Below are 241230 nucleotides of genomic sequence, written 5' to 3' on the forward strand. Positions count from 1 at the left end.
CGCTGCCTCCCTGCCCTGAGCGCAGCCTGAGCTGCCCGCAGCGCCCGGGCTGCGCTCCCTGCCCGCTGCCCTGCCCGCTGCCCTGCCTCCCTGCCCTCCCTCCCAGCCCTGCCTCCCTGCCCTCCCTGCCCTCCCTCCCTGCCCTCCCTGCCCTGCCTGCCTGCCCTGCCTCCCTGCCCTCCCTCCCTGCCCTGCCTCCCTGCCCTCCCTGCCCTGCCTCCCTGCCCTCCCTGCCCTGCCTGCCTGCCCTGCCTCCCAGCCCTGCCTCCCTGCCCTCCCTCCCAGCCCTCCCTCCCTGCCCTCCCTCCCAGCCCTGCCTCCCTGCCCTCCCTCCCAGCCCTCCCTCCCTGCCCTCCCTCCCAGCCCTGCCTCCCTGCCCTCCCTCCCTGCCCTCCCTGCCCTGCCTCCCTGTCCTCCCTGCCCTCCTTGCCCTCCCTCCCAGCCCTGCCTCCCTCCCAGCGCCAAGCTGGGGAGCAGAACAGCCCGGCGAGCGGCTCCGTGACCCGAAGCGATCTGCCGTGTGCTTCCCCTGCGCCGGAGCCAAGGGCGAGGAAGCAGCCACAGCCCACGGAGCTGCTCTTGGGATGGAGCCGAGCATCCGCTGGGAAGGAGCCCCTGAGCACGGCACGGTAAGCCGGCTGCCTGTCACGAATTCCTCTGTTTACTTTGATGAAAATTTCAGCCCTCCTGGTACGGAGATAATCTGCTAAGTATGACCCAAGTCTTGCCAAGACAATGCTTCTTGTGAGGCTAGCAGTGCTACTGGAGAGCTCCTGCTCCTTAGGTGTAATGAACCTGGGGACAGGGCTGCCCGGAACAGATACTCTTTAAGAATGCAACACATAATACCAATTTAATAATTCCTCTTCCTTCCATGAATTAACGGCCTTTTTTTGCAGCTCACATGTACTCTTGCATGGACATATTTTTATTTAAACTGGGCTGTGATTAGGAGCAAGAAAGTTTTTTCACATGTTTACCATGACATGGTTATGAGTCCCACTTTTTCCTACTTTTGGGGGTTTTTTGGTCACAAGAAAGCAAAACTTTAAATAATTACTCTGTTCCCCTGCTTATGGAATTTGATTAGATGCCAGTGTTCCCCTGTTGTGCCATGTAAAGCCACAGAAATGCAGCCTCTGCCCTTCAACTTCCTCTCCCTGACACTTTGCTGCCTTGCTTTCCTTCAAGAGCTGATTGTCCTGTGGTTTTCCCACAGGATGGGTGAGGATGCCAGTTGCCACCCTGCCACGTGTGTAAAGACTCTGCAGAAGTTTTGAAGCAAGGACTTCTGGGGAAGCCTGAGGTGGCTACGGATACAACCACTGCCAGGTCTGCTGCGGCCAGACAGCTGGCCATGAGGGCAGGGACAAGCCACCGAGGGGAGAGGAGCAGAAAGATGGGAACCATCTGTGACCCTCCTCCCATTTTCTAGCCCCAGATGGTGAACTAGCTTCAGGCATGTGGGGCTGTGCAAGATTCTGCTCTTTGAGGAATTAGGATGAGGTAGGGAATGTGGAGGGAAGCCATCAGCCCTGGGAGATAAGGATGCTGAAGCTATCAGGTTGCCAGCAGGGCCCAAGTGCACAATGGTTTCCAGGTTTCCAGGATAATATTTGCTCTGGTTTGGTTTGCTTTTCCAGACACTTTCTTTGCAGATGAGTTCTTTTGGATTTGTGCTGCCAGTCCCCACAAATTTCTCCCTCCCTCCCTCCCTCCTTTCTCTGGAATGAAGCAGGACAAGACCCAGGGCTCCTTTATTTTCCTGCCCACTCCTCTCTTTAACACCTCCTCACTAAATCCACTGGATTTGGTACTTACCTTGTCTCCAGCAGACTGCAAGGGGCAAACCTCTGCTTTCAGCATACCTGGGAGTCATTCAGTGACACCACAGGGATGCAGCTATTGGTGTTCTCTGCAGTGGAGGCTTGTTGTCTCTTAGATATGCCAGGTCATCAGAACACTTTCTGATGATGCCATTTTTGGTAGATGGCCCAAAGAAAAATTGGCTGCTCTCTAGAGTGACAGCTAGATTGCAGCCTGACATGAATGAAAAGCATAGCAAGATGGAACAGATTGTTGCTCCAAGCCTTCTCTGCTGATGTGTTAACTTTGGCAGCATCATTTGGAGAAAAAAGTGAATTAATCTTATTGGAGTTGTGTACAAAAGAGACTGTGGGAAGGAACAGGGGGGAAAAAAAAGGGATGTGTGAATCTATGTTGATTATTTTGAAGCCATAAACAAGTGGCATCAGAAAAGATTTTGACAACCATATGGACTTTCAGAAGTGTGAAATTTTCTGAAAATGATGTGCAATCATGTAAGGGTTGGCATAAAAGAAAAGAAGACAAGATATGGATTGATGAGATGTACAGACAGAGACTGCAATCTGTGATACAGGAGTTAAGATTCTGGGTACATGAAAAAATGTTACCTAGAAAAAAACTTTTAATATAAACTAAATCAAATTAAATTAAGTTACATAAGAGAATGCTCTCAAAGATAATAGAAATAACAGTCAATCCTATTTCTTATTGCTGGTTTTCAGAACTAGACTCTGGGGAACAGCAGTCTCAGGATTGAGCAACAGCTTTCCACTGAAATAATAATTGTTTTTCTGGGAAGCTTCACTGGAGATGCCACATGCAATCTGGATTTTACACAGGGCAAAAACCACAGGTACAAGAGTGCAGGTCCTGCTGAGGGGCTTCAGCTGCTGTGCTGACTGATGTCTGGAACTGCCATGGCAGTGACAGGTGTTCTCCAAGGTGACACTTTTATCCCAGAGCTTGGAAGTCCTGCCTGAGAGGCAAGTGGGATGACAAGAAAGCAGGTTAACAAATTTTGTACCTTTGGTGCAGCACGTTTCCACACAAGCTGTATGTGCATGTGGCAGGGACATCCCCATGGGCCACGTGAGGGTGCGAGATGTGACACACACCAGAGGAGGTAAGTGCTGCTCTGCTGCCCTGGGGAAGCAACTCATCAGATCTGGGCAAGAGCCACCATGCTGTCTGAGATCTTACCTGCTAGGAGAAGAGACACTTGAGAGGGCTGGGCTCTCTCTGGGGACTAAGTTTAAATGCTGGCACTCTGAGCCTTTTTACAAGAGCCTTTTTACAACCTGACTGATGCCTTTCCTCTAAGTTATCATAGTGCACAATAATATGAAATATAAATTGCAGCAAAATACTTTTCAGGTTTGATTTATAAATGGTTCTGATTTGCTTCTGATTTCAGCTTCCCCTGTGGCAGCGTTCCAGGTCCAGATTCAGGTTTGTGTTTCTTGTCTTGTCGCATCACGAGAGAATGGGAAAAGCAGATGGAAGGTGAAAAACTGGGAATGGAAAACAAACCAGCTATGCCATCTTAAAGAAGCAGAAGAAAAGTAGGCTGAACTCTCAGATGAGAAAATATTTTTCTGGGAAAACACACATCAGGGCAAGAGTTAGTTTTTATGTATAAATAGGGGTGTATGATGGGTTTAAATAGATATTAATCTGTTTGCATAATTTGAACATTGAAAAAGTCCAGCATCTCTGCACTGTATATCATGTACACTATCCCATAGTCTGATACTTTGAGTCCTCTTCCCATTCTGCAATATTTCCATTAGACCTCAATCTTTAAGAAGTCAATACACACCCAAAAATGTTCAGACACATCTTAGATTTTTTGATATATGTCTTCTAAGTATACCCTTCCCTTCCTTCCTTTTGCCTTTCACCATACAATCGTTTGTTGTTTGGTGACATTAGCACAGTCACCAGTAAATGTAGTGCCTCATAATCTCTTTCCACCACTGAAGGTGGTACTTGGAGTTAGCCCTAAGAGGTTCCAGCAAGGAAGTGCCACTTAAGAGAATGTGATGAACTGTATAGAGGACCTTTATTTTGCTATTTGAAAAGAAAACTGAGGATACTTTAAGATTCCATGATCTGCATTTTCAGACTTTGGAGTGACAAGCCAAAAGAAAAGCATATCAAGACCCCTCCCCCCCCCATTATTCTTTATTTAATGAGGTATGGGGTTTAACTGAGGAATTTAAATGATTGACTGAGAAGTATTTGAAATTCTTGAGGGTCATAAGGATCAAGGCAAATGGATCAATCAAAAATAATTACTTTTGACACTGTGACAACAGCTAGCGCTTTCTTTTTTCCCTCAATCTATGAATATTTTTTCTCTTCTTGAAATGCTGAAGTAAAGAGTCTTATTTTCCAACGAACTGCAACATTAAATGTCTCCATATTTGAAAAAAGCACTTAAAGAGGCTATAGCTGTTTTAAAAATTTCTTAATTCAGAATCCATTCATTCATTCATTCATTAACTGGTCCTTTGACACTTTTTCCTAATTAATAGAGTTGTTATGAGACCAAGCAGCAACAAATAGACATTAAGCATGGAGGGGAAAAAGCACTGAGAAATAAATGTTTTACATTTAATTACAACCGTCATGCAGAGATCATATGTGCTGTGCCACATCTCAAGAAGAATCAGTGCGTTGTTGTGCCTTTGAAGAAGCAATCTTCACCAGATCAATTATCTTTTTAACACTTTTTCTTTTCTATTGTCATAATGTAGTGTGTGTGTGAAACAAGATAGTTTAACAGTTTAATTTTGTTTTATTCCAGAAAACAGATATACTGTTTCCAAACATACAACCTCGGGGGCTGGGAATATGACAGTGCTGGGAGTCCCAACGTGAAAAGCAACTCTGGACAAAAGTGCACAGAGAACAACTCTAGATGAAAGATCAGCAGCCATCCTGTAGTGAATGGCACATGCCTCCTGTGTGGCTTCACACAAGACCCCCAGCCATAGCCATGCAGTGTTCCAGTCCCAAGGAAAAATTTGAGAATAACCTTGTGTCACCAAGCATAGCTCTAATATAGTCCCACTTACTATGGAGAAACATAAACAAAACAATCTTATTTTATTAGATGCCTATTCCAGCCGACTTCTGTTTAAAGCAGTGCATTTTTTCTGTAGGAATTGGCTCTGTATTACAGCCCTGAAAGCTCAGCTTGAAGTCAGCTCTCTTTTCCTGCCTGTTTTCAGCTGCGTCAGAAAAAGCTAATGGCTGGGTACCAGGCAAACTGCACACTGATACAAGAGAGTTCAGCTTCCCAAAATTACTGCCTCTCTGGGGAATATTTTAACTCTCTTGATCTCCAAGGACTACCATGCCTCAGAGAGGAATGCATCAGAGTTGAGGGGGAAAAGAGAAGAATTAGCTTGGAAAGCAAACAAACTATCCTGGAAACCAACACTTGTTCATGTGAGTACATGCTTGCCTACTCCCATGGCCTGAGCTGGCTTTTGGCTCTACTCTTTGGAGCAGTCTGAACAAAGGTAAACCCTAAGCAGTGAATCCCACTACACTCAGAGGACTGCAGGTGCCCTGATCACCACTTTAAATAAAGAAATTCCATGTAGCTCCTTTGAGAATTTGCCTTGCGTTAGCCAAGTCAGGATCAGCAAGTTAACTTTTCAGGATTCCATTTCTGGGACATTCTATTCCCCTGACTTTTGGTCTGCTATTTTCTTGTTCTTGACATCTGTATGAACATTTGCAACAATACAGAATAAAAGATTAAATTTTAAAGTTGTTTCCCTGAGCTGTAAGGGTGATCCTGTCAGCCTGCCTTGATCTAATGCATATAAGGCCTGGGTGAGCATCACAAATATGACAACATTTCAAAAGCCATGGTCCTGCAGAGCTGAGGGTCTGTGAAGAGCCTGCAGACAGCCAGTCCTGCTCCATATTTCCCAAAAAAATTTCATTCTACTATCTTGGATCCCTACTCAAGTGCTGGGCCATGCTACTGTTAGAAGGATCAAGAACCAGAGCTGTTAGCACCCAGCATTAACACTGGGTAGGAATTCTCTTGGCTCTGCAGTAAGGTTTCCTGCCACCTCACGTGCCCAGTTTTCTCTATTGCTTTAGCAGAGGATGGACAGAGCCCGGCAGAGTGGAGCACCATCACCTCCCAACACCTGTGACTCAGAGGGGGCAACTGTTCCCATGGGACTGAAACCCCATTTTTAATGGCAAGCACATCTAATATCCCCTTCTAGGAGTGTGTGTGGAGATTCCTCCCTTGGCTGAGGACTCCCCCAAGGCTGAGCAGAATAGATTTGCCAGCAGTTGTTAGTATGGGTGAGTAGCATCAATCTCTACTTGTTTTGCTAGCTTCAATATTGCTGTTTCAATATTCAATAAACAGTGCACTGCACTAGTAGTTATTACTATCTGTACTGTGTAGTAAATCATTCTGATTAAGGTCCTTTAGTCTAATCATTATAATTATCACCATCAATAAAATAAATAATTTATTTTATTTATATAAATATATTCAGTTTTCCTTTCTTAATCTTGCGGTCCAAATTCACGGAAAGATTCAATTACACATATATAATGCTTTAAACAAAAAGTCTGGGGCAAAGACTGGATCCATCTGCACCTAGATTCCTCTCTTAGGAGGAATTTAGAAAGCAAGGGGTTTCTTTATGCACCTCGTAACTCAATGAGAGAATTTCTCTAATACACTTTGTCTGGAGCTTCTGTTCTGCTTGCCGCACCTGCATCAGGAGAGGGCGGAGGCAGCAATCTGGTCTGGGAGGGTGCCACATCAACAAATGCCCTCTCTGAGAATGAAATCTTGATAGAAAGCCATTAAGAAGAAGCCTCCTGATGAGTTCTTTCCCCTTTCCTTGCAGCTGCAGCTTTGCACAGCAGCCTCCCCGCTGCATGTTTGAAGCTGTATCTGCCGTGGCTCGCCCACCCCACGGAGCACAGACCTCCCTCCATGGAGCACATGCACCAGCAGATAATCCAGATCAGTTTACCTCTGCGTACCTGGCAGCACGCTACTGTGCACTGACCAAATATCAGAAGAGTTTGTGGTTAATTAGGATCAGATTAATCCCTGCTGACTGCCTGTCTCTGTGTAAAAAGGGCACTAGAGGTTAGAAAGTATTAAGTACCTTAAATGTCTACTTGCATAATGTAAAAATTTACTGAAGATCCAGACTTTGTGTTTGAAAGTGTTGATGTGAAATAATTTACCCCTAGAGGCATTTAAATGTGCTTCTTATCCTATCAAAGCAAAAGAATCCATTAATAATTTTCCAGGATAAAATGTAATAAATATTTGTCCATGGAAAATAATAAACCTGCAGAACAGTGGAGGCATCTACAAAAAAGTGCCTTAGAGATTCTGAACATTATTTCCAACTCAAAGAACTTAGCCCAGCATATAAAGTATCATTTTTATAGATGCAGTAAAGCTTTTCTATGATACAATTGTGCATAGTTTTCAATTTTATTAGTTCCTATTTATCATAAGAATACAGCAGGTAATAATTAGATAGTTTCAGATATACACCCATCCTATGGTATTCCCCAAGGACCCCAGAGGTCTTCACAGGAAAGACATATTTCCATGTTCTTATATGCTCAAATTACTTAACACATTCGTGACACTAAAATGTAGATTGTATTTGGTTGGGATCCTTTGCTATGTGATTATTGGACATGTCAGAATATAGAGAACTTTTGTACTTTTCTCTTTAAATAAGGAAAGATCCTGAGATTGATTTAAAAACTGAGCTGATAGGAGGACGATTTTTAGAGGCAAGACACATAAATAAAGGATCTGTGGGTCTGTGAGAAGTGTCAACTTTACACACATCTTCACATATCCTGATAGGTCATTGGGCCTTTTTCTTTCTTATTTTTTGTTACTGGCACATTTATATAAGTATTGGGAACACTTATATAATAACAGGATATTAGCTTAATTTGAGGTCATCTGTTCTTGTGACTTACTCCCCATTTACTCCCCAATAAGCTTCTCATTGTGACATCACCCTGGTGGCCTCAGCAGTACCTGTGATGTCACCAAAAGGGATTATAACCTGAAGCTGTGAGGGCAAATCAGCTTCTGGAGAATAAAGGTTTTTTGTTTTGCCCTGCTAGCAGAAGGACATGGAAACACCCACCCACCCTTTCTCCCCTGCCTGTCATGGTGGAACAGGACATTTCACCACACAGGCTGGGAATCCAAGAGTGGGGCTGCCAGAGTAAGAGGGTTTGCTTAGTTTCAGTGAACTTGTGTGCGGTGAAGTTCATGCAGGAAGAAATATGTGCAACCTGTGCAAACACACTTTGTGTGTGAAGCACACAGCCATGCCTCTCTGCCCAGCTTGGGGACACATCACAAGCTGTGGTGGCCTATGCAAAGCCGTGTTCTTCCACGTTATTCACTCCATAAATTCCCATTTCATCTCAACCGTCTTGCCTACTCAACCACATCCCTCTTTCTGAAAACCAGATTTCTTATAAGAAGTCAGCACTGCAACTTCATAAACATCTTTATGTTTTCATCTTCTGTTTGGTTCCCTGTCATTTCAGTCAGACCAGCAGCAGAAACTTCAGCTGGCAATGTGCTCATATGAGGACCTCGTCCTATGTCATTTACTTGGCATCATTCACTTGGCACTGTAAGAGCCTGTGACAGACAGTTAGACAAGCATTTGGGGGTATCAGTTTTTAACTTACTTTGTATTCCATATCAACAGCAAATGCATTTAATTTGTTGGTTTGTGGAGTTGTCTGGGAGGAAAATATGCTGCCACAGCGCTGCTCCCCACTCCTGCTTTGGCTCGCTGGCGTGTCTTGTCTGAGTGTGAAACTCCACTAGGCCCCATGCAGGGTACTGACCCTATCTCAGGAGAATTTTAAGTCTGCAGATGCCAAAAGGGTGACATTTGAGGGCAGAGATGGCATCTCACAGATTCGCAAGTGAAATCTGGACATGCTGATGCATCAGCTCTGAGCCACTGCAGTCAGCTAAGCAGCTGATCTGTGACAGCAGTGCTCACAGGTCAGCTGCGCACAGACAGGCTCTTATCATACATCCAGAGTCCACAGGGAAGAGACTTTACTACTAAGATCTTCATATAACACTGCAGAAAATATATACACAGTGAGATTATCTCTTTGGACCTTATGCATCATTTTCCTGGTGCTCCTTAAGCTGTCTTCCCTATGACACATGCATAGGACAACTATTGCATTACAACAAGGATGTGCAAAATCTTCAGTCTTCCCTCAATCAGATTTCCTTCCTTTTTTCTTTCTATTTTTTTTAATTCAAATAAATTTCATCAATCTGAAAAAATAAGTGGCCTTTAGTCTCATAGTTTCTCATCCCTTTTTAATTTTGTCTATTAAAAAATGCACGATGAGAACAGTCACTGTCAGTTAGAAAACTGCTTGATTTGGGCTCTTACTCAGCCTTCACTTCTGCATGTGGGAACACCTGTCACCTCACCTGTGTTATGGCATTAACCTCATCCAGTGGAAGTGGAACTCCTGTTTGCTTTGCTTCACACCACAGAAAAGCACTGTTCTTCCCACAGCAGAAGACATCACATAACACTTTAGAAACATCTACCCCTTGCAAACTTGAACTTCACCCCTGCACTAATTTCTCACACCACTTATTAACTTACTGCCTGGCTCAGTTTTTGGTTGTTGTCACTAGCTGTCACACAGTCCTCTGTCACCAACCTGTCCTCAAAGTATGCCCTTGGGGCATCTCTCGGGGCAGGAAACACTGATTCCCAGCATGATGCTGTGAAACTGTTATTCCACTTGGAGTATCAGAGATAAAGGAAAATCCATCAAAATGTTACATTCATGTTTTAGATCCACAGGGGCTGAAGAGGACTGGAAACCAAGCGCTGCACAGTCTGGTCATAGCCAGCCTGTGCCACTGCTCCTCTGCTATCCAACCTGCAGCCATGGGCGGGGAGACCACCTCTTCCTGTGGAGCTGCCAAAAACATTGCTGCTAACAGCACTTCTTTCCACCTGGAGCTGGCCAGGAAGGTGTGAGGGAAGCGTTCTGGGGGCTCCAGCAGAACGGAGTTCCATTGTAGGATTCTGCACTGTTTGACCTCCCCAGAAGGTCCAGGCTAGAACCAAGCTCATCTGCTCAAACCAAGGCACCTCACTGAGCAGATGGATTTCTCATTTGGAAGCAACCCTCTAAAGTGGTCACCCTTTGAAGAGCCAGATTTTGTCCACCCCAGTGGGAGGCAGAGGCAGTGTTGGTTTTTACATGGCATGGGGATAGCAGTAAACAAATTCACTTGAATTTGCTCATCTGGGTGTTTTGTGGCTCCACAGCCATCTGCCTCCCCACAGAATAAGCTCTGTATGAAGTGATGATGCAGGTTTTTCTTATCCTGAGATTCAGCAGAACCACCCTCCTGACTGAGCAAATGTGCTGGCATCTTGCAGTGCAGGCTTGCTGCTGGAGGAGAGATGTTAGCAGGAAGTGGTTTGAATCCAATTTAATTTCCCTAGGGTTATTCTATGTGTTAAGGAGAAATAGCACACAAAACTCAGATGATGACAGAAGGTTAAGTTCTGTTCTCATTTGGGAAGGGGTAAATGCACAATAGCTCTACTGACATCAGGATGGTGCTAGAGGGGAAGGAAGACTGCAGGAGACTGACCTGACACAGAAAAGCTAACAGTAGAGTTCTAAAGAGGAAAACTTGCTTCTTACTGGTTCTCTTTTCTCCTCCAGCCTTTCCCTGGGCAAAATTCTGTTCCAGATCACTGTGTAAAGTGCATGCAACAGAAGCAGAAACTGGCCAGACTCCAAAGCAGAACAGCTCTCCCTTTCCTCTCAGTAGCCACACCAAACTAGGGCTCAGTTTTCTTAGAACATCAATAAATCAGAGAAAACTACAGTCTCCTGTGAGAAAAAACTGGATGTGGGATAAGGTTTCCAAAGAAGTCTTTCTTCACCCATAGTGCCCATGCAGGCTGTGTTTTTCCCTCTGGTTTCTCACTTCAGTTACCTGTGACTTCTGGCTGCTTCCAGAGCTTATAAGTTCCTGACCTTCCTCCCTGTTTCCACCACCACCATGTAGGCTTGACCCTGAGTCTGTTTTCTACAGTCATGGAGCATCCTCTCTCCCAGAGCAGTCTCCCAGACCACAGTCCCCCAGCAACTCTTCATTTGCTCGAGGACCCAGGTTTGTGCTGATGGTTTGCATTTACAATCCTATACCTGAGAGCAGAATCTGGCCCATGAAGACCTTGGAGATGGAATTCTGGAGGACAGCTCTCTCTGTTTCTTTCCCCCTCACCTTTCTTCTCCACTTCTGCACATTTTTCACACCAGACATTGCAGAGCCACCTGTGATGGCATCTGTCAGTGCTGAGCAGCAGGGGATGCTTCAGCAGTCTGTCCCCTTGCCCACCACCATGGCCACACAGGGGAACACCAAGGGGCTGTGCAGGGACAGCACTGGCACCCTGCAGGCACAGATGTGATCTAATCCATCATGGAATGCAGCCACCACTTATGGCTTCTTTCCAGTGCTTTCCACCAGTTTGGCTCCCTGCGTGGGGAGGTGTTCACGCGTCAGGAAGCTCTTTGCTCTCTTCCTTCTTAAAGAATGGTGGTTTTCTCTGCTTAACAGGGGAACAGAGGTTGGGCTCCCTGTGAAGCTCTCACAGCTGCTCCTGCAGAAGCTCAGAGGAGCTCCACAGAGACACAGTGCTCTGTGCTCCAGGATGCTACCCACACACTCCTGTGCTCTGTTTTCTCCAGACACTCTCGGTTTGTGTCTTTCCTCACTTCCCTCACAGTCAATCAAAGTCATCGCAATGTGAAGAAGCACTTCTCAAAATACAGATGCTACCTCTGCCCCTTCCTGACTTTGAAGCATTATCCTGGGGACCAGTAATTACATACCTTTTTGAATGCATTTTCAGCATCTTAAAAACAAAAATATTGCCAGAAAGTTTATCAGTACTTTCTCAGTACCTTGTGATGCAAAACCAGATTAAGAATCAAAGAAAGCTGTGATGCCTAAACTAGGACACAGGCAAGTATGAAGGCTCTAAAAAAATATCCTTAAAGGAGACAGAAACTCCCTTTCTCCACAGCAGCCCAACTCTAACACTTCTGTATGTCCAAGACCTCTCTATTTCTGACATGGAATTTCTGTAACTGGCCTGTTTAATTTGCAGCCCCCCCTGAACTACCCTCACTTGGACAGCTCAGTTCCTGTCTGCCTGGGCTCACTTGGCAGACTCAATTTTCAGACTCACCCTGATGTGGCACTAGCTTCTCCTTGGACACCCAGCTCTCAATTGTGGATCCCAGCCTGGCACAGACAAACTTTGAACTTAGGCTGCTAAACTGAACAGGCATGAGAATTTTGATTCTTACGTTGACTATGATAAATGTTCATAACCTTCCCCCAGGCTTCCCCTAGCACATTTTGTATTCCCCATGGTTGCTTTGAACAATGTTGATCCAGTTTTAATTTTCTTAAGTCCTCTCTGCTTGTCTGCAAACACTGTTTTTGCTGCAAAGATTCCTCATTTATAAGTTTCCTTTGTGATGAGACAAGACCCAGAACACATTTTTCCCTTTCTCACTGAAACTATGCTGTCTTACACAACATTTTTGCCAGGTCTAGTTTTCAATTATGTCTTCCATAAATAAATAACACAAATCTGAATAGCAACATTCTGCTAAGTGGAAATTGAATGTTATTTTTAGGCAGTAATACCTAAAACCTTCAGGGGTTCTCCAGCTTTCATTTAAACCTTAATAAATCCACAGAAGAGTATCAAGAAGGGAAAATAAATGTCTTTTCAGGTCCAGAGCCTCTGGGAACACCACATGAAATCCAGAGTACAGTCCTTACCAGTGACCAGAGCTAATTTATCTATTGACAGCTCTGACCCCTTCAAGAAATCACTTGGTGGCCTCTGTTTCATTCCCTCTGAATACATCTCCACTCCAGTGGAAACTGTTAATGATAACTTCAGCAGAGAGGTCCTCATACAGCCAAACCCCCAAGCCCAAATGCAATTTTCAGCCTAAAGATACTGCTATTGAAATCTGTGGCAAAATTATATTTCTGCCTGTTGTATTAGACTGTGACTGACCAAGCTCTTGCACTTCATCAGTCCTGGCAGGAATGTGCTCTAAATCCTAGGATCCTGAAACAGACCCCAGTGTAAGCATCTGTTCTGGCATATGCTCCAAACAGCAGAGAGAGAGGAACAGCACAAGAACAGAATAAGAGAGGCCCACTTCTTCATTCTCACTTGCGTTCTAATTCCATTGTGTGGCTTCTCCTTCCCTGCTAAGAGTGAAACAGTAGCATCTAAATTATTGCTTGATTGTAATGCCCTTTTCCCCAATGTCTTCTTTCCCACTTGCAATAGGAATGTATATTGTGAAATGGCCATATGTATAACATCAAACTCTGGGAAGATCAATAAGTTGCAGCTGTATGTTAATTTTTAAGCCAAATCTTGCTTGTCTTAGGTGGCATTGTGAAGCTGTGAGTCTGAACCTGTGAATATGATGAGCAGGATTTGATCCAATCACACAAAGAAAGCCATGAACAGCTGCAACTGCTTTTAAAGTGGTCACAACTACAGCTCTTCTGCTTTTGGTCCATTCAAAGTGGCCCCTTCCTCACTTGCTCTCCTTCAAGTGCGGCACTTTGTTGTTTCTTTCCTTCTGGAAACTAAAGAGTGAAAGAAAATCTTACTATTTTGGATATCATTAATAAAAAAAATGGAAATAAAGACATTTTAATTGCATGAGATTTCTAAATAGGGTTTCAAAGTGGGGGTAGAAAAAACAGCTGTGTGCCTGGTACACAGAGAGCCCTTTCTCTTCCCCTTTGTGGCAGAGGAATCAATGGAATTCATATAAAAGAAGGAGGGGGGTGGGAAGAGAGATAGGAGATGCCTTGCTCGGTACCAGCAGGTCACAAGCCTCATGAGGCTCGAGCAGGGCTTGCAAGGAAGTTGCTGACTCTATGTCCATGTGTACCTTTTTGTTCCTTGCCTTGGATTTGCTGGTCAGTGGCATGCTGCTTTGCCTGGCTCTCCATGGAGCTTGTAGCCTACAGGAATTTGGACAGAGTGGTACAGACATCGCCGACAGAGACTCTGATCACTGACTATCCCTTTAAATATAGTCTCATGACTTGGTCTTTGCTCCACTACCTATTAAAGAAGGAGACAAGACGTTCATAGGCAGCTTCCATTCAAGCACCCAGAAGGACACAGAAAGGCAAGACAATTTAACAGAGCTAACTGTGAGTAAATACAAAGCATTAGAGGTGCTCTCTAGAGCAAAGGGCATGGAGAAAGATTTGTAGGAAATCCTGAGGTGAAAGAAGGTGCAGTAATTTTTTTAATATATTTGTATACAATCTTCAAATGTGGAATTCTGTGAGGAAAACTATTCTCTCATTTTAGCATTTTTCCTTTAAATCTAAGTGTCTCTTAATATAACGTTGACCAGTGCTTGATTTCCCATAAAAATCTGATGTGGTGATTTTGTGCAGCAAGCACTGGAGCCTTTTGCAAATACCACCTTTTCTTTCGCTGGCATAAATTTCATAGAGGGAGTATCTGGGGTGGGGGGGTCGGGGTGGGGGGGGAATTTGAAGCCAGCCTTTTTGCAAAGTTGGATCCAAAGCCCAGCCTGGAGCCTCCAAATAGATTTCTGCACTTCATGAGGGGTGTCCTTTCTTCTGGGAATGCTGGGTGTGACCCCCTTTCTGCTGGGGACAGAAAGGAGCTGTGGGTGCTCAGCAGCATGGAGACTGCACTGAGATGATCCATCATGTGTGCAGGTAGCCAATTTTTAACCAAGAGACTGTGTGTCTCCATGCTCTGTAATGGCCAACCAACTTACATGCTACAGCAGTCTGGAAAATTCAGTTCTTGTTAGTCAACAGAGTCATCAGCATGTCCATACATATCATACATATGTATTTTCTCTTTTTTTAAAATGACAGTAGCTACTGAGTAGACCTGGACAAGTATTTTAACAGTGATCATTAGTATTGTAAGTGATATCTCAACACTGATGGAAAGTTCCTCTGCCAGCTCAGACTATTGCTTTTCTAAATATATATGTGCCATTAATTGCAGGTATTAGCTGGTGGACACTGTTCCCAGCTCATCTTCATGTTGCCCATTTTATTCTCTGCATTTATCCTGTCTGCTTGCCGCATAACCAAAGGGAACTGCATCTCCTATGATGAGCTGAGAGAGCAGAAGACTGAATTTGCCATCAGTCTCTACAGGCAGGTGTCTGAAGCAGAGAACAGGACCAATCTGGTAGTCTCTCCAACAAGTGTGGCTGTTTCTTTGGAGCTGCTGCAGTTTGGAGCTCAAGGAAATACCCTTATGGAGCTGCAAGATGCCCTAGGATACAGCATTCATGGTAACATACTTAGAAAAATCCTTACTATCTTACTTTTTGTAATAAATTACAAAGGTGACAAGAATTGCACACATCATACTAAACCTCTTCTCTCTCACTGCGAGATGTATTTTTCTCCATCTTTGACAGCCAGGTATCAGATAGACAAAGAAAACTCAAGGGAGCGAGTAGTTGACAAACAGGTTATTATTCCTTTTTTTCCTGAATCAGTACTTACTCTCTTATGACAAAAAATACAGCTATATCTAGAAAAGTTACTTCCCTGAACAGCAGAATTACTCCAGGTTTGCCAGAGGTCCATTGTGTCCAGTGTGTCCTGGTCTCCTTTGTGTGCCCTGCAAAGAATTGCCAGGCAGAAAACAGTGTTTTTCTCCCCTATCCCACTAACAAATTTTATTAAACCTGTAGAAGCTAAATTATCTTTAAGACTTTGCTAATGCTATTACAACTGGCCAAAAATATGAAAAGTTATCAGAAGGAGACTGGCAGACAGAGATATACATTGACAGATGGATGGTGCAATTGCATCTTTCCCTGAAAGCAGGCTAAAATATAAAACTCACTGGGAATTTGGAAGGGATATGGGAAGACAGATGTCTTTACTTCCAGCATTAAGTCAGCTGAATTCAAGGATGCTGTTTTCATTTTAGCTCTGGATTATCCTACCATCTCAAATCACATGTCAAAAACTATTCTACATTAGGGGCAGAATGTTTATGAAAAGCAGACGACTGCTTCATCTTCAAAATTTGCAGCTTACATACAAAACTTATGTATAGAGATAACACTGCTATTTCTCAGCATAAAATTTACCTTCAGAGTATGAAGACTAAAATGCACGGTAATTTCGTTGTCCTACGGTGTAACCAGACTCAGTCACCACCACCATTCTGTACAGCATTGGTATTCAGCCCCAGCACAGCAGTAAGAGCTAACTCTGGCTGATCCATACAGATGCAGCTACATGTACTGACACAGGGACAGAGCATCTAAATTATGAGCAGCTGATATAATGAAGCCTTGCCTACAGGACTCCTATTTCTGTAAATTCAATTCCTAAACAACATTAATTCATCTAAAGATTATACCTTGCTTGACACTTCTTGTCATTAGGGACTCAGTTATTATGAAAGGACCTTACAGAATAACATTTCAAAGTGAAATTCAAGCACAGATCTCCACAGAAAATATAACAAAGAAGTGCAGGGGTTGTTAATGCTAGCTCTTTTATGCTCTCTTCTTATGTGGCACATCATAGCAAGCAGACATTTTATCTCCATTTAGCCATCTGTGGCATAAACCAGTTCATCTTTGGCTTTCAGTAATATTAATGCATGAATGTGAAAATAAAGTAGGATGGGATCTACTGTTATTGGTATATAGCATATTCCCAGTAGCGGGGAAGGAAACCACTTCCTCAAATGGTCTAAATCAAATAAATAAATTAAATACTGAGCTGAAATTTCCTATAAGATGAGTAAACCCAAATTGTATATGTATGTATATATATACGTATATGAAAAATAATCCTTTATTCCAGTAGATGTTTGCATTAAAGTTTATGTTAGTCTGCCCTAACCAATAATGAAGGATATGGTTAAAACCTTAGCAGGCTGAAAACAATGAAAACATCAATGGTTAATTCACTGCTTACATAGAATCTGCTCTTACGTGCACTTGTAAACTTCTTTCAATGTTTGGAAAATTGGTTTACCTTTTATTCGAGTACTAACAAAACCAATGTATAAAGGGATGTATCACTAGACAGCACAGACAAAATTACATGCTTTAAAATTATTTCTCCTTGCTGTTTTGTTAAAGTAATTTTGAGCTGTTGTCCAAGTAACAATTTGGGACTTTGGTTAGCTAAACACTTTGGTGAAGTCACAAGCTTGGGTTACCACTGCTCACATTCATCTCTTCTTCTAATTTACCATCTTTGACTTCTCACATCTTCCAGAGAGCTCATCAGGTGCTCCCATACTAATGGAAAACACACAAGAATAATACTTTACACCTCAGATCATGTCAGTTTTCTTAAAATAAGAAAAAAGCCCACTGTTGTGGACTGTATAAATAAAGGAGTCACTTGTAAAACATGAAGCAACTTATCAGCTAGGTTTAGGATTGTCAGGGCTCATCAGAAATACTGGGCCAGTTTGGGACACAATCCTTCAAGAAATCAGACAATACCTAAGGGCCCAAGGGTGGCAGAGGGGCCATCAGAGAAATGCCTTTCCTGGGATAGGTGGATAACATAAGGAAAAGGAGATAGCGGTGTTGTGGCATTTGCAGCTCAGCCAGTCATGGTCAGAGGCACTAGACCTCCCTGGTGGGAACTCAGAGAGTGACCAAGAAAAAATAGCTACCTTATGAACTGCTAGGGACTGTGTCTACATAGAACTGTGAGCCTGACATGTAATCATCCACTTAACACATCTGCACTTGAGTGATTTCTACAGACACATGAAGAGATCTTTCCAAGGCCCAGTGCATCACTGCCCATGGCAGCAGTGCTTGACAGGAATACTCCACAGAATCAAGGGTGCTCCAGTTGTTTTAGGGCTTTAACAGTCAGAGGACACCAATGTCAGCACTGGAGCTGGGAGCTGCGAAGCCTTGAGGCAATCCCTGCTGTCCTTAACCACAGCACAACAATTGCAGTTTCTCTCTCTTGCCTGGCAGATCGAAGCGTGCAGGATTTCATGCACACGGGGGATGAAGCAGTGACTGACTCCAGCCAAGGCACGGTGGTCCAGCTGGGATGTTCCCTCTTTGTGGACGCGGGCGTGCAGCTCTCGCCCGACTTCGCCGAGCGTGCCGCGAGCTGGGCCAACAGCAGCCTGCTCCAAACCAACCTCACCAACCCCAACACCACCCACATACAGGAATGGATCACTACTGACCTTGCAGGTACCGTAGGGACCCACAGGAATGGTTGCACATTAATGAAATGCAAAATAGGAGTAATGGGAGAAATTGCATTTAAACAAGCATAAAGATTTTTGCCTCGCTCCACGTTGCCCAAACCAAGGCTGAAAGCCAGGAAACTCGTGTTAACACTCATCTGTAATGTAAAGAAAGAGCTGAAATAGGTCTGAATCTGTAAGCAGTGTCAAGCTGGTAACCAATTTGCCTTGTTCCCTTAATTTTTAGAAAGGCAATCCTTTGCAGTATTCTCAGTTTTAATTAGGAACAGCCAAATTCCCCTTGGACCATATTCATGGCACTGAATGCTTTCATGGTGCTATGAGGGACACACAGGGGCATAAGCTCAGCAGTCAGACTGTGAGTTTAAAAAGTCAAAATGAAGAATAAAACACTAACCAGCTCAATCTCAGCTCTGGGGAGAGCATGGAACAACAGGTAGCCCCAGTGAGGTGCATATGTAGGTGGGGAGGGGAAGGTAGAGGGTGAGCAGTGCCTTATGAGTTGTGCCTCTTGGTCTTAAGGATGGAGAGGGTCTCAGCTTGCTTTATTTAGTCACATGGATCTGGCCTTTACGCCTGAGCACATAGGACTGCATGTGTCCCCCTCCCTTGTCTCTGTTTCGTGCAGATGGGGATATGCATGGGACGACACCGGAGAGCACTGGGTCACCGCTCAGCCAGGTCACCCTAGTGAGCACCCTGTACTTCAGAAGCATGTGGCAAAAAAAGTTTTCCTTCATGGATTCCCAGATGTTGCCTTTTACAACTTCAGAGGGCTCAACCCTGAAAGTGCCTACCATGCACCACACAGCTGAAGTTAACTACGGTAACTGTCCTTGATCCATATTTGATCTACTGTGCAATTTGGAACAGATTTATTTAATTTCCACAGATATCACACTAAGATGTGTTGTTTTCCCAGCTTGGAGAGTCTCAGAAGAAGTCCCATCAAATGAAGGTGACCAAATTGACGCCTCATAATTTCAGGCAATCATGAAACAGATCCTGGGTTCAAAATGGTTCCTAAAATATCTACTGTCCCTGTCCCATCCCTCATAGACCAACAGCTCCCAGTACTCCATAACAAACTTGTCAGCTGTAGAAAACAGTCAAAAGGCACCAATATGTCATGCCAGGAGAAAGAAAGATTAGAGACTGAGGGTACTGCAAAGTCCTTTACAATAACATGGAGCTTGTTAAATAAAGCTGGCTAGGAAGGGGCTACAGTAGGAAGCATATCTGACCCCATGACAGAGGGGCAATTAAGACTAAAACTGTATCAAACCCCTACCAATTTGATTTGTTGGGTAAGAAATTTCTTGGCCCCTCAGCCAAATCACTGTCCCTTGAATGTGTGAGCACCAGAGGGAGCGGAACATAACCAGGAGCACCAGCACTGCAGCTAAGTCTTTAGGGAAAAACTGCAGATCTTCAGGGATACATTCTAGAAAAACAAAATAAATTCTTATGTCATATATACCAAATCAGTGGATGATCTCAGCATGGGCTTAAAACAGTATAAATATAGGTCAAACTTTTATTTGTATAATATATGAATACAGTGTAGGCTACTTTCAAAGGCTTGATGTATGTGGGCTGCTGACAGAAGGACTCATGCTGCAGGCTTAATTTTCTGCCACCGGGAACTATGCCAGTTAGCTACACAATCTCTTTCAAAATATAAAAAGCTCTTTTCCCTCCTACTCTAATTTTCAGAACTGCACTTGGGTAAAACTGTCCAAATTCCAAATCTAAATTTTTTCAAGATAGATTTATATCTCTTAACATCCTGCCTGATTTATCCTTTAAGTTAAATAGCTTCTCTTCCACTTAGATATTTATTCCCAAATGTAATTGCAAGCCACCAAGTTTTCTCTCAATTTCCTAATAGCTAAGATGAGATGCCAGTCTCTTCTAAACTGTTCAAAAACAAAAAAAATGCTCCAAGTTCTCTACCAGTTGTTTTTCTTAAACTTTTCCAATTTAAATTAATATTTCTTTAAGATAAATTACCAGAAATGTACACAAAACTTTCATACACATGCTTGATAAAATGCTTTCACAATTTCTGTGTCTTGATAAAAATACCTTTTGTAGAGTATTGTAGAACCAGCTCAGGGTAGTTACTCAAGGTTGGCCCCACCTGGGCCTTTTTCCTTTTGGCACCTTTTTTCCTAGGTGAATCAGGGGAAGGGAAATCTCCAGAGATATATAATTTGTGTGTTTTTGACCCACCATTTTGTTTCCACCACTCCAGTCTCCACAACAATATCACTGTTTGTCTTTGATAAAAGTCTTGAGTGCTGACAATACTTTGACCCCTTGCAACCTCTTGTACCTTTGCTCATTGTAGTTTCCCCTTCAAGTGGCTGCTTGCTGCCTTTCCTTTCTGGTTCTAAGTGCCACCACTTCTATTGTAAATAGTGGCACAGTGAAAAAATGTTTAATGTTGTACCTAAAACTAGATGGCTGGATCTCTGTCTTTTTATCAAATTAGTTAACAAGTCAAAAAAGTTTATAGCTTCGTTTGCTGGTCTACATGATATGGCAGTTTATCTCACTTTCTATTTCCTTCTATGACCTGAGAAGAATAATCTTCTTTTCTCCAGTGTCCTAAAACTTCTCAAAGACAGACCTAAGGTTTCCCAGATTGCCTCCTTTTTCTTACAAATGTACTCCTGTTCCCTAATCATGGGAAAAAACTGAATCATCAGGCTATTAAAAATCTTTGCTGACTCATTTACAATTCCACATCCAAGTTCTTCTCATATTTTGAGGTGGTGATCATTAAGGTCCCAGATTATTAAATGACAGAAAGCAGGATGCTGCTGTTGCTTGTACAAATAGAGATCTCAGGTAAAGCCAATTACCAGGAGCTCCACAGCTAAGCTGCTTCATCTGACCATATATTTGCTCCAGTCCTTGCAAAGTTGATATGAAATAATTTGTTGTGCTCTTTTGACCACTTGCCAAACCACAAGGAACTCCATCCTATCATCTTTAAGTAGGTAGCTAGAGCACTAAATTTTTGCACTGAAAAGGGAAGACAAAATATTTGGATTACTTTCCTTTCATGCAGCCTGAGAGACTTTTGAAGAAAACCAAAATAGAAATGATAATTTAAAATTTGCTGGTTGTCAGACTTGATTGGGCCAATTCAATCTTTGTCACTAAAAAAATCCAGAAATATTTCTAACAAATCAGTTTAAACTTAATGCAAAAGACTAGCTCAGTACAGCTAAACAGAGGACTGAGATGACTTCCTTTATTATTAAATGATAGCAGCTGTGTCCCACCAGGATCCAAAACACAGAGTGAGGAAGATAAGCTGTGGCCTGTTATCAATTGCAGCATTTACAACATTGTTTATCCTTTTAACACTGCCACACAGAACAAATCAGCCTAGGGACAAGTAAGACTGCTCTAAGAAAATGTCAACATTACTGTTCACACACAGTTCTTAAACACCAAAACTATTTTACATACTCATTTTTCCAAGCCCTTTTTAAACTATATTTGAATTCTAACTTAGCATATGTGTAATCCTTATGGGATGCTCAAAATTAGTTCAAGCAATGAACACTAAATGTTCTGACTCAATAATCTGAAGTCTTTGATTTTCTTTCTAATTAATAAATAAGGACTGTATAACCTTTATGAAGAATGTGCCGACTACAAAATATCAGCATGCCCACAAATTATACCACTCATGTCCAGTGCACTGGACACATAAAATCTTCCTTGCCTGCCCATTAGAAATCAGAACATCTTTTTCCAGCAAATGATCCACATGCTGGGAGCTAGTTTTAACAGAGCAATTCTCTCTCCAGATTGCAAGGCAGGAGGGCTGGTCTAAGAGACTAAAATTAATCTAGCAGAACAATCAACACTTAATGAATCCTCACTAGTCCATACCTGCAAAACTAACAATCACTGTACACTAAATATTTCAGAAATCCTATAACTATGTATTTATTGCCAAATATTTAGGTATTATGAACATGAGCTATCCATATACAGTTATTTACAACCACTGACTCTAACAGTGTGAGCATCTGCCCTTGAAGATACAACTGCTACAGCTGGATGAAGGAGGTGTAGATTCAGTATCTTGGATGGCTTGCAGTAAAGGCAGTAAGACTTTCACTTGTGCCTTGTACTTAAGTTGTATTAAACTCCTGGCATTGTAAGTGTTCCTGAAATGCTACTTACTGGATTCTCAGATGAAAAAACTAGGAAGTAAAATTGTGATAACCAAGTCTGTTCTACTGTATAAAAGAATTAATTAGAAATGTCTGGATTAACTTGTTTTTTGGAATATGGGATGAAAATGGTACTTTTAAATGGCCATTACAGAGTGCTGTAAAGCTAACTGGAAGTTTGGAAGCTCTCCAGCTTTTACTTTTGAGACTATTTTTTATGACCTTCATCTGACTGTGATAGGTTTCTGTGCATAGATTTTCAAAAATTATAAATTTTGTGCTTAAATAGAAAATAAATAAATAGTAAATTTTAAATAAGTGTATACTAGCTCTTGTTTAATGGAACATTGTGGGAAGAGTCATCATAGTCGCTGTCATTAACTTGGTAGTTCTGGGTATTTTGTCCCCAGACTGAGCAAGGGGGACATACAATAAAAGTAATAAAATACCCATGGCTCTGCTGAGGTGGTTCTTCAGGTGCTATCAGTGGCATTGGCACTGCTCTGCCAAGATATCTGTGTCTCTTACACACTCCATTCTGTTCAGGTGAGTTAACAGCAACCTGAGCTGGCTACAGGAGCCCAAGAACTGGAGACCTCTCCTTACATCCCACCACAGCTGCTCTGAACTGTCTGCTGACCCCAGCAAGGGTTATGGGTTTGAGGTTTTCTTCCCACTTGAATGATGAAATAAGATCTCTCTTTGCCCACCCACAGGCCAGTTCCAGACTGCAGCTCTGGAGGCTTTCAGCGTGGTTGAGTTACCCTACCTGGGGGAGAAACTCAGCATGTTCCTAGTGCTTCCCAGCCACAAAAGAACACCTTTGTCCCAGATTGAGTCTCACCTTTCTGCCAAAACCATAACCCTCTGGGCCAACAGCTTGAAGAGAACAAAGATGGACATATTTCTGCCTAGGTAAGCAATGTTCGCACAACAAATTCACTACTTTAGCTGTCAGAATTCCATGTGACAGTGCTGACACAAGCAGTGTGTGAGCAAAATCAAATTACATGCTTTTGGTTTCATCATCCATCACATGAACAGAGATGCTCTAACCCTTTCTTAAACCACAAAGAGGTGAGCCAGGAATTACAAGACTTTCTGGTTACATTCTATACTGTTTTAAAAAACCTAACTATTTAGTTGATCCTACAGCTTTTACTTACTATTTCTTTGGGGTATAAATCCTTTAAGGATCTAAACCAAAGGAGGTGTTGCTTGACCTTTCCCACACTCTTTCTCTAAGGAAGAATAAACATATAACCTACTAAAGACACACTATTTTGTATTTTCTAAACTTTCCAGAGTACTAAAAAGGCACTAGACAAAAAGCTTGGCCCCCCTCCAGCAGCCATAACCATCTTTCCATGCACAAAGCAGGTTTCACTTATTCATTTTCCACTTTAGTCAGCTGTTGTTTTAGCAAACACCTGTGCTAGAGGTATTTTCTACCATCTACTCCAATGAAATTGCATAGCAGGAGGAACTGGGCACAAAAGGCTTTATGTGGCTGTATCTATTGTATGGATTAGCACAGAAAGGCTTCATTATACACATCTTATGTGTATTCATCACATTAACAGAGCACTAAAAAGCAGTGTGTACATTATATTTGTTTTCTTCAAGGTAATTTTTGGGAAATGTTTCCAAGGGCCATTTGCTATAACCAAAAATAACTTTAGAAAGGGAACACTTTGTGAAAATAAAAAATTCACATGTCAAGAAGACTTAGTAGCAATCTGATTGCAACAGAGGGTGGCAAGGGATTCCTTCTGTTAATGTCTTCAGATGAAGGTCAGTTACTTTTCTGCAAATACACTTAATTGGACAATGCACTGGGCTCATACAGGAAGAGATGGATGAAATGTACAGGCTTGAAATAAATTGTATCTGTTAATGCCTTTTAATTCCACAAAACTCTACAAATCCTGCATTTAAATAAGTTCTATCACATTTCAGGTTCAGTATTCAAAGCCTTTTTGACCTAAAGACAGTTCTTTCTGCCTTGGGAATTAGAGATGCATTTGATCCCATCACTGCTAATTTTAAAGGCATTTCAGGTAAGAGGCTAGACCAAATACAAAATGATCCTTGAGCCAATAGTTTTAGACTCGTATTTGAATGATTTGCTAGACCTGCGTCTTCTAAATTGATTGTACTTCTTTATCGGTGAAACTCTAAAGCAAAAGTCACACTCAACTGCAATTGTATTTCGAGCTGTTTTGTAGGAAAGTGGAACCTGAAAGCACAGGTTTGGTTTTGGTCATGAACTTACTTTTTTCTTGTCTATAAGATTAAAACTGTCAAGACAGTGTAGGCTTGGGAAAATGGTTATTTATTCAGAAATTTAGGATGCTTTAGTAAAACTTACATTCCTGTTTGTGTTTTCAAATAGTTATTTAACAGTGAGGGATGCTGGTCCAACAAGTCTATATTCCACCTCCTGACACTGCGAACAGTACTGGTTTACGCCCAGGCTATATATACTGCTTTGCTAATCCAGTAATCAGTATCCAAAGTTATACTTTCCCTTTGCTAAAATACTGTTGTTATGATTAAGTTCTTGGGTTTGGAACACTGAAATTCTTTTGCTCCTTGGAAAATTTGTCTCCATTTAATATTAAATGAAAATTAAAGAATCCACATTACTTATTCTTTTCCTTTTGACTCCTTCCAGCAAGAAAATATTTTAACTTAAACATTTCTGCTCACAGTAAAGGCTTGGGAGTGATAGCTGCCCAGCAAGCAGCTCACATTCTTGTGTATGTGACTGAATAAATTAAATTGCTCCAATTCAGACAAACCTGCTTTTACAGAAAAGTTGCTTTCCTGGGAACCACAGAAGGCACATCACTCACGGCGTTTATGCTACTCTTAAAATTTAACATAGCAATGTTCCATTGCAATACAGATCTCAGACTGCACAGAGATGCAAATTAAAATAATTTGTTACTGCTCACCGCTGCTTTGCTTATTGCAAACAAATGTTAATATACTGATAAACTACACAAGGATGTATTTTATAAAGTTAATATCTATTTAAGATAAATACTTTGGGGAAATTAATTCCATAAACAATGTAATTTAGCAGCTTCCCTTTGGCTTTTGGCATTCAGGATAAGGCTTGTAGAAGTATTTGATCCCACCCTGCAGGGTTATGGAATAAAGGATATGTTGAAGATCTTTTTAGCTCTTCTCTTACATCACCATGTCATAAAAGGGTTCTATATGGTCTAAGAGTTATGTAAGGGAGAGTTTACAAGGAAAAATGTATCTTTTACTTAACAAATAGACAGTAAAAAAAGGTACGTTTTCATTTTCTCTTCTGTATGAAGCAGAAAGATAATTTTCAGAATATTTACTCTCAAATCACATTTAACAAACAAATGTATTTCTTAATTTTAGACCTGAAATAACTTTTTTTAATACCTGAAAGCTTGCATTTTCCCCCTCAAAAATGTGTAAGATTTATCTACTTTTTAAAATTCTTCATCTCCCTAGTTTTTTCCTGCTTGCTTTCCTCTCATTTTTTCTGACTGGACAAAATTAAGACAGAAATAGATAAAATTCTCTTTTAGCATTTCTTTGATTTCACCTACACATTGGACTTGATCCTTGAATTCAGACAAGAAAGAAAAAACTTCCCAACCTTTCCTGCTTTCTGCCTTTTGCAGGCCACTGGAGAAAAGCAGACATAACACTCTCTTCCAGTGTCTTTCTGAAATTAATTCTTTTCCAAAATTCATTTTATGTCACAGTTCCATTGTTTATTCCTGAAGAACATTTTTTCTACATTCTCCCTTCCAAGAGTTCTTCAGTTCATTCATTGTCCTCTGTTTGTTTCTACTTTCACTATTTTTCACTATGTAACCTTGCCTTCCACCACAACCTGGGGACCTCTCAAACTATTAATTCCCATTCAGCATTCAATCCACTGTTATCTATATAATGGGAGAACAGTCAAATGCTGAAATACCTAACAGTTATGTGATCCTTAGATTCTGTGGGAAAAAAAAAGGTAAAAGTATTCTGAGTATTTTTTTTAAAATATGTTCATAATAAAATGCAGAAAATAACTTACTAAATTTTGGGGTTTTACAGAGCAAGATAGTCTTTATATTTCAGAAGCTATTCACAAAGCAGAGATTGAAGTAACAGAAGATGGTACAAAAGCATCAGGAGCTACAGGTAAATCAAATACTCAAACTTCTCACTTCTGGAGCTTACCACTATAAAATCAACTACCAGTCTCTTATTTAAAACAAAAAAAAGCATGGTAGAATTTACATATATACCTAACAAACTTTTGTATTTAACACACTTTCATTTTACCTTTGTAATTGCTCATAAGAAACTTTAATTTAACTTACACTAACTAAGGTGTAATGGCTCAAATGAAAAAAACAACTCTGCCAGTCCAGGGAAAATCCAGTTTGAGAAAATATGCCATATATATTTTTTTCTGCTGGTTAAATATCTATTTGCTCAGATCATAAGAACAAAAAAATGTAAAAAGGTTAGTAATATTTTATCTACAGCACCTGAACTGTTATGGGATGTGAGGATGATCCCTTTGATAGCATTAACGGTAATGATGGGCAAGTTTTATGCAGACAAGCTTGATTCTTACATACTATGAAGTGTGACCTTCACATGCAGTAGCTCCTGCCAACATATCGCTTCCACATGAGCAGATGGGACTGGGTGAGTGGGAGACTCAGAGCAAAGTCTCAGCTATAGACTACCCAGTCAGTACATGATTAATTCACCATTAACCACATTTTGCCTTTCTCCTTCCTGGGCTGTGCCAAGGAAAAATGTGCTCCATATCACAAATGCTGCTGGGTCCTTGGCTGGGGACCAGAGCACTCTACCACTTCTCTTCCTTGCTCCCAGGATGAATTCAAGAGGCATGTAGAGAGCATGGCAGTGCATCTCACTGTGGTGCCCAACATCCCACAGTTGCAATGCCAAAAACAACCTGAGCACACCTAAATTGATGTATTCAGAATTCCTCTAGAAACAACCCTGAATAAAACACACATGTACAAACGGGGGTGTACTCAGAACATCTGGCATAATTAAGTTAACCTTTCTGCAGAGCTGTACAGTTTTAAGTTTTGTAACAGTTTTAATCTCTATCGGGGTAGTAATGTTTTTAATAACTGTGTGGTAAGGCCCATACAAAATAAGAGCTTTAGATGACTTCAATTACATACCAAAGGCTAAGGAGAACAGAGTTTTATCCCCTTGAAACCAATGCCAAAACATCCCTTAACTCCAATCAGACCAAGCTGACAAGCAGATTTTAAAAAGTGCAATTACATTTATTGTTTACTTCAAAAGATCTATAGTGACATGATGACTTGAAACTAGGCATATTTTTTTATAAGCACTAAAAAAATAGTGCCTTCCCAAACTAGTTTTATTGTGTCTTAATTGAATTTTCAAACTAATTCCATTGTTTTAACTGTTCAAAAATAATCCAGATCTGATGGGTTTAGTGGTGGGGTTTTTGACAATGTATTCTTAATACTATATAGCTTAAAGGAAGAATTAATTTAAACAAGATTTATTTTAATAACAGCTGAGCCATCACAATTCTTAAAAACTCTTCATTTAATCTAATAATTAACCTACAACCAGAGAGGAAAGACTGTCATAAACTGAGTTGAGGATACTTAAGATTTTGTTGAGAGCTCTGACAAGAGAAATTCCACAATGACATAGGTATTTCTCTGCTGCTTGTCTCCCAGTTGGATAAAGAACTACATTTGTGCCTTGTTTATCTTTTTCACCAGAACAGCACAGCTAGGAATTGTCTAACAGGTGAGGCAACAGCATGGTATGACTTCAGCAGAGGTAGGGATGTGATGACAAAAATAACCTTTGAGATCCAATGCCAAGCAGGCACCCTTAAGGACTGAAATATGCATGAATCACATGCATGTAGTCTCACAGCTCCTGACTTGTTAATTTTGCCAGACTGATCTCACTGCGGGATAAAATCATTGTTTTAGTCTTAAAACAGAGGAGCAACTCAAAAGTCAAGATACTTACCAGAGCTTGAGGGCACTTGTATGGAAGATGGAAAGAAAAAACATTTTCTGATGTATTTTACAGATGTTTTCTTTGTTGCATTACAGCAATGGTCTTACTGAAAAGATCTCGAACACCTATTTTCAAAGCAGATCGACCTTTCACATTTTTCCTGAGACAAGCTAAGACAGGTATGCATGTTCTGCCTTTCAGGAGCAGAATCCCACACAAGTAACACTGAAATCAATACAAATAACACACCCTTCTTCAGTACAGGAAACTTCAAACAACCACAGAAACAGTGGGGATTGGGATTTTAAAGCATATATTTTAATTTCCTTAAAAAGAATGTATAATAGTCATAGAAGTCTAGGAAGCCAGATTAGCCTCTTCTTTGTACATGCAATGTGCTCAAAAAATTTCTATCCAAGTGACAGGCACTGGAGAGATCTCAGATGCTGAACATTCCAGCATCAGGAACTGATCTCTACAGAGCAATTCAAATTACAAATGGGCTAGACCAACTGGATTAACATCTGAAGTAGTTGAAATAGAAACCTTTCCCTATAAAGAAAACTTATCCATGCCCATACTGATAGCAAACAGAGTTCTGCCAAAAAACATTTCTTTGCAACTGTTAACTCTTTTCTTGCAAATGACCTCTCCTAGACCTCAGACAAAAAACACCCCAAAATACCCAAACAGAACTGCAGAGCATCTCTTGGAGTGAATCACAGTGCTCCTTTAGCTTCAGTAGTGAATTATAAATCTCATTTCAGACGTCCAATTCCATTAAGTTACTCCAGAATGTCTGCCAAAAGAAAACACCCTATAGCTTGTTGGCAATAATAAAGAACTGCATAATTCACAATTTAGCAGGTATTTGCTACTCTGAAGCATCAGGCCAATATCCAACAACTCTCATAATTATTAACAATGCAGTAATTTTGCACCTGAAGTACTTTCCTAAAAATCGTTCAAACCACCACATTTCTCTCATAACTGGGGTCACAGCCATTTAGATTCTCAAGGAACATACTGACATTTATAGGATTCAGTAAAACACTGATGCCTACTAGCACAAAGACAGAAATTTCCCTTATCTCCTTCCAAGCATCACACACTGTGCTCTTGGTCAGTGAATACCTGTGTATGTAACATTTTGTTTTAAAAACCCATATCATGATTTTTGACCACAGTGAAAGCACCCAAAGAGAAAATTACTGCCTTGCTTGGAATTTTGTTTTAAATATGCTTTGGCAATCATTACCAGTCAATGGATAAAAGTATTTTACTTGGCAAATGCAAAATTTTAAAAAGGCATTAATAAACTCACCTATGAAACATGAGTCACAGACTCTTCAAGATTATGAACCAACTAACTTGGGGGAATAAAATGGTCAGTTTACAATATATATAAGTTATATAAAGAGGACGGAAATCAGATTGTAAAACAGGATTTCCATGTGAAGCATAAAATACATACCTTCCAATCAACTCAAAATCAAAAATACATTTCCACAATTCCAGCTTTCTAATGCAAAAAGTAAAAACATTCAGTCATTTTGTTTATTCACTTAGTGATTCAAGTTTTTGAGGTATGGAAAGTTTGAACAGGTAAACAAAATCTATTTTTCATCCACCTGTCTGAAAGTGCTTAAAACTTCTATGCCCATAAAGTTCTTAATGAATCTTTATATAGACCAAAAGTATTCATTGCATCAATTTTCTAGTAATAGCATAAATATGTTTTCCAATACTTAAAATAGCATAGTTCTGCTCAAAATAATTGAAAAGTTTTAGAGTTTTAAAATCTGAATTTCAGGTTTAAGCACATTGCCTTTGAAGAACAGACAAGGTAATAACGTTACAAATAACCAAACAAATCCAGTCAGTCTGAGGCAGTCATTTAAGTCTCTTCTGTAACTGAAATATGAACACAAAGCACTGAACTTCAGTTCTGTTTTGCTCAGTGAAAGTTTCAGATTTTGACAGGCTCCTGGTTTGGGCTACCAGTTATTTGGAAAGATTTTTCTAATACAGAAATGTTTAATTTTAAGACAAGCATGCAATTGCAGTCAGTTTTTCCATATAAGCACTGAATGACCTGCCAATTCCATACCTAAATTATGTATTTGAACTATACTACACTTAGAAAATGTGGCCCCAAACTGAAATAATGTTAATATTGTTTTCATTTACAGGTTCAGTTCTTTTTATAGGAAGAGTTACAAATCCTTCACAATAAGCACTAAATGCATACCCTGACTTCTGCTCCTCCTATGATAAGCTTTCCTCCAATGAAATGAAAGGCTACATTGTATTTATTAAAACACAATTTTAAACATGTCACTTTTCCAAGAATCTCTACTACCTTATTAAATTGTAGACACTGTTGAAATTTAGAGCTGTCTAGGAATCATCAGCACCACAACTACAGCAAAGACAGTATCCAAATAAACAGTTACAAAAAAAACCAAAACAGAAATGGTTTAGCCTCCTAAATGTTTAACAGTATGAGCCAACAGCTTCTCTTCAACTTTACCATGGCTAAAGTCAGCTTGACTGTTGCTGAGTATGCAGGTCACTTGAATGAAAGCAACCCACAAGAAAGCTTTGTGATACTCTTTTTCAAGCACAATTATATTTCCCTATCCTGAAGTCAAAAGCTTAAGAAAAAAACTGAAGTTCAATCTGACCTGAAACAATTATAACCCAGCTGATATAGATGGTAACAAGCAAGCAGCAAAATGTTGTGAGAAGAAAGTCAAGTTAAAAGGCTGTTTCAGAATTGAGACAGAACCACAGACTCATTAAGGTTGGAAAATACCTCTCAAATCATGAAATCCAACCATTAACCCAGCACTGCCAAGTCCACCACTAAACCAAGTCCTTTAACACCACACCTACATATTTTTGAACACTTCCAGGGATGGCGATTCTATCATTTGCCAGGGCAGCCTGTTCCACACAGAGCAGGTAAGAAGCAGAAATACCCACTCAGTGACCAAACAAATACTGCTAAAAGAGGCAGCAGTACTACCTCTACTGCCTTTGAAGTGTAGACAACATAGAACAGGTATTACAGAAGAACACTGAACATGACTACTGGCATCATGAAAAATGGGAGGGAGGGGTGGTTTTCAGCATCCTTACAAAAGTTGGGATATGACAAGTGTTCAGGAACTCATGGCACAACCATCAGAAAGGCCCACAAAGATTTTGGGTGAAGACTGCAAACCACTGACTCCCAAGAAAAGCATTAGAGAGGCCTGTTTTATTCAGCTCCCTTTGAATCAAACAAAGCCTTGCAGATAACCCAGAGCACCCACCACAGCTGAAAGATGTGGCCAGTAAAGCAATCAGTGATATTTTGTGTCCAGACAGGAGCACCCTGTGGCTGTTCCCGCACTTGTAAACACATAAAATTCTGTCACAGAAAACCTCCACGCAGCCTAGCTCAAAGGCTACTGAACCCTGCTTTACTGCACTGTATCCCTCAATAAAACTGCAGGGTTTGTCATAGCTGCAGATGTGCTTACAAAACATCACTTTGTTATGCTGGTCACCAAAAGTGCAAAGCACACAAGATATCCTACTGTAACTGCAATTCAGCATTAGCTCTCTTTCACTCATTCTCCGATTAGGAGCAGAATATCCAGTGATACAAAACCACTCTTCCTTCTTTAACACTGATACCAAAACACAGAAGGCTCTGGGAAGGGAAGGCAAAACAAATGATTTCAATAAAAACTGTACTCAAACCTACACAAAGATTAAAATAGAGATTTTATTGATGGAATAACAAAAGTGCTTTTCTTAAATATTTTTCAAAATACATTTATACAACTTACAATAATATATCCAAAATAACTGTATATACAAAACATTACCTTGTTTAACGTATGTGCTTTTTTTTTCTTTGAAAATTACAAAGCAACTTTTTGGCAAAGTTCAACCTTAAGAGGTGATAGCTTTGAGAAGGTTAGATTAAGAAAAATAGAACCTGAGGGAAAGTGACACTTATGTCCATGACAAGCAAGAAGTTCTCATTTTAGTTAAATAAAAATGTTTTTGTTGTATTTTTCACATTACAAAAATAACAGAAGTGAAGAAAAAAAAAAGGATGATTGATACTTTTCATCATTTAATTGAGCAGCTTCTCATTCTTTCAGGTACAGGAACTTGAGATAAGAGTGCATGTCAAAAATGAATGCAAGGAAGAACAGCAGTGTCCTGCTGTGGCTCTCATGTGCAGTTTCTTAGCTGCTCTTGATATGGTTGACCTGATTGGATCTGCGATGGATTTCTTCCAGAAAACTCTCAAGCTGTTCTATCAGCATTCGTTTTTTAAACCTGGATTTAAAAGAAAGCATTATGATGGAGGCACAAAGTAGTACATGAAATACCATTGACAAAACTTTAACTGAACTCTGGAAACTTCAATTATTACTTCAGGAGCAGTGCATGAAGAGGTCTACACGTACCTCATTTATATACATACACTGTCTCCTAACATTCTGGTAAACCACTAACTTGCTCTTCCATTTGCTGAATACAAAATTACATTTATGAGAGTTTATAGCTAAACATCACTCAGCTCTCAGAAATCCAGGAAAAAGACAGTTAAGAGTTTGTTGCTTCCAGAAGTGAAGCTCTGAAGCACAGAAATAAAATACACATCAAAAGAACTATAATCCTAAAGCTGGCAAACTGCTTTTAGGGATTATTTGCATGCCTTCATGATGCATTCACCCAAGTCAACAAAGTTGGTACTGGTGGAAGAACTGTCATTACACAGTGCAAAGCAGATCTCCTGACAAACAACACAAATGAAAACATTGAGAAAAAAAAAAGGAAAATACAGGCATCCAAACTCCATACCTCTGGAGTCTCTACATCTCTATTCCATATTAGTTGTATAAATTTGATCAGTTGGCCATTCTGTCACCTCTGCTTACACCACCTCAGGAAGTATAACTCCTAGCTGTTTCCAGCTAACCCCTCCCCCTTGCAACATTTCTGCACCTCTGAGAAGCCACTTCTGACCAATGCTTTGGTAGCCATATGTGCATTCAAATACAGGCAGCAATTAAAATATTTTGAACAATATCCCAAATTCAGTCCTGTGACTTCACTAAACCCCAGCAGAAGCCCTCTAGGTTCCAGTCAGGCATCCTGGTCCACGCCCTTGGCTCACAGAGACATGGTACCTGCCCTAATTTCCAGATCACAAGCCTTCCCCACAATCCCTGATGCAAACACTGCCAAATTTTGTAGAATTGCCAACTAAAGACAGCTGGAATAAAGAGACTGTGCAAGAGAAATGAGAGTTACAGGTGATCTTAAAGGCCTAATTTTACAGCACTACAATTCCAACCCCACTAAGGGCTGTCACAAACTCCAAGAGCAACAGTATTGTTATGCTGTGCTGTGACAAAGAGGAAGAATATATAATTTACAACATACAGAGCAACTCTGACGGGCAATGTAACAATCAAGCAAAAGCAGAATACAGCAATGGTTGCTATAGGAAGAGCACAATCTACATAAATTTACATGCCCCACCAAGCTGGCTAGAAGGCTAGAGGGTCCAACATCTAGCATACCTTGAGAAGTACGGCTTTCTCCAAAAATTTTGTTTTTAATAATGAAATTTGCTTAATGCCACAGGAAAAGAGCTGACTACCACAAAACAGATTAGAGAATAAGAAGCAGCTATTCTTTGAGGTTGCTTAATGTTCTGGTTATATTTACGATCCATTCAAGATCCTAGAATTACTTGTTCCTTGCAACTCAAACACTATTGGTTCTAATACATTTCTCCTGTTTTCCTCTCAGTAAGCATGTAGAAGGCTAAGTATGGACAGTCTAAAGATACTGTAAAGAACAGTTTCTACCTGGATGAAAAACACAGGGTTTAAATCCTTATCAAGTCACTCTTCTTCAGAGAAAAGCCACCTCCATTTCCAAAGTCTCAGACAGGACTACGCTATCTCTGAATGAAGTATGCTGAAGAGTAGAGACATATCTTTATGAGCATACCTGAACTTAAAAACTATTTTTAGGAGAAGATTTTTAACTGATGCTGTTTCTGAAAGCCTAATTCCCAGTAACTGGCAGCTCCATTATATTTTTCAAATTAGCGGTACACTCGCCTGAGCTTTTCAATTGGAATGATTTTTTTAAAGTTACCTTCTCGGTCTGTACCATTGTCATCCACATTTACAGGGATTTGGCAGTTACAGTTGCTAACATTTTTAAGCCAAAAGCCAAGGGAAAAAGGTAAGCTTTTATAAACAACACCTCAAGAAGCTTATGCATTTCTGCTCTTTCATGGGGAATTATTTACTTGCAGTGCAAAGCATTGTTTTCAAACAATTGCGTGATTGTCCAGCCGTTATACATGGCACAACATGGTGCAGCTCTGTAAGAATAATACAATCCTGTTACCTACCTTGAAGCTTCTTTTATAACATTCTGTAAAAATATCAGTCGGGTTTGTAAGCTTCCTTGTACATGCTTCAGCAAAAAGAAGATTCTTTCATATTCTTAAAGATCAAGAGAATAGAAACATCAGTTATTTAAAAGATGCCTGCAGATATCTGTTGTAATAGATTTGAGTGAAATGCAACATTCAATTTTTGTAAACTTTTAAGCTGCATCTCCTATCAACTGAAGCAAGAACATCTTATTTAATGAGAACCGATATTAAACATGTGATATTGAAGCTTAGGATATTACTAACACCTATCAAGCTAATTCTAGTATTGACATAAAAACCATGACTTTCATGAACACTGATAGGTATAGCAATGTTTTCATCACTCCTTCAGTAATTTTTAGCAGAGATTTTAAAACAAATCTTTTCAGCTTTATATTTAATTTTGCTTCAGTCTCATTGTCCAGTACACTTCTAAAATAGTGATTTAACATGAATTATTTGATTAACTCTCATTCCAATTATCTGAAAGAAATTCAGTATACTTACTCCTTCCTGGTTTTCGGATCTCTTTCATAATTTGTGCTCTTAGCTCTATATTAATCTCTCTGGAACTCCTGCAGTGCACAGGTTTTTTCCCTTTGCTAGGTGAAGACATTGTCAAGTTCTCTTCTGGACTTTGCTCTTTACTACCTGATTCCTCATGATTCTCCAAAAACCCATCAATGTTCAAATTATTCCCTAAATGTTCATGGCCTACATCCTCTGCATGAGCTGTTGGTCGATCCAATGAATTGAATGGTGAAGAGGACAGTGAAAACTCTGAATCCACAGCATTTGGGAAAACATCTGATGAAAGGGGGTCCATACTGTGATTCTCAATGACATCAACTCCAACTTCATTATTTATTTCTGATGCTGAAAAAACAAATATTACACTTGCCAAGTTCAAATTCTACATCATCTCATACAAGTAAATGAGTCAGATCAGCATTAGACTCTTAAAACTATCCTCCAGCTCATACAGACTACAGTACATACCAGGCATAAGAAAACTTGTTTGTGGATTACAACACTGAGCCGGTCACTATCTCCTGGCAATTAATGACTTTCAAAAAATCTCAGGTATGTTCTTTGTAAGAAAAAGGAAATTACTGTATGGACTACCAACAAAAGAAAAAAACAACTGCAAACAGTGATTTTATGGCATGCTGTCTTTCCCCCTTTAAATCAAACTAACTAAAGTTTACTTTAGTACTAACCAGTGAATAAGTTATACAGCCCCTCAACTTCACACCCAGGGAAGTGATTACATTGCACAAGAGCAAAATTCAAACTAACTTCATGCTGTAGTACTTCTAGAGTATCTGACTTTCCAGACAAAGGAAGAAAACTCTTCTCATTGTCTACACTGTCTTGTCAGGAGAGAGGAAATACATTGTTCATACTTAGAATTCATATGGAAGACATCCATCCAAAGGACTATGAACTCTGTAATTAACCCCAGACATACACTTAGGTACTTTATTTTCAAGAGGGAAGGATAAAATTGTCATATTTCACAAATTAGCCAGCAGTATTTTTTACACAAGGATTTTTTTTCAGATAAATTAAAAAACAAACCTTAAAGATTTTGAAGATTCACTTACTTTTGTGAATAGCAATGGGTTTAATAAGGTCAGGCTGTGCTTGTGCAATTGGTGTTGGGGGCCCTTTTCCTCCAATGTGGTTATTGACAACTGGAAGAGTCTGTGGTCGCCCTCTGAGCAGGGGAGACATACAACGCCGCCTTTTTGGAATCCCTTGCATATTTGGTTCTCCAGGTCTTTTATGTTTATTTTGAGGTCCTGATACAAATTCATCTGCTTCATCTATCATCATTCCCTGTAATTAATTTAATAGGAAGAATTCTTAAGCTTCACACCAAAACCATGTAACATAAGATACAATGAATGCTCTGATATTAAGATAATGTGTAAGAATTACATACAACATGCCATTATGTTTGGAATTCCAAACTGTCAACCAAGACCAGATAAATGTGCTTAAGGCCCTTATCCTGCCAAGTAAGGTAAGGGCCATCAAACTTCCTTTTCAGTAATTGCTAAGAGACTCACATATTTAATACAAGAGCTCTAAATGTTACTGGCAGTTTGGTCAATTCTAAGAAATTTGGATAAAAGGGAGAGCCAAGACTTGCAACTTTTAGACAAGTGTTTCAGTTATAATACAATTTAGAGACATAATGCTACTCTTCCAATAAAAGCTGCCCTCCATAAGATACTACTGATTGAAGAACACTTGAGACAGTTTGTACCCATTTCTTTTGCAGGTATTTGAAAGGGTTTTTCCAATAGACTACTCAAAGAACAACGCAGGCAGTATCACACACAGAACAGTACATTTTTAAAAAAGCTTTACAGAAAAGTCACCTTTTTGTCCAATTTGAATGGATTGCCAAATGTATGAAGCCTTCGTGGCTGATCAGGATCAAGTTCTCGGAGTGGAGAAGGTATTTGTTTTAGATACTCCTGGTAGTTTCCCATTTGTGCTATAGGTACACTGTGAACTTGATCTATGGTAACAGGAGTTAATTAATACACAGTACTGCTCACATTATAAGAATTCAGTCTATATCCATTTCATATCTCCAATGTTCAGACTTATCATATGCATTAATGAAACAGCTACACAAAGCTCACCATTTTTCTTGCTTAACTGGTATTTATAACACTTCAGGAGACTTGCTCAAAGCAATCAGTACACGTCTCAGGAATTTATCATTTTGACAACAAATAAGCCATAGGTGTCATGCACAGATGTTAGTTTTCCAATGTGTCCCAACTTTACAACAGAGCAATGGATGGAAAAGCAGACTAGGAACAAATTAGAACTAAAACATTACTACAAACAAAAGATATATTAAACCAAAGTCAGAATGCCATGCTGCACACAGCTTTGACATAACTTTGTCCAATTTTAGCAACTCCAAACTTAACTGTCAAGACTAGAATTTTCCCAGAGCAAGGGTGACTTTTGATCACCATAAATCAACAAACTCTTAAAAAAACATAGGAGCTGATTTTAAACTTGTTCTAGCTTTAGAGTTGCCAAGCCTTTGATCCAGAAAAAAATACACTAGAAGAAACCGCAGAAAAAAATTCCTAACATGAGTTAATCCTCTTGCCTGAAGAACAAGTACTCTGGCAAAGTGATAATGCAATGTGAAAAGTACAGATGTTAATCTGACCTAAGTAGCAGCAGCACTAATGTAGCACAAACTTTCACTTGCATTGCCCTTCTCACTCTACTTATTTCAATATCTTCAGTTAAATGTTACAAAGCACTGCCAGAAGACACAGGAAAAAAGGTAAAGGAATAAATTAGCAGACTCCTGAACCATTTGCTGTTGGCTTGACAGGCAAAACAATCACAGTGGCAGCACCCAGTGAGCTAGCTTACTTTTCCACTGCTAACAATCCACTTCTACTGAGAGAGATCATAATGTTTTGAACTGCCCTGTGATTTTATCAGATACATCCATGAAAGGAAAAACAGTGAACAAAGAATCTTCTGTAAAAGCCCAAGTTCCCACATACAGTCTAAAAGGACAAAGCAGTGAATCAGCAATCTTCTGTCCTCACCCTTTTTTCTTCCAATAAGGTAAGGAAAAAGCATATAAAAAATCCATGCAGTTTAATAGCAAGAGCAGACATCCACCAAGTTTTAAAGAACTACATTATTTGTTATATTGTTATCTAGCAATGATCACATCACAGGCAGACAAAATATAAATTTATCTAACCTTCATCTTGTCCTTTGAGGAACTTGCAAGTACTCTTCAATAAATTAGATCTCATTCGTGTTAACTGATCCAAAAGATTTCTTCTGGGTATGTCATAAGCATTTCTAAATGTCTGAGGTTTCAAATCCTATGGTTCCAGTAAATGAGATTCCAATTAATGCCATGTAAGAAACAATATCTAGCATTTCAATGGAAGTATATTGAAAATAACAACATTACACACAGTGGTGCTTACCTTATTCAGCAAAGCTATTTGGAACCCAGCATACTCCTTCATATTGAGGTCTAGAGGTCTATGAGGAATTTCCCCAGTAATCCCCTGTAGCAGATGTTGAAAATCGTTCCTATGTGCCATAGACAGGTTGTGTGATCTGCTTCTGACCTTAATTCCAGTCTCTTGCGCTACCTTTTTGCCTACAGAGCCAATGACTCTATCGGACTCTATTTTGGCCTTAATTTGAAATAAATAAATAAATAAAATTGACAATATGCTCTTAAAAGGATTAGTCAGACTTATTCATTTTAAAATCCTACCTACAAGATTCAACAATGTGCTAACAACACTACGATGACCATAACCCGGCTGAGCACTTAAGGAGTGCTTAATACATAACCACTTAATGCCTACTACAGTTTTAAGTATAGTGAACAGTATTCTGCATATTTCTCCTCTGCTGCCCATTACAGTATCTAAGCACCAATATGCATGCAATGCTTTTATTTTCATAAAATGTCATAATTTGACTAGTAATTCTCTGCAGATCTATCTCTACTCATATAATGTTCAGCTGTTCCTGCAGAGAACAGTCAAACTCTCACAAGACTGATTCTCCCACAACTGTAGTTGCAATCAGTCACCCAATTGAATTAACTTTTTTAAAGCTCAATACTAATAGTCATAGCATTAAAAAATGTGAAATATGTGAAAATAACCAACTGGTTGACCAGAGAGACCTAGCCCCCAATATCATGTTAGATTTGTACCAAAATTAAACATGTTCATAAATGCCAGCTTTTTGACAGAACACAGTGAAAAGAGCCAAAAGGAATTTAGTAACACAAATGCCAATTTTGGTTTTGCAATTTCACATAAATTTATAGACTACTCAAAAACTTGAGTATGCAATGAGAATACTGATTCTTTACTGGCAGAGCCCATCAGAAGTTACAAAAGCTCCAAGTACAATTTGCAGTGCGTGTCATTACATCTTAGAGGAGACCAAGATGTCTAGGTTGAGACACCAGTTCACAGATTAGTGAGCAATATGACTATGATTTAACAGGATATGCTCTACACTTTAAGACACTTGCTACTTCCTCAAATAATAATTTATATTTATGTTTTAAGAAAAAGCTGGTCCATAAAAACTCATTACCTAAGTTACAAGTACTTGGCACTAATGTTTCTTGAAGTTCCAAGTGTACTTTTTTTTATGTTGAACACAAAGCTTAACACGCACAGTTCAAAAGTGGAGGTAGCAGGGCAGAAATGCTTTAGCTGATGCAGGAGCCTCGTCAAAGATGCAGGCACTACTCTGAACATGGTCAGCAAACTCAACCAGTCACTTGACATTTCTACATCTGTACCGTTATTTAATATTCTGTCAGTTATCTTATTTACTGAACACTTTCCACTTCATGCCACAAGCCAAAGAAAGAACACTTTGATTCTGATGCATCAAGCAGAATTCCCTATTTCCCGAAAAAACACTAAAACCTCTTTAAAGACAACACTGTTTTTTAATAAAACTAAGTGAAAAAGCTCCTTAAATAGGAAAAACCCTCAACTTTTACTTCCATATCTGTGTCTATATAGTTCAGTTTATAAAGTCTGCATTTAAATGGTATATTTTCCTTCAATTCAAAAAACCAAAATTTTTGGTAATTTTTATGGGAAAGTATTAACTTAATCTTTCTGCTCTTTTTTCCTACAAAGGCACTGAACTTGAGTATTTTAAGATTATCCTGCTATTAGAATAAGTTTTTACTGCTCTTTTGCTTCAACATTACCTGCTGACTCAACTTTTTGAGATATGAAATGACACTGTAACTAAGTCCATATTCCACATTGTCAGCTATAAGGTTTGGTGCTCCCATCATTCTCACAGCTTTCTTCAAAGGCTGAAACATGGAATATATTGCATGGTTATATTTAACTTTATATATACTTCAACTAACTGTACCCATTTCAAATAGAACCTGAGGTTCTGAAAGTTCAAAAATAACAAAGACACTCAGGGCATCATTTTTTGTTGCTTTAAAATAGTTCAATTTATACAGAATCATTAACAAAAATATAATTTATATGCACGTCCCAGTGTATTATGAAATTAAGAAAACTCAATAGCATTCAGGTCTCAGGCCTCCCACAGGACTCCAGTGAAAACACTCATTATGTAGAAGTTATAACTATTCTCTCTTAAATTAATACTTATTCTACTTAAAATAGAGACTACATCCATAGTAGAAAGACAACTATAAACCAGAAATTTTAACAGTCATCTTACCCCAAGATAATAAGGAGGCATTGTCTTCAAATAGCTTTCAAATGACTGACGCCATTTCAATGTAGGCTTTGCCTTGTGTACTTTAAACAAGTCATCTAATAGTTATAAAAAAAAAAGCAAAGCAACAAAATGAAAGGCATGTCTAGACAGCACTGCATTTTTTTTTCTAAATAAAATTCTAGCAAAAGAAACTCTTGAAGAAATGCAAATTCCTCAATGATTAAATTAGTATCTACAACTCAACATATATACAACTTAGCCAAACACACACAAGATTAACACTGCAGCCAAAAATGGAACCTTATGAATTATTGAATTGGTATTGAGACAGATTAAGAAAAATGGCTCTTAAAACAATGAAAGTGAGACTAAAACATATCTGCAAATGATGATTGAGTAAATCTTACACACTGAGTTGGAGTCATGAAGGCCAGACAATTGGAGACAAGTGAAACAAGCTACTGATTCTACCTTTCTCCAAGTGTTACTAATACTGGCATTAATTGCAGTAATCTATTTAGATGCTATCAATGTTTCGATTACCTACCACATAAGCAAATTTGTATGAAGTGGTATTTACCTAGCAGTGGAAGCAGGACTGGGTAATTGTAAGGCATCACAAATAAATTTACACAATTCAGCGCTGTACTAGCTTTCAAGTAACCAAAAGGATGACCAAGTTCACTGTATTTTGCACTATTGCTCACATACACCTGCAATAAAACACATTACACTGGATTTACACTCCAAGTATTGTGTTCTGAAATTTTACATTCTATTTTGATTATAGAATAAGATATATGAAAAACAGTATTCTATAAACTTCATAAACTTAGCATGCATTCTACTTGCCTGCCAGCAGGTCTGAGGGGATTTTCTTTCCAGAATAAACTGGGTCAGTGGTGAAGGTTCTAATTCATATTTATCGAAAGGCAGTTTGTCAATGACCATCGGCTCACAGTCAGTACAGGAAAATTTCACCACAGGATGAGATGTGCGAGGTGGCTAAACAAAGTATTCCACTGTTAATCAGGCTGCACAACAATTAAAAGGCATTTGCACTATGACAACTGAAGCAATACAGATTCTTTGAAAACATATGTATTTAAGGAGCCTACTCAATACAGCATTCATTTACTGGTAATGAGTCCTAAGCAATTTATTTTGTTAGCACTGTCTTATTCTGAAGGAATCTTGTTTTCTAAAAAAGTGCCAATTACTTCACAATAGGAAGTCTAAAGCAATATGCAACTAAAACTTCTTGCATTTACCCAAAAGCTGTACAAATGGGACTGAGTCCTAGTGGGGACAAAAATCAGCATTGTTACTCTGGGACATGTCCATTTTCATTCCCTCCAGAAGCAGGTGCTGTACTTCTGCATTTGCTGACTTTGCCAGGAGCTTTTCCTTCTTGGCAAATTTAACAGTTACAAAAGTCAAACAACTATAAAAATCTAGAGCAGCATGAATTCAGGAAAAAAACTTTAAAAACTCGCATTTCCTAGCAGCCTGAGGAAAAAAAAGTTACTTCAATTCAAGGAATTTCAGTGTTTGGATTTTTAAAATCTTTTTATTAATCACAGGAAAATGATCTTTGTGCTACAATTTTGAACTGTAAGTTAACAACTTGAAATTTCTTTTGCCAAAAGGGAAAGAGAATTTTCAGTGTGAAGAAAACTGGAGCTCTACCTTCCATTGAAGGGAGGAATGTAATCTCTTATACTTACTCTGAGCCTTCCCCCAAGGCCACTAGAATCTGAGGAAGAGGTCATTTGGGAAGCCTCCTTCCAGTTACTCTAGTTACAAAAAGGTAACTCAGAAATACACAAGATGAAGTACAGAAACAAAAGGTTTCTTGGACCATCTTACCACTTCACATTGAAAGCAATGTCTAAGCTCTAGGCTCTTCATTTTAGGTTAAGCCACCCAAACAAGTTATCTGTCAAGAGAGCTGGTCTTGCTTTGAGTGTCTCCACCGTGAGGAAGGTGGGCCCTCCAACAGGTCACCAAACAGGAGGCCCAACCAAATGGACGAAGAACAACTCTTTTCAAAGAATATAACTAATAAATAGTTGTGGTGGAGTTTGACCAAGCCACCAAAGTCAGACTAGGAATAAAAAGGCTGCAAAATAAATTGACTACTCAGACTTGAGAAGTCCAATAATCCTTTGCTGGAACAGTTGAAGCAGCCATTGACATGTTGATCTACCAGCATAATTATTAGCAGACTTTCATATACATTTAAGAAAGCCTTGATGGTGTCATTAGCCACAGCAGACTTAAGTTCTTGTGATAGAACTGTTTGAGACAACTCCACTGTGAATCAGGTAACAGGCAGGGAAAGTCAAGTATTTAACTGTGAACTCTTAAGCAGACAAGATATGCTACATACATACACACTGATGACAACATACATTGTGTTTGAACTCTACTGTAAGAACATTACTGAAATACAGGTCTTAAAACACTATCAGCAACTTAGCTCCCAAACACTGCATGAGGAAGGTACAACTCAATTTCAATTGATGTCAACAAGAATTTAGCTGTACATGACAATGTTTTATAGTTATGAGAGCTATACACACTACAACAGAAAAAAAATTCATCTTTTTGCCATTTGCGTAAGTCAACTTCAGGCTTTTTAAAGATTTCATTCAACAGCTCTTCACTTGGCAAGATCTATTTTATCAATCTTGATTAAGATTTGGAGTAGTAAACTGTACAGACTCGACACAGGAAATGGAGGCAGATACACAGGACCAGACCAGCTTTCCTACAGAACACCCTTCAAATACCCACTACATAATGACATCTTGGTTTTTTTAATGGCTACAGAAATATACTTTTATTCATATATGGTAGCTTGCTTGTAGTTCAGAAAGACATCCTTTAACAAATGTGGCCACAGATGCCAAAAACATCAAAACTTGTAAATATGACTAAAATGGCATACTCAATCACTCCTCAATAACCTGTATTTCAAAGATCTGTTTTCTAACTAAGAAATAAAATTTATGAGAAGTTCGGTGAGTATTAGTCAGCACATCTGTTTCATATCAAAAAACCCAGAAGAATTAGATAAAATCATCATGCAATGTAGGTAACCATTACACAACTGCAGGATTTCTACTTCAATGGTTTCCAGTATAAACAGAAACACAAAAACGCATTACATTATACTAATGATTAGTTCTCAGACCAAAAGGCAATGGAATTCATGCTTTTGTAAAAAAGAACAAATACATTAATTCTTAATTAATAAATTAATTTAAAAGCCGAAGTTTTCCAAGTTTGGATAAATTGAAGGTGTGGCTACACTGCACAATAGCAGATGAAATTATATTCACTTGCTATAATGAAAGTAGAACTACCAGAGGGATTCAGATTGTCAAGATCATACTATCTTTTATTAATACCCTCTATGAGACAACAGAATTTCATAGGCTTTTACCAAATGCCACCATGTGATATTTAACAGGGTTCAAACAAACACTTACATGCCCTTGGTCAAAAATGTGTTACAGGCAGTTCCCTAATGCTTCAAAGTTACTAAAAAGAAAACCCCATGTTATTTGCTCATCAGTAGTTTATAGACTTGCATGTGTCACTCCTTCAATCACACTCCTTCCACATTTGCTACAATGCAACACATATGTCAAGATTTGAAAAAGAATCTCTAAATAGGAAATCCTGGAATATTTCTGCATACACAAACCCTTTGTTTTATCTTCAGTACATACCAGTGTTGGAGAATTTTGATCTGGCCAAAAGGATTCAGGAACAGGCCAATGACCTATAGGAACCCCAGTTTTAGGGTTTGGTCTGACATAGATAAGTTTGTGACAGCTGTGCCAAGGTTGGGGTCCAAAGGGTCTGGATATCTCCACCTGCCCATCTACAGAAGAAAAAGGCTTTGAGTCAAAATAATGTTAAAACTCAAGAACAGTATTAAATAAATTCTGTGAAGAGTCAACGACTTATAATCACAGGGAAGCCCTTCCTGCAGCTAACATTATTTCTAAGAATAGCAGATAGTTGTCAATAAGCATGTCTGGAAAAACACAAAATGAGAAACCAAATAAGCATTGAATGGTTACAGGATGAGAACCCAGAAAGGCAATTATCTAGAGCCCTTCATTATAATGTTTCTTTTTCCTCCATTATCATTAACAGAACCTTCAAATCCAAGCATTAAAGGAGCGATATACATGACCAATACTACTGGAATTTTTATTGCAGAAAAGTAAATTTTTTTTTAAATCTCAAACTTCTCAGTAACATCCAATAAGGGACCTAGCTAAGCCATTTAGAATGAGAAATTAATACCATACAAGTGTATTTGCTATTTTAACTCTTACCACAGCCACTTTAATACACTGAAGAAAAAAGGATAAGCCCAGATATTTCCATATAATGTTATTTACAGTTCTAGCTAGTTGAAAACTGCTTAAAACCCATAAATCCCTTTAACTATGCCTGACATGAACAAATGCATTTAAGACTACCTGAGTGGTTTCACCAAATGCAGAATGTCTGGCAGCTACAGCCAGTATTTTGAGACACTATAAAGTTTCAGAATAAACAGGTAGGTCTGTTTTGAAGTTAAGTCTTTCAAATTGCAATAGTTTCCCTTTTGATTTGACAAGTACTATATTAGTTCACTAAGTTACATTGATGACAGTCATCCCCTGTTATTTCAAACCACAGTGTAAAAAATTTCAAGTACCATCAATTGGTGAGGGATCTGGTCCAGCTTTTTCAAAATTTATTACCACTCCACTTTGCACTTTTTGCACCAATGACTCAAGACATTGATTCAGCATTCTTGGAGAGCACACACAGTATGACCGACCTAGAAGGAAACAGTCAGGGTTAAAGCTCTTCAGTGTTTCTGCCCTTATTTTAACTTGAATCACTGAAAACTGTTCAACCACCACACACATTCATTTATGTATGCATCACTGATTTAAAACTTCTCCTGAAGACTCCCTCTTTTTTTAAGCAGCAAGGAAGCTTACTGAAACACAGACAAGCGCCTCATTGGAAATGTTTGTATTTTAGACCCTTAATGACTAACTCAAATTCTTGGTTGCATTCATGGAAAATGGGCTCCCCCTTGTGACAGACATCAACACTTAAGCTGTCCACAAATTTCAGTCAAAGCACTTGCCAGTACAGCCTACATACAAGTCAGAAAGGAGTAGAATAAAATCTTTTTGGAATACTTTTCAAAGCTTTTTGTTTCCTCTCCATCACATCCTCTCTGATGCATTAGAAGAATCACCGTACTTTTAAAATGTAATAAACTCAATGCCTGAATTTGATCTGGAATATAATTGCTAAGATTTTAATAATATGGTCCATCATTGAGAAAAGTATAAATTCTGCAGAATTATGCATTCTGAAAGGCATTCTGTGTGCTCTGGAGGGAAAAAACCTAAAACAACACACTTCCTTCACTTTGGCTTTTTTAGACCATAGTGTGACAGGAATTAACCAACACTGTAGTGCAGAACAGACTCAATTATTACAATTTCTAATTGCAATACCAAGGTGCAGTAGAAAAAAGTTCTCTTACAAAACATTTCTGAAGAAAGTAGATTCACTCTTCCAAAATAGGCTACATTTAATTGTCTGTAGCTTTAATGCTATGAGTGTCTTTAGTTTCATTATAACAGGGTTTATGAGGGTTTTTACAAGTACTGTAAGAACTTACAAATCCTTATTACATGACATGGAATCACACAATCAATTGAACTAAACTGAATTAATTTGCACTTTGGAAAGTAATGACTTGTCAAAGGAAACAAGGCCACTCACCTCCTGTGACTTCACACATAGGTGTGATAGCAGAGTCATCCACAGGCACCCCTGTCATCTGCTCTGATTCTGGTGCTGTAATACCAGGCAAACGAAGAACCAAAGCAAATAACCTCTGATCCCATCGAAAGGGTTCCTTAGTCAACTCACTTCCAGGTAAAGGCGAATTGAGAGGTAAATGGAGCTGGAAAGTGATTTAAATCTGTGAATACACAGCTCTTAAAAGAAACAAAAATTCAGGTTTCATAGCAATGGCAATTCGCTCTATATAAGCACACTTGTCTCTCCACATACATTTAATACCTCATTAACAAAACTGAGACAAGCTTCTAAAGGACAGCACAAGGCATTCAGAAGATCCTAGATGCTCTTTTTGCATCCAGATACTTCACATAGACTAGTGAGAAAAAGAAAACTTATCCAAACATTCAACTACAGAAGTCCTGCACAGACAGATTTGCAACAAGTAATTGCAAGTTCCAGAATTTTGCTACATCCCTGGCTGTTGGTACCACTGTCAGCACAAGCAAAATTCTAACTTCACCTGGAGCACCTCAGCAACAATAGGGGAAAAAACATCCCCAAAGCAATGACTCAAGTGGTACAAACAGCTTCATTAGCACACCAAATACAAGGGGCTTATGTCCATATGCCGAAGCAAACTCAACATGTCCTCATTTTCTCTCATGCAGCATTCAAAAAAATCCCCAGTTCTCAACCCTCATTTCAATGCTAGCAAGACAGTACTAGTCTGTTCCAAAACTTGATGCAAATCCACACAATCACTCATTATATATTGCCTTCATTTCTAGTTCATAATGGTTAGAGAATTTACAGAAAGCTGTTAAAACAGGTTTTTTGTTTACTTATTTTTAAGCAATAGCTTGAAAGCATTAAAGCCTGATTTCCAAAACCAGATCCTGCAGCTATTTCTATTTATATAATTGCAGCATCTCACACTGGAAAAAACGCATACCTTGTTGTTTGAAAAGCAATCAATTTATTGATACAATCTCAAGACTATGAACAAACATGATAAAACTACTCAACATGTGGCCAAGAATCAGAATATTTTGGACTTTCCAGCACACCTGATTCCCCCAGAATTTCTCTTTTTGCTTATGCAGGCACAGAGTACATGTAAGAACAGAACTATTTTCTCCAAATGTTTCATGTTTTACCAAAACTGGTCAAAGGAAAGGAACTCAGTGGTTTATAACTAACTGCTTGACATGCAAGTCTTTCCCCTCTACACAAAGTCACAACGACTGCCTGACAATGCAAACTCATTTAAAAGAAGTTAAAAGAATAGCCACATTCTTAGTTAACAGCCTGGAATCCTGACTGTAAGAAGACTGAATTGCAAGCACTCCATCCTCACTTCTGGGTATTAAGGAATGCCATTCAAGCTTTCCTACTTAGATCTGACTGAAGATATACTATCGATACCCAAAGAGTACATTTGATTTGCAAAACACACCTATGTAACAGCATTGCTCTCCTTTGGGCAGCATATATACATATTTTTTACTATGAATATTTATAGATATAAGGTACCCCACTGGATCCTGAACTAACAGTATCCTGAGTTCAGTTTACCTCAAGCTACAAAATATTTCATTGGCTCAGCTGGTTATATGGCAAGAGCTCCAAAACCAAAGAGTAGTCAGAAGCTGGCCATTGCACATATTGCAAACATGAAAATTTTCAAACTCTAAGACAAAATACAAAGCAATCATCATAAAGTCAAATGTCTTCACTGTCCTCCCAACAATTTAATTCCAGTTAAATTTAACATCCTTTAACATTTATACCGGCAAAGTTATAGATTCAAACCACCTAATTCAGACATTAGTAACTTGGTCTTGTAATCTCCAGTTACCTTTTTTTATGGTATTGTATTACCATAGCAACTGCATACCTAGATGAAACTAAGATGAGCCTAGAATTCTACATCTTGAATTTCCTTTCTTTCCCCACGCATATTTTAATATGAAGGCATGCACACATTTTCCTCTCTAAACAACTAGTATGAAAGATAAAGGCAGACTGGACTAAAATCAAGGGAAGGTTATTTACCAGCTGTGCTCTTCAACATGTGACTGCACACAGACAACAAGTGTCCTCCCAGCTTAGTACTAGAAAGCAGCTGTCTTGTCTCATCACTCATTTGTAGGAGCACACAGAAGCCCTACCATTCCCAAATGCCACAATGATAATGCTACTACACAATCTGCATGTGTCTCATCTTCCTGCCTTTAGAACAACTAAAATATTCCAGAACTACAAGGAGGTGGAAGATAAGAGTGTTCTAGAAGATCTCTTCTGCACAAGGCTATTGGTGAGCAGGTTCATTTATTCTCAGTCCTTGTTTCTACCAACATTTATGCAGTCATGAGAAGCAGCACAGTCTAAAATCCCCTTTCTGGGGGGGGGGAGGACCCTAGAGACCCCAAGATGAAAAAAGCTAGATAAGCATTAGAACACTCTGCACTGGCAGGGCAGTCTGAGAAAGACAGTAACGATCTTCTGGCAATGGCATACAGGTTCATCCACTAGACGGGGTACTAATAGCACTGCTTAACTTTAGTGCCCAGGTAATAATAGGCAGGTCCATCTTGGGATATCTCATGAAAGGGTGTTAGACTAGGCACTAAAAAAAGATATGCTTAGAATCAACTTCTCTTCTTGTACCAAAAAAAAAAAAATCTATCAGTAAGTAACCTTCCTTGCATGCTCTTCTAGTACCCAAAGAAAGGACAAGACATCTAACCTTCCAAGCAAATGCAGCCTTTCATCCTGGAAGGACTAAGGACAGTTAACCATTCAAGCCCAGCTGAGAACATCAGCTCTTGACAGACTCAGAAACTCTACTTACAGTTATCAATAATATGTTTTCCCATCTTTTTCCATCCAATCCTATGCAGTTATAACACACAGAAAGACAAATTGTTCTTCCATGGAAGATAACTCAAGGAGATCCCAAAGACATCAAGGTCAAGACACAGCATGTCAATACATGAGATACTTGGCCGTTCCAAAGACAGCATTAGCCATCACCAAGTACTCGCTTAGCTGATAGTTACATATTAAGAATTAACCTATCAAGAGCTTTGGAGCTCAGTGTCAAGTGCTGCGAACCCAAAAACTGCTGCTAACAGGAATAATAAAGAATGGAAACATACATTTAATGATATTTGCCATCTATTTCTTGCAGAATTTGTTTAAAAATCAGAAGTTTTAACTGTAGGAACTATGACAAAAAACATAATAGACCATTTGGAGTTCCTGATTATTCTTGACAGTATGCAGAACCTTGCTGTGACACTTGTCACAGCTGTTTCAGGTGCAATGCAAGGTGGTCACCTCTGGGAAGGATCAATGTGACAATGCCAAACAGCTGGGGGATGAAGTCGCACAAAAATCACAGATTATTCCTCTAAGAGTCTCTCATAACTGGAAGATCAGAAGAGTGGCAAAATACAGAAACCAAGCAACATTGTTCATGTTTTTTGCTTGTAAAATCATGTATAAGACTGTATCGATATGCTAATAACTCCATTTCAGTCTTGCAGACAAGTTTAATGCTACTTTAGAGGGTATATTGAGGGAAGATGAGGAAACAGCTCAGCAACTGTAAAACTCAAGTATGTTATTTCATAATATGAAGAGGAATAAGAAATCCTTCAAACATCTAAACATTAAATATGAAGAAAGTGCTAAAACTGAATTTGAGGGATCAGGCCAGAAGCGAAAGCCACTCCATAATGAATCCATAACGCAAGACCAACTAATTAATGATGCTTTGCCAATAGTACGAGCCCATCCCCTCCTCAAGTTATGACTTGAACTAATGAGCCCAGAGAAGAGTCTGGTCAACAAGCCATATGAACACAGAATTGATGCTGGCACTTTTCAGTGCATTAAAAAATAGTGCCAGAAGGGAGAGAGCTGAAAGTTTACTGACATGTGCAGGTGGAGAAAACTGCATAGACAATATAATTCCTGTTTTCAGTCTGAATAATCACACCCATGGGAGACAAAGCAGCACTCACTGAAGGGCAAGGCTCTTCTATCTGAAACACCCATTTCAAAATCCACAAAGGAACAGGACATCTGAAGAATTCAGCAAGAGCTCTGAAACAGGGTTTAAGCTTAACTGCCTCACACTAAGACAAATTACAGTGTTCCCATAGTGATAAACTGATTTCATTGGTAAGAATGCAAATGTTCATCTGAATGACAAAGCTTTGAGAAAACTTGCCTCCAGGTTCCATGCTGGCTTCACAGGCTTTCCAAAAAAACCCCAAACAAAACACCAAAGCCCAACATTGTTGGTCCTCTCATACATGTGCCTTAAAAGAACTAAAAATACACTGCCTCAAGCAATGCTAAAAAGTAAAAACATTGTTTTCATAGCCAGTGGGATATGATCACTTCCAGCACCAACTCTGAAAAGCCTCCCCAAAGTCAAATCCAAAGAACAGAACAGACATTTGAAAGTGACTGAAAAAGCTTTGTTAGTGAACCAAAGGAGCAATGAACTTCCATAGCTCCAGGGTGGTGTTCCTGTACTAATTCTAGCATTTCTGCGTGTCCAACTTGAGAAATAACTGTAAAGGACACTAAAGGTAGACTAAAAAAAATTCTGAACAATTTGACACACTGACAACAGCAAAAAAATCATCCCTGAAAGACAGTAGTAGCACCCTTCAATGCTTTGTTGCTCTTTTCTTTGATAGTGTTAAGAATATTTCTACCAGTACACCTATGGCAAAAAAAAAAAAAAAAAAAAATCACATCCTTTGCTGGGATATACCCAGTACACATATGGAAAAGCATTCAAACTTGCATTTTGTCTTGCAGGAAAACCAGTGGTCACTTTGTCTTCTGAAGGAATGGAACACCTTTACATTGGTTTACTGATAACAAAGAAAACACATTAATTCACTATTATTAGAGCAAATTCTACATTTCTAGAATGCAATTTAACAATCAAGAAATTGTAACATTGGGTCTGATTTGACATGATCATGACACAAACTCTGGTTGTAGCATACACTTATCATTCAGCATTGCTCATGAGCCAAGTCTAAATTTAGTAGATTAATGCAGTCACCAGAAAACCCTTTGTCTCAACCTAAGTTACAACAGTTTAAAGATGCGAATGCATGACCAAATGGTTACCTGACTCCAGGAAAATGTCTTCTTTTAAAGACTAAGATAAAGGAAGAGGAACAAAAAAAACATGGCTGGCTATAAAAGTCCTGTTTCTTGTTGCAAAAGAAAAAGCTTAATTAATAATGCAGCTTTCTTACCTAAATAATTTTGAGTAACAAAGATGAAAGGAAACAGAATCATAGCACTGCCTACACTCGAAGGAACACATGACAGTTATACAGTCCAGAGGTTTTTGACTGCTCAGGGCCTTGTCCAATGCAGTTTTTACTACCTCCACAACCACTAGACAACATGTCCAGTGTTTGATCACCCACACAGTGAAAGATTTTCTTGCTATCCAATCAGTATTTCCCACAGGACAACTTGCAGCTGTTGCCTCTTATTTCAGCCCTGGGTACCTCCAGGAAAACACACTCTCCCTATCTCATTCAGCTGTGGCAGAGGGTGGTAAAGCACTCCCCAAGTCTTCTGAAGACTGAACAAACCCAGTTCTCAGCCTCTACCCAGAGGTTATTAGTTTCACCCTCTGAGCACCTTGGTGCTCCTCACTCCTGTATGTCAGTGACAGATTTTACAACTCATCTGACAGCAGAGATTCTTCTCCTCCAGGAAGGACTTACAGATAAAAGATTACCCAAAACAGTATTCTGCTGCTAACTGCATTGTATGTTGCAGGAGACTCTAAAAGTGTCACACTATTCTACTCAGTATTTTAGACTGCACACATTCAATCACAGAATTAATCTGAAAAGAGCTTATCAGGTAAAAAAAGTCTGATGGAAGTGAGGTTTCATACAGATAACCTACTTGTTACCATGGATCCAGGAATTCCCTTTCAATTACTAGCTATGGTTGTTAGGAGTCCACACAGAATTATGCACTCAACTCTCTACAAGTCAGATATATTAAAAAACACCCAAATACCACTTTTCATACATAAAAATTCTGTAAGTGATGCAAGAATCCAATATAATACATTATTAGTAAAAATCTGAGTAACTAATGAACAGCAAAGTACAAGTTAATCTGTACAGTCAAATGTGGTGCAGCACAGGCCAAAGTCTGAATTCTCCTCTTAAGTTTTGAAATGGACCTTGGCATATTAACCTTTTCCCTGAAAAGGGAATGAGCTTAGGGATTTGATGTCATTTGGTTTTTTTACTACTGCATGAAATAGGCACTGAGCTGGCCAGACCAATCCTACCCCTTGCGACCACACCCGTCTTTTTAAGGAAAGAATTCAAATCGGCAAATTAAAATAGTTCAGTGCCTCAGCATTTGCTATTTCTCCGAGTTTGCTGGATGTCTGAGTGGGTACTCCAGTATATTAAGATCTCGATTTTAAACTGTTCTATAGATGTAACTTGGAATATATTTCTTCAGTTCTTACCTTGAATTAAAAAGACTACTGATTTGATTATAATCTTTTTAAGAACTCAGTGTGAGAGTAGTACATGTTTCATATACTCCTTAGTGGCGACATTCTTTGGGAGATCACTACTTTACCTTGTGTCTGTACAAACAGAACTTATGTCACAACCAATTAAGGACACAAGTGCTTTATAGAAATCAATTTCTTCTGCTAACATATTTGAAAAGCCATGAACTCCCTAGACAGAAAGAGCAAACTCATTCTACTAAACAGACCAACAATTGCTCCACAGGTTTCTGTTACATGAAGGAGAAGGAGTTATTTGTTTTTTTGTAGTACTATTGCATAAAGTTACTTGAAATTAAAATAAATTACTTGAAATTAATCAAGACACAAGCAAGTATAAGCAATTAATGAGTATTCTTCTGAAGAGCCATTTATGCTCCTACTGTAAACAGTATCAATGTTTAAACAATATTTACTACAGATCACTGTAACCAGAGGTTAGATCTTACCTCTTCCTGTATCCCACTGGTAGTAGTTAATTTACTTCCATCAGTAACTGTTATAATTATTGCTGGCTCCAGAAAAAAAGGGTTTCGTCCCTAAGGGGAAAAAAAACAGTTACTTAAAATGATGGAACAAACTTAAGTTTTTAAATAGCCACTGATATAGACTAACAAAACAACAAAGATTGAGGTATTTATTTTCCTATACCACACAGTGCAGCAAGATAGGTTTCTGAGCCTTTTTACAGTCAGACCATGGAATGCTAGACACTTACCATGTCTATATTCAAAGAATTCACACAGAAACAGCAAAAATGGTAAACACAGGACTTCAAGAATAATGCTTTGTCAAAGTATTCTGACAAACCAGCAGCTGTGTTTAGAGAAGCAACCACCTCCTCAAAAGGTACTTCCAAATCCTCCCCATTCCAGGACTGATCTTGTGTGATTTAATTACTCTGTCTCCAAGTAAAGTATTTGCATAGTATCTTGTGATCATGACCTGGGTTAAGAACTACTACTCTATGTATTAAGACTGATATAAATAGCACCTGTTCCATTCTGATCAAAGTGGTTCAAGATGCATACACAAAATCTACTTCAGGAACAAAATACTAGAAAAATAGATAAACTTTCTATACATATCATTTAAGACAGAAACATATACAAGGCAAGATATTCTAGGATCCCAGCAAGGCAGCTAGCTTAGCTGTAACAAAAACTTGTGTTCATTTATTGGTATTCCTTTATCTATTGCCAGTATTCTAGGAGCCTTCAGTGTCTTCTCAAAACAAATTCCAAAGTATACCACAGACATGTCAACTCCTAGCTTAGGTAACCCATTTCACTCTACCAAGGGTTAATAATGGACTGCATAAGTCACCCCAAGATTCTGTTGAGTAGGTCCTGCTCTTCTCTTGCTAATCTCAAGGCCTTGTTTTTTTTTTTCCTCAGGAAACAAAGAAAAATATAACTAAACCCATAGCCTAGTTCTGCTTATCAAGACAAACTATCTCATGAATGCTTGTGGTTTACTCTAAAAACATGGAGAGAGAACTAACAGTTTTTAAAAGACCCTTTAAATCCGTTTTTAGAACCCATTAAATAGAAAAGATTATCTAGTAATTTTGTGCTTCAAACAGAACTATTATTTAACAATCTGAAATATATTTAGTGAAGGGTATCCAGTTTGACTACTGTGGCAGGAGGCACCGCGACACAGCACCCCAGTGGTCAATATTTTCTCAAATCTTAGCAAAAAAAAAAATAAACTATTTCTAATAGTATACCATTACTACAAAAAATAAGCAGAAATTCAAATTTAAACAAAGATCAATCTCTCCCATGAAAAACAAGCTACTTCATAATTTAATTTAAACAATTATTCAAAAGGATTTAAGAACTCTCAAAACACTCAATTTTAATTAAAATAATTTCCTAAGTATATCTAGCCTTATTTAATTCTCAACAGTTACAGAATGTTTTTCTGCCAACTAATAGTTTACCACAACTGCAAAACATCAGCTGGAAGCTAATTACATTGCACTGAAATAACACAGAAAGCAGGGTTTGTAACTACATACTTCTCATGAATACTGACTGTAAAAATACTTGAATGCTATTGTTAATAAATTATTGTAAAAATGAATTGACAATTGATAGAAATAACAGATTTATAATGTCATAAGCAATGCTAAGTTAATATTCTGGTGCAATTTCAAATACAAGTATTAAAATTTCCATCTCTGACAAAGCTTTTATCTGGATATCCTCATCATCTTGAAAAACTTTTTTATTCATTAACTATACTTGGTCTCAATTTTTTCCCATCTAAAAAGTTTAAGATTTAAACAGTTGGTGTTAGAATGATCATGAAATTATAAAGAAGGAAACAAGAATTGCTGCACTTAACCCCCTATGAAACATGTCTGAGGGATAAATGTCTATATCCTCGGGCTACTCTTTGTAATTTCACAAGCATTTTACGTATACAAAGCATAGTCACCTCACATACTAAGAATCAACTTGTTTTCAGAAAGAATTAAAATATATCACAGAAGCATTTCGGAAAAGCCTATTACTGCAATTTACTACTTTTGACTAAAAATTTCCATGTCATTAATTTTTAAAGACTTCCACTGACTCTTCTGACCCTGGTCCTCACCTTAGTTATACAAAGGCATTCAAAACCAGTATTAAGTCAACTACTCCTAATCCTCTAACAAAGTGCCCTCTTATTTCTGTAAGCTCTCAACAGTCAGACATGATAAAATTGACTTCTAGAAGACTTACCAATTCTTTTAACTAAACTCTAGCACTTCTGTCAACAATTGGTTGAGAACTTTGTTTATAGCTAATTAATCTAATTCTACAGTAGTCAAATTACTGTCTATTTCTCTTCCCCTAAAAGTACACTTTTAAAAAAAACAGTAATTTTACACAACTAGGAAGTATCATCCGTCAAAATGCATAGCAACATCACTGACTGTAAATGCATAGATAATTAATTCGGTCCAGCCCAATTATTTTGGATAGTCAGAGGAACAGTGACAGTGTACACTACCATGTCTTTGGCAGCTTACAGGTATGCTGCAATGCACTGGGGAAAGCATCTCAGGATAACAAGGTATAAATAATAAGCCTGCTTCCAACTTTGATAACTAGCTAACCAGCATGAGGTTTTATTTATTTCAAAAGTAAATTCTTTTCAACACACTGCTTTTCCTTCTGAAAGTTTACAGCAGTGGTGAATAAAGGAAGAAGCACCTATGACTTTAATGGATGACAACCCATGTAACAAGGTACAAGGAGGATTCCTTCATTCACCCACAATCGGCGTTTTCCAGGACACATGTGCATCAAGACAACAAAAAATCCCACAGACCTCTTTTGGAAACAAAGTTACTTAAAACTCAGCATCAAGACCAGGGAAAGTCAGCTTGACTAAAATGGAACAAGCATGAGATTCAAAGCCTTAAAACTAACTTATATTATACAACACCTTTTGAAGAATTTGACAGCTTCATGACTGCTCCAAAACACAAAGTAATTCAGCTGCATTGGTTGCCTTTCTCTTGGTCTCCAGCTGAAGCAGCTCTGTGCTCAGATAACACAAATACAGAGCACCACTGAGCTCCACACCACTCACACAGGGTCACAGTAAGAGGCATCCCATGCCATCCCAGCTTGTGTGATGCTCTCAGAGGGAAGTGTATCAAATTATCAAGACACATTACTGCCTGGTTAAAGCTCTCACAACTAAGAATTCACTCCCACTAGCAAGTAAGCTTAGCATCAAATTTCAGCACGACTAATTAATACAAATATTTTTTTTCCTTCTTCCAAGTGTAGAGGTAAAGCAGTTCAAGAGCTACTGTGACCTCTACATATGCAAATATACAATATTATACATGCAGGAAGAGAAGATAAATTAAAGACTATCGTTATCTCTAAGCACACAAATATTAACTTCAGAGTCCAAAGTGTTGCAGAACTGAAGAAATGGATGAGGCAGAAATGTGACCAAAACACACCAAATCAGAGACCAAAAATGACATAATAAGCAACAACTACAAAAATCAGATTTTCAGTAGTACAGAAATTTCATGCCCAAGAAGGGCTGGGAGCTGAAAATACACATGAACTGAAGTACATATTTTTTAATAGAACATATCAGCAGGAACTGGAAAAAACACATTTTGAGATCACGACAAATGTCTAAAAGGTACACTTTCATTTCAGTAAATCACAAAGCTCTACAAGCTGTATTGCACATCTATCTCCCATTATATTTTCTCAGCAGAGCCTTCCCATTTTCAGAAGTATCAGCCTTAACTCAGTAAATTTAGACATCTGATCAGGAAATACAAAATTGAAGTATCAATTTTTGAATTCAGTCTTGGTTTTTTATAATTTAGAAGGTCAAGAGCCTCAAATGCTCCTAAGAATCTGTGAGCAACCATTGTTCAAAAGCAATAGCTTAAAATGAAATCTAAAAGTCAGAATGACAAAAATTATTAGCTTTAAAGCTATTTTTAAACTGATAAACAGCTTAAAAAATATCACAACACTGAGCCTGAATTTCAAACTAAAACAGATGGTCCAAATCCATCAGGGTTTTCACTTTTTTTGTTTCTTAGAAACTTCAGTTACGCTTTAGCAAAATCATGAAATGTCTAAGGCATTAACATTTATTAGAGACTTTCCCCTTCATTGCTCAAGGCAGAACACTATCAAGTCAAGTACACAGAGGTATTTAACAACTGCTCTGATCATCAGTTACATAACAACTGCATCATCTTGTGCAACTTACTTGTCCCACTCACATTTTCAGTAACTTTGGCTATTTTCTATTATCCCCACAGAATTAATCAATGTAGTTGGCAAGTCCTATAGAACCAAGTGTACTTTATGCTTTCACACAATTGATGATGCCCAAGTCACAAACACAGCTGAATACACTGGTATCACAACAGTATTTCAGTCAATTTATAGCAATTGAACACTACAAAAATTACTTGGCCTTTAAGGATTTTCAAATATATATAGACACACACCACAACCATGCATATACATGTAATGCACTACTAGTACTAGGGAAAGAATATGCTTTCAACTTTGCTAGATCAGTAAATTCTTTCCTATTACTTGGTGAGAAGCAAAATTTATTTAAATGGAAGTCTACCTGGATGAAGCTACTCTATCACCTAATATTTAGCACAAACACACTGTGAAACTTTGATCTAGCAAAACAGAAAGAATATGGTGGGGGAGTGCAAAAAGGGCAGTCCAATTCCACTATAACATTTTTATTGATGAATCTGAATCCCACAAGAGCACCATAATTCTGTGGCCAGACTAAAAAATAAAGCACTTCTAAATTCTGTCAGAGTGTTATCTAATTGACTGAACCTGCATGATAAAAATAACTTTGCAATTATATTTATTTACTATGTCTATTTTAAAACTGAAACTGTTTCCTTGAAGTGGAAGCACCTCAGTGTCAGAGATACTTCTATGCCTTCAGCCCGAATGAGTAAGAGCTGAAGAACATACAAATTCTGTACAGGCTTAAGATCTGACAAAGATGGACTTCACACACGAAGAAAGTTGCTAGCTCATCTATCTTGCTGTCCGTAAAGATTTCAATATATTCCCTTGACGTTGATTATTCAATATATAATACAGTTTTGCAGTGGTAGCAGTTCTGTCTTAGTAGAAGATCAGATACTTGTACAGATGTATTTCAAGATCACTTTCAGAAGTCACAGAAAAAAATTGAACAAGAGCTACACCAACCAGTTTGAATTTTACACAGGATGGGTGTTTTGAAATATGTTAAGATTTCAAGCCACAAAAAAATTTAATACAAACTAGAAATCTCCCTTGTTGCCTGACAAAGGCAACAACACCAGTCACAAAAAGAAATCTATGAAATAACCTAATGAAAGCCCCATTCCAGAAATTACATTATCTCCAAGAAAAAATGCCCAGTGTTTTTCTGAAAGGGCTGCAGACAGAAATATGATTCTTACTATTAGAGCTAGTCCACACACACACCTGCAGTATGGACAAGCATCATCTGTCATCATACTGAAATCTTTCAGCTCTCCCTGCAGTACCCAAGGTGGGAGGACTTGTGCTCCGCCTTTTGTTCACACTAGGCAGCTGGGAATACTACCTCACCAATCGACAGGTTTCAGAAAGAACACAGGAAAATTCATCACCTGTTAAAAGATAATTTGAGGGATTGCCTCACTACAACCAAAACTCTAAATCTTAAGGGGGAAACAACTACTATCAGAAAAGAAGGTGATAGTAGCAGGTTTTAAAAGACCCAAGTGTGGTCTCAAGAACTATAAAGATCTAGTTCCTCTGTATATGTGAAAATATACACACCCAGGCTGAATAAAAAGATCACACTTCAGCTAAGGGATGAGGGAAAGAAACAGGTTTGACAAACGCTTGAGTCTTGACAGAGCCCAAAACAGTAAAGGTACCATGAAAACACCAACTCTCAACACTACCACAGATTCTCCCACGTGTTTTGCTGTAGTTTCAGCTGCAAAAAAGCAACATTTATAAACTGCTATTTGGCCAAAACAGCCCATCAAAGAGTACATCACCTATGCAAACTTTTACTTTGTAATTGGAACGTCAACCAGCAGAGGGGGCAAAAGTTAATAAAAATCTATCCTCATCTGAGGCAACTGAGTAACAAGAAAACCTGATGTGTGCTCTGTTTGCATACTACCTCAAATTGCACAGGAACAGGTTAATACCTCCTGTCTAAATCCATATATCTAAAAACCCTAAATATTCTTGTGTAAGTAGAAAACAAGAAGTAATCCCTCAAAGAACTCTAATTTCTTAGAATACGTTTAATCCAATAGCTGGTTCATGATTTCTAAACAACATGAAAACACATACTATCATTCCACTTCTTCCTTTTTTTGCTGCAGACTGCCCATCTTTGGAAGGCTCAGCCACAAACACTGAACTGTATTATGGACATATTCCCTTTGCTTTTGAAGCTAGCCTTTCCCTCCACCCCCCACCCCAGTATTCTATCTCAAATTATTTTGTCTTTTCCAGAAGACCTTAAAAACAGAGTTTTAAGAAGGCATAGTAGAATTTATCAGGGGCTGAATCTATGCTTCCATTAACACACCATCTCCCTCCCCCCACAAAAAATGGAAAATGCTTTTCAAGCAGCAATGATTTCTCCTGCACTCATACTCTGAAAGTCAACAAAATTGCAACAATTTTGCAGTAAGGACAGCTAAAAAAAATCTTTTCACCATGATGCAAGATTACAAAACCTAAATTCAGCTGTTCTGCTCCACAGACTACAGCAAGGTTATTGTAGGCAAATAAATTTCCCACATTCTAGACAATTCTTTAGTTAACTACATAATAAATACCAAAGAGTTACTACAATGCCCAAGACGTGGGCTAGTGTCAGTTTCTTAATTGGATACCTATGTATGATTACAAGGCAGTTACATGGTTTCAGTTTCATTTCTTACTAGCACTACAGACTAGCAGTAGATTAAGTAATTTGTGCTCACAAATATTAGTTTTTGTACATACCACTGTTTGGTGGCATGAAGCTTCCTGCATTTCAGGCAACCAGGAACAAATTAAGTTATAGACTCAAATAAAAAAAAATTTAAAGAAAAATCAGTTAGCAAAAGGTTTTCACAGCCAAACACAATTGTAACAGCACACTTTTCCTAAGGCTGAGTCAGAGATCAAACTCCTCAGAACATCAGTTGCAGAACTAAGGGAGAATTCTTGAAACAACCATTATGTCCATAACACAGACTACCTAAGGTCCATTTAAGAAAAGGAAATTTAAGGTATTGAGGAAAATAAATGGGATGAAAGCAAGTCATTTTCCCCTTGGTATTTTGGACATAAGCATTTTTTTATCTCCAAAAATCTTTTTTAAAATAGCCATTTACGATTTCAACTACTGAACCTCCAAACATGTCACCTTATACTAGCCATGTCCAGTCTAAGCTGTACAGCAAAAACCAAAGAGCCAGTCAGATATCACCTCTATAATTAGAAATGCTAGAGACAAAACAGCTATCTGAATTGCACAAGAGGCATCAAACCCATTTTCAAAAACAAAGTTACAGAAATATATCTAAGCATATCAGCCATTTCCTTTGCTAAAGATTGCAAGTTTGTGTTCTATAGGCAATGATTTCATTGCATATCCATCCTGAAACATGCCACAGAAAATTAACTGTGTTTAGTATTTTTATAGATGCTCATAAGTTTAAACATTGATTTTCCAAGTCTGGCTCTGAATGAAGTCTGCATAAAGACTATTTAATTGCGCAACTTCAGTCATTTTGGAACTCTCGCAAAAAGTCTGTGCCAAGAACAAAACCAAAACTAACAGCAAGAAAAGAAAAGGCAACTCAAAGCAGCCTTAAAATTAGTTTCAAGGCAAGAACAGATCATTTTGGAATACACAACCTCCATATTGAATAATCCACATGTGACAACAGAAGGCATATGTTAAGGAAGCAGTTTAAGACTCTATTCATGTTGAATAAAGGAATCATTAATACATAACAGAGTTACCAAGACCTCAAACTTAAAACCTCAAGATACTTTCATGTGCCTAAATCAGAGAGGTCCCAACATTAGTAAGTCACAGTTTCAAAAATCACAGGTTAATATATAGGTTTGTCCTCTTTCCTTCATTTAAGAACAAATCTAATTGAGTTTTAAATATCACATTATATAAGTGATAATTTCTTCATTAACTTGTAAGTGTTCCAATTTAGATTAGACCCTTGGTAAGTTTCAGAAACAATTCAGTTCTTCAATCTTTCACAATTACATCACAGTTAAAAAAAAAACCACACACATAGAACAAATAATGAATTCCAGAAATTAACTAAACATTGACAAATCACATTGAAATGAAGAACAAAATGCCACTATCATTTGAAATATTTAAGTACTGATGTGACAGATAGATACTCCCAGAATGGGAAGAACTTTAACTTTTGCTTAAATTTAATGAATTACCTAAGCAGCAAAATCAACTGTGATCACAACTTGTATCTTATTTGTAAGGTAACATATAGAAAAAGATGCACCTTATCAGTTAGTTACAGGTTAATAAATGCATGACCACTGCAATCATCTGAAATTGGATAATCAACCAATAAGTTACACAAGTTTTCAAAGTTATTTGAGTGAACATAGTAAATGCAAGCTCCTGAAAATAGGTTCTATTTGAGCCTCTATAAACTTTTTCTAAGAAAAATAAAATAACATAATCCATACCAAGCATAACTTTAAAGTCCTCTACAAAGACTGAGTTTAAGATGATTTTGGTTTTATTTCCTAAAAATATTTCGGAATGTTTTATTCCAAAAATAACTGACCTTGCCAATCCCTGGATCAAGTCCCTAATTAAAGAAGCCTTTCTGCTTCACAGCTGGTTCTAGCTCAGTCAGTGCAATTCACAGACTAAGCCAGGCCTCTGTTCTCCATATGCCAGAGAAGGGTAACCAGTCCTACAGTTGCCGCACACACTAATTAGAGGAAAAAAAACTAACCAAAAGAACACACCACCAAGGAGAAAAGACAGACTTGTATACAAAAGTCTCCCCACAATTTAGGGAGTTAATAATCTAGGGTACTGATAAGATGACTAAAAGTAGCTTATTTGACCTATGAACACAGAGCAATTCTTCAGAGTAACTTTCCAAAGACTCCCCCACAATTCCTTCCTGGAGTTTATCACCACAACAGCAGAAGCAACTTAGCTGTTCTAAACCAATTTTAAACCAACACAGTTCAGTCCAGTTTATTAATCTCACTGATCAATCACTGATTTATTTTACTACATGAAGTCACCCAACTTGAAGCAAGGTTAATGCAACTACAAATCCATTTAGAGGCCATAAGTTCCAGAGCAGGGATCTAGGCCAAGTATGCCTTACAGACAGATGCATACAATCAAGTTGGCATTATGCATTCAAAGCTGGGAGGGCAAAACTGTTGCAAGAGAGATGCCCACTCCAGAAGATACGATCAGTGCCCTATGCAAGTCCATTGATGTATTCAGTATTTGTTCAACGTAGCTGGACAAAATGCACAGTGTATGCAAATTATGAATTAACATGTCATGGCACTGCTTCTTCCAAGTCAAATTTGTTTGAAGTATCTTGTTTCTACTAGAATAGATTGACAAGATTGTTTTCATTAGAAAAAATGAAGTATTTCATGTAAGGTTGTTTCATATTCTTTAAAAACATACTGGATTGGAATTAGACAAGTGATTTTAAAAATGTTTAATACTTTGCTGAACTTTGTTGTGCTGGGAGGGCTTAAAGGGCAAGCGGTTCCACATGGGATTTTGAAAAAACACCTTAACAGTGCTTGCTGTAGCTCTCACTAGAAGGTATTCTAAAACAAAACTAACTACAAATTTCAAAGATAGCATGTTTAAAGATTATGGTCTAAAACATGTAGGTTCAAACCAATATGCTTAATTTCATCACAAAGCAGATGAGAATGACTGATTTTTACCAGCACTTCATATACAGATCTTTGATATCAGTAGGCATACAGGTTCATGTTAAATCTATTGCCATTCCACAGAAAACAGGAGACTGTGAGAAAGCATCTCATTTCTGCCATTATTACACTTGTGATGTTGGTTATTACTGTCTGAAATTCTCCTATTTGGTCTTCTTGGGGAAGGGAGGCAAAAAAAAAAAAAGACCAGAAAAGAAATGTAAATAACTGCCTCTACCAATATGAGAAGCAAACTGCATGAGCAACTGTGCCAGCATGACAAAGCAGGAAACGCTAACCTAAACTTTGGTTCCAAATTTGGAGGCACGTGCAGCACAGGCCATTTCAGTGCAGTGCATTATGATCCCAAAATAACAAGACAAAAGTCATACTACAAAGGATTTTGACTTTTGAGAATAACAAAATCCAGTAACAATCCTAAATGCCTCTTGGTAAAATGAAACTTTTCAACACCTTAAAGAAAAGAGAACATATCACTGCAGAAGCATAAAATAGTCCATGTTAGGGAACAGTATTTCTTTCAGGTGCGATTTTTTGTGATTTTATAAGCTCAGGAGATCCTAGACAAGCATATAAGCAAGCAGTCAGCCTAGAATGTGTGACTTAAAGCTGTCTCGTGTCTACAAGTATGATCAGACAATATCTCCTAGGTACACTGTTTACCTGTATTTGGAATACCACAGTATTTAAGCCATTGTGGCAAAACACCCTGAACTCTACGGAGCAATGCCCAGTTTTTACTGTGGGAACACATCTGCAGTTCTGCTACTGTAGCTATAAATGGGTCTGAACACATACTCAAAAAACCATCAAGTAGTAGTTAACCTAAGATTGTGTTGTTTAATGCTCATACATGGCATGACCAAAACCCTGGAAAAACGTTAAGTTATTTAAAAACAATGTCATCATACGCAGGATACCTTTCAACATCCAGCTCTGAGTGTATTCGTAAGTTTCCAAAATATTCTTTATCAGCTGAATTCCATTTGGATTTTAGTTTTTTCTGCAAAAGATTTTAGTTATGCTTCTATGCATATGTGACATGCACTACAGAACAAAAGGCTTTCATCAAGACTACACAGCCTGGTAAGTCACACAAACAGTGTTTCATGTGCTATCTAAATCCAGGCTGCATCTTATTCATCACTGCATGAAAAATACCTAGTCTATATCCACTTGTATTAGACACATTACTTGACTTTTCTGTTTCAGACCAAAATTAGCATGTGCTTTTGTTACATTAGATTCATTTAAAAGTCAAACTCATTGCATAGCAGTAGTAATGCTGCTGAAAAATGTGCAAGATACTCTAGTGATGTGAAAAAAATTCATAAAAAGCTTATACTATTGAAAAGCACTTTCTATATGCAGTACTAAAGCAATTTTACCCTAAAAAAAATAGCAAAAACACTTTGAAATCCATTCAGTTAAGTGTATTTTATCTTCTCAAACCTTATTTGATGCAATACTGCTGAAAAAACAGTAAGACTTATCACTTCACAAATAACGCAATGTGAAACACACAGGGTATCAATAAATCAGTTTTAACAATTTCAAGCTTTGGTAGAGCCATGTTGGTCCTTGACACATGAGTGTCAAAACACCATTGATATATATTTTACCTACCTCACATTCAGTGCTTAGTCTTAGAAACCTCACTATAAACTGCAAGTAACTGAAGTTGATGGTTCATTTCAACCATTTGCTTACATTTGCACTCTATAACAGCAGCTACATTTTGAATGCTGTCTGTTTCCACAGAAACACCTATCAGTATTAAACCCTCCTATCAACTATAACAAGCTGTACATTTGCTATACCCAAAACCATTTGGTTAAATTGTGACTACTCATGTCCTGATGAACAAGAATAGTTACAAGAAAAAATCTGCCAGTAAAAGGCTTGGTATTTCAGACTACCTGAAATAATGGAAAAGCTGAACTGGAGAAAATAAGAAGTCAGTTTTCTAAGCGTAAACTGGGCTAATGAAGTACAATATTTTGTGTGATGTGACAGTAAACTCTCACTGAATTTTATGTGTTTAAACTGATTTCCTCCTGGAGACATCCAAATGCTGTATTTTTTCCTAAGCTCTCCATAAAAGTGCAAAAGCTGAAAAGGATCACTATTTTTAGTGAATGCTAAAAGCTGACACCCCATTTGAAGTTTTATTCTTCTGCTATCATAATAAAGCATACTAAAGCAGAATAAAAACCTATTGGATCCAAGAAGTATAACACTGAACATGCTACAAAAGTTTAAGGAACAGCCACCTTAATAGGTGTACTTTTCAAAATTAATTTTCTTGACAAAAGCCTCCAAAACAGATGGATCGAGCAACCCCTCAGTAAGACAAAAGACTTATAAAGCCCTACCATAGCATTTGTATCAGAAATAGTTTATGAAAAAATCTTCCAGGCTCTTGACAATCTAAGTGTGTTGACAGTGTTATTTAAGATCTAAATGTGAGATCTTGTGATCATCTGATCACATGGTAATTCAATCATTATGAGTAACTAATCCAGTACTATTTGCTTAAAGAGCACTATAAGTGCTCATAATACAAATCCAAACAAAGTAGCAAGAAAATATGAAGCAGATTTTGCCCAACTCCAGAATGACATTCTTGTTCAGAAGGTCAGCTGATGGAGAACTCTGGTCAACTCAAAGAAATTGAGTATACTGAGTCACTCTGCCATTTAGACCGACAGTCCACACTCAGCAGGGGTACAAGATGTCACTGGTGGAGACATAACTAGACAATCCCATCAAGCTTGTATCATGTCTTGTCATTAGCATGTGAAAGAAAAGTCTGTTTTACAACTCATTTTCCTGTAACAAGTAGATCTTGGCAAGTATCTTAGAAGTTTGTCAATATACCAAAATATAAGCATGACAGTCAAAAGATTTTTAGCCAGAGCAATTTCCCACAGAAGTTTGGTTTTTATTACATCACATACCACACCTATGGTCTGTATGACACTTTTTTTGTGAAATTATCTTCTCTTACTCTGACACACTCAGTCTTCAAATATCTGCCTGCTAAGTTTCAGTTAACTACTGTTTTATACTGTTAATATTTGTAGCTGCTTTAGAAAAAAGTTTATCAGCAATTTATGTTCTGAGGGAAAACTATTTCAAACTCAACTTTATTTTCCTGGATTTTTAAGTTTCTCATTCTATGTATGGTTAAACACCCATTTGTCTGGACTAAATTTTAGGTGGTAGACAAGACTAACAGGAAGATGACAGGCTATCAAGCCATAGCTTTAAAGACCAACGTGAAGGTGAGGACAATTAGCTGCTCTAGATCTCAAACTGCAAATGCTGAAGGTGCAAATGCTGAAGGATCATTTAAGTGGAATTTGTGGAACTTGATTTGTAAAAAATAACTATTTTGGTTAGAACAGCTAAAATGGGAACCTTTCACTTCAGCAGCAGATGACCTCCCACTTGCAATACATTGATCTATTTTTTGCAGATGCTAAAAAGAATTTCTATTTAGTCACCTGACTGCACATTGTGAATACCTCTTCAAAAGCCAGCTCCACATGTGGAATGGAGCAAAAACATGCTTAAGTGACAGTGGGTTCAAGCCCAGAGAGACTTACAATCAGAACAGATCAGACAAAGAAGAAGTCTTTGCTTCACAGGCAAAAGAGCAGCTATCGCAGTAATAAACACTACTAGTGAGTCAAAATAATCATGACAACTCAACTGCCCACTTGAGTAGCTGAGCACAGCTGGTTCACTTAGAGCAAATTATTTGACATAGGTTTAATTAGAGTAATTATCAGTAGCAATGGGAAAAAGCAGTATTTTGTGTAGGGACCTACATGGGTTAAGTGTTCAAGAAAGATTAATAAAGCACTTGTAGCTAAAGGAAAACACCAGAAAAATGGGAAAATTACACACAGATGTATAAAGACATCAGATGGTCACAGGAAAAAATCCCATGTGTGGAACTAGCCCTTTTTCAAAGTTTCATCACTGAACAGGCATTTTAAAAGTGCTTAGGCTCACTTGATCATCTCATGGTAAAGCCATATAATGCAGCATGACAAATTTCCTTCATAAACACATGTGGTATGTTATGATAAATCCTGCTTAGACCGGACATAGTGGGGGAAAAACGGGGACTTGTGTTCACAGCCACATTCCCATCTCAAATACCAAAAGCAGAACTAAGTATTAATCCTCAGATAGTGGACAAAGAATTACATGAGAATAACAAACAAAAAAGAGAGATTCAAGTTGGTATGCCCCACATGAAAAGTACTAGTAACATCCTTCATGTGAAACAAATCCAGGCTTGGATCCAGCAACAGAAAGAACTCTGTATGAGTCCTAAGGCATATGTTTAAACTATAATGTCTGTATTTTAGCAGCTCATGAGCATGAGAATGCTCACACCAAACAACTCCGGTTTTAAAGGGATAGCTGCAACAGCGAGATTTAAAAAGCACAGCTTCTTGAGGCTCTGATACAACAGGCAGGTTTATAAAAATACACATATGCAGAGAAATGTTGTGGTAAACTCACTGGAAAGACAGTGTTTTGAAAAAGTGCTCCTTCCAGTACTTTTGGATATGCAGTGTTGTTAGAAAAAAGGCTCATCTCCCAAACTGTTCAGCACTGTATAGAGAAAGCAAAGTTTTCATAACCCTATCAGGCTTACCAGCTAAGGTACTGAACACACTCAATAAAAAAAGGAAAAATTTGAACTGAAAAGGTCAACTTGGAGGCTATATCACACTAAAAAGCTGGCCTCATATGGAATATTCCATGAATATGCCACTTTGGACAACTAGCTAATTGCTGTCTCTGGGAAGTTTGGTTTTAAGATTTTTCCACCTAGTAACAGTCAACCTACCTGCCCATAGTTGTCTATGCCAGTTACTAATCTATTTAAGTTTAATAAATCAAAAGCTGTCCTTAGGGACTGGCCAAGAGTCGTAAGCCCTTCAGCTTGAAGGTTTTTCAGTTCATTCATAAACGTTGCATGGTTTTCCTTCCAGCCAGCCTGCAAAGAGAAACGTGAAAAGATTTATTCCACAGATAGAAGTTTTGCTTTCTTGTTAGGCTACAAAGAGCCTTCCCTGCTGCATGCAGCTCACTACAAATGATAACAAAACACCTCAGAAGTTAGTAGTATTTGATGTTGCTCCAAAAAAGCCTAAAATGATGCATTTCTCTTAATCCTCAGAACTCCCATTTACCAAAGGCGCATTTTCACTTTGTTCCACAGGACAGTTCTCTGAGGACACCGGTGCCCAAACCTTAGAGTTATATACATCACCTTCCCAGAGCCCTGCCCAGATGGAAGCCAACTGCGCTGTGAAGCGACCTCCAACAGGTTCACCGTCCTGTGTCATGTGGACCCACCGCCCCCTTCCCCCGCGTCGCCCCCGCCCTGCCGCGGCGGGGCCAGGGAAGTGCCGTCCCCTTCCGAGTCCGGGGCTCTCAGGGCTGAAGTCGGTCGTTCTCCCGGCTCGCCCCTTCCAAGCCGAACTCTCCTTGGAGTTGCTGTCACTTCTCCCAACTTGAATACATATCCCCCACAGTTCATTGCTGCTCGCACACACCGCACAGGGGAAAAGCGTCGGCCATGTTGATGTCAGCGCCGCCGCCGGAGCCCGTGTGTGCCGCGCTCCCCCGGACCGCCGGCAGCCGCGGCGAGGCGGGCGCGGGGCGGACGGGCCGGAAGGAGGCCGGGGAGCAGGGGGGTGAGCGGGGGTTACCTTGATAGCGTAGGGAGGCTCCTCGAAAGTGACCAGCATGTACCTGTCTCCCCTGCTGGCCGGGTCCCGGGCTCGGAGCTGCGGCGCGGGGGACAAAGCAGAGGGTGAGCCGAGAGGCGGCGCCGCCGCCGGAGCCCCCCGGCTCGGCCCGGCCCTCCTCTCCCTCCCGCACTCACACGCACTCGCTCGCTCCCGCCCTCGCCCCGCGCCCCCGGCCCAGGCAGCCCCCCGCTCCCTGCCGCCCCCTCCCCTCCCCGCGCAGCCACTCTCGCTCGCTTTCTCTCGCCTCCTCTCGCAAGGCAGAGCCCGGTACCTTCATGAAAGTCTCTACAGCGCCTTTGGCTATGTCCAGATAGGTGGTGCCCAGATGGGTGCGCTGGTTCATGGAGGCGGACGTGTCTATCAGGAAGAGTAAGATGGGCATAGTGCGGAGGGGCCGGCGGCCGGACGGCTACATGGACAGCGGGCGGGGGGCTGAGGGGAGAACCGTCAGGGGAGGCGAGGGGAAGGAGGGGAGAGAGAGAAGACGGGGGACGGGAGAGGAGTAAGTGGCTGTGAGTGCTGTGCACGGGGAAGGGCGCCTCCCCGCTGCCCCTCTGCCGAGGCGGGGGGGAAGGGGGGGCAGCCCTGCCTGCCCTGCCCTCCTTTGTGTGAGGGGCCTGCTCAGCCCAACACAGGCTGGTTTATGAGGGAGAGGCGGATAGGGCTGCGCTGCTGGCTAACCTTCCCCCCACCACCACCTTCCTCCTCCACCGCCCGCCCTCCCCTCCCCCTGTTGATGTTACTCAGAAGTTTCAGGCGGAGCAGCCGCAGCCCCGCTACCCCAGCACTTTCTCGCTCTGACTGAGGCGCTTCCTCGCTCGCCTCCCGCTTTTAAGGCAGCCTGGGTAGGTCGGCCCCGCCCCCAAGGACACGTCCCCGTCCCACGTGACTGTCTCCCAGCTCCACCATAGGGACCCTGTAGCCGCTCATTAGCATATTCAAATCGGAGGGGCGGGGCGGCCGCAGCCGGCGGGGGCGCGCAGGCGCAGCCGCGGGCGGGGGGGCGGCCGGGGGACACGGGGCAGGGCGCGCTGGTGCGCGGCCCCGTGGGTGCGCTGCGGGCGCCGGGCATGCGGAGGGGCAGCGCGGGAGGGACCCGCGGGGAGAGGGATCTGACGCCGCCGCCCCTCTCGCTGAGCTATTTCGAGGGCTGCGGGGTGACGCGTCCCTCGGGAGCAGCGCCCTGCCCGACCCGCCCGCTCGGGGAGGGCGGGGGTGTCCCCCGGGGAGCGCCGGGGCGGTAACTCCGGCGCTGGCGGCTTGTCGCCGCCGGGAACGGCGGGTGAGTCACGGGGGTGGGAAGGAAGGAGGGAGGGGAGAGGGCGGGCACCGCCCCCCGCCCCGTCTCCGGGCGCCGCCGGTCTCCTTGGGGCTGCGGCAGGTCCCCGGCTGCCCCCGCCGCGGGTGCTGCCCCTGGGCGGGACGGGGCAGTGCCTTGGGGCTCCGGGACAGCGGGGCAGCAGCCGGGTGCTCGGCAGTGCCTCCGGTCCGCGGAGCCCCGCCGGCGCCGCGGGAGCGGGGGATCGCTCCTCAAGGGAACTTCGGCTCCTGGCAGACAGCACGGGGGTCGCCTGGCTTGTCCACTGGGTTTAGGGTGGAGAAGACGGTCTGGTACCATTTAGATGATGAATTCCCAAAGACATGATCTGGCCTCTCACTCGATCCTTAGGGGATAAAAAATTGGCTAGCCTTAGCTGTGACCTTTTTCCTTCCATAGGAGCAGTGATTAATACTGAGGTTTCATCCATGCTAATACACTCCAAATTTACTTCTTATAAATCTTGTAATTATGGACTGTTCCTAACCAATTAAAGGCAAAGATCTCTGTTCTCGTTTTTTGGCAATTTGTTAGGGTTTGGGGTTTTTTTTCCGCAGCAATTGAGTCTGCTCTTTATGCTCACAGCCTTGGAGCAGTAACTCTAGAGCCATTTCTTAGCATAATCTGTTCAGGAGAATGCTCTGTTTCCTATCTGACTGATTTTTTTTTCCTTCCTGATCCAGCTGATGTGCTCCCTCAGCTACTGCTCTAGAAGGTTTAAAGCAGCTGTGCTGCTACCCTCTCCCAAGACAAAATTAGCAGTGTTCTGGCTTAATTCATCTTGGTCTTCCAGGCAAGATTTGTGTCTTGTTAGGCAAGAACTTGATTTGGCTTTTCTATTATCTTTTTTTTTTTTTTCCCTTCTTTTTAAGACTAACGGAAGACTAGCATTTCTAGGAAGAGAGAGGGATAGAATCACATTTCCATTGCAAATAGGTATTCATTCTTATGCTTTCATGCAGCTTATTTTGGCTTTCCTGTTGGTGCTGCACCTGTGACCTGTGCCATCCTTTCTTAGGCTTTGGGGTGAAATCAAGGACACTTCCTTTCAGCCCAGTTTACTATTCAAGGCCGTTAAAATATCTCCCATCTTAAGGACCCTGGGAGAGCTGGGAAGGAATCTTTGGAGTTGGTGCAGTCCAAAATACAGCAACTTTGGCAGTAACTTCTTTTACTATGATTATTTTTCACTGTGGATTATGTTGCTGGTGATGAGAGTGGCCAAGCTCATGTGTACCCAGTGGCTCTTGAGCTGCTTGTGTCTTTCCAACTGTTCATTATTAGACCTCTAGCAGTGGTACTGGGTCTCATGGCCTGCATCAAGGCTGTTCTGGTACAGGTTCTACTGTTTAATCTGAATCCCTCTTGTCAGAGGGAGAAAACCAACAGGTGCCACAGAGGGTTTTTGCTGGGTTACTGGCAATGCAGCTGCATGCCAGTCCCTGTTACACAGTAAAACATTTGGACTATCAGAGAGGCTTGGTTCACAGTCATTTTCTCTCCACAGAGATATTTTGGGACACCTTCTGTCCCCTCAGGTCCCCAAAGAAAATTAAAGGTATCTTGAACAGCTCCTAAGCAAGACTGGTTGCTGGAAGAGTAGTAATTGTCTCCCTAAGGTGGTGGGATTAAAGTTGTAGGCTGCAGTGCTGCTTAAGCAAATCATGCCTTGGGATTAGTAGTTTTATTTGGGAGTAATGTTGACTGAGGGTATGATAATGGCCTTTAATTATCTGCCTTTTAAATTTCTGAGATAGGCACATTGTTCAGACATGCCATATTTGTATGTTGACCATCCTAATAAAATCATAATCACTTCTATGTGTAAAACATCATGCATATTCTTGGGGAATGGTCTGAAAAATGGGAAACTTCTGGAGTGGTTCCTTTTTCAAAGGGCTGGAAAATAGGCATTTTGGAGTCCTTGTCATATCAAGAAAATGTCATGGTGGAAGCAGCCTGTACCATGAAGATGTTGCCTAAATCCTGAAAGGCCATTTGTTATTTTTATTTTTTGTTGCCAGTAAATGAAGAGAGATCAGCGAAAAAGCCATGTTCATTCATGGTGGTAGTTCTAAACCAGCATGGATTCTGAGTCAACTTAGAAAACTGCAAGCTGTAGGCATGCTGTAAATATCTTGCCAATGCAAGAGAAAAGTGAGACTGAAGTAGCTGGACCCACTCTACCTCTAGTTCCCTCAGCCCTAGTAATTATCACTGATGGAAGAATCCCACAGAAAAAACTTATACACAGTTCCAGTAGGATTCATACAAGGAAGCTAATTCACTGTACTTTTCTGTATGCCTTTTGCTGTTATCTTTGAGGCCATTTGGAGCAATCAGTCCTTCCCACTCCTATGCATCTTAGATCCATATTAGATCTGCTATAGGGCAGAACCACGGCCAGGTGTGTGTTGTCTGTGGTAGGCGTTGGTACTTTGCTGCTGGGAGCAGGCCAATTTGATTAATACTGAGAAAGAATCTGTCAAAGACAGGTAATCAACCCAAGCCTTAAGTGTGCATCAGTCTCTTGATGTGAGAGTCATAATGGCTAGTACTGCCATCAGAGTTGCATTTATAAATCTATGTGGGAGAATGGCTGCAAAGGAGCAAACCCCAATGATATTAGTGCTTATGCTCATTACTGCCAGAGCTGACACAGCTGAGCAGAGAGACAGAGTGAGGCTGCCACTGAAAATAGATGCATCTTTCTTTTAACTTTTTTTAATATGTTGGGCAAACTGATGCCCCATGCGAGCCAGTTCTACCTTCTCTCCTGAGTCAAGATGAATGATTTAAGCAAGATTCTGGCTGGAGAAGTACTCTTGCTGTCCTCATGATCCAAAAGATTCCACCTGCTTCCATACAGGTTTGTATTTCTTGTACATCCATGAAGAAGCATGAATGTATATGTATGCCTAAGAATATTTGTTTTCTCATCTTCAGAGAATTGGTGTTGCCCATTTGGGGACAAATAAGGTAGTATTGAAGGTGCAGATTTACTTTACATTTGAATGCTAAGTCAATAAACTGAAAATCAAATATAAGCGTAAAAATATACCTAAACCTCACCCCCCGTCCTAAACTTCATGCTTGAATGGAAGATGCTGCATTAATCAACTTCAAGCAGGTCTGAGAACTAAAACTGATAGTTTAACTTTTTTTTTTTTAATTGACTTTTTCCTCTGTATGGAATTATTTTCACAAAGAAAATTTCCAGATCTTAATCAGTCCGGGTCCTAATGATACAGGGAAATTTTTTGGAGTTTCCTTTAGAATATAGTTCTGTAGCCTTTTCAATTGTCATTAAACACTTCCCCCCATATTTAACAGTCATGTTTTCCATTTCCTTAATTTAATTCTACTGCATATCATTAAAACATATTTCTTTATACAGCATTCTGAGTTTAAATTTATCTTTTAATATTTGTGTCTTCTTTTTTTTAGTCTTCCTTTGGCCATGTTCTCTACATTGAACTCACTTGCTTTTTGATACAAATAAAATTTTATTGCTTACTTGTCTTGCATACATAACAGCATGTATTGTTGGGGGGGGGGGTTGTTTTGTCCTGTAGGGGTTTTTTACTAGTTTCAATGCAGGGGGGTTTGACCCTAATTTTTTTTTTTCCCCTCTTCCTGAAATTCTTACCAAAGATGAACTGATTAATCTTATAATTCAGGTAACCTAGGTAAACAGAAGACTTTTTTTATGTATATTCTAGGACTTGAATGAGGATGCCTATTTTTCCAAGATTAGCAGAGGCAACTGCCTTCCTTTGAAACTGGCACCTTTTAGAAGCCTGTACTTTGGGTTCCCTAGCACCAGAACAGAGTGAAAGTACATCTCTCTGCAGAACAATGACCTCTAAAAGAAGTAGCATTCTGGCTTCTCTTGGCTCATCTTCAAAGACAGCCTCTTTTTCATTGTCCATCCATTGGGAAACCCAGAGGATAGCCTTTGAAACTTCCTAGGGATTTTTGTATTCCCCACCACCCCTCCAGTCATCCAAATCCCTTGCTGTTTCCTGGCTTGGGAGTTGGACCCACAGTGAAGAACAGTGTACCATCCAGAGGAAGAACAGTTAATGTGGAAATGCAAAGAAATGGGTACAACAGGAATTTGATAGAGCTTGTTTTCTAGCTGTGCAGACTGAATGTAGGTACTGGGAGACAGAACTTCTTGAGTATTTGTATACTTAGTACTTAGGTACTTCCAAATAAAGTTATGATGGCAGTGTACAGTATGAGTATTTTCAGATAAAAAACCTGATCTCTTTGAGGTCATCTGACTGACAGAAGAATTCAGTCAGTTAATGATGGAGAGGTTGCAAGGCACCTGAATAGAAGATAAGGAGGTTTCTGTCATTAAATAAATTTTCATTAAATAAATTGTTTTGGATACATGCTTTTTCTTTACTATTGCTGATTGAAAAATCTTCTCGACTATGCACTGTCTTCATATGTATTTAACGGTGTTTAACAGAGCAAGAGCTCTCCTACTTGGTACCATGGAGTAATATTAAATATAATATGGAAAAAGCTACTTAAACTTTTCAAAATTACAGTTGCAATAAGGTAGCACACATAAGAATTCAATTAGATTTACAGTTCTTTATCCTTCCTGATGTGTTACATTACTCCTTTCACTTAAGTTAGGGTTCTAATCAAGAACAAAACCCTGTCTCAGCTCTGGGCCTTTAAATTTATTCTGTGCCCTGAATGCCTAAGGTGGTGCATCAAGATCCAAGGGGAATAGAAAACACCCTCTAACATAAACACCCTGTAGCATACAATAAGGTCTCCCCTTCCCTTCCCTTCCCTTCCCTTCCCTTCCCTTCCCTTCCCTTCCCTTCCCTTCCCTTCCCTTCCCTTCCCTTCCCTCCCCTTCCCTCCCCTTCCCTCCCCTTCCTCACCCACCTCATTTTCCATACTTGAGATGCTGGTGGCACAGCCCATTTGATTACTGATCCCACCACAATGCCCAGGAAAATATCAGTACAGACTTCTCAGTTTCCCACCAGTCCCCCAGGTCATGAACACAGGAGGAGTCGTCTGCACTCACTAAACCAACACGTTTGAGGAGACTTGCTTGTTACGCCAGGACAAAAAAAAATCTCTTGCCAGAATGGCCAGAGATAATGCTTAGGTCTATTGAAAGTTTGAGAAAGATCATTTGTAGCAATCTGCTCTGGTTTTGGGGGTTAATGAATCCTCCACACAAATACTTGTAAAATGTTGCCATGCAGGCTTTCCTCAGGATGACAGAAACAGATCTATGATACTTTTCCTCCACAACACCACTTTTAAATTAGGTTTGGGGAGGTTGTTACAGCCCTCCGAGGGAAACCTTCCTGGGGCATGGATGCCTTGCCTGTACCCTAAGCAATCCCCTGTCACTGTTCAGTGATTGCTTTTGTTCATTCCTCCAAGCATTCCTTCTTGCCTTCACTACCAAGTTTCATTAGCCCTGGAAATCATATCCTTCCTGAAGTGCTGGACCTTCCTGCACATTTCATAGCATAGCAACGTAACTCCATTACCATGGATCCCAGACACAAGCCTGCAGAATTTATCTCACTAATCAAGCAGCTAAGGGACACCAATTTCAGCTACAGTCAGCTTGGATTATAAAGCACTTACAGCTAAAATGTGGTCTACAAACACTTCCCAGGGAGGCAAAGCAACGAGCAAGGGTTTTCGTTTTTTTGTGGCTTGTTTGGTTTGGGGTTTTTTAATGGCAAATGTAATGTGTATAGTCTTGGTAAACAGACAGAAATATTTATTCATCCATAAGCTGTTTCCCACTGAGGTATCACACCTGCATATGGTATTTGAGAGCTGGGAGTCCTTTCTTTATAATATTGCCTCACTTTAGAGGCTTTTTGTCCAACTTTTATTGTGAATGTGATTATTATGCATTGCCATCTTTTGCCCAAAATCAAAATACACTCTAAAATAACAATGTACTCAGTTGCTCCCTGCAAAGCAGCTGGCTGATGACTGATGTTGAATGGAATATGGACCAGTTGATCTTTTTCCACTTAGCAGTTAATGAAAACTTAATCAAATCTCAACTAGTAGCTAATTGGAAATCTCTACAAAAGCCATCTACAAAGCACAGACATAGGTCTCCCAGAATACAATTAACCCTCTCTCATCTAGAGAGGAAATCTGTCATCAATATTTCATGCCTTCGAGGACCTATATCAAGGTGTTTGGGACTGTTGCTGAGTATGTAATTCAAAAGATGCAATTAAAATGAAGTGAGAGGATTTTTTTCGTTTCTACTTTTATGCACCCATTGAAGCCCTGATATAAGGCATATTTGTCATAGAAAACTTTGGTGGGTATCACAGTGAGCAAGTCTGTCCTGCACCAATTTGCATAAAAAATAGCATCTTGTTTTATAAATATTTCAAATGAGAAGGAAGAACACTTAAAACACAGCTTTGAAAATTGCAAAAGGATAATTCTTACTGAGTTAGAGACTATAAAAGCATTTCTTATTAGGAAAAATTTAGAATTGACTTGAGACCAGCTGATAGCAAACCCTGAATTACAAGTATAACCTTTTTTCATAACAAGTCTTCACCAAGCAGTGCTATTTTTGTCAGTGATGAGGTTTTTTTGTTGTTGGATATGGCTTTCAGTTTCATGATGTTGCAATCGGAAAGCCTTGAACGTTTCAGGATCAGTTCTAATATTTTCCTGTTGGTAAGCTCTTTTTAAGGCAACATACCATTTATGGTTATTTTCCAAACATGGGGCCAAAATAAAAAGTCCAAGAAAGCCCATCCCATAATTCATATTGACAGTAAGTGTATGCTTCTCTAGGTTTGGCAGAGTGTGTGTGTGTGTGTGTGTGTGTGTGTGTATACCAGTTGTGTGATAAGTGTGACATTTTCTCTGAGTTTCTCCTGGTCATTTTCTCTTTTAAGGTATTTCTATTTTCTGCTAGCCTGTTTTCTTAGAAACTTTACACTGATACATGCATTTCTGTTTTCTGGTTTGTGTGGCTTGTGAATAAAACTAGCAGTGATTTATATGACTGGAGTCTTGAAGAATGAAATGTAACAATGCAAAGGTGACAAAACCCAGGCTTTTAACTATTCTGTCCATTTCATTACCTTTCAGGGTTTGCAGGATGATTTTTTAAAAATTTATTTCCCTTGACCAATTCTTCTTTTTTCTCATGTCTTCCATTTCAAGTCCTTTTTATCTTCTCTTTCAGAAAAAGTTACAATATGTTCTTGACATTTCTGCTTAGTTATGTCTTATCTACTTAGATATGGCTCTCCTCAGATGGCCAAGGGGAAAAAAGCCAAAATTACTAATTTGCCCTGACAAGTGTTTTCACTCTTTGTTTTTTCAATGACTGGTTGTGCTGCATCCTGGACTTCTGCAGCAGCTAATAAGTAACTCCTGATGCCAGAATAACTCCTGATTCCAAAGGTTGACAGATACCATTTGAACTCTCATTTCAGAGGTAAATGACAGCCCTTTAACCCAATTACAGTCCAGTGTGGAATAATTGGACTCATTTGTGATCCTTCACCAACTGGCTACTGCAGTTAATTTATGAAATATGGAACAGTATTCCTTTTTTCAAGGGGAATTAGAGTCTCATGCTTTAATTTATACATTGTTTAGAATGCTCCAGACTGTTTCTGCCTTAGTACCAATTTTTCCTTTTCTGCATCTGCTCATTGTTTCCTAATTGCCTTTTACTATACTGAATCTATTACTTTTGTGTTAATATGCTTTACAGTAGTTTTCACTGAGACATTTGGAGTTTTTACTTTTGTCACATCATCCCTCTAATTAATACAGCCAATTTTACCATATTGTCAATTACTTTATGGAGTATATAACTGGAATTGTGACCATCATCTAAATCTGTTCCTTATTGCACTGCTAGCAATGCAGCAGACCACTGCCACTTGCATCAAACTTCCCTGTAATTCAGACACTGTAGTGAATTCCTTCCCAACTGGCAATAAGAAAGTCTTACACAGCTCTTTCTCTGCTTGAGTTCTCTGTTTTCTGGATTGTGAAATTATCCTTTGCATAATTCAAGAACCACTTCATGATCTCTGTTTGGCAGAATTTGTTACCCAACAGATGTCTGGACAGCTAATGACCTCTGTAAGTACAGCCCTGTGATTTCTTGCTACTGATGGTCCAAGAATTTTTAATCTATTCTGCTACAAGTCAGCACTTGAGCAGCATGTCATCTCTTATTATAAAACAAAAGCATAAAGTGTGTATAAATTTTCTTTTCAGAATTTTGCCTAGTCAGAAGTGGTATTTTTCCCTGATTTTTTTCTGAGTCTTTGTTCACATATGTGTACATGCAATGCACAGATGCACATAGTTCCATATTTTTCCTTGGCCAAAATCAAAGGACATGAATTAAAACCCCTGAAATTAATCAAAATACAGTTTCAGAGAAAAAGTGCTCTCATAAATACATGTCATAACTCACATTACACATCTTTAAGTTAAGGAAATGGCAGATACTTAAAAAGATCTATGGTAGCAAAGCCTTTTTGACTGTCACTTTTACACATATGGCAAATGTAGTCTTACAAGAGGATTTGAAGGCACTGGAATGATGTGTTCACAGTATGAAATCATTCTGCAGCTGCACAACCATTCCTTCTTTCCTCTTCCCCATTCAGATCAGGTTCTAGCCCATCCCTGCATAGGAAAGTTGTCCTAGTTTCTCTTCTGGATTTTTTTTTTTTTTTTTTCTATTTGGTTATTGGCACTTGTGAGGAAAATTGTCAGGCGGGATTGTATCAAAGAGGAGGTAAGAGAGTCCTTAACATCTGGCACTCATCTCCCAGAGGAGGGAGTCAAGGAATTGAATGCTGATTGATGCAGGTCCAGTCAGACATCCCTGTGGAAATATTCTGCAAGCCAGGTGCTGAAGTCCCTAGAATGAAGTGCTTGAGAGGATAGCTTGACCTCAATGTGTGCCACTGTGAGGGAGAGAAATAAGGCTGCCTGCATATAGGTGCTCCTCTAGTAGTCAAGGTCCTGGCAACTGCCAGGGACTCTCTCCACATAGCTCCTGAAGTGCCAGGAAGTTTGCTTGATGCCCCACTGGTACCTGCTTCTGCAATGGAGGAGTTGATGTGTCCAAACTGCTGGGTTGGAAGGTCCCAAAACCCTGGAGAAAGGTTTATCAGCTGGATCTACACTGGTAAGGTTCAGAAGCCAATGCTCTTGTATTCTATGCAGAGCTCTTGCAATGGATGTATAGGCAGATTACTTGGCAATTTTGGCATGAAGCCTCTAGCAGCTTCTCAGATGGTACAAGGATCTGGCTTGGAGAACAGCATGAAGCAGGAGTCATTTCCTCAAAAGAGATTTTACATCATCGCTTTTGGGTAAGGAAGAAAACCTAGTTCTGCAGTGCAAGGTGGGACACAGTTTGGCCTCAGAACCCAAAGAAAAATGTCTAGTCTGTTCTGTGAGCTAGACAGCTGGAGAAGGTACCTGAATTTTATGCTACAGTTTGGTCTTGGTCTCTCTAGCTTTGGCAAAAGGTTTCTTTTTCAGCTTGGTGAGGATTTTTTTTTTTTTTTTTTTGCTTGGTTGGTTTTCTGTTTGTTTGTTTTGTTGGGTTTTTTTGGGTTGGTTGGTTTTTTTGGTGGGGGGAGTTTGAGGATTTTTGATTGTTTGTTTAATTTAAGTAGGTGCCTACATGCATATCTACTTCTGGTTTTCTTCAGACAGAGAAACCTGTTTCTAACACTCATTCAGTACAGTTGAAAGGATCTTTACATGTTCTTAATTACTACCCATCTTCTTCTCCAGTGTCTTCTCACTTGAACATTTAGGGAGACATGGCCAATTCTTACCGTTTCTTGTCATGGTCACTGGCAATACTATTGCCTTAGTCTCCTCCTGTTACTGGGAACTGATCTAACATGCCAGACAAGTCATTTTGATTTCAAGAGCATCGCTTGGCCTATTATGGAGTCTTTGGAGCACCTTTATCTTTTGATACTGATACCTGGTTTAGAGCCTCTGTGTGAAAATTGTCCAGTGCTCATATTAAGCATACAATACAGAGGCTATTCTGGGACTAGTTAGTCTGAATTTTGGGGACTAATAAAAACTACTGAGAGTGTAACTTATTTCTCTCCTCTCTCCCAGCTGGAGACTCACAGGCTTTCTTTGTTTTCCCATTTGGAATTTCCTTGTGCACTTTCAGAGCTATGAGCTGTACACTTGTCAGTTCCTTAGTCTTCACAGAAGTATTTCTACTATCTTGTCAGATGATATTTTTTATACAAGGAGGTCACTGAGTTACAGATGAGGACACAATTGAATAATTGGTTTTGCCCTCCAAACACATGTGGCCTCTTGTCTCTAGAGCATTTCCTCTTTTACAATAAAGTGTATTTCTCCCACTTTCATGAATTTTAACATTTGGTGGATGTCCTACAGTGGGCCAGTGCTTTTACACCCACTCCTGTCCCAGAAGAAGTCTCCCTAAAGCAGCTAAACTTGACCCAGATATGGTTCTCTCTTCAAAATCAAAGGGCACTCTGTAGATTGTAACAGTAAACATATGGGCCTACTACAATGCAAGATATTCAAAGCAATCAGACATTCTGGCTGCAATCTATCTAGAGTAAAAATTATCAGGAGTGGCCAGGAAGTAATCAGAATCAAATGCTCTACAACACCATCCATGATAATGTCCATCTAAATGTGGCATTACTGGGATGTCTACATGTGCTCACAGGCTGAGGAACCTCTCACCATAATGATGGCCAGAAATGGTGACTTGCCTGCTAAAGAGAAGGTAGCACATAATGTTGGCACAGAATAAGACATGCAAAGGTTTGATTAGACAATCTGGGATTATTTTTTAACTCCAAATGGCCCTGCAGCAATGAGTCATAAATCCCTGTATACACTGAAACTTCTGCAATTTTGCTCTCAAGCTGCTTCTTGGGACTTCTTTGCAGAAATAATTTTCTACAGGAGGGATGAGTTCAGCTGCTCTGCTTTAGGAGCCACAAGCTTTTAAAGCAGTCTTTTGTCACAGGTTGGAGTTGAGAAAACTGGCAGCTTAGTGAAGATTCCACCTATTTTTTAAGGACTCAGATGCTTGTTTGTACAATATGGAGCTTTTCACATAATTGCAGTAAGGGATAAAAATGGCTTGACTGCAAGAAAACTGCCCAGCTCCAAAAACCTTCTATTAAAATGATGCCAGAGCTTTGTTAGCAGCAGCATTGCTATCTTTTAGCCATAAGTTGTATCAGACTTCTTGTATTTTTTAATTATTCCTTCATTCCTTCTAAAAAGGTATTTTCAAAATTAACAAGCAATAAATATTTTTATATTTTTAATTGTAGTTTATATTTTAATAGTAGTTTTCTTGATTTTCTCAGTTTTCTCTTTGTACACTCAGATTATAGAATCACAGAATGGTTTTGGTTTGAAGGAACCTTAAAGATCACTGAGTTCCAACCCACCTGCCATGGGCAGGGACACCCTTCCACTACACCAGGTTGCTCAGAGCCCCATCCATCCTGATCTTGAACACTTCCAGTGATGGAGCAACATGTTTGTGCCTGAACAACATGTTAGTGCCTCACCACCTTCCTTGCAAAAAGTTTCTTCTTATGCCTAATCTAAACCTACTTTAAAACCCTTGCCACTTGTCAGGCCACCACAAGCCTTGGTAAAAAGTCTCTCTGTCTTTCTTACAGGCTCCCTTTATATATTGAAAGACTGCAATGTTTCCCTGGCACCTTCTCTTCTCCAGGCTGAACAGCTCCCAACTGTCTCTGCCTTTCCTTATAGAAGAGGTGTTCAAGCCCTCTGACCATTTTTGTGGTTCTCCTCTGGACCAGCTTTAAGAGGTCCATGTCCTTCCTGTGCTAGGGATGGCAAAGCTGGATGCAGCACTCCAGGTGGGGTCTCACAAGGGCAGAGCAGAATCGCCTCCCTGCACCTGCTGGCCACACTACTCTTGTTGCAGCTCAGGGTGTGACTGGTTTTCTGGGCTGTGAGTGCACATGGCTGGGTCATATCCAATTTTCCACTCACCAGTATTCCCAAGATCGTGGCAAGACTGCTCTCCATCCGTTCATCCCCTGGCTTGTATTGGTAATACACGGATCTGGCTGCAGGACCTTGCACTTGGCTTTCTTGAACTTTGTGAGGTTTCAGATGGTTGAAAGCATTTTGTCAATATAACAACATCTACTGTAGACCCATGTGTAATAAAAGTGAGAAAATTTAAAAAAAAAAACCAAAAGCCAAATGTACTATAGTTATTGTAAGAAGTTGTTCCTTGATATTCCCTGGATATGTTCTTAATTGCACACTTTGGATGGAAGGAAAGGAAATATTTCAAAGCTTTCATATAGTTCATGCATTCTGTAAGACAAATTTATTTACCTTTCATGCAGGTTACATAGGTGATTTTAATACATTTTCCAGATACAAAACTGTGTTTGGTGATGATACTTTATGATTCTTCAATATCACAGAGGGAAGATTTAGGAAAAAAAAAATGTTTGAAGATGTTTACATCTTTAGTCCTTAGGCCTAGAAAAAAAAATGAGAATAATGAGCTTAGAAGAATTTGTGGTCAGAATGTTCTACCAAAAAGACAGTGAATTAAATTACAGAGGTTTTTTTACAGAAAGTTTGGAGCCCAAAATGTGAGTAACACTATAGCAGGATCAATGAGGACAAAGGAAACAGCAATAAGACTGCATACAATGCCAGAACTGCTTATGGGGCAAAATGTATGAGCCAGGAGTTCTCAACTGCAGCCCACACACTGACACAGCATCATTTTTTTGTTCTCACATGTTCACAATCAGTTACAAAGCCAACAGCACTTGCATGGCAGCTAAAAATGAGTATATATTTTCTCGAGAAGGTGCTACACAGTGGAACTGCCATGTTTATTTTTTAATGCTAATCTTTCTCTCCATAACATTGACTCAGAGCAGATTCAAGCTCTGTTACTCATAGACTCTCATTTTCTCAATGGTCACATAAATCAAAATTAATTAAATATAGAAGAAAACTGTCACAATGAGCATGTAGGGCTTGTTAATAGAAATGTGATAGGTGGTACACTATTAATTGTGTGACTGATAAATACCTGGAGCAAAATAAAGAGCAGCGATTAAATTTGAAGGTGCATTTTTGTAACAAGTTTCATATTTTTAGGCAAGATGGACATTTTCCATAGAACATTTTGGTACTTTGTGAAGTTTACCTTCCTATATAAAGAGCCCATCTATATTTGTTTCCCACAGTCTTCCAAGAATGATGTAGCATCTGAAATTAAAAATACCTTTCAGTAACTATCTTATGAAGGCTGTCACTGATGACAAAATAGTAGAAGATGACAATTTTAAGCATGCATTTTTGCAGTGGCATAAAAGTGCAGGTATAGAATAAATTGTAAATTGCATATATTGTAAAGCTGGAAAACACTTAGTTTACAAATGAGCAGAGAAGAAAAGCATGAGAGAGAATAAAACACTGTATTCAATGACTATTGAGAGTCAAGTCTACTTGTTGCCAAATGGTTTTTACCTATTTTATATGGTTTATCTGTTGTGTATCTGTCCTTTGATTTTGCATGGGTGATTAAAGAAGAGGCCTCAGAAGCCAAAATCTGGCTTGCTGTCAACAGAGCAATTTTAAATTTCAGCACTGAATCAGTCAAAGGGCAGTTTTGCTCCCACACTAGTTCCCTTCTTGCAGGTTGGCTCAAAAAGCTCAAAATGGCTCAGAAGGGAGTGAATAGTTTGGGCCTAACAAGTAATCACCGTAAACCAGTTTTTCTTTATTAGAGGCCTCTTTTCATGACTTTTACTATTACTTTTATTATTGTTGAACACTTTGTAAAAGGGCTATTTTTCATACCACCCACAAAAAGACCAATCTGTTTATTAAATTGTCCTATGCCTACTCAGTGGCCCAAGTGTTTCACAGTTTTAGGTGAAATATATGAGAGATGTTACTTACTTTGCCAGATCATCTAATGGTCATAATTATGCAGAAAAATACAATTACACCAAAACAGAACATGTTGCTGTGCTTTTCAGTCAAAGGATTTCACCTCAGCTTGTAACCAGAGTAACAACTTTGCAGAGCAGGAGAATATCTAAATACAGGGCTGACAGCAGAGCAGGGAACCTTCAGCTCCTTCCTCTCTGGACCACTCTTTCCATCTGCAGGTCAGGGTTCTCTCTGCTTGTCTAAACTGTCACACAATATGTGATTACCTACTTTTTAAGACAACTTTAGTATGTAAGACTTAGAAGAATCTCACACTTTTATGTCAAAATAAATAGACATAAAAAAAAAAAAATCCCAAACCCAAGCAACCAAACAGAAGATGGAGCCAGAGAGAAACTTTTAAAGCAAATTGCCAGAGAAGATGGGGAATTCGGTTTGCTCCAACTCCTGAACTCCAAACAAGACTGCAGGTAAGGAATTGGAGAAAGTGCTTGGAGACTCTGCTGCAGTACGAGGGCATGGAAAGAGGCTCCACTGTGTGTGAACGCATCAGTCGGAACCAGCACAGCTGCTTCCCCGGGGTGTTCTGTCCCCACCCTGTGTGTGAATAACATGAGCCACATAAAACTGCTGCTTGGAGGCAGAGAGCCTAAGTTTGCTCTACTCCAATCAAAAGAATGAAAGAAAGTCAGCCTGACTCAAGAATAGAAAGGCCAAAACTAACAGAGGGATGGATGTGTCATTTACCGTGATGTCACACCAGAATGCAGAGTAAGAGAAATGACGCTAAGAACCAAAGACGAGGTAATATGAATTCGATATAAAGTGAGCTGCATTTTTCAGCTTGATTTTCATTCTGTCTTACTGGTGGATACACTCTTCCAAGAAAGTTCACGTAATCCAAGCATACCTACTAGAGAAGAAATAGAATCTTTAAATTATGTCATCATGTAATTTTTGCATTTTATTTCAAAGAGCAAATACCAGAGGAATATCTTATAATTCTTAATGCCACAACATTTTTTTAATGCAGAAAAATAATTGAATAAGCTTGCTTTTCTCTACCTTCAGATTCAGATACTAAGTTGTCCTGCTTTCAGTACTAGCAGAATTTTTAATCCATGCAATCTGACCTGAAAGCTATGACAGAAAATGAGAAAAATATATTCTAGGAAGTGTTTATGAGATTTATTTGCTTGATTTTTTTTCTTTTCAGTTATATGGGGGAACACTTTTCTAAACTACCTTAGTTTTGCTTCTGTAAGTTCTTATTAAACTTGATATCTACAGCAATTCTAACTTTGTCTGAACTGTCATACAAGACATGTTACCAACTTTCTGTCATTATAGGAAAATTGTTTATTGTTTTGTTTAACAGTGGTAGACGGGGGAGAACACTCAGGTCTTCTTGGTAATTTCCATGCCTTTTCCAGCATCACAGTACTCTTTAAGCCTGTTGGAGAGAGTGCAAGAGGAAGCTCCAGGTTCCTACCTTGAAATCTTTCTATTTCTTCTGTCTCCCGTACTCCTCTCCCCAGGTTTCCATACATTACTTTTTCTTCCATCAGTCATACCAAAATTGCTTTTGTGTGCCATAATTCCTCAACCCTATTTCTGCATCTCATCAGGGAGAGTCGAGCACTGACCTCAAGTTTGCACACCTGGTAAAATGATGTACTAGACCTCAGGACACCTTTCTATTATTCAAGTATTTTCCTGGTCTTGCAGAGGAAATCACCATTACAGATAAGCTTTAAAAAAATGCCCTCGAGAATTTTATCATGACTAGCCACTGGAATTCTGGAATCTCTCTTGCATTGTGTAGTTTGGTTTTTGTTTTTTTTTTCCTCTCCTTCCTTTCTCCCCAAAGGAATCTTATTTCCAAAGACCAGCTATTTATATAAAGCATATATTTGATTTTGTCATATTAACATTTCACTTCAGTCCAAAATGTATGCTTGCCTTTCAGTGTTTTCCTCTAAACAGTGTCTTAAACCTTGAAGGAGTAGTTGGACCTGGAACTGTTTAAGGGTATAAGAGAGACAAGATAATAGGGAAGAGTTATATTTCAGTAGGCAACAGAAACAACTCCTTCCAGTCCCGCGACCCACACCTTTGCTTATCAAGACACTAATTTTCTCAACTACTTTCTTCCTTGAAAACCTTTTTGGAAAATGGATTCTGGGTCTCCCAAGAGCCTGCAGACTGCTGTCTCCAGCATATGCTCAGCCCCTGTTTATCTAGCAGTGATCCAAAATGCCAAATCTTGAGAGCAAACTATTGCAAGGTCAGTAGACCTTACCAGATTTCAGTTCAAAAGACATTTTTAGATATAGTCTGAAAACTAACAAGTATATCAATCTTCAGAGAGTACCTCATACCTCATCAATCAAGTAGTGAGACAAGCATTTCTACCTGTAGGTCTAGCCTAGGACTGCAGGATCATCCACAGCAGAAAGAAGGGTCTTTGACTCTTCAGTAGTAGCTCCCTTCCAAGAACGATGAGGAAGAAATATTATTTAGTCCAATCACACATCCTCAGGGAAATAGTTTGAGACTGCAGATTCTGTAGAATCTGCAAATTCTACAGATATCCTGTAATCCAGCTGTTGCTGACCAGACCTTTCCTTTTACAGTACACTTGTGGACCTGTCACGTTTAGTTGAGAAAGCTGAAATTCTTGCTGTGGTCCTGAAGACACTGATTGTTTGTTTACGAGAGAGCAGAGAAGAGATTACTAAACATGGTAAAATTTCATTTCTGTCACAAGGAATTGACTTTTATCTTTCCTCTGTTGCCTCTGTCTACTACATAGACAACAGAAGTGTGAGTGGGCAATCAAGATTTGTCCTATTGCAGGCGCTGCTGTATTCTACTCCTGGAAAATAAAAATTAATCTCCCAATCTTGGATTTTTTCATACATGACTTTTTTTTTTTTTTTTCCTCCCCAGGAAAACCACAGTTCATTGAGCTTAGTGTGGGTAAATTTAAAGTTGCAGCTGAAATAGCACTTTCCAATATGCTGACAACTTCTGCAATGTAGGACAGCAGCTCAGACATTGAGCATGATTTTCCAGAATGTTTCGAGACAGATTATGAAAGTTTGGCATATACCTCAGGAGGAAGCTGCCTTTTCACCGGTTTCAGCACAGAGCTTTGGGCAAGTGATCTTTCTCGGAGCTCAATGAATCTGTCAGGAAAAGCGAGTGAAAAGAAGGCGCTTGATGAAAACGAGCTGCTGGAAGTCTGCGGAGTTTCCCTTAGGAATAAGCTTTCTGAAAGAGAATTTCTGCTGGCGCCGCGGTGCAGCCCTGCCTGCCAGCGTCCCTGTCTAATGCAGCAGCAGAAATCCCATTTCCTTCAGTCCCAGGAAAAACTAAGATAGAAAAATGTAAACAGAGGGATGCAGATACTTTCCGTTTAATCTTTACTCGCGCTGGGTTGTTTTCGCCCGGCGCTCACAGCAGTGTGGGGCTGACCGCACGGAGCCGCAGGGTGCCGGCAGTCCATAACCGGGCACGGCTCAGCGAGGGACGCGCTCCCCGGGCTGTCCCCGGGGCGAGCCCGCGGCCGGGCAGGGCAGCCCTGGCAGGAGAGGGGCGCTCCCAGCTCCGCCGGAGCGCGGCTTTCCCTTCGCCAAGGCGCGGCTCGGCAGCCCCGCTCCGCGAGATGGCGGCGGGCGGCCGCCATTTCCCGCCCCTCGGGGCACCGCGCCCCGCCCGGCCCGGCCCGGCCCTGCCCGCTCGGGGGCGGTGCCGCCGCCGCCGCGCTCTCCCTGCTGTCCCTGCTGTCCCTGCTTCCCAGGGAGCGCCCGGCTCCGGCAAGTCCCTCCTCCGCCTCGGCGCTGCGGGCCGCCTCCCTCCCTCCTCCCCCGGTCGTAGCCTCCTCCGGCGGCAGCGGCGGTGCCCGCCGGCCCCATGGCGGCGGAGCCCCAGCCCAAGGCGCTGACTCGCAAGCCCCTCCTGCTCAACAAGGTGGAGGGCTCGCAGGAGGTGGTGAACATGGCAGCGATAGTGCCCAAGGAGGATGGGGTCATCAGCGTCTCCGAAGACAGGTACCGGGGAGCGGGTGTCCAGCGGGGCCGCGGCGGTGGTCTGTCGCCTCCCACCACTGCTGCCGGTGATGGTGGCACTGCTGGGCCCGCGATGCGGGTCCTGGATGGTGGTTCCCCATCACCAGCACCAGCGGGAGGCGGTGGTCCCGCCGGCGAGGGATGGTGGAGGCAGACCACCAGCATCCCGGTGCGATGTAGACTCCACCACCCGGAGCCCGGGCCAGCGCCAGGGTGGCGGTCCGACATGGGGACACTGCTTTAGGCAGACACATCGCGTCCCCCTGGAGCAGGGGTCTCCAGCGGAGTGTCCCACTCCTCCTCCACCACTGTGTGGGTCAGGACAGTGACCGGGCTGGAGCGCCGCTGAAACTCGCAGGACTTGAGTGACTTTTCTTAGCGTGGGTAAAATGGGATTTGAGATCCCCTTCATCACGAGGATTGCAGGGGAGTCTGTGGAGATCTTTCACCTTGCCTAAAGATTGTGGTGGCACTGGCTGAAACAGTAGTTTTGGTTCCCGTTTCCCCTCTCCAAACGTTTCCTGGTAATTGTTTAAAAATACCGTGTATCAGTGATAAGATCTTGGAGTTAAATCCCACGTTGAAAAGCTGCCAAGGAGGAAAATGCTTTCAGGCCCCTTAGCAGGGCTTTGCAGGGACTGGGGCTGCCCAGGGGCAACTCTGTCTCTTCTGAAAGAGCTCAAACTTGATTCAGCCCTGCAGCTGGAGCTTCAAAATTTTATCTTGAAAACCTTTTATTTCAAAATAAGTGCTTATTTTTCTTGCAGTGCCCATAAATAGTTATTTTGGGCAGGGTTTCTTTGCAGCTCAGGTGTACAGTGTAACCTGTGTCCTAAGATAGAGAGACACATGTTGTTGACCAGCATGTCAATATGTTTTGATACTTAAGGGCGTTTGGATGGACTGTTTCTCATGGATGCCTGTTCTGTTAAGTGTCTGCTTTTGTGTCTCTGCAGACTTTCTGAAAAACTGACGGTATTTTCTTTCATCTTTGTCCTCACTGTGACTTAGTTTTCAGCTGTCAAATATGTATAAATTTAAGATCATTTTAGTTCAGCTAAGCTGAGGTCTCCAAGTGAACTCTCATGCCTGCCTGCAAGAGGAGCTGAGCTACTTAAAACAAGTGTACGGTCAAAGGAACTTTAAGTAGAGTTTTACATTGTTATATGCTCACAATTTTATTGTCTTCGTATTTTTTATATATTTAAAGTTTTGTTGACTAAAGCTTGAACTTATTTGGGCTCATTATAGCTTGTTAAGTTTACTTAGCAAATTCTTTTTACCTGTAAGAAGGTATTAGTGAAATTTATTTCCTCTCATATAGATGTCTCTCTCAATCTCTGCATCTTCCCTCACCTTAGCAAAAATACATAACTTTAGTTGTTGATGACAGGTTGATGCTCCAGGTTGATATTTCTTGTGTAGGGAAGGGGATTGCTGAGGCATCTTTATTTTCACTAGTAACTTTCAAGAAACAAGCAGTGAAGAAGAAGCCAGGAGTTTCACACTAGGAAAGTCTGGAGGTTCCCAGGCTATTTTCTGTTTAAGGAAATTGAGCAGGTAATGTGGCTGCTGGTGGGACTTGTTTGCAGGATCCTTGACATGCTACAAGCTATGATCCTGCCTTTTATTTCTTTAGGCATGAAGATGTTGGTTGATGGGTCTTTCATTTTCTTCTTGAATTAGCATTTTTATTGTAATTAAAAGGTTAAGAGTTTAAAACTGCCTTGGAAGGAATAGCAGGTTGGGAGTCTAGCATGCAGGTTTTAGGCTACCTGGGGTGAAAGCATAATTTGTCAGACTTTCAATACCCATGTAGTATGATTAGGCTTGTGCAGATCCTTATGGGCACCTTTTCCTGTTTGGACCTGCCTTCTCCTGTCAGTGTTGACATGGTTGTTTAATGTCCATGGAATGTGGAGGGCTTTTAGAGCTTCCCAGAAACTCTTAAGAATAGTTATGGAGATGTTATCTGTCCCATTACTTGTGAACCAAATAAGTGAGTTTTGTCCACATTTCCCTATGATATGCACTGCTCATATGAGGAAAATATTCTGAAACCTCTGCAAAGAACTTCAGCTGGAATTGCCATCTCCAGCAATTGCTTCAGGCTGGGATATCATCTGTACGTGAAAGAGGAATTGTTTTGCTGGTGAATGGCTGAACACATCATTATTGAAGCCGTTGGTAGTCTTTGCATGCGCAACAGCTAGGTGCCACTTTAAAGGTTTTCTTTGCTGCATGATGTGGCCCTATACACCTAAACCTTTAAAAGCAGGAGCTAGCTTGGTCTCTGGTCCCAATTTTGTATGGCACTAGTGGTGTTATCTGGTTTTAAAAGACACAAAAGTGGTTTTAGCTACAGCTTGCAGTAGTCATGGATTATATAGCCCTGCATGTTTGTAGCACATACAGGCATATATTTTAAGACATAAAATTAAAACTATGTAATAATAGGGAGTGTGGATATTCCTCATAAAGAAAGACAAAGCCAGGGGAAAGAAGGAATGGGCGGGGGGGGGGAAGGGGGGAGGCAAAGTGGGTTTACATATTTAACTAGATTCTCAAAACTTTGTATACCCAACAGGGTTGGAGTTCCTTTTTAGTATGTGTCATTTGTACAGGTGATGCTCATAGATTTTCTCTTCTGAATCCTGGTCACTTGTGATAATTGAGTGATGTTCATTGTGTCCTAATCTTAGTGGGTTTTCTAATTCTATATCTGGGCAAAATAGACTGAGCCTGTATCTACAGTACAGCTGGTATGCATTGGAAGGGTAAGATATTTTATGGTTTTCTTCTAAGAAAAAGGATGCACCTGTCTAGACAGGTGGGAGTTAAAATAGTGGCAAAATTTGATATCCAGGAACATATAAATCTAATGCAGGATGACTCTAAGAAGTTACTAGCTTTCCTCCATCTCTTTCCCTGCCAGCAAACACATGGAATCAACAGACATATATAGCCAAACATGTCTTGAGTGATCCATAGCACTGTATGCTCATGTGAAGTTAGACTGGGATTTTCCTAATGTGCACAGCTGATCCTAAGCTGTCATCAGCTTCCTCAATATTAAAAGCATGCACTACCGTTTCAAAATTGCAAAGTATTCTTGTCTTTTGTTGCCTTCAGAGGGAGACGTGGGTGTTGGGCATGTCTGAAAAGTAGGTCACTGGCATGTCAAGTTCAGACATATCTAACTCCATGCTCCAGAGAAGATTTAGTGTCATTAATCTTACCTGGGCATGAGATACAGTGGGACAAGTGCACTAACTGACCCAGCTTTCAGTGCAAGCAGTTCTGCTCGGTGCTGGCGCACTCGTGTGTTTCTCAGGAGCCTGCCAGTGCTGTGAGTGCCAATTCAGCTGGGCTTCGATGTGCTGATCCTGTGTCACCCATGTGCTGATCGTATGTCACTCTGCAAGACTGGCAGGAGGGTCTGGGTGTCATTGTGGTGAACCTGCACTTTGCTAATAGCCCTCTTTTTACCCCTAGCTGGATTGTGAGTGAGGAAAACTTCCACAGAAGCTGGTGTAAACGTCTTTCCTGGTAAATACAAACTCTGCTCTGTGCCCTCCTGTGGATCAGAGTTCTGTACTCACTTCCATGCCACAGACCTTCTAAACATAGGTGTTACAGTCAAGAACTGTTCTTGAACTATTCACAAGTGAAAGTTTTCACGGTCAGCTGAAAATTGTCATAATCCTTTTATTTAAAAAATATAAGAATTCTAATCTCTTGGTGACAAGATCTAGGAGAAAAATATTTATCCCTTTATCCCACAGCTTTTTTTATTTAATTTAATTTTTTTTGTATTAAGGGTGTAGAGACCTTTGTCTTCTCCATTACTTTGTATTATCTTAAGCTCTTTTTGAACTCAGTTGTCTCAGCTTCTTCATATGGATCACTGTATAAACAGTGAGCCCAGACTGCTTATCTTATTAGTGTCTTCATCTCACATAGAGAAAACTATGTAGAGCTTGTATTGATAGGTTTGGTTTACAGTTTGAGCATTTTAAATACAGATGTGCACTTCAGTTGTTGTCCAAGGCTTGTGTTCTGGGTGTGCTAACTAGCAGGTTTTTTAGGGGGCATGACAACTTAATGTTCATCTTGTGTAAATGAAAATCTTTTTGCTAAACTAACAGTGGACTAAGAATGGGAATATGCATATGTGACAAGAAATGTGGGAGTTGTCTTTGGTTTTGTGGTGACATGACTTCTAACATGGAGAACTGTGATCTTTCCACCCTCAAGTATATCAAAAGTAATCTTTTTCTCCTTGTGGTTTTTGTGTCCAGATCTAGAACATTGAGCATACAGTATCATAGTTCATGCCTGTGAAAAAGCTCTAATGGAAGGGTGGGATTCTTCACACAGTGCTGTATTCAAGCAGGGTGCAAGGAACCACAGATTCTTGGTAAACTGAGTTTCATTTCTCCTGTGGTGGAGTAGTAGAAAGTGATTGCTTTGCCCAGCAGTATGGTTGCTCTTCAGGTCTGTATTCTTATCTGAGCACAGGGTTACATCACTGATGTCAGCTCTGCCTTGCATGTGGCTGTTGGTTCACGGCAGAAGCGCAGGTGCTGTGAGAACTGATTTTGATGCTGTCTGTGTATGTTTATCAGTCTAAGCCTGTAAGTTTCACACCCAGGTGATTGCAGTATGAGCAGCAGCTCAAGCAGGGCAGAAGGTGTGAATGCTCTTCACAAGTGTAAAAGGACTTGTTCCTGCCTGGAGGCTTTTAAAATTTTGATAAAAACATCAGTCACCAATAAAATTTATAGGAATTGAAAAGACCTAGTGCTGTAGATGCAATTTGGTTGCTCTTTTTTTTTGTGTGTATGTGTTTTTTTAAACTGAATTTTTTAGATATGTCGTAATTTGATGAGTGCGTGTTTGGAATAAAGGTCAGGGTGGAGGTTAGTGCTGGCTGTTTGTGAAGAAGAAGCGGATACTGGCAAGAGGCTTAAGGGAAAAGACAGGAGGTCCAAAAGAACTTGGAAACAAACATTGTTGCAGATGTTGAAAAGTACTTGTTCTGTATTTGACTAACATGTATCCTGTTGAGATGCCAAAATCTGAGATGAGCACACAAAATGTCTTGCTGAGTGCTTGTTCGGAGCGATAAACTCCACTTACTAACTTGTGGGAGACCTTGCAATGTTGTACTTTTTTAATTCTCTGTGCCACTTTCTGCCACCACTTCTTGAAGGTTGTCCGAGCTTGTGGATCCCTTCCTTTAAGATGCTCTCCTCCTGTGTGTCAGTTAAAGATTTAAAGTACAAGCATTTAGTCTCATCTCTCTGATCTGAGCTGTCCTGAAACTAACTAGCTCATGTAGGTCAGTGCACAGATTGATGAAACTCCTTCAATTGCATCACCTGTTGAACTGAGCTAAGAGCCCATGCGACAAAGTTCATGTCTTAACTGCAAGACAACAGCTGCAAAACTGTGCTCTGATGTGACTTGGACCACAGCTTGTACAGCCCCAGCTTCAGCAGCACAGTTGGGCAGCATGATAGAGTGGAACCTTAGGTGCTTGAGCCTTTCAAGTTAGAGGTGTGATGGCTTTTAATCCCCTCTCTGTTTTAGAGATTATTCCTTCTATAAAAGATGTGGGTGAATATATCTTATATTAGAAGCTTTATATGGAATAACAAGAGCTGCTCAATACACCTTCTTTTTTCCTCCTGGTAGCCTCTTTTTCTGCCTGTTGCTGAACAGAGTTCTTGAGTGTCAGCAAGTTTTGGGATGATGCATCTGATACCCATATTAACCAGTTCTCATTTTTCTGCTTGTCTTCCCTGACCCCCTCTTAATTTCCCTGGCATCTGTTTACACAGAGACTGGATCCCTCATTAGTGGCTCCTGTCTGTCAGGCTTGCTGACCTTCCCCTGCAGTCTCTCAGTTCTGCAGCTGAACAGTGCTTCTCGCCAAGAGGGGACTGCACAATGCCACCTCTGTGTGTGGCCTGTGGACCCCGGAAGAGAAACAAATACCAGTTATGGAGTCCATGCAGTCCAGAGATGGCATATAACTAAAAATACTCTGTTGCAGGAAACTTGATTGTTTTTTTGTTCAAGATAAAGATGACTAGAGAAGGCAGTGATGCTGCAACACCAAATGGCTGAAATACCTTAAACTAAAGGAACTGCAACAGTTTTGAAGCTACTGAGCTATTTAAGTAAGGCTGACCTTTCATTATGGGTCACTTAGCAGACTGAAGGTCTCAAATAGCATGTGACCATTGTAGTACAATAGAAATATGTCAGTAGCTTGTTTGAGCTGCTTTACAGTATTTTGTTTACTGAGACACTCTTTTCTTTCCCTCTCTCCAGCTGCGCTGGTGATTCCATGGCATCTGCCAACACTGATCTGTGCATAGATTTCCAAGCAAGATCGTTTAGCTGTGTGATACTGCATGGAAGAGAATTGCTCAAAAGTGGCACAAGTTTTGTAAAATGGTGTTTGTAACAACCCTAAGAGAAGTCAGAAAAATACTTGGCAGCTCAGAGATCAAATGGAAAGGAGAGAGTAGGAGGGCATAATGCAGGTACTCTGTTGCTGCTTCTGTGGTCAGGAGCTCTAAAAGCTTCTTAAATGATGAGCAATGGCCTAAGGGGAGCAACTGGCTTTTGTACAAGTGTCTTCTGTGCATCACTGTCTTCTGTGCACTGTAACCTCTCAGACACTGAAGGATTATTTACCTAAAACACTGCTCTTTTTGCTTCATCACACTCTGGCCAAATATGAGTGTATTTGTATAAAACTTCTGGTATCTGCATGTATTTTTCCAAAGATCTGATAAGAATTGCAGCAGTCCATAATGCAGTCTGTTGCAAGACCAGAAGCAAGAAAAAAAACAGCTGTTTCCCTTCTGTATACAGTGTGAGGAGTGATGGATGCAGCCATGCACTGCTGGATGTGGCAGGATGGGATGGGACACCATGGGAGGGAATAGGAGCAGCAGCCATGGAGTATTGAGGATGCACAGCAGGGTGCATCCTGTTCAGCAGAGCCTTGTTCTATATGGGGCATTTTAGGAAAGAGAAAATGAAACTTCATTCTTTGTACTTTTGTGAGGTAAAGAAATTATGTAAATGGGAAAACTGTAAAACAATCATCCACACAGGATTGAAAGTACCCTTGCAAGCAGTTTTGATGAGTGGCTGGATCCACTTCCTTCTTCTTGGAGAAGGAAGGGGACAGTTTTGTGAGAGAAGAGCAGAAAAGGGCAAGTTTACCAGACAACCCTCCAGGCAGGGACCTTTACATAATCACAAAGCCATATGCATCTCTTGGGGTTCTTCATATGTCACAGTCTGCATGCCTGATGGCTTGTAACTAACTGCACATGAATAATGGCCAAAATTTATATTGGCCTATCAGAAAACAAATAATACATTTTAAAAATTAGGCTGTGCCAAAATTTGAGATGGACAAAATACTGCCTTCATTCTCATGAGAGGGAGAACAGTTGTGGAGGCCGGGCTGAAAAATGTGGTGTTTTAATTTTTCTCTTAGTCAGGCTGCAGGAAATAGCATTGTGTAACTAACCTTGGCCACACTTTGAACATATGGGCTTTGCTTGTCACATCATGTTTATTCACTTAAATTAAGTTTTTCAGGGAACTCTTAAGGTTTGGAGCACTGAATCAAAGGTGATGCCAAAGCACAGTTCTGGGTAGAAAGAACTACTGTTCTGCTGCCAAGTTTGCTGCAAAGTTTTGTCTAATGTTGTCTTTTATTCTCCAAGTCCTGTACCATTCTCTCCTACTATGAGGTGAAAGTATCAATGTACTTAGCAGGTTTTTGCAATAACAGTAGTGATTGATCAGCCCCAGAAAGCAACGCTTTTGACCTTTACAGAAATGTAATCATGGTTTCCTTAGGAGTGGAGTCCTGTGGAGAGAAATCTGAGAAAAGGCTGTCCTAATGTGAAGTGGCCTATTTTGCCATCAGGTTGAATTATCTGGATTCAGGTGATAGAACAAGTACAGTGCTTTGTCTTGAAAGGATATGGAGAGAAGATCCTTGCCCACGTTGAGAACGTGAGAGATAATGAGATTTTGCACCTCTAGCTGTGAGTGCAAATGTGGCAAATTTACCTTTGGCTTCAAATTCATTTATAATAGCAAATAAAGGTTTAGTTGTATTCTTAAGCAGGAGGTGCATCTGCTTTGTAGAACACTCTGGGGCCTTAAAGTTTGCACTCATTTTGCTTATATCCTTACTGTATAATCTTCTTCTTGATCCTAACTGTTATTAATCAGTATCTTCTCATTCCCATACCTCATTCCTTTTTCCCGTCTGATACAGAGAAACTCAGACTCTCCTCTCAACTCTGTGTTTTTCTAGAGCAAATGTTGCCTGTGGAGTCATCCAATCTGCAGTTCAAATTGATATTTCAAAGGCTTCATGTTTTCCAGCACCATGTGCTTTCCATCGGATAGAATAAAAGTAGGATTTCCAAGGAGATGCTTTCAGCTTTTATGGCAGGTAGTCTGTGGTCCAGCCTAACTTTTGCTGCATGCACGGTTGTTTAAAGGCAGCTGTGGCATTTTGATGGCAGTGGAGGTCCTCTACATGCCTTGTCTGGATTTAGGATTTGTGCCTCGGCTTCACTCTCTCTTTGAGCAGCTCCACCAAAAATAAGCAGTTGTCAAAGGATGATTGCCCTTCTGCAGTTACTGGAAGTCCAGCAGGAAAGGTCATGCCTGTGCTGTTCTCCAGCATCAGGCATGATACCCTTGTGCCTGTTCTTGTCGTGTTGGTCCCATTGCTTCAGACTCCTGTGGCACTCGATCAGGCCGCAGCATAGCCTGCTTTCTCATGGCCAGGAGCTTAATGGGAGGTGAAAGGGTTTTTGCTGAATAGTCCTGTGTTTGTCTGCTAGAGATAAATGTTCTCTGCTTTTCATCTGGCATGGGAACAATTCACTTTAGCTTAGGCAGAAACAAATACTGATAAAAACTAGAGATCTAAGGGCAGTGTGGTAGTACTAACATGGGGAAAAGAGGATTAAAGCAGTCTTTACATTAATTGTGCTGAGGGCAGAGGGTGAAGAGGTAATGTATCTGTCGAATCAAAATTTACACCTTTGACTTTATTGGCCCCTGATATAATTTAATTACTGAAATTAAGAAGTTAATACTTTTTGCAGCAGTTGAATGACGTGTTTTATTCTGTTCCACTGAGACCTGTATCCCATTCAGTCATAACAACTATAATTCATACCAGAAAGAGTATTTTGGGTCTACCAAAGCCTTGCCTGGACTGTTGTGTGTGCTGCCTTAGCAGCTGAGCCTTTTAGTGCTGTCTGATATTACCTCAAGTTTTCTAAATTCTGTTACATCTGAAGTTTTTGAGACTGCATGAGCTGGCATTGACAGCTAAGAATGGACCTATGCTGTATTCCCTCAAGCAGGAGCAAGCAGGGAAAGCAGTCCTTGTAGGAGTATCAGCTGCAGTGGGTGGCAGACCACTACACTTGGCATTATGTATTACATACAGGGGTTGGTTACACAACGTATAGGTACAAATCCATTTCCAAAGAAGAATTCAGTCTCTTCCCTTCAGGAAATGAATCAGACTTCATAAACTGATCTCTTCTTGGTAACTTCTGTAACTGCCAGTTAATGAGTGGGAATAAATTAATATATCATCATGCTTTGAAAATATCAACTGATAAATGATCCTGCCAGATTTCCAGCAGGGACAGACCTATACAAACACTGAACTTCCAGCTTCAAACTCTGATCCCTGTTGTTGCCAAGTAAATTTGTAGCCAAAAGGCCAAAGCACATAAAATTTCAGTGAGCTTGCTATGGTGCTTGGAGTACCATGGCAGTCTGAACTGTGAAACACCAGCAGATAAGGAGCTGTGTTGGGATGGGCTGTTGCAGAGATCTCTCAGCTGTTCTGCAGGAAGAATTACTGCAGTCTGCCCAGCTGCAGGCTTTGCTCTAGGGGAATATTTGAGACCTGTTTTTTGGCATTTCATCTTCCCCTTTGCACACTCTTCATGGTTGCTAATATGGTCAGGAGCACGAGACCAGGGGGCAGGGAGGGAATCCTTTAGTAGCTTGTACCACTAATTCAGATTCCAAAGTGTTGATTTTGGAGTGGAAGATGAAAAGTAAGGGTAGAGGGTTTTTTGTTAAATATGAAATGCTGTGAATTCTGTTGGTCACGGTCCTTCGGTTTCCAGCAATAAGCTTTTCCACAAATACTGTCGCTAGCCCATATTATATACCAGAGAAAGCAGTAGGAAAAGGGAGCTATGAATGTAGTGATTGTTTAAAAAAAACTACATGCTGTAGTGGCTGAAAAATGCATTACTTTAATCTGAATTCTGAAAGCTCCTCTGTGATTTCAGATGCTTTTACTCCTTTTTTCCCTCCTTCCTTCTTTCTTTAGTATATGAGAGAGAAGCCTTATGAGGATTTCCTTAATAAATTTTTGTGACCAGAAAACCAAACCAAGAAGTTGTCATCCCCAACTAGTTTCATCCACAGCACCCTTTTGATCACAGCTTATAGTCATTCTTCTAAAAACCTGAGGACCTAAAACCTCTTCTTCAAGGAAGCAGGCATGGATATTGTTGTCTGGTTTTTATGAGGTGTGAACACACCTGAATGGATGGCCCGGCCGAGGATTGCAATTATTGAGGTCACTGGCAGGAAGCATGGCTAAACCTAACCAATGGCTCAGTCTGCCTTGGTTGTTGTTTCCCATGGTCTTTCCTGTGCTCTAAAACCGAACTTGTGTTCACATGCCCTTTTTGGCATGAACAGACATTTTCACATGGTTTTAAGAGTCAAATTCTTTTAGAAAGTAGTGTAACTGTTATAGAGCTGTTAAGCACAAAACCTATATTAAATGTGTAGGCAAGTGTTTTGTATACAAAATGATGTGGGAGAAGTAGATAAACAACCACTGACAAAAAATCTGAAGACAGGAAAAGCAAATGGCATGGGTAATTGCTTAGCGTTCATGTTTAGCATGTGGATTAAAAAGTGGTTTAGCATGTGGCAAACATGCTAAAAAAAGTGGTTTAGCATGTGGCAAACAGTGGTTTCAAGAAGTGGTGTGAAGAAGTACCTCAGACTCAATGGTATTTTTCCAGAAATAAATGATACTGCCTAATTTGCTCCTAATTTGCAAGCTGTTTGTTGTGATATTCTGAAGCATTATCCTGACAATGGTCAGCTTTTTGAGTTTCATTTCCCTTTGACGCTGTGTATGATAACTTCAAGCCAAAAAATGGTGTTTATTCAATTATTGACCAATGCCATTATACTGAGTTCAGACTAATAAAAATGAAGGAGTGGGAAAATATGGACCACCTTGAGATATTTTTGTGGTCTACAATGTAATAGGAAAGAGGAGTTCTTCTCAGAGTAAGCAGCAAAACCCTTGTTGTTCTCACTTCCCTGTTCTTTTAGAGAAGCCCAGTATTGAACAAGATGGCTGGTGTACATAGGAATCAATACTGTTTCCTTTTTTTAATGGCTCTATGAACCATCTGAGAGAAATGGGCTGCTGAACCCATGGCCAGCAGCTATAGTGACTGTATTTCTAATCAATTAAATAGTGCAAGAGTATATTTCAAGCACAGGGGTCTGGCTGGCTGTGGTGTCTTCTTGTTGGTATCAGGCACTGTTCTTGCCATGAGCCAATTTGTACAGCATCAAACAGTGCCCATACAGAGTTTGGAAGTCAGCTTGTACCAGGGACTGTTCCCAGTACATAGCTAAGATGCAGCTGCTGTTTTCCTGCCAGGTGGCCTCACTGGCAGGCGTTGGTCCCTGGCCTGTGTCACTTATTAAGGTAAGTGTTTTTCACATCTCCAGAGCACCCAGGTCATGTGGCTGTTCCCCCTGGTAGAGTATCAGATTGCCTACAGGAAATTGGTTCAGTGATTAAAAAAAAAAAAAAAACCACAAAACAAACCAACTAAGCCACTGGTCTAAACAAGACACAGCCCTTGAAGCTGTCATGCCTGTAAACATTTCTGGTGGCTGGAGATCTGTAACAGTAAATTTGAGACCAAAGTAGTTTGAGATTCTTAAGATAACTTCAACCAAACATCCAGAGGAGGACAGGTCTCCCTGTGCTGAGTAGAAGTGCATGTGTTTGTCAAATTCCTATGTGTGACATTAGCTAGTGACCCTCAGGGCTGCAGCCAGGGCTGTAACCCAGCTGGAGTACTGAAGTGGCATTCATGGCCTCTGTGGCCAAGTTCTTCAGTTGGAAATCTGTGCTCACTTCCTGCACCATGGGAGGCCCAAGCATTGGACCTGTAACCAATGTGAATACATCTTTTGGCATTCCTCAATAGCTGTCAAAAATGTTTTCTCCGTGAACCTTTGTTTCTGACACACAGAGTTGTATCTTTGGCCAGTTTGAGCAGAGCATTGCATGTCCTGTAGGTCTAGGAGATGGGACATGAATGCTTCCTTATATGCCAGCTCCTTCCCTGCTTACACCACCCCAGGGTGGCATCCTTCCAGTGAGCTTAGTGTCATTGCAGCTGCACTGTGCCTGCCAGTGAAAGTACCCAGGTTTGCTCTAATAAGTGTGACCGTCCCTTCACCCACGTGGAAGCTTTGGTCCTGTATTTTTGAAGTCATAGAACAGTGCTAAGCTGTAGTAATGACTAGTTTTGAAATACAAGTCACCAATCATCTGCATCTGAAACAAAGACAGTTGGAAGTTAGGTGCTGAAGAGAGAATTCCTCATCAGGGCCATCCAAATCTAGAGCACAGCTTGAAGAAGATCAAGGAAATCCAGAGACCCTCTGCTGTGAAGTTTTACCTAAGCATTACATCTTCGAAAAGACTTTTAGCATAAAAATGACATTTGTGCTCCTTTCAATTCTTAAAATGCTTAAAATAAGTTGGATGTACAGTGGTCACAGACCTTACGCCAAGCAGTTTTCTGCCCATATATTTGGTATTGCTGCCAAATGATTGTAGAAAACTCTAATAGGTTTTTGTAGATTGTATTAAAACTTCAAGGAGGACAGAAATTAAGAAATTTCCATTTTTTTACTAAAACTGGTGATGCCACAAAGAAACTATGAAGATGAAATGGGCTGCCTCAATAGCTCATGAGCTCATCTACCTAAGAAAAGCAAGGAAACTTCAGGCACAACAATTAAATTAGTCTTCAAAGCACATTTTGAATAGTAAGTACTTCATAGCTAGAGATGCTTGTTCTATAACTATCAAGGTCTCTTTGCCTTGTCCAGTTTACCTGACACTAATAATGTACAATAATGTACAAGAAGTTAGAGGTGTTGTTGGGGCAAAGTCCTGTGGAGAGTCTCTTCCGTAATCTTACAGTTTTTGTACAAGCTGTTTCCATTTGAGTATCTGGTGGATGATTCACACAGTATTTCAGTGCTTCTCTTTTTTTCTTCTCCTTTTCCCACTGTTCTGGGGACAGTGATGTGTCTCCTATTAGGAAGAAATAGTAATTTTCCTTTTGCTTCAATATTCAAACAAAATTGCTGTGGTTGGTTTCATCCTGTTCCAGTATCACTTGAGAGTTTTGCTGCTGACTTTGGGAGTGGGATCAGCTGAGTGTTTCAAAAGGACAGGTGGTACTTGCATTGCTGGAGGAGTGAGCACATGTACTTCTGCACAAGGATATAGATTTCCCTTAGCTGTCATGGCCACAGTAACTGGGATGTCAGCAACAGAATCAGAAAATACGTGTTGGATGCAGCATCATTGTTCTGACACTCTTTGGAATGGTGCTGCCCTGTGGCAGTTGTGTTCTCCTCCTCTTCCTGAACTTGACCCAAGTTGCTAAGCTCTGTTTTGTGTCTTGGAGCCAGGCTTTCCCATGGCAAGGATTATTGGACTTGCCTTGTCTTCCACAGTCTGTTGTTGTTCCCTCTGGGATTGTGAAGGAATTTACATATTCTAGGTTTCTTCTTGTGTCAAGTGTTTTGTTGTAGGACCCTTTTGTATTTTCTGTGAAAAGTTTCTTGTTTAATTTTTAATATTACTTCAACTCAAGAAGTAATGTTCTCAAGATTGTTGATCTGAAATTCTCTGGTACAGGTCCTCTGATACTGAGGAAATGGTGTCAGAGTATTTTAGCCCAGCCCTGAATTGTTATAAGATTACGATTGCTTTTTTTAAGGCATCAGAGGATCAAGAAAGCAACAAAATTTCCTTTAAATCATGTATGTCTGGAATACCCAGAACATAAGTGTTGTACAATAATCTTTATAGTCTTTTTCTACAAACTCTACTGTTTTTACTGTATTACAGCATTGCACTGTCTTACTTTGGACACAAATAGAAATTCTACTTCGCCTCCATTGAATAAAGTCTTATAGAAACAATAATTTTAACCAAAGGCTGAGAGAAGCATATTTTGAATCAAATAAAATTAAATTACAAATAGCTGTCAATTATGTAGACGTAACAAAAATAAGCAGAACAAGATATCTAACTTAGCTTTCTCCTTCCTGAGAAACTGATATTCTTTTCTGAAATCAAATCAGAGTAACAATGGTGTTGTTATTTGGCAACATGATATGTTTATGTATCATCTGAAAAAATCAGGGAAAATCATCTACTAAAGCTGGAAGTTGAAATGAAAGGGCTTCCTTGTAGAGAGAAAGAATGGGATGAATATGTGATTATCCATCCTGCCTTGCAGAGTTTACTTATTGTTCAGTCAATGCATATTCAGTCTTGATGCTATGAAAAAATGTAACTGCTACATCTTTGATAATCTTGTATAGTGTGGATTGGTTCACACTGTGGTGTTTCGTGAGAATCCCATTTTTCACTACTTACCTCTATAGTGGAAGCAGAACTCCCACACCTGTGCTCTTACCTTAGACCTATTGGTGTTTGATATCATTGTCTTAAGTTCTGTTGTGTAACTGGATTGTGGTCCTGCTTTCTCTGTATGTCCAGGGCTGATTTAAGAGCATCTCAAACATATGGTTTTTATCTTCATTAATAGCAATTTTTGTAAATATTTCCTAAACATGGCAAAGTTAGACTGTGTGTTTGTTTATTCAAAAGCTACACTGCTTTGAACAGATAAATATTTCATTCTTGGGACCCAGTAATAACTTGACTCAAGCTGGGGAAGAAAAGAGAGTAGGAATTTAAGAACCAGGGCTGAGATTTGAAATTTTCCATAAACACTGCAGAAGAAAGCAACAGAAATGGAGCATTTTCTCTTCCTTAAAATATGTACACATTTTGCAGTATGCAGTTGGAGGAAAAAACACTTGACATTGAATTCAGATGGCCTGCAGTGGTCATAACTTCCTTTTTCAAACTGTTGTTTGTTTTTCTCTATGCTTATTTCACAGAGATAGATAATGAACCTTTGTTTGTTTTAATTACAAAACCCAGTTCCTGTCTGTTGAAAGTAAATAGAGCCTAAAGGATTTAGTGTCCCAAGTAACAGAGCAAGAACTTTGTATTTGTGAGGTATCAAGGTAAGTGCAACTGCACTTTGGGGAAAAGCCTTAATGTGAGAAATACTTTCCAATTTACAAATTTGGAGGGTAGCTGTTGAGTGCAGCTGTTAGGTTTCCATTGCCCTGCCTGTCACCAGGCTGCTTCATAAATGCACAATGTGGAGCTGGATGTCTTGCCTTTCTTCTGATGAAAGCCAATCAGCATGCACAAAGCTGCCCTGGTACCACAGTAATTGGGGCGGTGAGAGAGTCTTGGGGTTTGTAGGGTTTGTCTTCAGCCCATTACCTCCATTTAGATAGACCAGTTATTACCAAAACTGTGCTCTTTCAGTTTCCTTGTCTGAGTGTTACTGAACCAGATGTTTGCTGCCATCCTTACTGCAGGATTTGTATTGTTTGTACTTTATGTTCTGTTCCCTGCTGCTGTTCTTCCTATTCGTGTTCTATCACTACTCCTCTCAACTCACTTTCTCATTTCCTCACCTTCTTGCTTATTAATTCTCTCAGTGACTCTCCTCTTACCAATTTGGAATTCAAAAAAGGCAGGCTATCTCCTTCCTGTATGAACGTGGAGCAGCTGCACATCCTTGCTAATGCTGTTAAATATCAGTATCCAAGTCAGCTGATATGAAAGTGAAATGGGGCAGCTTGTATCAGGAAAATTGTTGACACCAGAAATTGGTAAAGACCACCTTGTGTGTTGGTGATATGAAAAGTGTGTTTAGCTGGTTTCATCTGCTAATTGTTGCTTTCTGAAAACCTGAAGTACCTCCTCTATGCTTCTGTGGTCCAGCAGCAGTCCACACTAATTCCCAGTTTATTTCTAGGTTTTTAAACCTGTTTAAATGTTAATAAAATGCATTGAATTGTTTTGAATAATTGAGAGATGGTGAATGTGTGATGCCTCCCAGGCATGAGGGAGTGGGATAGGATGCTACAAGTAGTAGAGAAATGGAAATCAAATGGGAAGAGTTTCTTTCATTTGCAGTGGGTGGGGGGAATGGAAATATTTACCTTTGTCCTGCTGCTTCAAAGTTGATTTGGTGAGGAAGGGAACATCAGCTGCTTCAGGAGGAACAACCTCTGCAGTTGCTTGTGGGGGTGCAAATGCTGAAGGCTTGCTGCTGCCAGGGAGAGGTGACCTTGATAGCCTCATACCTGCTGGTTAATGAGTGTTCCTGGAAACAAAAAAACAGGGATGCAAAGGGAGTATCTGCACCTTTCCCACAAACACATACACATCTGAAGCTTAAATTCTTGCTAATAGCAGGAGTAATTTTAAAAGGCTAAGTCTAGCAAGACTTTAAATCGCTGTCAGCTGTTTTTGAACCAGATGCTGGAGGCAAAACTCTGGGGGGAGAAATAGCATGGTTGAAATGTGTGTTAAAATGAAGGGTGCCAGAGGAAGAGACAGTGTGGGAGAACTGATGGGAGTAGAGAAAAATGTCTCTAAGCTTTTAAGAGCATGGCTTGGAAGTAACTCGCTATTGGATTGTCTTCTTTGGTTCCTGTGTTCTAAATAGAGTTAATGGTTGACCACTGGAAAAGGTAGGACATAGATCCTCAGCATTCACTAGCTTTTTAATTAACATGTAGCTGCCATACCATGAACCTTTGTTTCGTTCTACAGAAATACTTTCCTTTCAAAAACTGATCAAACAAAACCCTTAAATGCTCTGAAAAAAAGAAAAAGTGAATAGGAAAAGCAAAGACAAACCTTGATCTTTCAGACTTAAGAGTGTGAAGCAATATTTTAAAGGTGCAGTCCCAGGGGAAAAATGCATTTGTGGAATTATATGGTTGTGCATTTCTAACACCCTTTGTTAGCTTGTATTTCCACTGTGCAGTGTAGATGATGAATATATGTGCACTTCCAAAGCAACCCATTTGTTCACTGCAGTGTTCAAGGTCATAACTGCTCTCAGTCTTTCTTGTAAACTTGCTGTTCCTGTCTGTTGGTGTTATTTAGTGCAAACTGTCCATCTGATCTGTTTTAGGGGCCAGATCCTGTCCACAGAACAGCTCTGTCTAATACTTTGTCTCCTCCCCTCCAGCTGAAATGAAAATTGATTCTAAATACTGGCCTCCAGTGCACTGCCTCCCTCTGATGCTCAGTAGTTGGGACATCTCTTAATTAAGTAAACTGCTTAACCTGCTGCAGATTGTTAATAATTTGCATTTCTTGATAACCGCTCACAAATTGCAAACATCCCTCCAAAACTCACTGTGTGTGTGCCTGATAAAGGAGACACAATTTACTTCTATTAGATATGATATGTGGAAGAGACTTACTGGACTGTCAGGTCATTCCTGGATGTTTTCAGTATGTCTCAGATACCAGGGCAGGAGAGTGGGAGGAGGAACTGCTTGACACAGCAGAACACACACGGATTTTGAAGCTAACAGAGTGGGTTTTAGTCTGTGGGACGTGTATCTCATGGCTTGAGGTAACTGGACATGTTGTCTCTTTGCATAGTAATTTAACTGTCTGTAAGGAAAGCTGTTCCTCCCTGCCTTCTGTGTAAGAAGCAATCCTGTCTGACTTGCAAAAAATGAAGCCAGAATTACAAACAAGATTTAGGTTTTCAGGCAGTGCTGAGCCTGCAAGGCCACAAGATCAAAAAGAACCCTTCTCTTATTTACTGCCTTTACCCCATCTCAGCTCATCTCTTTCCCCAGCAGATGCTGTGAGCTGATTTTATGCTTTACCTAATAGCACAAGGATTTACTAGCCCAGCGGGTTGTCTCTAGCTGTCTTCTACCTTGTATTACCATCTAAAATCTGGTGTCCTCTGCCAAGGTCAGCAATAGATCTGGTCTGCTTCAATCTGCTGCCCTTCTCTGCTTCCAATGGCCCTTGAATTGGCCAAGTCATTACTTCAGACTCCTTTCTTTGCACTAACTAGTAGCCTTCCACTGGAAGGTAACATCCATAGATGCCAATGCCCCATCCCTGAAAGTGTTCTAGACCGAGTTGGATGGGACCCTGAGCAGCCTGATCTAGTGGAAATTGTCCCTGCCCACATGGCAGGGGGGTTGGAAGTAGGTGGTCTTTAGCTCTCTGGTAAGGAATCGTCTTTATTCAGGATGGATGAAGTTGGTCAGGTTTTTCCAGTGATTGTGTAGAGTTGCCCACTACTTAATTCAGCAATGACTTTGAAAATCCTTGCATTGAAATTATTCTGTAAATATATAAATACTGACACCTTTATTGTAATTACCATGTCCAGTAGCATGACCTAGTAAGTACTTACTACTTTTGAACCTGAGGATGTTATGTTTTGTATTAGCTTGTAATAAGATTTAAAAGTGAGAGGCTGCCAAGCAGAGAAGCACGTCTTTGGAGATGACTTTGTCTCACAACCTCAAATCTATTTCTTCCAAGATAATACTGATATTTCCCATATGAATGGCAGCAGTAAAAATCTGGAGGATGCAAGCTGAGACAGCATCTGGACGGGAATTTCAAAGGACTCTTCTTGTAACCCTCTAAAAAAAAATGCCAGTAAAGGTAGTAATAATATACCAGCAAAGAGGTTTTTATAATATTTTATGCTTTTGCCATGAACCAGAATCTGTTCCTTATAGAAAAGAGGAAGTTACCTGTGGGACAGTGACCAGGTAATTGAACTGAAGTTGCTACAGGCTTTGTTGGTTTGGTCAGTCACCTGAGCAGTAGTGTCCTATCAGGACACAGTTCCACCAGGCATCTTTACAAGACTGCACTGCAATGTGTTGCACCGTTTCACAAATTTGAAGAATGTATTTTTTGTACCTGAGAAGAGACGGTCTTGTGTCTTCCCTACGCTGCTGCAATTGACACGGCTTTCCTGTTGTGTTTTCACAAGGAGGAAGTTTGATGCAAAGGGTCAAGGATTTTCTTTGTATTTGATAGTCTGCCTATTGCCCTCCTTTACAATTTTCTTTCCACCTCTTTTGCCAGAAACATGTGATTCTAGGATTGCCCTTGAGAGCTGTGGCTGACAAATCCTCTATTCCCTTCACTAACAGTCTGGACTAGGTGTCTAACCCAAATTAGCAGATAAGCTGATTGGGTCTGGAGAGATCTGAAGTGCAGGATCTTACTAAGTGGATAGCATTGTATTGTAAAGAAAATCTAATATTGATAAATATATTTCTTTCTCTTTCATCCATAGTCTATAAATTTCTAAATCCTGCTGCAAATAAACACTGATAGGGTATGTACAGGAAGGAGATGCATAAAGAAAAGAAAATAATGATAATGCTCTTATAATTTAGCAGGTTTTTCTGTTTCTGGATTGCTGCATTTAATACAGAAGATGATAGTTCAGACAGGGTATTGTCTCATTAAAGGGATTGGAAAGCAGGTAAGGGGAACAGAACACAAGAGCAGCTTTTCCAAGAGACTGGAAAGATTGATTACCTTAAAGAGGAGGCATGTAAGAAGTTGTATGAGTATGCACAGCAACTAACCAGTGGAGAAGGTAGAGACAACTGAACTTCCAGTCTGGTAGGAGGAGACCAAGAGGATGTTCATTGGCATTTGCTGTTTAAAAATTGAAATCTACTATTTTAAACATGATAGAATAAAATTACTACAGTATGAAGTTGAATGCTGAAGAATGGAAAAGTTGCAACTAGGCCATATGAAAGAAGTAGCTGGATGCAAAGAGGCCCTGCATGTTTGAGGGAGATTTTTTTAAAATAATAAAACCTAAAGTTTAGGATAGAATATTCATCTCACAATACAGGTTTGAAGATGGTTTCTGTTCATCTCTGTTGATTTCCATCTCCCCATGTAACCCCCACAGGAATGCAGAGATTACAGAGATGACTGACTTTTAAGCCCTTGAAATGCCAGATCGCCTTTAAATTACAGAGTCAGAAGTTTGGGTTTTGCTGGGCTTTGCTTGCACCTTACAACACACTGCAGTATACATGATAAGAAGAAATCTGAGAGCCCTTGGTAAAGCACTTCGGGGCTACACTTCCTTTGCAGCTATTGTACAAACCTTTCAGGACAGGGTTTGGTTTGCATAGCTTTGCCCTGCTTTCTTGATCCCTTTTTGCTGGTGCTAGTTCTGTTGACCTTGCTGGTTTCCTTCCCAGAATACTGAACTCCCAGCCAAAGTTGTCCTGCTGGGTCAGAGCAGCAGAGTGGCTTCTTACCTCCTCGAGAAGAGCAAAGCCTGTAGGAGTTGAGGACAGTGAAAATATCTCTGAGTCGGGCTGCCCGGAGGGGAAAACGGCAATGAACAGAAAAGCTAAGGGAACATTTTATCACCCGTGAATCATTGTTCAAGTTCAGCTGGAGGAACTGGAAATGTGATTCCTCTGCAGAAAATCCTTGATGCCTCAAGAAGAGCGTTGGCAGAGGCACCTTGGTGTGGCACAGAGCACACAGATACATTCCAAGTAGATGTGTTTGTTTTCTCTGAAAAAAACAGTGCTGTCATTGTTCAGCAGTACTTAAAAACCAAAAGCCTATCTCTTCTTATAGAGGGTGTTTCAATGAATGATGCAGATGACTTAGGTCTAGAAATTAAAATGCTGAGAGAGGACATCATCCTATATAAATGGAAATGTGGCTTCCTTCCTCTGCCGTAAAGGCATAATTTATTAGATGTTACACTGGATAGTCAACCAAACATTTATATGAGAAAAAAGCTGAGGCCTAAAGGTATGACTTAATTTAGAGCTTGGGATCAAATATAAATCTTTTCCTGTAAATTAATATTTATGTGACTGTAATTTATTAGAAAATGCCATGCTGGTGGTATGTATATTGAAAATTAGTATGTTCAGCTTTCACTTCACAGATCCACTTTTTTATCAATTCAATAATGCATTCATTTTTATGCAAAGTGAAGCATGCCTAACTTAAAAATTATCAATAAGTTGATAGCCAGTAGAAGTTTTGGAGAAAAAAAGTGTTGTGTTTTGCTGGCAGATGTTCCAACCAGGCAGCTAGAAGCAGGACAGTGACCTGGTGGGTTCTAGTCCTTCACCTTTGCTACATGGGCAATTTAGAGGGGTGTAGGAGAGTTTCTTTCTTGCAAATTCTGGATACACTGGGTATTTTTAGCATGGTTCCACTGAGTCACTTATTGCATAGTAGGTCTGTATTTTAATCTAATGAGGATCTTTCTAATAACTTCCATTACTGAAACATTTGAATGTGGGAAGGAGGTGAAAGTAATTGGATTGCAATAATTAAATCATCCAATGCAATTACCTTCAAAAAGTTTTGTGTTTATGCTTTCTGAATGCAAACAGGAATTGATCAGTACAGGCAACTCCAAAACTGCATCTGTTCTGGAAGGGAAATCATTTGGTGGGGTTTGGGTGAAGGAGGTCTGTGGGTGAGAGAGAGATGAAGATCATTTTGTCCCCAAAGATCTGTAAGGAAGACTGGTGCACAGTTTTTAATGAGAGACTTGAAAAAAGTCTCAATGTGATGGAAGACTTGTTTAATTCTTTCTGAAGCTGTAGGCTGATGCTCACTGGGAACTCCAGTCCTACATTTACCTACATTTGCAGAAAAATTTAGCTACCCTACAGCTGGAGTGTGGTGTAGTCACTACACTGCTTCTTATGACACATGATGAGAATTGATTTTGTGGAGCTGCTGAAGACCTGAGGCAGCTTGGCTCTCTGAACTTTGTTCTAGTAACCCCAACGTAATGGAGTATTTTTCTGTGGTTGTGACTTATGGTTCATTTTTTGGGTCTCTACTTAACCAAAGTTTCCAAAGTGGAAACTGATCAAAATGTGGTTTTTGTCCATGCCTGAAGAGCAGAGCTTGTACTGCTCCCAGGCATGTGTATTCAGGTAACTGGAAAAATCACTGAACTGCATTGCTTATTGTCCAGAAAACTGAAAAATGGGTGGAAACTGTTTCACAGCTGAGTCGTAAAGCTGTCATGTCACTATCTCCTTTTTTTTAGATCATAAAAATTCATTTCCCCTGATACTGTCTCAGATGAATCTTTTTTAGTCACTTCCCACAAAATACCTAAAAAACCCTCTATATAAACCAAAACTATGTTAAATAAAATGGTGTCACTTTCTCAGAGGTCTAAGTACAACTGATGAGTATAACACCCTGAGAAACCCATGCAATCCTCTAGCTGCATATAACCTACCAAAACTTTGACATTTTCCCTGTTACGCAATGTGCGTCTGCATTTAGTTACAGCAGCATGAATTAAATGGGGAAACATCTTATTAAGCATGGTTTGACTGCTTAGTATGCTTTGTGTGAAAAAAATCCTGCCTTTCAGTTCATCTGCCTGCTTGCTTGACACTCTGTTTTGTACAATGTTTTTTTTATATCACTGGGTGGAATTGACAGTGCGCTTGAATGTTCAAGTGCTCATGAGACTCCTTCCTTCCTCACAGCTGGTGGCTGAGCTACTGCTCTGAGATCCAGCTGCCTCCACGCGGGTTTTGGTGTGCTGCCTGCACTGTTCACATCCAGGACTCTGTGAAGTCCTTGCTTGATTCACCTCCCTTGCCCTAATCCTGTTTCTCTGGTGCTTCTGAGCTGTGTGTGAGTGGGTTTTTCTGGATTGGTGACAATGGCAGCAGTGTGTTGGATACAACAGCAGGATGTCAAAGGTGCTGGCTGTTGGGAGCTGGCCCACGTTCCTCTCGAAGTCAGATTTTACTGCTTCTATGGCTTTGTTGCAGAGAATAGATACAGAGTAGCTATAGATTATCTATATGCTACAGAGATAGATACAGAGTATCTCTCATAATACAAAATTATTCTCCGTTATTCAAAATTATTAGATACAGGGTATCTTATCATTATTCAAAATGCTTCCATTTTATAGGAAGCCCAATGATGAGTTACAAACCAAGGTTACCATGAGGATACTATATCTTCTCGATATTATATCTTTATGTAATCAGTACTGAGAGAGAACCTCTCTAAAACAGTCCATCCTTCAGAACTCTTTAGTCTTTTCCCCACACATTTTCCTGCTTTACTGAACTTGAGCTCTTGTACTTTATTTCAGAAATTGAACCTGCCCTTTTGTGATATCAAACACCCTAGACCAGATCTACAGTGATTGTAAAATCATAGGGTATCCTGGCTTGGAAGGGACCCACAAGGATCATCAAGTCCAACTCCTGGACCTGCACAGGACACTCCAAGAATTACACAACATGCCCGAGAGCTTTGTCCAAATGCTTTTTGAACTTCAGCAGGCTTGGTGCTGTGACCAATTCCCTGGGGAGCTTGTTGCAGTGAGGAACTTTTTCCTCTGCAATATCCAACCTAAACTTCCCCTCACTCAGCTTCATGTCATTTCCTCAGGTTCTATTGCTGGCCACCTGAGAGAAGAGATCAGTACCTGCCCTTCCACTTCGCTATAGCTGTCCCCCCTCAGTCTCCTCCAGGCTGAACAGGCCAAGTGAGCTCAGCCACTCCTCCTACAGCTTCCCCTCAAGGACCTTCACCATCCTTATTGCCTCCATTGCATGCTCTCTATAGTTTTATATCCTTTTTATGCTGTGGCTGCATAGCTGTACACGGTCTAGTCTCAGAAAAAGTCGAGTTAGTTAATCTTTGACTAGTTCAGCCTAAGTCACACATTTGTTCATCAAAACCAGGGAAAACAAGGTAGCACCTGGAATGTGCCCCAACATTTCAGGGTATATGCAGAGCCCTTCATCATTGTTGTGTGATAGGTTTTGTGGGAATTAGCATGGGTGAGTCTGAGTGGGAGACAGTCATGCACTTCCCAGGGCTTTTGGTTTTGGGTTTGCTGGGGGTGGTATGGAAGTGCTGGGGTTTTGTCTTGACCTTTTTTTTTTTCTGCTTTTTATTTAGGAGGACATAGGATAAGGACTATTATCTAAAGTCCTCTGAGGCTTTGGCACTCTGCTATTATATTTCTATTTGTTTTCCCTGAAACACAAGCTGGCCCAGAAACTAGTTCCAGTTTTGATTTTTGCTTTCATATACTTTCTTTCAAAATTTATTGGAGAGATGGAACTCCTTATCACTGGTTCCAGTACACTGGCAGTGGTTCATGAACTGCCACTAAGCATGAAAGATCCTTTATTCACAGTAGGGTTCCATGTTACTAAGCAGGGGAAGTCAGAATCTCTTCCCATCTCTGCAATAAGTCTCTGGATACGTTGGGGGACTTATAATACTATATAATTCAGTTTATGCAGTTGTTAAATAATTTTTCTTATCCTACTACTAATGGCAGTGTGTTGCTGGTAAAGGTGATAAAGCCATCAGTGGTGTACTTAGACTTCAAAGGCTACTATTGTCACATTTGTTTAATGACATTGGGTAGAGCTTTTGCAGTCACAAATGCAGATATTAGTTTCTATAGAAACATGTCTTTTGAATACTTCTAAATTGTCTGTTATTGGATATTTAGGAATAGGTGCAGTTTCTTTTCAACATTAAAGAAGTCTTCAGTGTATTGATGATAAGAATATGTGCTAATACTCTATTAGGTATGCTTGAAACCTCACAGATTGCACTAATGCTTATATAATATTATCCTAATATCTTTTTTGTTTCTTCTGTTAATGAATAGTTGGAGGAGTGTTTTAAAGGACTTTCCACAATACTTCAGTGTATTCCTTTTCCTTTTTCAAAACTGTTCTGAAACTGTGTTAAATCAGTTCTGTAGTTAGAACAGTGGGCAGTAGGAAATGTTTCTTTTTAACCATGTTGTTTGCACTGTTGACATAACCTCCTTTCCCAAGGAGCTATAATGTGCAAAGGGTCTCTGAATAAGCCTGATGACTTTAGAAAGTGGCAGATTAAAGTTTCTCCACCCCTGTAATTTGTGTTCTCACTACAAAGAAGAATAAAAATATACCATAGTAAAATAAAAACTTAAAAATAATTTCACATTTCATTTGATGCTTAGTGGTTTTGGTCACTCAGCAAAAAAATAGAGAAAATAATCCCGCGGTGTATAGTCCAAGGTACAAACAATAAGGAATACATTAAAATGCCATTTAAAACAATTTCCCAAGAATACCGATGAAATAATGTAGTAAATTTATGTGTTGAGGGTTACCTCTGTTCTGTTATACTCTGATGTATGTCTGGGGCATGAAGGTGGTAATGTTACAGAAGTGCATCTCAGGAAAGAGAAACTTTTAAAAAGACAGAAGTGAGAAAGGAAAAAAAGTGAACAGGAGAGGAAGGATCTGTTATGGGAAATGGATATATTAGATTTCCTCACACAAACTGTGAAACTGGAGGGTTTATGGATATTCTGGAGAAATGGAGTATTATAGGGATCTTGTTTCCTGAGGTAATGGATCTGCCTACCACAGATTTCCCAGTATTGCAACATGCAAACATATACATCAGTATGTCTGTACTGTGTGCAACACCAGTGTTTCATGCAAGGCACAAAGGAGAAGAGACAGGAGCCCTGTTTTGAGTCACTCACATCCAACACTCCAAGCACAGTGAGTTTTCCAGCAGTGAGGTGATTGCTCAGGCCAGAGTAGGGATAGAGCAGAGGATCTTGCATTCAACCTGGCAGCATATTTTCACGAGGCACACTGCAGCCTAGATGCACAAAGTTGGGTTTGTATGAACAAATTGTTTTTATCAGAATGAGATGACAGTGACTGAATAAGTTTCTGTAGATGGTGATGCACAGAGCTCCCATGCTGAGGTGGACATGCTGCTGTTGGCAGGGGCAGCACTTCATGAGTAGTAGGTGCCCAAGTGAAGCCCACCTCCTGCACACCTGCAAAGCATGGCAGTGTGCTTAGACCTGCACGTCCACAGCCATATGGACCTGAGGCACATTCTCTTCATCAAAACAGAGAGAAACAATTTTTCTTTTAAATTCGGCAATTTTCACATCACCTTAATATATGAAGACATGGCCTGTCTTTTGTATGGCAGAATTATTTCTGTATAGCCTGTCTCATTTAAAAATAAATAATCTCTGTTATGAAAAGACTAGAAGAATATCCATCGATTTGACAGCTTCTAAAAATCTTTCCAAGTCAATTTGCTGGCAACAAAATGAAGGGACAACTCATTTCCATGGTGATGCTGACTGAATCACTCTAGAGCAGCTGAAGAATGAATCCTGACCCAGGTGGATGCTGTTTAAGTCCAGTAAGCATGCAAGCAGCAAGTACTCCTTGTGCTGGATATCCATTAAAAAAGCTTATTTTCATTCATGCTTGGGTTTTTTTCTTTGCATTTTTTAGAAGTTCCAAAAGCTCTGTGTTTTGCATGTAGTAGGTAGTATTCTGTAAAGAAGTATACAGAAATGTGTGGAACTTCGGCTGAAAAAGGATGTGCTCTTCCAAGAACATTTGGTTTCTCCCAAACTGAGTAGTTGCTATGGTTTTTTCCTTAGCCCAAATCGACTTTGAGAAAAAGTTGCCTAGAAAAGACTGCTGAACTGAGATTAGTTTTCTGTCTTTCAATAAAATGCTTTTTCTATTTCGGTGATCTTTAAGAGAAGAAAATTCTGAATTGTCAGTTCCTGACAAAAGGAATAATTTTCATGCTTTTACATGACCTTATACATAGATATTGGAAATCCATTATAATGCTTAATATAATTTTTAAATGTTTGTTTTAAAGACTTGCATAGTAATCATTCTTAATTTTAAAATAAATTGTTTACAAGAGCTTTTATTTTCTTTTATTTCAAATAATTTACTGGAGAGATTTATCTAAAGAGTTATGTGAACTGACTTGCTGGTTATATTCCTTTTCAAACAGGCTACAGTTAGATGACATCTTTTCATAGTATTTTTTTTCCTTAGAATGCTTTGTTTCTCATTTAGTTCTCATTTAGTCACATGATATAGTCCTTGAATAGAAATATGTTTGACTACACTAAGAAATGAGCGTACTATGTACCTATAGAAGAGGCCTATATTAGTAAAAGTAGCTTCACTCTTAACACAACCTCCAGCAATATTTTTCTTTGTTTGTTTTAAGCTTTACTAGAAAATATGTTTTGCTTCATTATCATTAATCTAAAAGTCTTAAAATTGATGTAACTGCCAAATTGATTAGTAATTCTGCAGTGGGTACTGTTTAATAAACGATGACAAAACCAACCCAAAGCATTCAAATTATTGCCATGTTTGCACATAAAATTAATTTTTAGTTCCTGCGGCTTTTGAAAGATCTGTTCTTCTACACAGTTCTTTCCTAGCAAGCTGAATTATTTGTAAGATGTTGCAGTGGGTTTATTATTTGCAGGAGCCTCAGAGTGGAGAGGAAAGGCAATGTTGTTGAAGCCTGAGGATTTTGAAACAGCACTCGAATATACAGATTGTGATGGTCAAGAAATGCAGGTCTCTCATAGGTGCATTTCCTCAGGGTAGTCTCATATTCAGGTATTACAGCTCCCTGTGATTCATCCCATTATTTTTTTGTGCACACTCATTCACTGTCACAATGACCTCACTTGTCAAGGACAAACACATTTGTAAGAGCTCATCCATTTGAGAAACAGGATGGTTGATGTGCATCTAGAGCTTCTGGCCAACAACAGCTATGGCCAGCTGTGGGGAGAAATGACAGAAGGATTTGTCTGTCCCTCTCACAATCAAAGATATGTCAGTGTTGTTACTGGCTGGTGAATTGTGCTTTATAAAAAGTTTTGGCGGCTTTGCTTCAGAGCTCCTGCTGTGTTCAACACAAAAAGGCCATTAGACTCAGGACATAATTATAATGAATGTTATATGTTTTGAGTAATTTGTGAGAGCTTTCTGACCTTGGGACTTGTTAACCCAGTGAAGTGTTAGTTTTTAGAGCAACATACCCTATCAAAATGTGTGCTTGAGATATTTCTACAATTATTCTGCTTGTGTAGTGCCAAATATACAAGGTTTCAGAATTATTTGCTGTAAAAGGAGTTTGAATGCAGGGTAAGATGAGCAGAAACCTGATTTTGGACATAAGCAATACAGGAAGACGAAGTGGTACAGCCTTTAGTTTGAAGTTTGAAGGATAGATTACTAGTTCTTGAACTGCTTTATTATGCATGGCATCTCAATAGTTGTGTATGTAATGCCTTAGATCAATTTATATTCTATGATGAAGTATTTCTTGTATTTCTTATATTATGATATTGCTCTGGATATGTACTGACTAAGGAGGACTGCAATCTTCTTTTTTGAATAAAATGAGGTAACAGTAGAAATGGTCATGCAGTCTTTTCCATAAGCTGTACTTCCATGATTCATGTACTAGAAAAAGCCATTCTTGCTTTTCTTTTTCCTTAATAGTATCACGTGCAAGTTATAGAAGCAACAGGTTTTTTAGATCCCTCCTGCATCTGCTGTTGCATAGTAGTTTTGATGGAAAAGATTAAATAGAAGTGGGTGATGGGTCAAAATCCATTGTGCTATGCTAACATGGTGCTGCCTTGGATAGCTCTGGTTTCTAGAGAAGGTTAATACATTCAATGTAAATCAAAAAAGCATGAATACAGTATTATATGGAGTGATTTCTAATTAACATTAGATATAAGGATTAGAGGAACAGTAAGGGAGGTTACAGGTGGCTGTAAGTGAGGTGACAGTGGGTTATGCAGAAATAAGTAAGAGGTTAATGCTGCTTTAACTGTTGACACTGTTACTAGATATGTTTTGATGAAATTAACTGATGAACTGAAGTTAAGAGAGAACATCAATTATAAGGAGGCTTCAGAGACTGGACCAAAAGAAGCAAATGACAATGAGGGGTGAAATAATAAATATTTAATAACCCAGATGGTGCATCAGTCCAGATCCTCTGCTATGGAAACAAGCAACAAATGTCTCAAATCTCTGAAGGGCATGAATTGAGTAACAGGCATCTGACAGGATAATATGATTATGAGAAAGCAAAAGTAATCCTGAGATACATTGGGAATCCTGAGATACATCTCTTCTAGGAGAGAAGAAACTACTGATATGTTAGTGGGGAGCACTGTGTGGTTCTAAGTGCCTCTATTCAAAGACATCAAATCCAAACTGATGAGGCAGAGGAGACTTGCAAGGCTGCTTGTAAGGTTGGTCATCCTCTTCAGAGAAGAATAAGTTTGACTTCTTTGTTCTCAGTGGCTTCTTCTGATATAGCACTCTGCGTACACGGAGGAGAGGGAAAGGTTCTGAGGCTGAGAAGGTCATTTTTGGCACAAATGGACATAATCTTAGTAATAAGCAGCTGAAAATTTCAGAGCTTCCTTCTTTCTCTTAGAGGTTTTCCTGAAGCAGAATAATGAAACAACAGGCAGCAGATGGGCCAAGGCCTACCCTGAGAGCAGAGGGAAGGTTTCTGCAGAGACTGGAAGCACTGGTACCAGAATGCTCTACTGGGCTACCTGTAGTGCCCCAAATTTTCACGTGAATGAACAGTCATGCTCAAGTCCTTGTAAAGCAAAGAACTAAAAGCCATAGAAGTTTCCAAATATTGTTGAGATATGTTCAGCCAAGTTGTTGAATACTGAAAGGAACCAAGCAGTCATCTACCCTCATCACCTTACAGGGCTTAATCTGAGAGTGATGTATCAGGCTGGTGTAGAAATTCACAAATTTACTTTCCCTCTCAGCAAAATAATTTAATTTTGAAGAAAATCTTGTACATTCATCCATGACCACTTTGCTTTCATTCAGTCATGATTATTTGTTTAATTCTTCCTCATGTGTATGTTGTGTTTTTTCTTTTACAGGACAGTTCGTGTCTGGCTGAAGAGAGACAGTGGGCAGTATTGGCCCAGTATATACCATGCAATGCCATGTAAGTATAAGGAGATGTTTAATATCTACTGGGGATTTGCAAAGTATTTTTGATGAAGCTTCACGCTTATGACCGTTTGCATGTTTATATCTCTGTATCAAACGTTATTCTTCAACACTCCTCTTGGTTCCGGTGAAGCTTTACAAAGTTACATGCTAATGCTTCTGAGAGGCATCAGAGTTTACAGCAGGAAAAGGATACAGACATGTTAGCAAGGGATGAGCATTTAATGCAAACACAGGTTTTAAAATGTGGGAACACAAAATGTGGTCTTGCATTCTGCCCTTAATGGAGCCTGTAAAGCTTTGTAAATCTCCAGCATAAATCACTCTGCCCTTCCTACTGTGTGTGCTCAGTCCATTAGAGTGCAATGGCAAATGGTTTTATTTGGTAAGAACTTAATATTCCATGACAGCTAATGTGATAGAGAGAATACCAGACAGGGAAGGCAGCTCTTCCAGTTTAGAAGCAGAATCATTTTACCTCTGCAATTAAATGTGGGAAACCAAATTTCCCTGATGGATCCCTCCATTATGTCTCCTCTCCCAAAGAGAGTGTTCAGGCTTTGAGAAACTGCAGATCAATGTCCATTTTTCCAAGAGAGAGAGTTGAAGAAATGGTAGCCCTTGCTGTTTGCTGTAACCCCTGTGCTAAGTGCAGGAATACAATTTTGTAGGTCATTGGAGGCAGGCATATGCTAATGCTCTTCAGTCAGCTTCAATTAGATGTGCAGGTTTAGCCTGTCTTTGGAAAGCTTGTAAAGCTGACCTTAAATCCAGACTGGGGAGCATGTATCAGGTCTCATGGATGTATTCGTACTGTCTGGAGAAAGGATTATTTTGAGCTAAGATAGGTAGATTTGGAAGAGACATCTGTCTCCATGATAGCTAAAATATTAATAGGTGTAAGTTTTAGTATAAAAACATCAGTTTGAGACTCTAGGGCGGCCATGGTATTTTCCTGATTTAAGAAAACAATTTGGTAGAGAGGCTGACCCCTCATATTCCTTTGTTGATGGAGTAGCTCATGAGAACATGTCAATCCTCAAACGTACTTTCTGCTCAAGATTTTGCCCAAGAAGGTATTGGGAACTATCTAATGGTGTGGTAGTCTCTGGAGCTCTGTCATGATCACTAGCAGTGGCCTGAGTTCTCTTGACCTGTCCTAAGAGGTTTGCTTTCCCCAGCCAAACTGTTATGAAATGGCCTTTCTAGCTATTTGACATTGATACTTCTCTTTTTCCATGTGGTATATTTGCATACATTTTCATTTTTGAATCTCATTAGGTCCTCCTCTGGTCTAAGGAAAGCTGTGTTATTGCCAGTAATAACAGCTTCAGTGAAAATGATGGAATAGATCCAGTTCCACTGAAGAGGGACTTTTTCAAAGCTCCTTCATAAATTTGAACACTTGACAGTGCTCCTTCATTTAGTAGGCTGGTAGGATTTTGAGGCATGTGATACTGAAATTATATTGTGTAATTCAACAATTTCAAGAATCATCAGGTATAATTAACAACTAAAGCAATTTCAGTCAGTCATGCCTTTAAACTTAGAAATCATAGAAAGGGCTCTGAGTCAGAATCTGCACAAGTCTGCACTTGACTGGAAATGATGGTTTTGTCTGTTTCTGTGTTGATCATCTTTTTGATGGTGTTCTGCTTTAGGTTCACACTGGCTTTTGTTGTTTAAAGAACAATGACTACTGAGAGTTTCTTTGTGTAAAAATGTAGTAGGCACAATAGTGCCTTTGTACTGCTTAGCAAGCTGTGAGTGGCAGTCCTACCTATAGATACCCCATTAACATGAGTTGTGACTGACTGTGGTGATGTGTGACACAATCTATTTTATGATTTGATATTGGGTAGCCTTAATAACTGAGTTTGCAGACTAGGTCTTCTGGGAAATGAGAAAGATGAGGAGTTGGGTCGACTCAGTGATGTGCTTTGGTTAAATCCTGCACCCAAACAGGGTCATCAATGCATTCTGGATGTCAAAATCATTCAGTACCTAATGGTAGTGAAAAAAAAGGCCAAGATTATAGATTTCTTCTGTGCTTAGAGGTAGGATTTCTTCTAATTGGGAAAGTTTTATGTCCTTCCTGCGGGTGATTCTATGGTCAAAAAATTCTGGACAACACAATTATCATATTTTTGATCATCATCTCCAGCCCATAAGAAATACAAGAGCTGTAGCTGAAACTTTGCTAATCTATTTTCTTCACACCAGCATTGTCTCAATGGCTGATTAACAACAGAGCTCTGTAAACATGTAACCCTGGTTAGATGTCTACTCTTGATAACGTGTAGCCGTTGTTAGATTTGTCACTTTGGGCACAGGATTAAAAAAACACCTTAGCAGACACAAATTTATGAAGGGCAAAGAAATTGTAGTCAAGAGTCAAGTAAATAAAAATAAACAAAACAACAAAACTAAAACACCAAAAAGACCTAAATGCAACCAAAAAACCCTATTACAGATGTGGAATGGAGTAAAGGATTTATTGTACTGGTGAACAATGGGAGTATCCAGTCTTTGAGGCAGATAATACACTGCTTGTCTTACAATGGTTTTCGTAACTAACACTTTGCTTTGAACAGGAGGGTAAAACAACTGCAATGTAAAACGTGCTCCTTTGGTTCTACACTGTTGTCATGTTTAGGCACTTCTGAGGGAACTCACAGAAATTCCAGGGACAAAGTCTGTATTTCTCTTCTGATTCTGTCAGCCTTTAATAAAGGTGATACACTTTTGAGAACATGAAATGTATAATTGGGATTTTCCTCCATATTTCATTTTCTGAAGGCACAAAATCAGTGTGTATTTGCCCTGTATTTAAGAAAAGACTGCAGCCAGACTTCTGCATCAGGAATATCCTGCTTGTCCTCCATAGAAGTTCAGATCAATCTTTTTCCAGTCTGAAATCCAAATCATAGCTAGGTTCTGAAGTAGTCTTCAGAGTACTGTTATTTTTCCTGGGTATGTTTTCTAAAGAGCCTTAAATATCTCAGAAGCTTCAGGGTTCAGGTTTTTGCTTTATTTTTTATTTTTCTTTCCCCCCCCCCCCCCTCCCCCCTTTTTAATGTGCCTAAGTGCTAAAGTATCTGAGTATTGACTTAATTTTACCAGAGTAACCTGCTGCAGTCTACAAGTGGCACGACTGACTGTATCAGTGTAGCTGGTATGGACATAATTTTAGTGCTGACATAATGATTTTTCTAAGTGCACGTATTACTGAAGAGCTCCCTTGGGAAAATGATTATGGCAAAATAAATACCTTTACACTGCTATGACTGCGTATACACAGGTCTAGAATTTAGAAGGTACTTCTTTTGTCATCGTGTCAAGCTATTGCTTGCATCATTTGCTTCTGAAGTGTTTGGGAAAAGCATACTTTAAATAGTTATTTTACCTTAGACAACTTCTCTGTGAGCTGCTCATTGCCTTCAGAGATACTGGTAGCTCTTTCAATGTACGCACAGTGTCCAGCACTTAAAAGCTGCTGTGTGATATGCCTGTTCTGGCACTAAGTGCCTTTAAACTTATTTGATGTTTATTATGCTTAGAATTGGAGAGTTTCCTGTCCACTTTTTCCCTACAACTCTTATTCTGCTACAGGCACAGAAGCCTCAGTATAATAGTAATGCACCAGCTTTGGAAGGGATGATTCCAGTTTGCCTTTTCTAAGGGAGAGGCACAAGAAGGAGCAATTTTGTCACTGTTACTAGGCCTGGTTTAATTGTTTTCTTTCTATCCATTTCCTTGAACTGAAGCCTTTTCATTGATTCAATTCAGTCAACCCTTCCAGGAAAAAAATAAACTGAGGTGCCTGCCTGGATGTGGATCTGATGGGTTTTCTGTTTATGGTTACCTATCCTTCAGGAAACATTTCAAGAGGGAATCAATACCGAAGGTGGAGCAAGTTTTATTAGACAGTCAACAGTGACTCTTCTTCATGTAGCTTTGCTGCCAATTAAACTATCAAGGAAGATTTGCTAAGCTGTGGGCTGTTTAGTCCTAGGAGAGACATTTCACAAATTGAGAAGATACTGAAATACAGTACTGCAAAAGAGAGGACTCCAAGCTTGTTAGTAACACAAGCATGCAAGCCATCACAGCAGACAGTGGAAACCAAGGGTGGTGGGGGGGAAGCAGAACTAAAAGTGCATCTGACTGTACTCTATATTTATAATAAGAATATGATTTAGAGAGCTTTATAACTCTTACTGTTATCCTAGCTGCAGTTGGGAATTGCTCCTGAAAAATAATTCCTGAAGGTTTCTGTTGGGACAGCAGGATTCCCTGCTGCATGCTGCTGTGTTGGACAGTAAAAGCAGTTCCTGTTTTCTGAATGTGACTTCACAATTTTTCAATTAAACTAAGCACAGCTCCTGAATTCTTGCAAGGAAACCTGGTTTTTATGTGGATACAAATCCTGCCAAATCCTTGAGGGAGCATACTGTGACGATCTTGTGTGCAATTTCAGGATAAATCCTGGTATTTATTAGAGTAATATCAATGTAATTAAGCAATGGCTAGTTTTAGATAAAAACTTTTATTTTGACCATAGTATGTGATCCTGTCATAGTGCTGTCTGGTGGAATTGGAGTAGGGGACAGTTGAACTCAGTCCTTAATATTACTTGATATGTTGATTCCTACTGGGAGATTTTCTTACTGCAGGTATAGGATACAAGCCTCTGACATAATGTAGTGTTTTGTTTTATTGTCAGCAGAGTTCAGGCTAATGTAAAAATCTAAATTATTCAGCTAAGTAATCTCTGACTTATACTGAAATGTCAAGTGCACCATTGCCCTTATATGAAAGGCTTGTTTACAGATAACTAGTAAGAAAAAAAAAATTAAGAAACTGGAGCAAGAAATAGCTATTTTTCCATGTCCTAGTAGGATAGGGGTGAATGAATTGCAAGAACACGTTTACTTTAATGCTTGTCTATTAGTAAGCTCAAAATGCTGCATAGCATCATAAAGCATGTTAGCTAATTTTAGGCTTTCCAGAACTTCAAGAAAATGAGAATCTCAGTTTTGTTAACTTCATCAACATGTTCATTTTTTTCAGCTCCATGTTCATGCATGTCTTTTAACCCGGAAACCAGAAGGCTGTCCATAGGTCTAGACAATGGTACAATCTCAGTAAGTACATCCAAAGATTTCTAGTTGAAATGCTTCCTTTTGGAGAAGTATGTGGGTGATGATTTGGTGACAATATTTTTGTCTAGTGTTTGGGAGACAGACTTTTTAATGATAGTGGAACTAAATCAGTAGTACAGAAAATGTTAGATTATTAAAAATTCTATTCCAGCTGTCACAAAGAGATTGAGTGGGGTTTACTGTATTTATTGAGCAAGTCAACAAACTGTCTTAATTTGCATATATTTTAAAAACACCGAAAAACAGCTGTTGTTTTATTAAATTTAAGTGACTTGTTAATTACATGATACCAAAGTTTTCTGAAAGCAGCAATTAAAAGGAGGAAAAATCATCTTTTTAGAGGCATAAGGTGGATTTCTGCTCCATGTCTATTTGATTTTTCAAACTTCAGAGTTCAGATTTTGTTTTCCTCTCCCTTCAGAGGAGTTGCTTCTAATTGGCAGTGAGGTTGCTGAGAGATTTGGTTCATTAATATCCGAGATAGAGATGTGTGGAAAGGAAGTAGGATATTAAAAGAGGAATGTGTTAGATCTATGATAGAGGGTAGCAGTTTACCTTATTAATTGGATTTTTCTTGTGGGATGATGAATAAAAAGCTCTATCCCTTTGGAAGAGTGAAAGAGTCATGGGTCAGAGGTATTTTTCACATAGGCCTCATCAATAGATTCTTCTTCCAGTTTGAGATCAGTTTACCATCACTTTAGATTTTTCTGCTGTTATCTCTGTCTTATGGGTCTTATAACTGAATGAGTGTTTTCAGAGTGACAGGGCAGCTGTCTGCAGTGAAGCCAGTGTGGTGTTTGGAAAAGGGGATGTGACCCCTGTAGCTGTTGCCTGTAAGCTCCATCAAAGATGTGAATGTTTGAACTCTAAAGCTATTAATGCCTAGTAGCAGAGTTTTGTATGCCTGTAGGAGATTTTTCCTTTTGTATCTAGGAGATGGGACAGATTCTAGAGAATTCTCTGCACCTCTGAAATTCTCTCCTTCCCACTCTGAAATAGCTGAAATTTGCTGGTCCTACTAGGCACTTTTGTTTTCACCAGGCCTTTGAGGAATGTGAAGGCAACTGTAAATAAAGTATTTAAATACTCTGGCATGGTGGGAGATGTGTCCTTCATCTTGGGGGCATTTTGTTTTGAAGAGTCAGAGGATGCTTCAGAGTAAATGGGGTCAAATATTTTCCATTCTGAAGCTAAAAAAGGTAAATGAGATATGCAGGTGATAAACCTACACGTGACTTTGGATATTTATAGGGTTATATTGCCACATCTAAGGCTGATTCTATTTATTGCTAAGCTGGGTTTTTCTTTTCCCAGCCTTCTGGATACAAGTATATAGAAGTGCTTGTCTGTGTGGCTTGATTTAGTCTTCTGTAAGCTGCAAGCACTTGTGTGGTAGGGAAAAAACACTCTCCACAAATTTGTGCAAAGAATGAAATGTTTTCATCTGTACCAAACCTACGACTTACAACTAAGAGTAGCCACAACTGTAATGTGCTGCAAGAAGTGGTGGAGCTGGGAATGGATGAGCAAGGGGAGCCCTGTTTTCAAATCCCAGAAATACTGGGGTGTAGAGAGCACCCCCAGGTACCTGAATGTGGGTTACAACCACTCTCTTGAGGAATGGATAAATTTTCTTTCCTGGGCCCAGCCATGATGATTAGTTTAGCATAGGAATACATAAGTAGGGCACATTGACCACAAAATAAGAGAACTTACTGCAGCAAGGTGACCTTAGTACCCTTATTTTAATTTCCTCAAAGGGAAAGTACAGGCAATTTGCTTGAGCAGCTTGAAATATTTGGGAATTAGTCAGCTGCTCCACATTAGCACTTCTGTAGTGCCCAGCACACTTGTGTATGCTGGGTGCAGGGCCAAACAAAAAACCATCCAACCATACCAATACAACCTTGACAATTATTCTGTATCTTCACTTTGGCTAAAAAGAAAGAATTCCTGCTAAAGGCTGTGAGCTAATAGCCATGAGGGTGATGCGTGATCTTAAATGTTTTGGTTTTTTTTACAGTGCAAGGAAGTGCTTTCAGTTGTAAATGGAGATAAGGAAGTGGGACTGCCTTTTTTTTATTCTATGTGAAATTTTTGTAAGCTGTATGGATTTTTGTTATAAGTGTGGCACCTCAGGAATGCATATTCTGCATTTTGAGAAGGACGGGCAGCACTTTTGGCACAGAAAGAAGTTCCAGCAAAGTCACCTGAGGTGACCTTGTATGGCCACCTATTTTGTGAAACAAAAAGGCAGTAAGTTCTGTTTCTACCGAGAAGAAGAGATTGTTTTTAACCTTTTGTCACTTCTCAGCATGAGAGCTGCACAAACATTTGTACACCATTATCTCGGGTAAAGATTGTCTAGCACCTTGTTTGAAGAGTGGTGGCACCTAATGTAAAAAACCCAAACTTTCTGTGATCTGCTTTTTTACAGTTGGCAAACCTCTTTTTGAGAAGAAATGACATCTTAGGAACTGTTTGAAATCCCTTTTGGAAGCCAGAAGACCTTATCCAGGACATAAATTTCTTGCTCAGAACTGGAAAAAATATACTTTAATGGCTGCAAGGCTCTTAAGATAGCACAAGAAACAGAAGAAGGGTCTTCCCCTTGCAATAAAAAGGAGACTTCCTCTGCCAAGATGAGAATTCTTGCCTCTTTCATCCATATGAGAACTCATTTCCTAGATAAAGTTAAGCATTAGGTTCTGCAGCCAACAAAGGAGAGATTAATTGTCTTTGGATGTACCCATGTTAGTTTTTCTAGAAACTGTTATGAAGTGGCATAAATTTCTTTCTTCATTTTTGGGGAGATTGGAATGAGAGATTTAGTTTTTTAGGTAGCTGAAGATAAATTAAATGTGGATTTTTTTGCTGACCATTCCTAAGTCTGTATGAAGCTATTACATACTTTGAGCAGAGCCATAAGGGACAGCAGGGCACCAGAATAATCCCTTCAGAATTTGTCCTTGGAGATGATACTTATTAAGATAAATTCATCTTCCACCTCATCTGATCATGCAGCTGTCTACAAGTTTGAGCATTTAACAGTATTTTGAATACCTGAGACTGAATCAGGCACTAGCTGTTGATGTACAACCTACCCCTCTGCTGTTGTGGGGAGTTTAGTATTTTTTACCTGAGGAAATGAAATGAAATGATATAATAAATAAAGTGAAAGTGCTGTCATTATTTATAGAGGCTTGTTTTTTTTTCACCAGCAGATATAGATGTAGTGTCTGACAGAAGATTTAAGAATTTTCATTCTCTTCCATTTCTGAAGTAGGTTTTTTTTTTCTCTGGAAGACCTGAGAGTGCAGTCAGTCACTTGTGTTAACAGGATAAAGTCAAGCCTATAAGGAGATACTTAGTGTGTTGTCAAAATGGCATCATCTATCAAAGAGCAGACTGTAAGTTCCCCAGGGTGGGAACTAGCTGTGCATGGGTAACACATAACTAACATTTATAAAGATTATTAACTCAGAAATTGATTCAGTTGCTTAAGGAGAGTTCTCCATTTTGCAGTACATCAGTCAGCATATACCTGAAGCTCTGGGAAAGCATGGATCTTCCTTAGTTCCTGGGCCATGTCACCCAGCCCCATGGCCAAGGACTCTGAATTATTTAAACAAGATGCTGATACTATTTCTAGGATGTTTACAGAAGTCTTTGTCTCCAGAGAAGTTTGTGGTGGGTGTATGTGTTTCAGCGTGAGGGAGGTGTGCTGCACAAAGGAATAGTTGTGAGTCTTTGTGATCAGTGGACAGCTAGATTTTGACAGTCTTCAAGAATTCTCCTCTGTGCTTTGTGAAAACTTTCATGATACCAAATTGCTGTTGCAATAATAAGCTCACCTGAAACAGGAAAGACTGAGCATTAACATTTTAAGTATGACAAAAAAGTAGTAAAGTAGCTCCAAAACCATCTCTGAAGGCTAAAGAGTGATCTTGCCAGAAAAGTTGCTTTTAATCCCTGCAAGGAAGGTGTTTGGTTTTACCATCCTGAGTGCTCTGATGTTCCCAACCCCTCCTGTGCAAAAGGGCTGCACAGGACTCAGAGGTCTTTCTCTGCTCTGTTAACAAGCACTGCCTGAGCTGTGTAGGTGACCCCAGCTTTTCCAGCTCATTAAGAAGAGCCAGAAGCTGCCTAATGAGAACTGGGTGTCAGCAGCTCTGAGAGGAGCAAAACATCTACGTAGGCAAGGATAAAAAACCAGCTTCTGCTGGTACAATGTTAAAGAGATGTAGTCGGTGTTTTTGTAGTGCAGATGACACATTTTATGTGCAATAGGGCATGAATTTCTTGAGCAAGGTGCCCTGTGCTAAAATACCGGTCTAGTGACACAACTAATGCATTTGGCCTGAAGAGGGAGAGGGCAATAAGTGCAATGGAAAAACACAAGAGATTGTAAAGGGGAGCGGGGAAACCTGCAGAGAGATTAGAAAATGCATCACAAATTATCATGTGCTTTCAAAGAAGAAAATTATATGCAAGAAGTCTTTGGGGGAAAGAAATATTATATCCAGTATTTAGATTAACTGAAACTGTGTTTATCTTGTACTATATTTATCTTTATTTTGGATGGAGCAGTATATTGATAGTACATAGCTGTGGTTTATATTAAAGAATACAGTGGTAATCAATACTAGGATACACCTTACAAACTGCACATGTTTGATTTATTATATTATAATGGAGATATTCAAAAGTCTTTTCAGTCTTCTAATGAAACTGTGGGGCTCTTTGGATCATAAAACAGAATAGCAACATCAAATTTGTTGAGAGAAAAATGCAAATAAAAGTGAGAATGCAATCCACTCTCTACATCCCACCTGAAGTCACCAGCATCTGTGTGCCACTGCAGTCAGAGACAAGGACAGCCAAATTAGTGGGAAAGGCAGACATACCTTCCCATCAAGTGTTGCAGCAATTAGAGCAATTTCTCTTTAGGTAACAGTAGCAGAAAGTTAGCATTCTAGCAAAGGGTCCTGCTTCAAATAGGCTTTGTAGTGAAGCACTTTATGCAGTGATATAGCATTCTTCAGGCCGTGGTTAAGGAAAACAAGTTCCCCTGTTAGTACCTGGAAGGGTTTAGCAGATTTTAAACTTTCTGTGGTTTGTAGAGATAGGATGACCCTGGTATAGAAATCCAGCTGACTTAGTTTATTTGTTACTGCTGTTGAAGTAACACTCCCCACTGTAGTCCTCAGCTGCCGAGAAACCTCCTGGGAGCTGGAGCAGATTAAGGAAAGGAAGATAAAGTAGAGCGATTTAAGAGAATGTATTTGTAACAACTTTGTGAACAGAAACCTAGAGAGAGCAGAATACATAGCTGCCTCAAGTCACTCACAGTTGTTTTTCTGGAAGCTGGGATCTGTAGATGTGCCACAGATGAGTACTGTAAGCTCTCCACCTTGGTGCCAAGCAGTAGATGTGATGTGTTTGAATAATTCTGGTGCTGAAGGCCAGGCAGATTACCTGCAGTGACCCAACAGAAAATGCAGAGTGACTCCTTTTTAAATTGTACTTTGGAAGCTGGGGGAAATACTGGCTTGTTGGGGGTTAGAATGCCCTTTGCTCTTTAGCATTAAGCATTTGGTTATATTTGGCTGTTGATCAATTTGGTTTGCCTTAAACATGGCGTGTAGACTTCTGAAGTCCAGTTTTCTCTAGTGCTTTTGGCATGTGCACAAGAACATTTCACAATGATATGTTTATCAAATTAACTTATTTTGTGTTTCTAATGTTTATTTTAGTTTTCCAAACTATTTCAGGTTAAATGAGTTAGGTTTTACTTCTTATGTCCTCTAGGCAGATTAGCACAGGGAGTTTCTGTGTATCTTGCTATAAATTATTAAATTTATGTGGTTTTTCACTCCCTCATTTTTTACTTTGTGTTTCTTTAAATATGTGATGCATGTACATAGATACCTGACAGCTCTCTGAAAGCTACTTCATTCAGTGCTGCTACCCTTTGCTTGAGTGTTTCCTCCGGAGAGATGTTACAATGGTAGTGACCATTCTGTTTCCCCAGTTCTGAGTAACTCTCCTCTTCAAAACAATCTGCAGGAGCACCTGGGTGGTCAGTGAGTTTAACCACCTGGGGTTTTTTCAGGAGCTGAGGCTGCCATGCAGACTCTTAGCTGCCATGCTCAACATTTTTTCATGCAAAAGCCATATTTGAAGTTGAACAGCAGCACCAAGACAATGGAGCCTGTCCCTATAGGTGTGCTTTTGTCTGGACACAGACAAGTTTGGGTTTCTGTTTGTCTGAAGCACTGAGAGGCTTTTTAACAGAAACCTGAAATGCATTCCATTCCTGTCATGTATTGTTGGTACCTAGCCTGGACTGAGCAATTTGGAGGGTCTCTTACATATTTATATTGCATTTCCTGAGTGTTCAGGTTGGTGTAGTTAGTGCATGCACACACATGGATACACGTGTATATGCAAACATACATGTGGGCACACACAGCTGCACACACGTGTAGCTTTGTGCCCAGGCAGTCCTGAGCAGCAGGTGTTCACCAGGTCTCAGATTCCTTATTTTGTGGCACCTCAGCTCACAGCCAGTCATTTCTGTCAGCTTTTTTGGCTTCTTTTTAATAGTTCCTCTTTTATCCATTCCATTCAGAAGCACTCATAATATTGTCCTAGGCAGCTTTAAAAGGTGAAACACTTCAGAGGTTTAGGTACTCAAAATTATTAAAAGTATAGATAGGTCTGTGGTTCTAAAGAAGGGAGAGTTTACCTAGGCAGAGTAGTCAAATGTAAAGAGTCTCAAATACTTTATGTCTCTAAGCCCTGTTTGTTTTGTTTTTTCTTTCCCTCCCTCAGGAATTCATTTTATCGGAAGATTACAACAAGATGACACTAGTGAAAAGTTACCAGGGTAAGAACCATGATCCATGTTAATTGGTTTGTATTGTCATTATTTTTTGTTAATGTTTTCTTAAGGAGTATGAATGGAAAACTTCCCTTTACAATGATAGATCTTTTGAAACTAATATAAATCCTGGTTTTATCAATAGATCTATAATGTGTTTTGTTTCGAGATTACAAGATTTTTAAAAGAGCTGTTTCATGTTTTGTTTTTCCTTTTAAATATTCCTTTGGAATATGGCAGTAGATAGCAAACCATCCACATTTGAGGAATAGGAGTTTTAATTTTCAATCTTCAGTAATCCAGTGTATCTACTGAAACAACTTAGGTAACTAACCCATCTCTTAAGGCTGAAGCTTTTGGGGTTAATTTGGTTATATTTCAGTAACTGTCAGTTCTATTAACCACAAGATTATCAATGAATACCTCTCCTATTAAAAGGTCAAGAAATGCCAGTCCATACCTTTTCTAATTAGAGTCTGGTGTTCACTAATGTGATTTTTTCAGAAACCTAGCTATTTGTCCTATATCCTCATATATCCTATATCCAATGCATCTTCCTCAATGGTCCAGTAGGACTCCCTCCACAATCCTATCCCTGCAGTGCACCTTTATCACATGGCCATACAAAGTTTTGGGGTTGGTATAAGCATCTTGGTAAAACCCTGGGCAAGGAAAAATTAAAATTAAAAAGGAACAGGTGGTTTTGTTTGGTATGGTGACCTTCTAGTGGTTCATTTGCTAAAAGTCTTACTTTGAAAAAGTTCTGCTTAAAGTTTTCAAATAACACCTTTATGTTCTTCAAAAGTATTTTAGGGGAAGTAAGTACTTTTATTTAGCCTACAAAGTGGTTAAATAGTGATAGTAAATGGCTTTAGCTGAATCATGCTGGCTGGTTTTGTGTTTGCTAGCCTTGTAAATGGTCAACAGTGCTCTTGTGCAGTGACTGGTGGGCTGTTGATCATCTCCCACAGTAAGGCATTATTATAAATAGCTGAGGCTGCTGTAGTGATTAAAGAACATTTATTGTGTCTTTAAAGGCCATGAATGTGTTGGCTAAATGATCCTCTGTGACATGGAATGACAGCACATGGATAGGCTGTGCTTTGGTCTTGGTTGGGGTGTACGGCCAGGTCTGGTGGCTTATGGAGCCTGGCCTTGGCAGTGTACGTGGCTGGACATGTTCTGTGGAGGTTTTGCTGCAACAGTGTGTCTGAAGTTGTGAAATCTTATTTCTTGAAAGAGATTTCAATGCAAAGATGGGGGATGTGACACAGGATTAGTCAGGACTCCAGGATGGGTCTTGTGGCATTGGCCTCCTGCAGGCACTGACTCATTCCCTTGCATAATGAGGAGTAGTACAAGCGTTTGATCAGTGCCATTTGGGATGCCCTGGGAAATTAATTTCTTTCATTGTGTGTCTGTCTCTCATATCATCATCCTATCTTCTTCGGTCACAGTACCAGGTGAAAGTGTGCTCTCTTCCTGGGCAACTCCTGCATTCCTCCAAGAAACCTTTCCTTCCCCTCAGCAGCCTTGGATTCCAGCCCCTCACAAGCTGGTCCATATGGCTGTTGATATTTCCCATTCTTTTTGGCATTCTGTACCCTGCTTCTTGCAACTGGACCATCTTGCCATGCTCCCTCTGGATGAGATAACAGCTCCTGGTTTAGTGTTTTATTTAATTTACTTTTTTTTTTTATTATTATGTATTTATTTATTTGACACACACTTTTTCTGCCTTGCCAGATTTGTAGGCCTGCTTCTGCCCCATGCTTTGTGCAGCCTGCCTGTTTCAAGGGCGTCTCTCTGGCCCTCTGCTTTCAGGCTAGCTCATGTCACGCCCTTACTTCTGCTTTCTCCTAAGCACAGCCTCTTCACTTGTGCTTTTCTTGCTCATGCTAAGCTTTTTTTCTTCCTGGCAATTTCCACCTCTGTCTTGGTGTTTGCTCATACTTTTTACTGTTATAACCTCTCAGAACAGCTTCTTTCCCAGCATTGTGTGGTTGTGCACTGGCCATGCTTCTCAGACTTGCCTTTATGCACAGGACTGACCCTCCATTTCATTTGCTGACATCTTGCTATGCACCTCCTGGCTGCTGCTTCTTTTCTCTGGGCACAGCCTCTCCATCCTCTCTCCAACCTGCTCTCCGCATAGTGCTTGCTGCTGCTTTCTCATAGAGGAGAGCAGTCACCCTGCTTCCTCTGCCCTCCAGCTGCACATGGACCTGTGCCCTTCTCCTCTCTGCTGCTTCTCTCCCTTCTACACCACATAATTTTTCCCCACAAATGGCTGTCTTCTCATTCTGGCTCACACTGCTCTTGCCTGGTGCCTGTTGGGAATTTTCCTGTGCTGTGATCACATTCACACTCCATCCCCCATTTCCATCCTGCTGTTGTTGCAAATGAACAGCTTTGGAATTGTTTGCTCCACATATTTTCTGCATACAAATAAATGGTGAGCAAATCTTCAATACATGAAGGGCCAGCTTTTTGTTTGCTGCTTCAAGACTCTGAACCTGTGCTAATCCTAGGGCCCAGACCCCTTCCATACTCTATCAGCTTTCAATCTTCTGATATTTTGCTTCTTTAAGCCTTACATGAGTCAAATTCCCTCTTAATGACAAGTGACTTTCTATTTGCATTTATCTTCTCTTTGCTCCTTTATTTAGATGATCTACACTGTGCACTTTCACTTGTTTGAGATATATCTGCCATCAGTGCATGTGTGTGGTCCACCAGCTAATATGTGCAGGTGGGCAACAGAGTGATAAATTGAAAGCTCTTTTTGGGAAGGGAGGATAAGCAAAGCTGTCATGTACACCCCATTCATCTCTTGGCAAGTACCATTTTTTCATGTCTAGTCCTTACTTGCCAGAAAGAGCTGCCTCAGCATCCACAGGCAGTACTTCTATCAAAAATTACAAGCCTCATCTTTTAGAAGTTTTAGGAAGCAGAAGGAGATTAGGAGAGTTGGGTGATGCCAGCTATCCTCACAACCAATTCAAACCATAAAAAGCTGTTGCTAGCAGTAGCATTTCCCACATGCTGAGAAAACATTCCTGGACAGGCCTTGAGCGCTCTGATCTCAGCCAGCTTTGCCCATCCCATGGAAATACATAAGTGTGTCTGGCATTGATGGTTCACACAAGCTCCTGGAACACCTGTGAGCCCATGAGGTGCCTGTGGCAGCAGTTATGTCCCTCTCCAAGTGCAGCACTCCACTGGCTGGTGCAGGTGTTCCCAGAGAGAGCAACACATGGGTAAAGATAAGCATGAGCCACCCAGCGGGCCACTGAATTTCTTCCCAGAGAAAGCAAGGGTAAAGAGGAGATGGGATCTATTTGAAATAGTTCAAGTGACTCCTGCATGGTCCCCATCCTTTTATCTGGAATGTAAAAGTATGTGGAAATTATAGCCAAAATCTGAGGTCTTCTAATGGGCAAGGATCAAAGCATCTGGGCACAGTTCACACCTGACACTTTGGTTTAGCTGCCAATCACTATTATGGCAAGCTGTGTCAATACATCTATTGACTTTTCTGCTCAGGGAATCTCACTCTGAAAAACAAGTGTGGATCAGGGCTGGTATTGGCTCTTGGGAGCCTCCTCTTCTTTCCTACAGGTAGTTCTCCCTTGTGGGGTTTGAACACAGCTCTTATATATGCTGCATATTCGTATAGGGCAGACAGCAATCTCCCTGTACTGATCTGAGGTGATTCTCTGCATTTCAGATGGAGGCTTGGGGATGGTTTTTAAGCTTCTAAACATATTCAATCTATTTTTGTGTCAGCTTTTACACAAACAAATACAAGCAGTCTGTTTTGTGTGACACATGTTGCTTTGTTTTAGAACAGTAATCAATAAACCAGCAGGGCTATACATTGAGGAGTATGGCATTCACCATTAAGTTACAGCTGGCAATAGTTCTGTATGTCTTTCCAGCCACTTGTTTTATTAGAATATCAGCTCAATCAGCACTTCATGGTCATGACCAAGCCCACTGGTCATTCATAGAAAAAATAGCATGTGTTCCCTTGTTTTAGTAAGACTTTTTTATGGCTTTATTTTGGTAGCAGTAGAAACTTATTTCTTCAGCTGTTTTATGCATCTACCACACCTGTGATATTTTCTTTTATTTAAAATTTATTCCAGTAACCTATTAATGCTGAAACTTCCCTTTGGTGCAGCATTGTGCCTGTGCTGTAACTTAGTGTTCTGTTGGGGTACCACAGCCCAGATCCATCAAAACTGTACAGCAAGAGGAGCAGCAGTGTAGGCATTTTCACTGCTGTCAAAAAACTAGCTCAAAAGAGATTTAAATGGAACCCCAAGTCCAATCCACAGTGGTAGCTTTGTTAGTGATGATACAATGATGGAGGGAAAACTTGTGGTGTTGTAGAAGATAAATACCTGCAATAGGCATGGAAGGAGTTAAGTCTTGCTTCCTTTCTTTCTCATGCAAGCACTGAACATGCAGAGCAGGGACCCTACAAGCTTCCATGGGAGCTGATGTCAACAGGATTATTAAACACCAGCTGCTTCTGTGGGGAGGTGTGAGTGGAGGAGTTGGGTGCAGTTGGTATTTGCAATGGTTGTCTGCCCCCATGTTCTTTGCAATGTGATTATACATCTGTCTGCTTAACTTTCAGCTCATCAAAGCAGGGTCATCATGATTCTGTTTGTCCTGGAGATGGAGTGGGTGTTGAGCACCGGGCAAGACAAGCACTTCACGTGGCACTGTTCGGAGAGCGGCCAGCGGCTGGGGGGGTACCGCACCAGCGCGGGCGCCTGCGGCCTGCAGTATCCTCTGCTGAGCTCTCAGTTCTATTTCTGCTCTTTGGCACCCAAACAGCCCTTTAGTTTATTTGTCTAGTTGTCCTCCAAATTTTGTGCCCTGTATGGATTCAGTGCTTTGTGAGAGAAACTGTTATTTAAAGCCAATTTAAAAAACCGTCAGTTCTCCTTGCTTCGTCTCCTTAATGCGTTGTGGCATATTTAGGTCTAAGCATTTTTGAGCACCACAATGGGCAATCTGCAACCTATTGTGGTCAGCTATTGTAATAAATATGGATAGGGTCTTCATTTAAACATGCAGTGCATGCTTTCTTCAGAGGATTAATGGTAGCAAAAGTAGATTGGTGAGCAGGTAAGAGTGCCTGTGTGTATGCATGGTAAAAATTAAATTACTTTAATAAAAAATAATGAGCACTTGTCCTTCACTCTGGAACTGCTCACTATGTATTGGGAATTTGGGTTAACTAAAGAGTAAATTACTCCAGAAATGGCACTCAGGTGGCTTATTCACGTAGAGCTGCCCCAGCTGCCTGACAATAAGAGAAATATTAATTCAGCTTTATTGCAAATGAAAAGGGAAATGGAAAAGTATGAGCTCTTAGACTGAAAACAGGGGTTAGCATAAACAGACTTTTTAATGCCCCAGAGTGTATGTGGTATAGGTGATGCATGTTTTGCTAATTCATGAGGAGTAATACTGACTGAAAATTATTGTTTCAAGATGGACTTGCTTTATATGATCTGGTAATTCAGCCAATCTAAATGGCAGAAAGACTGAACTTACTTTCTAATTTATTGATAAATATTTTTGAAAGCAAGATGCAAGAATTTGCCTTGTGTTCCCTAAATCTCACTGGAGAATGGCCAATTTTGACTGCTTAAAGTTCTGGAGGACAATTTAATTTGGGCCATCTGGTTATGATGGTGGAGGGCAATGGAAGCAGTGGAAGGCAGAATCATTGGTAAATACTGCAAAAATATTTGGCATAACCAGGAAGAGGTTTGGGTTTTTTTGTTCTGCAGTGTCACGTGTACTTAAAATCAGTACTCCTTTGTATTTTGTATAATTTTGGGTAGGGAGAGAGTGAATACCATCCAACTCTAGCGCTTGAGTTACAAAGCCTGAGGGGACACTTATGCTCATGGCAAAGGGCTACTTCAATGGTGTTTCATAACAAAACCACGAATTGTGTCCTAGAATAGTCTTGTTTTTTTCTCACCCAGGGGTACTGCACTATTAGTATGAACAGGTATGAGCATTATTAAGATGAACAGGTGCCTGCAAGTACTCTCTGAATACCTTCTTGAGATTGGAGCACTATTCACAAGATTGCAGTATACTCATGTCAAAAGAATTAGCAAGCCATGAAAAGAATGCAAAGCTCGTGTGAATAATATGTTTTCCTCAGCATCTATCCTTCAGATTTGATGTAGAAACTCGGCACGTGTTTGTTGGTGACCATTCTGGGCAAGTGACCATCCTCAAACTAGAGCAAGAATCTTGCAGCCTTGTCACCACATTTAAGGGACACACAGGTAAGGCCTCAGGAGGAGACCCAGAAAGGTGCTCAGGAGGGTCTTCATTTGTGCTTAGCATCATGATGTTTTGACTGTCCTGTGATACACTAGGAAGGCTTGTGTCAGTGCTTAGCATGGAAGGGACATAGCTCTTGAACTGTCTCAGCAGTTTAGGGAAGCTGTATTGGTAAAAACAATAGTGATCAGAGCTCTAAGAAGAACACATCTGGCAGAAAATGCCACAATCAGTAGCTGCTAATTAAAGCAGAGTGAGACTTGAACAAGTTGTGGTAGTTCTGGGAGGGAGAAAGGATGCTGCTAAAGGCAAGATTTGTATTGGCAGACACTTCATCCCAAGTGGACTAGGCACAGCTTGGAGACACTAAATGCTTGTTTCACTGCTGGGACTTGTGCTGCATCACCCTTTGAAAAGAGCAAGCCTGGGCATGAGCCTACCATCTAACAGAAGAAATGCTGTCATTCCTCAGCATTTTTATTTCATAGCCCTCCTCCCCTAAGTGCTAATAGCTCAAGATAGCACAATGTATTTCAGTCCTTGTGCTAGGGTACTGAGAAGATGTCCATAGCATTCCACACTTGCTTCTTTTTTAATCCTCTGGAAATTATGGAGGTGGAAAATTGTGTAGCTCCCACTGTGACCATTCTTCTTCCACACTTTACTGCTTAATGGATTCTCCTGTGCAAATGGCAGTGAAGCCCTGTGCCCACAGAAGAGCAGAATGGGGTTTCAGTAGTTTTTCTAGAATGTTATTTTTCCACTGGAAGGCACATGGTTGCATAGTCTTTGCCAAACAGATATGCATTTTAATCACTCCATATTTTTTATTATATCTTTATATTTAGCTACCTTCCAATCTTCCACTTCCTGAAATAAAATGACTGTTTGTGTGTGTGTTCCTATTGCAGGTGGTGTCACTGCTCTCTGCTGGGACCCAATACAGCGAGTTTTATTCTCAGGCAGTTCTGATCATTCCATTATAATGTGGGATATTGGAGGAAGAAAAGGAACAGCCATCGAGCTGCAAGGACATAAGTATGTTCAAAGCCCTTCCTCCTGCTAAATAGGAGAAAAGCTAAATGCAGAACCCACATCTGGAAACAAACAGCCCAAATGTTACAGTCTTCACAAGCCTCAAGCTTGTATGTGTGACTCCCTGTGGTCTGTATACAGCAGGAATAATTTGCTTATAGTAAGTTTTCTAGTGTGGGGGCCCACAGGCTATTTTGAGTCTGCAGAGGGTGGTGAAGGAAAGCACAACATCTGTAGTCCTGAAGGTGTTATGCCAGAGCCTGTGCCTTTGTTGGAAAAAGGAGGCTCCTCAAATGAGCAGCTGCAGGGAAATTCTTGGGTTTTAGGTGTCAAGGTCTTTCCTTCCCCTAGAGGGAGCATCGGGATTGGACAATTAATCCCCTTTTCCTCCGTGCTCTTTCACCTACAGCCTGAATTCGAAGTGATGTGCTTTTACCTTTAACTATAGCAGCCTTCACATCTCCTCAATGCAAAGAGGCATCATCTTTGCAAGTACATTTGCATAGCCATAGATATCTTTGAAGATGGGTGAGCCCGTGCTGGGCATTGATTATACATCAGAATGGCTCTAGTGGCAATGACTCCTCACCTTTTAACTCTGGCAATACAACAAGTTGGTTTTAGAATATTGGGGCTACATACATGTGGGACTTGCACACCAGGCTCAGGTCTGGAGATACAAAATCCCGTGGTGGTTGTGAGCTAACAGCTTCTTACATATTCATGCATTTCTTTTGAGTGATGATGCACTCTGCTGAGTGATTGGGATGCCTCTGGGATTTCAGAACACTGCAGAGCTCTAACTGAAATTACCAGATCAACCTCATACCCTACCAGTGGTGCTTGCTAATGCATCACTACTTGATTTATTGCTGTGGAAATTAGTTCTAATACAAAATTAGCCTCTGGACCTTAATCTGTGAGATGGCTGTCAGCTGGTACTGTACAACACAGCATCCTACGCATCCTGATGGTGCCTCTGGTGTATGCAGGCAGGCACTGTGAAGGGTGGCACTGTTGCCCTGAACTCTCCTATGAATGTATTCCTCTCTTCAGGTTCAGCCATAGGCACAAATAAATGTGTTAGCATGCAAGTCCTTTTGGCAGATAAGACCAGTGGTGGTAGCAAAGGAAACCAAATCTTGGGATGATTTCTAGTCACAGTATGTTCAGTTCCTATGTCTTCACAACCTTGTTTTTTCCATGACAGTGTTGTAGAGTCTTTGTTTCCCAGGTTGTAAACAGCCTGAGATGAGGCCTGAATTTCTTTCTATTATCAAGGACTGAGCCCATCTTTGGGGGTTTAAGCTGAATTGTTCCTCCCATGTTGTTTTTTTCATTAAAAGAAGGAATAGAAACACCTAAATTGTCCACCTTACTGTGAGAAGGCTTAACAATAATTTAGTGTCATTTCTACATTATTTTTCAAACTCTTTATGCTTGTTGGTGTAAAAATAAAATCTTCAGTAGTTTTTCAGTGATTCATTTCTAGATGTTGCAGAGATCTACAAAACAAAGTTGTTACCAACATTCCGCCAAGAAGATATCTTACTGGGGCTGCATTTAAGCATCCAAATGTGTCTTCAGAAGCTGCAACCCTGTTGAGGCTTCCCAGTGCAGCTGGGACCTCCTATCCCAAGAACAGCAAAAACAGTTATCAGAACAAGTCTTTGCTTTTGTGGATGCTGCCCAGATGAGCAAAACACTCATTCTGGTCCCAGTCTGACAGCAAAAACTGATTTGCATCTGATGGATGCCATGTGCAATGAGTGGTGGAGGGAAACATATGGGCAAACCAATGGTTTGTACTGCTTTATTGATGTTCTGTGCTCACTTGTGCAGTAGCCATAGGTGGTTGATTGCTAACTGTCTTGTTTCTTTCTCAGTGATAAAGTTCAGTCTCTCTCCTATGCTCACCACACTCGGCAGCTCATCTCCTGTGGTGCAGACGGGGGAATCGTCGTCTGGAACATGGATGTTGAGAGGCAGGAGGTAGATGCTTAGTTCTTGTCAATTTGGTCTGAAGCAGTCCTGGGAAGAAGGGGCCTTTCTAAAATGTGCAGCTTTCAACCTAAACAAGATCATTGCAAGCTTTAAAAACATTTCTGGACATGCTCCAATTGTTATGCAGCAATTATGTCGTGCCTTTGATAATATGGTACAGGGGAAATCGGCTGGCAGAAATTTGTATTAAATAGGCTGCTAAATGGCTCTTGCACATTACATTACTGCTCTGAAAGATATTCTGTAATGAGGCGATTGAGATGCTCTGCTGTATTTTTCAGCACATCATGAGAAATATCAGTTCAGATGTCAATTAATGGATTGCTTGATTAATTTTGGTTTTAAAAAAGTAAAACAAGAAGACTCTTGGTCATCTCTGGAGAAATGCAATGCAGCATTTCCTTTCCTTGATAAGAGGACATAAGGGTTCAATCTCACCTGTTACTTGGTCTTGATGTAACCACATAGAAGTGGGGTAAATTACGGCTGTACTGATCCAGACTAAGATTTCATCCACACATTCCTAATTGCTTTTGGGCTTCATGGCCAACAAATGTGAACAGGTGCAAAAACACTCCCAGGTCTTTGGCACTGTGGGAGCAGCCCCCACTTGGCAATTTCTGAATCCTGACTCAGAGAGGGGGGAGCAAGCTGTCTGCTGGCTGAGTCAGGCACCAGCCCTGCCCAGGAGCTTGGCAAATCCTGGTGCCATGAGTCACAGCAAACCTGTGCCTTCTTCCTGCAGGGGTAGGTCAGAGGAAGGCTTTTGGCAGCATGGGCTTTCACCAGCTTTGCTGGTCCTCAGCAGTTGGCCTGCATGGATTGAGTGTATCTCCCTTGAGGAAGAAAAAAACACTAAGTGGAAAACTTGATTAAAAAAAAAATACTGAAATAGGTATAGGCAGAAACTAAGCTCCCTTTTTAATGTGACTTGGCATTCCAGTTGACTCTTTTTAATTGCTAATCCAGGGGCCAAGTATGTCATCAGCTCCTAAACTGAAATGAAAGCAGAGCAGTTTCCTCCTTCCCAACAGATGTTTCCTTTTTGCTGCAATTCAAACATCCAGAAATGAAAACCTGGATTTATTTGCTGCCTTCAAAAGGCTACAGTAAGGGTTAAGATTGGCTTGTCACCAAATAGGCAGGAATGCTGTGAGAAAGCTGGTTTAAAATATAGAGGAGGAATATTATTAGCTAAATAAAGGCCAAGCAGCAGGTGCTAATGGTGCACAGCTTTCCCAGACTATGGCTATGTGGGCTTGTTCTTGTTATCAGCAGCACAACAGGGTGTTCTTGGTGCTAAACCATTCCCAAAACATGAATCTTTGAGATTTTAATATCAAACCTTGGTTTTGGGTCCTAAATCACTTTCTTTTGGATTTTGGCTTTTGTATCTTTGCCCTTATTGAAGGATTTCCTCCATGTGATATATGCTCAGTACTCATTTTGTTACTATCAGCCTTTCCCACATTACTGAGATTGTGTTAGAGTCATTTAAGCCATTTTAGCCCTTGATTCTTTATTTTCAACTCAATTTTTAAAAAGCTGCAAGAAGAAGTTTGAAAGATGTTATAAGCTGTTTCTCTGTTAGACTACGAAGTGGTTACTTGTCACAAACAAAATGTTATCTTCATCTGTAGTGTTCAAATGCCCAAGAGATGGAAAGTTATACACAGAGATGTAAATCTGTAGGCATTAAAAAGAAACACTTTTGTGGGTAGAAAATGCAAGGCTTTTCCCCAGCAAAATGAACTGCCTTCAGAATAACTGGCAGAAGAATATGAAGCAGGTGATTGCTTTATTGCTGGGAGTCAAAGCTATTCTGGGAGCTGAGGATCTCAATCCGTCCTTAACTTTGCCTGGCTTTTCTGTTGTTTTTAGTTCTTAATCTCGGCTGTGTTTCTTGCCATTTTAATTTGCAGCATGTGAGAAACCAGTGGCTCTGGCAAGACAACTGCAGTTTGCTAATAGCACTTCTTCACAAAGTATTAAACAATACTTTTGTGTTTATTTAACCTCATAGGTTGATGAGGGAAAGAGCTTGGGTTTGGTTTGGGTCTTAGGCTTGTTCAGGTGAATCATATCTTTCTCATCTCTGTGTGCGATTTGTAGCACAGGCACTTCTGACAGCACCTCTTAAGCTGTTAAAGAAAGAGAGAGTACAAAAACCCCCAACAACATCAGTATATCCCATAACTTCCTTTCCCTTCAGATGATTTGCTTGGCTACTGGAAATACTAATTGATCCCAGATCCCACCAGAGGCAATAGAAGATGGTAAACGCTATCCAGACAGGACAGAACAAAATATTTTTATAGAGAATTGGGTTGTTTCTGTGGTCTTATTGTCAAACTCATGATTTGGATGAGAACTGTTTCTCCCATGTCCTTCAAAGCTAAGCCAAAAAAGACATCCAGGGAACAAATATTATCTTGTCATCATCAACAGCAGTCAAAATGGCTTGTTGCAAAAATGGAGATATTAAATCAAGCTTAGCTGGCCATATTGCCACACACAACACATCTTTTTGTCCTGCCTCTAGGCTCCATTGCAAATTTTTCTACCTGTTGCTGACTTCCACTTTCGTGTTTATGTGTGTGTGTTGCAGACCCCTGAGTGGCTGGATAGTGACTCTTGTCAAAAATGTGACCAGCCTTTCTTCTGGAACTTCAAGCAAATGTGGGACAGTAAGAAAATAGGCCTCAGGCAGGTTTGTATGTGCCTTTTGGTGTGTTAACATGGTGCCATTAGGCTTTTCTCTCATAATGGATTCTAGTAACCTTTTTCCCCCTAAAGCTTTGAGAATTTGTATTTTGTTCTTCCACTAAGTGCTCAGAGGTGGGACAGTGGGTTCCCCTCTGTGGCTTCATTTTGTGGTTGAACTGTTTTTTTTCTAAACAAACCCAATAGCAAATGCATGTAATAGACCTTTGGCTGAGTATATCTGGGGCCTTCCATGACTTTAGCCATGGGGGACTTTGCTCACTGTTAGTCAAGTAAGTTACAGAAAGAAATTTACAGCTGATTTTTGGAGACTGTGCTGGAACCAAAGCTGTTTTCAATGAGATTGGATAAACATATGTACCCGCTCAGGCTGTATTGGGAAAGGCTTACTGTTTTCTATGCTGTGTTTCCTGCCTAGCAGAAGAGGGCTGCAGATTGCAGGCTTTTACTAAAGGGGTGTAGAAGTGCTGCAAGTGCTCATGGAACTTGAGAAATAAGGTGTCTGTGGCAGAGCTGAGCTGCGTCATGTCTTGCTGGAGTGAGATGGAAGAGCCAGTGGACCTGAGCAGTGACCTGGTCTGGGTTTGTGGCCTGAGATGTCTTTCTGCCTGTTTCTCCTGCAGCATCACTGCAGGAAGTGTGGGAAAGCTGTCTGTGGGAAGTGCAGCTCCAAGCGCTCCTCCATCCCGCTGATGGGGTTTGAGTTCGAAGTGAGGGTCTGCGACAGCTGCCACGAGTCCATAACAGATGAGGAGTAAGTGTGGACACTGAGCCAGCTTGCACTCCAACGGGGAAGAACTCCTGCAGCTACAAGGGCCTGGGTGGGTGCAAGGCTCCAGGAGGGAGCAGCCTGGCATGGTGGTCCCTGGGCTTTCTCAGGAGGATAAGGAGGAGATGAAGTCAGGAGGGATAGAGAGCCCCTCATCCCTGTCCCTTTCATGCCAGAAAGGTCTCAAAGTGCTCTTTTATGGAATGGTTGCTGAATTAATGGCTTACAGCAGCAGTCAAATACTTTTTTCCTCAATAGAGAACATTTTGGGATGAAATCCTGCAGTTACAGTTCTTGCTGATTTTTGGATTTCTTTCTTCAGGCGGGCGCCTACAGCTACTTTCCATGACAGCAAGCACAACATTGTTCATGTACACTTTGATGCCACCAGGGGATGGCTGCTGACCTCGGGGACAGACAAGGTTATTAAGGTAGGAGCAAGGAATGTGCTCTAGCTCCTCTACTTCATTTCCCTTCCCTCTCCCATGTGGCTGCGTACCTGCCTTCTTCCACCCAGAGACTTCTCACTTGGGATTGGGATTAGCATTTCTGCCCAATAAGGACCAAGGAGGTCTTGGTCTGTGAAGTTATATCCTGAAGGGGCTGGGACAAGTGCTCACTGTAGCTTTCCTTTGAGGAAGACCAACTGTTTTTCAACATGCTAAATCTCAGTGTGGGTAGGTAAAGAAATAGCTAAAATAATGACTAAGTTATAACAGTTTGAGTAATTTAAAAAAGCAAAACCCTCACAATGTGTTATGATTGTTCTGATCATTGAAGTTAGTAATGTAGTGGGAGTTTTTTTGGTTTCTTTTGAGGCCAGCTATGAACCTGGCTCATACAGGTGAAAGCTGGTGACATACAGAATGTCATTTCATCAGCTTACACCACTCTGACATAAGTGCTGGACAATTAAATCAAATTACTTCAGACTTGTTGCATCCACCTCTAATCATGTTGCCCCTTTGAATTAAACAAGAAGGGTGTAAATTATTTAAAGGTTCTATTTTTACTGAATTTTATTGTCTTTTACCATTATTCATTATGTTGTTTTATTGTATTTAACAGTTGTGGGATATGACACCAGTAGTGTCTTGATGTTACATCAGTGGAACTTGGAAGGTGATATTTACAGAAGAAACGGATTTCCTAACCCTAATTATACTGCAGGAGATAGATAACACTGGGCACATACGGCAGATGAGAAAGGAACTAATGTGTTTACAACAACTTTATGTCCTCTGCTTGATCCAGGCTGAACTTTGCACGAAGACTCTTTCCACTTCTTCTCAAAATATACAAGAAGGTATTTTTTTAACTAACAGTTTGTACGATTTGACTTTGGTTGTCTTGAGTTCGTTTGGAAAAATCTGTGTGCAGTGCAATTTTTAGTTTTTATATTTCAATATGTCAAGATACTTGCTGCTTTGTACAGAGGGTTCTTGGGTTGTGTCTTCCTCTGTGAGTTTTTGGTGTCAACAGACTGTGTAAGGCAATTGGCTCTCCCTGCAGCCAGTACCTGTTGGTTTGGGATATTTCTGCTGACCATGCTCTTTCCAGAGGAGGAAATCCAGGCACGGTCTCTGGGTGCATCACCGAGGAGCTGATGGACTATTGCAATTCCTAAAAGGGCTCTACCATCTACTTGTCCTAGTGGGCATCATCCAGAGAGCATTCATTGGTCTGTATAATCTGCCTGCCTCTTCTTTTGCTGCACAAGTCACAGAACCAGGGGTCAGGTTATTCAGCAACAGATTTCTACAGAAAACTGAAATCGTTTTCCAGCTCAGAGCATTCTAAGGAGTACACAGACTTGTCTGAGTTTGATGATGCTGACAGTCTGATTCAAATGAAATTATTGGCAACAGGAACTTTTGGGAGTGTGTGCATGGAGGGGGGCAGATCTAAAACTGGTCTAGATCTGAAAAGTCTGGTTTATCTCTACCTCTACCTCTACCTTGCACAGCAACATTTCAGCATTTATACCTGTCTGTGTTGTTGAAGATGAATTTTGTTCTTCCTGTTTTTCCATATGGTTAGTCATATTTATTTTTTTAAATGCTGATGGTTTTTATTAATTTTCTCTATAAACCCAGAAGTGATATTGCTGAATGATGCCCATTGTCCTGTTGTCATACTTTACAGTTTCTCTTAAAAATAAACGGTATTCAAAAACCTGGATTGACCAAAATTACCTTTTTGAATGACACTGTCTAGGTGAATAAACTAAAAAAGCTCTTTTGTCCAAAGGGACCATCTCTGAAGAGCCAACTCTCCATTCCATTAATCCATGTTACTTTTTAGCATGGTATTACTCACACACTTCAAAGAAACTGGTGTAGAGAATTTGCTCTGCAAAGGCTTTCCTACATCTCCTGTTTCAGTGGGCCTTGTGGTTGTAGCTGCTGTGACACAGCACATGGGTGGTGCTCAGTCTTGCCCTGTTTTGGACTTCCCTTGGGGAGGCCATGACATTTGCCACTACAGGGCACATTGCTACCTGGAGAAGCCTTGTGTTCTCTCTTGAGAGTGAATGCTGAAAGAAAATAAAGTTTCTCCTTTGATTGCCCAGCAGCAATTCACTTTTGAGGGGAAAAAACTGGTTAGCTCAATCCATTGCATTAATTCTGATCCAGTGAGCTGCTGCAGTAAAGGGTGAGTGGACTTCTGTGTGCACATGACAGGACTGCTGTGTACTTTCAGGGAAAATTCTCTTTTTGAACATCTTGTAACGTGTGATGAAGCATTTTGTAGTCATGTTCTCTGAATTAACACCACCTTGGATTTCCTGGATGTACAGCCTGTTGTTGGTTCTCCTCTAGACAGCATATTTTAAAGCATATTTTCAAATATAATTCACACAGTACTGTTATTTTTCCAACTTGAAAGTTGTTTTCTCAGTCTTCCTGCTTTCTCTCCTGGAAACTAAATGCTTGTTTCCTCTTGGAATGCTTTTCACCAAACCTTGTGCATGTTTTCTGATGACTGAAGCGTTCCTGGCTGTCAAAGCTATGGAAGATGAGCAAGTGGCCTGCCATATTTCATTCTACCTGGAGAACATGTACAAAGCTTTCCTGGACTATGGTGTTCCATGCTCCCTTGGGCTCGGGGCCTTTTGGCCAGAGACCTGACTTGTGCTGTGCAGGGAGTGCATCTCATGGGAACAGAAGCATGGGCACGCTGAAGTGAATTTAAATTGCTGCTTAGTGCTTGGTTCCTGAGGAGACAGCAGTGGCACCAAGGCTGGGACTCCAGCATGAATTGTGCTCACACTGATGGAGTGATGGAGTCAGCAAGCTGAGGATCTGCCCCTGGGTCAGCACCTACTCCTGAACATGTAATGTGCAAACAAATGTGAAGAACTGATTCCAAAGGAGACTACATTTGAGAATGACTTGTTTGGACTGTTCTGCAATAAACTTGTGGCCACATCCCCCTTGTCTTCCAAGGAGTCATGGTTTCAGTGTTGCTTATATGTGGATATGGGGTATGCAAAACAGTTTTGCAGAATTTTCTTGGCTTTTCTCTCTCACTGAATGACCTGCAGGGTTATCTGGATTTAAGCTAAACATCTCCTTATCTTTCAGTTTCAGGACAAACTGCTCTGGGCTTAGAAAATTATATAAGATGCAAGTGAAGCTGAGGGGGAAAGGAAAATTTGTCCCTTTGCATTGCCCTCAAGAGCTGTAATGTAGAGATTATGAAGGGAAAAATAGATGTATCTAATTAATAATTCTTTTACTTTCCAAATGAAGAAAGATTTGAAACTGCGAGGGTTAAAATGCCTGCCTTCCTCTTGTGCTGTGTTAGAGTAGCAATCTCACTTTCTTCTCTCTGCTGCTTAGTTTCTTCTGTGTGCTTCTTCTTGATGCATACGAAAAGGGACCTCAGTTGCCTTACCTTTTTTTTTTTTCCCATTTTGCTTGCTGAATAACAAATCTGAGCTATTTTTATGAATTTCACTATTGGAGGATGGGAGGAGGGTGTGTTTTGATACAGGTGTAAACTATGCAGTGCCACATACCTACACACACTCTTAAATGAAGCTAAGCTCCCTTTCCCTAGGGCTGCTGAAGGGCAGTACCTTGTAGTGATACCTCATGCTGTGAGACAAGGGTCACACAAACCTTGCTAGCCTCTCTCTGCTCTACACATTAGAAAAGGTGATTTTCATTTCTCTTCTTAGCTGGTGCTTCCTTGTGGGAATTGTCCTCCAGAGCATCTGTCTGCTATTCTCGGTTTTAAAATGAGCAGTGTCTGTAGGGCCTAGGCAGGTGATGGGGCAGGTCACATACACAGTGCCTGAGCAGTTTGCTAGAGTCTTGTGTCCCAGGTGGGGCAATCTGAGCACCAAACTTCAGACTTTTTAAGCTGAAAATGTTTAAGTGAAGGGAAAAGAATGTGGGCATCTGCTTGCAATGTGGCATTGATGATCCTCCCATCTACCAGAAGACTTAACGTCATGGTTAGATGTTGAAACAGAGCAATGATAGGGCTACAAGTCAGCCAGTCTGACAGAGGGTAATCCTGGACAGTGACATTGGTGTGCTCCACTGTGAGCACCCTTGTCTGCAGCTGCTTCTTGCAGCCAAGCCCAGGTGACCTCCCTGCTCTGTTCTCCTGAACTTGCAGCCATCACCTGCATGTCAGCATGTGGGCTCTTAGTACCTCAGTACTGGTTACTTCACTTTGCCTGAGAGGGTGGCATGGGCATCTCGGGTACTGGGAAAGGGAGGGATGTGTTCCCTCTGAGTGGGAGAAATGAAACTACTGTATGGAGCCCGGCAAAGGACCACTGAGATGGTGAAAGGTAATGGAGCATATCTGGGAGAGCTGGGACTGTTCATCTTGGAGAAAAGAAGGCTCAGAGGGATCTCATCAGTGTGTATAAATGCCTGAAGGGAGGGTGCAAAGAGAATGCACGGGTGACCAGTGACAGGGCCAGAGGCAATGGGCACAAACAGAAACACAGATTTCCTCGGAACATCAGGAAACCATTTTTACTGCAAGGGTGACTGAGCATGGAAACAGACTGGCCAGGCAGGTAGTTTGTGGGTTCTCTGTCTTTGGAGAAAACACAACTGGACATGACCCTGGCAACCACCTCTAGGTGACCCTGCTTGAGCATGACCAGATGACCTTTGAAGGTTCTTTCCCACCTCAGCCATTCTGTGATTCAAAGTCCATTTAATGCCTGTGTCTACTCTATTGTTTAGAGAAGGAAAAACATAACTGTATTTCCTTAAATCTAAACTACTACCAAATTAGTTACTAACAAATTAGCAAATATTACCTATGTCTGGCCTCGCTGTTCCAAACAGGATTTGCATACCAACAACCGAAGTTCTGTTTTGTAGCACACAGGAAATAGGGCTACCATGTGTGGTTTTACAGGCCATGTCCTTTCCAGGAGACCACATTGAACACAAGGGATGTTTTCAATTAGAAGATGCAACAGTAACAACAAACTTGATCCTTTTTTCAGGATCCATTGATGTGCTGAGTTCCTTCAGTGATGACCTCTTACATAATATTGAAGAGGACAGAGATTTTTCTCTTCAAAATTTCATCTTGTGAATATTGGCAGGAAATCCTTGCTCCTCAGAAATAAAAAAAACAATGTTCCTAGTTTGCCAATAACCTGAAGTTTGGGGATTTGAGATTAACTTCATGTGATCACATGTGACTTTTCATTGCATTTTCCCAGTTTGGGGATTTTCCCTTGTAACCAGTCTTTGACCATGTCTGAAATTGTGTTTGCTGCAGGACACATTGTACTGTTCAGAAGAGAAAGAGATTGAGTTCAATTGAAATTGCTGCCAAGTTGGGACATTGAACTCAAACCAAAATAAAAACAAGGGAGCGAAGTCCTGGCAAAGTCTGTGCAGAGGGTATACCAAGAAAATGTTATCAGCATACAAACAAAACAAAAAAAAAAAAACAAACCAAAACAAAAAGCACCTACAGTATAGAAATGAATATTCATCAGAACTATATAAAGCCAAACCATCCCCCCATCCCAGTACTGTAATCCTGCCAGCAGCCATGGTTCAGATCCAGAAGCCACAAGGAACATAGAGTTGTTCCATCTATGAAGATTTGACTTCCATTTCTTGTTCTTTGGTTCAATTGCCAAATAATATTTACCTACCTCAAGTAGTTTTTTTCAAGGACTGCAGTAAATGCGTAAGCACTTTGATATTAAGAGGATTGGGAAGAGTCACATTACTACTGAGATGGTACAGAAGATGTGTCAGGCCTTATGAAGATTGTCTCTCCAGTTATTTGTTCTTTAGATATTAAATAATCTCAATTTATTAAAGGGGTTATCACCTTTATACTTACATTTTAATCACAAGTCAGGGCTTCCTTCAGATGTGAAAACGCCTTTGCTAACACCCCTATGTTGTCCTGTCCCAAGAAAATTCTGTGAGGTTGCCATGGCCAAGTAATTAAGAAATTTTCACAAACAAGTTCACAACCTCCTTGCTACATCTTTGTCATCAGCACTAGTTTTGGCTGTGGTTTAGCTTTCCGAAGGTTGAGCCTTGTTTCTGACTCTGCTTGGTAAGTTGTCAGACTGACCAATGTCTCTCATGGGCTTTGCTGTTTTTTTTATTAGAAGGATCTTACATGAAAAAAAGCTCCTACTGGCTTTTGTTCAAGTTTTGTAGGAATGTTGCTCAACCATTTTTGAACATCTTTTCTACCAACTACATTGTAACACTTTCCAGTACTGCTCCATTATGTAAATAAGTGGTCGCTGATGTAGCTGAATAAACTGTGGTATCTTAACCCCACTAAAATAATTTCTATCAGCTTTTGGTTATTTCTTTTCCTTCTCTCTATGTGTAATGAGGAATTTGGTTTACTGAGTTTTGACTGGACTCATTCACCTGCCTGTTCTGTGAATTGTCATAAAACTGACAGCTCTTGTATGGACATATCTTTTGCCAGGACAATTTCTTGGCCTGAGTGCTTGGCACTGGGTGAGCAGCCCAAAGAAAATGGTGTCTGGGCAGCAGAGGAATTGCATGATTTTGTGCATCATTCCAAGGCTCCCTGTAGATTGTGGATTCTGAACTGAAAAGTAAATGGAAGATGCTCAAGACTTTTAACCATCAAAGAAAATGGCACTTCCTGGGACCTCTCTCCCCGAAAGTGCAGTTTTACCACTTTTCCCCTGTTTGGACAATATTTTTATCTGTGAAATGGCACTGGCACTGCCGGTACAGCAAAGGTTTGAGTTGTTTCTCCTGGCAGCAGGGTAGAAACCTGTCCTGCTGAAGACCTTTGGCCAGGCTGACACTGTGTCCCTTCATAAAGCTGAGCATTAGCTTTTGAGAGAGAACAAACTTCCTTCAGAGGAATACATTATTTTTCTTTATCTGATGGCTCCTTCTAGAGAGTGGAATAAATACTGACCTACTTCACAAATTGAAGTTCTTTGATCACTTTTAGTCCCAGAAGTGTTTTTGTTGCACTTGCTCCCTATCAGATTCGGTGCCTTTTCAAAGCCTTCTTTGTCTCATTGTCTAGATCAGTGCTTTTTTGACTGCAGGAATACAGAGTTCTTGAGTCATCTTAGTTGCATTTCAAAATTATCTCCTGTAATCAGTCGCTGGCTCTGTCTGAATGTGCCCAGAATTACATCTCTTAACAAAGCAAAAGATGGAAGCCTGAGACAAACAGGAAACACTGTGAGCTGAGCTAGGGAAGATGCAAAGCTGTGCACTGCCAGAGTGTAAACTGCCTGTCTTAAATGACTGTGGGTGGATGTTGACCAGCACTAGTTTTACATAAGTATGATCACATAAATGTCATGAGCTGGGGTGCTTTATTTTTGCAGGGAGGGTGAGAGGAACTTACAGATTAAATTGCTTCATAGCTGCCTTCCTCCACTGTTCCATCAAGTTACTGTTCCCTGAAAGAGTAACTCCATGTTCACTCTCCACTCACCAAGTTCAGCACTGCTCAATGAAAACTAGTATTGCTTCAAGTACCATGCCTTTTAGAAAGGCTTTGTCATTACAAAACTACAAATTATTGCTTGTACTGACAATTGAAATGGCTGGGACTGTCCCCCACCTAGTAAATTTGTTTACACTGAGTTTTGCAGGACTGAGTTATCAGGCTATAATGAAGGATATAGCAGAACTCCCTTTGAGTCCAGGCAGTGCGTATTCAAAATCCCACCTGAGTCTTGTTTAACAGGAATGGGTGGCCCTGCTCACACCCTGTTGTGAGAAGAACGCAGAAGCTGGAATGTGTGTTACTGCAAATGCCAACAATTGGTGTTTGCAGTTTACTCCAAAATTGTGAGGTATGGGAGTGCTCCCATTCTAAGGCAAACAATAAACAATTTTTTACACCTTTCATCAATAGCAGGTTGATTTAGTTGGGGTTTTTCTAAACAATTACTAAAGATGACCCAGAAATTAAACTAAAGACAAAATGCAGTTTACAAAATTGTTTGATACCTGTTACATTGACCTCCTAAAATTTTCATCCAAGAAAAAAAGAGAAGTTGCAGTGGCTCCTGCATCACTGCAGTCAGTCCTGCTGCAATGATGATGGGCTGTACCTTTCCATTAGGATGTAGAGAAATTACCAGCTCCACATGTGCTCTGTGGTGCTACATTTCTGTGCAAGATCCCCGAGTTTGATCCCAGACTTCCCAACTAGGCGACTTCACCAAATGAAGAAAAATGTGAAGCTGTCAGAATGAGGTCAGTGTGTTGGGCTGCACATGGACTGGAAAGGGTGGCAAGAGCAGCTGCTGTGCTTATCATTCCACTCCCATGAACCAGGTGTGCTCGCAAACTCCCAGTGTGTTCTGCTTATCAAGGACCCGTGCCACCTTCATTTTCTGGTCATCTGTCACTGGATGCTATTTTTATTTTGCCCATGAAGTTTTAAAAGTGGAAGAGGAGACTGAGGGGAGACCTAATCAGGGTCTACAACTTCCTTGTGAGGGGAAGAGGAGGAGCAGGCACCGATCTATTCTCTGGGGTGACCAGTGACAGGGCCCTAAGGAATGGCCTGAGGTTGTGTAAGGGGAGGTTTAGTTTGGATATCAGGAAAAGGTTCTTCACCCACAGGGTGGCTGGGCACTGGAACAGGCTCCCCAGGGAAGTGGTCACAGCACCAAGCCTGAGTTCAGGAAGTGTTTGGACAATGCTCTCAGGCATAGGGTGTGACTCTTGGGGTGTCCTGTGCAGGGCCAGGAGTTGAACTCCATGATCCTTGTGGGTCCCTTCTGACTCAGCATAATCTGTGAGTCTGTAAATGTATTCACTTACATGAAGGTGCAATTCATTCTGGATTGCATTAGACAAATCCTCTCGCTGGCTTGCAGCCACATGCCATGTTTGCTGTCGTGGAATCAGGCTGAAATAAAGCATCAGCAGGACCATAATACCAAAGTGTGTGACACTCTGGACTTTGCTTCTAGTTGCTGTTCCTGTGGTTTAGTTCTTTTTAAATCACAAGTGCTCTTAAACCATAGCATGTTACTCTTTGACACTGTGACCAAACTTTGATTAAAGCAGTTTTCTTAACTTTGGCTTCATTTTTAAGCTGAGACACAAAATTAAAAATACAGACTACTCAAATACACTAGTGCAGAATGTGGACTAAAATGTGTTAAATATATACAAATACAGTGCACAGTTTTTACTTTTATGAACTATTTAAATACCAGTCATTAAACTTTTCTTCTGTACTGCAGAGCTGAGAAGCAAATTGGTGTAAATATAAATAATGCAAATGTTTTTATTAGCCTTGCAGCTATTGGGTTAAGAAATGTAGTTACTATATATACTTCCAGCCATGCTCTTGTTTTGGGTAACTGTATTTAACAGTTGAAACCACAGAAAATGTTAATACCAGATTTGCAGGAAATAAACCTCTGTACAAGCCTTGCTGTTGTTTTCTTTCACTGTAGTGCAAGAAGGAATTAATTTTATAAATGAGGCAATAACTTGAATGGTGACCCAGCCTCTTCAGGAGGAGCTGTGACAGCTTGACTTGTCTCAGCACTGCTTATCATGGGAAAATTTTTCTCAGGGCTTCTCTGACAGTAAAGTCTTTATTACTAAGGACATTGACTGAAAACAGCAGGTTTTTTCTTAAACTCTTACTTAATAGGAGTTGTTTGACTGATGAAGAAATACCATCAGCCAGGAAGAAACTAAATAATGTAGAGCAGACGGAAGGAGCTCTCCTCTGTCCATCAGCAGTTTTTAGCTGCCAGTCACTGCAGAGAGCTCAAGAACATCTGTGTTACATTTATGTTTTGATCCTTGGTCCTATCCACACTGGTGTGAGCCACATGTGAAATAATGCAGCAACTTGGCTGAGTTCTGGAGGCAGCTGGTTAATAAATACAATCAGTTCAGGAGTAAAGATGTTACCTTTGTTAGTAATAGTTTTGGCTTTGCAGTAAATCTGAAATAATTAAGACAAAATTAGTCCCACCACAATGTCTTAGTCTGAGCTGATTGTCTTCAGCACTGTTAGAAAGATGCAGCACTGTAGGTGGTGTTTCTTAAACTAGATCCAGTAAATCCCTGTGAAAAAGCCCATTTTCCCCTCTACCGATTTAGAGTGAGAAATTCAGTGAGTAATTCAAATGTCCACAGACAGGTAAGATGAATCCTGTCCTCTGTGTCTGGAAGTAAACAGATCCAGACAAAACACAAGCCTCGCATCAGGAGGTAGATTCTCCTCTAAAACCTGTGCTCTGCCAGTGTTCCCTTCCCCTCTTAATCCATTCACAGTGATAAAACAATCCCCTTTAATCTCTCACAGAAAGAGCAAGCATGCAAGGTATACCTTAGCACGTTGTTTCTTTTCGTGCCTACAGTCATGCAACCATTTCTCTGCTGTATCCAGACATGTCTGGGTGTGTTGTGTTGAAACCTCCTACTTCGTGGTATTTTGACATAAATGGGATAATATTTAGCCCTGGCTCCATCAAGTAATGTGGAAGGCATTTGGCAGTGTTCCTATATTCTTGCTGTTTAAACACGAGGAAGCAGATCACTTCTGCATACCAGCACCAATTTATAGAAACTAAAGGCTGTGAGGAATCCTTCCCTTTAAATTAAGCAGGTTCTGCAAGACAGTTTCTGCATTCCCAGTTACATGTTTGAGCCTAATCACCCTCATGCAGAGAAGGAAGCCACCAACCTGTCAAATATGGGAGTTAAAATTGTTTAAAACATTCCCACTTTCCTGAAGTCCTTCATGAAAGCTACTGAAAGTACACTCCTCTGCATTTCTCTTTGCTGAGTGTTTTAAATTATTCTAGGTAACTTTACAAAGTCTCAGGTCTTATTTTAATGCCTCTCAATTTTTCTTCCAATCCAAAGAACACAACCTTAGCGTGTCTTGAGGCAGCAACTGCATTTTCACAATGGGAGAGACTTGGCAGAAGAGACTTGGCACACAGGTGCCACTCTACTACCTCATTATGAGAACACCTGAACCTAATTTGTTTTTAACAGGCCTATGGCATCCTACTTCCCCTCAACAGCAGATTACTGTGTAATTAGAAGATTTGTGGTGACACTGTGTTCAGCAGACACTAAATTCCTGGAGAAACAGATTTAAACTTCCGGGAGAACTCTTCCAGCATCTCCATCAGTTTCTCTTCATCCTCTGGTGGACTGTGGGTGTATGCTAGGGGTAAGTGTGTAGGGACTGGTTGTCTGTCTGGAAGAAAAAAAAAAAAACTATTATGCGTACATTTAACTCTCTTACAGTAGAAAGCAGGTTTTTCTGATAGACTCTGTACTGTCCAAACATACGTCATGGTCTTGAAACCAGGCAAATTAACTTTCTAGGTACCTGTAAATAATGCTAATTAAGCATACCTTCTAAACCAAAAATTAAACCAATTCAATTTGTATTTTGGAGCTAGAATGATTTTTCTGTAGCACAACATGACCTGGAGTGTGCAGCAAGTCCCCATCTGCAGCTGGGGACAGTTTAGGAAAAGGAAGGCTTCTTTGTGGAATTATGCCTGTCACTAGTGCAGCATCTGCAGGCAAAGAGCAATAGCTGGAGTTTGTTGTTGCAGGCAGAGGATGATTTTGCACTTGAAACAACATTTTTCCTTGTCTCCAGGATAACGTTTCTAGTAATGTACAAATCCCCAGCTCGGACTTTGTAGTTAGGAGTATTTTCAGTCTTAAAATGCCTACCTTCATCCTTAGAAACAGTGGTTAAATTCTAAAGGAAAAGGAACTTGGGTTTATTGCTCAGTCACCATAAGTGACATGTATCCAACCAAGTTTGCTCAGTTTGATGCTTTGCTTGGTTTTCCAAATCTCATGCCTGTCACTCACTCTGTAAATACAGCTGCTACCACCATCCACTCTAAGGGATCTTCCCCTCCAAAAACATTGTGTCTAGAGCCTGGCAGCCTTATGACAATGCTGTCAGGTGTCTCTGGAACAACAGTCAGAGCACTGGTTCAGTCTACTTAGCAAGCCCAACATCCGCAGCAGCCAGCTGAGACAGAAAGAACAAGCTGTTGCAACCCTGGGCAGCAGATTTCCCTGAAAACCTATTGGGCTGCCACTGCCCCAGGAGAGCAGAGGTATTTGCTCTCTTAAGGGCAAATATTTACCTGACTGCACACACTACATAACTTCTGCTCATAGAAAACTGAGGACAGAGACAGGAATGTTTTCTTCTCCATCAGTGATTATAAGTGGCTTCCCACCTAGCTATAGTCCTTCCAGTAGCCTGTGATAAAGTTTGGGAACTAGATATGAAAGCCAAGTTCAGTATCACACAGAATATGCTTCTAGTCTTGGAAAGTAGGTCTCTATTAAGCATTTTTTATATATTTTAGTAGATGCAGAGAATTCTGGTAGTAGTAGTCATGTTCTCACCTTCCTTTATTATTTTCTCAGGGAAAAAAAAAAAAGCTAGCTTTGGTAGTTTGCTCTCAGAGGGAACAGAAGAAGAGAATGCAGAAAATGGAGGGGAAACTGTGACTCATTTGGAAAATGGCTGCCTAGGATCAGAAGCATGGGGTTTGTGGCAAAGTGCTCCTGCACCCCAAACCCTTCACTGAAGGGGCCTGAAAAGTGTTAAGCTGTGGCTTCAAAAAGGTCATAGGAGCAAGAAATAACTGATTTCACCACAATTTGATAAGCACAAGACACAGACTCAGAACTTCTCTTGCAGCTTTAAGAGCAGTCATGCCAGGATCGAAGCTCTCAAAAGTCAGTAGCTTTAGCTAAAGAGAAAGGGCATGTTCTCTGTTTACCAAAACTGGGAGTAGAAAAAGGCCAAAGGGAAGAGCCTGGTGGAATTACAAAAGAAACAGAAAGAACAACTGAGCAGAAACATTAGGATGAGAAGAAAGGGATCAGAGTAAAAGAAAGGCAAAGCCTGGTTCTACAAAAAACCAGCTGACCAGCTGGGATGTGGGGTGTCCACATGCACCACATGCTGACATGATAAATGTGTGATTGTCCGTGGGACAGAAGGGACAAAGTCAAGCCAAATGTGGAAAAGTCTGAACTTCCTGCATTGTCAGTATAGAAATTCAGTGAATCAGGATTTGAGTGCCTCATCCAACAGAAGCACAGAGGTTCTGTAAGAAATTACCCTGAGCTTTCTCTTTCTGGACTGAGGCTTCCAGCTGCTCCTACAAAGATGCCTGTCATTTGCCTGGGAGAAAAGAAAGGCTCTGCCCTACTTTTTCATTCCCTAAGCTTACAGTGCCAAAAATGCCATTGTGCTTAAGTCTTTGCCCAATGTCAGAGAAAGGGGGAATTGGCAGTTTTAGCTAGCATGGAACAATAGGAAGAAGAACCTGTCAAATCGCAGCCAACTCCCAGTGCTCTGTGAGAAAGATGCTCATTTCCTAGCCTCATAAAAGATGTTATTTGACTGCTGTGATTCACCTTCCCTTGGCACAGTCCTACATGCAGCCATTTTCATTACAAAAATCCCCAACCCTCCTTAAAGAAATGCTTTGTAGTCTCTATCAGCTACTTTAGAGGACAAAAGCAGGAATATACCAAGTTAACACAATGTTCACTCAAACATTTAGATTTGAAACAACTTTGTGGCATGCTTTATCCTTTGCACAAGCTGCCTGGTGCAGCCTTCATCCCCTTACAGGCCAGACAGGGATCCTAAGCTCAGGCAGGCTGAGGATCTGCAGTCTGTGCAGTGAGACACTGCTCCTTACCTTGGAAGAACAAACCACTGGGCAGCTTTGTTGCTTCGGCTGACACCGCCAGCCACAGGACAGTGTCAGCTCCCTGGGCTTCTGTGCGCAGCGAGTTCTTCATCCTCTCGTAGAAATCAGGCATGGATGACCTCACAGCTGGAAAGGGTAACAATGCAATGGTGGCCTGCCATGCAAGGCTTTTTTGACACAAAAAAACCTCCAAAAAACCAAAAAAAACAAAAACAACAAAAAACCAAAACAAAAAAAATCCAAAAAAAACCCAGAACCAAAATCAAAACACCTTCAAATTGCCATTTTGTGTCTAGGAAGGAGAGGAGGCAACTCTGGAGCTTATGGAAGAAAATTAGTATTTCCCCCTATCTGGGAGTAGGATGGCTTGTGGGAGAATAGCACTAAGCCACAGATGATCCACCACTCGTTTGTTTGGGTCAAATTACAGAGACAAAACTGACAACAAGATCTGTAAGAGGTTCCTCTGTCAATTCCATTCTAAACCGTAAAGATGACAAACATGGGGCAAACAGAAACTCCAAAAAGCAGTATTGTAATGGGATTTTTAGCTCTTCTTTTCTCACCAGTTTTAGGAAACCAGTTGCAGCACTGTATTTAAAAATTGCTTACTTCCTGTCTAAACTCTGGTTTCATTTTATTTTGTCCAACAGATGGTGACTGTGGGCCCATCCAATGTAGGTGTTTGTTTCAGGGGGTTGGAAAGTCTTTGAACTTTAAGGCGGGATAATTCTATGGTTCATTAAGTTTGAAATCTGCAAAGGAAGTGCAAAAATAAATGTATTTTAAAGAAAAAGAAATACCAGGATATTTATTTGGAAAGGGCTACTTTCAAGCATAAAGTAGGCAGGGTAAATGGAAACTGCATCCCTATAAAAGACCTAGAGATGTAATTGCTATTCTGCATCCCAAGCTTGGGCACTGGAGGCTGGAAATACTGGGGAATGCAACATGCATAGTGTATGACTGATGCTGGCCCAGCTGCTCAGGCACAGTCACTGAAGAAGATCTGCAGCTGAGATAAAGGGCTGAATGGCCAAACTGCTTCTCAACAGCAGTAAATGTTTAGAGGAAGAGCAGAGGGCTTCCACAGTGCTGCATTATCCTACATGCCCTCACAAATTCCCAAGTGTCTGCATATTGGTACTGACAGAGGCAGAAGCTCCATCTGTGTTTAACAGTTCCACTACAAATGTAACTTAAAAGTTACCTTGAAGAACTATGTCTCTGCTGTGCATTTGTGCAGGGCTGGAAGTATTCACTGCCCATTATTATTCTCTAGATATACACAGCTAGCAGACACTGTGCAGAATAGAGCCACCAAGGGGATATAAAACTACTTCAAGCACCAGTTTGGAGAAAAGAAATTACTGTACCTGTTGGAAAAATATACTAGGAAGTTTCATTTCTCTTTGCTTTTAAACTAATCCTGAAAAGAAAAAAATATTGTCAGAGTGTAAAGCAGATGTTACCTGGAGTGTCTGCCCAGCCAGGGTGCATCACGGAGAAATGGATATTTCTGTAAGTCTTTGCCCACTGTTCTGTCAGGACAACTTGCTGTCTCTAGGATAGAGCAGTAAGAGCCATGCTAGCACCGAGATCAACAGCTTGTCCACCAAATTAGTTCCCAGGGAAATAAACTACATTAAATGTGCCATAAATACTAGAGCATTTATGTACAGCACAAATATACCCTTGCTCATCCTGGCTGGATTTATTGGATTATTTCATCAGAGACTTCTACAGCCATTGCCATCCATACCCTGGCTACAAATTTACTTTTAAAGCAGCTGCACTGTTTTTACTGACCATGTCTACTTGCTGTAGACTGTGGGCAAGAACTAAGCAGGCAGACAGGGTTCATCAGCTAAAGACAAAGCAAAGTGTTCCCCCTTGGGACTTCTCTCATGTCAAATCAAAGTCTAGCCATGCTCTCCTATGAAGGATGCACTCCTAAGGGCATGATGTATGCAAGATGTATGCATTCCTAAGGGCATGCCATCATACTCCTGAAGATTATTGCCTGTGCATCTGCATATGGGTTGGATGCAATGGGAAAGCAACAATGATCAACAGGCTTTTTGCAAAGCACATGGTATGAGCTGGAAGGTATGAGCTAGCAAGGAAGGGCTGGACTTTGTTTTCAGCCCCATGGGCTGTACCTTGTTCTGTGCATACACCATAGTTCCATCAAATGGCCCATTTCCTGACTGCAAGTCAGATACGTTTAATTTTTGAACTAGCATGCCCCCAGAAGAGACAGTTATCTGTAATGAAATGAATGAAAAACAAATGAATGAAAAGCAAAACCGGGAACTCCCCACAGATGCGCTCATGCATGCAATGTAGTCTTCAGGCCACAGCTGGAAGTCCCTATGGAGCAGGATTCCTCTGCATACTCTATGCATTATGCTTAGGCTCATGAGTAGAGCATACCTGGAGGTGAGATAGAAGATACATAAGGTTTTTAAGAAGGGATTTTCATTCAAAGTGATGTTGATTCATTTCAGGAATTTTGTGCTTCTTCCTTTTGAAAAGTAATGGGGAGAAAGAAAATAGCAGAATAGCACTATTTGTAGTTTGTATGTTTAGCATTTACTGAAGCTAATTAGAAGCCATACAAAACTTGGGAAATTTAATTTTTAAAAACGTACCTGCTATCTTACTTTACACCAAGATGCGTAAAGTTCCTTTAAGCCTATACTCCTTTTGTGCATATTTTGCACTCTGCTGCAGGAGCTAACTTGTCCTAGGGAATCAAAGAGGGTAAGTTCCCAAATGAAGTGTTTTACACTGATTTCCAATGAAGAGTTGAGAGCAGCAGGAAGGAGCTTTGCCTTAGAGGAGGAGATTGTTGTTAGCAAAATCCAAGAGGATTTTAAAGATCCTTACAGCACTGTAAGACATCCTGCATTGCTAAAACAGTCAGAGAACTGCTGTCACAAGCTAGAAGGTAAAAATAATAAAACACTCCTTTGAAACAGCATCATAGACTCACCACTCTGGCATCAGCTGCTTTTTCCAGGAGGGGCACCAGGGCAGTTGTCATGATGTATGTACCTAAAAGACAGAAAGGCACGAACATTAACTTTTCCTTTTAAAAAAAGCTTTGTTCTCTCTCCACCCTCCTTAACAACCCAAAACTCAAAGTCTCTTTATCTCTGCAATCTGATCTGAATTTGACAATGTTTTTTTGTTGCTGCTTTACCTTCAGTGTGCCAACTCAACTGTAGTGGTTCACATTACCATAAATTTAGCCAAAGGCATATATTATTTATTATTTATTTAGGTTTGTTTTACCTATAGATAAAACAGCTCCCTACATTCATCTGTGAAAATCTGAATGCAAAATTCCTTGGGTGGGGGAAGGTGATAACAATGAAGAAATGGGGAGTGCATTTCCCCTGCAAGTCTGGCATATACACACAGATCTAAGCTGGGTCATTAACAAGAGAAGGAAACTGCACTTCCCACTTACAGTTCTTAGGGCACTGCATATGCACTTAAGACTTGCCCATTTGTCCCTTCTCACTATGAAATCACTCAGAGTACACTGACACTTTTTGTGTTGCACAGAAAACCCACCCCTTAAATCCCCAGCATGACCATTATGGAAGACAAGGAATCCTTGGGGGTAAAAATATACATGTTGCCTGCCCAAGGCTGAGCTAAGATTACTTTTGGAAACTTAATTGTGTCCTTCCCTGCTTTTAATAGTGTTCATTTAACAAGGATTTTTACACACCACACAAATATATTCCATTACCATGATCAGCAAGTCTGTTATTACACTGTTCAACTGTCAGTGTGTTTGATTCAGACACAGAGACACACCTAGCGATGTTTCAGGCAACCAAGTGCAACACAGAGATTTTTTTTTTTCTGTTTAAAATGTATTTTTTAAAAATTCCATGTAATTGAAAAGGAGTCTAGCCCCATTCAATCTAGTGTTTCTGCATCTACTTCCCTCTCACGTCTTTACAAATGGCTCTAGTTCAACAATTCTATCAGTGATAAACACATTTTTTTCCTTGAGCTGCTGAGGCCATGTTTTTCACTAGGCATGAAGACTTCAGTATGTCTTAATAACCTCTCTTCCACAGAGGCAATGAGATCATCCAGTTAAAATACAGCATGTTTATAAATACGGTACCAAAATCAAACATGTTACATGTCTAGTGAACAAACTGTTCAGCTCCCCTGTCAGTTACAGCAGCCTTCACTTTCTCTATATAATCAGAGGTATGTCCATACACACACAATATATTTTAAACCCTGGCAAATCAAACTAAGCAAATGCATTGCAGATGAGTAAATGCAGCCTGTCTTCACAGACAATGTGAGCAAAGGCAATTGCCAGAGAGCCCGGTCGTGTTCCCTGGTAGTGGCGGGGAGGCTGAGCGATGACATCATCGGTACAAGAACTCCCGCGGACTGTCAGGGGAGGCTGCCGCGATGTGGGGGGATAAAAAGATTTACAAAAAAAAAAATCACTTCAGTACAAGCTGAGAGCCTGGTTTTAATGCTGTTTGGCTGTGGGTTCTTAAAAAAGTAACATCATGTCTCGTTTAAATAGCTGCATCTCCTAAAGGCAGAGCTGCAATGCACCAGCTCTGACGATGCTCCATTTTACTGTCCTGCAGATTAATTTACACTTTTAAGGGGCTTCATGTTGATTTGTTAATTCTAAAGAGCTGCAAAGATGAATACACTAATGTTGCCTCATTAACAACCGAGTTTTGTTTTGTTTTCCAGCTGAGTAAGAGAAATGTCCAGTGCCAAAAATCCTGCTTAGAGCAACTACAGCTTGTGAGAAGTTTATATGCTTATTTAGAACCACAAACTAATTTAAAAGCCCAAATCTCCTCTCTTCCAAGTTTATTAAGAATTTGCAAAATCTCATAAAGCCAGAGCATTCCATCTTTTTGCCCCACAAAACCACTAGCTCATTTGCTTTGAGATAGCACAAAGCAGTTTTGATCATAGCTTCCTGTGGTAAGCAACAGTATCTGAAAACACACACAGACATAATGCACCAGGCATTAAGGCTGCAGCATTTAATTTCTCCCACTACTATTTCACCAACTACTGTCCCCATTTTAAGTGTTTGAACACAAACTCCTCATTCCTTTGACAAAAATACTTGGATATTATACATTCCTATTTGCCTGGGCTGGTCTGTCAGATAAAAAAGCCTGGAAAAGAAATTTAGAACAGTAATAGCAGAACAGATATACTTTATCAACAAGGTTATTGCTGGTTAGAATATATCATCATTAACTGAGACCTCCCCATTTTTATCAGTGCAAAAGCTGGCATGTAGTTTGATGGTGACATTCCAACAGCTTGGGAGAATGCTCAGTATGGTCAGTGCAGGGCCTGGCACAGTTGTGTACCTCACGGCAGGTACTTTGTCCAGCACAGCTGTATCACAGCAGGCACTAACACAGAAGTTAATTTCTGAGTAAAAGGGGAAGTAGCAAACAAAGGCATTGCCTGCCACCATCCTTGTGGGGAAAAAAAAACACCCCCAAAAAAAAAAGAAAAAAAAAAAAAAGACACAGAAGGAAACTTTTCTTGTTAAAATAAACTTTGCAAGGAAAACCAAGTCTAATTCGGTAGAAGAAACTACATCCATCTCTACCCCATGAAAGGAAATCAAGGCAACATCCAAACTGCATGTCCTTTTGCCAATACTAGATTATTAATACCAATGTACTGGATATCAGCCTTTCCAAAACAAGCATTTGAGCATTCTAACACATTTACATGATGCAAAAAAATTTTTGTCTTTTAAAGGAGAAACTTCCTCCCACAGAGCTTAGTTTCAAAAGGTAATGCATATCAAATGTGGTTAATGCTTGATTATCACTGTCTTCAAACTGTAGAGGTTGAGTTGTCTTGTTGAGGTTTTTTTAATGGTTTAACACAAAGGTACGTGAAAGGAAAAGGCAACATTCAACAGTGCTGTGCCTTGCACTGAAAGCAGTAATTATTTGGTATCTGCTGAACATACAGCTGCTACTACCTGCATTTAGGACTGTGTGCCAGGGCCCAGATTTGTGCATCACCATTTCCTGTCACTGGAAGGTACATTGTCCATATGGCCTGAATGCTTGTCTCCCACTGGTGTAACAGGGGAAAAAAATCAGTGAAATAAACGGCATACAACATTTCCCTCTGATGAGTATTTGCTGTGACACAAAGGAGTCCAGCACGATGAATTTGGGAGTTTTCTCAGAAGCAACAGGAATGCAGAAGAAGGTGAGCCCAGTCTACCACACCCATATAAAGGATTTAATCTTGCCCTCACTGAACTTTGCCAAGGTGAACAGTTGACTTGCAAAACCTACTGGACAAGCTACAAGCCCTGTTCTTGAAGTTCAACACAGTACTAGCTGGCCATGTTTTCTCCAGTTAAAAATGCTCCTGGGATAGATGTACAATTTATTTTAAAGAGAAACAGTCTCTTACCATTAGATTTATTTGGAAAAACTTCTGTTGGCTTTACATCTTGGAGCTGATCTCCCATAATAGGAAATCATTTATAATTAAAACTTTTCTATAGGGCAACACCATTACACACCATAAACCAACTTTATCATACAGTAAAGTAGACAGGGTGTGTTGCCAGTCTGTGCATTAGACATGCGCACACCAGTAAAATGAGCATGGCATTTAATGAGAACATACTTTTGTTCATGCACATAATATGTTTCATGTTTACTTAAAAATATAAATACAAAAATAATGAATCACCATGCATTCCCTTGTGGCCTGTCTGGTAACTGCTCCACCTGGTCTGAGATCCTCTCAATTCAGTCAAGTAATCTGATACTGTGCTTTAACTAACAAATCAAAATTTTTACTCTATACAGTGAACTCCTCTGCCAACCTGGAAAAGCACTAATTCAGTGTTTCACAATCACAGAGTGAAATATTAATGACGTATGTGTAGAAAATGAGGCACCAGTGTGGAGACAAACATTTGATTAATATAGAAAGTTGGTTTGGGCTTTTAAAAAAAGCCCCAAAACAAGCCCAAAAACTAAAAAATTCAGCCTGACTGCCTCATAAACTCCTAATGTTATGCTGCTTTTCCCATGACATGATGCAGAAGCTATAGGGACTCTATGGAAGACACTATTATTTGGTCTTGTGGAAAGGTAGCTCTGCATGTTCTTGAAACAGTTATTCCACTGTGGGTCTCATGACATGAACAAAATGAAAGCTATTCTAGTGCACAGGACAGCAGTCTCCAGGGTATTAGACACTGGTCTTTCTCACAGAAAACTGCAAGTCTTGCTGTACCGAAACATGAAAGTAAACAAAACACAGGATAGCCCTAACAGAAAATATAAACAAACACTGTGCATGCAGATTTCCAAACTGCTGGTGGTTTAGATCAGTTTGTCAGAACCTGGAAGACTCCTTAGGATTCACATAGCTCAGACTGAAAATTAATAGGACATGACATAAAATAAAAGTACACAAATATATATTCTGATTTGCTTTAAGATTTAATGTGATCCTAAAATCTGTACTTCATAAATCAACTTTGAAGAAAATTATGGTTTCAGCAGAAATAACATTGTAAACCCACTGCCTGCTTATAACATCAAATTAATTGATGATACAATTACTGTGGACCCAAGTCTCTTAGTGGATTCCATAATGTTTTTGCTTGATGTTCTATTTGGCAATTAGTGGCACATTACTGGTGAGGTTTTTGCCGTGCTAACATTCAGATAAGGGCAGGCAGCCAGCACCATACTAAGTGAAGTGCTTCATCTGCCTGAGCTTTGCAGCATTATTAGGAACAGTGTTAACTGTGAAAAAAGTGGGAACAAAAAAAAAAAAAAAACTAAAACAAACAAAAACACCCAACACCACCAAAAAATTTTATTGTACAGATTTCAATGGCTCATTCATCTGGTAGAAATCAGTTAAATTGGCTTGCTTTTCTTGAGCACAAGTAAAAACAAACCATAGAAACAAACAAAAAAAACCACCCAACAAATAAAGTTCCATTCTTCATTGGCCTGATCATCTTTTCCCGTAGTTTATGCAGTTCCCAGTAACAGACATCCCTGAGTCGCTTCCTGAGTAAGAGATCAGGAATGAAGATTGCAATGTGCTGTCTCCAAGGGCCAATTCCACTGCACTAGCAATAACTGAGAGTGTATGGGAAGAGCTAATGAACATGAAACACAAAATATAGGTTTACATTTCCCTCAAATGACAAAGCTCATCTCAATAAGGGTTCCTCTGTCTCCTGGGAACCAGGCTTCAGTACAGTTACTGCATGTGCAATTATATTCAACCTTATCCTTTCACATACCACCTCCGATCCATAAGTCTCAAAGCTCTTTAGAAAGAAAACAGGAACCACAGCCTCCTTTTCACAGATGAGATTGTCTTGCCAAAGATCAGGCATTGAACTTACAGCAGACAGCTGATATTCAAGTTGCTTGACTTCCAAGTGATTCAGAAGACCAGGCTGCACTGGATTCTGTTAACACCAGTTAAATACAGTTAATACCAGTTAATTCTCTTAATACCAGTTAAATTCATGGGTAGGGAAAAGACTGACAAACATACACCCAGGTTAGGCAGTTTGCCATAGATGGGCTATCGTGTCACTATGACAGACAAACATCTTATTTCCTCTGGCTGCAACCTTTCCTGCACAGTGTGGAAGTATATGTCTATATATTATTAAAACATGAGAACACATTAGATTGAGGAAAAGATGCATACTGGAAGTATCATTTATCTCTGAGTGTGTTTTAGCATCCCCTTGCCTCGTAAGTAGCAATAAAAAAGTAACATACATGCCATTTTTCCATGTCAAGCAGGAAGATATGTTGAATAAAAGCAAAATGAAGCAGGCAATAAAACAGAGGAAAAAGGATTGTTTCAGCTAAATGTCTACTGCTTCAATAAGAACATGCTGCTTTTGCCTCCACATGCTTATAAATGCTGAAGGTTTTTTCCAAATGACTGAATACCACCAGCTTTAACTCCCAGCTTTGCTGGAAGTTATACTAAACCAAGTAAAACAAAATTAATTAAAAAAAAGTTTGACTCAGACGTTTACAAGATTCATCAGAAAAAATGATTGCTTGTTGCTGCCCAGCTGCTGGGTACAACCCTGAGTACATGGTCAGCCCATAGGAAGAAATATCACAACATCACAAAGTAGAGGACAGAGAAAAAAAATCTGCCCATTGGGGTTGGCAAGTCTGCAGGAAATCTGCCCACATTACACCAAGCGAGTCACTCAATTTGGTTTATTTGAAAGTGTGTTTCAATCAGCAAAGTGCTATTTCAAACTTGTGCCTGGCCAGTGCTTCCACATTACAGTCTAAGTGTTCCATTTTCCTCTCTACATTCACTGAGCTCCAGCAATCGGACAACAATTCTTGAGCCTCTATCAGGGAAAAAAGGCAAGGCGTTTCATTTGACAGCAACAACAGAACCACAACAAGCCATGCAGCATTTGTGCCTCAGACTCATCGTAAAGGCACCACAGGCACCAGGACAGATGCAGATGCCACCACCTGCTCAAAGCACTTTACTGTTTGAACTTGAATATTAAACAAATCATACACAACCTGCATTTTACATTTTTATGAACTTCATCCATCTGCATATCCTGACAGCACCAGAGAGAACTATGCACCTCTTGTTTCAGTTTCCATCCTCAATTAGCCAGTCAGCTGTGTTTTGTACATATTCATACAAGAGGAATTATGCAGTCATTTTTGTCCCATGTAGTCCAAAAAAAGATCAGAATATAAAGTATGTTTCACAAGTCAGATCATCAATTAGAACTGAACACTGACATCCATTATGCTCAAAAATGGACTAACAGATCAGTCAAGAGAAAAACATTCCTAGACTAGATTTAAAACCTCCACAGCATTTCAGACACCTAAATTAGCAACTTCACACCTCATAGAAATGTTAATATCAGATATCAGATACAGAATTCAAAAACTGTGACATGTGCATTTAAAGCATGTTATATTTCAGTCTTGCATTTTTAGATAGTTACAACCTACACATTCCTTTACTAGACCAGAGATACAAGGTAGGATTAAAAAAAAGTGAAAGCAACATGGAAGGAACACCCTACATGTAAAGATCTGCAAAAAATACTGATATTACTCTATCTTGTTAGTTAAGCGAGGGACAACTGCACATGGGCCTTGAGCCCATGTCACCCTTCAGGCTTTAGCATTACTGGGGCAGAGAAGAGAATTTAGTTTGTTCTTTCAAACCACATTCGCATTTACAGCCAACCTATATACCAGCTATATCTAATTTAGCCAAGTTTTTCTCTGGGAACCTATAATCACAGACAGTTACTGAAACAAATTAACTTCTTCCAAGAGAAACACAGCCAAAGGCACCTAGTACTTAGGGAAATAACAGAGCATCTACACTTTCTCCACAGTTTTCTCCTACTGTGGCTCCACATGTTATGCTTTATTACCCCACTCCCCTGACTTTGAAGAAAAAAATGGTAGTTTGTAGCCTTGGTCCTTCATGTGTGTCTGGCCTGCAAGCATAGGAGGTTCCTGCTGCACTGCCAGCTTTTTACAGCTCAACCAAGTCCCACTTTGTTCTAAGAGATTCAAAATTTAATCCTTATTTTTGTCTAGAGAGAAGCAATCTAAGCGAACAACCCAGTCCTTGTCTGAACTCTGAAGAAGCTGGACAACAGAGGATTATTTACCTCCTTAAACTTCTTATACAATCATGCAGCAAGTGATACATGAATGAATAATGGAGATCTATAAGTAACACTCACAGAAGTTAATAGAGACACTTTCCTAGCTTGCTACAACTATAATTCAGCTTCCTCTGTGCAGCCGTATAACACTAGTAAGGCTGATTTACAGCTGGAAAAGCAGAATTTGCTGCTTCTGCTTGTGTGATACAAAATAATTCAAGTGATGCACTAGAACAGCTCCTCAGCACTTAATATCCTCAATGTCTAAAAGTAAACCAAAATATGATTTTGTATTCAAACTGTTGTGCTTGTTTCACTCTGCTTCTCTCTTTCCACAATGCTGGGTTTTTGTCTGAAAGACCACAAGAGGATAAAAACTAATTTAAGGTGAATAGATCCCTCAAGATACAACTTCTGGTACTTATGCAGCCAAAGAAAATTTGATGGCAATATAATACTCTTCTTGAATTTTTTGACCATAAGAAACAGAAGAATGTTAACAGAAGATTAGTCTGAAGCAAATGAATCTCTGTCTTTATACTTGATTTAATTGTCAGTTTAATGTATTCAGACTTGCAGAAAAAAAATGAGCTGTATGCACAACAACAATGAAGCACAAGACATTTATACTAAAATGTTAGTTTTCAAACATAAATACGATATAAGGACCCAACACTGGAAAAAGGCTAAGAATAAAAACCAACAATGATTATACTAGTTCTGTAAATGCCATATTTTTACAGACTAGGTTTTCCCCATCCCTATTCCAGATAATGATGAACAGGAGGAAAACAGAAACAAAGCACCACAGTTCTTCCTTAATGTATCACTTTTGAACATATTAAAGAGAGTCTATTGAGGAATCCACTTACCCTGTATAGAGGCAGGGGGAGAAGAGTGTCAGGACTGTTGGGTTGATGCAAGCACCATGTGTCTCTTTGCAAGAGGTGCAGCTTTCAGCCTTACAGATAGCAGCAGTGTCAGATAGCTCTTCTCTCTGCTGGCTGGCTGTTTGCTCACCTCTTTTCCATAGCTTCTGTAGGGAAACTTTCCACTAGGCTCACCATTTTCCCTGCCCTTCCACATCTCCACTTTCTCTCTTGACTTGCTTCCCATCACTTGTCCCTTGTACCCTCACAGCCACAGTTCACACACAATGCCCCTTTCACGTGGAGTGCCCAAGACTTGCCCAGTACTGCTCAATCCCTTGACTGGAGATTGCACCGGCTCAAGAGCGTTCAGGGCACTGCATACAGCACAGCACCTCTGTCACACAGAATAGGGCTGTGCAAGCCCACTCAAACATCTGAATGTCTCTTTAAACATCTGAATGTGTTCCAAGCTCCATCCTAACCCCAGAAACACAATTATTACAAAGAGCATTATTAGCAGCAATCCTCAGAACAAAGTTTCCTAGCAAATTTCAGGATCAACCTACCATTTTCCACTTCTGCTATGATAAATCAAGATGCTGATATCGGAACAACTGAAAAATTGAGAAATTAAAAAATTACACTTCAAACAAGATGTAATATTTCTTTTTCCTTCCTGGTTCCTTCCCTGGCATAGCAATGCTATGATCCCACTTCGAACAGGAATATGTACCTCACTAACTCAGCTATAAAAACACACTTCTGTAAACAAAAAAAGTATGTTCCAAAAGAAAACTTTCAATACTCACCCAAAGTATTTGTTGCAAAGTTCTTTTCAAGTCCATCTTCAGTTAACTCTCTGTTATTCACCATACATCCCGCATTGTTGATCTGCAAAACAACTCCTTTAAACAAAAACAATCAACACAAATATCTACAAGGAAATCCACACATATGAGCAGTCCACGTTAATTTGCTGTTTTCTGACACTGCAAAACAAAGCTACATACTGTAGCTTTTATTTGTTCAATAAAATGTGATTGCAAGCTGTGTGCAGCTAGCACAGTCTCTGACACATTTCTTTTTCTGCCTTACCTTCCAGAAGGAGCTCAGACTTTTCTTTCCCATCTCAAAAAAGATCTGCTCCTACACACCTTCCTGCATGTCCACTGCCACTCCTCAAAAGTTATTTCCCCATTTTTATCACATGTTCCTCATCTAGTAAGCACCAAAGGAGCTGTTCCAGGTGCCTCATCTGTGGTACAGCCCCCTGAGCAAATTTTCACTGGTAAATAAAAGGGCAACTGCACTGAGCCCCATGCCAATCACAATGATTAACTGTTTCATCTCTCCCTGGCTCTGTTTTAGCCTTTGGACTTTTTGCAAAAGTTTAACCTTTCAGAAGGCTAGCTTTAAGAGGGGCAATGTTATTAGCAATAAAACTAAAAGAGAAAATGTATGGTGTCTCCAAAGATGCAGCTACAAAATTATTGCTTTTCTCTTCTTTTGTAGCACATGTATGTTAACTGAGAAGGGACAAAGGCAAGCAAACCATAGAGACTCCTGAAAAAAACATTTAGAGAAAATTAAGGAGATAATTGTGGGCCAAACTGTCAAGTCTACGTAACCTCTCAGACAAATTCATTGGCTATACACTCCCAAGACAGACACACATGATTAAAGTACATGAACTTACCAACACATTTAATTTATGTTCATTTTGGAATTTTTCAGCAAATTTCCATATTTCCTTGGGATTAGATATATCCACAATATGCCAGAAGATGTTCTAAAGGGAAAGAAAGTAAGACACAATCAACAGAGAAAGTGAAGAGAAATCCTGTTTAGGCCTGTCTAGGTGAAAAGGTATTTAAGTAGTATGAAAAAAATAGTGTCTCCAGAAGACAACTAATACATGTTTAACATGCACAACTGCAAAATTTAAGTCTAGTCCTTAAAACATGTTTTGTCATTATTCAGCTGTTTTGAGACACAGCTGAATAATGCCAAAATTATTAAGAGAGAGTCCTACTTAGATAAGTATATGTGACAGACAGTCAGGTACAGCAGAGAACTAGGAAAACATTGCAAAGCATGCAAAATTTCAGGTTAAACAATTTAGCAGCTTTCTCTTTGGCTGGACTTTCCAAGGAAACGGTCAAGGTCACAGCATTAGAGAATAATCTAGGGTGGAAGAGACCTCTGGAGGCTGATTGGTAAACTTGGAGATTCACCAGTCTGTCTGAGCCCCCTGCTCTGAACCTCCAGCCTTTGACCACACTCATGGTGAAAACATTTTTCCTACTGTCTACTCAGAACTTTGTCCCTGTTCCAATCTGTGTCAGCTGCCTCTTGTCTTCCCACTGAAGACCTCCAAGAGAAGCATGGTAGTGCCTTCCCTATATACTCCCATCACATGGCTGTAGAATACAGCAAGACCCATCTGAGCCTCCTCAACACTGAGCAGAATGAGCCTTCTCAGAGTCACTTCATACATCACATGTCTCATCTCCCTAGCCACTCTCTGCTGGACTCACTCCAAGACATCGATGACTTTCTCATCCTGGGGAGTCCAAAGTCAGGCACAGGACTCCTGCTGTAGTTTCACAAAGGCTTAATTGAGGGGAAGATGCACTTCCCTCAGCCTGCTGGCTAGACTCATGTTCATACAGCCTGGGGAATGTTTGGCCTCCTTTGCCCTAGAACACTGCTCACAGAGGGACAACTTATCATTCCAGGTCTCTTTCTGCCATCAGCTTTCCATCCAGCTAAGCAAAGACTGCACTTCATTCTGTCACCTGCACTCTTAAAAAGATGTCATCAGGTTTTGCCCTTGTATTGATTCATGAGGGATGCCACTAAAAATCATTAGCAGATCAGCTGTGTACTGTTGATTGTTACTTTCGAAGCCACATGTTCCAGACAGTTTTCTACCCACCTTTTCATCTACCAGTTCAAACCACATCCCTCCAAACTTGCTACAAGGATAAGGCAAACCATGTAAAAAGCTTTGTCAAAGTTAAGGAGAGCACTGCTCACCTCTTTCCACAGGCAGAGTCATCTCACCAAAGGGATCAGGGAGAGAATCAGAAGGGTAATAGATAGAGAACTCGTGGGTCAAGATAAAGATAGATTAATAGGGAAAGCAAAAGCCACACACAAAAGCAAAAAACCGCAAGCCTATGAGCATACCACTCATATGTGAGAACACCAATCTTGTCTGATCTCAGGAACTAATCAAGGTTTGGCCTGGTTAGTACTTGGATGGGAAACTGCCTGGGAATACCAGGCATTTTAGGCTTTTTACAAGGAATTAACTGACTGCCTCTCATGGGCAGGCAGGTGTTCAGCCACCTCCAGGAGAGCAAAGCTCTATCACACATAATAACTACTTGGGAAGCCACCAGCACAAATTTTCTCCTCATTCCTTTTTCTTTCCCCCAACTTTACATACTGAGCATGATGTCATGTGGTCTGAAATATCCCTTTGGTCAGTTAGCCAACCTGTCCTGGCTGTGTCTCCTTGCAAGCTTCCATGCAACCCAAATTTCTTCTCCAGTGTGTCAGTACAAAAACTAGAAAAGGCCTTGGCTCTATGTAAGCCCTGTTCAGCAATTGCAAAAGCATCTCTGTATTATCAACCCTGTGCTCAGCACAAATCCAAAACACAGCCCCATACAAGCCACTGTAAAGAAAATTAACCCTACTCCAGCCAAAATCAGTACAACAAGCAAGGGTATACATCCACACCAGCACTCTAGTCATGCCAACTATTTCTGCCTAATCCCAGTGAGATCACAGCTCTGCAGTCATGCATGGATTCCTGTGTTTCCTATGCTATGTGTACTCATGAACAATGCATCTGAAATGGGCTCCCAGACATGCTGCTGTCCCCTAGACACACACTCATTGTTCCCATGACTCTACTACTCTTCTGGGCTTAGTCACTACAAACCAATGAAACCCTTTATCCTGATTTGTAAAATAAGCATGTATTCTATTTGCCATCTGTTGGAGGTGGGGCAGGTATCTTTCTTATCTTCCAAGAACAATGTCTCCCTCCAGGGAGATATCTTCTGTTAATGGGCCATTGAATGACTCACTGCATGACTGGTAAAGTTACATCATCCCATTGTGTTACATCCATCCCTTCACCCAGAGGGAAGAGCCAAGCATCCCTACCTGCATAAAATCAGCACTTTTTGGGACATCAGCAGCCTCTTCGCTGGATTCCCAGAGGAGCAGCTTCTTCCCCGCTAGATCCCCAGAGGAAGACCAGGCCCATCTATTCTATCACCAGACCTTCAGAGAAAAGTACACCCTTCTACAGGATCACTGCTTCAGCAGCATTTCATCTTCCACTCCAGGAGGAGCAGCCACCATTTAACTAGACTATTGCAAACACGCTGGCTCCTCAGGGTGTCAGGTTTCTGACTCTATCAGTAGTTTTGTTTGTCCTAATTACATTTTTTTAAATTTAAGTTTTTTCCTAGTAAATAACTGTTATTCCCATTCCCATATCTTTGCCTAAGAGCCTTTTAATTTCAAAATTGTGGTAATTTGGAGGCAGGGGGTTTACATTTTCCATTTCACAGGAAGCTCTTGCCTTCCTTCACAGACTCCTGTCTTTTCAACCCAAGACACCCCTTCCTTTAAAGCCTCCTCACTAAGTTTAGCAAACCCGTTGGCAAAGACACTCTTGCTCCAACACATAATTTCTGCTCAGCAAAGCTCATTTAACATAGAAGGTTCAAGAGGCCATAAAGGCTAAGGCCAAAGCGACACGAGCTGAACATTCACGTGTTGACCTGTAGGGCATATATGCTCCTACCCAAGCCCTTCCCTTTCACTGTGTGGATTTAGGAGACCATCGACTCTCTGTAAATACTCCTGATGAACTCCAGGTTATCCCTCATAATGTCATGGGTGCCCACATGGTTGGGCAACAAGAGGTACCAGGCCAAGGTCCAGACGAGCCTCAGCAGACTGTCTGCAATACCTTACATGTGAGTTCCCAGCAAGTGACAAACCTCTCAAGTCATCAAGCAAAGACTGCAGACGGGTGCCTCCATCCCCCACAGGAAGGAGCCTTCAGCCATCATCACCCACTACTTCCTCCCACTGTCAACAACTGTTCAGGATCATCTGTCTCCAACACCTCCTCTGACAGAGCTTGCTCTTCCTCATCTCTTACCATGGCACTATACCTATCTTATAAATGCACATCTGCAGGCAGAGAAAGAGCTGCCTTCTGTTGCCAGCATTCACAAGATTCAATTCCTCCCCATCTTAGAAGTCTCTATCCACCACTTATTCAAATGCAGCTTCTAGCTGTCCCTCCTTCCATGCAATGTGCTCTTCTACTCTCTGTAGAGACCTGTTTCTATTCCCTATGGCTCTACAGCCTGCTCATCTGCTGTCACATCACCTGGCAGCTCAGCACCCTGAGGACAGCAGAATCCAACAGATGAAGCCACCATCATGTGCTACCCCTGGTTCAGGGAAATGTCCCAGTCACTCCCTGCAATCCAACATCTGCCACATCCTTCTGGAGCTCTGTCTGGGCTAGTGTCCCATGTGCCAGGCACAGTTGCTCCAGCCAGGATTGTAAAGCATGCTTTCAGGAACATCACTGCACCCACTCCAGCTGTCTCAGAATGCTAACTGCTGCATTAACTGCTAAACCTTGTCAGTCACTCCATGTCACAACAGTCTGGTAATGTTTTGTGATACTATGGGCAGCAATGTAGATGCAATAGGGAAAAAAAAAAAAAAGGCTTGACATAGAGCAAAGTAATAATTTTCTAAACCACTACACCTAGAAATAATTCCTCCCTCCAAAATATCAAAAACCTTTTGCTGTTTGCTACAGACAATTCTTTTGCTTTCTGCAGATTTGTGTTCTACATAGTACAAGCACAGTGGCATTTACCAGAATACAAAGACATGTCAACTCCTACTCTTCTCCTAAACAGCACTTAAGTCTCAAAGACACACCACAGATAGTTTTATGATGTATGCCAGGAAAAGGCAGTTTTAAAATAATTATGCAGAGGATGTGTTCTCTTGCAAAATAACAAATAATCATTAAAAGGCCTCCTCTCTTTTCAAGTTGTTTCTTTAAATACTCATTATACAAGCAAATGAGAAAAGTGAAGAAGCTGAAGAAATGATATGGCATTATTCCCTGCCTGTAATTCTGCTTCCCTGAAGATAAAAAGCACATGACTTTCTCTCTAGCCATTTAATTTCAGCTCCTTAGCTGAGTTTGAATCAGAATTTTCTCATTGTAATAATGTGTTCTAGGATGACCCTGCTTGATCAAGGAGATTGGACCAGGTGACCCACTGTTGTCCCTTCCAACTATATTCATTTTGTGAATCATTTCTGACAAAAAACTTGATGCTGCTCTACTGGTTTAAGCTGGATACCTCTTTAAAACTTTCTACCTTTAAAACTAATACCATTATCTACTGGTACAGAAGAAGTAAAGATTTTTGGGCAGATGTTCAGTATTGCAAGGGATTTCAGAGACTGAAAGAGATCTAAATCAACACTTATCTGCCAAAGACTGTCACACTGACTTAGGAAAAGGATATTCAGGCCTGTTCCCTATAAAAGTCCTCAATGGTAGCAAAGCCATTTTCAAAGTAAACCTAATCTCCGTGACCTGATCTATTTTAACAGATTAGGAGAACTTTCCAGTTCCCAGATCTAGGGGCAGGTGACTGCCAAATAACTCCATTTCAGCACTGCACTCCAGCATGTACTTTGGAAGATGGAAAAAGTCTTTGGTGTATACTATAACAGGATCTCCATCCAAATTATCAGGAAGAGCAAGTTCAGCCTGGATACAGCCTGTCAAGTTGCAGATAAAGCATTTTATTATCTCTCTGTATTGCTTCTGAATGAGCACTTATAAAGAAGGATATTCTTGTGGACTCCTTATTAAAATGCTCTTCCCAGTGCAGTCACATGTCCCGCAGGACCTCTTGTACAGCTCATCTAACACTTCACTTAGAGCTGCTCTCTGCACAAATGCCCTGTCCCCAGGGTCACAAACAAGTTCTGCAGTGTCCTTGCACTCCCCCAGGACTATAGAAATTACAGGTCCGCAGCCTACCAAAAAGTGGGAATGCAGTAATTATGCTGCCTTTAGAGGAAGAATATTATTTGCCTCAAGTTTTTTTCACCACGTGACAGAAAACAGAACATGAAGAAACCTTCAGAGGTCAAACTCACCTCTCTTCCCAGGCAGCCTGACTGCAGTTAGAGAAGGAGGTAACACAGATAATCACCAGCCTTACTAAAGCCATGGGATTACACAGCTATAGACAGCTGGAAAGCATTTATTTCTACAAAAGGACTGATCTAATTCACCTCCATTAAAGAACTGTAGAGTAATGTTGGTTGACACACTAGGGAGCTGAAATCAAAGAGCAGAAATTTAGTCAATATGACATCTCTAACCATAAAAAAGTCTTCAGAATTTTTGATCCACATTAAAATCTATTACTGGAATCAAAATACAGAGTACAAGAGCTAAGTCATTATTTAAAATGAAGACAGGTCTCCATCCATGTGCTGTGGGCTAACTCTGGTAGGTAGTTCAGCCCCATACAAACCTATTTAATCACTCCACTCCCAGTGGGAATGGGGAGACAGTCACAAGGACAAAACAGGCAAAATTTGTGGGCTGAAATAAAAACATTAATAAGTGAAGCACAACTGTGTGTGCAAACAAAATAAAACAGTGACTTAATTCACTATTTCTCATTGTCAAGAGGCATCTAGCAATCCCCAGGAAAGCAGGACTTCATCCATGCAACAGTGATTTGGAAAACCAAATACCATATCTGTGAATGCCCCCTTTCACTCCTTCTTCCTCCCAGCTTTTACTGCTGAGCAAGATTTCATATGGTCTGAGGCGTCCCTTTGGTCAGCTGGAGTTAGCTGTCCCAGTGTGTCCCCTCCCATCTTCTTGCACACCCCTGCTCACTTGGTGGGGCAGTGTGAGAATAAGAATAGGCTTTGATGCTGTGTGAGCACCATTCAGCAATAACTAAAACGTGGGTTGTCAACACTGGTTTGGTCACGAATCCAAAGCATAGCACCAGTGGAACTGCTAGAAGGGAAATTAACTCTATCCCAGCCAAAACCCGGGTACCAAGTTAGAAAGATAATGACTAGTTAACTTTTCCATAAGCACACCCTCCTAAACAATTAATGAAAGCAACAGTGACAGATACAGGGGTGTACTGTAGAGTGATATGTACAGAAACAAAAAGAATGTGTAGCAGAGGGAAGGAAGAGGTATTATAAGAAAAGGAAATGAAAAGGCATGTAGAGCACAGAATTAGTACCACACACAGGACTTCACAGAGCAGCCAACCTTAGGAAATCAAGAGCATGTTATTCAGATGCATAAAACCTTCAGCTTCAATGCTGTAGACTCATAAATGTTGTTGCAAGAGTGTTGCAATGCATTAACTTTTAAAAACCTCACTAAGACACATAGTTAGGAATAGTAAGTAGGACATCAAAAAGCAAATCAACAAACATTAAATAAAACCACATGCTGCTGATAACGTTACTAATCACAGAACATCTAATAAAGTTAGGTGATTCAAATGGTTTAATCATTTCAAATCATTTGAATTATAAACTGCTTCCATAGACTGTTCCATGTCTTTATGAAAATACTATCAAAACCAAAACAGCAATATGTTGGAAGAGTTTCTCAAGGCCTCTGGGTTCTTGAGTTTTACCAACCTTTCTAAAAGTAAACAAAAGACTAAAACACAACTCACCTGATTGCCCGTTTCTGTCACTATTTCCTCTTTGGCAACTTCAGCCCTTTCCTTATTTCGGCAAACCAGATGAACCGTGCCACCTGGTGGATTGCAACAAGAAAAGCATTTGATAATTAATTACTAACTGCATTTGGGGGAGACATCAGCGTTTTAATTAGGTGAGATACTGGATATAAGAAAAAAGCTGGAATATTTCTGCTTGGCTCTGGTTCCTGTGAAGGCAGGCAGGGCCATCATGCAAGGAAAAAGCCACTGCACTCTAAGAACCGTACTCAAACCATTTCTGTTAAGTCTGTACATCATGTTTAATGAGTGAAATACCAGAGCAAAATGGGAAATTGGAGCTAAGGCATCTGTATCATAGATGGTTTTTTTGATATATGCCTTAGGAAGTTCAGGAAAGGGCTTGAACAACACAAGTGACTAGAATTGCTCTGTAAAAAGGAAATAAAAGTGCCAGATATTGGAATTCTCAGCAATGGGAGACATGACAAGAACTATGGCCTCAATTGCAGCTTGGGAGGCTCAGGTCATCTGAATTATTTTTCATGAGAAAAATAATCAGTAGTTTTCTTCTCAATAGACCAAGCTTTCTCAAGAGGATGCATAATTTACACTCTGTGGGTATCAAGCAGTGAGATACAGAAATTACTGGTTTGATCTACTGTTGCCAACAGTCCTGCTTCAAGTGAGATGCTGGACAAGGTGACGTCTAGAGGTCTCTTCCAACCAATTTTTCAATGGAAGGAAGACACAAGGCAAGGCTCTTCTCAGAAACCTGGATACTTAACACAAAAAAAAACCCCAAAAAAAACAACACAGTCTCATCACTTAATCATATTAAAGAAAGCCTTCAAACACAAGACTAAAGTACAACTAGGCAACATTTTTTTTTGCTTCACATTCTCTGATTGTTACAAGTTATGTGTTAATTTCAGTCCTAGGAATACTTATGCTCTTTTGCCTGTTTTTCAAGGTGTTTTGGGGATTGCTAGCAGTCCACTTTGAGAAAGCTCAAGGAATTAATCCCTAACAGAGACATAATTAATCCATAATAGAAACAACTGTGTCAGGTCACACTTTTAGTGCCCAGAACCCACATGCAAGTCTACCTTGGGATGATACAGTCACACACTGCACAGCCCAGTCTGGGGTCTGTAAAGAAACCTTTTGTCTACAAGAGAGGTTTTTCCACTAAGCACCAGGACAGAGGGGAAGTTCAAGTGTGACTGATACACTAGGAAAGGAATTTAAATGTATTTACTTTGATAAAGATTGAAACTATTAGAACTTAACACATGGGAATAGTCAGAGTTGACAATCAAGAGTAGTTGGGAGAAGACTGTATCAAGCTGGAAGTTCAATTCACAAGACATAGAGGAAAGTCCAAATCCAAATATCCATAAGACAATTCATAGAAAAGATGAACTCAAACTATGGAAATTGTCAGCAAGGTCATCATTAGTTACTGCTTGAAAGTAAAGCCAAAAAAGCCTGATTATTCCTCTGCTGAGCCAGAATTCCTTATTCAGTTGTCATGGCATACTTGAAGAGATTCAACTAGAAGCCTGAGCCCCAACAGCTGACACTGAGTTTCAAAGTGAGATGTTCAAGGATGGGATCAGGAAGTCATTTTAACTTCATATGAACAGCAATGCCCATACAACATATCAGACACGCAGTCTGAGCCCAAGGTCATTCTGCTAAACATGGTGACCAAATTCCATACAGACCCAGCCAGCTTTCCAGCTTGAAAAACCTGGTAGAGATACCTATTTGTGAGCAAAGCAGTCACCTGACAAAGCACTACTTACATAAAGTGATTACGTACAATAGCAGTGGTGGGAACCTGAAATCAATCACATGCTGGCACTGATTTAGATCTTAAATCCAAAGACTCTTTGATGCTAACAGTTTTGAATTAGTTTCATTCAACTGAGTCACCACTTTCCTCCTTAAGATAGTTACGAAACCTAAGCACTCAAAAGGAGAAAAGAGCCACAAGCTCCTCCCCCTTCATTCTACATGCCAAATCTCCTGTCACTCTTGCACAACAGGAATTACTTTGTCAACTCTGTAAGGGATTTGGTTTATCCTTCAGCAGCAGCTAAGCCCAGTTTATATCCTTACATACAAACAACAACATAAAAAAATAATTACATGTAATTAGCCAAAGGGTGCAAACTCCAGGGTATTATCATTAAGAACAGCTACACTGGTTTTTTTATGCTCTCCCATCTCATTTTTGTAAAGACAATTGTTTTCTTTCATCGTATGATACATTTGCAGATTCCTCAGTTCAAATTCAGCCAGGCTGCTACTTGCACCAAATTAACCTTAAACAGATACTGATCTGTCACCAATATCCTTAGATGCCACCATGACACAGATAGTTTTGGTAAACATGCACTTGAAAAGCAATTTGCAGATACTCTCTGCTAATTTGGTTTCCTTATCCCAGTTTTCACTGTAGTGATTGTGCTTAAACCTCTAACCCACAAAAAGACCCCTGTGAAATGATGCTGTATCCCAGGGATATTTGTGTTTGTGCATAAGTGCTGGAAGGCCAAACCTGCTTCCTCCCATCATCTCTGTAAGCCTCCCAGGAGCTCCATGGCAGCCCTGCTCACCTCTCCTCGCTATCTCCTTGGCTGTAGCCTTGCCAATGCCACTGTTTGCACCAGTGACCAGGAAGGATCTTCCAGCCACATCCACCTCCACGTCAGCTGGGTCGAAGCGCTTGGAAGCAGACTCATAACCACCTCTGAACAAATCGAGAGACACGTGTGAGAAACTAGAAGCAAGCACTTCCAAAATAAACACATGTGTGGGCTGAAAAGCACTTTGCTCTCACAGCTCAGCATCCAATAATTGCCCTATTTACGCTCGGTACCCATGGGACAGGCCATGAATACCAGTGACACTGCGGTCAGCAATGTATCACAGAATCGTTAAGGTGGGAAAAAAGTCTTTAAGCTCATCAAGTCCAACCATCAACCCAACACCGTCACCACGTTCACCCACGGCCTCAAGCGCCGTATCCAGACGTTTTTCTCAGCACTCCCAGAAACGGTGTCTGCATCAGCTCCCTGGGCAGCCTGCTCCGGTGCTTTGCAATGAAAGCGACACCTCGCAGCGGCGTTTGGCCGCCCCTGACCGCGGCCGTCGGGGTGGCCGGAGCCCCAGGGCGGGCCGGCAGCCCTCCCGGAGCGCGGCTGGAGCCCGCCGCCTCGGCGGGGCGGGCAGCCGCCCGCACAGTCACCGAGAGTCCCGGACAGCGGGAGCGGCCCGGCCCCGCGCCGCCGCCCGTACCTGGTGTACTCCCGCAGCCCCTTCACGAACCACACGGTGTTGCGGTACCAGGACATGGCTCTGCTGCTGCCGCCGCCCCGCAGCCGGGCCGGCCCCGCCTCTGCCCTTACATAAGCTGCCCGGGCAGCCCGGCCGCGTTAGGGAAGGGCTGAGGGCGGCCGCGAAGCAGCGCGGCGGGTCTGGCAGTGCGGGTAGCGGTGCCACCTTCCTCCTTAGCAGCACTTCGTGGGCTGGTTCTGCTTTCTGTTTTCTCCTCTTCCTCATTAGCCATGAAAGATAGCTGTAGCCAGCCCCTGCCTCGCTGCAAACAGCTGTGCCTGGCGGATGAAGGATGGAGAATTTCCGGAGCTCCAGCGTGGGACAGCTGCTGCTGCCGGCTAAAGTGGGACTGCAAACGGGGTGCTGTGTTTTGGGAACTGGGGGCAGTGCTACAGGACCGAGGCCTGCATCCTGGAAAGGTGTCAAAGGGTTGATCCCAGAGAAACATAAAAAATGACATCATGCCACACGAAGTAGCATTTTGCATAATAAATTTATTAAATACCTAGCTGCTACTGGTGAAGCAAAGCATTCTGGTAAGGAAAGGATACATGAGTGGCTGTTGCAGAAAGGGGAGTGAAATTCAGTATGTTTTTGGTTTTATGCTCTTTAGATCTATGAAGCCCAACAGAAGCACTTGGACCACATGTGGATAGCCCATGGTAGCCATAAGGAAGTTGTCATGATAGGCATAATTATGCTTTTAATTATGCAAAAGATCTATGCATGTGCAAGTTGGATGAATTCATGTATTTTATAGGGTATGCAGGGCCACATGCAAAGAAGCTCATTTGAGAGCCCTATCTAAGTTTTCAAGAGTTTAAGTTACCTGATTTCAATAGCACAGATAGTGGAGAAATTAGAATATTCTCTCTTTTTTGATCCTGTATTGTAGTCTGACACTTCTTTTTCTAAATCTCTTTGCTCTGGCAAAGGTCTTCCACTTTCTCAGCATGATATGCGAGTATTAGGCTCATACAAAAGGCACTTCCCACCATGAAGTTATAACTTTTGAACTTGGCCCTGTCTGCTTGTCCTGTATATTACATGTGAAGTAACAGTTTCTAGAGGGCAAAGAGGCACATTTTCACAGTGATATTTTCTTCCATGCAGAGGCCATCCAGCTACTTGTTGTACCTTTTCATGAAATATAAAAATGCTTGTTCCTAAAACAATTGAAAGACTCTATTAAAAAATGTAAATGCAGTAAGACAGATTGTCCTTTATTCCTTTGTAATTTCTGTGTTTACCTTATTTATTTCTTGAGAACTGTGATTATGGCTTAGTACAAGCAAAATGGGATGATGGCTCTGATGTGTTTTGTTTGTCGTTCCAGCCTGTGTTCTCATAGATTAGGAAGTTCATCCCTGCAGTCTTCCAGCCTCTGAAAGTAAATGGGGTGCCTGTAGATGCACAGAATTTCTCACAGGCTGAACCATTTGGACTGTGATCAGCATGATGCTGGATGATGCAGCACTGAGGTGCTAACCAATGTGAGTATGCCTGGCAGAAGCTGTCCGTGAGTCAGACACAAAAAGAGATGATGGCAGGCAGAGAATGGGAGCAGCTCATAATATTTTGGGGATTAAGCAGTAATGGGCAATTACAGCATATTACTCATACTGAGATTACAGAAGATGTTTGAATGTAATGTTGGCTACCAGTGTCATCCTGGTGTATACACAATTTTGTCAGAGAATATTATATAAATACTGCAATGCACCTTCTGCAATGTTAGCTATACCCTTCTAACACATGGCATTTTAAGGACATTTTGTAAATGCCTAGAAATTATGCCCTTACCAGAGTGCACTAATGCCTGAGCAGATTCAGCTGCAAGGGTCTTGCTTAGAAACACTTGTTTTTTCTGTACTGAGCGGCTAAGCTTATACCCAGAAATGAACTATCACACTATCACAGCACTCTTTCTGAGCAGCTTCATAGAATCAATCATTAAGGTTAGGAAAGACATCCATGATCAAGTCCAACATCCACATCAAAAGTAAGCTGCTGCACACTGTCCTAACACCACCTAGATGTTTTTGTTGCCTCATTTCATCCCCTGTGGTGTTTTGCTTCTGTTCTGTTGTTCCAGAGGCAGGAGGCTGTAGAGATTGTGTAAGTGCTCTCTGCTAACCCAGACATCAGTGATAAAGGGTGGTACAGGAGAAAGGCAAGATGTAGTTTTGCTAAGGGCTGGGTGCTGCTAATGAAAGGCCTGCATCTGGGTTTTCTCACAGGCAAAATTTCTGCCCACTTCAAAAGTTTTGACCACATATTTTGCCTTTGGTACTGAATTCTGGGTTGATGCATCTTGCTAGCTGAGTTAGAACCTATTCTGGAGCTTTGGAAATTCAAAAAGTTATAGCTTCTTGTTTCTTTCTTGACTGCTGGTAGCTTAGCAATTAATTCCAACAGGACACTGCTCTGAACAGAAGGGATTTTTTTAGACAAACAATTTTTCTCATGGATTGGCACCCTACATCTCAGACCCCTGTCAGAGCCAGCAGCTGGTATATTTGTGTCATACAGAGCTGAAAGTGGGAGAGCCAGAGTCTCTTAAGCTCATATTTCCCTCATTTGAGGACAGAACAAAATGGCTTCACCCAGACTAATAAACACAAGTCAGGGTTTATTATTTATCCCTGATAAAGCATATCCAAGTTAATTCTTACCCTATATCTATTCAATCAAATGTTCCATTGCGTATTCCCAGGCCTTGATCCTCTTATTGCCCCTAGGCAAGTGATTGTTGATGGCTAGGTCACAGTAGGTACTAAGAAGATACTTCTGTCAAAAACAAGTTCAAATGTCACCATGAATAGATTGCTCAAAGGGTAGTTTTTTTCCCAAATACTGCAGATGAGGGGGCACCAGGGTTAACACTGCACAGCTTGGCTTGGCCCTGGTGGTCCTGCGTTCTGGTGCGTGCATTTACCAGTGTAAAAATAGCCCCCAAACCTGTTATGCAAGCCCTCCATGACTGCAGGTAATCCTCCAAACACATAAAAATTCTGGAGTGTTTGGCTGTGAGCCTCCAGACACTAGGATTTTTCATGGAGTAATGAGTTGAGAATCTCAATTTTCTTAAAACTCAAGAGCTGATGAAAAATACCTCTCTGGCACTCAGTTGGGCTAACATGAAAAACATACCTTAGGCTTGATTTGTCTTTGTACCTGTCAAATAGCAAGAAGTTTTAAGCAAAGTTTTAATTACTTCTAGCACAAAGGAAAGTGGAAAATACTGATTGCTGTTGAGGGCTGTGCATTTCAGCATGTTTCATTTTTTCTTCCCAGGGGACAGATCTAAAAGTAGAGTACTCAAGAGCTGAAAAGCAATTATATATTATACAAGATGTTTAAAACACCTTCAAGGCCATTTTGCCAATCTCTCATATTATCTTTTTTTTCTTGGGTTTTTTTTTTTGGTGAAAGGCTAAAATCTTGGTCTTAATGACAACTGGCTCCTTTGCTTGCTTCCTTCCAGGGATCTGGCAGGCTGTTGGGCATTCCCTCCTTTCCTTGCAGTTACTAATTTTCTAATTAAGTTGCTGTGCCTGCCCTTATTAAAGCAATCAGAACTGATTCAGTTGCCACTGATTGCAGTGGGAACAGGCACAGGTTTTAAGGACCAGGTTTGCAGGAAAACTCTGCATCTATATTGGGACCAGGTTTCCAAAGGAAGCGGCAATTGTGTGCAAGCCACTGCTGCAGGAGCTGCTCCCAGCCCTGTTTTTACCATGCTGGCCTCAGCTCTGGATGTAGAACACTTGAAGACTCTGCTTTAGAAACTTGGCACAGCCCCAGTCAGTGTAATAGCAATCATGAGCTGTCAGCAGCCTGGGGAGAGGCAGTTGACACTTGTTCTGTTGTCTGGATGAAGCAGAAGGTCTGGTGAGTAGTTGAAGAAGAACATTAAGTCCCTGAGGTCTCAGGGACCTGTCCAAAGTGCTTTTGGTAGTAGCAGGGTGAGAGAAGCAAAAGCTGCTCATCCTGAATGCAGGGAAGGGTTGAAGTTCTGGCCTGTGTTGTGTTTTTGTGAACAGTAGGGTGTTTTCTTTGTTGTGTACCCAAGTCATCACCAAGTTTGCCAGCTGCTGTCATCAGTAGTGTTGTTTCCAGTGAAGAGTCAGGCTTTCCCCAGGCCAAATAGCCTTTTATTACTGAGGAACAAGTGTGGCAGTATGTCATCACATCTATCACTCATTGCTCAGGGGCCAGTAAAAGGAATCTCATGCTGTGACTTATCACAATTATAGGTTTGCTTTATCAACTGCTGAGGAGCCTGGTCTCTGGGAGCCTGCAGAGCTTCCCAGGGTTAGGCATGTCCTGGTGAAGAGAGGGGATGGTTAGTGTCCTCCCAAAGTGAAAAGAATTGACTGGGAGAAGCAGCTAAACCTGCTGCTAACCTAGTTAATCTCCTATATATCAAATAATTTTTGCAAACTGAAGTGTATATAATTGTTTTAAAAATAATAGGATGGCCTAGGATATTTTTAAAGTAATAAGCCCAAAATGTTATAGTTGATATACGTTCTAGAGAATATTTTTTTTAGTCAGTAAAAGATAATTTTGTGATTTCCATGACTGAAAAATTCTTTATGTTCTTACAGTAAACAACATGCTTGAATGTATACATGTTTGTTGCTAGGCTGTGGCAGCAATGTGGTTATCTATACTAATATTTTCTTCAGCTGTTTTCCTTCTTACTGCTCTTCTACTGGATCTTACTCTTCTCAATACCAGCTGTTGGACAGGAATGCTTACAGGCTTATTGAGTCGGGTGAGTCTTGCTACTCTTTTTTAGTCTTCTGTAAATCTTACTGCTTACTAGCATTTTATTCCAGCCCAGTTGTTACCAAATTGCAGATGTTACCTAGTAGAATATATCCTCAAAGAGGTATCTACAAACAGGGGAAAACACACACCTGCTTACATGGTTGCTGTTTCCTTCAAATGCCAAAGGCATAGTCTGAAGTTTTGTGTCTTCAAGCATTCCCTGTGCTGTTGTAACAAAACCTGCAGAGATATGTGAAATGTATCCATGCAAAGCTGTGGAGCCAAACCTTCCCATGCAAATAAGCACCAAACCTGTTTACCTAAAGTCTTATTTCACCTGGACAAGTTGGACAAGTTTAAAAATAAAAAACAAGTTCACAAATAACACTGAAGCAACTCTTTGTTTCTGACACATTTCAAAAATAAACTACTGTTGTTAAATCCATGCCGAAGTAGAATAGCAATACAAAAGTAAACAGTGATAATAAAAAGTTGTCTACAGCAGCTTGTGAATAAGAGTGAAGAGTGGGGTTTTTTTTCTTGTCTGCATCCTGTGTACTCATTTCATATAACACTGAAAAGCTATTTTTTTCCCCAAAATGACTGAGACTCAAATCCATCAGATATAATTGAAAGGGACATTAAAGATTGTGTAGTTCAAACCCCCCTGGTGTGGGCAGGAACACATTTCAATGTGTTCAGGTTATTTAATTATCCATGCAACTTGTCTTTAAGTATTCCCAGTGATGGGGCACCCACAACTTCTCTGGGCAACCTGTTCCAGTGCCTCACTACTCTTATACTAAAGAATTTTTCCCTATTGTCTAACCTGAACCTACTCTCTTTCAGTTTGAAGCCATTCCTCATTGACCTGTCACTACATGCTCTTGTAAAAAGTCCCTCTCCATCTTTTTTGTAGGTTCCCTTCCACATGCAGGTACCTAACTCACCTGGGCATCAAGAGGACCTTGTAAAAAGAAAGCTTTCTTGTATGGTGATGGCAGGCCTAGTTTGAATTTCTCACATTCGAGCTGCTGCACGGGGAAGGGAATCATGGATTATTCCTTTGCTTGAGTATTACTAATCATACAGAAGAGTCAGTATGGCTGAGATTCAAATCTGTGGGCGAAATCTGTCTCTGATATAAGTACTCATCTCAGTGAAATTGCAGCAGGCTTGATTAAAATTATCATGACTGGTAAATATGAAGTACCTTAATTTTTAGACTGCAGTCACATAGACTTATGCACTTACACTAATTTTAATTCAAATGAGACATTTGGTAGAAATTCAGTGTTAGAACCACATATACATGATTTCTCAGAATTTCATACCATTTGTTTAGAAATCTTGCAATATGACATTGTTCTTTTCAGCAGTTTCCTTGTACTATGCAATATCAGATGGCACTTGCCAGCCTTTTTTTTTTTTTCTCTGAAGTACTATACCTTCTAAAGCATTTTCTGTTTCTTCCTATGGCTGATACCTGTGGGACTTTCATCTACTCCAGCAGTGAACAGGAACCTGAAGAAACCTATGCCAACAAGCAACAGTTTCAAATTGCAGTTCTGATGTAACAATCCTTTCTGTATTATACGTACAACATTCAAGGGTCCTCCTTGTTCTCCTTGTGATGCAAAGTCCATATCAGCTAGAATGTGGAGAATATTAATTATCTGAGAAAATATTCAAGATAACTTACAAAAACTGGTCTAGTTTAAAATGTTGTACAATCTATATGAGTTATCATCAGTTCCATCTTTGTAGCATTTAGAATCCTTTACAGCAACTGTTCCTATTTCAGGATCTGGAACATTTGAGACAGCTTTTGTCATAAAGAAACAGAAGCTATTCTAGATTATTTTTCTTCTGCACAGTTACCTTGTAGTTTTAAAGCCTGATGTCTTGGGACCTCATAAAGCTCAGAGCAAGTGCTCTGTGAGAGAGATCATCTTCTCTTACGGCACAGTTGTAACACACAGTTCTGGTTTCCAGTACTGAGAAAATGAGGTCTGTGATGTGTCTGATGCTCTACTTTTCTCTCTTCTTTGGGCCAGCAGGTAGGAGCTGTCTGTGTTCAACACTTGGAGTGAAGGATTGCTTGTCTGTCTGCTGCTTCTAAAATAGCTGTAGAAAGCTACTCTCTAGAGCTTTGGAATCTTACGCCTATTGCTAAAGAAGGTGGAGTAGTGGGAGGACAAATACCGTGGGCAATAAACTGTAATAAGTGTAACTTATTGCATGGCTCCTGACAGTGCACTTTTATGTATGTGTGTAGAGTCAGTGTGTGCATTTGGGTCTTCGTATTATTAGATTTCTGTAGTATAACAAGCAGTGAGCTGGCTGTCCTATCTGTTGAAGTAATATATATTTTTTTCCTTTAAATACTGGAAACAGACCTTTCCTTCTCAAGAAGGGGAGCTAATATAGCTGAAACAGAGCTAGTTTCCTGCATTTTAGTCAACATTGAGTGCATAAGAATTAGCTTAAAGGTGTATTTTTTAAAGTTTTTTCAGTAGACATTTATATAACTCTGGGAAGAAAATTAACATTTTCAATTTGTAATTTTAGTCTAGTGGCAAAATTAAAATTAAACGTTTTGAGGTGTAGACTGTATTTTCAGCTGCTTGATATTTGGGCTGTAGTGACAGTTGTTTGCCAAGGAGCCACACCTCCACACCTACTTCTGTAGGGACTGAGCATTTGTCTGGGACACCATAATTTTGTGGCAGTTCAAAATGCTGCTGCTTGCAAGTTAAGGTGCTGTGGCCCATGCACATGTTCATAGCTTGCCCCTAAGTGAGATGAAGTGTCTTCAATTAAACTATTTTCATTTAGATTTGAGTGCTACTGAGGCAATTTGAGAGAAACTATGCAACTGGGTCAGAAGAGTCACTGTGACTCATGTGTATCTAATTATATGCCCAAACTAGATATCCCTGCTCTAGTCCTGCAAGATTCCAGTCTGCTGAAAGTGCAGAAGGCATGCTTAGATCCCTTTGGGCATGGAATTGATGGCTCTAACAGTTTTGGAGATGTTGATGTTCTCGATTGTATGTGCCATAGCATATTGATGTATACAAGGTAAAGATAAATACTATTAATGCAGAATTTTTCTCTCTTGGCTGTAGCAAAGTGTTTTGTTTACTTTGTATAACTTCAACATATTTCACAAATGTCTTCTGCCTCATTAATACCACCTATATAATTTTGTGTTTGTACCAACCAGGTATTGAACACAAGCACAGTGACTTAGCAGCACTTTCCCAAGATGTCAATGGATGCACTGGGTTCTCATATCTGAAGAATTAATTCTCCATGTCAAACTGTAGATAATCAGTCAGTCTTAGCCTCCATGAATGAGGCATGGGCCTCAGGTTTACTGTTGTGTGGCTGAAGTTTGGCAAATCATTGCACATCTGCTGAACTGCTGTAACCATGTTCATAAAAACACATTAAACAGAAGACAATGTCACCTTTCATCTCTTCTCCTCTGGGCTGAACTAAAATCTCTTATTTCCTCCAATAGGAGGACATCATCACTCACTGTGAGGTCACTAGAATCAATTCAGACTTGGGTCTGGAGTATTAGCCCTTAATTCCTAATGAGTAAGAGTGATTCTAGCAGTATTTTCCAAGAACAGGGAAGTTTGTATTGGAGCCCTGTGGGTGGAGCTACTTTCTTTTTAAATTTTTTTTGCATTATCAACTGAGTATAATTTTCTGGTTTTATGCCTGTTCCAGGTTTCTGGGTGAAGTTCCTGTGTAATGATAAACATCCGCTTTGTTGCATTTGAGTGATGGATGGAGTTATGCCTTCTGATAGGCAATTTCTTAAACATTTTGAGTTCTTAACAAATGAAAGATGCTCTCCACTGAAGGTAAAAAATCCCATAGATCAGTTGAGAACTGAACCCTAAAATCCTGAAGCCAAAGTGGTGAACCATTGTAGTGTTTGTGGTGGGAAAGAGGAATTCTAGCATTTCACCATTGGGAGCAGTTACGTTTCACAAAAGTGAGGGGCAGTGGAGAGTGTGTAGTGGAGCAGCTCTTTGGGAAACAGAGCCAGTGATTTTTCCCAGGTCCAGTCTAAGGCCCATAAATAAAGGGAAAGATTTCCATTGGTCCCATTTCCATTCATAAAACTGTGCCTGGCCTAAGTCAGCCAACAGTATTAGTAATTATAAAATATAACTATTACCTATTCCATCAATTTCTGAACGGAGCAGCCTGGCTGTGACCTCTCCTGAAGGTATGCTACAGAGCAGGGTAATGCTACACTGATGCTCCCCTCATGTCAGATTATTTAATCTTTATCCTACCTTCTTTCTAAGATTAGTTCTCTGGAAATAAACAGTTCTTAAATCTGGGGCCTGAGTTAAAATCCTTGTAAACCAAATGCAGGCTTACTTATCTATACAATAGCCGGTGAGATAAATGTTCGTGTTTGAAGACAGGTGGTTCCCACAGATGTTACACTGCTTTCAGGCTTAGTCCCAGGAAGGATGGTTGAGAAAATCCTGTTCAGCTGCGGCATATTGTTGAGCTCTTTTGCATATCTCACCCCTTCACAGGCATTTTATAACCCGTTTGGGTTTCTCTAAAACACGTTTCAGCTGTGTGGGTTTTAACCGACAAAATACACAAAAACTCACATCTTTTTCCTGTTCCTTGGGCCACCCTCAAGCTCATCTAGAGGCGAGCCCCTCCATTTTGACCACATTAACATAAGTGTATAAGAGCAAAAGCAGAAAGAGTACTTTTACATGGCATTCATCAACACATGAAAAAACAATCTACCAGGACCACTTCTGGGGTTGTTTCTATACATGTTACAAAAAAAATTGTCTCTCTGCATGCTGGTGCTTTTAAAGATGCTGCTGACTGAAAAGCTGTTTGCATTACATCTGTCCATTAAGTGCAGATTTCCATATGTACAGCACCAAGGTGAACAAATCAAATGTATATTCACACCACTACCAGAGAACTGCTGTAGAGAACACATCTGCCTGAGATTCTCACATCCCCACCCATATCTTATTGTTGTGGTTTATAGGTAACATCATCAGTTTTTCTATGAACTTGATCATAATGGTTTGACAGTTATCTTTGTGTTAGTGTGGTACTGACAAATTACTGTTACAGAAAAAGTGTATTCCCTGACTGGGGAATGCTGAGCCCTGCTTGAAGCACCGATCTGACACTCAGTAGCTCAGTTCCCTTGGTTCACTGGATGTATTGGATATATACAAATGCATTCATATTGTCTAGTTTAACCCCAAAGTTAGATATGGATGCTTCCTAGTCCACGTTCAGAAGAGAACTGAGGACCATATTCAGGCTGCCTTTTATACATGCTTTTATTGCTATCACAGCTTCTTACTGGCCAGTCTGACATTAGCCTGAGTAGCTCTCTAGTGAGCATCTCGGTTACTCTCAGAGTTCCCAGAGTCCATGTGCTCTGCAAAGTGGCCTGAATAAAACCCATTGTCCCAGCTCCCTCATCTATAATGCAGGGACAATAACAAACCTCATCAAGACTATGGGGAGATGTTCAGATCCCAGTAAAGAGAACAACATGACTACTTTTATAGGCAAAGATGTACTGTGCTATGTACAACATAATGGGGACCTGGTTTTAGAGGAGATTGCCATCTGCAAGAGCTCGCTCCTGATAAAACATCCAGAGTTAAAAAATAGGATGTAAAAGTTAGCAGGAGTACACCCTGACACCTGCAGCAGCGTTTTTGCATAGACTATGCTGTATTCCAGCATAGCTATTTCCAGATGGCACTGTATTTTTTAATTTCCCCTTGAAGTTGACTACTATCACATATATATATATATATACCATACAACAAAGATGTACACAAGGTGAATTATTGCCTGTTCTTTGTTGTACACACTTTTCCAAAAATCTGGAGATTTATTTATGTAGCATTTAGTCTTCCTCAGAAGAGAATCTTTGCCTGGAAACACAGTATATGCAACAGCTACAAAAGATAAGGAGAAACAGAACAGTATGGCTAATAATGAGAACACCAACAGCAAAAATGTACAGGGTTTTGTCACAGTAATCCTGAGGCTGATGAAAAGGCGGGATGAAATTTGGCAAATACACAGAAAAAACCCAGTAGTTCCCAAGAATGAACCAGAGAAAGAGGAAAAGGCTGAGGGTTAGATGAACATAGTACTTGTGAGCATTCTGCCTCCAGGGATACTCATCGTCATCATCATCATCAATCACAACAGACTTGGAAAGCAGCTGCCTCATCCTGGTTGAGTCGTACAGCAGGAGAGTCACCTGGAGGCATTGGGGGAGAAAAAGGAATAGGTAAAGTGGCTGCAGAGAGTCTGAACACCTTCTGGCCACTGCCAGTCTTGGGGTCAAATTAAATTAGGTGTGGTAAAACAGTGTAAGAGAAAGCTAAGGAGCCACAAACAAGGCAGGTACTGCTGGACAATAATGCAGTTTTTCCTTGTAGATTATTCACCAGTTGGGGTCATACATTGGAAAAAAATTGCTAATGGAAAGGTATGAGAACAGATTGTGTAGGGAAATGGCAGCAGCTCCCATGCTGGAGACTTTTAAGAACAGATTAGAGTAACTGCTAAATGACTTTAGTGTAGTTCCTGCCTTGTAATGGGTAGATTTTTCTCTTCTGACTCTATTTTTCCATGGTTATAAATTTGAATCAGCTTATATCAAATTATGAAGCATATAGACTATAACTTAAACCTCAAAGAAATTGCTTTAGATATTTGCAATGTACTGTTGTCAAATTTTCTTCAATTAAGTGCCATTTTCCCAGATTGCCCCATTTCTGCCTTCAGTAGAAACTAGCAGAGAAATTTGTGGAATACCATGATGCCAAGTGGTTAGGAAGGTCTGGTATACAGGGAAATGCAGTAGGACTTATAAGTGTTGACTGGATTTCTTGTTTAGTCTTGGGAATACAAAGAACATAGGTACTGGGGTTCTCAGTCATGTTCTCTTTCACAGAGTTATAATCTGTGCTAATTTTTCTGCTTGAAATGAAAGAGAAGACCACCCCTCATTTTACATTCTTTTTTCTCCAGAACACTGGCCAAGGAAAACCTGTTTAGGTATGTTTTTTTTCTGGTTCAGATTTTATTCTATGTGCCCCATTTTCAATAGGAAAAGCTTAGCAAGAGAATCCAGACTTTTCTCTTATTCATACTCCTCCCTGGAAAACTGTTTGGAAATATATAAATAGGTAAATATTTGTTCACAAAACCAACTGGTTTTCCAGCCCAGATGTTGGTTCCAGTTTTTGAGAAACACAATTTTAAGTCCCAGCACCAACATGGGCAAAAAAAATGGTGTTTCCATTGATGTCTCACATCCAGCTGAGCACTCAAAGCAACAAGCTTGCTCAAACTATCATCTTCTTATATGAACATTTATTTTACACAGATTCATGAGGCACAGGAAGGATAAAGCTGCCTGGCCTGGCTCTGCGGTTTCTGCATGAGGGTGCCTGTGGCTGGGCCTGAAGCCTACCTCAGTCCATTTAGCTTTCAGCTCAGCACTCAGGTTCTATCAAGTTTAGCAGTGAGAATGGGGTTAAATGGCAGATGAGTATTGGGTGTGAGGCAGTCAGAGAAACCACCCAGGTAGATTTATGAATCTCAACTGCATCTAAGTAGTTCACAGAAAGTGCATTTAATTTTTATAGATATTGCCTTGCCAAGCGTGATTGAAGAAATTGCTGGCAGTTGCTCACATTGTTACTAGCTGCTGAACATACATTTGTGGAGCAGCATAGCATGAATTCAACAGGCCTCTCTGGGTGCTCTAGAATGGTTCAGTTGCCTTGGTGAACAGTTACCAGTGCTTTTTAAAAGACTGGAGGTGGTAAAGAAATAGATGAGGAGCCCACAGTCTACACAGATCTGGGCTAGAATGACTTGCCATTAGATGATGTCCACCACAGGACAGCATCCATTCAGACTTCATCCTGCACCCATTCTCTGACCTTTTAACTTTCAGAGCTCAAGCAAGGGAACTGCTGGATGAAGTCAGTGCAGTCCAATGAACAGAACAGGGGCAGAGTTCAGACACGCAAGAGACTTGAATGTGGCTACAGAACAAGTGCTGAGATAACACATGATTGAAGCTAATCAAGTTCTGACCAAATGCATTGCCAAACTGCAAAATAAGCAGTCCTGCTGTCAACTGAAGTAAAATTCAAACCATTATTTGATGTCAGTATGAATATTAACTGATCCGTTTGCCACCTTAGCTGTACTGAGAAAAACTGACTTTTAAACCAGAAATAGCTAAAAACAAGTCAACATTTTTTATGAAAGCTTTCCTTTCAGTTCTGCTCTAATATTTTCTAAACTATTAGTAAATGAGCCTTTGATTATATAGAAAAGGTGTGATTGAATGACTAAGCATTAACCAGTAGAATTCACAACATAGCAAATTCCTAATAAGATTAAGCACTTCATTTTTTTTTTCCATTTTCATATTTACTGCCAAAGGTCCTTGGAGGGCATGATTCATATCCCAGTGATGTACTGTGGTTTTGCTGGGTTTCCACTCTGAAAGAGTGCAGTGAATGCAGAAACCTTCAGGGAAGGATTCTTTCCCCTTTCTTTCAGTCCTGGCAAAGAAAACAGGCTAGAAATGTCATGGTAAGGCTCTTCATCCTCCCTAAAAGCCAGTTAACACCATCTGCAAAGGGACTGTCAGAACAGGGTGGCTCCTTTAGGGTCAATGCAGAGTTATATAGCTTTATAGTGACCAGGGTTTATCACAGGTATGAAAGTGTCTCTACTTGTCAAACTGCCAGACTGTGGCTCAGCAAAAATGTAAGTGAGCACAGTCCTCTAGAAGACAGGTAGTTGTGGTTAGAAAATAGTGCATCTAGATTAATAAGCCCTGCTGTGTTGCAGGGATATATTTACTTTGGAAGGAAGTGGTTCTGCTGCAGTCATTTACTTCTGGCCAGGTCAGAGTGGGAGTAAATTGAACTTGTGCAGGACTATGTACAAACACAAGTGGTTTCATGGTATTCCCAAAGCAAGGAGAGTCACTTAACTTCTTGTCCTGTCTGTATGAAAATAATGGAGAAAGATTGCTTGTGGAAAAAGGACCCCATTTACCACAGATATCCATGTTAAGTAGTCATTTCCCTCAGTAGGGATGGTAGCACAGATGCTGTGATGCAGGAGGAAAGTCACACCACAATGTGTGGGGAAATGCTGAGCTCATTAGCAGCTTACTTGACTGATAGGTGATTTGGTGCTGAAACAAGCACAGTCCAGTCCCATAGCTCTCCAGTACTAGGTGCGTGTAGCTGTGTAGAGCTATCATCATGTCTTAACTAGCAAGTCAAAGTCGAGTCACACAAAATATTTTTCACACACAGAAGCACATTACCTTTAAGCTGCCAATCACGCCACCCACCAACAGATATAAGGGAATCAGTGGCTGAACTGGGCAGTCTTCCAAAAACTTCATTCCTGAAGGGCAAAAATGGATGTTTGTTATCTCAAGTGACAGATATTGTAACAAGCTGTACAGTGAAAACTATAGATGCTGTAAGTGAAGTGTAGTGCTTAAAGCCAAAACTTGTATCCTGTGTCTGTTGAAATGGGGGCTGAATTAAAAGGGGGCTGCACCTCCCACTACAGGAGTGAGGGCCATGAACAAGTGAAAGGCAGGAGAAGGAAGAGAGAGAGCAAAGGCAAAACCAACATTACTATTTTCTGGCAATACTAATTGTAGCCACATATAGAGGTCATTAGTTCAGCCACAGCTCTTTGTTAAATGAACCATTGATTGAGCTAGGCAGGAAATTTTCATCAGCGGTAGAAAATGCACTGAAAATCAAAACCATGAAAAGAAGGAGTTCTGATAAGCTTCCCCCAGGATTTTCCTGCTGATTAGTTCCTAAGAGTGTGGCATGTTCCTCAGTCAGATTCCTGGAAGCTTGGGAGCCAATACCCGTGGGAGCACCTGGAACCGTTTTAGCTTTCCAGGCAGCTGAGAGGGAGCTGTAGAAACTCAAGTTTCTAAGCTGTAAGGGTTGCTGGAGGATAAAAGAATTGGTTGTTATGGAGCTGAGGACCCTGGCAACCCTCAAATCTACTGCAAGAAAGAGAAAGCTGGGTAGGTTTTAGGGAAGAGAGTGTATTGCTGTGTGAGGATGTTGCTGGCATTAGAGACTGAAGCTTGTGATACAGGTCTGTGGCAGTGAAACTCATCTGTCCAAATATAGATGTCTGCAATGCAGGCATCCATATGTGAACTAGTTTTCTACACTCTGTAGTCAATAGGGAGAAATAGGCACTTGTAAAATTCAATTCATTTTTCCTAAGATAGGCATTTGAAATGGGTCGGGTAAATTGGTTTCTGAAAGCACTTCTGTCTCTCCATGGCTATACAAGAAATCCAGACAGCCAGCTGTAGATACCTATAAGTTAGCTGGGATGAATCCCCTGCCCAAGTCTCGTACCCAATGGCATCTTCAGAAGTTTTAAACAGTTCATTACCCTGTAATTTTATTGGTATTGATCCCATGTTTCAAGGCTTTGACTGATCAGTTGCACCAGGTAGAAAGGATTTTCTGTTTTCTTCTTGCTGTATAAATGGTTTGCAAGGAGATATTCTGACTTTTCTCTGAATAATTGGGGTTACCTATTTGCAAAAGGAGTGTGCTAGTCTTAGTGCTAAACATCTCTCAGGAAGAATGACTTGCCTCCATTTTCAGAACTACACAGAGTAAGAGGAATTAGGAGATAAGTACCAGTGGGTTTTCATATGGTGGGTTTTGGGTTTTGTTGTTGTTTTTTTGGTTTTTTGTTTTTTTTGGTTTTTTTGGGGGTGGGGGGGGTGGGTTTTGTTTTGTTTTTTCTTTCCATAGCTGTAATCCTCTTTATCTTGTCAATTTGACCACCAAAGCCAATGCTATTGCTGGTCCAGAACCCCCCTGCTGTCCTGAACATCTCCTGTACTCTTTGCATGGCGTAATGCAGGTGCTCTGGATTGTGGTTGCTTGTTACAGGTCTGACTTTAGTCACAGGACACGGGACAATGTTTTGTGGTCTGCAGGTTTGTGATCCCCTCTGTATAAGGGCTGTGGAGTCCAATGGACTATACTAAGTATTTATTACTAACCTTTCTATAAATGAAAAAGGCTGCACTTGGATATTTGGACTCTCTCCCCTTCCATTCTTATTACAAAGCTATAATTTTTTGTCCATTTTGCCATTGTGTGACACTGAGACCTGCTCAGACTCCCAGCTTTACAGAGGTGGGCAGCAGGGAAATCGACACAAATTACATCATGTTCATCAGAAAGCTGCTGCCAAGGTTTCCAGTGTTCTTGACCATCTAATAGCCTGCCACAAAAGCAGCTGGCCAGGGATCTCTGGGAATATATTTCAGTTTAGGAACCTAGGCAATTTCTATTTCCAATGTGTTAAATGAGATTTCAATTTGAGGGGAAAAAAAATTGAGAAAAAATGCCTTTCTTTTTTTTTTCTCGTGCAGCTCTGATTCTCTTTCCCAGATAAATCTATTATGGAATCCTTTAATATATATAACATGACATCAGTCAGTCTTGGGAAGGATTTGAGTGACAGACAGCAGCGCTCTGTAGGTTTTGGGAGAATACTGCAGAGAGATGTGACAGCAAAAGAGTAGGTCAAAGCAGGTAATACAGTAATAACTTTAAAAATACACCCCAGGGTGTGAATAAGAAATGTGGACCTACAGTTGACAGATGGGCACTGGTATTTGTTACAGTGAAATCAGTGAATGTGCCAATCAATTCTCACATGACGTGTTTGGTTTATCTGGGAATACCAAAACTAGTTGGAAAGCATCAGTGCTAGCTCTTCTTTCCCATAAGCAGCACATATGTTCTCCTTTGACTGCTAGAGATGGGATATATGGACTATGAGAGATCAAAGGTCTGCCTCTACTGCAGTGATCTCTGCAAACCAGAGCAATTTGTGGTTCAGAGTGAAAAGCAATTGAGCTTGACCACAACACAGATCAGCACAGGAGTCTAAATGAATGAACCAAAGACCTTTGAAAGATCAGACACAGCCTGAACAGCATATAAGAGGGGGAAAAAAAAGAGATGGGCGGCTTGGGAAAGCAGAAATACTTGCACATTTTACCTCTTGGCTACCACAGAACAACACTACAGTAGGACCACAGGGTCCAGCAAGTGGGAAGAACACTTGTGAGCAACCAGGACATGACCTTCTCTAAGGGCATCATTTGGGGCAGTGCTCTGCCATGGCCCATAAAGAATTGCTACATATCAACTGTCCTTGTGACTCATGATTATCCATGAGATGAGGGGTCAGGACCAATGTAAATCAATACATCAGTGGCCTCTTTTTAGGTGCTTTACTCTTCTCAGCTGAAAATGGCTGAAGTACACCCATAGGAAAGGAGGACTGCTGTATAGCAAGGCTGATCCGCTGTTTGGTGCCCACTACACAACTTTATTCCTAATGGGAGGCAGAGACCTCAACATGCCAGGTCATTTTCAGGTGTTCCTCCTGGATGCCTGCAGCTGTCATCACTTAACACAGACCTCACTCAAGCCCTGACTGTGGGCCTTACACTTGGATCTAGGTGCTGCAGAGAAGTTATCTAGAAGTAATTGGTTTTGGGCACCATTTTATCAGAAAGCATATCAGCAAATCAGAGTAGTGGCTGAAGGACTGGAATGCAAGGAAAGATTGTGTTAAACAACAACTGCTAAAGCACATGACCAGTTCCCACATAAAGCCACGAATCTGAGAATAGGCTTCAGACAATTCTTGGGAGCATTTGAGATTTGAGGAATTTTTTGGTGTTATGAGTGTGAGGAGTAGTACTGGGTTAAATTTGAACAGGGCGCAATTTAGACTGCTTATTAAAAAAACTATGTCATCAGCTTTCAAATGTGATTTAACTACCCTTGGTGAATTCTGTATATAAAGGTACTCTGGACAACATACAAGAATGGGTTATTGAAAGTAATCCTTCATTGTCCCGGAAACTAAAAAAAAAAATAAATAAATCTTTATATCTTTGGAGTGTTTAGTGACAAAAGGGATCTTCTCTGCCAGTAAAAGTGAAAAAGCTGCTAAACAATCTATGGCTTAAATGATGTCACAAGTCTACAGGTTGGAAAATATGCTGAGTCCTTTTCATGTATCTGTGATTTACAGCACTATCAAATTTTAAGAGTGTATAATGTTAGCATGTAATATTACCAGGCTGCCTGTTATTCCTCTCTGAGTTTTAACAAGTATTTTATCTCACAGTTTTCCTCTGTAGGAAGCAAGAGCCAAAATGACTGAAGGCACATCAGCAAGTTTTTTTCTGAGATCATGGCAACAGAATATTATCAGAAAATCACAGGGTTTTGCTTGGAAAATAAATATCTGCATTTTCCTTGACATTTCATTTTCCTAAAAATACCTTTACTGATATGGAGCTGCAGGAAACCAGTATCCTCTGACAACACTTCATTACAGTGACATTATCTCTTAATTTCAGTAAGTTGTGGGGAAGAAAGGGGGTCTGTATCTGATGTAGGAGATACCCAGAGCTCCAGGCTAATATCTTACTGTAGACTTTCCACTTCTTGGAGCTTAAAGATACTGTGAAATATTTCTGAGAAATTATACTTATAAGTGATCAGATTCCAGACCTGGATTAATTTCCGGAAGGCAGGATATCAGTAAGCATGGAAACTGTGCCACATTTTGTATTATACCTTCCCATCCCTATTTCACATTTCAGGCATATTCAGCCTGGGGAAAAGCTAAAGCTAGAATCTTCTTAAGGGATAAATAGCAATCTTAAGTCATGGGTAAATATAAGAGCAGAAGTGTTGAGATGTAACAGTTCAGTCCATTTCCCTACTTCCTAATTGCTTCCTAATCCCTCGTTAGAACTCCCTGGTTCCTAATTAGGACATCCTAATCGGAATCCCACCATAGTCATGAGTGGTATTTTGAAAGCCCCAGGTTATGGAATAGCACCAACCTTTAGCTGAACACTTATTATGTGGGTTTGGATAACTATCCATGCCAATGAGTCTGGTGTCCCAACTGCCTTAAAGGTCACCTCATCTCATGGCAGACACCTAAGAGAGGGTATAGGAATTTCACTGTCAGGAATGTCTATTTCCCTTAACAGCCTGCAAGAACAACACGAAGTGCTCAGCCTGGCTGTGGATGCACAAAAGCCCGAGTCTAGATGGGATGCACCTTGCCCTCAGCATCTGCATCTGGAGTTCCTTTGGAGGAAATGGGTTCGTGCAGAGAGACCATGTTTCATTTTGAGGTGTGTTTACAGAAATCCTGCATGTTAAACAGAGGAGCTAATTACTCTGCACTGCTCATTCCTCAGGTGTCAGCTGGAGACCTGTGTTACATCATTCTTTTATTAATAAGGAAAAATACTTACATTGGCCAGAGGACAAAGGAGGGAGGCAAAAATGAGAAAAAAAAAAAAAAAAGCTACAGAAACAGTGACCTGTGAGGTCAGGATGAAAGAATTCGGTTTTTAAGACCTCTAGGAAAACAAAAGAGAAGATGGAGCAGGGTTATAATTGCAGCCTTTATACATTAGAAAGGATCTCTTGAGCAGGACAATGACCAATATGTTTTTGTGACCACAGTGGGCAGGACAGGATGTAATCTGTTTAATTTGCCATAGGGAAGATTTAGGTTGGATATGGGGAAAAATATTTTGTCTTTGAGAGCAATAAAATGTTGAAATAGACTCCCTGGGAAGCCATGGAATTTCCTTGAGGAAGGACAAGTTAGACATCTGTCAGGAATGCTGTGAGCACACAAGCCCATCTGAAAGCAGAGGTGGATTGGTGTCTCCACTGGTGTTCCTCAAGTGGGGTTCACAACCCATATGAAGGATGTGAAAGGCCCAAAGGGAGTCTTATAAAGGGAGTGTTATAGAAAAAATAAAGATCTATGTTAATGGTAAGGGAAGGGTGATGCTTAAGGAAAAGGGGGCCTTATGTAGTTTTAAAAGGTATAAAATTGCGCAGCTCAAAGGATTTTCCTTTCTTAAATATGTGATCTTGAAATGCTACTCACAAATCCAGCCTTCGAGGGGTTATACAGAGACAGATCAGCCAAAAAACAGGTCTGACTTTCAAAAAGGTGGAGCAATAGCAGCCTACAGCATCTCTTTTTCCCTTCCAGCACTATGCTTCTATGATTTTTTGCAGTGTAGTTAATACAGAGGGATCCTAAGTAATTAAATCTTCTCTTGTGTCAGATTCTGAGCTTCCTCCCACAGACAAAGCTGGGTTTTGAGGTAAAACACACTGGAGAGGTTTTTAAGATAAAAAGGGGCAAAATTCAAGTACTTCTTCCTCCCTGATATGGAGTGTGGGCTGAGATTCTGTCTGAAGCTGAAGTACCAAGATAGGGGTCTAACAGTTGGAAACCCTGATTTTTCCAGTTCCTTTCTTCCACCAGATATGTTAAACTGCCACAGAGTACCAGGAAGTTTCTATTTACAATTTACTTTAGTAGTCAACTTACCTATAAAAGTCATGGACAGTGGTAAGGCAAGGAAAGCGAGGAGCCCAAATATAAAGCATGCTGTGAAGGAGAAAAAAAAGACAGTGTTATATGGGCTAGTTCAGGTTTAGAGGCCAGCATTTCCATCCAGTTCTTTACAGATGCCCTGTATCCACACAATTGTGTAGGAAGAAATGCAGTGCACTTGATGGAGTGGGAATATCCCCTGCGTGGTGCAGCATTTGCGCTGATGGGACCAGCACATTTTATCACTTCCAGGATGCAGTGAGAGACACAAACTGCTTTTGCAGCTACTACTTGCAGCTTGTCTTAATCCAAGGGCAAGGAGTCATCCACTGCTGCCTTATCCTGCATCCTTTTCAGAGGCAGTGCCAGCCGACTGTGCAGTAACAAGTAATTTTGCATCAGCTAATCCATGGCAACTGATGAGCCATATCTGTTTGCTAAGGAAATAGCAGCTTTAAAGCCATTCCACTAAGTTTTCACTGATAGCTAAATAAACTGTCATTATCACAGATGTGGATAGTTTCTGGCTGGTCTAACTTCCTGACCCAGCTTAGCTCATGAGCACAAAGGCAGCAGCCCTACTGCAAGAAGTGGGATTTGTCACTGGGATAGATCAGCTTATGCTGTGTGGAAGGATGCTCTTAGGGGTGCACATCGACTCTCCCTGCAGGTGAGTGGACCTGGGGGGCTTACTTACCCCCTAGAGGTTGCTGGTGTATCTGAGCCCTGATGTTTCCCCCGCACAGCCAGGTGCTGCAGAGGATGAATGCTGACCTTCACAGTGGGTGAGGGACATGAGCATCTAGGACACTCCATCTCACAAGAGCTGTCACCTCTGTGCCTAATCATGAACACTTGGCAACATTAAAGTGAAACGCTGCCCTGCCAAATGAGAGTAAAATATAATGAGGACATTCTGTGGCAAGTGTCCCTTCGGAGCCCTTCCAGAAATTACTCAGGCTGCAAGCAGGTGCCTAAGGGTGCCACAATGCAGGTGGGCAGAGATTGAAGAGGGGATGAGAAGAGCATGGATAAGAAAAGGAGTAGGACATCTCCTTGGAGGCTTGCAAAAAAAACATTTTGGAGCAAGTATTTGGAGTTGGCTGGGGACCAACGCTTTCCCCAGGTAAACTGTGTCCTGCAGTTCCCCATGCCAGAGAGCTGCAACCTCTGCACAGTGTATGGTGTCCCCCGGCCATGCAGGAGCAGGGACACTACCAGCACCCTGCAGACAGTGCCGCTCTGGAAAATTCTGCAGCACTGCCAAAATACCACCCTCAGGCTGCCTTAGAGAAAAAAGGGCAGCATCACTGCCTCTGTTTTACAGAAGGAGAAACAGAGAGGACATAGGAGCAGCATCAAAATTCAGAGCAGATCCACCAGGCTTTCTGAGTCACTTTTCATGGGAACACACCATCCCCCACACACTGCTCATGTTTTCTCCACAGAGAACCAGGATCTTACACTTAAGCTCTTGAGAGACATCTTTCTCAGAAGTAGCATGTTTGTTATCCCTATGAACTGGGAGAGACTGAGGGTATTTTGAGCTGAAGAAAGTACTTCTGTTCCTTTGTGCTACCCCTCCTCCTTTCCCTGTCGGCCAGTCTCCCCAGCCCCCACCGCCCCCCCACCTCTCTCTCTCTCTCCCTCTCTCTCTCATTTTTGCTCAGACTCCTATCTCTTGAGTGCTGCATAATACAGAAAATTCTTCCTCTGCTTGAATAGTGTCCTACACTTGACTAATCTCTTTCAACCACTGACAGCCTCTTATTAGAACAACTCAGCCTAGAGCCTCCCTTTTCACCGCATGTCACATTTTGTGCTAGCTCCTCTTGCTGTTATCTAGACTATTCTTTCATATTAAGAAGCGATGTTATTGTAAATGAGTCGGGCTTCCAAAACCATTTGTGGGCAAACAGTGCCCACAGGCTGGGCAACTCATTTATCTGGTGCCCCAAGGGGTGCCGCTCAGGTCTGCAGGCACCGACTGCCTGGTGTGGCCACATGTGCTGTCATAGCAGCGCAGCCCTCGCAGCGACATCACCCCTCTGCCTGTGGTTTCTTAGCTGCCCCCTGTCCCTGCCCGTGCTGCACGGGAGTGCTCGGGAGCCCGGGAGGAGGAGGCATCGTGTCATTTGTTAATTGTGCAGCGCCTGTTCCGCCTGACCCCGGGGAGGGACGCTGCAGTAAACTCTGAAAAAAAGCTCAGGGGGCTCGTGTGCATGTGAGGCTGCACATCTGGCAGACAGGTGTCCGTGTTTGCTTGTGTCTGACATCTGCCCAACAGCCCGCTTTTGGAGGGGAGAAGTGGGAGGTAGAGACCACTCAGAGCTCAAGAGAAAAAGATAATGCTTCATTAATTCCGCTCCCAAAGCAGTCGCTGGGAATGTATTTACTCATTATCTTCCCATTCAGCTACAGCCTCTTAGGTCTCGAATTGGAGGGGCAGATGCATAATCTGGGAAGGCTTCCAGATCCATGTTCAACAAAGTGAGGCTCTTCAACAATTGCCTACACAACTGGCAAGGCTCTGCAGCCACTCTCAGTGTCGCTAGCAGCGCTAAAGACCGATTTTCCCTAAATGTGTGGAGGTTTCACAGATACGCTGCTCAGCTGGGACACACGCATTCTCTGCCTGGGTTTGTCTGGGCTGTGCTGCCCCGTTCTGGTCCGAAGACAAATTGCTTCAGAAAATGGTATTTGCCGCAGGGTAGCACGGCTCAGCAGAGAGGACGCTGCTGTGCAGGCAGGTCCACATGTGGGACTTGTGGGGTTTTTATGGCAGTGATATCGCCTCACAGGCTGCTCAGAGAAGCCCCTGGCCCCATTCCTGGAATAAGCAGCAAAAAAGGGCTGGTAGTCTCTAAGAACACAAACACAACTAGGGAAGTGCTTCCAGGCATGCCTCGAAAGGGTATCTGTTCCATGAAGATGGTGCCTGGCATCAGGCAGGAGAACTCATTGCTCTGTACCAGCATGGCAGCACCTGCTGGGGCACTGGTGATGTCCTGCTGTGGGATCCTAGCATGCTGGAAAATTGATGGAGGGAAGAGCTCATGTCTGGGGTCACAACAGAAGAAGAGAACAGGTGGCTGAGTATCTTGCACACACCTTGAAATCTGTGGTCACAAAAATTAGATCAGCGGGTGCAGGTTTTGGATCTCCTTCCCAGGAGTACATTCAGCTGATATAAATCTGCTGTTTGGCTGAATTCCTCTTGCCAGGATTTCCCCACAGAAGTAAGCACACTTGAGATCACTGTTGACATTTTGGCTGTATGTCATGGTCTCTCTCCTGTCTGATGCCCGAGCCTTTGCATCTTCCACAGCCATGCCCCTGCACTGCAGCTGTCCTCCCAGTCCTCTGCTACTCCCTTGTTGTGCCTGGCTTCAGGACACGCAGCCTGTTGCCCTCTGGCATTTGCTTGGGATCTGGAGCCAGTAGTGTAGGGGACACCAATTCACCCATGGGCTCCTCAGAATTTATTTTGCTGCCACAAGTTTTCCAAATTTCAGATCACCTCAGGCTGTCCCTATTTACTTTGAACAGAGAGAAAAGTTTCTTTTCAGATAAGAGTCTTTGCAGGATTTTCAGAAGTGATTTATGAATATCAATCTCAATCTACCTACTCTCCTCAGTAGTATGCTAATACAGCTGTAGTGCAAGCTGCTCAGTAAAGTGGCAAGCTCTCTGATAATAAATACAGTAATAAATGAAGTGTTTGGTTTATTACCATCACTCTTAGGTGCCATTTGTTCTGTAGTCTGTCAGGTTCTGGATAAAAAATGATTTTTTTTTTTTTTTTTTAACAAGATACTACCAGTTTCCAAACAGTCTAAAGTTACCCCAGGATTTATCTGCATGAGCAAGCTGAGGAGCAAAACTCTCTGTGAAAATTCACAGTATGCCCTTTGGACAATACCCTGTGGGAATGCTGCTCTGAAGGGGCCTGACTCTCAGCAGTCTGGGTGTTAGGAAATTTGGGTCAAATTCAGTTGGCAGGGCCCCATGCCTGCTGATGCCCTGAGGCAGATGCAGATGGTGATGCAGGAGCTTAGCAAGCAGTGTCACAGTGTGCTGCACTGCAGCATGGGTGGTGTAATAGGCTGGAGTGCAGATGGGGAGCAGGTATTTTCATCCATGATATTTTCATCCATGTTTTATTCCTTCACGGCATCTGCAGGCATCCCCTGCAGTACTGATAGGCATTTGGAGCAAAGAGAGAATCCAGCCTGTGGAGGTGTTGTGGTGGCAAAGTCTCAATGGATCTTTCTGAGGAATCAGCCCCAGTAAGATCATACGTTTTACACACCAGGGATGAGTCTGCCCAGGATTTTGGTAGCTGTGATTTCTGACTTTTTGTGCTTTCAAGCCATAGGAAAATGTCACTATTTCAGATGGCATATGCAGAAAATACTTGAATGAACTGACATGAAGGAAAGGAATTAAATCTGTTCAGCTTGGCCGGCCACCACCAAATAAGAAAATAGCAGCAAGGCTTGAGCACTCAAAGCCAGACCTGTGAGTGATACAAAGAGTAGAAACATGAGATATCCTTGAGCAAAACCAAAGACTGCTCTGTTCATGAGGCTAAATGCCATAGCAAGGATTCCATCAATTGCTGGAATAATCTCTGGGGATGAATGGCAGGAATCCCATCCCTGGCGTGATTTAATCTCTTGACCAATGTGGGTACTCAGAAACTGGAAGATTCAGGGTAAGGAACAGCCATTCCCATGGGGGCCTCTAGTTCCAGTGCAAAGCCACCATTTGAGGCAGGGGAAATGTGAGGAAACAGACCAAATCCCAGTTCAGGGTCACCAGCTGTTTACTGTGTTCCATTACCCTTTGCTTCATCAGGGTTGAATTACTGTGATGTAGAACTTTGGTACCCAGATATCAGCATAACATCACCTAAACTTTATGTCCTAGGTGTAGGTGCTTTGAGGGTTGAGCAATATTACAGAGTGTCTAGCCTGAATTTTATATTATGCCTCTGGATACTCAACTACAGTTACACCATTGTCTAAATTCTGGATTTGGCCCCTTGTGAATAATTTCCAGAAGTAATTTTATAACAATATTTAGGCATTACATATAGAGCCATTCAGTTTGCATTTGCAGTAGACCTAGGGGAGTGAATTAGGCTTTTTTATTTTGGTCAATAAATTGAAGACTAAATTTAAATTGCTACACCAAGAATGAAAAGATGCTCCACAGGTGGGTTGGGTCTTGAGAGTTATTTAAATACCAGGAGACCAAAGGTACAGCTGTGGATTTTGCTGAAAAGCTCTTTGAAAAATAAATACAAGATGATGAGGAAAAGTGAAATTAAGCATTACTGCATTTCATGAGGTCTTTCATTTTAATGAACATAAAATCAATTTTGGATGCATTAGCTGATCCATAACTAAAGCAGAGCTTATTTTGAACTTAAGCATGATAAGAACGTGAAGATACTTTCCTGGAATGGTATTTCTGAGTTCCTCACTCATGGGTAACTTTTCAGCTATCCAAGAGGGTGCTTCTGGTGTAGAAGAGCATAGGTGAGATCAGAACTAATCCAAATCTTTAAAAAAAAATTCTAAAGGATTAATTATTTACTCTCTCATCATTGAAGTTCCAGTGGTAATTTATAACAGGGAATTGTAACATTTTGCTTGTAGACACTAGGAACAAAAATCAGAGAAAACACTACTTTTGACCTTTTAAATTATGATATTCATCAATGAGTCCAGATCCTCCCTGCATGTATTTTCTGCAGGATGTGAGGGATCCCACAGGGACCAGCTGGGCCCCAATTCCACTCACAGGCACTTGTCAGGGTGTAATGAGGGTGCATGCTCTGCACCCCTTGTTTTGCATCCCTCCCCAGCCCTCCTTTCCCCTGGGGAAGTGACGAGCATGAAGAAGTAAACCAGAAAATATCCTCTCCTTCCTTACCTGTGTCAGGTTTCTGCAGGGAGACCTGGATTGAGCTTTCTGTCCCTTTGGCCTGATTTTCTCTGCCAGGTTGTAAGACAGCAAGGAGTTGAGGGATTTAATAATTAATAAAAGTTCATTCTGAGTTTTGAGAGCTTTTCAGGCAAAGCAAAGATCAGGAATATAGAAGACTCCAAGGTAACACCCTAGACTGGCAAATGCAGCAATAGTGTGGGTGAAGTATCAGTTATGAGGAGTGGTCAAGGGGTTTGCTGCTTCTTGTATTTGAGTGGAATTAGAAATTGCTACTGCCAAGAAGTGAAAGCAAAATGTCACATTCGTGTTTGCAAGTTTCCATTGCAACTCAGAGAGAAAAGGCAATACAGTTAGCAGGAGTAAACTGCTTTAATACCCATGGATTTTAACCTCCTGCTGAGGACATTGCTTCCCTGATCTTACAACACCCCACCTCTGAAGTGTATTTCTCCTGTGCCTCTGTGCATCTTGCACAGCCTCAGCCCAGGTCAACTTTCTGCTGCATTGCTCCTCGGAGAGCAAGAACCAGCCTGTTCAACCAGCTGTCAGCTCGTTACAGCCCTCTGAGTCCTCCACCCTGGGTGAGGAGAACCAGTTGCTTTAAAACCTGAGCAAGCCCAGGCTGTCATGCAAAAGAACTCTGTCCAGACAACTGATGCTTCCAGCCCACAGCAATGGGCTGCTTATGGGGGATACCCCCACCTGCAGTGGCCCTTGTGCCAGGGAGCAGGCTAGCAGAGGGAAGAATAACCTGTCCCAGATCTCACTAGGTGAAAGGGAGGATATTCCTGACCATATTCCATCCCCAGACTTGCATCCCTGTGCCATCACACAGGCTGGCAGAAGTTTTGCTTGGTGGGAATTGTTCCTAGGAGAATTTGTTCTCAGGCTGGCTGTGCTGCTCTTCACAAGGTGATTTTCCCTGTGGATGCTTCTGCATGCACTGCATGTGTAAGACAACACTTCAGAGAGGAGGCAAACACATTATTTTGCTTAGACTGTCTGTTGCTGTCCATATTTAGGCACATGGTGGTGTTTGTTTGAAATTTTGTGCTGGTTGCTATACTTCAAATACTGCAACAGGCAGCTGCTGTTAGGGTAGAGTTACTATTGCCCACTCCATCAGTTCCCAAGGAAAGGAAAGGAAACTTCAATGGAAGATTCAGGTGGGACTTAGTACCATCGTGATTCCTTTATATACTTGCTTAGCAACAGGGCTGCTTAAATACATGGGGCAATGGCTACCAGAACTGCCTTACCATTGCTGGCAATTTTAGATATGCAGCGGTGGCAGGCTTTCTCCAGGCCAGCAGTCATCGTGGTGAGCCTTTTGGGGTGCCTGTGGAGACAGAGAAATCCATATGGCTATCAGAAGTGTCTTTACCTTACTAAGTATCTTGACTCAGAGTACTCGAACATGCTGGCAGGCTTTCACTACCCGCAAAAACCCCAAGCATGCACAAACCCAGCCAGCAGCAGGGCACACCCAGAGGCAGGAATGCCTTCCAGCAGCTCCATGCTTGCCTGCTGGTGATGATGCTCGAGCCCTGGGGCATGGGGAGGCTGGGGGAGAAGTATTAATGTCATCTTCCTGAAAACTGTGAGAGGTTCTATCTTTACTTTGATTTGTTTTCAGGCAGAACAAAGAGTATTTAAATGTTAGGAGAAAACCCAGGGAAACAGGTGAGGTTTGCTACACAAACCTCAGCAAGAATTAAGTAGCAAGCAAAAATGAATTAAAGACAAAAAGGTAGAGAGAAGATGAAAAGAGTTTTAAGGTCAAGGAGGATTCTGAAGAAGAATATGGAATAAAAACTGCAAACCACAGGGAGCCCAGAACAACATGCCTTTGACAGAAAGGTAGCTGTATTAGAAAGTAGCTCCTTGTAAAGAATTTTTACAAGGTGGGTTGAGGGATGAGCAAGCAGACAGGCATCCAAGGTCAGGCTTCAGACAGCACCAGACAGTTAAGTAGCATTCCACATCAGTGGGAGTGTGGAAAGCTCTCTCTCTCACACTCACACACACACTCACACACACACACACACACACACATACACTCACACACTCACACACACACACACAGACACACACACACACAGGCTCCAAGCCTCACCTTCTGGCCAGGGTCACCACAAGTCTGCAACCACCAGTAGCTGTATGGCAGAGGAAGGTGTGTGTGGAGGAGGCCAGGATAAGGGAAGCTGCATTCCTGAACCTACCTCAAAATAGCCTCTAGATTTCTTAGTGGTTAGAGAGCAGTATTTTAAGCTTAGTCTCACCGTGTTCTAAGTTGACATGAGATCCACCATAGGGTTTTCTTGTGCAATGCTGTGTCCAGCTTGGCCCAGAGCCTACTAGGGACCATGGGGTCCCAGGCACGTATTGAAGATAAAGACAGACTTATTCAACCACCTGATCTATGGCCATACCCCTCTGCAAAGTCTGTCCAAGCCCTACTAGTCGTGGCTGAGCAGAGGAGACTGTATCCAAGCCCAGACAGGACCCTCTGCTGCCATGGGGAAGGGGATGGGGTTTGCTCCTTGCACAATGGCATTGCAGATTCTGTTTCCTGACAGTTAATAGAGGCAGGTGTGGTTTTACCTGTGGGTGAATGACCGAGCAAGAGCCAGGGACTTTCAGAGGCAGAGGCTTTCACAGACATCCCACCAGATCAGTAATCCTTGCAGGCAGCAGCCAGCCACCTACATATACATCCAGGTTTCTTGTGTGCCTGATCTCAATAGATGTCTCAAGGAATTTAGCTCTCCTTTCCTAGCCCTAATCTTTATATCCCAGAGGATATCTCCATCAGTACTGAATGGAAATTATATATGAGTGCCTAACCTCTGGTGAGTGCATGTGTCTCATACCAGCCACCAAAACCTTCTTCATCAGAGCAAATACTGTTTCCTATGGGCTGCAACTATTGATGAACATTTCAAGGGAAAAAATAAGCACTGTTGCATGCTCAGGGAAAACAGAAAGGAAGAAGGGAAACTGGTACTTTTCCCAGCCAAATGATATATTAACTTTAAAGCTTTCAGTGCAGGTTTCTTTCTAGAAGATGCACAAACAAGCATTCATTTTGCATCTGGCAATGGCTGCTGACAAAGGTGTTCTAAATCATGCATAGATTGGGAATATTAGTCTTTATGTAAATGTTTTGACTAAAATTACTTTTATAGAAGGAATTATATATTAATATGTGATTAATATAACATATGAATCCAATCAATCCGATGCCATATTAAAATCAGTAAAATATCCAGTTATCTTAAGCAGAATTTATTGTGGCTGGGAATGCTATATTTCCATAAGCAGAGGGTAAAACGGACGTTTTGTCTTTATTTACTGCTCTTTTACACTAAAGGAAAACTGGAGGATCGGTATCTGGAAGCATGTCACCACCTAGTGACAGAGCCCAGAAGTGACCGTGATTCAGAGCTCTGCGTGTGCGGTTCTGACAGGTGAGATAGAGAAAGCAATTTCACGATGGCTGTGCACAAAGCGTGTTCACACAAGAACACAACACACAAAACTACCAGGTAGTGGTTTCAGTTCTTCCTCAGATGTTGGCGTGGACTTCTCCAGGACTGACAAATCCCTCAGAGAATTCATTCTATTTGCCAGATAAAGAGGTGTTGCCCCTTTCCCCCACACCTTTGATGATTCTGCAGAAGCTGCTGTGGCTGTTAAGGATTAATTATTTTCTTTTGTGCCAATGCGTGAGGGTGCTAAATGTGCAATTCAGCAGCCAGGCAGATGCAGAATGGTTTTGTTTCACAGCCGAAACAGGGAAATTTTCGCTGAAACTCACAAGAAACTGAAATTGGCACAGTACAAAGACTGGCGCCTTACAAGGGCAGGAAGGTATCCTGCCCCACTGTACCTGCTCCCAGTTTGATATTGAGTTGGAAAAGTCATATGAAAAACATAAAACTCAGCCAGGAAAAAAAAAAAAAAAAAAAAAAAAAAAAAAAAAAAAAAAAAAAGATATAAAGACCAAAGGCAACTTCTGGACCTCCTCCCATCAGTCCTTCTCTGAGTTTGCTTCCCCAGTGGAAAGGGACCTGCCCTTGGGCCAGAAGGGCCAGCAAGCACCAGGGACAAATCTCTGAACTCCTTGCAGGAGGCTGGAGCCTCTCCATACAGCTGCTTTTTAGGGTGGCAGGTTGCAGCTGAGCCACACTAGAGTCACAGCACCCCTGTGCTCTTCCAGGCTGTCCCATACGCCTCACTGAGTGCCCTCAGTGCTGGTGGTCAGCAGCCAGGTTTGTCCCCCTGGAACACATGCTGTTTGTCACATTACTGCCTCCTGTTGTAACTCAGTTCCTTGCCCCTTACAAGCACAGTGATAAGTGTGTGTAGCACAGACCCTCCAGCCTGTTTCCTTTGTTATTTCAGCTAGTTTTAGCTTTAAACTATTTTTCTGGTCGTTATTCTCATCCTAAATGTTTAGGTAATAGGAGTCAACACTGACTGATAGCACTGACTGACTGACTGACTGGTGTGTGCCTGACCTACAGGAAAGCCAAAAGACAACTTCAGGCTGGTCCCGCCGTGTGTCAGTCCAAACAAGAGCCATGTCCACTTTTGTACTATGGTGTTCAGACTTTTCAAATTGAGCTCTTCTCTCTCCCAAATGCAGGTGTCCAACTCTGCACTGGTGGACACAGCAGGCAGAATTGGTGGGGCTTCCTAAGATCCCAGTTCCCGCTTGATGGCTTCAGACTGCCAGGGATCCCTGCTGGGACACGGGAGGTGCACATGGGCCAGCAAACCCCTCCGGAGCAAGGGCTCTTGTCTAAGTACTGCTAGAGGGAACAATTTCTTTTTATTTTTCTGAAATATTCAGGGCAAAGTCCTCTTCCAAATCCGGTTTCCTAACAAACCACAAAGCCCCACGCTGGCTGTTATGCCAGCACGTTGTCCAGTTCCCAGCAAACCCCTCTTACCTGAGAGCGCTGTGAGTGTCAAATCCCTTCAGCTGCACGCGTGGGAGATGGGGCAGAGAACGGCAAAATCCAGCCCTGGGTGGATTCTCCAGCTGGGAGAGCTCTCTCTGGGACCCCGGAGCTCTGCTCGGCTCCCTGCGGCTCTGCCCGTGGGCGCTGAGGCACGGAGCGGGGGCTCGCTGCCTTTTGTTCCTCCGGGCTCTCACCGTGGGAGCTGTGGGATGCGGGAGCGCTTGCCGGCGGAGCCCATCCCCATCAGTTTCCCCACTCCCACGGCTGGCTGGAGCCACAGCCCACCCTCTGCCGTTTCAGGGTGACAGCAGGGGGAAGCAAAGGACCCCACACAACGGTGACTGTACAGGAGGTGGGGGGAAAAAAAATAAATCAAAAAAAAACCACCAATGAATTTCTTTTGCTAAGTCTTTTATTTTAGAGTGAAAAAAAATATTTATTCAGAAATCAGTAGAGAGTGTTAAGTACTTGGTTCATTCTTCATTCAGTTTTCCCCCCTTCCCCATCAGTGCAGCTGATAGAGCTCTTTGCAAACTGCCACTGTACCACCTCAGCTGTTGGCTCGTTTATGTCTTGTGTCACTCTGCAGAGTGCCATCTATTTGTTAAGTAGTTACCTGCTAGGTCACCTTCTCATCAGCAGGTGACCATCTGGCATCTCGGGTGTAATTATAAGTATGGGTAATCTGCTGGAAAGTACTTGTTCTGCACAAGAAAAAGTGGGTTTGAGGGAGAGAACTTCTGCAGGAGGAGTGACAGCATTAATAAAGATTGATGTGTATTTTGAGTCCATTCAGGAAGGCCCTGCAAGAAAGAAAAGGTTACCTGCTTCATTAGTCACCAGCAGGGAGCTGACAAAGTGCCAGCTCCAGCTCAGAAGGAGCAATTCTGCCTTCAGCTGCCAGGTTTGCACAGTTCATCACCAATAAAACTCCCACTGCTACACGTTTTGCATTAAGAAAATGGGTCCACACTGGGTCAGCTGAGGTAAAGAAAATGATGGTGTTTGATGGGTAAATTTGCATGCTGCTGGGCCAGCACATGCACAACCACAGCCACAGGCTGGTTCTTACACTCTCTGTGCTTTTCCTTGCAGCAAGGTCCAATATGCTGGCAAAAGCCCTGACCTTGTGGTGGTGTGACTGCCGCCAATCAGGCCGTAGCCTTGCACAGTGAAAATTTCGGTGGAGGAAGTTTGGCAGTGAAGCAGAAGGTGGGACTGTGGCCTTTATCCATTGCACTGAAGCAGGGGTTATTTGAGCACCTAGACAAGGAAGCCATGGACTGTATAGGCAATGAAGGGAGCAGGGAGACACTTCTGGAAGACTCTGGTGCTCTCCACCAGTGCTGGAAGAGGCACGGCAGGAAGAGACTGAGACACACTATCAAAGTGGCCAAACTGGACAGCTGGGCTTTCTGTGCTCCTAGTTCTTTTTTCCTTAGGTGTAATAGAGCTGCTTCTTCCAGCAGAGAAAGCTGTTTTTCCAGCAGTTATTCACAGGCCACTGCCTGGCATTAGGCATCAGCAAGGATTTCAGTTATGTCCAATATCACTGCCTGCTTTTGGGGTGATTTTTCTCACCCTTCATGAAGATCTGAGGCAAGTGTAGTTTGCCTGTGTCTGCTGAGGTGATGCACAGGGTCACACATCCTAACCCAGGGCATTCCAGCTTCTGTGCTGCCCTTCTGGTGACTGCTGAGGTCCTGGGCTGAGCTAAGCAAAGGGACTCTGTAATGCAGTCACCAAAGGCACAAGCCAGAGCATGCTCTCCTCAAACACAGCCCTCCGCTCAGACCAGAAGGAACTTTTACATCCCCACATAATACATAATCGGGATTTTTTCAACAGGTGCCTTTTTGGAAGAGGTTACAGCCCACCATGAATTATCCTGGGTATATAATGGTTAGCATGGAGTGGGAAAGGGCTGTGTAGAGATGCTGTCTCCTTTCCAGTTTGTGTTCATGTTCAATTTATATCCACCCTCCATGTAGGGTGACCACTTTTGCCACAGGGTCTTCTCCTAACTTGATGACTCAGAAGTCAAAATGAACATAGAAATAGTCCCCCATCTCCTACATATTTTTTTCTTTTCAAATTGAAAGAGTCTGACTGTTTTTGTAAATGTTGGATGCAATCACTAATGCTATATTTTCTTGTATAAATTATCCTTGTGTATTGAAATATAAGCAGCCAGTGGGAAAGAAATTCAATGTACATTTCTTTCACTGTTCAAGGCAAAAAAAATGTGTACTTATCTGCTGAGAAATACTCTGCTTGTGCAGTGGAAAGCAATCATCAATACTGACTTGCCAGCATTTTAATGATTGCCTGTGGGAATCCTAGAAACTATAACATTCAATCATCACAAGAAGATCATAGAAAAAAATAGGAGGGACCAAGAGCTCCTGTGGCAAGTGTAGCCAGTGTTGACAATGACATTTAGTAGTACCATTAAATTGCTTGTTTCTGGTGTCTTTGAAGGAAAATGTTAAGGCAGCCTTAGGAAGATACTGGGACTAGAGGTGCTATTGATGCAGTGAGCCACTGTGTGCCCAGCCTGAAGTCCCCCAGGCTCTGAGAGCCACGAGGTGACCATGTCCATCCCCTGGGATCGTCTGGAAGCTGCAGAGCTTGGTGCAGGGCAGAGGCTGTGAAATTCTTCCACCTGCTGACACACACAAGGTCAGGCCAGGCACTTTCCTCTCATGTCCATCACTGAGAAAATGGTTTGTGTGGCTGTCAGTCTAAATTACAGTGCCAGTGAAGCCTACTGCTGTGGGTGTTTCAGTTCCTTGGCTTCTTCCCACAAGACTGTCCTGGGGAAGGGATGTTTATGTGCTGGTCTCCATGGCAGTTTACTTGGCAATGGCCAAGAGGTAAGGCAGAAAATAAGAAAATATCAGACTGTCTGCTTTACTCTTTCCTTTATGCAGGACAATTTATTACAGCGTGATCGAGGCCTAACAAATAGAGAGACAAAAGACAAAGTGTGCTGGATAACCTCCAGACAGAGTAACTTTAATAAAGTCTAGTGAGGGATAGCTGCTCATGTTTCAGCTTTCACTCAGTCTGCTTATTCAGAGGGACTCTTTTTCTACTTTAAATATGTATCACACAGGCAGACTAGAACAAGATTTGCCTTAGCTTGATAGGACAGATTACAAGACACAAAGGAAGCAGCTGTGGCTTGGTATCCCTGCTAACCTCCAGCCCCAGATGCTGTAGGATAATCCTGGGAAAGTAACAATAGATGACTTTTATTACAATTATTACCCAGGTTCCCTGGATCCATAGCCGTTGTCCATCCGAGGCCTGGTAATGAGATAGATGTCCTCACTTAATTTGCTTGTATCACTGAGTTTTCAATTACTCTATCAAATTCAATCAAAATTGGCAAATAGATTTGCAAGATGTTAGAAGGAAGAACTGGACAGCAGAACCCAGGGCAACAAATGCACATGGTGTGTGTCCATAGAAAGCAGGCTAAATCAAAAATCCAGTGCTCAAAAAGTTAGTAATGGGGTTACTTCCTTAGGAATGTTTGCTGGTTTCCTATAGGAAAAAAAATCAAAACAAAACAAAACAAAAATGTTTATTTTATTTTTATTGAATGGAATTTATCAGAGATTGTCTCTCAGTGGTAGTTTGGGAGGTAAACCTGTGTGTTGTTCAGTGTAGAGAAAATTTTCCTTTAAATAATAAATACTTTTCTTTAAAAATTCCAGTTTTCTGTTCCCCTGCTTATCCATCAAAGTAACAAACAGCCCAAATTAATGTGAGCAAAATTTACCCACAAGCCCAAAAATCCAGTACTCTTGAAACCTGCAGTAAGGGAAAGTGGAATTACTAAAAATATAAAAGCCAAAGACCCCGTTGAAGTCCATGTATTCTTTGTTTACGGCACTACAGAGTGTGCTAGGCAAATGTGTAGAGTTTGCAAAACCCTTTGGGAATCCCTGAAAAATGAAGTGAGGGATAAAAAGATTAGCTCCTCACACAGGGGCATAATAAAGTTGCTGAACATTTCTGTCTTAATTGTGCTTCGTGGTAGAGTATAAGGGAAAGTTACCACAGCTGAATAAAATGCAAAACTCTCCTAGCAGCAAAATGCCTCCTTTAATATAACAGCAGGAATATAAACCTCTCACTTATAAGATATAGTTGATAAAAAAAGCTTATAACTCACAGAGATTTTACATGGAATGAAAAATCTTAAAAGCCTATAAAGTATAGTGTTCTTGAAATATGATAATCTAAATCAGCACTTTAATTTGCACTTCCGCATATCAGAGTTAATATTCCCATTGCATGTGGACATAATGAAAAGTGCTGTTCCATTGACAACAGAAGATAACATTGTGTGGTTTCATTTTTCTATTTCTTTTCTCACACATGAAATATGCCTTTTGCCACCTTTCAGTGCATTTTTCCTCCTCAGCTGGAGGATTGTGAACCATATTTAACACTGTATCTGTTCAACACAACTGAAAAGTCTAACCCTCCAAAAGGGAGGATCACATTCCCTACTTGTAGCCTTAACTCATGGGAAACAGAACCATGTGTTTGCTGTAGAGTAATTGTGGTGAATGATATGGAGAAAAAGCAGAAATACCACAGAACAGTTGAGTGACCACAAATGAGCTAGGATATAGTTCAGTGCAGTATCAACATGTGTGGAGTGAGGAGTCTTCATTGCAGTTGTCCAAATATGTGATTTCTAGGGGGAAAAAAATAGAGAAAAAATAAAAAGCTTTCTGTGCAGATGAGCTGAGAAACAGGATTTTGTTCACTCTCACTAATGGATCAAGTGAGAGTCAAATAGAGATGTCTACACAGGAATTCCCATTAGGGTCTGCAGAGAGGGTCTGATAGGGTCTGATATGGTTCCCTAAGTGCATCCCACCTGGCCCACACAGAAGGATGTAGGTCTTGTCTCTCTGGCCCTGGACAGAGGGGTAATTGAGGGCACCTTGAGCAGTTCTAGAAGTCTGTATTTACCTGAACAGTTCCTGCACTGGCTCCATCTGCATTGTGATGTGGGGCTGGACACCTGCAGTGTGTGTAGATGCCCATATTGCTGACAGTCTCACTTAGTTATCTGCAGTATGGATTCTAAAGTTCTCCCTGTGATCTGTGCAGGCAGGAAAGACAGGAGTCAGTTAAAATTGTGTTTCTTTCTTCTGTGGGGCTGTGTTGGGGATGGGAGGTGGGGTGTGCTGTCCCTAGCACAAGGGAGAAACAACCTTCCCCTCTATGCATCTGGACATGAGTATATTTAGGTAATGCATTAAAATCTCTACTTTGAAAGGTAAAACCCTGCTTTATGCAGTCACTACAAGTCCCATAAACTAGAATTAACCCACTGATTCCTGATCATTATTGCCTGCCCACAAGGCCTGCTGTCAGGCTGCAGCTGAGAGGCCCAAGGTGGGAGTTTGTGCTCATGGGATGCTTGTGAGAAGGTGGCAGCCAAGGCCACGACTTCTCACAGACATGGCTTGCCAGTCACAGAACATCTCATGGCTCGACAAGAGGCCATCTGGAGCAGCCTGTAAGCACTTTGTAAAGGAGTCACATTATTCAGCAATGACATTTCCCTGTATGCTACTTTCTATTTGAGCAAGAACCAAAGGGGATTCCCTGGGAGACACCAAGATCTTCCTCTGCAAAGGAGAGCTTTGTGGAAGCAGTTGTCCAGGCAGCTGATACAGTATAGCAAATCCAATGGCATGTCAAATCCAGTGTTTTGGGGTCCCTTTCAAGGACTTTTCATGTTTGGGGCTTCAGGTTCCAAAGGACTCCATTTTAGACCTAGTTGCAGTGGATGAAGGTTGGGTTGGAGCCAGCTCAGTTTGGGGCTATAGTAAATCCAGCCTCTGGCTGATACTACCTGAGCAAGAAGACTCTTGCAAATGAGCCATTTCTGGTGAAATTCCAGGCCTATTGTTGCTTCTCCTTATGAAATTATGTCTCAGAGGTGTAGGTTTCCTCATCCAAAGGCATTTGTGAGTGAGAAGGTTTATTTGGGCTGCAGGCACGTCTCACCAGATGGCACTGTGCTCACAGGCTCAGGGCACAGCTGGGGAGGACAAGTGTCCCTGCAGGAGGTGTGGGGTGATGTGATGTGATGTGTGGATACACCAGCAAGTTCCCAGACCCAGCCAGGGGCTGCAGCTCCCGCTCCACAACCTTAGCATGCCTCAAATCAGACTCCACTCAGAAGTGAGGGCAATGCTGAAAGTCATGTTCACTTGCATTTTGGGTGGGCTCCAAGTGCCTCCAGCACAGCTCTTGGGGCAAACAGGGCAGCACTATGCATTGAGCTCACCAGATGGCAACACCATTCACAAGGTGCCTTTTGTTTTCACACGGTCTCCTTGGGCAGCACTTCCCTGAGTCCTCTTCGACTGAAAAGAGCCGTAAGGCTCACAGGGGTAGCATGAGGAGCAGTGGATTAGTGCTGCCAGGGCAGAGCCTGCCACAGGGCTTTCCTCACAGCTGTGTCCCATGGGCGGCTCTGTGCTCTCTTCTGAGTCTGTTCAGCTCAAATCCTGTGTAACAGGTACCTGTATGACCTCAGCGTAAAACACAGAAAAAATTATGTTCTTTTTTTGGTGTGAGTTTTTTTGGGGTTTTGTTGTTGTTGTTGTTGTTGTTGGTTGGTTGGTTGGTTTTAATCTTACCATTCTGTGTGTTCCCCTTTGAGATGTTAAGAGCCAAACCACTGCTTTGGAACATGTCCACAAAGACAGTCCCTTCTGGTGAGGTAATTTTAGTGATCTCTTCCCTCAGATCACTAATTACTTCAGGTTGCTTTCAGCCTAAGACTTCCTACTTAATTTCCAGGAAAGCTTGCCCATGCTTTACCTGATCTGGCAAATCTACTATTCAAGCACATCAGATCCACATGAATTATAATATATATATATAATATCAGCTTATCCTTAACCATTTTCCTTTCCATTTCCTACTCTCGCTGCTCAGTCTTGCATGAGCACAGATTGGTCATTTGGTGGCTGTGAAAGCACCTTTTATCTGATCATTGGTTTTAAACTGTGAAATAGAGGGGATAATGCACTTTTTTCCCCTCTACTGAATTTCTGTTTTGGCTAAATTCTCCAGCATGATCACTGTCCTATTTTGTACAAGAAACATGAAGCCTGAGTGCCAAGGCTGGGGGGACCCCTGTGGATTAATTTAATGAATAATAATAATAAAAACATATGGTGAGTCATTTTGACACTGACGACTTTAATGTAATTAGCATTAGGAAAATACCAATATTTATATTTGCTAAAAATGTTAACATATTTTGCTAAAAATTATAGCAACAGCAGGAAAAGAAAGAAGGAAAGAGAAAGAGAGAAAGAAAGAGATGAAAGAAATAAAGTGAGGAAGAGAGAAAGAGAGAAAGAGAAAAAGAAAGAAAGAAAGAAAGAAAGAAAGAAAGAAAGAAAGAAAGAAAGAAAGAAAGAAAGAGAGAGAGAGAGAGAGAGAAAGAAAGAAAGAAAGAGAGAGAGAGAGAAAGAAAGAAAGAAAGAAAGAAAGAGAGAGAGAAAGAAAGAAAGAAAGAAAGAAAGAGAGAGAGAAAGAAAGAAAGAAAGAAAGAAAGAAAGAAAGAAAGTAAGAAAGAAAGAAAGAGAAAGAAAGAAAAAGAAAAAGAAAGAAAGAGAAAAAGAAAGAAAGAAAGAAAGGAAGATCAGTTTAAAAAGAGTGGTATGGCGAATCTTTTTTTTCAGCTCAATCTACAGTGTTCAGCTAGCTTAGGCTACTAAGAGAAAGGCTAAGGGTATAAGACTAATCTATTTAAGTATACCAAGGATAAAGAATTGCTTATGCAAACTAATAATCAATAAAATACTTAAATCAAGTGAGTATAAATGGGCCATTAAATAGAATCTGATTTCTAAACCATCAGAGCAGCAAGGGTAGGAAATAACTTCTCATTACCTACAGAAAATGTGTTTTGTTTGGCTGAGAGGACTTCAAGATGCACAACCTCTTTATTTGATCTGGAACAAACTGGTCTGAAACTTCAGATCATCTACAATTTAAATTCAATTAACCAACTGCTGAAGATCTCACAGGGTTTGGGATTTTTTTTTGTTTGTTTTTTGTTGTTTGGTTGTTGGTTTGGGTTGTGTTTTTTGTTTTTTTTTGGTTTTTTTTTTGCTGGCATTGATGAGTTTGGGGTAGGTTTGTTAGATGATTTCTCATGATTTCTGGAGCTGTGAGGCCACACAGTGTAGAGAGGGTTGTGTGCAGGGGTCAGAAGGCAGCCATGGAAACATCTCTCTGCATCATATTACTGCTTTTGTAAGGTGATGATGTGATGGAGCAACTGCAAAAGAAGGACATAGAACATGAGAACTCAAGAGGTCTTGTTTTGCTAAAGCTGAGTCTTAAAAAAAATGAAGTTGTAACCAAAACTTGGCTTGGTTCACCACTGGAAGGTGCCTGAAGTTCCTTCCACAAAACATATGGCATATATGGCATATACAGAGCTTTGCCTAAAGTCAGAAGATATTTTGGGATTCTGTAATTCCTGCCATCTCATATTCTCTCTCTAAAAATACCTACTTCCCAAATCCAAAGATACCTGAGCACTTGCAGCAGCAACAGATGGCCCCGCCTGTGCACAGTAACTTTCCCAAGACCACAGATGCTCCCTTGAATGACTTACCTCCACATGGGCAGAAATTAAAGCCTTTGGGCAGGTGAGGAAATCTCTTTAAGACAGCTCCACATGTTGGTCAGAAAGTGATTACTGCCATTTTAGTAATGGATGAAGGACCCCTGAGGCAGAGCAGTCACCCACCCACTTTGAGGTTGCTGTCTTTTGGTATGTAGTGCAAGTGGCAGTGCCACACATTTGGTGGCATCTCATGATGTAGGTATGACATGTACTCATGTCCACTGCTACTGGCCTCCTGTCAGACAGCAAAGTTTAAACATCTAGTCCTTCCCAGGAAGGATATTACTGGTAGCAATGATGTTGAAAGCATTTTGGAGTGAAATTCATCTCTATATATTACCAGGAAATTTGTGCTGAAATGGCAAAGGATGAGGAGTTGAAAGCTGAAAGAACCTCTTTGTCAGTTATGGTAATGGAATTTACTTTGTGAGGAGGAAAGAAGTAAAACAGAAGAGAAAGAAATAATACATGCTGCTGCTGCAACTTGACATTTATGGCAGGCACTCAAATGTCAAATATTGACACCCAAAGGTTTCATTCACCATGCCACCACTGCAAATGGTGTTTGTTGTGCTATTTGCTGCACTTGCACCACCAAAACCTTTTGTCTAGAAAAACAATGTTTTGCTAAAAATTCAGAAAGTATTTGACTAAAAAATATTCTTTCCACCATCAGTCTTACCCAGCTATAGCATCAAACAGGGAGTTGTAGTGGGAATACAAAAACATTCTGGAAAGAAGAAACAGCTCCTGGAGGAAAGGATGAAGCAAACTGAGAGAAGAAGGAAAAAGCTTTCCATTACCATTTACAAAGAAGAAAAATTCTCACCTGGGAAGAAGACTGAGAGGGTGCCCAGAGAGCAAGACTTTCTTAATGAAGAGAATTGTATCTGAACTATTCCTGTGCTGCTTTCTGCATTTCAGACAAGGAAGTATTTTACTAGAAGCTGCTTCTAGCAGAAGTACTGAGACATTTGAAAAAAACCCTGAAACAGAAAAAGCTGGAACAGATTTCCAAGGGTTATCGCCTAGAAATCATGATGGTTTTTAATCTTGGTTTCTCTTACAGTCCTCTTGAAGCATCTCATTCTTCCTACTTGTCAGTTGGATGTCCTCAGCTGGATGGTTGATTTTGTCATCAAAGAATCTAGGTGAATTTGGCTCAAGGTCTCACAAAGAGGTCACTGTGACTCAGTGAAACATTCTACAGTCAAACAGAAACTGAACATTCATGTCTAAAGCTTAAGACAATCTCAACAGAAAAATAGAGACAACTTCTGTCAGTAAAGTGCCTATTTCACATCCTGCAGGATCAGGGCCTGAGTTGCACCAAATGGATTTAAAATGTACATAATGAAAATACTGCATACTTTCACAGAGAAGGTGTTCAAATTACCAAAATTTCAAAAACCAGAAACATAAGCCCAGGTTAAAATACCTGTTCTAAAGACAGATCTAATTTTCTAATCCACTCATCCACCACTTCTTTCCAATTACTTCAGTGTAACCAACCTATTTAAAAGTCAGGCTACTCTCCTAAATCAAGCTTTCATCAGATAGATTTAGGATCACAGGTTTTCTTTTGAAAACCATTTGGTCTTGGCTGTATCTGTGCTCAGCTTTAGCTCCATCACTTGTTTTAGTTCAAATAACACAAGATACAGTAGCACTTCCCTTGGCTGCCAAATTTAGTCACACAACCGTAGGGACACAATCTGAGAATGTGTCTGACATTTAGTGTGTGTGCTCTTTGTGTCTTCCAGACAGTTTTCCTAAGTAGGGTAGCTAGTGAGAGTAATGAAACCTGCAGATGGGTTTTACTGTGCTCCACAAGCAACCAGCATGAAGATGGAGCAAATTACTTGTTTTGCCTCAGCCTGCCAGGAGCCCAGCGACTCCTTCTGGCTCCACCCAGCATCCCTTCATTTCAAACCAATGGTTCCAAATTTGTGAAATTCTGTCACTGCAGGTGAGCAATGATCAGAGTCACCAGTGGGTATCAGAGATCCAGCTGCCATTAGGACTGCACTTATCTAAGTGTTGCCTATCTCTGCTCAAGAGTTTTCAAAATAGTAAGTTTTCCAGCAGCATGACACAATTATTGGGGGCTTCATCTTTTTTGACGGTAAGAGATGGTAATAGAGAGTGATAATAAGAGTCTTAAAAAGTAAAGACTTTTTTTTTTCCAATTCATTTTACATCTGTTTACATAAAGCCTCTCTCTAGTCAGAGAACAGATCTAAACTAACATCAGACTTGTTAGCCATTAGTTCTGCACTCTTAGATTCATCTGCATAAAATCATTTCAATAGCAACCATTTGTAGAACAAAATGATATATTTTAGTCATTTTCCATGAGATAATAATGATGTTTTAATTGAAAAAATGTACTCTGATATAATTATCCTACATCTTTATAAGCCTTCCTCAGCAGCACAGTAGAAGAGCAAATAGCAATATTTTTACTGATCTTTGTGAGAAAAGGATCTCAAATCTTTTTTGTATCATTTCATGCATGTTCAGGTGATGGAAGCCTCATAAAAGCAAAATGATTTCCTGATTTCCTGTGATCCAAAGGAAACTTGAGCCACATGAATTAGAAGCAGACTCCAAGGTAGGACTCACTCATACACCTGGGTGTCCTGTGCCCAGTATGTGTTGGGATATCTCCTTCAGCTTCCACCTGAAACTCCCAAACAACATAGGTCTCCTATGTGCTGTCCTCTAAGAGACCATATGAAGAGGGGTGCAGTGTCAAACATATCACTGGATGTTTCTGTTTAGACACCTGGATTGCTTCCTCCATGTCAGAGTCAAATCTGTTTTCCTAAGAAATTTTCTGGCTGAATCCTGAAAGAGCAGGAGGGAAGAAGAAATGATTCCTTGTTTCTCTCTGCCTTGGGTTGCTGCTCCTCTGCCATCCTTTCAGGAGCAATTTTTTTTGCAAAGAAACCAGGCTGAAATTGCTGCACAGAGCAGTTTTTTATTTATAACGCAGCCTACTCCCTCTGTGGAGCTGGAGGCACTGTGCAAAAAGTCATAATAAATCTAATGAAACAGGATAAATAATTAAACCCCTTGAACCCTAGCTGTAGAATTATGAGGTAGAATGGTGAACAGAAAATAGATCTTTCTGGTCTTTTCATTGTTCAAGTTCCCTGTGATTTTGGAAGCTGTAAATATTTTGGGGGACTCTGTAAAGGGAAGGAGAGTTCCAAGGGTCAGAGGGACAAAGTAATTCGAGCACCACAGGGAAAAGGGCAGAGGTGTCTGTCCCTCTGATGGGAACCTGATGCAGGGAGCAGTGCAGTGCAAAAGGCTGGTCCACCCCTCTCCAAACCAGCAGCACCTGGAATCATGGTGAGAAATGATGTGGAGAAACCCCAGGATAAAAATTTCTAGAAAGATCAGCTCCTTTCGGAGAAAGACAGGGCCCTTCTGGATGAGGACAGCATTCGATGGGAAGAAAAGGAAACTCTGGGCAGATAAAACAACTCTCCTGGAGAAGATAAGAATGCCCTCCAGGAATATGAAATAGCCTTAAGGATTATAAAATTTCAATCTGCCTGGAGGCCTTTGGTCTGAGAGAGGATATCTCCCTGGGGAAAAAGCATGAATTTTTCTGCTAGGCTCAGAAACATGTGGAAAGCCATGCACACTGAAGTGGATGCTTTCTTTAAGTAGTGATGAATTTCAACCAGTTCTCCAAAATAACGTGTCATCCTTGGTATAAATCAGACGAGGTCTTTTAGTGTGGTTGTCTTTAAAGCCATTGCACTCAGGATTTCAGGACATTTTTCATTTGTTTGAGGGTCTGCAGCTTAAGGAATAGGGTACACCTCTGGTTTCCTGCCCTATCAACAGGATATTTGTGGGTGGATAAAAGACAAGAAAGTGGGAACTTCATGGCTGATGTTGTCTGGAACTCAGAACAGCTCACCTAACTCAGTGCAGTACGTATCTACTAAATAGGACACTGATAAATGGTAGCAGTCAGATTCCCAACATTCAAGGGTCACGGTTAACGCTTGAATCTTAATGAGGCAGCTTGTGGTGTCCCACCAGGTTTGGTGGAAAATTTAATTTTTCAGTGCTCTTGGGAACATAATGGGAACATTTACCCTCTTAGGTGAGCCTCCCTCATCAGGTGTCTGAAAGAACTTTTGGCAGCAGCCTTGCTGCCATGGGAAGAGGGCAGGGAAGAAGTGGGAAGAATGATGGAAATCAGCAGTATGTGGGAAAAGATGCAAGCTGGAGGGAAAGTTGGCATCAAGTCCCTCAGCAAGAGGGAAACAAATATATCAGTTTGTGTATATTTGTGTGTATAAGAGCAGGAGAGGATGCACACAGGGACTGGGATTATTATTCATCTGCTGAGCTCATATTGCCAGTGCAGGTACAGGAGCTTCTGACAGAAAATCCTCAACAACTGTAACACATCTTGTGGTCAATAGTTATCAATATTTCATAGACTCATAGAATAGTTTGGGCTGAAAGGAACCTGTAAAGTTCACCTAGTTCAACCCCTCTGCAATGAGCAGATCCCTGTCCAACCTGACCTTGAATATTTCCATATTTTGGGCAGCTACCACCCCTCTGGGCAACTTGTTCCACTGCCCACTGTGGTTTTATGGGACATGAGTACAGAACCAGAGCCTCTGCCAAGCTTTAGCACAGCAACTGCAGCTTTTATTTCTTCTTGAGAAACCAAACTCAGATGTCTGATGTTTTCAAAGGTTGAATTGTACAGGAGACAAGTCTCTATTTGACCGTCTGTACATCCAGAAGGAACATGGGAGACAAAAGCAACAGTGGAAAGCATCAAGTTTTTTGATACTGAATTTTGCTCCGGAATGAGCATTAGTAGCTCATTCTCCTTCTGTACAGGATTTAGCACTGAACAGACTCAAGGACACAATGTAAGAAGTCTTTACAATTGCTGTTAAAGAATCTGATACTTCTGTGACTGTCAGGCATTCTTAGGCCGTCACTCAAGGCTGTCTGTCACTCAAGTTTAGTTCTTTGTGATCTACTGAAGGATAAGGCAGCCTGTCCTGTTTAATTTTACTCAAGTTTGTGCACTATGTCTTTCCTGTCAAATCCATGAATATTTACTCTTCAATGAATAACCAGTCCATAGAAAAAGCCAGCTGATTCAGCTAGGGTAGGAATGTTTTGAAATCTTGGTTATTATTATTCTATTATTGCCATGTAAGGCAGAGATGAAAATGAACTATTAGACCACTCAGTGCAACTTCCTACAAATTCAGGACTCTTATGTGTTAGAGCTTTATTATCAGGTGCTAAAGAGAAAAAACCCTTCACAAAATAACAGTATTCAAAAAGTGCTTGTCACTTAGTAAATTTTAATGTCAAAAAGCCAAGAATTTATCTCAGTTATTCAAATGCACATGTCAAATTAACATCCATTTAAACTAAAATTAGGTGTGCTCTCTCTTGCAAAGAGCTTGAAGCACATGAAATGCTTTTAGGAGAGCTGCTAGTCATTTTTAAGGCATTACACAGTGCAGCACAGAGGAGCCAGAAGTTCAGCCAGAGAAAAGCAAAAACCTGTGTGGTTTTAGACTGCTGGTAGCTCCCTCCTGAATGTTGCATTCACCTGGTAGCATCAGAGTGGCCTTTTCTTGGGTGGCATTGCTGCAAAATGCTTTTTCAGGGCTGGGAATTTGAAGTGGGAAGTTAGATGGCACCTGCTCTCTGTCTAGCAGCTCTGGACTGAGGATGAATTTCAGTCAAGAAGGAGATCTCTGGAGTAGTGAGAGGAGCAAATAAAACAACTCCCATATTAAAAAAAAAAAAAAAGAAAAAGAAAAAAGCTACAGTTACATTTATCAGCTCTGCAACATGCTCAGGGAGGCTGTCAAGAAGTGATGTTCAGAGTGAAAAAATACACCTCTCTTGGAAGAGCAAGTCTGCTGATCTGGCACAGGTGGGCTGGAGGGACCAGAAAAAAATTGTAGATGTCTCAAGGATGACTGAAGGAAGAACTCACCTAGAGTGGAAGGATCTAAAGAAGCTGCCAAGCCCACCTGTGCCTCAAAAGCAGCTGTACCTGTGGTTCTCTGTGTAAACACTTCTCTAAGCTGTTTTTCTTATTTAATTCCCAGCCCTGGTGCTTCACAACCATCACTTCACTTCTAGGATTTTATTTACATTAATGTAATGTAGTTTTTTCTTTCAAAGGATCTGCTCAAACAATTCACAGCAGAATATATTTTCTGCTCCAGGCCACAACAAAAGTGGAAATTATGAACTGCACCTTTGTTGCTCTAAAACCACAGAACATCCCAAAGCCCGAAGTATTTTACAGAGGGATGACAACTCCCGCAGAAAGCAATAAAGAGATTGAGTCAGTAGTGACAAATCAGCTTAAATATTTGAATGAGAAAAAGAAATAGCTCCTGAGCTCACCTGCACAATTTTGAAATGCAGCAGTGTCATCAGAAAGCATTCCTGACACAACTATGGGAGAGACAGAACATGCAAAATGGCAAGAAGTCATTTAAGTCAACTGACACGTCTAGATGTGTCACAAACCAGAATGGTAAGAGTGACAGAAGAAAATTAAATTTATTCAGTATATGTATGCGCATATTTAGCTGTAATTATCAACTCTATGTGTCAGTCATTGCATAGGGGGAATGTCAAAAACCTGTAAGGCAGTCCTGTGAATCATGGGAAATTGGAGGTATGAGTCCATCCAGCCACATATAGAAATTCTGCTGCTGTTCTTCCAGTAAATCTGACTGAATTGTTAAAAGTCAGTGCAGAGAGTTTCCACAGAAATTAAAGGAAAATATAGAATACTGTAACTGAAAATACCAGATAGGAAATAATAACCATACTTGAATCCTTCAGGAATTAACAGCTAATGTGGGTTAAAGAACAGAAGAAATGAGGAAACTGTATTTTAAAAACAATTCTATAATGCTGCAAATCTGTTTCTCCCTTTCTCTCTCTATTTCTTCCCTCTTTTCTACCTTTTAAAATATTTTATTTATTGATTGAACTAAGAACATCATCTGCAGAGAGGAAGAATTAAAGATTCTTGATGTCTGGGGATTTTTGGGTGGGTTTTTGTCCTGATCTAGTGATTCACTCAATTCACTCAATACACACAGTCCCTCAGAGGATCCAAAATCCCATATAAATAATATTTACAATTAAAACTTGGATTCTGCTATTGCTAGTTCATGAAGGGCATGAGAAACAGGCAAGCAGGGGAGCACTCAGATGAGATGGTGAATTTGAGCACAAGCACACCCCCTCTTGATAATGTGGGCTTTTGTAAAAAAAAAAAAAAAAAAAAAAAAAAAGACAATACAGATTTCCACCCAAGATCTTAAAAAGCCAGCATGGCAGCTCTGGAGTTGTACAGATAAGCAGAGACTGTATCTTGGTTCTTCAGGTTTGCAGTACAGAACACAGAACCACCAAGCAAGCAACCAGTTTCCCTGGGGTGCAAATTGTCCTCTTCTTCTTTGTGATTGTTGTATGTGCACCGCTGTGTGTGTGTTCACAGACACAAAGCAAGAGAGAAAAAGTGGCCAGAAACCAGGCAGTGTCTGCAGTGCAGGCAAAGTGCTGTCACCTCCCTGCACTGCCCTTGTTCTATTACAAGTGTGGTGTTAATGACCAAGTGCAGGAGCCATGCAGACACGGATTTACCAAATCTCACCTTTAAGGCTGTGGAAACAGGTAACCTCAGCATGTGACAACACACCTTCCCTGCCATCACCACCTTCACCAGCATCCTGCACCTCACCACACTTCTCAAGTTCAGCGTGCTCACGACTGCTCACCCTCCACATTTTTAACATGAGCTGCAGCACCATGATTTTGCTATCCTGCAGTACAGCTTTCTGAATGTTCTGGCGTGGGAGCTTTTCAAGATGAATTACTGTTATTAGTCTTCATCTTCATGTGAATGTTACCTTTCCAGAGCTCTGCTGAGAACACCTAAATGGAAATTGGTTTGAAAAGCTGTTATTTGGCTGCTCTACCTGACAGTCAGTTTTCAGTTTGTGTATGGATTTTCTTTCCTGTTCCTCAGGATTTGTGGTTTGACTGTCGTACTTCAGGAGGGAAAAGTTTGAACCAAGGTAAAGTCTCTCTGGGAACACAGCAAGTGCCTCTTTTGTGTTCTCTCTGCTGACTTAACAACAAGAAAACCAGCTCTCCCTGCATACTCCATTGCAATTTCAAGCTGCAGCCCAAACACACCAAATCCACTGAAGAAACAGCTATACATCCCCCACTTGCTTCATACCTGTCATATATGCACCAAATGTGTGTTTGAAGTGACCTACATTGGCTTTACATCGTACCAAGAGACACAATATTTTCTTCTCTGTGGCACTCAGATTTGCATCTATGCAATTAACAGCAATGCTCAATTTAAAAAGCCAGCCAAGCAGCAGCCTGATGGAAAGGCTGTGAAATTGAGAGATGAAGAAATAATCTGTGACCTGAGCTTTTGCACTGCTCACTCAGGAGCAGCATTTCCCTGAGAGCAGATGCAACCAAGGGCTGGTAGATGTAGAACTGATTAACAGGGTAGATATCACTTGAAACATCCACCTTTTCCAGGGATGGGGAGAGGAAATTTATGTGATCTGATCTTCCTTCTAATGAAGGCATAAACAACAAAGCCTGCAAGGATCCCCCCTACAGGGGACCATCAGCCCTGCTCCAGCCTGCTGGAATGCAGCAGCAGCACAGCAAGATGCTTTCTGCTTACACAGTACTTACATGGCACACTTACATAGAATTATAGGTTGGAAGAGACCTCTAAGATCACAGAGTCCAACCATTAACCTAAAACTGCCTCTTTCACCACTAACCCCTGTTCCCAGGCATTGTATTCTGATATGGCACATGGTATTTTCCATTCCAAAGTCTCCCATGGTGCCACACATCGGTGCATTGTTCTCTGGAGAGCTGTGCAGATGACTCTGTTGCCATGTTAAGGAACAGAACACAAAGAGGGGCTGAGATGTTAAGGCTGAAAAATGATTTTTTGGCAGATCTCCACTCCATCCATGGCACCAGCCTACCAACAGCACTTGGAACACTCACAGACAGTAGCTTTCAAAAAGTGTGGTAATGACTGGAGATTCCAATCCACACCATTGACTCTTGAGGCTCCTGGCATACACATCTCTGGGACAGGTAAAATTGTGATGCTTTTTACTTGTTGCAGGTATTTATCAATTGTGAGCTTACATTAAATCACAGGCGAGTATGTTCCATCTCCTTAGTCTCACGTTTACACCATTAATTGTGGTATATCCTCATTTTCTATGTAAACAGACCACTTGCTACCACTGATTCAAAATACAACTTTTTCACAAAACTGAATCTATTTTTCATCACCTGAAGTTTTCTTTTGTCATTCCAAGGGTGACAGCTGACTCCAGCCCTCTCTGGACTCACAGTCCATGGCTTTCCTGGTGAGTCCTCTAGACAGCCCTGCCTTCCAGAACATGGCTTTCTTCATCGTGAGTGAGTAAAGACACTTACCTCCTGCAGCTCCAGCTGTGGAGAGGACCATGGAGCTCATGTAAATCCTTGGCTGAGAGTGTTTGGGGCTCGCAAGGAGCAGCTTGTGGTGCTCTGTCTCAGGTCTCCACACCTAACTGGCCCTACAGTGCATGCAAGGAATTTGCTGTCCTTCTGGATTGTCCTCCATGTGACTTAATAGTGATGTCAAGATCTCAGCCCTCGCATTGAACCCTGTGTTGGAGCAGTTCAGCCCTGCTCAGCCCCAAACCTTTCCCCCTTCACTTGGGATTTCCTGGTTCATGGCAGCCTACCTGGAGGCAAGCAGCACATTATGGTATAATCTACAGCTAGACACTTTGAGGAATAGAGAAAATACACCAAAATAAAGAAGGCAGAGGGGCTGGCTGAAAAGTTAGGACATGGCCAGGAAAACCCAAGTGGGTGACAGCTATGGCCAGCACAACTCTCCTCGTGGGCCAGTTTCCCACTGAACAGCGAAAAATGGTGACAAATACATGTAAAGTTTCATTGTTAAAATGATTTGTATTTTGGGTACAGATGCTGGACTCCTCAGTTTAAGGCTGGCATGTGAAATTATCAGTTTGCAGCCTCAAGCACAGAGACAGTAACTGCTGCTGCACACATTGTGAGTGCTGTGTATTTTTAGACCCTTGTAGGCGTTTGTAGTCGTTTCAAAGTGCCTTGATGATTTTTTTTCATATGTTTTCCAGCAGGAATGAGGATGGCTTCCTGAACTACCTGGAGATAATGACCAGTGTGAAGAAAAAAAGGCCAAGTGACTGTTTTTATCTCAGGTCCAGAGCAATTCTGAGGCTGCACAGACATTTCCTTTTGCTTTCCCTGTTAAAGACTTTGGCAGCTAGAAATATTTTTCATGCCCATTTTACCATACCCCCTAGCAGGGACATGCTGCTCAGGGTTGCAGAATGATTTCACTCACAGGTACTTAGGATGGGGCTCGTTTTCTCCCTTGGGCTCCCTGAAGGCATACTGTCCTTAGGACAATGATAATTGTACCCAGTTGCCTTAATTTCATTATAAAAGAAAACCTGTGAAAATTAGATTTTAGTGAGTTCACAGTTCCTATGAGATCAGTTCTGAGTCGTTCAATAAATAATGTCATTTTTCCACAAGAACCTGGAAGAACTCAGCTGAGCCCTGCAGGGAGCTGGGGCCAAGGAACCACAGGAGAGAGTTGGAGGGCAGCACTTGGTTCCTTTCAACTCACGCATTGCAAGGATGCAAAGTGGGGCCAGAAAGTGGGGGAAAGCCCCAGCCAGGGCAAAGGGGGAGTCACAGGTGGGCAGAGCAAGAGTGGTCAGTCTGAGTAGTCAGGGAACAGGAAACATGGGACAAGTCCCGTACAGCTCAGCCTGAAAAAGAGGTGAGTGGAGACACACATTAACAAGGTCTGTAAAGTCCTGAGGGGCACGGATGAAACTTCTAGTCTCCACTACTACAAAATTCAGGGGACATCAAAAGAAGCTAGCTGCATTCTCATGAACAGTATTCCCTTTTTTAAGTGGTCAGCATTCTCTAATTTCCAGAAATTTAGTTTTAAATTCTAGCCCTTTCCAAGTCTTCAGAGGTTTGGAGTGTGTGGCCCTTAAACATAATGTTTGAATGTTTAAAGCAGAGGTAAGCATAATTCCACTTTAACCAAGGTTTTCTGCAGGGTTTTGTGATGAGTTCCTGTCAGCCAGTCATTTCCAAGGGACTAGAAATATTTTAGTACCTGCAAATCCATCAAAGAGGTCTTGCCTGATATTTTAGGTCACATTTCTGTAAAAATCCTCCCATGCTAAAGGATAATATCTGCAAGGGATACCAACACCACAACCAGCTTCAAGGTATACCCACAAAAACAAAAAGCAAGGGCAAAGCAGGTGAAGAAGGGAGCACCCATTAAGCTGTATTAAGATGTAATCAGCATAGTCTTTTTTTATTAAGTGAGCTTGACAAAATATTGTTGTGGTTGTGGTGCACCTCTCCTGTGAGGAAATGCTCAGAGAACTGTGACGAAGAGGAGAGGAGAGGAGAGGAGAGGAGAGGAGAGGAGAGGAGAGGAGAGGAGAGGAGAGGAGAGGAGAGGAGAGGAGAGGAGAGGAGAGGAGAGGAGAGGAGAGGAGAGGAGAGGAGAGGAGAGGAGAGGAGAGGAGAGGAGAGGAGAGGAGAGGAGAGGAGAGGAGAGGAGAGGAGAGGAGAGGAGAGGAGAGGAGAGGAGAGGAGAGGAGAGGAGAGGAGAGGAGAGGAGAGGAGAGGAGAGGAGAGGAGAGGAGAGGAGAGGAGAGGAGAGGAGAGGAGAGACATCCAGAGGTCTTTCTCAACCTCAACAATTCTATGGCTGTGAACCTCATTGCTCCCACCACTGTGTGCTCTAAACACTTTACTCTTTCTTCATAATGAAGTCCCATGGAGAGAAGGTGACCTCTTTCCAATTCTTAGCTTCTGGAGGCAGGAACAAGCAGTGCATTCCCGTAGGGTGATAGGAAATGCATGTTCCAAACATGGTGCCACATGATCCTTGGCACTGGACCAGTGGTGGTGGGAACAGCATGTCTGATGTGGGCAGAAAGACAGGATGGGCTTTTGTGGCTGAAATACATTCCTCAGCTTTCTGAGGCCATGGGAAGTTCTGACTGCTGGCTCCTCCTGTAGTCAAACCAGTCTTTCTGAGTGGGAAAGCCATCTCCCAGCTCCCCGGTAATTGCTTTTGTGGTAAATACAGCTCGGGCTGAATTACACTAAAAAAGAAAGTTTTTCTGCAATTAATCATTTTCAAAAGCAACTAGGATTCAGCCAAATGCTAATGAAGCCAGAAAAAATGGAAGTTGGGCCATTCCTGAAGCAATGAAAAAGCTTTACCAGCGGTTTAAGAGCTGTATAATTTTATTCACAAAGTCAGACAGATACTGCCCTTTGCAGTCACTTCTCACACTTGAGTTTTCCATTCATTCTGCAAATAGTATCAGTTAAATCCTGCACTAATATTTTAATACTAAGATTAAAGACTTCCATACAGTGGGAAAGTCCAAAACAGAACTTGAAAATGCTAATGAAGTGAATGAAAAATTGGATTTTTGAAAAATGTCTGAAATAACTTGTTTAATGTGGAAAATATGATGTGAAGAAAAGCAAAATGGAAGGAAACCTGTGCAAGAGGGACTGCCTAATATTTTTCAAGCCCAGGTAGAAAAAGAGATGTAAGTACACAGGGGCATGCAGGGCTGTAAGTTGTGCTGTCATAACTGGTCACAGAATAAATAAATTAGAGGGTCTAATGGGTTTGACACTACAACCACCTGCAGGAGCAGCAATAAGCTAATGCTGGGAGTACTGCTTGGTCACAAGGAGCTACTGGGGAATAGATGGCAGGGTGGGTGGTAGACAAATGTTTTGGGGTCTAGTGGCTTGCTGTGTGCCTCAGCATCTGCCTGAACAACTCACCAGATCAAAGAAAATTTTAAAAAGCCATTTCTGTCTCTGGTGGTTTTGGTTCTTATGTATTAAAAGTTCTTTTTTGCTGAAGCCAGTGCATGCATTGCAAAAACGCTGTAGCTGTTCACAGCACTGGATGTGTGTGTGTACAGCACAGTAAATTAAGCAGGGAGAATGTTAATGCTGGTGGAGGTGCTGCGATCCTCATCACACCCGCTAAACGTGTAATTGGATTGATAAAGAAGTAAGCAGAAGGAGAGCAGGCAGAGGAAGTGCTGTCATCGCTGCAGGTGGGTAAATGTGATGCACAAGTACATTCACCGTGGCAGAACCCTAAATCTGCTCGTTTCATTACTCTTCAGGTCTCTTGTTACAGGGGTTTCCAACCGATTTCTTTTCTGACCTACTCATACAAGATGCTGAAAGTGAAGGAAGAGCTGATGAGAATGGGGAGGGTGAAGAAGATGCTGGGGAAACAGTCATACATGTCTGAATCAGAGACCAATAACCTGTCTGGTGGCAAGTTATATTTTTGTTCATTTGCTGCCATGAAGCTAGAAGTTTTTTCAAAATTAATTTTTATTTTATTGGTGGCTTTTGAGTTTTTTTACAAACAAATCAGGCAATCAGGAGAACAAAGCAAGATAGTAATGAAGAGAGAGCTGAAATGCAAAACACCCTTGTTTTTCTGCGATCAGACACCACACAGGTCACTTCACCTGTGACTTAGCTCAGCTTTATGTAAGATGCAATCAAAGCTTTCCTTATGGAAGTGGCTTGATGTTTTATTGCTGTAAAGCAACTTTATCTTAGGGCTTATATAGGGCTTACAGTTAATAACTGCACAGGGAGTTATTTAACACCATTAACAGCAATGACAGCGTTAACAAATCAGTGGTGTGTTTTCCAGAGAACTCAACACTTTTCAAAGGAGGAAAATACTGAGGCTGTTTTGGGCGCAGCCTTGTTTTCAACCCCTCATCCCGTGCCCTCTCTGGCCTAAGATCCTGGAACCAAATTTTCCAAGCAAAATTGCTTTTCTTGTTACTTTAAAGACATCTTGAGAGCAAACTTATTTTTCTGCTTATATTTGTCCAACCTGCTTGTTGTTTAAGCAAGAGGGTCTTTCTCTACAGCTTAGTGTGTTCAGAAGGGAGAACTTTCTGCCAAATTCCATTTCCTTCCTCCTGTTTAAGCTTGTAAAGTTGTTGGTGTAACCATTAATAACGGGTCAATGGTTTCCCCAGGGAAAGGAGTCCTAATCTCTTTCAGTGCAGAGGTACTGTGTGAAACCTACCTTGGACTTGTAGGTTTTGGGGTGCTCCTGTCCCCATTTGTAGGCTGTGGTGTGTGCTGGTCAGACCTTGGCATCCCTCTGAATGAGTGAGGCTTTCCACTTTCTGAGATCCTCCAGCAAAGTGCCCTGGTGGCCTGAAAATTGAGGTACTCCCTCCCTATAAAAGCAACCTTTATGTCCTAGTTTCTCTCAACCCTGTACTTGGGTCACAACAAGCCCTTACAGTGCTACCTACAGGCTGGGGGAAGAGTGTCTGGAAGGATGCCCAGCAGAAAAGGACCTGGGAGTACTGGTCAGCAGCAGCTGAACCTGAGTGTGCCCAGGTGGCCAAGAAGGCCAGTGGCATCCTGGCCTGGATTAGCCAGTGTGGTCAGCAGGGATTGTGCCCCTGTACTCAGCTACTCCTTGAATCCTGTGTCGAGTTCCAGGCCCCTCACTACAAAAAGAACATTGAGGTGCTGGAGCATGTCCAGGGAAGAGCTTACACCTCACTTTACAGACACTGACTTTCTCAGCCCACCTTTCCCACTTGTGGGGACCTGCACCAGCAGAGGCAGGTGAGTACAGGCATCTTCCACCCAAACCTCCCCATAAGCAGCTTCTTATGATCTGTAATCTTAAAATTTCCCTTTGTAATGTGTCTTTGGCCAGAATAGTGTTGGCCAAGTCTTCTTTACAGCCCAAATTTGCCTCCCCCATGGACATGAAAACAGCAGCACGCAACCCAAAAGCCTTGCCTACCTCTTGTTCATCCCTAAGATGATTAAATACTTAAGAAGCTACATGGTCTGTAAAGAGAATGATCAAACAAAAGCTCCTGAGTAAGTTAGTTGTGGCACAAATATATTGGCAGATGTATGAAGTTTTTAAATCCTCTTGCCATAGAGAGAGGATAAAAAATTCCCAACACAAATGGCAACTCTGCAGCAAGATTCTGACATAATTACTGTAATTATATTGTCTCAGCACTCTCTTATAAATCAGTGACAGTATATATTTAATGAGCCCTTTCCCGATCAGCAGGTTGCTCCCAGCCGCTCAGATCTGCAACTGCAATGCAGAGGTATCTTAAAATAAAATTAACCCTTAGAAGCAAGGCCCCTTTCTGCAAGGATGCTGGAGAGGCTCTCACAGACTGGCACTGCCCACCCCTCCCTACATGGCTGGAACACACAGGCAGGCTTCAGAGCAAAGGCTGACTCGCCTTGCTGAGTTCAATTTTGCCGGTGCTGCCTGAGTGAGCTGGGTGTGGTGGATGTGAGCGCTGGCAGAGCGGAACCTGCTGGCAGCCTGCTCGTGGGTTACACGTGCCTCACCTCACATTGGTTGATGTTGCAGAGCCTGATGCGGTGCCCTGCAGGAAAGCCAAGGATTGCTGTAACTTCCCCTAAGGTCTACTTAGAACCCCACCAAACAAGCAGTCTTGCACCCTCAGCTCCCTGGAGAGTTTAAACTTGCACCACAGGTGCAGGTTTGTCCCGAGGATGCAGGCACCTTGCTTTGGCTTCCTGCAGCACAGCTTTTCTTCTCGAATCTGTTTGTCAAAGGAAAAAGAAAGCAATTTCAGCAGACACATCTGTGTAACTCAGGTTTTGCTTAAGCATCAAATGATACAAAATACCAATTCCGAGTTCAAGGCAAACACACATTAGCCTAAAATCTATTCCTAATCTATGTAATATTGTCAGACCAAAATTTTAGATATGAATTAAACTATCCCTTTACATTTCCCCCTTGCTGGTAAACGCCTCTTCAGATGCTTTGCAGAGTAAGGGGTTTCTGTGGCTTGGACTGGACCTGCAGTGACATCTCCTGGTCCCCCCCGAGGTAACGTGCTGGCTGCTGCGAGGCACAGCCCCCGACCCAAACCTCACCCCGATGCCCTCGGAGCGCAGAACTGCTCAGCGACGAGCAGCACAAACCAGCCTGGGGACACACCTCCACCTGGGGTGGCTGAATGCCCCGGGGGAAAACAACACACCCCTGCCACACCCCTTCACCTTCACCTGCAGCACCAGGGGAGCCTTCGGAAATCACGGTTTTAAGCACGAAGATAAATCAGTCATGAAAATCAGATCATTGCACGGAGAGCCTGTGGGCGGGCTGTACTTGCCTGCAAAGCCTTGGTGCTTTTAACTCTTGGCAAGGAGAGGAGTTAATCTGTCTCCTCCTGTACCTCCTGTGCACTCACATTCGAGCAGGATGTTTTGTGCTTCACCACTTCTTTTGTTGTGACTCTCAAACAATTTCCCACTGAAAACCAACAGGCTTGCTGTTGGCATCTTAGTAGAGGAAATTAAATCCGACATTTCAGTGTTATCTGATTTCACGTCCCTGCACACCATTGTATAATTTCACCACCTACTCATTCTTTTTCTTCACACACAAGTGCATTTAGAGGAAATATAATTGTTGAATGAATACTTAGTCAGAGAAAGGTTGTAATCAGCTCAGATAGAAACCGACAGCTTATTTGCTTGAATAAAAGGGGAAAGGAGGAGGAAATTAAATGGAATAATTTCTTTCCTGTGAACTTAGGGCACCAAAAAACTGTATGGCAAACTATAATACAGTTGAAGAACTTAGCAGGCAACAGTATTCCTGAGCTATTGCACTAAAAATAACATGGAAGTCAAAGATCTGATTCAGTCGATGTCTTCTGTGTTCATTAAAAAATAATTTAAATGTTACAACAAAAGACTCAAAATTTTTTCCCAGAGCAAAATAACTGGATGTCCCCTGTAAATCATCAGATATATTAATGCTTACTATCAGATAGGCAGCAACTGAGTCGTGCTGGGAGAACGTGCACAATGCAGACACCTAAGATCAAAACCAGGATTTGAAAAGTTGCCCTGTACTGTCTAATCCATCAAAATACTCAGGCCTAGGAAAGAGGACAAGTGTGGCACACTGCTGAGCACCTCCGGCACCAAGCATATGGAGTCCATGAGTTCCATTCTCTCAGGTACCTACTTCCAGCTCTTTTGCTGTAGGGCCAGCACAGGCAGCAGTCCCAGGCCAGTACCTCACTCTGCTGGGAGCTGCAGGCAGGTGGGCCCAGTGGGGACAAGGACAGTTTGTAATTACACTGCATGCAGAAATGCAAACTCTGAGCTCCACCTCATGCAGCTCTCCAGTGAGACCAGATGTACATCAGGAGCTCAAGTTTAGCAAGAGCACATGATCAGGTGATAGTTTTAGGACTATCACCTATATCTATTTTTCTTGACTCTGTATAACTATTCTAACTTTCTCATAGACATTTTTGCCTTTGGGGTGTTGGTTGACGAGAAGATTAACATGACCCAGCAATGTGCGCTCGCAGCTCAGGAAGCCAATCATATCCTGGGTTGCATCCAACACAGTGTGCCCAGCAGGGTGAAGGGAATTCTGCCTCTGCTCCAGTCTGAGACCCCACCTGCATCCAGCTCTGGGGCTCCCAACATAAGAAGGACATGGACCTGCTGGAACAACTATAGAGGAGGGCATAAAGCTGCTCAGAGGGCTGGACAACCTCTCCCATAAAGACAGGCTAAGAGAGTTGGGGCTGTTCAGCCTGGAGACAAGAAGACTCCAAGGAGACCTTAGAGCACCTTCCGGTGCCTAAAGGGGGCTATGAGAGAGCTGGAGAGCAACTTTTGACAAGGACATGTAGTGATTAGACAAGGGGGGATGGCTTTAAACTGACAGAGAGTAGGTTTACATTATATATTAGGAAGAAATTCTTTACTGTGAGGGTGGTGAGACACTGGCACAGGTTGCCCAGAGAAGTTGTGGATGCCAGAAGAGAAGTTGGCAGTGTTCAAAGACAGGTTGGACACAGCTCTGAGCAACCCAGCCTAGTGGAAGGAGTTCCTGCCCATAGCAGGAGAGTTGGACTAGATGAATTATAAGGATCCTTTCAACCTAAACTTTTCTATGATTCTATGATTTACGCAAGTTTTACAGCCGTTTAAAGCCTAAGACATTATAAAAATATAATGAGCAAACCTTCTCCAGTTCATTTCAAGTATGAAATAAATCAGGTTCTTCAGCACTTCTTGAGAGCAGGATAGTGTGATCAGTCCTCTACTCCAATAATTTTTTGATTCATACACTTTCACAGAAATAAGAGAAAACCCATCTGGGGAGAAGGTTAGGAGCCTGGTGTAGGGCAGCTGCCTGCCCCACAGGAGGATTCACCTCTAACATATTATCACCAAATATATGCCTGATTGCCATGCACATGTGAAAAGCCTCCATCTGAAACCTCTTTCAGTGTTCCACAATCTTTCCTGTTACACAATTCCTCCCTAGTGACTAATCTAAATATTCTTTGGTTAAATAAGACTATTATTTTCTTGTTCTATTCATCATGAACATAAAAGACACTGAAAAGATGAAAGGAATAAATTGTTCTCTTTGTGTCTTGAGACTCGTATTTCCTTATGGTATTCTGTAGGCAAACTTACTCAAACTCCATCATTC

At 41.0% G+C, this 241230-nt stretch overlaps 5 protein-coding genes and 3 long non-coding RNA genes across 18 annotated transcripts; 3 read left to right on the forward strand and 5 right to left on the reverse strand.

The window, feature by feature from the left end:
* The first annotated feature begins 443 nt into the window (after positions 1–443).
* Positions 444–9222, forward strand: LOC110468568 (uncharacterized). Of its 3 annotated transcripts, none has more exons than XR_004148238.2 (3): positions 444–629; positions 1220–6165; positions 6726–9222. It is a non-coding gene; the product is annotated as an uncharacterized LOC110468568 (long non-coding RNA). The 3 variants fall into 3 exon arrangements; XR_002465100.3 differs by lacking the exon at positions 6726–9222 and having other exon boundaries at positions 1220–5283; positions 5956–6334; XR_013339492.1 differs by lacking the exon at positions 6726–9222 and having other exon boundaries at positions 1220–1332; positions 3242–5623.
* Positions 9223–13819: 4597 nt separating this feature from the next.
* On the forward strand, positions 13820–30823 carry SERPINE3 (serpin family E member 3). Of its 3 annotated transcripts, XM_021526593.3 has the most exons (10): positions 13820–14164; positions 14873–14922; positions 15009–15303; positions 17989–18216; positions 18862–19059; positions 23152–23350; positions 24395–24495; positions 26537–26623; positions 28582–28665; positions 30679–30823. In XM_021526593.3, the coding sequence occupies exons 3-10, from the start codon at positions 15045–15047 to the stop codon at positions 30720–30722; spliced, it is 1200 nt and encodes a 399-aa protein (XP_021382268.2). In that variant the 5' UTR covers positions 13820–14164; positions 14873–14922; positions 15009–15044; the 3' UTR covers positions 30723–30823. The 3 variants fall into 3 exon arrangements, with proteins under 3 accessions (XP_021382268.2, XP_021382267.2, XP_021382269.2); XM_021526592.3 differs by lacking the exon at positions 14873–14922; XM_021526594.3 differs by lacking the exons at positions 14873–14922; positions 18862–19059.
* Positions 30824–32244: 1421 nt separating this feature from the next.
* Positions 32245–70763, reverse strand: INTS6 (integrator complex subunit 6). Of its 2 annotated transcripts, XM_021526586.3 has the most exons (20): positions 70711–70763; positions 70239–70399; positions 69926–70003; positions 69058–69207; positions 61203–61226; positions 54117–54206; positions 47049–47232; positions 45955–46080; positions 44969–45123; positions 42081–42233; positions 41809–41941; positions 41229–41323; positions 40732–40842; positions 38957–39172; positions 38722–38848; positions 37349–37491; positions 36566–36800; positions 35466–35834; positions 34932–35025; positions 32245–32830 (listed from the first exon to the last, which is right to left on the reverse strand). In XM_021526586.3, the coding sequence occupies exons 2-20, from the start codon at positions 70347–70349 to the stop codon at positions 32737–32739; spliced, it is 2688 nt and encodes an 895-aa protein (XP_021382261.2). In that variant the 5' UTR covers positions 70350–70399; positions 70711–70763; the 3' UTR covers positions 32245–32736. The 2 variants fall into 2 exon arrangements, with proteins under 2 accessions (XP_021382261.2, XP_021382262.2); XM_021526587.3 differs by lacking the exons at positions 61203–61226; positions 70711–70763 and having other exon boundaries at positions 70239–70647.
* Positions 70764–83690: 12927 nt separating this feature from the next.
* On the reverse strand, positions 83691–88592 carry LOC116184309 (uncharacterized). 2 transcript variants are annotated; one of them, XR_004149073.2, is made up of 4 exons: positions 88420–88592; positions 86052–86214; positions 84553–84614; positions 83691–83867 (listed from the first exon to the last, which is right to left on the reverse strand). It is a non-coding gene; the product is annotated as an uncharacterized LOC116184309 (long non-coding RNA). The 2 variants fall into 2 exon arrangements; XR_013342069.1 differs by having other exon boundaries at positions 86052–86217.
* Positions 88593–89093: 501 nt separating this feature from the next.
* On the forward strand, positions 89094–146685 carry WDFY2 (WD repeat and FYVE domain containing 2). 2 transcript variants are annotated; one of them, XM_021526595.3, is made up of 12 exons: positions 89094–89359; positions 119521–119588; positions 124667–124740; positions 131599–131653; positions 136296–136446; positions 137864–137976; positions 138886–139012; positions 140896–141001; positions 143622–143723; positions 144361–144491; positions 144829–144937; positions 145575–146685. In XM_021526595.3, exons 1-12 carry the CDS (start codon positions 89223–89225, stop codon positions 145602–145604), a joined length of 1203 nt encoding a protein of 400 aa, XP_021382270.1. In that variant the 5' UTR covers positions 89094–89222; the 3' UTR covers positions 145605–146685. The 2 variants fall into 2 exon arrangements, 1 of the variants encoding a protein (XP_021382270.1); XR_013339494.1 differs by lacking the exon at positions 145575–146685 and having other exon boundaries at positions 144361–144558; positions 144829–144924.
* Positions 146686–154054: 7369 nt separating this feature from the next.
* On the reverse strand, positions 154055–182608 carry DHRS12 (dehydrogenase/reductase 12). Of its 4 annotated transcripts, XM_021526596.2 has the most exons (10): positions 182475–182608; positions 181793–181926; positions 179160–179242; positions 172046–172138; positions 171159–171240; positions 161735–161796; positions 160899–161003; positions 160209–160299; positions 158725–158862; positions 154055–156224 (listed from the first exon to the last, which is right to left on the reverse strand). In XM_021526596.2, the coding sequence occupies exons 1-10, from the start codon at positions 182528–182530 to the stop codon at positions 156097–156099; spliced, it is 972 nt and encodes a 323-aa protein (XP_021382271.1). In that variant the 5' UTR covers positions 182531–182608; the 3' UTR covers positions 154055–156096. The 4 variants fall into 4 exon arrangements, with proteins under 4 accessions (XP_021382271.1, XP_077637541.1, XP_077637543.1 ...); XM_077781415.1 differs by lacking the exon at positions 160899–161003; XM_077781416.1 differs by lacking the exons at positions 154055–156224; positions 158725–158862 and adding an exon at positions 159264–159491.
* Positions 182609–193158: 10550 nt separating this feature from the next.
* On the reverse strand, positions 193159–214079 carry TMEM272 (transmembrane protein 272). Its single transcript, XM_031504671.2, has 5 exons — positions 213773–214079; positions 210074–210153; positions 202851–202910; positions 196705–196787; positions 193159–193596 (listed from the first exon to the last, which is right to left on the reverse strand). The coding sequence occupies exons 2-5, from the start codon at positions 210129–210131 to the stop codon at positions 193234–193236; spliced, it is 564 nt and encodes a 187-aa protein (XP_031360531.1). The 5' UTR covers positions 210132–210153; positions 213773–214079; the 3' UTR covers positions 193159–193233.
* Positions 205189–209407, reverse strand: LOC116183594 (uncharacterized). The gene is made up of 2 exons (XR_004148231.2): positions 208800–209407; positions 205189–206395 (listed from the first exon to the last, which is right to left on the reverse strand). It is a non-coding gene; the product is annotated as an uncharacterized LOC116183594 (long non-coding RNA).
* Positions 214080–241230: the final 27151 nt, after the last annotated feature.

This window comes from Lonchura striata, chromosome 2, assembly GCF_046129695.1.
Source record: "Lonchura striata isolate bLonStr1 chromosome 2, bLonStr1.mat, whole genome shotgun sequence".
NCBI classification, from domain to species: domain Eukaryota; kingdom Metazoa; phylum Chordata; class Aves; order Passeriformes; family Estrildidae; genus Lonchura; species Lonchura striata.

What these genes read in the sequence shown, in the direction of transcription:
- DHRS12 (XM_021526596.2), bottom strand. Translation starts at nt 182,530, where the DNA reads ATGTCCTGGTACCGCAACACCGTGTGGTTCGTGAAGGGGCTGCGGGAG. An exon ending in TGACAGAAACGGGCAATCAG is followed by an intron (nt 172,139 to 179,159) that starts GTGAGTTGTGTT and finishes CTTTCCCTTTAG; the next exon opens with AACATCTTCTGGCATATTGT. An exon ending in AAGCAGCTGATGCCAGAGTG is followed by an intron (nt 161,004 to 161,734) that starts GTGAGTCTATGA and finishes ATTTCATTACAG; the next exon opens with ATAACTGTCTCTTCTGGGGG.
- TMEM272 (XM_031504671.2), bottom strand. Translation starts at nt 210,131, where the DNA reads ATGACTGCTGGCCTGGAGAAAGCCTGCCACCGCTGCATATCTAAAATT. An exon ending in ACTGTCCATGACTTTTATAG is followed by an intron (nt 196,788 to 202,850) that starts GTAAGTTGACTA and finishes TTTGCCCTTCAG; the next exon opens with GAATGAAGTTTTTGGAAGAC. An exon ending in GCGTGATTGGCAGCTTAAAG is followed by an intron (nt 193,597 to 196,704) that starts GTAATGTGCTTC and finishes CAATGCCTCCAG; the next exon opens with GTGACTCTCCTGCTGTACGA.
- SERPINE3 (XM_021526593.3), top strand. Translation starts at nt 15,045, where the DNA reads ATGTTGCCCATTTTATTCTCTGCATTTATCCTGTCTGCTTGCCGCATA. An exon ending in ATGGACATATTTCTGCCTAG is followed by an intron (nt 23,351 to 24,394) that starts GTAAGCAATGTT and finishes ATCACATTTCAG; the next exon opens with GTTCAGTATTCAAAGCCTTT. An exon ending in CCTGAGACAAGCTAAGACAG is followed by an intron (nt 28,666 to 30,678) that starts GTATGCATGTTC and finishes TTTCATTTACAG; the next exon opens with GTTCAGTTCTTTTTATAGGA.
- WDFY2 (XM_021526595.3), top strand. Translation starts at nt 89,223, where the DNA reads ATGGCGGCGGAGCCCCAGCCCAAGGCGCTGACTCGCAAGCCCCTCCTG. An exon ending in GCGGGCGCCTGCGGCCTGCA is followed by an intron (nt 136,447 to 137,863) that starts GTATCCTCTGCT and finishes TCTATCCTTCAG; the next exon opens with ATTTGATGTAGAAACTCGGC. An exon ending in ATCGAGCTGCAAGGACATAA is followed by an intron (nt 139,013 to 140,895) that starts GTATGTTCAAAG and finishes TTTCTTTCTCAG; the next exon opens with TGATAAAGTTCAGTCTCTCT.
- INTS6 (XM_021526586.3), bottom strand. Translation starts at nt 70,349, where the DNA reads ATGCCCATCTTACTCTTCCTGATAGACACGTCCGCCTCCATGAACCAG. An exon ending in TATGTGTGAAGTCACAGGAG is followed by an intron (nt 46,081 to 47,048) that starts GTGAGTGGCCTT and finishes GTTTCCTTCTAG; the next exon opens with GTCGGTCATACTGTGTGTGC. An exon ending in CCCCTCAGACCTGCTGGCAG is followed by an intron (nt 41,942 to 42,080) that starts GCAAGTAGAATG and finishes GTTTTATTGCAG; the next exon opens with GTGTATGTGAGCAATAGTGC.